The following is a 288358-nucleotide window of genomic DNA, read 5'->3' on the forward strand; positions in this document are numbered from 1 at the left end:
GGTGCAACAACCCACAGCCCCCTTCTGGCCATGACTGCTACTTGCTTTTTAAGCAGGAGTCACAAGTCCAGGAGAACCCCCAGATTACACACTGGGTCTGTTTGGTGCAGTGCCACTCCATCCAAAACCAAAGGTGGCAAATCTCCATGGACCAAAGGATCTCAAACCCAAAGCCACTCGGTCTTGCCAGGATTCAATTTCAGTTGCTCACCATCCAGCCCCTACAGCCTCCAAGCATTGTGAGAGGTTGGTCACAGCATCACTTACTCATGACTGGCTGAGATATATAGTCGAGTATCACCAGCATATTGATGATATATCTCTGTTTATGGTGATGGATGATCTCACCCAACAGCTTCATGTAGATGTTGAATAGGAGCGGAGAGAATATCAAACCCTGCGCACGCATGCGTGCACACACCAGCACACACACACACACACACACACACACACACACACACACGCACAGCATACCTGACAGGTGATCTGGAATTAAATATGTTATATAAAACATTGTAAGCAAGGACTAAATATAAGAATAGAATGCAGTACTCAAGAAATACCATCTAAATTATTGAAAAAAACTTCTGTGTGAAACAAAGGTGAAATAATAAAATTAAAAGAAAAAGAAGGAAAAGAAAGATAGAAAGGGCAGGGAAAAAAAATAAAAAAATAAATAAAAGAGTGAGATGAGTAAACAGAATGCTAATAATGGTTTGATAAAATTTGCTATCTCATGGGAGTGCCCACACTTGTTTTCCTTTCCTATAAAGATACTATAGATCAACAAATCAGGTGGGGCTAATCCAGACATTCCAATCCAGTTTTCTTACTTGAGAAAAGAAGAATTTCCGGTTTAGTTTCTGCTTTACCTTTGTGCCACTGGAGGTTATATTCAACATGCTTAGCTGGAGGTTGCAGATTTAGCAATGATGTGCTCCCTTCAGGGTGGGGAATGGCTGAAAATGAGGAAGAAAATTTCCATTGGGAAACAATGAAGAGAAATTAAAAGAAATAAAGTAAGTGGTCTTGCTTTCATTTCAGTTGTAAGTGTAAATGCTTGTTTTTGAAGCTGCCAGCTTAACTTTGTTGATGATTATTGAAACTGGGTATTACCATGTATAATATTAAAGGAAGTACACACTAATAATGAGCCTTTAAAGGCAACCCCTCTCCAAAGAAATGGCTTCTAGTATCATCACTATCGTAATAATGTACATGTATATCCATTTCAGTGATATCCTTTCTGTCTGTGGATCACTCTTACATATAACCTCCTGCAGGTTAATTCAGATTCAAAACAACGCTGTCTCTATTTGGAAAGGAAGTGTTGGACACTTACATAACCAATCTTCCATAAGAAAGGAATAAATATGAAAACAATTTCCATGTATTTTGAAACTCTATTTTATTTTTATAAATTTAGGATATGTTTGGAAATACGGTAGCTATCTTTCTGCAGTGAATAGCTTCTGCTTACTTTGAATTCTGTTTAATATAACAAGTCCCATGGCTTGTACATAGTTATTATGATAATCTCTGGTAGTTCCTTTCATAGCTGGAAAGTAGACTTTGTGATTAATCTAACTGATATATAACCGAGATCCGAGGGCACTTAATCACACAGAATTTCACAAGGCTCCTACATATTCAGGCATTCAAAAACCAAATAGATTCCAAAATATTCAGCCAGCCAGGAACCTCAAACCATTATGCAGGAAATGCTGGCAATTAGAGCTATTGTTGTATCTTAATCAGCATTTGGTTATTCAGTTCAGTAGTTGGATTCATTTGATATGTAACATCCATTTGATGCTCACAGTTCACAGTTTGAGCTCTACAACAGTCTGAACTGTCTCTTTTATACATAGCAAACAATGCAATTATAATTTCATTGATTGCACCACTGTAGGAGCAACTTTTCAATTATCTCATGCAACATAATTTCTATGTTCTAAAAGAACAGCTTGTCTTGGGACACACCAAATGAAAGTGAACTGATTTTATTGCGCCCTGGTTTAGATGATAATATAAGCTGTGTGCTGATCTCTTGGCTGTATCCTACGTCTTTGGAAGGAACTGATATATCTTTACCAATAGCTCATTGATAGTGATTGATTTCACAGCATCAGAAATCAGAAAGAATAAATGCAGGAGATTAACACATGTATTACTCATTTTTGTATAAAATATCAAATGCATACCTGACAGGAGTTAAATATCTAAAACATCCTAAACAACATTATTTGCATATTTTGCATCCTAAAACCACACACCAAGAAGGGTTTAAGGAATTTATAACCCTCTAACTGCTGTACTAATGCTCAGGCTGGCTGGGTGCTGTAGTTTCTACTGGTAGTAAGCCTAGGAATAGTCTAGTTTTTTCTCTTAAACTCCACTGCAGACTACTGCTGTTTGTATTGATTTGTAATATATAATAACTTACTTATTCAAACTTTTTATTTATTTATTACTATTTTTATTTGTTATGAAATTTGTTTGTCATCCATTTTGTGTCCCAACAACTCTGGGTGGCATACAACATAAAAACATTGACATCCTCAATTATAATGTAACAAATCAGATGAAAATCATGAACACAAGATGGCAAAGGAGGGAGCTAGGTACACCTGGGAGAGAGGTGGGATTATATTTTAATTAGTCAACCACCACCTGTATGAAGCTCCCCCATTGGAAAGAGCCAGGTCTTAAAGCACCTATAAAACATCAGGAGGGTGGGAACCAATCTCATCTCAGAAGGTAGGATGTTCCAGAAAACAGGAGCCATAGCAGTGAAGTCTTTTCCCTGGATCCCTGGATTTTATTTAACACCCTCCCCCCTCAAAAAAAAAACACCCCTCCTTCCAGAAGCGAATACTTAAAGACCGCAGAGTAGGGAGAATGGAATTCCTTCTTAAATGTGCTTGGCATAGTGTATATTGCATATGGATGGCTTTCTGGCTTTATAATTTCCTTAATTGCATTTTTATTTTCATCTTGTTTTATTTACCTTGTATGACACCTAGAATCATTTCGGACTTGGCCAGTGCTGGAATTAAATGGAGGGAGGAGGGAGGGAGGAAAAAAATGAAAGAAAGAAAGCAATGTGAAATTTGCCAAAGGGGCAAAAGGTAAAGACGTGTTATTTTAAATTCCAGGATTGGTGAGAACATAACTCAAACATCCTTCTATTTATCTATACCCTTCTTCCTTATTGGTACAAGTTCTGCCACATTGCTTGTGTGTAGGTAAACTTTAAACCAGTATGATAATGCAAGACAATACAAAAGGGAGGTGGCATACAGCAGGTTCTGACCAATTCTGGAGAACCACTAGCGAAATTTTGAATAGTTCGGAGAACTGGCAAATCCCACTTCTGACTGGAGATTTTACAGTATCCCTCCCCTGCCACACCCACAAGCCATGGCCACAGAACCGGTAGTAAAAACATTTGAATCCCACCACTGGAGGGAACCATAAAAACAAGAGCAGAGGGAATGTCTCAATGAGATGTAATGGTTTAGAAACTGAACTATTAAGAATGATTAAGGAAAGATCTAGACACAATGATCCCCAGTACCTGTTAAGATTTAGGCAATTAAATCATAAGTGTGGACAGGAAGAATATTAAAACAATGTATGCCTGTGGTTAAGTGAAAGTCAATCTTAGCAGGGATCCATCTCTTCAGTGGTGGAGGAAAAAAATCTTGTAATGCTGACACGTATTAGTATAGTTGCGGTGGCACAATGGTTAGAATGCAGTACTGCAGGCTACTTCTGCTGACTGCCAGCTGCCTGCAATTTGGCAGTTTGAATCTCACCAGGCTCAAGGTTGACTCAGCCTTCCATTCTTCTGAGGTGGGTAAAATGAGGACCCAGCTTATTAGGGGCAATATGCTGACTCTGTAAACAGCTTAGAGAGAGTTGCAAAAGCATTGTGAAGTGGTTTATAAGTCTAAGTGCTATTGCTAAGTGCTATAACAATGGAAAAAGAGGGACAAAAATCGAAGGAGCATGAAGGAAGAAAATAGAGTACAAAAAAGGTGAAATGAAAAGACACTTTCCTTCTTAGAGTTACAGTACTATCCAATTACAGAATCAAATAGGTAAAATATAGAGGAGTTTATTTTAGAGAACCTCCATCCTCCCAGGGCTGATCATGCGGTCAGTAGGTATGGTACCCTACCTGAGCAATTATAGCAGGTCTCTGAATATGTACTGGCCAAAAGAGAAAGTAAGCAGCTGAATCAGCACGGAGTGCAGGCTTATCAGTACACTGATGATACTCAATTTATATCTCTTTCCACCTATTCTGGTGAAGCTGTTAAGGTTCTGTCCTAGTGCGTCGAGGGTTTGGTAGGCGGGGTTTAACCCTGCCAAGATTGAATGGCAGTGGATCTTAGAAGTGGAGACTTTCCGTTCTTAACTCTGAGTGAGGTTTCACTGCCTTGCTTGGGCTCCATCTACAATTTGGGAATCTTCCTGAATTCATTACTCGTGTATGAGGGGTGGCAGTTGTAATAAGGGGGCTTTGCACAATTTTGTCTTGCGTGCCTTATGCCTTAGTCATTTCTCGTTTGAATTATTGCAATGTGTTTTATGTGGGACTGCCCTTGAACACTTCCAGGAAGCTATAATCGGTGCAGAGTATGGTGGTACGGGTAGTTATTGTTAAAGTTTGAGCAATGAGAGGCTGAACCAGAGCATGAGTGCAACAGTACTTTATTTACAAATAAAGGGCTGACCGTGCTTGCCAAGCTTGGAACTGGCTCGCAGCAATCAGCAGCCAGTTGGACCCCAGCCTGCTTTTATAGCTGGCTGCTGGGAGAACTGACCAATGGGAATGGGGAAATAACGCCCACACAAGTGAGTGGACCTGAGTGAGAACTCCTTGAGTCCTCAGGACATAACACCCTTCCCCCAGATGCGAACACGCATAGTCCTTGAGGTAGATGGGGGTTTGTGTTGGCGCCCGGAGCGGCGCAACTCGGGAACATTGTCTGACTGTTCGGCATCAGTCTGTGACGGTTGAGCTGGCATAGCGTCACCAACACTCTCTGGACTGGCATCCTCGGAAACCACCGGGTTGGTTTCTGGAGTCAAACTCTCGTGGGTTGGATCCGGTTGATCAACTCTCTGGGCGCTGTTGTCCGGGTTTGGGCTGACCGGAACGACCGCTGGCGCAGACTGGTCACTGGGTGCGATGTGGCTGGGTGGCGGATGGGACGGTTCCCCTTCGACTGGAGACTCTGGATCCTTGTTTGCGAGGTTGCTGAGGCGCCTTCTGAGTTGGTCTATGTGTCTCCTCCAGACGCGACCATCCTCCAGCCTGACTCTATATGATCTCGGCCCGGTGACGGCGATGACTTCGCCCGAATCCAAAGTGGGTCCCCAGCGAAATTCCTGGCGAATATCGGCTCCTGTAACATAAAATGTCTAACCCCGAAGTGGAAGCGAGGGAGAGTCAGGGCAGTATTGTGGGTGCAGTCTATCCAATACAGTCCTCAGGCATCGCCCATCAGAAGTTCCGCTGGGGACTTATTGGTGACTGCACAGGGGGTTGAGTGCTGGCTCATCAGGAACCGTGAGAGTTTGTGGTGCCAGTCATCTCTGCCAAACCTAGCGAGGGCCTCTTTAGTGGTCCTGACGGCCCTTTCAGCCAACCCATTACTCGCAGGGTGGAATGGGGCTGTTAAAATGTGGCGAATGCCTAGGTTGGCTGCAAAACGGCTGAATTCTACTGATGCGAACTGTGGGCCATTATCGGAGACCAAGGAGTCGGGTAGTCCATGGGTAACGAACAGGCGCGTTAACACGTTGGTGATTGCTAGTGTGGTTGTCGTGGATAGCTGCGCCACGTCTATCCACTTGGAATAAGCGTCCACGACCACTAGGAACATCTTTCCATGCACGGGGCCGCCAGATCGATATGGATTCTAGACCAGGGCGCTGGCGCTCTCCCATCTGGTAGGGGTGGCGATGGGGGAGCAGGACGGGATTCCTGGCAAATGCTGCAGGAACTTACCCAATTGACAATGTCCTCGTCTAGACCCGCCACCATACGTAGCTGCGTGCCAACGCCTTCATTCTCACAATGCCGGGTGTCCTCGTGCAACGCCTCCAGGACTCGGTACGCAGCGAGGTCGGAATGATCACTCGAGTGCCCCACAGTAGACAACCCTGCAAACTGGACAGCTCCTGCATGCGAGTCTTAAAGGGTGCGAATTTGTTATCAACATTGCCTCCCGGCCACCCCTCCTCACCCAGTCGAGCACCTGGGCGAGCGTTTGGTCTGCCTTGGTTTTGGCGGCGATGTCAAGGGCGGTGATGGGCAGGTCCAACTGGGTGATTTCAAAAATGGCATTGACAGGAGCTGGGTCTTCAGCCGGAGCGGTAAGGGGCAGCGACTGAGTGCAGCGTGGTGATAGAGTTTTGCCCGGGCGGTGGATAAGTTTGTATGAGTAGGCCGCTAGAAAAAGCGTCCACCGTGTCATCCGAGGGGAGAGGACTTGAGGTGTCTGTTTGTCACCGGCCAGTAGGCCCAGGAGGGGTTTATGGTCGGTGACCAGTTCAAGAAGTGGCCAAAAGGAATTCGTGAAACTTTTTCACGGCTGCAACAGCTGCTAGGGCTTCCTTGTCTATTTGGCTGTAATTTCGCTCCGTGGCCGAGAGCGTCCTGGAGAAAAAGGCGATGGGGGCCTCGGCGCCATTGGCGAGTCGGTGACTAAGGACCGCCCCAATTCCAAAAGGGGATGCGTCTGCTGCCAGTACTAAAGGAAGGTTGGGGTCGAATTGGATGAGCACTGCCTCTGACGTAAGTAGTGATTTGACGGCGTTAAACGCCTGGTCTTCTTTGTGCCCCCAGTGCCACGGTGACTTTTTGTCTAGTAATCTGTGTAGGGGTTCGGCTACTGAGGCTTTATGGGGCAAGAAGGATGCATAAAAGTTTAGGAGTCCCAAGAAAGCTTGTAGCTCCGTTTTGGAGGTTGGTGTGGGAGCTTCGTGGATCGCCCTGACCTTGGACTCCAGGGGGTGAATGCCAGAGGCGTCAATTTTATAACCCAGAAAGTCCACCTGTCTAGTGGCAATGGCGCATTTTTCTTTTTTTAACTTGAGGCCATGCTGTCTGAACCTCTCTAACACTGCTCGCACTCTCTGGAAGAGTTGGGGTCTGTCCCTGGCCAAGACCAAGATGTCGTCGAAGTAGGGTACTACACCAGGAGGCCCTGTAAAATCCGCCCATGAGGGATTGAAAAATGCCCGGGCAACACTTACGCCAAATTGGAGACGCTTGCATCGGAAGGCACCCCTGTGAGTGACGATGGTCTGAAGTTCCGCTGTTTGGTTATCAACAGGGAACTGTTGATATGCTTGAGACATGTCCAATTTAGCAAAAATACTGCCCGGTTCGAATGTATGCAATAAATGCTGAATGACGGGCACGGGATAGGCGCTAACTTGTAAATATTTATTGATTGTTGTCTTGTAGTCCGAGCAAATTCTCAGGCTACCATCTTTTTTAGGGGTGTGACAATGGGCGTCTCCCACTTGGCGAAATCTGTTGGCTCAATGACCCCTTGTTTTAGTAGTTTATCCAATTCAGCGTCTAGTTTTGGTCGAATAGCAAATGGAACTCTACGTGGTTTTAATCTGATTGGGGCTGCCTGGGGGTCAATGGTGAACGAGATGGGGGTTCCATTATAACACCCAGCTCCTCGCTGAACACATCTGCGTAGTCAGCGAATAAGGAGTCAGTGTCTGAGGTTGAGACAGCATGGACTCCTGTTAACCCTAGGCCGAGGTGGGGAAACCAATCGAGCCCCAATAAGGTGGGTAGGTTGCCGTTAACTACCACTAGAGGTAGGTGGCCTTTAAAAGCTCTAAAACTGACAAAGAACTTGCCTCTGCCGATCACGGGAATGGCCTTCCCTGGTAGTCCTTCAGACCGAACTGGCATCTCTGAAGCCGGGTAGTAGATAGGCTGGGGTGGAGTCTCTTGAGGGTGTTCCACGAGATTATTGAGAGCGCTGACCCTGTGTCAACCTCCATGTGGCACGGTTTACCTTCTAGGGAAACGGAGAGAGAAATTTTACTAACAGAGTGGCAAGTCGCCTGGCAAGGCGGTGCGTGCGACAGTTTAATACTTGCCTCTGTGGTCCCGAGTGCGAGGACGGGGTCTTTGTGCAGCGCTTTGGGGGCTTGGCAGACTCTCGCAATGTGCCCCCTCTTATGGCAGTTGTTGCAAACGGCTCCTTTAAACTTGCAGGTGGCCCTTTGATGTGATCCCCACAGGCTAGGCACAGGGTGATGTGCTTGGGTGGACCGGTGTATTCTTGTTTGGCCCCTACCTGCGACCGTCTGTCATTGGTGAGGCGATGGACATCGTTCTCATCGTTGTGGCCTTCCTCCGCTTCCACCTCTTCGGAATGGACTGGGAACGCTGCTAGCTTGGCGCTTGGGCCCTGAATTTCGGCGGCTGAGTTCGTAGCTAGCTCAGCTGCTAGGGCCTCCTCTACCGCTTGCGTGAGGTTGAGGTCTTTCTTAGCTAGCAGTCGCCTCTGTAGGTTGAGATCCTTGACCCCACAAACCAATTGATCGAGGAGCATGTCCTCTAGGTATGTTCCAAACCCGCAGTGCAGGGCTGCTGTTCTGAGGGCGGCCATATATTGGTTGATGGTCTCCTTACTTGATTGCTTCCTCATTCGGAACGTGAACCTCCTGGCGATTTGTGAAGGTCTGGGAGCGTAGTGGTTTGTGAGGATCTCAAGCAACTCGGACCACGGAACGTTTTTAATTCTCTCGGCGCCACGAGTGCTGCAGCGGTATCGTAAACGGTGGCTCCGCAGTAGATTAGAAATAGGATTTTTCCGATGCTCTCCTGCATCCGACAGGCCGACCGCATCGATGTAATGATTGAAACGGTTCTTATACGATTCCCACTTCTCTTCGTCTGGTTTAAACGCCGGGAATACTGGATTGGAACTCATGGTGCTGAAACGGCTGGGCTACCTGCGGAGAAATCTCTCTGGGACTACGAACGCCTCGTGAGTTACAAGTGATATCAGCTCTGGAGAGGTTTTTTGCTACCCTCTCTTTCTCTCTCTCTGGTTACCACGTTGGCTGCTAGCCGTTGGAGGTGTCTTGATTCGCGCCAAAAAAAAGTGGGCGTTAGTGACTCTCTACAGCGCTGTGCTGTGATTCCTACTGGCCCGAAATTCAAATGACACCCGTTTGAATTTCGCCAAATGCAGAGCGCTGCGGCTCGCAGCGCTTCACTTTCCCCGTAGCGAGGCTAACAAGCGGCTACAGATGCTTCTAACTATTTGACTCAGACCGCTTTCTCTGGCTGCGTATCTGCGTTTGCTCTTTTTGATCGCTCGTTTCGCTAGCTGACCGCTCTCTCTGGCTGCGGATCAGCGTTTCCCTGTTGCCAACCGATCGCTCTCTGGGCTGTAGATCGGTGGCTAGGTGACTCAGCGGTTGCAAGGTGCTTCTGGTAGCCATCCCACCCTCGCGCCAGTGTTAAGTTTGAGCAATGAGAGGCTGAACCAGAGCATGAGTGCAACAGTACTTTATTTACAAATAAAGGGCTGACCGTGCTTGCCAAGCTTGGAACTGGCTCGCAGCAATCAGCAGCCAGTTGGACCCCGCAGCCTGCTTTTATAGCTGGCTGCTGGGGAGAACTGACCAATGGGAATGGGGGAAATAACGCCCACACAAGTGAGTGGACCTGAGTGAGAACTCCTTGAGTCCTCAGGACATAACAGTTATGGTTGCTTTTCTCTATGCGCACGTGACACCAATACCCTGCAAGCTGTATTGGCTCTCAGTTGGCTTCTGGGTGCAGTTCAAGGTGTGATTACAATATGGCATAGGACCAGATTGTTTTGGGAACTGCCCTATCCTACTATATCTCCCCCCCTCATTCACTCTGAAGAGCCTGTTCTGAGTACCTTCATTAGAATCCTGTGGGATCCAGGAGGCACATCTTCCAGTGTCAGCCTTCTTTCTGACTTAATGAAATGCTCAACCCTGCTGGCTTTTAGGAAGACTGTCAAGGCCTGGCTCTTTCCTCAGGCATTTGGGTCATGACATGTTACAGTCCCAATAGTGTTATTTCACTTTGGATTGGCATTTAATTGTCTTTTTGTTCTATTATTGCTTGTAGGTTGTGTACCATGGTTTTATGTTCTTTTCATTAGGCTTTATTTGATGCCTGTTTGTAGGTTGCCCCGAGGAAACTTGGTCGATTAGTTGGCCACGTTTTTCACAAACAAAGTCTCTCTGTGGGCAGCTTATAAAAAGACAATAAAAATGTTAAAATCCCATTAATAGTAAAGACAAAACACTAAAAACAAATCCAGTAAAGCTGAAATATAGACAATCTTGGGATACTTGTTTCATTGCACCAAAAAGAGCTAATTAAGCATTGATGCCAATGGATGATGTAGGAATGCAGAACAATACGCTCTTATTAGGTAACCCTATAAATTCAATGGCCCTATGTTGCATAGTGGTTTTATGCATCATTGAAAATACCTTACACTGAAACTCTTTGATTGCGGGAAAGACACCACCAAGCATATACATGCAAGGGCTTCTATGTTCTCAGCAAGTTGCAATTTTTAGGCCATCTTCCATGGCCACCCATGGAGTCCATGATCCCTGGGAAGGCCTTCTGGCATTATGAGCAGGACTTGGAGGAGAAGAACCTGTCTTTATTCTGTATAATGTAACAATTAAATTAATTAAAATAATAAGAATTAATGGTATTAATTAGTGAGGGATGTTTATGCAATACTCACCATCTATTTTAACAATTATTTTACATCTTTTATCTCCTGGAAAAATAGCTGAGCTTTCTTATTAGGGAATGCTCTGAGAAAAATAATAATTCTTATGTAGCTGGGGAATAGGACTTGCCATTTCCAGCACTGTTCCTTGATTAAATCCAGGTACATTAACACACAACACAAGTGGGTGCCATTTAGAAGCCAAGGTAAATCAGTGATGCGGCTACCATCCTGATCTTATGTGGCCCTTGGGTTGCCAGGGAGGAGTTTAATCTTCACATCTGCCTGAATTATAAATTTGTTAACCTTCATAATAGGACCATTGCCAGAAGGAAGCACATTGGATCCTTGAAGCAAATCCCACACATTCCTTATGCATTTGGTTAAATCACATTCACAAGAATAAGCATTTCTTAGAAAAGTATTCTGCATGTACAGTATATCCACATGCATTTCCAGATTTGAAAACTGCATTTTCTACACTGTGGAAACATGAGAAAAGTTGGGCGCTGAATGGTAGAGCATCTCTTCTGCATGCAAGAGATGCCAATTCAAGCCTGGTATTGCCACTAGGGATGAAAAACCTCCTGTTTAAACAATTGAAGAGAGGCTAATAGACAGAAAAGCCAATTCTGGGTTAGAAGAGCTGTCAGTTGAGCCTTGTATAAGGAACTGACTCTACAGAAAAGAGCAGAAAGTCATACATCTATCAAGGGATGATCCTATTTTTTAAAATAAATTTTATTAGATATAAACATTAAAAAAACCAGTGAACATGGTATTTCTTCTTTGACATACTTTTTTGTCCAATTTTTTAACAGTTAAAAATACAAAAAAAGTCAATACATTTATATACATAAATACATTTTTGTGTATCATTTTTCCAATTATCTTTATATTCCTTTTAAACACTTCTCCACATTTTAAATCTATGAACATCCTTTCATGTCCCTCCATTTATGAAATTTGTTCCATATTTTATAATATTCTAGTTCCTCTTGCTCCTTCAATTCAAGTGTAAGTGTATCTAGTTCGGTGCATTGTAATATTTTCCCAATCAAGGCATCTTCGCTTGGAATCTCTCTTGCCTTCCAATTCTGGGTTAGAAGGGCTGCCAGTTGAGCCTTGTATAAGGAACTGACTCTACAGCAAAGAGCAGAAGGGCATGCACCTATCAAGCGATGGTCCTATTAATACCATAAATTATATTCTGGATGCTCAGAGGAGCCATTGCCTTGCATTAGTTTAGAATCTGACTGGCTAGTGCTAATGCAGATACTGGGGCATAATTTAAATTCGGGTTATATGAAAGATGATAGTCATCTACATGGTGATGTTGGAACATAATCAACCTCTTGTAAATAATTATATTGTTCCTTTTCTCCAGCTCACCTTTCCTGGGCCATGGCTTCTAGAGCATCATCTGGCACCACTGTTGCTCCCAGAGGCTCCAGTAACCTCACCACAAGTGCTGTGCTAACCACTGCCCAGCCCAGCTTCATTGAAGGCCTTATAAACAAAATTCCATGTGAGTCAATTCAAGGCATGATGCAACGAACAGTTCATTCAAGGATCTTATTATGCGTAGCTCAGCTGAGAAGTTCTGGAAGGCCCAACTCATACCTAAGTTGGATTTCTTTGCAACAAGTGATTGGAGGCTTCTTCTTCTTCTTCTTCTTCTTCTTCTTCTTCTTCTTCTTCTTCTTCTTCTTCTTCTTCTTCTTCTTCTTCTTCTTCTTCTTCTTCTTCTTCTTCTCCTTCTCCTTCTCCTTCTCCTTCTCCTTCTCCTCCTTCTCATTATCATAATTATTATTGTAGTTGTTATTGTCATTATTGTCATTATTATCGTCATTATTGTTATCATCATTACTGTTGTTATTATCATTATCATTATTATCATCATTATTATCATTGTTATTGTTGTTGTTGTTGTTTTCTTTCATCCATTCAGTCATGTCTGGATCTTGGAGACTTCCTGGACATGTCCCTGCAGTTTTCTTGACAAAGTTTTTCAGAAGTGATTTGCTATTGTCTCCTTCCTAGGTCTGAGAAAGAGTGACTAGTCCAAGGTCACTCAGCCAGCTTCATGCCCAAGGCAGGATTAGAATTCACACTCTCCCAGTTTCTAGTCTGATGCCTTAACAGCTATACCAGATACATTTACTAAAAAACATTTACTAAAAATGCATTACTAAAAATACATTTGACTAAAAATACATTTACTAAAAAAAAGGATGACCATGAAATAAATAAATATATATATATATATATATTCCTAGAAACTACTCATAGAAATTTCCCTACCATAAGAATCCTGGCCAATAAGTGGGTGCAGAATGTGTGTGTGCACTCATTAAAAACCATCTTCTAGAAAAATAAGGCCCCATTGTCAAATTGATAAAAATTACCTAAAATATACATATTCCATTTCTAAATTTAATCCTTTCTCCCAAATCTGGACATACCATTTTTTTCACACGTATGCGAACTGCTCAAACACACAAGCACATGCCTGTTCCTTTTCTTTCCTTTTTTTACCCAGCAGAAACAGCCACAAAGCACAGGGGTTACATGGAGAAGGACAGGTTCAGTGGTGGGATTCAATCTTTTTTTTTACTACCGGTTCTGTGGGCGTGGCTTGGTGGGCATGGCAGGGGAAGCTACTGTAAAATCTTGTCGGTTCTCCGAACTACTCAAAATTTCTGCTATCGGTTCTCCAGAACTGGTCAGAACCTGCTGAATACCACCTCTGGACAGGTTATAGGGAATATATAGCTGCCCTGAGATGTGAAAGGAGGGATGGAAAGATGGATGGAAATGAGAAGAGAACTGTATAGGGGGAAACAAAAGGAGGGGAGACCTTAGTTTAGGCATTACAAACAATGGTAAAAATAACCAATATTCCTTTGTAAAACAGCAGTTATTTTATGCTTTGCAACTGAGATGTCTGCAGCCACTAGTCCTGTTGATCCTTCTAGTTTTTTTTAGATCAGACAAGAAGACACCCTCAATTTTGAATTTTAAGATTGTTTTACAAATATAAAAGTAGAGCATATCTGGTCATGTAGACACTGCTAAACAACACAAATAAGCTCTGGAAGCTTTTATTTAAAGTCTACTGCTCCTACATCAGCTCTACATTTGATAGTAAGCCCTGGAGTTTGGTATAGAGAAGAAAAAGAGGAGATAAATTGGCCCTATTTTGATACACTTTCACATGGCCCTAAAGACCTGGCTTTACTAACAGACCTGGGAAACAGTGTGAGATGGAGTCTACCAAGTGGCTTATTGGATGACTGATTGTTGTTGCCAGGTGGATGGAAGGTTATTGTTTTTTATTGTGTTTTTTATATTGGTTTTTTGTCTTTGCAAGCTGCTTGAGGGTGAGTTGGGCAGCCATATAAATTTTCATAAATGAATGAATGAATGAATGAATGAATGAATGAATGAATATGTATGTATGAATGAATAAATGGTTGTCAATGACTTTACATTACATTAAGCTATTATAGAACAAGGCTTAAAGTGTCGGATGTGGCTCATCAATGTAACACAACCCATGGTTAATAAAGCTATTTGATGTATGAAAGTAGGCAGAATAATCAATGAGATTAAAAAAAATTCTTATTTGTAAATTTACCATGATCAGACCATTTTAGCAACAGAAGAGGAGTCTCCCTTGTATGTTCCTAATGTTCTGCATAGTTGTTTATTATAGAACATTATTCTGTTCTGTTATTCAAGAGAAATTAGTCGTCTGTTTAATTCTCATGGCAGCACATACCTAATGCCTGGGAACCTTGCTGAGATTATAAAATCAGACTTTAAAAGTACTCCTGGACTGAAATCAAACTCTCCATTCTGAAACAATAGGATTGCTGGGAGAGCTTGCCTCTCTCTCTCTTTTAACACAGTGAATGAGTGGAAACATTTATCTCCTCCCTTTTGTGATTCTAAAGGACAAAAATGTTTTATTAATGTATATGAAAAGAAGAGCATTTAGTGTAGTCCCTACCATATCTGTTCATCATGGATCAAAGTGTCCAAGCCCATCTTCAACACATTCTTTGGTTCTGCAATCTTCCTCATTCATTCTTTTCGGTCCCATTTTTCATTCATCCTCCAGAAGTATTAAAATTCAGGCATTCCTTCAGGATGACAATAAGATCTGCCATCTTACAGAGAAATTGAAAGACCATGGGAAAGAAAAAAAGTCATCCCTATCAAATACCATAGATGTCATGCATCAATAAGCTATTACCATAACTCTGTTTATGCATGTCCTTTTTAATCTTTTGCTAATTGACTTTGGCATGGTAAGATGAAGGACAAATTATTTATCTATTGGGAAGGTGGCATTAGATGAATAAACAAAAATCTTTTTTTAAAAAAATAAAGAGAACTGACTCAATAATTTATTGTACCCTTTTGGCATAGTGATTAGGAGAATTAAAGTATAATTTATGGTAACTCCTATCATTGGTGTCCTTCCAGATGTGGAGACTCTAATTCCTGACATGGTGAACGGTGTCAGCCAATAGGCATCTTGGCTGAGGGTAATGGAAATGGTAGTCTAATATGGTCTGCTTCCAAATGCAGTTCAGGGTATTAGTTATGGCCTTTAAAGCCCTTAATGTCATAGGTCCAGGCTATCTGATGAACCGCCTCATCCCGCTAGGACTAGCCTGTCCTCCTTGTGCTAGCAGAGGTCCTACTTCAGATCCTATCAGTCAGAGATCTCTGATTGTCAGGATTCAGAAGAAAAACCATCTCTGCTTCAGGGCCTGCCCTTTGGAACATCTTACCCTCTAAACTAAGATCTTCCCCCTCCCTCCTATCTTTCCACAAAAGACCAAAGACCTGGCTCTTGGCCTAGGTACCAAATGGGGGAGTTCCACACTGGAGGTGGCTGCTAGAGTGATGGCAGACTCATGTTCCCCGGCCCTATCTTTTTGGTTATCATATTAATGTATTCTCATTGTGTTCCTTTTTCATTGTTTATTTTATTTTTCTATTAACTTACTTCTGTTTATACCGCTTTCATTTTCTTTCTTTTTATTATTATTATTGTAAGCTGCTTTACATGGCAAGATAGGCAGAAAATAAATTTAATAAATCTGTAAATCTTTGGCAGATACTAGGTTAGGTGTTAATTGTTGTAAATGCTTAATTCTTTGACATAGCCAGCCCCATCTCCTATTTTGCAGATAATTATTATGATTTGTCTACATTTGGAAATGATACTAGAGCAGTGCCCCGCAACCTTTTGGGCACCAGGGATGAATTCTATGGAGAAAGGTTTTTCTGCAGACCAGAGAAGGCATGGTTTTGCATGCTGCCTGTATCCCACGGATGAGGTTTCAGTTGTTTATGCAGCCAGTTGCTGGCATGCCAGGGACCAGTGCCAGCCCATGGACTAGGGGCTGGGGACATCTGTAGTAGAGCCTCCAAATAAGTGGTGGGATTCAAAAAAATTTTACTACTGGTTCTGTGGACGTGGCTTGGTGGGCATGGCAGGGGAAGGATACTGCAAAATTCCATTCCCTCCCCATTCCACTAACCTGCTTTCCAGCTCCGTTCTCCTGTGCAGGGCAACAAAAGAAGACCCAGCCAATCAGCTGGGACTCGGGAAACAGAGAAGAGATGGGGGTGGGGCCAGTCAGAGGTGGTATTTGCTGGTTCTCCGAACTACTCAAAATACCAGTTCTCCAGAACTGGTCAGAACCTGCTGAATACCATCTCTGCTCCAAATCTTTGTACTTTCCAGAAACGATTCCCTGATTTGCATTACATGATTTTTTTCCCTCTTTCTTGTCTCCTGCTGCTGAAACAGTACCCAGATGGGCTCTCATAGCAATTGCTATAGCAGCAGGCGTAGTTCTGCTACTTTTCCTTATCTGTATCATCAAGTGCTGCTGCTGCAAGAAGAAACACAAGAAGAAGGAGAAGCTCAACTTAAGAAACATTAATGGTGCCTCCACAACAGCCAGCTTGGTAGGTACTCTTGGGTTTTTGAATAGAATAGCATTTTGATTTTTAAGTTCCAATTTCAAGAGGACTGAAACCCCTGGAGAACCTTCAATGAGTTTTCAGTTAGGAGATAGCTTGACTTCTAGGCTTGAAGTACAAATACATGGCAGGGGGAAAGGAAAACAAGATGGATACAATCCAACTGATCTCAGTAGGGGTTCAGCAAGAACAGGCAATCAGAGAGTAAAAAAAAACCAAATCAGAGGACATGAATGCATAATCAAAGTTATGATACTTATTAAGAAGGAGGCAGAGCTTCAGTTGTTCACTTGTGTCTGCTATCTTGACATTTGATCATCTGTGTAGATGTCCCTGGTAGCTAAGTGATTGGAAACAGTTGATATGACACAGAAGCTCAATCTTGGAGTATATTAATATCTTTGATAGATCACTGATGAAATCATACACAGGTCTAATTTTTACTCCTTGGCTCCAAATACCTATTTCTTAGTACAGGTGATCCACAGTTAATAGCCACTTGTTCAGTGACCATTCAAACTTGTGATGGCACTGAATGAGGGTACTTATGACTGGTCCTCAGAGGTCTGGCTGACCCAGAGGGCAAACAGGGTGCTCAGCAACCAGCCCGGATTTCTGCCCAACACAGTGTCCCACAGTCATATAATTGCAGTTTGCAATCTCTTCTTCTGCCTTCCCACAAGCAAAAGCAATGAGGAACTGGCAGAAAATCAGAAGTTGTAGACACATGAGGTCCTCACTTAATCCACGAGGAACCACTTAACAATAGTAACCAGGGATGGCCAGAACTGCTGCCACTAAGTAATATCACCAAACACACTTTACAATTGCATCACTTAAAGGTGAAAATTTCAGTCCCAGTTACTGTTGTTAAATAAAGACTACCTGTACATTTTCAAAGTACAATGTTTTCATTGCCGTTGATAGCAATAGAGGATAGCACCTCTAGTGCTGATAGTTGATAGCACCAGAGGATTGTTGTTATAGGGAAAAATAGGAGGCGGGGGGGACGGGGGGGAAAATGGGACGGGACACTGAGTTCCTGAATGTAATATGACATATAATATATATAGTCAACCCAAAGTCAGTCATACTTCATAGACCATTTATTATATGAATTGCATTGAATGTTTGAATGAAAGATGCTAATATTTTGATGTAGGTCCAACCTGATTTGGAAGACATTGAATGTGGACTGGAAGATGAGAAACGAGGACGGCTGCAATATTCCCTAGAATATGACTTCCGTGGCCAGGAGGTATATTTCTCAGGGTGACAAATTTGCACTCCTTTTTTATTACAAAGCAATATTAAATAGAAATACTTTTCCTTCCCTACATTTCACATGCTTTGTTTTCATGTGGGTGTGAGAAAAATCACAAAACACATCTAGAGACGGTGAACAATATGAAAGAGCTTTATTATTAAGCTTTTGCAAAAGGGAATTCTGCTCATAGCAGAAGACTCCCTCCCCCAGGAAGGCTGAGGAATATATACAGGTGCAAATATACAGTCTCTGCCCCTTTCCTGGGTTCGCAATCTATCCAACTACGTAATTCCCTACGCCACACCCATAACTTACCACCTGTTTCCCTTTCTTTGGACACTGCCCTTGTTCTCATGGCATCTTCCTATTATGTTCTTCTGAACACAATGGATCATTAACCAGTTCCATTCAGGTCAGAATGACCCTAGCATGTCTTACATTAATTCTCAAGCCAAAATACAAACTCCCTTGCTCTAACCAAAAACCTGCCATCTAATATCACAACTTTTATAAATTTTACTTTTCTACAGCATTTTGGTTTGCTCCTCCACTCATAGCCCATTTCTGCAGATTTGCAAACTTAATACATATTGTTAATTTCAGAAATTTCATATTTTTCAATTGATTCTCTAAGTTGAAAGTTGGAGTGAAGCAGGCAGCAGATCTAAAGGCCATGGACAGTGGAGGTACCTCTGATCCCTACGTAATTGTTTTCCTGACATCTGACATAAGGAAGAAGTATGAAACAAAAGTTCATCGTAAGACACTCAATCCTGTTTACAACGAGAGCTTCATTTTTCAGGTAGGATGCAAGGCCCTCTATAAGTTCATTGACCTGTTTCAATTCAGTTTGGTATTGTTAAAATTTAGGTTAGAAATTTGCAAAAATATTCATTACAAATTTTTCATTGTTATTTCATGTTCTTGGTTAGTTTAATTGACTTTAGTATGATTTGTGATGTTGAGTTTACAAACCTCGTGTTAACTCATAAAACATTTTGTATACAGGTTTTATAGTTGACAACAGAAAGAAGGGGGAGTTTCAAAGAGCAGATGGCAGTGTAGAATCGAAAGTACATTCCATTCATATTTTCTTCAAACACTGATTAGATGACTGAAACTTCTACCGTGCAAAAACCTAATTGGAGAGCATGATTGATGACTTTTGGCTATGGACATTTTTCATTGGATGATACAGCCAGAGGGCTGGGGGAAAAAGCAGGATCAAGGATGACAGTGAATTACATGTCTCAGAGTTGGCCATGGCCAGGTTCTATGCTGGATATAGAATGTTACCTTTAAATAAATCTTTTTTAGTTTTGGGAGTGTGGCTTGAGGCTCGTGATTTAATTGGAGTAACTGCTGGAATCCTGACACCCTGTCGTCCATTGAAATCACACCTTCTTCATTGTGGCATTTGACTTTGGTAACCCCATTTCCTCTCATCCGTCCCAGGAGCTATACAGATCCCAACCAGGGGTGGGATCCGACAGGGTTAACTACCAGTTCGGTGATTTATGAGGTTTGGTGATTTACGATGTGCCTTCCTGCACATTGTGTGTGCACCTGTAAATCGTCATCAGCTTGCTGCCTGGACAGCTGAGCTGCTCTGAGTGCAGAGAAGCAGTGTTTGAAACAGCACTTTTTTCCTGCTTTTTCAACTGCAGCTGTGCCTCGCACAGCAGCTGAGGTTGAAAAAGCAAGAAATAAAGGTCAGGTAAGAGCCCGGGCGGACAGGTTGGCCAAAACGTCAGCAGACATAGAACCGGTTCTATGTCTGCTGCTCTTCAGAGCTACTGGTTCTACAGACCTGGACAGAACCGGTAGAATCTCACCCCTGGTCCAACCTGTTGGAGAACCAATGTTGGAGAACCAATCTTGAGCAAAATGGACCTTGGACACAACTTTCTGACACCATTCTTATTTTGCAGGATGATTTTCCCATATCGTTCAGATTTACTGGTAGGAGTGAAATTTTCCTCTTACTCTCTTCTCTAGGTCTCCCAAGCAGAGGTGACTGAAGCTATACTGGTCATGCAAGTGTATGATTTCAACCGCTTTTCCAAGCATGACATAATTGGTGAGGTGTGTCTGCCTCTTGTGGATGTGGACTTACAGCATGTAATGGAACAATGGCTTGATCTCTCTCCAGCTGGCAAGATAGAGGTAGGTATCTCAGATGTGAGGGTGAAGGATGTGAGGCAACATAATAGGATGTATGGAAATTGACGGGGTTGTGCCCGCCCCCCAAATGTTACTGAACTGCAATGCTTGGTTGTTGGGCAACCTGGCTGAGATTGCAGAAACCACAGAGTACACAACATCTAGCTGTCTTCCCTCCTTCGCACCTATTCGCTAGAACTGGTTGTTAATATTCTAAGCAGTTCGGATAACTGGTTGTTAGAAGAAATTACTGGCCTAATCCTGTAAGGAAGGCAGGAAGGAAACATTCTGGTGTTGCTTACAGAAACTGCCTCTCCGTTAACCCTTATTACATTCTTGGCAGGACTAGACTTCCTTTCTCTGGAAATTCTCTTGAGTTTTTTCCCCCTCCTTTGCTGGTACTTTGCTTGTGTAGAGTGACCATTCAAAGTTACAATGGCACTGAAAAAAGTGACTTATGACTCTTTTTCACACTTACGACTGTTGCAGCATCCCCACAGTCATGAGAGGTCAGGTGAGGAGATGCGTGTCTCGCTGTGAGTGATATTGAGTTGGCCACACCCAGCCAATAACATGACCACCAAGCCATATCCACCCAGTCACATGACCACCAAGCCACTCCCACCAACTAAGCCACACTCACAGAACCAGTTGTTAAAAAATTTGAATCCCACCCCTGCCTGTAAGATAAAGTTAGCAATGAGAGCATTTACTCAGTTTTTGTTTTCAGTTTTAGCAGTCCCTGTGAAAAGAGATTAGACTAAATTACTCTGTTCTACTAGTAAAGAACAACAATAAAAAGGTGTGTTTTTTTCAGCCAGGCTTTTGAGAACAGGAAAAATAGCTTTGTTGTTGTTGTTTTGTCCCTAATTTGTGAGCATTTTATTCTGTGTACTATTAGCTACCTTGGGTACCATTATTTGGTAGAAAGGCAGGGAATCAATACAGTCATAAATCTATTTAGTTCTTGTTGTATGCAAAATATTGTGACATCCTGTTCAGATTGTAAGTGTTGATAAATCCTCAAAAGAACAGATGCTATCACAACCCTTACATAGTATTGTTGGAAGAATTATCCTTCTGGGTCCAGTTCCAAGTGGGGAAAAAGACACTGGAAACATGGAGGCTGTTTGGAAAGATGGTTTAATGGTGGACAGGACCACATGGCTTAGAACTCCAAAGAAGGAAGGGATGATCACATGCTTCAAGATGTTGGGTGAAGGAAAAGTAGGAAGGGCTGAGATGCTGAGAGTCCCTTATATACCATCTGTTGGGATTTGAATTTGAGCTTGTATTCTGATTGGTTGTCAGACTCCCATGGGGCCATGCTGGGGCAACTCTGTAGGCTGTCTTGAGTCCTAGGCTTGGTTGAGCCTTGCTGGGTGATGATGTAATGAAAGGGCTTTGGGCAATTCCTTTAGCTCTACCTGGAAATCTTTGTTATGTAAAATAGGCTGGCCAGAGTAAAGGCCCATTAGTAAAGGTGGAGGGCGGCTGAGTTTCTGCTTCTGAGGTGAGTTTCTGCTTCTGAATTTCTACTCTATTTAGGGGAAATATTCTGCCCTTTTAATGTTTCCTAGGATATTTCAATTTTCTAGGAGAGGAGTGGATTTTCACTTCCAACAGTATAATGTTAAACTCACTATCTTTCTACAAATTTAAATGCATTCTTAACAACTTAGGAGCAGTTGATTATAGATTCACAATAAGAACATTGTGACTATTGGCAGGTGCAGAAATTAATTTGATTTGATACTATAGTTTTTACAGTACAGTGGTTAATATGGCCCCTGAAGGTGATTGAGTCATTAAGTCTACAATTACCTAGGTGAAGAAAATTCCATTGGATATATAAACATTCTGAACCTTCAAATCTATCAGGCTGTGATGTTTGTTTATTTTAATAGTCCTTGACTCTTCTAAAAGAGCTGAGTATTTGAAAATGAAGATAATTATGTCTTGCAAAGTAGGGGAATGCTAGCAATTTTAGCTGTGAGAAACATTGTGAGAGGAAAGCTATGTGGAACTCTGGAAGTCCAGAGTAGATCTGAAAAACCAAGAGAACTCTCTGGTGGAGCTACTTGAAAAGTTGTCAGATTTGCAAAAGAATACAGTCTGTGAATCACCTATTGAAAAGTTTAGCAACAGATAATATAGCACCTTTAATGCAACCATGACCCAAGGTTCCTGTAAGGAAAAACAGAAAACATTTCCAAAAATCATGAATAGAAAGACTTATATTTTGCTATGCAAAACATTTGGAAACTCTTGTTTCTGTCAAAGAATGTATTACAAAGTGTTCAAACTTAGCACCTACCATATTCATTGTTTTCATATTTTGAAGCTATAAAGAACTGCACATAGATATCATGTGTTGAAATTGATAGAAAAATGCTGTATTTAACTTTGTACAGTCTTGAGGTTGTGTCACCTTCTGTTCACTTAGGAAGTTAGCAGTATGTACAACTTGACCAGGATGCTGAAATTTTTATATGAAACTGCATAGCCTAGGTCCACATTTCAGCTCATCATAGTTTGTTAAACTACTTATGACTTTCTGGATTCAGACATGGCTCACAAACTACAGTAGCTGGATTTTCCTAATTCATTAAGGCAAAGCCAAACATTATGGTTTGGAGCCATGGTGGTGCAGTGGTTAAAATGCAGTATTGCAAGATAATTCTGAATTCTACCGCCAGGAGTTCGATCCTGACTGGCTCAGCCTTTTATCCTTCTGAGGTTGGTAAAATGAGGAACACAGATTGTTGGGAGCAATAGGCTGACTCTGCAAACCACTTAGAGAAGGCTGTAAAGCACTATGAAGCGGTATATAAGTCTAAGTGCTATTGCTATGCTCTGTGAGCTAAGACACTTAGAAAAAGTTGCTATTCTTATTACTATATTAAGATAAAGGGAGTTGTATCCCAGTTTCTGGAGGGCATCATATTAGGAAGATACTGTAGATTTAATATTATTAAAATTCTTAAAAATAATTTGGAATAGTCTGATAAAATTAGTTCTTAGTGGTAAGACATTATATGCATGTTCAAACAACCACTTTTCTTGGCAGAAGACTCTTAACTCTAAATCTGCTTTTTGAAGTAATCAAATTCTTCAAAGAGAGAAGTGGTCAGAGTAAGTTGATATTATTAGGAGGTGATTAAATAGGAATTATTATTTAATTATGTTAATTATATATAATATTAATTTATTCATCGATATTCTAGATTTGATTTTTATTATTTGCCAAATGTTCATCTCTAGTAATAAACTAGGCTATAATTCCAATAACTAAATAAATAACAGGGCTACATAAACAATGTAGTGGCAAGAAATTTACCCATTTTGTACCACTGGAGCAAATCGAAATCATCACTTAGTATCAAGACACTTATGTGGTAAAGACCAAGAGAAGAGAAGGAAGCCATTTTTTTTTCAAAGTAAAGATCTTCTTGCAATATGCTGAAACTGGCAAATGTACCATACAGGTAAAACTCACTTACTGACCAGTGGTGGGATTCAAATTTTTTTACTACCAGTTCTGTGGGTGTGGCTTGGTGGGCATAGCTCTGTGGTCATGTGACTGGGTGAGTGCAGCTATGTGTTCATGTGACTGGGTGGGCGTGGCTATGTGGTCATGTGACTAGGGGGTTAAAAGACAGAAACTCACTTTCTGGAGCAGGGGGTTGGACTAGATGACCACCAGGTACTTCCAGCCCTGTATTGCTGTGCTCTGAAGGTGCATCTAGTGCGAAGGTTTGTGGTCCTTCCTTCCTCTCCTTTTTCCCTCCCTCCCTCCCTTTGGTTCAGCTGAATCGGTAGCATTTTTTTACGACCAGTTTAGCCGAACTGGGCTGAACCAGTAGAATACCACCACTGTTACTCACTGCCTTGTTCATCAACCATTTGAAATGACGATAGCACTGAAAGAATAGATTTATGACTGGTCCTTGAACTTACTGCCCTTGCAGTGTCCCTGTGGACACTGGGCACTTTGCAACTGGAACATATTTATGACGGTTACTGTGATGTGAATGCCATTTGCAAGCTTAACAGCTGGCAGCAAAATTTATGGGGAAGCCAGCAGGAAGTCACAAGTCAGGGGTGAGATTCAATTTTTTTAACAACCGGTTCTGTGGGTGTGGCTTAGTTGGTGGGTGTGGCTTGGTTGTAATGTGACTGGCTTGGTGGGGCCAACTCAACATCACTCACATTGAGGCACGCATCTCCTCGCCTGGCCTCTTGTCCCTGTGGGGATGCTGCAATAGTTGTAAGTGTGAAAAATGGTCATAAGTCACTATTAACAGTGCCATTGTAACTTTGAATGGTCACTCCACACAAGCAAAGTACCAGCAAAGGAGGGGAAAAAAACTCCAGAGAAGTTCCAGAGATAGGAAGTCTAGTCCTGCCAAGAATGTAATAACGGTTAACGGAGAGGCAGTTTCTGTAAGCAATACCAGAATGTTTCCTTCCTGCCTTCCTTACAGGATTAGGCCAGTAATTTCTTCTAACAACCGGTTCTCCAAACTGCTTAGAATGTTAACAACCAGTTCTAGCGAATAGGTGCGAACTGGTAGAATCCCACCCCTGGTCTCAGTCACATGATGTCATGCTTAACAATCCAGGATGATTTGCTTAACAACTGCAGCAGAACCAACTGGCATGGTCACACAGCATCTCACTTAATGATTGCATTGCTTAGCGACAGAATTGCTAGTCCCAATTTGAGGTAAGTAAGTGATTTTTTGTGTCTCAGGAATGAAGCTGAGGAGTCCGTTCTAATAGCACAGCTTGGACTGATATCCTTTGATTAAACAGATGGGGATACAATAGATCTGGGTGATGGAGCTGCATGTGCAATTAGGATTCATCCAATCTCCTTGTTTCAGTTTGACATAGTTAAACACTGCAGCTTACTGCACCAGTTGTAGGCTAAATTGTTCTTTAAGGTCACTTCCAAAGCTTTCAAACCAGCTCTGAGCCTCAGTGATCCTGTGTTCTTCCAAGTCAGCTATAGGGTGACTGAAACCATAAGGCCAGGCTAATATATGAGAAATGTTGTGGATCTGTAAACAGTCTCTTTTCCCATTTGCAAAAACTATTGCCTTATCCTGTGTCCTATCTCCTAGGCTTCATTAAAAAAAAAAAAAAGAACAGGAAAGTTGCCTTGATGTCATTTCTATTCTCCCTGGGAGTTTTATCCTCCCATGTGTCTAACTGATATACTGAATGCAACTTCAAGTAAGATACAAAGGAGAGTTGTTAGTTGTGCAATCGTGTCTGACCCATTGCGACCCCATGGCCAACGTTCCTCCAGGCGTTCCTGCCCTCTACCATCATCTGGAGTCCATTTAAGCTCATGCCTACTGCTTCAGTGACTCCATCCAGCCACCTCATTCTCCGTCATGCCCTTCTTCTGTTCCCCTCAATCTTTCCCAGCATTAGGCTCTTCTCCAGTGAGTCCTTCCTTCTTATTAGGTGGCCAAAGTATTTGAGTTTCATCTTCAGGGTCTGGCCTTCTAAAGAGCAGTCAGGGTTGATCTCCTCTAGGACTGACCAGTTTGATCGCCTTGCAGTCCATGGGACTTGCAGGAGTCTTCTCCAACACCATAGTTCAAAGGCCTCAATTGTTTGGCACTCAGCCTTTCTTATGGACGGGAGTATACAAGCGATTTGTTTTACTTCTATTTTGTTCGGAATGAGGGTGAGGACAATTTTGTTTCCTCAGGATATAGTGGGATGGTGATTTTTTTTCTCCTTGTTCTGAAAGGTCATGGAAGGAAATATTGCTTCTTGACTTGTGGGCTGATCAAGTACAATACCTGGTCTTATTGTGTACCGCCTTCAAACTGAGCAATTGGGATATGCATGCAGTGGTAGCATGGAAGTGCCTTGAATCAAAGAAACTCTGTGTCCTCTTTTAAAACCCCTATCAGTCAGGGGTGGGATTCAAATTTTTTAACAACTGGTTCTGTTTAGGTGGTGGATATGGCTTGGTGGTCATGGTTTGGTGTTCATGTTATTGGCTGGGTGTGGCCAACTCAATATCACTCACATCGAAGCACGCATCTCCTTGCCTGGCCTCTCATGACTGTGGGGATGCTGCAACAGTCATAAGTGTGAAAAATGGTCATGTCATTTTTTTCAGTGCCATTGTAACTTTGAATGGTCACTCCACACAAGCAAAGTTACCAGCAAAAGAGGGGAAAAAAACTCCAGAGATGTTCCTGAGACACGAAGTCTAGTCCTGCCAAGAATGTAATAAGGGTTAACGGAGAGGCAGTTTCTGTAAGCAACACCAGAATGTTTCCTTCCTGCATTCCTTACAGGACTAGGCCAGTAATTTCTTCTAACTACCAGTTCTCCAAACTGCTTAGAATGTTAACAAATGGTTCTAGCGAATAGGTGTGAAATGGTAGAACCCCACCCCTGCTATCAGTTAACCATCCTGTGCAGCATTTTCAGGGAGGCAGTCAATGAAAGATGTTTCAACCTCCCAGCCTGCCTCTTAAGTTTCTTTTAGCAGTTGAAACACTCTGCAGTAGTGTAAGGAGAGTGTAAGAGAATGAAATAAGGATGAGGGATTCGAATGCAATGAAGAGTAGGATGGAGCATCAAGAAAACCCCAGTCAATGGATCAGTCAATGGATCCAGAATATCTGCATGCACACCTTGGAAACCACACATCTACAGTATATCTTGAGCAGATGCTTTCCTTTCATACTTCAACCATTTTGATTTGGCATAGAAATGTAGTTAAATTTTAACCTGTGGTGAAAGAGCGTTCTTACTGCTGGACAAAAGGATTATCCCACCCATCCATGAGTCAGCTCAAAACAATGCTGGCATAAAATTGGCTGCCCTTGTGGCTGGACCAGAATGTTCTATTCTGAGTCCTTGACAAAAGGTGGTGTCTTGATTTCTGAACATGCCCTTTGGTATAGCTATGAGTAATTTTCTGCTCCTACTTTACTGCTATTCCTTTACAGTAAGTCACCAGCTACAGAGAAAAATATATGAATCAGGAGTCTGCAGCAAAAACAGGGTGGGCCTGACTTAGGGGACTCCAGAATAGAAAGTTTGTCTGCTTTTTAGTGTCCCATTTTGGCATCTCTTATTCCTATTTATCTTCATTTGCAATACAAACACATTAAGAATGAGTAAAACAAATGTTAAAAACTAAAATACACACATCCAAGAGATAATCCAATTAACTGATCAGTTATGATATTGCAGCAGACCAAAGACATGTTTTAATATTCAATAAGAAATGAAACAACCAAAATCATATAATTATGATATAACCAAATCATATAATTATTGTATCTTTACATCACTAACACAGAAAACATACAGTCCGTCCTTTCTAAGGCATTCTTTAAGAGTACAAAGAATTCAGAATTACCTCAGGACCAAAGCAACATTTTAAACATTTTTTAAAGATTTGCATGTACTTATGTTCTATTATTGGTTATGCCAATTGTTTGTCCCATAAATCATAATGTCAGTTAATTTCAACTTCAAAAATATTTTCACATTTCTGCTTTAGGTGCAAAATTGATTTGATTTCAGAACAGGTTCCATCAAAAATGATGGCTTAGATATCTGCTTCATATTGAGCAATTAAAACATTTAAATTGGTTTATATTGCCAGAAACATGTATTAGGCAAAGAAAATTCTACCTGAAGTTGTTGACATTCCTTCAAATAATCATTTCTGTAATTAATTCAAAGTAATTATTCCAGTGTCTGCCTATACTTTCCAATAGAAAGTCTTGCTTCTTATGTTTACAGTAGACTTCTTCCATAAAATAAATATTCTTGAGATTAGTGGATGGTCACAAATATAGCTACTTGCTTGGGACCAGGAAATGAAGGACTGTGTTTGCTATGTGGAGCTGATTTAAATCATTGCTAAGATCATAATACAAATACATAAGAACTTTTCAACAGAACTTATAATTGTTGGTAGTTAGTTAAATTCTCGTTCTGCATAAATATAAATGATAACATGAATGTCTAGTGATACTTTTGAGACTCTGGTAAACTAAAACTACTTTATCAAAGATAATTTCAGCTTAGCCAGTAAAATTCCTGGTAGTCTATTTTCCCAATATAAATTTTCCAATAGTCTCTTGATCTGAATAGAATAATAATTTGGAATTAACAACAGTGCATATCTTAAAATATGCATCTATTAGATTGTAATATTCATTTTAATAACATTAAATTTAATGGATTTTAACTCCATCCATTAGCTGTCAGAATCTTACTTTTAACATTCAATATACTAATTTCCACATATTTTGAGATGTTTTTAAAATTATATAAATCAAAATATTTAATACATTTTGTAATTACAAAGACCAACAACTTATATTGACATGTTTATAAATCAGATTCCAAAGAAAGTAAATTAGATTATCCCAATTAATCTTATAATTTGAATATATACCATTAATCAAGTGAGGCAATAAGTTAGAATATTTGTACAATATTGTTCAAATATCAGCAACATGTAAAATAATTAAATTCTGAATCTAAATAGCATGGTATCTGCCAGTGTAATACCAGTAATATGATAAGATTGCCTCAGAATAATTGTTAATGGCTCAATAATTAGGTCACAAACCAATGGAGCAATTGGGCAACCATGACAGCTGCCATACTATAACTCATCTGATAACTCAACTGGTCTAAAAATTAAAAATTAAAAAACATTTACTATTGGTTTCAAATAATAAATTTCAATCCATTTAATAAAAGAAGTTGGGAATCCATCCTTATGTATGTCTTGCTTAAAAAAGTTAAGTTTACCCATGTCTAAACTTTTTTTCAACATCCAAAAACATTAATACACCAGAATCCAATTTTTCTCAAGGTATAACATACCTATTTATGAGTGTAAATTATCTGATACTGTCTGGTTTTGGAAAGTCCAGACCAAGTTGGATGAATTATGCATGGTGACGCTCTCTGAAATCATCTAGACAAAAAGCAATAAATATTCTTGCACCTACCATATGGATCTATAAATTGTACAAAGCTCAAAAACTTTACCTGCTTTTAAAATCAGTGCTGTAGAAGCCTCATAAAAAGGCAAAGACAATTTACTGGATTTAAGTGATTCATTATAGAACTCTGCAATAATGGCTCAACAAATCTACAAAACATTTATACCAGAAAAGCTGTCCACTGGAACTTTCACATTTTATCTCCAGTATGTCTTTCAGTTTCAAAGATACCTTCCAACATCCACAGAATCTTGTGATAATGGTTGGATAGCAATTTCTTAAAGTTACCCTATTGTTATGTTTAAATAATGTAATATAGAGGCTCAGGGTTTGAGGGATTTGAAAGTTTAGATTCTATAGGGTGGGAGAACTGAAACTGTCTTCTTGATTTTGGAAGGAAGAAGGCACGAGACCAACCAATACAGGAATGATAGCAAATGAACATAAACTCCCCACTCCTCACACACACTCTTTTCTTGGTGAAATAGTGTTCTCTTTTTTTCTACATTGTTCAAAGCCTGGATAGATGTAAACAGAAGTCAGGAAAAAAAGAAGGCATTTAAAAAAGCTGAGGGAGAAATGACTGAGGTGGAGGTAATTCATGATTATAGGGTGATTATGAGATGTCTATGCTTCCAACACTCCCAAACTGCACTATTTCTCTGTACCTCTAGCCTCCTAACTTACCTTTCAAGATGAAACATTTTATTGGGATGACCCAGGATGGGATACAAAATAAACACAGTCACAAAAAACAGGTGAAGCCCCTTTTATTCCTTCACTTTGCTTCCAAGCTCCAAATATCCTTGACTGGAGACAAAAAACTCTCACAGAAGCAGTTACAGGAAGGAAGAAATGCCATTTAAATTATAAAGAGTAAAAAAACAACACAAACCAGGCAAGATAAGGGCTTGAAGATGTCCACAGGTATCAGAACACACACTGGGAAGGACACCAAACTCAGAGAGGAACAATAAACTACAGATATTTCCACGCTTTGTTTCCAGCACTCGCCTGTACGCATGTCCGTCCTTTTATCCAGTTGTCACAGCTGCAGCCCATGAAGAGGATCAAGGTCCTCTTCTCCCCAGTAGACAACGTCTCTCCCTTATCCTCTCCTCCCTGCGTGCCCTAGGATGGAGAGGGGATGGGCCTGGGTCCTTCTCTGACTGCCCAGCCAGCCTCTGCCCTTCCCCAGCCTCCTCCACAACCTCCGGAGCCACACTTCCACTCCCTCTCAGCTGTTCCTCCTCTCCCTCAGAGTCAGTCTCTACCAGGGGCATGACACTTACACATATCAAAACTGTTCTTGAATAGTGTTGGATTAAAGAGAAAATTCTATTATTATACCAGTGTAATTGATGATAGCTGATGCTTATCTCCTCCATTAGTGAGGGAGAAGATAAGGGCAACACCATGGAGACAAGGTCCAAACTACATTAATGTCCACTCACTTTATAATCAGGGATACTAAACAGTCACATCCAAAATAGTGGAAAGGGAAACATTTGGAAAGGGTTCAATAAATAATGGATTCTTTGTCTATTGTAGTATATATCAAACCAAGTATGGTCTCTCTTGATCATCAATCTAGGCTGTCTGAAGACATCTCATTTGAATTCAGCATATGTTGATAGTATATGTTATTATGTCTTTGGAGACAGATTGTCTTTCTTTCTCTTGAAATCCATTTTAATCAAAAGATAGTGAACATCAATTTTCCAAGATAGAAAGAAGCACATTTCATTCCCTAAGCTCATTAAAAGAATTGGGTTACTGTTGTCGATCATCAGTAGGCTTATGGAAGTATACAAATCTCAGAAGTGAATAAATAAAAATAAGTATTCTTGGCTTGTGAGCATGCTGGCTTGACAACACCTTGACATCTGTGAGACAATTCTAATAGTTTTATTACTGATGTAGAAATGGAATATCCCCTAGAGGGCACTATTAGCAATTATATTACCAGGGAACTGATAATATTTCAGGCTGAATATGAATGGTTAATGAAGTTTGTGTGCTGAGGCCATTGAGCAGTAATGTTACGTTTTGTTCAAGAAAACTATATTCACTTTGGGATCAATTGCCCAGAGCATGGATTTTACTGATGGGCAACACACAGGCAGCTGCTCATGGTAGTGATTGGTTGAAGCTTGTGATATTACAAATTGTGAACTTTGTATGGGGAATGTTTATGTGTGTGTATCTGTCTACACACACACACACACACTCCTATTCAATGAATCAACATGCAATTGGTTGGATTCATAATCATGGTTTATATATCAAGTTATAATGTAGTTTCATTGATTATTTCTCATGCAGTGTAACGATAGCCATTATAATTGGTCAACATGGTTTATGCTTTAATAGTATATAAGAAATCAGCCTTTATGTCTTATTCAACAATTAATGATTTAAACAAACTCCTAGATCAGTGCAGCATGTGAACCTAATGCATTCACTTTGTGGGATAAAAAAAATGGGAAATTCTATTTAAAAACAGATATTTGGACATACCATTGGAATAGAAACAATATTTTTCAAAATATATCTAATTTCCCTTCCAAGGTTTTCAATTAACATAGATATATTGTAGGAGGTCTTTGATCAGATCACCCTTTTCCTGTGTGTATAGTGCTTCAGAGAAACAAAACTACTTTCCCATCTCATTTTCCACAGTTGCCAGCTTGGAAAATGCCAGTTGCTAGTAATGCTAATTACACCCACACAAGGATGGGACCGAGGGATGTGAACGGGAGAAAAATGGCTCAAGGATAGGCTTAAACCTCCTCTTTCCTGCACTTTAAGTGTGGAGCCCTCTGCTGGTCATCTGAAGTCAGGAGGAGGCTTTTCAAAAGTATTTGCCTATTAACTTAAGCAGAGCACTGAAACGATATCAAGTGATTTAAGCAGAAGGACACCCCATTTAAAATACTACTCCTAACCAAAAAAGAATATCATTGTTGTGGATGCAGAGGACAAATGCAAGCAGACATTCACCACATTTGATTTAAAAGCTAGATTTGAGGGGTCCTTGGTGCTCCCTGAGCTGCTGATGTTAATCTAGTTAGGGTATTGAAAGGTTTGCAAGAAAACAAGATTTGTTAAGAACTACAGAAAAGCCTCACTCAGAGAGTAAAACCCAAGAGAAGGAGGAGGAGAACATACCTTTCGTCTCTTAAGCACAGCAACTTGTTTCAGTATCAACAAGATATCTGAGAGAGACACACAGGGACAGCATGGGAAGACTCTCCACTTCATATTTCTGCCCATTGGTCCTAAGTGTCCAATGGCTCATGGATGCAAATAAATGATGTCAACCTTTATTAAAGACTGGAAGTCTGATCATAGACATCATCCTTCATACGTCGCTTGGCTTAAGTTGAATTTGCCCAAGTTTAAACAAAAACATTTTTTAAAAAAACGAATTAAGGTTGTTACAGCAGAAAATAGTTTGGTGCCTATTAAGTTGGTGCATATTAAGAATACTCTCACCTCTGTGGTGTCAATGGCATAGTTCTCCATTTTTCTGGGCTTAGAAAAATGATTTCTGGAGCAACAATAATTGCTTCAAAGTATTCCTCAGAGTGTTCCTTTTTTAGAGCTATGTTAGAATGACTTTTGGCTTCATCCCCTTATCTTTTCTCAGTATATCAGTCTGGCTTTTCCTGTGTTTTTTGTTTCTCACAGCAAGAGCACCTTGGAGAAATCTGCTTCTCACTGCGATATGTCCCCAGTACCAGCAAATTAACGGTAGTTATCTTGGAAGCCAAAAAGCTCAAGGTTATGGATGCAGATGGATTATCAGGTATGAAGGACAGATTCCTAAGGCTCATTGTGGAGAGCAGAGGAATATCATGCTGATTTAGAGCCTGTTAATGCATGTTGCTGAAATGGATCCCAGAGTCCCATTATATTTTCAATCTCTTTTGTCTAAATTTTGCACGGATGTCAAATTCGCTGTATCATGTTGCCGTCATGTGACGTTTTGTGACATTTTCCCCATTTGTGGAGCTGGGATGGGCGTGGCGTGATTCATCCGGCCCGCAGGGCCCCCAATTTGACACATGTGAAGGCCCCTATTAGCTCTCTTGATTTGAATTACTGCTGATCTTGGCAGCAGGGAAGATACAACATGGCATGGAACTCTGTTGTAAGAACTACAATCCTCTCTTGCATCATGAAAGTTGGGTGAGTTTTGTCATAGCTTCTGTTTATTGGTATCACAGTGATGTGGAAGAGAGATAGGAGAACTGTATCTATCTATCTATCTATCTATCTATCTATCTATCTATCTATCTATCTATCTATCTATCTATCATTATTATCTATCTATCTATCTATCTATCTATCTATCTATCTATCTATCTATCTATCTATCTATCTTCATCATCATTATCTATCTATCTATCTATCTATCTATCTATCTATCTATCTATCTATCTATCTTAACCTAAAATCAGAAGGAATCTGATTTTCTGACTAACACATTTCATTAAAAGATAAGAGCTATTATGAGCTGTAGTTCATTTCATCAGAGACATAGGTGGATCTATGTACCTGATGAAATGAGCTGCAGGTTAGAAAAGCTAATGTCTTTTGTTAAAAATTTGTTAGTCAGAAAAGAAGGGCTATCAGATTCCTCCTGATCACTGGAACAAAAGGAGCTTACTCTGATTTTTGTAAGAGCTGTGGTGGCGCGGTGGATAGAATGCAGTATTGCAGGCAAACTCTGGCCACAGCCAGGAATTCAATCCTGATGGGCTTGAGGTTGACTCAACTTTCCATTCTTCCGAGGTCAGTAAAATGAAGACCCAGATTGTTGGGAGCAATCTGTAACCACTTAGAGGGGGAGTGTAAAGCACTGTGAAGCGGAATATAAGTCTAAGTGCTAATGCTATTTTTGTTTAAGGAAAGGGAACCATATAACATTTGAGTAATACGATTTGTTTTGGTTGTGTAAGCTGGTGGGGATGAATTATATTTTTCTCCCAAAAACTCACAACAACATTACAGTTCCGTGACGACCTTTTCATGGAGGTTCAGTGTTTTTCTCCCCTCTTCCATGCCAAATACTTAGTCAAGCTACAAGGCTGCTGGCAGAACCACCAAGCTTTATAATAAAGGAGCTAATATTTGAGTTAATATTTTTTTATGGAGATCCAAAACCTTGCAATATGGTATTCGGAACACTTTAATGTCTGAGGAAAATTCTTTTTGGATTAAATTTCCTCAACTGTTCTTTGCTTTTACTTTCAACACCAGACCCATATGTCAAAGTGCAACTTATTCTGAACAAAAAGAAATGGAAGAAAAAGAAGACAAGTGTGAAGAAAAATACATTAAGCCCCTACTTCAATGAAGCGTTTGTTTTTGAAGTGCCTTTCAACCTGATCCAGGTAGGCCCAGGAGAAGCCATTTCAGAGCAGAACCAGGTTACTGGAGAACAAAATAATCTCTAGAAGCATCATTGCTTTTGCAGAAGTTTTTGAGCTCACCTTACTTAAGCCTGCTGTAAAAATGTATCTTCTTATGCAGTCCTTGCTTAATGACTGCCCTGTTTACAAATGTTTGACGTTACAATGGCACTGGAAAAGTAACTTTAGGACTGTTCCTTGCATTTATAACCATTGCAGTGGTCATGTGATCACTATTTCCCTGATTCACAGCTAGCTTCCATCAAGCAGAGCCGATGGAGAAGCCAGCAGTAAAATTGCAAGTCGTGATCACCTCATGTCTTGCTTAGCTATTATGGGTGCTTTGCTTAGCAGTCATGATGGATGTCTTGTTGCAGTCATGTGATGTCTTGCTTAATGACCACATGACTTAGCAATGGAAATTCTGATCTCAATAACAATCGTTAAATGAGGAATACTTGTACTGAAGTCTGTTTTGGTTCTTATTGTGACTTCATTCCTGCTACTGTGCTTCTCTTTTGCTACAAGAAGCTATTAACTAAAGTAAATTAACATAATAACTAAGAAAGAAAGAAAAATATCGACACCATATCTAATACTTACCATAATGGTGTCAAATAGGGTTAGAGGAGTCTGCTCTTTTGACATCTTGCAGTAACACTGTAAGTGTTATTTTGCCAGGGTGCATCGCAAGACATCGTGGAAAGTTTAAAGTCCTTATCCATGAATCTTTATTATGCAGCTCTTTTAAGCAGGATTTGGGCAGACATTTGAGAAATAATAATGTATGTGAGCACAAAAGAGGGACATAAAGTGACAAAAACTATAATGTTAAAAAGGCATGAACTTCCTGAAATGTTCTCCATGCAGAGAACACCTTGTAAGGAGATATGAGATTTCTTTGTTTGCATTGTAAAAACCATCTTTCTCCCTTGTTTTCCCTTCCTTTTTGTCTTCTCATCTCTCTGCTTTGTAATTTTCATTCTAGAATGTAGATCTGGTGATCTCAGTCTGGGATCGTGACAAAGTGACCAAGGATGACCAGATTGGAAAGCTGTTTCTCAGCTGCCGAGCTACAGGGAACCAGTTGCGCCACTGGTCAGATATGCTGGCTAATCCTCGCAGGCCTATAGCACAGTGGCACAGTCTGCAGCCTGTGGAAGTCATTGACAAAACTCTGGGACTGAAGACACGCTTCAAGCTGCCACTACCCACCAGCTAACCCACCCACTTCAAACAGTTCTCTCTATGCTCCTCCACTCTGGAAGGAAACCCACAGCTATTATTTACAAAGGAAGACCTGATAGCACAAATCACCACATCAGGTTCAGTTGAACATATAGCTGTAATTATTCTAGACAAGGGGAGGCAAGGCAAGGCGTTATGCCACTGTGTCCCACACTTAGGTAACCAGCAGTTATCTCCAGGCATCCTCCCATCAGGATCATTCTTCTGAAGAGGATTTGAACTACTGCACAGGTCTCTTTATTGATGTTCTCTGGGGCTGGAGAAGATAAGGAAGCAAGAGAATGACAAGTTGGCCAAAGTGGGAGATGAAAAACCAGTGCACCAACCTGCGCACTTCCCTTTTAATGTCTTTAACATGGAGGCTGAAAAAAACCCACTGCCTGTGTAAATTGGGATGGTTGGGTGGGAAAGAATGGCAAAGCCTTTACTGCACTTTAGGAAGAAGGGTGGTATGGAAAATTGTCCAACCCATAGTGTCAGAGCAAACCTAGCAAAATAGCAGAACTGGAAGTGAATCAACTCATCAGCTGATGATTTCCCTAAGTCTAAAGGTATTCTGGAGACACAGAGATGTGGGGCCAATCTTAGATCCAATCTTGTAAATCCAACAAAAATTGACATGTTCAACAATGGTATGTACTGCACTATCATGGATCAAATCTATTGCTTTACTTTGATGAGAAAAAAAAAACATGTAGCCCTTCAAAATCAAGCTATTAACATATCAGTATATGGACTTGTGTGGGTTAGTTTTTTTCCTCTAGATTTAAGGAGAAAACAAAACTTGAAAATAACCGTGGTTAGAGTTGTGCCCCCGTCCTTTATTAAATATTTTAAAAATAATTTACTTTGCCATTCAAGATATGTGTGCAGTCATTTATAAATGTTTCCTTTGGCATTGCTAGCAGCTCTTTGTGTGAGTGTGTGAGTGTGTGTGTGTGTGTGTGTGTGTGTGTAAGCTTAAAAAAGGGTTCAGATGAAACAAATGCAAATAATGATTGTATATATGTAATGAATAATTTAAATTGTGGATTCTTTGTTCTCAAGGATCAAAAGAAAGGCTACCATTCTATCTCTTTAGGGATGCACCAATGCCCCCTTGCGTGATGGGATCCTTCAAGATGGCAGAAATACTAATTTCTCATTATGTTTGCACCTGACACAAAGCCTTACTCCCATTGTGCATTTACATGACATACATGTTTTCTTCTTCTTAGAAGAAGTAATAATTAAAGAGTAATAATTAAAAATGATAGCAAACCACAGCCAGTAAAACAAACTAACTGATCTTTTTAAAAGAATAGCTGTATATTATTCTATCATACCCCTTATCTTATACTTTATCTCAAGGATCCCTGCTGGGTTTGTGGTTTCCCTGTTGATATTTGCAATGGCCTCTTTGTATCTATTGGTGCAATACAACTGCAAAGAAGTTCTTTTTCTGTGTTTCAAAATCTGGTTGCTGCTGTGGGAAGCAGTGAGCTTCTGTCACACACTCCAACTCCTGCCAACCCAGCAGTTTGAAGGCGGGAGACCGCAAGTAGATAGATGGGTACCAACCACTTTGATGGGCAATTTAATTTGGACATGAAAGGGCCCCCCAATTAGGCATTCCCTGGACAATGGTCATGTCACTTTTCAATCCTTTCAACCCAGAAGTGCTTTTGTACTCCTGACATGAATTTAGTACTAGTAGCATCCTATAGATATGAGATATGGGACATGATATACCAGATGGGGCATCACATGGCAAACACTACATTGAATAACAAAATCGGCCACACTAGCCAATTCTGTGGAAGAGCTGATCCTTTTATCTACTCTATATTAGCTGAGGTTATCTATCTTTATCCATCCTTTATTAGCTGAGGTTGCTTGATTTAACCAGGCACTCTAGGAAAAGCAACAGGAAGCAAAGCAGAAGCAAAACAAAACAGCTAAACATTGTGCTTTTAAAACTAGGTGACATTTGGATTGTTGCAAGTAATTCATGCTTAGAATTCTAAGAAAAAGCATTTGCATCACTATAATACGCAGACATCTCCTGCTTCATGAGACAATCAAACTTCTTCGGAAAGCTAGTCTGCAAATAGGCAGAGAGGCATTCAAGAATACAAGATTTCTGATAAAGAGGTTTCTTGTAGAAAAATAAATGAAGGCATTACATCTTGCAGAAAAATTAATGAAGCCATTACAAAACAATTCCAGGGAGTGCAGGTTATCAAAAGTAAATCCTATTGATAAAGAAACCCAATTTCGCATTCTTTTCAATGTAACGAGGTAGAAGCCATTTCTTTGAGGGCAGAGGGATGATTTCCACAAGCACATAAAAGACAGACATTCCTTCAGGATATTTGGCTCCCGTTCCCACAGGTGCCATTTATGACCAGATGAGAACTTGCTGCAAAATATCAAAGAGTCTTGACTTTCATGGTCGGTTCTCAAATTGAACTCCACAATTAAAGCACCTTTGGTGTTCAGCCTTTGTTAAAATATAAGCTCTGTTGATTTCAATTACATACAGTTGTTTTTCATTTAGTGGGAACATTGAGACTTGTATATACATAGGTTTTTAGCTCCATTATATGAGACAGCTAAGTTTGACTACATAGCTTAGTTACCAAACAAATCTTGAATATATATGCAAAAGGTAAGCATATACATACATGCATACACATAAACATATATATGAAATATATTAAAAAGTAAAGATATATACCCTTATCAAGCAAGAAGTCAGTACAATGTTCAAATGGTCAAAATTTACCACCGCCTACTGAGAAAAATGTGAATGTGTTTATGAACCTCAAGGCATTGTCTTACCGAGATTGATGTCACCATCAAATGTGCTGCCATACAGATATTTTAATAATTTCCACTATTCATATAACTTAAATATGGATATTCTAGCCACTCACCCTGCCAATCAGGTAAAACAAGTCGGATATCAAAGGAGTTATTGTAATTAAAATACAGTGAAAGCAGCCTTGTTTTTAAATTACTTTAATCATTCTGCACAACAGAATTTGGAAGCTGATCTGTTTTGCTCAATGATTTCAGTTGTTGTAAGTTTTATAGCCTTAAATAAGAATGAATAAATGAAGTTCCAGAATTCAGAATATAGAATCCGTTGCATTAAAACTCATTGGGTGAAGCCTTAAGTTGAAAAAGAAATGAGCCAATGCAAAGCAGGAAATGAGCAAAGGAAATGAGCCAATGCAAATCAGGTCCTCTGTGGGACACCTAGAAGCAAAGATGTCCTTTTTGGGAGCCCTTCTCCAGTGACTATTGTAACAGCATGTGGAAATAACCTTGAGATACATGGGGTAGAGCCAGAGCCAGGGCAACAGTTCTATACGTGACACTAAGCCTGCAAAAGGAATGTGGGCATGGCAAGCATTTCAGAAGGCACCCTCCATAGAATCTTGGACTGTAAAAGTGGGGGAGGGAAGAGATGTATTTTCAGACTTGCAAGTTTCAGGGAGTGTAACCTTACAATAAAGTTAGAGCTAGTACTTCTGGATGTACATCTTGTTTGGACAATCCCGCAAGGCTGAGAACTATCACTCTTATGGGTCATTCACTGCTACCTGAGTACAGAAAGAGCTGAATTTGTCCCTATCTCAATCTCAGTGCACCCCACACCTTTACTACTATATATGTTTGAGTTTCAATTCAGAACTGTTATTTCCCAATCTGAGCTGCTATAAACTCTTCTTCAGTACTTTGTTTTATTTTAACAGCAGCCTCAGCTCCCACTGGCTTCAATGCCAGGCATGTCTGTTCTCCTCCAGTGGTTGGCCACTGTTCTGGGTATTGGCCATTTCATCCTGAATTATCAGACCTATGTTTTCTGATGCTTAGCAGGAGATCAAGTGCTAGCCTGTTAAGAATAGAATAGAACAGAATTGAATTGAATTCTTTATTGGCTAATGTGATTGGACACACAAGAAATTTGTCTTGGTGCATATGCTCTCGGTGTACATAAAAAAGATACATTCATCAAGAGTCAAGAATCATCAGGTACAACACTTAATAATAGTCATAGGGTACAACAAGCAATCAAATCATACTAGGAAACAGTCAATATAAATCATAAGAATACAAGTGACAAAGTTACAGTCATACAGTCACAAGTAAGGGGGGATAAGGAGTGTTGAGATTAATAATAATAGTAATGCAGACTTTGTAAATAGTTGGACAGTCTTGACGGAATTATTTGTTTAGCAGAGTGATGGTGTTCGGGATAAAAACTGCCCTGCTCTAGTTCAGGTTAAGTCAATGGACTATCCTTAAACTTAAAAACGCAACTTCATTCAACCAGTGGTGGGATTTAAAACATTTTACTACTGGTTCTGTGGGCGTGGCTTGGTGGGCATGGCATGGCTTGGTGGGTGTGGCTTGGTGGGTTTGGCAGGGGAAGGATACTGTAAAATCTCCATTCCCACCCCACTTCAGGGGAAGAATATTGCAAAATCTCCATTCCCTCCCCACTCCTGGGGAAAGATTACCACAGGTTCTCCGAACTACTCAAAATTTCCACTACCGGTTCTCCAGAACTGGCCAGAACCTGCTGAATACCAACTCTGCATTCATTTCTTATCTTTTCAATTTCTATCCAGGCTGAGTAAAGCAAACCTTTGCTTTTCCAACCCTTTTCTTGCAAAACTTCTTTTCTTTAATTTTTTTAAAAAATATCTTTAAGTTGCAAAATAAGTACACTGCCACTTCGTTTCTACAAAGGAAGTGAGGAACATAAAAACAATTGTTCCTTTTGCATTGATTATTGTAGGATTGGAGCTTTGATGGCATCATCGGGGGAGGGAGGAAAGGAAGGGTCAAAGGAGATAATTGAGAAGGGGCTACAAGTATCCACATGTGAAACATCTGGTAAAGTCAAGGAAAAGATTGGGGACTAGTGAGAAGGAAAACCAAAGCAACGGTTAAGACTTGTGGTGGCTGAAGTCCTGATTTAGTCCAGTTCTGTTGTCAACCCATTGCGATTTGGACGAGCATTTTCAGTTGGTTTTAGAAGCAGTAGCAACATAGAAACAAGCAGCTTTAACTGCAGTGCAGAATTGCCTTATGTTCACATACTTACTGAACCATAAATTATCCAGCTAAACTTGAGCAGAGTGAATTGTGCAAAGCTGCCCACCTTTTTATGGTTGAGTATATTGTGAAAACCTTGGGGAAAATTGAGTAACTTGGGGTTAAGTTCATGAGTTAGCATGTTGAATGGTTTATACAGCAACAGCCTGTCTGTTCCCAGGCTAGTTTTTTTGGGTGGCAACTCAAGCTAAATTCTGTACCAGCTGGCTCCCTGTAAGATGGATCTTGTTTGCAAAATAATGTACTTTTGGAAGAGGCTAGAGTTTTTCATTTTGCTTCAAGTTTTGTGGCTTTTCAAGCGTATAAACCCTATTTAAGAATGTAAAGTATAGTTTTTTTGCAAATGTTTATATTTCTTGCTCCAAAATGACAGGATGCTACAAAGTCAAGGGTAGCCATTCAGATACAAAAAAATGAATTTTAAAACCCACAAACTACCTAAAACATACAAGGAATAGAGTTTTCTTATGGCTCCCCAAACTTGGAATCAGTGATAATCCCCAACTCATCTCAAGGTTTTATGGTTTCATCGGACATTCTTCTTTTTGTTTAAACTTTTTTGAGCATTGTGTTGTGATTAGAGTTTGCTTAATTGTCTTTTCTTTTAAATCCAGGTCAGCAGCATCTAACGCTCTGTTTAGAGGATATAGATCTCATAGGTAATAAGTGAACATACCAGGAGGTCTAAACGTTATTTCAATTAAAATCTGAAAGCCCATCTAAATCTGTGTTGAGTTTGCATTCAGGCACAGAAGCAAAATTCAGCAAATGGTGGAACCCAGAAGCAAAGCTCAGCATCTTGACCTTTATAGGAATAAAGGTACAGCACATCAAAGGGTCCCCCGAGCAGAGAAGCTTAAATATATCGAACTCTTTGGGGTGATGAATCTGTCTGTAAGTGTCAACAAAAAATATCTGATTAAATGCATAGACTATAGGAGGGAAGTCTGCAGGCTGTTTGTGTCACAAAACTATTTGTATTCATAAACTGTTTATTTAACCTTTTCATGTATTAATTATGTGATTCCCAGGGCAATATATGATAAACAGGCTGCAGATTTCAAGAAATCTGTAGTCATCACCACCCAAAAGACAGAAGCACAGACAAACGCATAACACAGTAGCATTTTGCACACATGATTAGGGCCATTGAGTTTACTGCTGTGGTTGCTGTTATGACTTAAATCCCCAATCCCAATCCCTGGTCCATGGATCGGCACCGGTCTGTGGCATGCCAGAAATCCTGCCAGGAAAACAAGCAAAGCCCCATCTGTGGGATGCAGGCAGCACATGAAACCATGCCCCCTCCAGTCCACAGAAAAACCTCTCTCCACGGAACCGGTCCCTGGTGCCCAAATGTTGGGGGCCTCTGGTTTAATCTATGTACCTTTAAAATTCTAATTGTCATGACTTTTAATTGGGTGAAATGGTGCATCTCAGTGCAACCATTTTTAAAACAAAGTACCTCAAGTGGGCTAAATTACAAAATGTGTCCAAACTTTGGGATCTGTAATTCCCGAGGGAGTGAAATTTGGGGAAGATGTGACTGCTTCAGTCCCTGTGATGACCCAGGGTGGAATACAAAATAAACACAGTCACAAAAAACAGGCAAAGCCCCTTTTATTCCTTCACTTTGCTTCCAAGCTTCAAATATCCTTGACTGGAGACAAAAAACTCCCACACGAGCAGTTACAAGAAGGAGGAAATGCTATTTAAACTAAAAATGCCTATAAATTACAAAGAGTAAAAAACAACACCAACCAGGTAAGATAAGGGCTTGAAGACATCCACAGATATCAGAACACACACTGGGAAGGACACCAAACTCAGAGAGGAACAATAAACTAGAAATATTTCCACGCTTTGTTTCTAGCACTCGCCTGTACGCATGTCTGTCCTTGTTGTCAGCTGCAGCCCATGAAGAGGATCAAGGTCCTCTCCTTCCCAGTAGACCATGTCTCTCTCTTATCCTCTCCTCCCTACATGCCCTAGGATGGAGAAGGGATGGGCCTGGGTCCTCCTCTGAGTGCCCAGCCGGCCTCTGTCCTTCCCCAGCCTCCTCCACAACCTCCAGAGCCATACTTCCACTCCCTGTGGGCTGTTGCTCCTCTCCCTCAGAGTCAGTCTCCACCAAGGGCATAACAGTCCCTTTGTCTCCTGCTGTGCTGCTGGGATGTTGCTGTGATTACATGGTCTTCATTTTCAAACTTCTGTGGCACTTTCCTAGTCAACCTCGTTTTTCCTCACTGCTTCCCCATCCAGCAGCAATCAGTTTCCTGACTCTTGGAAAGGGAAGTGGAGGCTCAGTGGCTAAGATGCTGAGCTCTTGTCAATCAGAAAAGTCAGCAGTTCAGCGGTTCGAATCCCTAGTGCCGCATAACGGAGTGAGCTCCCATTACTTCTGCCGACCTAGCAGTTCGAAAGCATGTAAAAATGCAAGTAGAAAAATAGGGACCACTTTGGTGGGAAAGTAACAGTGTTCTGTGCACCTTTGGCATTTAGTCATGCCAGCTACATGACCACTGAGATGTCTTCGAACAGCGCTGGCTCTTTGGCTTTTTAATGGAGATGAGCATTGCCACCTAGAGCTGGAAACGACTAACACATATGTGCGAGGGTAACCTTTACACACACGCACACACACACGCACACACACACACAGCTATCTCTCTCTCTCCTCTGTGTATGTGTGTGTATATAGACAGATTAGATAGATAGATAGATAGATAGATAGATAGATAGATAGATAGATAGATAGATAGATAGACAGAGATAGAGAAAGAGATAGAGATAGAGATAGAGATAGAGATAGAGATAGAGATAGAGGTAGAGGTAGAGGTAGAGGTAGAGGTAGAGGTAGAGGTAGAGATAGAGATATGAAAGAACAGGCTTTCACCCAAGTTTTATGAAAATTATATGGAATGAATGAAATTGTTTCTATTTAGCACAGCGGTGCCCAACCTTTTGGGCAAAAGGGACAGGTTCCATGGAGAGAGGTTTTTCCGCGGACCAGAGGGGATGTGGTTTTGTATGCTGCCTGCATTCCATAGATGGGGCTTTGCTTGTTTCCACGGGCCAGTTGCTGACATGCCATGGCCCGGTGCTGGTCCATGGACCAGGGGTTGGGGACCCCTGATCTAGCATATGCACTTGGATGTTTTCATCACGATATCTCAAACAAATCTGTCTTTATATTTTTCTTTTCTTGCAACATGTCTTGTAATCTTCGGTAAATCAAATGAGCAACTGTATTGTAAATTCAGACCATTTTTTCCCCCACTATTCAGATTAAGACTTCATACTCAGTTACATGGATAATGCTGAATAAAAAATGTAATGCAAGGAAAAAAGTGGTTGTGGAAATGTAAAAGAAAGACAATACTGTATTGTTGGCAAATCCAATCCTGCAGAATTAGGATTAGGTTTAGGGTGGGTTTTTTCTCCCATTTTTCCACATACTAGATAATTTTACTTTTTCAGTGCATTTTTGTGTTCTGTGACAATCTGATTTTACAGTACTTCTCTTGTTTTCTTTTCCTCCCTCTTTGCTTCAGTGGGTCACAGACAAGTACCTACTCATTTGAAATTTCTTGTGATGAAATTAAGCCACTGGCCAGTCTTTGGGACCTGTTTTCATTGAAACCATGAGGTTTAGCATGCTATAAAATTTATAGCACAGCTTGCTTAAGTTAATATTCAGTTAATATTGAAAGATTGCCGTTTTAAGGTCTCTCTCTTTACGGAAAGATGGTAACATTTGTAACCAAACAACCCGTACACTTCATTGCAATAAGTGGAGCCATTTCCTGAATTACTTCACGGGTACACCATTTTGAAAGTGTTGTTTTAAGGCAATGCTCTGACTCACTGCATTGGTCTGATGAAATGTCCCTTGCACAGGAGATGCCTCATTGAATTCTGATTTTACTTAGTCCAAATTGCAGAAGAATGTAGGTTCAAGGTAACAGAATGAAGAAATTTCTTGGATGAGAAGCAAAACATTTACAAGGAACAACAAAGAATGTCTAGTTGTCTTTTGAAAAAGCACCTTTGGTACAACCATCACCTGATGACTGAGAATCTCCAAAGCTTGCACTTTGGGGTAAACACCCTTTAAATGGTGCAGAAGTATGAACAGATTTCCAGAACAGCTGTGGACTACAGGAACATTTGCTTTTCAATTTGAGATGCAGACAACACAGACTGATCCTCAACAGCCTGCACCTATGTTCAACAGTGAAAGGAAACAGGGAAGAAAACATCCTACAGGCCTCAACAACTCTCAGAGACAGTGCATGCTAATGACCTGATGATTACAAGGAATATAAATCCTTCCATTTTTCACCATTCAGTCAGAACTGAAGAAACTTCTTGGATGAGAAGCTAAATGTCTTCAAGGAAAAAGGAAGAAATTCCAGTTATGTTTTGAAAAAGCACCTTTTGGGGGTATTTTGAGGAAATGTTTTGTTGCCTAGAAACTTTAAATAAATTGGGATAGATTTTGATCCTTATTTAATTGTCATTGAATTGTCTTTGTTCTCATGTCATGTTTCTCTGTAGGGTAGGACTGGGGAAAGAGAGTTAATTTAAATCCAAAATAGTTCTGGAGCTATCTGGGCTAAATTAATTCTTTCTGGTTAGCTAAATTTCCCAAATAGGAATGAGATCAATCTTTTTGTCTTTTTTATTGGTTTTTTTTTTTTTTGCTTTTAAAAAATTCCACAAAGATAAAAGTACATGTCGAATAAAAGGAAAAGGAAAAACATCTAGTGCTTTTTTTAAAAAATGAAAAAAATACAACAAAAGAAAAAGGAAAAAGGATGTAGGCAGCACATATAAAATATATCAGTCTAACAGTAATGTTAGAATTCTCTATATAATTATTGAATGTAATTATTGAATGTGTGTGTGTATGTGTGTGCATTTATAACGTATTTATATAGCTATCATTTTAATGTACTGTATTTTGTATAAATGAGTCCCATAGTTTGTTATATTTCTCCATGCAAAGCTTATAGGCAATCCACTCATAAGTGGCAAGTGCAATCAAGTTTTCAATCATATGGTTGAAATGGGACACACCTTTATCTTTCTCTGCTTCACTGCCACTCTTTTAGCCAGGATAAGGGCATGATGAATCCATTTATATTGTCTGGTTATCAAATTTAAAGTATGAGATATATAGTTCAAAAAATATTACTGTCTGAAATGTTAGGTTTTGTTGCACAATTATAGTTATAATCCAATTCTTTCCTCCAAAACTAGGTAAGTGGTAGGAGATTGCAAAAATATATGTTTCAAAGAAGGATTATCTTTGTTACATCTTCAACAGAATTCTGTTTTTGATAGTCCTTTTCTATATAAATGTAATGAAGCCCATTACATGCCCAGTAACATTCTAAATATTACTTTTTGTTGTATAAATTGTATTTAAGATTCATTGACATTCTTGCTATGAAAGTTAAAATACTGCCCCTTGTCTGGGCAACATGAAAACTTCTCATACTTTATTCCATCTATGTCTTAACAGTTCCTTATCACATTAACTTATTGATAACAAGTATCCATAGAAACTTATGGTAAATTTTTGTTTTTAAAGTGTTTAACATACTGTTCTAATATCTCAGGTGTCTCAGAAGCTGAAAACACCCAGACACAATCTGAGCAATGTGGTCTATGCAGTACAATGTAGTGAACCATGTGCAGATCTGTGCATTGGGGAAACAAAACAACCACTTCATAAATGCATGGCACAACATAGGAGAGCAAACCCATCATGACTAGATTCACCAATCCATCTGTATTTAAAAGACAAAGGCCACCCTTTTGAAGATAGAGAGGGCTGCTGGTTTGAAAGAGGGGCCAAAGAACCCATCTATGTCAAAATTGAACAACTCTCCTTCAATAGAGGGGGAGAGATATGACATTATCTATCTCTAGTCTACAACACAGTCCTTCCAATAGTTCCAAGAAGGCTTCACACACATTTGTACCACTCAGGTGACCTTGATGATTACAGATAAACCTCCAGGTGGCCTCATGACTTGCTAAAAGAATGCAAATGACCAGCTGTCTGCAAGGACTATAAATCCTTCCATTCCTCACTATCCAGTCAGAGCTGAAGAAGCTTCTTGGAGGAGAAGTGAAATATCTTCCAAGAAAAAACAGAAAGTCCAGTTGCCTCTTGAAAAAAGCACCTTTGGGACAACCATGACAGGATGGCTGAGAATCTCCATAGACATTTCTATTGATACATTTGCAATGGGCTAGAACAATTAAAGTGCAAATTATAAAACACAAAAGTACCATTGTGGCGAGATGGGCAGGAAGTAAATTTAATAAATAAATATATGTTAAACTTGAAAATCAATGTCGCTTAAATAAGTTCAGTGAATAACTGGTGTAAAAAATTAAATTTTACCTTTTTCCAGAATACTGGAAAAATAGGGTGGGGTTGAAGGTGACAAATATACTCCATTGTGGAGGGTATTTTATAGCCTAGGAGCCACATAGGATAAGGTCCTCTCCTTCTGCCAGGTATGTGAGTTTTAGCATTAAGGCTGCTCAAAAGAATTTCTTGCTGATGTAAATAGCTGAAAAGGTTCAGAGTTGGGCTTAGTCAGTCACTAAGCATCATTGCTTTAAAAAGCAATATTAGGACCTTAATCTGTGCTCAGATTATCATTGAATATCCTTTGTTTCAGGCATCCTATAATACTATAATCTTTCACTGGGTTGGAGCTTTGGCATTTTATACCAAATGTGATATTTCAAGAATAGCCCCACATAAGGCATCTTGCAGTAGTCAAGAGGGAATGTAACCAATGCATGGATACTGGTTGCAAAATCCACTCAGCTCAGCAAAGTTTATAGCTGACCACTAGCTAGAGCTAGCTGAGTCAATGCACTCCTTGCCAGAGCCATCACTTGCAAGTCCAGTGGTCCCTGGAAGGCAAGGAGCCTCTCCAAACTTCAAATTTACTCTTCCCAGGGAAGCGCAGAACAATCCTTAAATTCAGTTTTCTTCTACTGACAGTACCTCTGCCTTACCTATATTTAATTCCCCATTTTTCTCCTTCCCTTACCCCGTTGATCTTAAGTAACATTCCCAGTTGCTAAATATTTCTTTAAAATTAGACTACAGGGACCAGTATAGCTGGCTGTCATCAGCATCCTAAGGGCACCCCACTCAGCACTCTAAAATGGTCTCACCCACTGGTTTCATTTAGATGCTAAACAGCATAGAGGGCAAGATAGAACCATATATCATAGGTTAGTGCCCTTGGTGTCAAACAATAGTCACCCAGCACCACCTCCTGGATGCTTCAAAAATAGATAAATATATATTTTAAGGAAACTATCTCTGCAGCTACTAGATCTGCAGAGCCATCTATAGTGGAAAGTCTGTAGATCTTCCAATCTTCTACCATGAATCACTCTCATCCTGCCCAAACCTGGGGCAGTTTTACATAATGGTGATGCCATTCACACATTTTCATCATGCTCTGTGATCCATGTTAGGGGGAATGTCACAGTATATCAACAGGTTCATGCATTCTGAGTGCCTAGTTTATTCATACTGGCTTTGCTCCATCTCCTTGGAGACTTCTTTTGCTTTGGTTTGAGAGGCACTTCGGGTTCTGGGAGTGACAGATGGGTGGTTCAAGAAATACTAACAAAGGGAAAAAGAAGTTGACCCGAGGTTCTACTCTCACTGTACCTGTTGATTCCTTACCACAAGGATCTGTTGGCATTAGCTGGATTGACTGTCGTCTGCTGGTGTTTTGGCTGCAGCTCTACCAGCAGGTGGCAAAAGAAAACTATCTTGTCTCCAACAACGCAAGTGATGTATAATTTGGGCATTTAAATATTAAGGAAGGTGCTCTTCTCCATTGCAAATATATAAAAAAGTCCATTCTTCTGGCAAGGAGGAGCTACGCAGAATCTGCTCATTTGACATCTCCCTACTGCAATCTGCATGCAGGACTGGGGGGAAAAAGTGTTAATATATGGCTGGCATCTCAACAGAATGAATGAATTAGCCCTTCTTTTACCTGGTTTGCAGTTTGATGGAAAATATAAATCAGATGTTGGAGTTTTTCTCAATCTCATAACTTTTACTTCATATAAATGAGGCCATTCTTCTTTACCAACCTCTTGCAGTAACATCCCCCCGCCCAACATTCAAGTTCTGAATATTGAGGAAGTTTGAAAATTGAATGTTAGTGCAAGTTGACAAATTATTAATAAAATCGATTGAAAGCAAACTTTGAAAAAGCACTTCTCAACCCACATAGTTTGAGAATACATACAAATAAATTTCTAATCTTTGGAAGCGATGTAAAAGTTTGTGTATCCATATGAATTAATTAATTAATTAATTTTTAATTAATTAATTTATTTATTGCCTGCCTAGGAAGTATGATGGGTAGATTGATCAGGACGCTGAGTTGACAAGCAGCAAGCCCGTGTTCGAGACCCAAGGGCAGGGTGAGCTCCTGTCCTTTGTTCCAGTTCCTGGCGGGGACATGAAAGGAGTTTGAAGTACTTCCTCTGAACCATTTTTGAAGTACACAACCCTAACAAACCACCCACATTCACTTCAACTGAGAAGTCAGGAAGTCAGAATGCAGCAGTAATTCTGCAGTAAACACGCTAAGTACTATATTGCTCCTTAAAACCGTACATGGTAATATTAATATAGATATATGCTGGAGGTTACTTAAAGCATATTTCATGAAGAACTGATCACACAAACAGCCATGTAAGGGGCTCTGAACAGTGAAATGGACAGCCTATAAATTCAATGAATAAAAACTAAAAATAAATATTAGTGTTCAGCCTAATCTACCTCTAATCTAATCTTATTAAGGAAGGATGTGTACAACTTAGATAAATCATTACCCTAGTTAGCACGCACAATCAATGCAAAATTTAGTGTGTGTATCTTTTCATCCCTCTGATTCACCAGATTAATTTTCCCTACCCACTGCCTAAAATCAATAACTGGTAAAGATCCCTACTTCTCTTTAGAGGATTGCCTGATAGAGTAGGGTGCCTGATTTCTCCAAGGTTCCTTCGGGGTTTCCCAACCTGACTGCATTAATTGAGGGTGGTGATTTGTATTTCTGGATCCTTGCACACTATTGGTCTGAGGAAGGCTTCATGCCCTTAAAGAGAGATTTTTTTTTGCTGAGCTGTTTAAGAAACCCATTTATACCTCCTGAGGAAGCCGGCTGCTTGTGGCTTGCCAGTCGAACCTGCCCTCCCACCAGCGCTCTCTGTATTTCTTCTTGGGACTTGGTGAGCCCTTTGCATGTCTCTTACTCATCTCTCTTTGCCTTTAAGGGAGTAAAAGGAAAGAATAGAAGTGCTCTGGTGCTTAGATTAACAGTGTGTGCTTGGCTGAATGATAGGATCTAAAAGTGAGCATTGAATCAAAAAGCTACTCCCCATCATCTGCCAGGAAGTCCCATTTCTCCCCTAACCCCTACTTTTAACCTACATGTCATTTTCATTTGACATTCTCCCCACTATGTTTCTTGTTGCTCTCACTCCATTCAAGAATGCCGGTCCAGTCTGTGGCACTTCAGAAGGGAAATGCTGACATATTTCTCTTCTGTTCTAACTCTCATACATTAAGTGAGAAAGTTGAAAAAAAATATAAATTTGCATGCTGGCTAAATTTACCTGGTTTTTTTTTTTTTTCATCATCCAGCCTTGTCAGATGTGGAAGCTTGGACAAAAAAAAAAAAAAGCAATTTTTGCTTTGCCAAAAGAAGTTTGGGGGCAGAAAGAAACAGAATTGATGATCTGTTCAAGAAGCAGTTTGAGGCTGCAGGCAGCAAACACTAAAACTGCTTGTTCAAAGGGAGCCAGGAAGTTATCACACTTCACATTTGCTGGTAAAAAATAAATTAGAAGGGAGAGATTGTTTTTCATTTCAGGGAGGCCAAGCTGTGCTGCTTTCCCAAGCTGTGGGCTGACATTTTTTGTCAAAGTTATTGTCGCTCATACTTCGGGCTCCTGTCGTTGCCACAGTGACTCCCTCACAACTTGTGTGGCTGGGATTGGAAAAGGCTACAATCCAAGGAGACAGCTGCAGTTCCTTACATGCCATTTTTAGAAGCACTTTCTTCTCAGCAATATGATAGGTCCCTCACATTTTTAAGATAAGATTTCTTTTGGGACACTTGCCACTGCCTTCTGAATGTCCTTGCTGGGCATCTTTTAACTGCTCATCTCATTCCAACCCGAAAGGACATTGGTGGCGACTGAGGAGGCTAGGATAAAAAAGGACACAGCAGCTTCACTAAAACAGCAGCTTCACTAATACGCTCATAAGCATTAATAATTATCAACCTGGTATCTTTGAAACACCAGTAATAGTTATGCACTGCACCAGTGAGCACACCATAGTAATCAATATGCAAACATTGACCAAGAATACTTACAATAAATATGAGATGTTGGACTCAATCTCAAAGCATGTTTTGCGCCCCCCTGTTCAAAAATATCCCCTGCCATAAAAAAATGCTTGCAGTTGTTCAAGTAGACACTATTTTTAGGAAAAAAAGGAAAAAAAGCTTGGGAACTTTCTGAAACGCTGGTGGACCATTGTTTTCTCTAGCTGTGATTAACAACACATTTGGCTGCTGTCCATAGATGTGGTAACTATTTCCCCACTCAACAGAAGGAGAAGAATTAGGGAGGTAGTATCACCCAATTTGTTTTTTGTTTAAAGCAGTGTCCAATAATAACTATTCTGAAGAATTCAATTTTATTAAAAAGGTTATTCCTTCTGGTTTATTGCAGGGTGTCATCAACAAAACCAAGATGTCTTCAGAGTAAGTTGTTCTTTGTAATACAGATGTTTTTTTGAACTAAAGATTCAAATATTTTAAATTGTCAATTTAAAAAAAGAATGGTTTTCTATGCCCCAATCCACCTGAAGTTTAGGCATGTCGAAAATGGTTTTTTGAGTCTTATCTTTAGCTAGAGATGGGAGGTGCATTTGCAGTTATGGGCTTCCTGCACTGAACTTTTTCCTCCGCTTTCTTTGTTCCTTCCTTGTAACCTTTGGAAATATTTCATTAGTGTTGCCCTTAATGACCCTTGGTTATTTTTTGAATAATGGTACTTATATTTCATTTTCAGACCTTCAAACTAACCATCTTTTTTTCTCCTCCCTCCTTCCCTTTCTTTTTGTGACCATCTTCTCATTCCCAACAGAGAAGAAGTAAGTTTTTTAAAATTGATTATTTGGGGACTCTATATAGAATTAGAATATGATTAACTTGGTAATACCGTCGGCCTACCTAATTTTTTCTTGGGTAGAAGAAGCAATGAATAGTTGATAGTTTTAACAGATTTTCTAGCTTCTTCATCTTTTTCTTATAAATGCCAGTTCAATTCAGTTGTATTATGTTGTTGTTGTTATCTAGTATTAATAATATTAATATTATGTAGTATTATTATAGATTAGTAGATATCCTCTGCATACACACACACACACACACACGCACGTGCACACACACACACATGCATGCACAATGTATACTAATTTATTTAAATCTGGAAAAAGCCAATCCTGCTGGGTTGGGACATTGGTTTATACTGAAACATTCTATTTTTGGTCCAAAGTCTTGCTGAAATGGCATCGCTGATCTCAACAATGCATCACATATTCTTGGGTGATAAAGAAACAGAATCCAGGAAAACAATCTATGCAAATGAGGATGAAGAACTACATACGCAAGATGAAGGCTTATGTTTGATAGTAGATGAAAAGAGCTGGGCTGTAGATGAGACTGTTCCCAATATGAACATTTGATCTTACTCCCAAAATTAAATAAAGTGCTGCCATTTGGGGGAAGATACTGTCATAGCAAGGGAAGTCGCCTCTCTCCCATTTCTGATACTAGACTGCATATCCTTTTTGAAAGATCCTGCAAAAGGGAACATCATTCTCTAATGACTCCTTATTGTTAAGTACAATGAAATCAATATTTTAGGTGTCATTGTATCAAATGGGAAGCAGTTGTTGTCATTCTTTGGAGTGCATTCTGACCTCCAATATCTTGCTCAGAGTAAGGCTCACATGCTGGATCCAGGATGGCTTTGCCATTCCTCTATGTTCTTGGGGGGGCGGGGTGAAGCTTTGGGGTGATCTGAAGAGCTATGAACAAACAAAGCTTTGCTCTGAGGAGCCCCAAAGCAAAACTTTAAGGACCAGAGCAGGCCTGTTCTGCCCTACCATGCAAGAAAGCAGCTGGTGCACCTCCCTAGGCATGCTTCAGGCAAAGATGGTTTGCTTTAAATCTTTTAATACCTCAGAACGCTGCACTCTCAAGACCCATTGGAAGTAGTGCATTTTGACTGCACAACATGCAGTGAAGGAACAACAGCTGTAGCAGTAAAGTAGGGGAAGAATGATGGGGTCCTTTCTTCTTAAAGAGTCTACTTGGACCACTCTACACACTGCGTGGACCAGATAACTTTACAGTTATACAAGTCATCCTGCAAAGCACAGCTTTCCTTATATAATAAAAAGATATTAAAGTAACTTAAAAAGCTTAAATAGACAATACCTCAAGGGTTCCTTCTCTCCTGGCGACTATCATGGCACTATAATAAGGCAATCTGTTTTCTTATAATTCGTGTGGGTAGCCCTGAAGGATTTGCAAAGTTGCTATCTGAAGAGCTATTAAAGGAGGATGTAGGATGAAATCAATTGCCAAGTTCATCTTTCCTTCTTTAAACTTCCATGTCTCTTGTCTTAATAAGAACTGACACCCCCCCACACAAAAAAAAACCCTATAAGCTTAAATCTGCAGATGGTTACGGGCCAAACTAAAAAGATGCTAGAATATATACAGCCTGCCCCTCCGTGTTATAATTCTACAACTCCTTTTGCTATAACTGGAATCCTGTTTTCCAGAGAAAAATTCTTAACAGCAGAAGAATTTGCTCTATCTCTAATTATATTTGTTCTCTTTATGTAATTGCTTTGTAAATTATTTGAAGAATTCTAGACCAACAACTTTTCTAAGCTCATGTATTACCAGGAGGGATTGAGTTGTTGAAAGGGACATAAAAAGTCATGTTTAGTTATTTTTTCTTCCAAATCTTCTCACCTTGAATAGATTATACCAAATAGTAAGATGCATTCAAATATCCAGTTAAAACCGGTAAAGAAAACCAGTATGTTAACACAAACAAGCGAACAGATATTAATACTGCAATGCTTGACTGCATTGGAAAAATATAATTTTTCATTCATAGGAAAAATATAATTTTCACCAAGAGACTGCAGATTGACAGAGTTTCCTGGTAGATTCAATTTTTGTGCACATGGTCTTTAGCAATGACTGTAAAAGCCCTAGCCTGAGAGTCATAACTCTTTGGTAGAGCATATGTATGCATGCAAAAACATCCTGGGATTCAGTTCTGGACATTTCCTTAAACCATTACTCTCTTTGGACCAAAATGTCAGAAAAATGTTCACTTCCAGAGTAGTGAAATTATACTATAAAACTTAAATACATGATTAGCACAATTTATGGAAAATTATCTCTATTTCTGTATAACATGAAACATACATGGGTACAAATGTGCCAGAATTTATGGAAATTAAATTGGACCTAAATATTTCCTATCTAATGATTCAATCCTTGTCACTTCCTGATGAAATTGGAAAATTCCAATTGAAAACCTAACATTAACTCTGCTAAACAAGCTGGACCAGTGGTCCAGGTTTGCATAAACAAACTCTTTTTGTGTTCCAGGCTGAACATATTACACTGAGATCAAACTAAAGGAGTTCTCAATCTAATAATTCAGACAATATAATAGTTCTTTTGTTCTGCACTTAATTAATTCTCTTAATGTACAGGGTTTCTTTTTAAAAAATAGCTTCAGAACTTCCATTCTATTTTGTTTAATCCGATCTGTACTGAATTGGATTATATGTACATAAGAAGAACTGCTACACAATTGGTTTCTGGAACAGCCAACTTAGAACAAACATATAACTACAAATGATAGATTTGATCAAAGTTTACTAAAATTGAACTGAGTCTTTCAGAAGGACAGATGCTGAACTGAGGTTGTGACCTTATCAGATTTCTTAAACGTTCTTAACTTGGATAGGAGGCCCTCAAATGAATGTGCAACAAGCAGCACATGAAGCTATTCAAAACATGAGTAACTATTCCCATTACACCAAACCATTAGAGACAAAATATATGGTTGCCTAGAGAAGTCAATTTGTAAAAGTTAAAGTTCTTAAGTTAATATAATTTAAGGACACATTTTGACATCTATATTAGCTAATTTGAAAAAAGAGTAGAAATAGGACAATATTAATAGGAATCTAAATTTGACTTTAATATTTCCTGTCTCCAGAGTGTGGGGGCTATTAATCCAATCTTTTCACCATTTTGAATTGTGAAAGGAAGCCCAAGAAAAGAAAATTTTGAATAGCAAATGGCAGGACAAAAGAGAAGTGGGTTTATCATCTACTTCAACTATGGATGTTATTCTTGTGACATTATCTTATGTTTACATGAAAAGGGTGGTCAAATTTCAAGGAAATATGCATGCAAAAATGTGCTTGTGGAAAAGGTACTGTAAAAACTCAAAGTCTTCTTTTTCCTTTTCCTAATTTAGAAAAGGAAGAGAGCTATCACTGCCCGCCGGCAGCATCTCAAGGTATGTATAGATATATACATATACAAATATATATATGGTATTCAGCTTTGTTCGGGTATTTTCCCATGTCATTGTAGTTGAGCTTTTAAAGTTGTAGCAACATTTCGGCAGAATCTCATCTGCCATCATCAGGCTGTGTGTGTGTGTGTGTGTGTGTGTGTGTGTGTGTGTGTAATTGTAAAAAAATCCTATGCCATGCAGCATTCCTCTTCTGGAATGTCCAGCAAAATACTTCCCAAATGATGTCTGGGCATCTGCCAAGAATGAGACAGAAAAAAAACTAGACTGGACTGAACATTTCACATGTATATAGATATCTGCTGTCATTCATTAACAAATAATGTTTCGAGTTTAAGATTTCCATCCCATTTTCAAGCACAGGAGCTGCTTGTTAGCTGTGATAGTGACAATTCTGACAATACTTTAAATGCAGCTCTAGCCCATTTTCATTCCCCCCCCCCCACTTCCCTCCAAATTTAAAAGAAGAGGACACACAAGGAAGAAGTTTTGTTTCCTTACCTTCCATGAACCCCATTTCAACATTTTTCTCTTGAGGTCATTTCTGATATCAAATTAATTTCAGGAGGAAAATGCTCTGGAAAGAATCTACGATCAGTAACCTACTGGTGACTGGAAAAAGCTTTTTGCTTATGGGCAAATTCATTATGTTACTACGATCAGACTTTCATCCCATCTTTCTACATGATCAGGATAGTTCTTTCACTGAACTAAAGGACATTGTGCTTAACCTCTAGTAAGGAAGAAAATAGTTAATAATCATGAATAATTACACTTTGAATTTTAAACACCTTCTATTGAGACTTGAGTGATTGTGATTTGCTGAAAATCTGTTTGCGAATTCATGGTGTAGCCTCAACAGGAATGAACATTCTAGAAATAGGAATGGAGAAATGATGGCCTTCTTATTTTGTTGAACCAGAAATAGCAAACCAGCCAATTTGGCCAGTGCTGATGGCTGTTGGGAGCTGTAGTTTTTGGTAGCATCTGAAAGGCCATAGATCTCCCATTTGTGTCCTACATTTTACTTCTTAGATAAAGGACCAGAGGTAGAATTTGGTAGGTTCTGACCAGTTCTGCAGAACCGGTAGAGGAAATTTTGAGTAGTTCAGAGAACCAGCAAATACCACCTCTGACTGGCCCCACCCCCATCTATTCTCTGACTCCCAAGTCCCACCTGATTGGCTGGGTCTTCTTTTTTTACCCTGCACAGGAGAACAGAGCTAGAAAGCATGTTAGTGGGGTGGGGAGGGAATGGGATTTTACAATATCCCACCAAGCTACACCTACCAAGCCATGCCATGCCCACCAAGCCATGCCCACAGAACCGGTAGTAAAATTTTTTTGAATCCCACCACTGTAAAGGACCACTATACTGACTGTTCTGTGCTATTTTCTAAGCCCTGCTCTTTATTTTGATGTTAGCAGAAATGATTGTTGTTTCAGGAATAACTATATCCCTTTCTCTCTTCCTTGACAAATTCTTCTTCTGCCAATGTAATTTTGCTTCTTCCAATTATCTTCCAGAGTGTTATGCTCCAGATTGCTGCGACTGAACTCGAAAAAGAAGCTGCAGCTAAGGAACGTGAAAAAGCCGAATATCTTGCAGAACACTGTCCACCTCTGCACTTGCCAAGTTCCATGCAAGAACTGCAGGTAATGAGTTCATCCCTTCCATCTCTTATGTGAGAACAGGAACATTTAACTTCATGTGTAAGGCATTAGTTGATTTGCTGATTTGATCTGACAGTTAAGTTTCTTTCCACATTAGATTTTTGAAACTGTAAAGACCCATCAACCCCAAATATAAATAATTGGCTTATGTGATACTATAGGTCTAGGCCTGACTGTCCGTGGAGAGGAGACAAATGATTATTGCCCAAAGACTTGAAATTCTAGACCTAGAAAACCTTGAATTACACTGTCTTCGGTCTGATCTAAGTATAGTATATAAAATCATACATTGCAATGACTTACCTGTCAATGAATGCTTCAGCTTCAACCATAACAACACAAGAGCACACAATAGATACAAACTCAAGGTTAATCGCACCAAACTTGATTGCAGGAAATACAACTTCAGCAACAGAGTGGTCAACATCTGGAATACTCTACCTGATTCTGTGGTTTCTTCACCAAACCCCCAAAACTTTAACCTTAGACTGTCTGCTATTGACCTCACCCCTTTCCTAAGAGGTCTGTAGGGGGCCTGCATAAACGCACCAACATGCCTACCATCCCTGTCCTACTGTTTCTTTTATTTTTCTTATATGTACCCATTTCATGTATTCATAACTATGTATATACTTATACCTATTATCTTATAAGTGATTGACAAATAAAAATAAAAAAATAAATAAAAAGATTAAAACTTATATGCTTGTGTTAGGGGTCAGATAGTAAGTATCTCAGGGCAGCATTTATGTGAGAAGGTCAATATGCTAATATTGCATTTTGATCCCATTGCAGTTTGCTGAGGAAACTGCTTACTGTAGGAGAACCAGTGATGAAGAATACTTTGAGCTAAAGATGTACAAAGCCCTTTTGGTCCATGAGCTGCAAACCAAAAACCTAACTCCAAAATATTGGTGATGTTAGGTCAAAACTAGATTTGAGAAATTAAACTTATATACAGGGCTGTCTGCAGGATGTGATTTAAAAATATGTAACACATGATAATTTGATCCCAACTTGTGGACACGATTTTTAAAAATCATATCTTCATGGATACCTTTGTTTACATTAACTAGAATTAACATGAATATTCCAGATTTTGGAGATGTAGTGACATATCCAAAGCTTTGGGAGGGGGTTGCTGTTTGAAGTTGTGTGTTCTTATTTTAGACTATATCTCTATTATTGCTTATAGGTTACAGGTACAATTACAGTGAGACATTGGGTTACAGCACTTCATACTTTTATGAATCATGTCCTCCCATTTCTTTCCTTGATTGAGGACTTCTGCTTTTAAAAAGAAGTTATATTCATTTCCCCCTAATGTCCTGTTGTGTTCAGATCTCATGTGATTTTTTTTTAAAATTTATTTATTTATTTATTTATTTATTTGGTGGTATCTGAATCTCAAAGTAATAACAAAGGAATTTCTGAAAGACAGCTCCTCTGCTTCTTCTTCAGCCAAGCCAGCAGTTAAATGACCTTGAAAAAAAAAAAAAACCAAAGCAGTGACCACAAAGTAACAGGGAAATCCATCATTTATTAATTGTATTTATGCCTTACTTTTCTTCCTGGGAAGTTCATGCTATGTAAATATATCTGCTTTACACCTAAACATCTTTAGGCACCTAATTGTCTTGACAGTTAACTATGTCACATCATTTCAAAAGATGAATAGTTTAGGTTAAATGTTTATGTACCTGGGCTATACAGACATATACCCCATCCCTGAAGACACTGTTGGCTTGGTATACCTTAAGTTTTTCGTTGTGATACAGGACCAATTCACTTTATCTCTTTCTCCATAATCATATTATTTTACTTGGCTTATGAAAGGTATTTTTACTTAATTCCAAGAATAAAAAATAAATAAAGATGTGGAACAGACTCAGTAATTCTGAAACGGCATATCTAGACATATCATCTATCAAAAACAAGCCTGCAGAAGAAGAATTAGAAAAGCTTTTTTTTGGGAGGGGGAGTTAAGTAAGTTTAAGCAACATCCTTTAATAATCACTTGGTGTTTCTCAACAGGAACTCTGCAAAAAACTTCATGCTAAGGTAGAGCAAGTTGATGAGGAAAGATACGACACAGAAGTTAAATTACAGAAAACTACCAAAGAGGTAATTATCTTAATTACAGAGCATATATATGATACAGCATCCATACATATGCTCTATTGATTGGGTAGGCAATTTCTAAACATTTGTGTCCAAGTGGGTTGAAATTTTCAGCTCATAAAGAAATACAACAAATGTGTATTTTATGAAGACCAGCATGCTGGAAGGTGGCCATGGGGAGTAGGATTGAAAAATAAAATAGGTACAATCAAAAGGTGCAATTAAAGCCACACCCCTTTTAATCTGTATTATAACACACATAGTATACAAATGGATTGGACACATGGATTGGACTACTTGACTTTTTAGAGACTTTCATTTGCTCAAAATAGTGTAGGCATTTGACATCACAGCTAACTTTGAAAAATTGAAGAGAGAAAAAAATAGTGGACTGGTATTGCTAGATAAACTGTATCTTCACTGCTCACATTTTCTGTTTTAGTAAACATTTAAGATGAATATTGTGTACACTTAATAAATGTAAGTGGGATAGGAAAGCACTCAGAATATAGGCATCCACATCAATGGCAAAAAACAAAGTATGGTAGAATTCTAGTTACAAAAAATACACAGAAGCAAAATGGCTAACCCAGAGAAAAAGCCATGAGAAAATAGTCCAAGCCTTTTTATAATAGGCAGATTAATTGTGAGCATATTTGAAGAGAATAATTAAATTCCAAGCACAGGATTATAAAGGAGATATTTGAGGTTAAGGTGCAAAGTCAGGGGCTCTGCATTTTATTTCAGCAGATGCAGAACTACCTGTGTATGATTTTCTGTAATACTTCTAGCATTATTTTCCATTTGTGTTCACAAGCACTTTCTTTTACAGTTTCAATATACCTACCTTTAGTCAGATTCTCTTCTGACTATGAATTTGATTCTTCAGGCACCTCTTTGTTTACAATTTGATTTTGCCTTCCTTCGCCATTCTTGGCTTTGGTCTCATCATTCAGGTATTTTCACCTCTTTCTGACTGTAGCTTGAAGATTTGAGCCAGAAACTGTTTGACCTGAGGGGCAAATTCAAGAGGCCACCCCTGCGTAGAGTCCGTATGTCTGCTGACGCTATGCTGAGGGCCCTTCTGGGTTCCAAACACAAAGTCTGCATGGATCTTAGAGCTAATCTGAAGCAAGTCAAGAAGGAAGACACTGAAAAGGTACCTAGATAGTTGAAAAGTAGTAGTTTCCGTGGCTTGGCTAAATGCCTCTGTCAAGAATTTCACTGCAACTACCAAGTATTTTGATGGCTTGGGTATGTTAAACCTATGCTTGGCCATCTATCATCCTCCATATTTGCCCTTAGTTGTTCAGTCTAATATTTGAGGAAAATGGGTCTGTAATAAAGACAAGGAATCAGAGTGATACGGTAGCTGTCTTTCAGTATTTGAGGGCTGTCACAGAGAAAAGGGGGAGTGGGGGTTAACCTATTCTTCAAAGCACCTGAGGGCAGGACAAGTGGAAGATGATTAAATAGAGGTCCAACCTAGAACTAAGGAGAATTTCCCTGACACTTAATTAATCAGTGTGACGGCTTGATTCCAGAAGCTGTGGGTACTCCATCACTGGAGGTTTGCAAGAAAAAACTGGACAGTCGTTTGTCCAGAATGGTATAGTGTCTCATGTCATGGGCAGGGGATTGGACTAGAAAACCTCTAAGGTCCCTTTCAACCTTGTTATTCTATGTTCCAATACTGAAGGTGTAAGTTGTAAGCTATATTTGGATATGCATGAGATTAGGGAAGTCTTTCAAATCAAGGTCAAAGTAGAATCCAATGCTGTCTAAGTAAGGCCAATCATACTCCCTAAGTATTTGACAATATTGGACTACCCTGCAAAAAAATGAAATACTTAATACACTAAATGACTTAAAATTTAAAATAGAGGTCATTGTTAATATAATCCTTTTTTTAAAAATTTTCAACTCCTCCTCCTGCCTAATTGTCATTTATGGCTTCCTGCTAGAAGAATAATGTTATTAAAATAAGTGAAACACACATTAAAATTAGATATTAATAATTGTTTTAGGTTCCACCAGAAATGATAGATCCTTCGTTCCAAGAAAGTCTCCCCATGAGTTTTCCAGATTGTACCCAGGAAGCTTGTCATGCAGATTTTTAGAGTGGCAGCAGCCACAATTTGTGTCATAACATATTGAACACAAGGACACTAGATTATAGGTGGACATAGATGATAGATAGATGACAGATGGATGGATAGATAGATACATAAATAGATATCAAATATTTTTAAAAGACCTCTAATAGTGAAGATTTCAAAAATGGTGTTATAAGAGAACTGGAAGACAAGACATTCAGCTTGCAGCTTTACCACTATAATGAGTGAACTCAACCATTGTGGTACGTAAAGAATAATATATAGTTTAGTGCATTGTATGAACCATAGCAGTTCATTAAACAAACTATGACTTATTAAAGTTTGTAAATGAAGTCAGTGACGGTAAAAATGGGCTTTCTGACTGTAATATATCCAAAATACTATGGAGTTCTCAGCAGGGTAGGCAATTTTCATTTCTTTCCAATTTACTGTCTATTGAACATTTCATTCTTTTGAAATGTTGTTGGTAAGCTTCCAGATTTCTTGATGAAAACTTGTGAACCACCACAATAAATATTAGCACACTTGGCAATCATCTGTGAGTGAACAAAGGGTTTTTCTGTCCAGGGGACATCATATCAATAAGGCAAGGATTGCCCCCTGCATGAGCCCTATTAAAGGCACTATCCAAACATAACATTTTATCTCCTGTCTTTCCATAGGAGAAGGACCTGCGTGATGTGGGTGACTGGAGGAAAAACATTGAGGAAAAGTCTGGAATGGAGGGCAGGAAGAAGATGTTTGAAGGTGGCGAGTAATAAGATCTGCTCAACTCTACCATCCAGTTCTAATACCTATCCAAATCTTCTGCAAACCTTTACAGCGCTGAGTTTCGGATGACTTTCCTCATGCCACAGTTGCATTCATAGTGCAGTCCATCATACAGAACCTACCTGCTGCCTGACCCCTTTTTATTTCTGGGTATTAGGTCATGAGATCTTTAAATACATATTACAACAAAGGTAGTTGCATGAGCTTCATTAACTCTTGTCATTTGGTAGGATCTGGTGTTGCAATGTGAAGTAAAACTGATGTAAATAAAGCTTTGAAAGTATGGCTGCTATCTTAAGATTTGGGAAATCAAGGCATGAAAGGGCTGTGTGTCACACACGGGCTTTGATTTCCTAATAGGGGAATTGTATATAAATTTCTGATAGATAGAAATTACCTTTGATGTTTAGCAAAACAACATAAAAAACTCATCAGGAAATTAACTGTACCACTGAGAAATATATCCAAAGCTGAATGCCATCAAGGTTGCTGTTGTGCTCAGATTTATTCTTGGACTAAATCTTTTGGCAAATGATAAAATGTTTCTGAAATATGGAGGATAATTGTAGGTGTCAACGGGATGATCATAAAAATGACAGGAATTGTTCATGAATGGGGGTATAGTTTCTCAGATGCATTCACATATTAAAGGAACAATTCTTCTCCTTTGGGAAGCAAGTCCACAGGAGTAGACTGAACAAGTGCCAGCACTGAGAATAGTCAGAACAAACTGGCACCTATTTTGCTCCGGCATTAGGATGATGATTGGTTGCTTCATTTCTCCATTCTTCTGGATCAATTCAAAGGGGTTAACAAGGAACAGCATGACGGGTAATATCCCAATATTTCATTCAGCAATCATCTCTTGGGCAAATTTCCATGTGGTTCAGAGTGTGTATCTTTCAAATATCATTTCTTTCTATCATCTGGATAAAGGGAGATGTGAAGATGCCTGGATAAAGTGAGAAGGCAGAGGTTTTATGGCTAGATTAAGTCTGCAGTATGTATATATGTGTATACACACACGTACACAATATATTTTGAGTAGGTTGTATTACTTCTTAAGACAGCAGATCAACAGCTGGGAGCAGTTTCTAGACCCAGCTTTGTTGCCAGAGAACCAGGTGACCTTAGCAGTGTTAAATGCTTTTATTAACGTCGCCTGGTTTGTCAGGAGATAGCCAACTCCGGACAGGAATAATTTTGCAACAGTCATCCATGCTCTAATAATTTCCCAGCTGGTTTACTGAAGGATGCTTTCTGTGAGCCTTTTCTTGATAATGATTTGAAAATGTAAGAGTATGACTGCTGGGATTCTGGCAAGTATAATCAAATGCATCACCTTTGCAAGAACCTCATTTACTTCTTCTCCCTTGTGACTTCATTTCAAAGTATAAATATTATTTACCCTAAATCCGAAATAGTTTAACATTCAAATGCTTCTTCTCATACAGGTTTGTAAGATTGTCACCCAATTGGGTAATCAGAGGTCTTCAAACTTGGCAACTTTAAGACTTGTGGACTTCAACTCTCACAATTCTGAAAGTTGAAGTCCACAAGTCTTGAAGTTGCCAAGTTTGGGGATCGCTTGCCTACATTATCAGAAGGAAATTATTTAAAGACACAGGAGAGGGATGTTCTAACATCCAAACTATGATTTTGAAAGTCCTCTTTAAAGAAGATTGACTGGAACCTTCAGAGTAATAGTTGTAATTTATCCCAAATACTGTTTGTCTACATTTTAGGCTGTGGAATGGGTTCAATTGCTGTATTGATTACAATAGTATAATTTGCATTACGATAGTCTTGCCTCAGTAAAACACATTTCTGAACACAGACCACTTTGCTTTGCCTAGACCAGCAAAATGGAAAGAGTCCACTATTAGAGTGGCTCTGATGTAATATTAGAAGCAAAATATGGTTTTATTACATAAGGGTCAATTGAACTGAAGCATCTACTCAGAGCTTTACATGGACTACATCTGTCCATCTTTCTGTCTGTATGATCATACAATCATGGAGTTGGGGGGGACTGCAAACATTATCTAGTCCAACCCTCTTCAATTTGCAGGAAAACTAATTAAACTATCTATGAGAGGCAGTTGTCTAGCTTCTTCTTAAAAAAACTTAAAGAGATGGAGAATGAGCTACAACCTTAATAGATAGACTCTTCCACTCCTGTGCAGACCTTAGCCTTAAACTGTTTTCCTTTATATTTAAACACAACCCAGGTAGCTGCAATTTATACCCATTAAGCCATTTTCTGGTCCTAGTTTTTTGTGGCAATGAAAACAGCTCCTAAACATTTCTTCCTTTTACATATCTGAACCCTAATATATATGTGGTTGGTATGTGGGTAGAGAGAGAATATCTGAATAGCCAAAAGGAGCAGGAAGTTGGGAAAAGAGCAAGAACAGGTCGTTTTATAAACGATTTTGCAAAATTTGGGGGTACTTGTACATCCCCCAGCACTCAGTCTAAAGGATAAAAGGAAGGAAGGAAGAAAAGAGATGAGAGAGTAGTGAAGAATGAAAATCAGAAAGAGAGAGGGAAAAGAGGATGAGGATACATTGCCCGTTTTAACTTTGCTCTTAACTACAGCTAGCATTGGTTCTACCTAGTGTTCAAATATGGACCTGATAGATTATTCCTGAGAGTCTGCATTTTTTATCAGGAAAAAAATCTAATTTTGTTTTATGGGTATATTCTATAATTATAGGCAAAAAGGGGGAAACTATTCAGCAAAGAGAAATGGTGCACAGGATCAAGAAAGGGACTGAAAAGCAACCCATCATCAGCAATAAAATAATCCAGTGGTTAGTTTTTCTTCTTTTAGATCACCAATTGTTATTATTATTATTATTACTGAAAAAACATAACTGGCAACTTAAATTTATACCCCATTTCTTCTAGAGATCCAATAGTTCCTTTGGAACTCTTTTCTACTCTTTGTTCTCCCATATGATCATTTTTTACGGGAAGTCAATTATCTGTCTGCCATTTCATATGGAGTCAAAGTGGCATTTCTCATGCACTTGGGGAATATCAGCAGGCTTGAGGAAAATTATATGGGTTAGGCAGGGGAGGCTGTAATGGAAGAGACCAGCTTGGAAGAAGGCGCAACTGTGTTGTAGATACAGATGGTAATATTTTCTTGGAGATTTCACTTGCATATCATAAAACCAGATCCAGAACTGCCATGCGGGATCAGCTTTATAATATATGAACAAGCACAGCAGAAACAACTGGTGATGATTAGTCTCCTGAGATGTTTTCTGCGTAGAAAGAGATAATTTAGTATGCTGCTGGAAACAAACATTTCAAAATCTGACTGCTTCCTTATGCTTCACTGACAGCATTTGAAGAAAACATCCAGATACAGGATAATGAAACAAACCCTTTTCATGTTTAGGGATATGGAAGTATCAATTATAATGTTCTAAAGGTAAAGGGTTCTTTGCTAATTTTTCAAACTTTGAGGACAGGAAATGCATATTTCTGAGGCTTTTACTTATGACTGTGTTGACATCTATCCTCTAGTCCTTGAACTGGGACAAAATACACTGGCACAAGTTAAACTGCCCCAGTGTCTGAACCTTTTTCTGCTTCAGTACTGAAACAGTGAGTGGAGCTGTCTTTATAGTTTTTAATGCAGGACAATTTAAGTGCAGTGATTGATGGGTTCCCCTAGATGAGTTTCCCATCTCATTCTTTGTTACCAGCTGGTGGAAAATGGTGGTGGAAGGAAGAACAGCCAACAACAGTGTCCTCGATGTGTGTAAATATGCTTAGGGAGCAATCTAAAAAGCTACCTGAGATGGATAAGGATTGTATTGGAGGCTTTAGCTTCCTTTCAAGTTGCCTAAGTGATAGGTCATTGGTGTGAAGGTTCTCTGTACCAATGACCTATCACTCAGACCATTTCAGAACACAGGTCTGGGGTTTTTTTTCTGGAAGAGTATTAAATCTATGTCCCAAAATAGCCCAGCTGACAAGTTTGGTGGGGTGGGGATGCAGCATGAAGGTTCCTGGTTCATTAGACAAAACTCCCTTTATTTCATCTGACACCCCTTCTTTACTCCATCAACTGGTTAGCTAGGCTAATTGGAGGTATAGATTGAATGATCTTCCAGAAGGGTGGTAGCCCCTTGTTCAAAAATAACTAGCCTGGCAGATCACTGGAATGATGGAGGAGTAGCAAGGAGAATTTAAGGGCTCCTTCTGTGTCACCCCATCTCACTCTGTTTGGGACCTTCATGTGGGCTAAAAAAAAAGGGAAACAGATGGAACTCTTTCCATTTTCCCCACAGCGTCCATATCTCCTAAGCTGGTAAGTAGGCAAAATGGCATAGAAGGAGGCCAAAATGGCACCTCCCTACCTAATATAATACAAACAGCAGACAGCACAACTGCTGCTGGCAAAAACAGCAGGCATGTGTAATACACTCATTTTGGATAGAATCAGCAATGCAGAGCTGGGAGAACCTGACTTCCTTCCCTGATTTAAAAATATCAACTCTTTGTGAAGCACAGGACTAACACAGAGGTGGTATTCAGCAAGTTCTGACCAGTTCTGGGGAACTGGTAGCAGAAATTTTGAGTAGTTCAGAGAACCAGCAAATACCACCTCTGACTGGCCCTGCTCCCATCTGTTCTCTGCCTCCCGAGTCTCAGCTGATCAGCTGGGTCTTCTTTGGTTACCCTGCACAGGATAATGGAGCTTGCAAGCAGGTTAGTGGGGTGGGAAGGGAATGGGACTTTGCAGTAACCTTCCCCTGCCATGCCCACCAAGCCACACCACCAAGCCACGCCACACTGACCAAGCCACGCCCACAGAAACAGTAGTAAAAAAAATTGAATCCCACCACTGACTGGACCCACAAATATAAAAAAGCACCAAACCCATGTTAAAGCTGAACAAGCACCAGTCCAGGCAGTGTCTGATCTCTATCATATCCCAAACCAAAGTGGCCCTAGAAGGCAATATCAGTCACTGGAGAGAAGACAGCTGTCTAAAGTGGCTTATAGAAATGACTGTGTCATCAACAAGATAATCAACACAATGTCATTGATTGTGCATGTAGCAAGGCTTGTGTCAGTTGAAGAAGGAAAATACTTTTACACTGGAATAGCTGAAGACAAATTTATGCTGCCTACATGGTCAACAGGGGATGAACACAAAAGCAATATCAGCAGACAGGATCATTAAAAATGGCTACCAGAGTATTTACATACCACAACAAGTTCAAGGTTGACTCAGCCTTCCATCCTTCCAAGGTCAGTAAAATGAGGACCCAGACTGTTGGAGGTGATATGCTGACTCTGTAAACCGCTTAGAGGGGGCTGTTATTTATTTACATATGCCACATGGTAGCCAGGGATCACTGAAGTGGCTGGCTGCCTCTGTGAAAGGAATTTTTTCAGGCGGTGTTAGCTTTACCCGTGGGATGCCAGTAGGCATTCAGAGGAGGCTCTTTCTTGTCCCTATGGGGTTTATTTGCTCATGGGAATCGAACTGCCGAGCTGCTGACCTCAGAGGTGCACAAGCCTAGCGTCTTACCACATGAGCCACCACGGCTCCTCCAAGAGGGCTGTAAAGCACTGTGAAGCGGTATATAAGTCTAAGTGCTATTGTTATAATTAGGAGAATGCAGAGATGCGTCTTTGATGGTGTGAAGATTAATGTGGTGTCGAGATTTACTTTGCAATTTCTGAAGTTTATTTCCTCTGCAAATAGTACTTGTTTTTCTTTTTAAAAATAATACTATTAAATTACAATTAAAAATTAAAACCAATACAAGTAAAAAAAAAAATGAAAAGAAAAAAGTGCAAAAAATAAAATATAGAAGGAAAAAAATAGAAAAGAAAGAAAAATAAAAGTGTAATAAATAAAAAGAAAAGAAATATATAAAGAAATTACTTCTCCCTTCACCACAAGTGCAAACAATTTTAGTAACTTATCACATTCTCCTAAAATATAACAAATGCTCTCTTCCAGAAGTGGTATTCAGCAGGTTCTGACCAGCTCCGGAGAACCGGTAGCAGAAATTTTGAGTAGTTTGGAAAACCAGCAAATTCCACTTCTGATTGGAAATTTTACAGTATCCTTCCCTGCCACGCCCACCAAGCCATGCCCACAGAACCAGTAGTAAAAAAATTTGAATCCCACCACTGATCTCTTCTCATATCCTGTCACTTATCTGTAAACATATCCTTAAAGCCTCATCATTCAGTCCTGATCAGCAACAGGCCATTAAGGGTTACCAGAGAAAACCTTACCTTTTACTTATTCTTGATCCTTAGTCCCTTCATATAATGTCCTGAAACTTGATTTCTTTTCATTTTTTTCTTTTGTTTTTTTCACAAAATTCTTCAAAACTTTAGTAAGACTCTTGTAAATCCAAAGAAGGAAAGTTATCTAGATTATTCTTTGGGTCTATTATTTGAATATTCCTTTTAAATACAATATTTAGACATCATCCACTTTCATGTATATATCCAGTGCAGGAAGTCAAATTTAAATGTTCTTCTCTTTAACTGTAAACATTAGTTCTTTCTGATTCTTTTTAGCATCCAGTCTTCAAAGTTTCATCCTATCAAGAATTCAAAACAAAAGCATTTCACACAGAAAAGATTCTTATAATTAATTCCAAAATCTTATTTCAAATCCATCTGGACCCTTAATCTATTTGCAGCTTCCCAAAATAAAAATTCTAATCACTCTTGCTGTTTATTACAAAAGGAAAAAAATGTGCTAAAAGCTGTTCTTAAATGCGTTTTTCACTAAGGTTTGGAGGAAACTCGCCCAGTATTGTAAAATATGTCAGTCCAGAGGTTCCTACTAGCTGAAAAGCAGTTAAGAAGCAATTTCCAAAAGTGATTAGAAAAGGAAGTATGCAAACCCAGTGCCTTTTGAAGGTTTCAACCACAGTTTCAGCAAGCTGAATACAAAAAAGAAGTTATTGAGAAGCAAATTGAAAATTGGAAAAGCAAAGCTATGCATGGCCAATACCTGAAAAGTATTGAAGGCAAAGTTGACCAAAAGCTTACTTGGAATTGGCTAAAATTAGGAATACTGAAAAAAGAAACTGAAGGCTTTATTTTGGCTGCTCAAGAACAAGCCTTAGCCACAAATTGCATGAAGGCAAAGATTCAGCATGTCACCATCAACAGCAAATGCCGCCTCTGTAATGAGAAAGATGAAACAGTTGACCATTTAATCAGTGGATGCAGCAAAATTTCACAAACTGACTACTTAGAACGCCATAACTGAGTTGCTAAAATCATTCATTGGAAACTATGCCAAAAATTTGGATTTGAGTATAGTAATAATTATTGGGAACATCAGGTTGAGAAGGTTCTGGAGAATGAAAAAAATCAAGATATTGTGGGACTTCAGAATTCAGATGGACAGACATTTGGTCCACAACATGCCTGACATAACAATAATTGAGAATAAAAGGGTTTGGTTCATTGACATTGCAATACCTGGTGATTCATGAATTGTAGACACGCAGCAAGAAAAAATTACAAAGTATCAGGACTTACAAATTGAAACTGAGCAACTTTGGAAAAAGAAATTGTGTGTTATCCCAATTGTAATTGGAGCCCTTGGAGCAATACCTAAAGGGCTGCCTTGCTATTTGGAAATACTGAATTTATCAGACTTAAATACCCTGATTCTACAAAAAAACCCACCCTACTTGGAACAGCTTATATCTTCCGGCGCTACCTGAACAGTTCCTAAGTCCTTGGTTAGGACTCGAGCTGTTGAGCTGTCAACCAGCTCCAAAGGCTGTGAATCTCACTAAAGCTTAACTAATAATAATATTAATAAAACATATGGCTAAAGATATATCCAGAATGTGAAACAGGAACTAAAATGAAGGATTTTTCAGGGAATTTGTACCAAACTGTGAGACTTTGGCACTCATAACTGATTTATACTAAATATTTCTTTGACTCCCATTGAATAATGAGCCATTTTGTGCCAAACAGAAGTTCTTATCAAGTACAAAGAATGTGAGGTTCAGCAAACTGTGCAATAAAAGAATTGGAAAGTAGATGGTAAATGTGCATACTTGAAAGGGAAGGGTTGTGTGTAACCCTTATGACATAACTCTTAATGATGGGTACATAAATTGGAATTACACTTAAAGCTGTGTAAGTGCTGCAGGTTTATTTTACTGTTATTTATTTATCTATCACAACACTGTACAAAATCTTGCCACTTATTCTCCATATCTTGGAGATAGAGAAATAGGGCCATCTTCAGCAGGTGGCAGCACCTGGCCAACTTGGTTTGGTCTGGGAAGTGAAGCCAGGGTGTGTCTGGGTAATTCTTAGATGGGAGAGACCTCCAGAGAATTCCAGAGCTACAGACATGACAGAAACATTTAAAAGATATGGCAGGTCCTGGAAGAAGGCAATGAAACAGAAGAAGCCACTTCTGCTCCTGTCTATGCTCCTGTCAAGAAAAAAATACGGCCATGTTTTCTTGAATCAAAAGTCTTTGCCTATGGCTATCTTTCTGTAAAACAAGAAATGCCCTGTTTAAGAAAACTATAGCATACAAGGAGGGGGTGAGGGGTGGGATTAGAAGCACGCCTCACATCTTCAGACCCTTTTATGAGGTACATTTAAAGACTTCTGGATTGGGTGACATACAAATTAAGTAAATAGCATGACATAACACGGGGGATAAATGAGCAGATTCAAAAGGATCATTGATTTTGGAGAAATATTTGGCTGTGGAGAATCATTTAAAATGTTACCACTTGCTAACAAAATGCAACATTTCTGCATTTATTCAGTGCTTCGGGCTGCAATCCTATGTACAATAAACCAGGAATAATTGATTTCTCAATAGACATGTAAAATATGGGCTTCTTAACATTTTTCCAAGCTTTTCACATGCTTAATCTAATTAATTAAAGGATTCTTGCTGAAAGGCAATCTCTCTCTTTTCACTAAATTTGTTCAAGAAAGAATACATAGCTTTACAGTTTCAAACCACCCAAGGTACTGTAAATTGCATCATCCGAGCTGTGTGTTAAAGGCCTTACTTCATCTATGAACTTAGAAAAAAAATGAGGAAGATATTGACACAAAGGAAAAAAGAAGACATCAAGAGGAAGTGGTAGAATGGTGAGCATGATTGCTTCATGCTCTTATTTCCTCTTCCAGGGAGTTCTATCTGTGTACAAGCTGTTCCTATGCAGCAATTTTATTTTCCCCACCCCCATCTACTTCTAACCACATTTTTTTCATTCTGAGCCCTGAATACTTTGGATGAGATGCTTATAAAATACCTAAGGGGCACAGATAAGCATTTATACCATTTTGCATTAATGCTCCATACGTTCACTTGTGCAAGCACTGAAAGAGCATTGATCAATGCTTATGCAACAGAGTACAATCAGCAAGTCTTAATAACAATGGTTCTTGTCTGGGCTTGGTATAATTAGAGAAATATTTTGTAATGGACAATTCTAATATTTATTCAGAAATAAGTTCAGTTGAGTTCAGGTGGGGTTTCCCAGGTAAAAGGTTGTAGAAATGCAGTTAATGTGTTCCAGGTGGATTTTCAAATCTATTTTAGAAAATAATTGGGCTATTTTATCTCTTTAAAAACTGTTCAGTTTAAGTGCGTTTTATACCAAAGCTGCATTTATATTTCAATTTCTCATGACCTCAGTAAAAGAATCAGCTAAGTTATTATATTAAAATGAAAGCAATTTGCATCCCTTTTAAGCCAAACATACAAACAGATTTATTAGAAGGTGTGAACATGAAGCTCTTAAGAAAACTAAATATTGTATTTTTCACATTTTAATTTTATAAGTTTAACTTAGCAAGACTGGTATATAACGTGTACTTGCATTAGTGAAAAACATTATAGAGAAATCCTATCCAGAAAGTCAAGGTGTGCTGAGAATGCTAGTAATCACTGCTTTTTTAAAAAAATCAAAATTACATTTTCTTACATCCAAGTTAATTGTAGACCAAGCTTCCTCCATATTGTAAAGTTTTCTTTCTACCCTCCGCATCATCCTACCTAGGTTCACATGGAATATGTAATTCCTCAGTTGAAACATTTTTGTACAATGATATGGTAAAAAAGAAAAAAAACTTTTGAGGGAATTTGCTTTGTCATGCTTACCAGTACATAATAACAGTTTTCAACAGTTAAGTCAAGATGGCAGCCATAGCCATGTGATCCAAATATCACATCCTAATGCAATGTATGGGATAGATTTGTCGGAAAGATGAGTAATTCCTAAGAGTAAGTGAAAGGTAGAAAATCTGTTATGATTTGACAGACATGCCTATACTTATGGAGCAAACCAGGATTCTAGTTTGAAAAACTGGAGAATTTGTTTAAAGTATAAAAACATTTTTGTGGCTTTGTTTCAATTAAACAGAAGCAATCTATGTACAGGTTCACATGAGGAGAATAAAAAGTATTAAGGCCATAATTTTTAATAATGTAAGACAGCAATTCTATGCACAGTTTCCCAAAAGGATGTAGATCTCACTGAACTTATTAATAGGATTTATTTCTGATAAAAAGAACAAAACCAACAATTTTATTATTGCCTACAGTTCACTTTAGAAGATTTTGGAACAAAGTCCTATGAAAAGAATGCTATATATGTGGAGTCTTCCATGTTCTCTTAAGCTGAGTTGCTTCTTATTTCATTGTGTACTGAAGATGTTACCTAACTGAGTAATGAAAATCTGGAAGCAAACGAACATTTCAGAGAGCATGAAAGACCCCACCTCTGATCTACAGATATTCTCTTTTATTAATATTATACATGCACAGAATTCTTGTGGGTTGGGGAGAAAGGAAAGAAGAAAACTCATTCTAAGATTTAACACCATTGCTCATGGGTTAAATTAAGACTAATGTTTCTTATCAGATTACATACTTTATCTAGCTATGTAGTCAAAGGTGAGAGATAGGATTGGTTTAGAACAGAGCAAGCATAAATAGCAATAGGACTTAATTTATATACTGCTTTATAGTGCTTTACAGCCCTCTCTAAGCAGTTTACAGAGTCAGCCTATTGTCCCCAATAATCTGGGTCCTCATTTTACTAACCTCAGAAGGATGGAAGGCTGAGTCAACCTTGACCCTGGTGAAATTTGATCTGCCAAATTGCAGTCAGCTGGCAGTCAGCAGAAGTAATCTGCAGTACTACACTCTAACCATTATCTGGCAATGCATTTACTGTACATTCTAGAGAAAAATGAATAGGGGTTCAGAATCCAGGAGGTCTCAAATTGCTCTTTTCCCCCTCAGTAGAAATAAGAAGATGTTTGCGGGGGGGTTCTGTTTCGGGGCTCTGAATGTTTTCAATGCCTAGAAATGTATGAATGTGGCATTCTGGATTACATGTGAAAGGTTCTATAGATGCCAGGTCAGTAGTAATAAAATAAAACTTCCACTCTTCTCATAAACTGGTTCGCTCTCTTCTCTGAAAAAATCTGTCTGGATCAATGGGTGGAAAATGACAGATTTACATGGGAGTCCTCCAGTGGGGGGATTCAATTTTTTTAAACTACTGGTTTGGTAGGCGTGGCTTGGAGGGCATGGCAAGGGAAGGGTACTGTAAAATCTCCAGTCAGAGGGGGTATTTGCTGGTTCTCCAAACTACTCAAAATTTCCACTACCAGTTCTCCACAACTGGCCAGAACCTGATGAATACCACCTCTGGAGTCCTCCATTCCTTCTCCTGAGTCAGCATAGTCTCTTTACAATGCTCATTTCATTTTTAATCTTCTGAAACATCTTGTCTCAGCCGTGTCTTCTTCTAAAAGTAAAATCACTAAAATAAAACCAAACAGTTAACCATGCATTGGCTGATCAGGACACTGAAATTATCTGTCCTTTTAAGGAAGTCACTTGGCCCATTGGCAGAAAAGGACTGTTTCATGTGATTAGGTGCATTATAGGTAGTTAGGGTTGCTTAATACTGCTTAAACCTTTAACCCCCCCATTAACTTGAACAATATCTCTTGCTGTGCTACATGGCCCTTCTGGTCAGTTTTTTTCTTCTTCTTTTGCAAGACTGTGGATTTCTTGTTCCTTCCATCCTCTTCAAATACGCAGCTTGTAGATACTTGAAGTTGTGTTGCAACTGCCCAATCTCCCAACCCTGTTATTTGCTCTAAGGATCCTTACACAGACAAAACACAGATAAGGCTGGGAAGAAGAATGTGAAGTATCTAAAGTTGCCAGTACAGATGTGCTGCTGCTTTTGTGAGCTTGACTTAAACACCAAGATTGCTCTGTAAGCTGCAATTATGCTTTGTTCCCCTTATGGCCTGCATTAGTACTTGAAATTTTTTGGGGGGGAGTGAAGGGATTAGTTTTCTTCTTTTAAGACTTTTTTTTTTTAAAAAAAGAATGATTCTTTCTGATTAAAAAGTAAACTCACACCCGCAGTCCCACATGGTTTCCGGTGCATCTGGCTTTAGACTCAATACAGGAAGAGTGGTGAGAGAACAACTGCACTCTTATCATTCTTACAAAACAGTTTGGAGAGAAAAGTGACTCAACCCACAATCTTAACCCAGCAAAGAAAATGGCTGATGAGCAAGAATGTTTGAGAGACCTTGAGGGTGAAATCGGGGAACAGGACGGTGCCGAAGGAGAGACCCAAAGGTAGGGAAGTTCAGCTTAATTGTTAATCACTTTTTCTTCTGATTTTTCCCCTCTAAAGTAGATAAAATGGGACTCTTTAGAAGGAAGGGGGAATGGCAAATCCAGAGGTATATCAGGTAAACAATTTGGGATCCAGGCTCCAGCTTCTTTGCTACCTTGGCCTTCTTGCCTGCTGTTAAGTTTGCAAGACACTCTTATGGGTAACTTATTCAATTAATCCAAATTCCTGGGTACACATGACCCACACATTAACCACTTGGTTTGGGTTTGTGCGACAAGCTAGGCAAAGATATGATTGGCTGATCTGTGTTTCATATGAATCCAGTTAGTACTCCTTCCACAGTCTTAGATATTAAATTCTGGCTTTTAAAAACAAATTAGATGTCACAGCAGCAGACACCATAAGTTTAAACCTCAGTCATGAGAATTGTATGAGAGCTGGGAAATAAACCATCCCATTTCCCTGATACCATTTTTCTCTGAGCTAGACTCCATACTATGCAAACAACAATGTGTCGACGGGAAAGCAATAGGGAATACTACAGCTCTAGAGAGGACATTTTGGCCAGGAGATAGAATTTTCTGTACTCTGTGCTCCTCATGCTGGCCTCTCACTTTCAACAAGACTGCAGAAGATCTATTTTTAAAAACCTGATATCTGGTTTTTTAATGGTTATAAGACATAGAGTGGCTATGCATCTTACATCATGGTAGAAGTTAATTCAGCTACAAATCTTAAGCCTTTCAAATTCTTGATGTCATCCTTGGCTTTCAGAAAATGCAATGACTATGAAGATGCTCATGATGTTATAGTCCCACTGGAATCTTGGCCTTTCTTAAGTATGTGTGTTCATGTCTTCCTTAGTAGCATTGATTTAAATGAAAAAGAAATTGTATTTTCTCATCATAATTCTGAAAATTCAAATGCAAATCTATGCTTCTCTTGTTTGTGTGTGTTTGCATGTACTCATGGTTTTGGGCAGTGGTGGGATTCAATTATTTTTACTACTGGTTCTGTGGGCGTGGCTTGGTAGGCATGGCAGGGGAAGGATACTGTTAAATCTCTATTTCCACCCCACTCCCAGGGGAAGGTCACTGCAAAATCCCATTCCCTCCCCACCCCATTAACCTGCTTTCCAGCTCCATTCTCCTGTGCGGGGCAAAAAAAGAAGACCCAGCCAATCAGCTGGGACTCAGGAGGCAGAGAATAGATGAGGGTGCAGCCAGTCAGAGGTGGTATTTATTGGTTCTCTGAACTACACAAAATTTTCACTACTGGTTCTCCAGAACTGGTCAGAACCTGCTGAATACCGCCTCTGGTTTTGGGTGGGTAGATTTAAGGTAACACCTATTGGGTGGGCAAGAAGAAAATGATCAAGACTTAAATTGTTTTCACCATCTTCCCTCCATATTATAGTCTTGATGAAAAGTTTCCACCACTTTTACCACTCAGTTCTCATTTACCCTAAAAGGGAATGTTCTTTGAAAACCAAGGGCTTAATGAGGAAGATATTTTTTGATTTCTTCTTACAAGTGTCTTTGTAAATGTAAGCATAGATTTAGTGGTATAGTAGTGTCCTACAAGCAAAGAAGCATCAAATAAAAACCACTGTGCAAATGAAAAGCTATAAATGTGATCTTTGGGCACATATTAGTTTGTCATTTAACCAAGTTGGTATTCTTCAACAGCCTTGCTTCTTGAATGGCCTTGGGAAACCCATTGCCTGGACCCTCCAGTATCACAGGCACAAGCCTTTGGTTTGGCCCCTCATCACAAATGAATGAAAAGTAACATTTTGGAGTAGAAAATTAGACTCAGTCACATGGACTACTTTGCTTCAATACTGTATATCTATAGGTTTTTCATGAAGTCAGTGACTTGGGGTAAGAAGCAAAAATTAATGTAGAACAACAGATCAATCATTTTGCTAACGTTTTAAATATAGTTCTTGCAAAGTAGTCATTAAATCACCCAATGGATAATTCACTTAATCCTGAGAATAGAGACAAAGATTGGAATCATAACAACAGTGAATTGATTCAAGTGTCCCTGGATTTTGCTTTTGATATTAGGTTATTAGCAATCTCCTCCCTTTAACATTCTAAAAAGCAATGTATGGTATTAGTAAAAGAAACCTGTTTTGCAGCACAAATATACTTAGGTGTTATCTGACAGAAAAATCTCAAGGTCTTTGCAAAACTTCATCTTGATTTGCAAAGACTCCCTTCCAGTCAGTGTGGTTTCCAAACTACCAACTTCCCTTTTATGTTTTCAAAATGACAGGTACATGACTGAATAAATGTTGAGTTAAGGGAGGGTAGTATTTTTATTGAAGTATTCTTTTATGATTTTTTTCTGATTGTCAGTCACTCAGAGCCTTTATGAGAAACATAAAAATATGGCACTGTGAGTATGTAAGTTAATACATAAAATAGATGGAATTGGCTATGCAAGCAGATCCTATGTTTTTCTTTTCTTAAACTCAAATTTGTAGACATCAATCTTTCAGAGTAAGAGGCTAGTTTATGATACTTTCTCTTTCCACTAAAAATGGTTGTATTTAGTTGTATGAAGATATTGATGGTATTAAGTAATTCTGCTAATTGTATTTGGGAGCTAGTTTTTCAGATTTTTCTTCTGGATGCATCGAAATTGTTTGGCACTCATGAATAGCAAGCATTTTACAATTCCAGAGACAGTTTTGCCAACTAGCCAACATTTAAAAATTTAGCTATCTTGAAAAATAGTAATCTGGAAGGATTTGAAGATTACGGTTTTAGAATTATCCATATTGACTGATATACCTGGGAAATAATTACACTGGTTTAAGACTAGGGATCTATTCCCTGTTCCCACTGAGGGAAGAGAGTTTATGAATGGGTACTCCTAGAAACTGAAATTATATTCAATCAAATAAACAAACAACTCAGAAAGCAATTATGGCAGTCTATACTTTCTAATTTATTCAGAAATGCTTTTCAGCACCTTGCATGAATTCAGTTTCTCTCTATGACAATTCCAGTACCCGTGCTTTTTTTTTTTTAAAAAAGAAAAGTACAGTTGCTTTAATGTATTGATGATTAATGTGATTCTTAAAGCAGTTTGTAGAAGCTTAGCAATAACAAAAGGCGGAGGAGGAAGAGGAAGAGAAAACCACGACTGTTTCAATGAATAGCAGAGATGAGCTGGACTTGCAGATTTGAAACACCTCTGTGACTCATTTGCAAACCATGCACAGTCCTAATTCATAATGTTCAAATGGACAATTTTCCAACTGTGGAGGAGCAGTTATCGGTCACCACATATTTTCTAACACATTCAACAAATCGTCAGCACAAAGGCATGACTGACTACCTCTGAATCATCTGCAGACCTGCAGTGCTTCTTAGGGGAGGCCTGTAAGAAGGCCTCTTGTAATGAGAGAACAGTTGTATGATTTCTCGAGCCATGTTGGTGCATGTCTCTCCCATGTTGGTCAACTTGTTTCATTGGTGGAAGATCCTCACCTGGTGAAGATTTCCCACTAATTAGCTGGTGGGTATTGCTGGTGAATATAGCCAGTGAGTATTTATAGAATTCATGTAGACTTCATCCTCTGAGCCTGGATAGTGTTCTGACCCAGGCTTCATCAAAAACAAGCTGAATTTAAAAGTAAAACCTTTTTTTTAATGTGACGCTTGGAATTACTTGCATTCCCAGCCAAAACTCATTATACACAGTTCGTCCAGATAAGAGCATGCTTTTCAGTGCTGTCAAATGCTGCCAAGAAACAGACATCCAATTAAGGCTAACATAAACCAACCCCAAAACCTAGAAAAAAAATGACCAGAGTACAGAGCTTCACGAAGGACTCGGAGATTACTGAACTGCTTTGCTTCCTGCAAAGCTCTTCATCATTGAGGACTGACTTTTATCCCTTATGGGAGGGGCAATCACCTTCCCAGCCTTACTCCTGAGTTGCCTCTTCTCTTTCAGTTGCTCTTGCCCTCTAGCAGCTCTGCGCACACGCATACTGGGAACAGGCTCCCCTGACTCCTCTGCTTCGCTGCTGCCAGACTCGGAAAGCTCTGAAGGCAGCACCCCAATCTCAGATGATCCTGGTCCCATCCCTGCATCTGATGCAGGACCCTTGTACAAGTCGTCTCCAGCCTGGTCCCCTTTCTTTCTCACTGTCCAATATCTCTGCCATCTGCACTGGCTGCTGGCAAACCACAACAGATAGATCATGTGAGCAGCATGCACTTAAGAGGTTATTTGCACACATGATTATTTGATTTTCAAAGAACACTGAAAATTCTTTCATATTTTTGCATTTCTAGTAATCTCTTCGGATATCTAGAGCAAAAGCCACATATTATGTATCTTCAAAATGTAAGGAGTGGACTTTTGGACAAAATTGCAGTTTTTCATAGTTGTTGATGTTGTTGTTTTGGCAAAAGTTTAAAACTGGTATACTTTATTTAGGCAAGGCAGTCTTTGGGGTTTTTCTCCCCTTTAAAAAGTATATTTTCATCTTAATTTTAAACTGATATAAACTCAAGTTTCTTGAAACAGGACAATGTAAACTGCATATCAAATTTAACGTTTGAATGAAAATGATTGTACTTAGTAAAACTGAAATATAAATAAAGAAGAATTTGTGTGAATGAGAAAAGGGGTACTTGCAAACAGATGTCCCCAACAGCTGCTGTCAAAAGTTTTGTGTGGGATTTTTGATCTCTTTTCTTTCATAGGAAAAAAAGATGGAAGAAATGGTATGGAAAAACATGGGAAGGTTATGCTTATAGTGAAAATGATGGTGTCTGCATACCTTCCCTTCTGCAGAATTCCACAAATGGAGATGAAGGAAAATCAGTGCATGATAAAAGTCTTGCTTGGAAATACCATATAAATCAAAGTTGCTATAAAAAGCTCAAACTATAATCTTGTGACTATCAAATCAGAACTAAGTTCTCCTTTATTTAGTGGGACATACTGCCAAGCAAACATATAAAAATTACAAGTGCATACACTATAAATATTGTGTGTATGTGTGTACATGCACACCCATGTGCGTTTTAATATATTTCCTTTGCATTTTCTTTGAATACCAGCTTAGCCTGAGATAATTATATCTGCTGTAGACAAGCGATGGTCTAAAAGAACTGCAAGAACCTGAAGTAGACTTCCCCTTAAGTCCAGCTCTTCAGAAAGAGGTATGAGTAAAAAGGGCTGAGTCAGAAATTCAAGAGAGGTGGGACTTACAATAAAATGTTGCAGTAGGTTCCAGACTAATTGCATAGCCTTTTTCAAGATTTCTCCTTCCCCTTTTCCATTTTGGACATCTTCCCACAAAACAGTATTTTATACTCTCTGCACATGCTGCATCCTCATAGTTGTCACTTCCTCTTTTTTCTAACTTTTAAAACTGTTGGTTTGAAAATAGGCTTAATACGGCAGTCTTATCCCAAGAGTGTTTTTTTCCTTGAAGGAAAAACCAAGTCCAGTTGCCTTTTGAAAAAGCACCTTTGGCACAGCCACGATCTGGATAACTGAGAATCTCCATAGACATCTCAGTTTTATTCACTCTTTGTTTACTTATAAATGATACATTTGGGTTTATTTATGGATGGATGTGTGCAGAATGTATATCACCATACCATACCATACTGCACATCACACTACACCACACCACACCACACCACACCATACCATAAATATAACACTATGTCTTTCCAATTTCCTGTAAGTTAAATAGCTTCAATTGTCTGGGTTTACTTCTTAGCTCTCAAATGCAACAACAGACACAACTTCAAATTTATATATTAGTTAAAATGACAGTTTTGAGAATAAAGTAATGTCAATATTACACAAGCAGAATCTGGCATGATATTGTGAGCAAACTAGGTATTATTATTACTATGAAGATACAGTAATATTTCAAAGATTTAGTACCAGTTTATATGAGATCGGGAAATCTCTTATGATCATCCAAGGAAAAATAATGCCAAATCCTGTAAATTGTCCCCGCCCCTTAGCATCCAAAGCATTGCTGAGGAGCACACAACAATGCCTTGGTTGGAAAATGGTCTTCTAAGTTATTTGAAATAACAAATACAGATAAAACATCAACAAAATATAACAATCTAAAAAGACAATGCCCAGCCTTCCCTAGTTGAATAATCTTAATGTATATTGGATTAGAAGTCTTGCAGCTAATATGGCCTATGGCCATCCTAAATGGATGAATGATTTTGAAATCTAATATACCTGGCTATTCCAATCCATTATTTTAATATTGATTACACTTATGCAACACATTCAGCCATAAAAATAGCCAACACAGTTGAGCTAACTGTGTTGTGCATGTGTACTAGTATATGTAGTTAGTTTAAGGTTGCCACCTAGTGATGGTTTGGATTTGACAAATACAGTAGTTTTAACCCGATGTAGTTAACCATGTCTAAGCGTATCATATAAATACAGTTATAAAATCCTGGACTCTTAGCCTAATCCAGCTCTTCCTGTTGTGAAAGGAAGATCTGCTGGCATAAAGATACATTTTCTAGACTATTTAACTCTCTGTATTTTGTAGTTACGTAATGAGAAGCAGGGATAAAGCTATGCAAAATGTGATGTGTGGATGAAGCTAACGAAGTGTTGTGTGGACACAGAATAAAATTGGCTGCACCACTTGATACATTTGGCAGAAAACTCTAGCATCATAACATTTGCTGGACCTGCTACCCAATCCTTATCTCTGTCTCCATTTCCTCTGTTCTCACTCACTGCAGTCACCTCTTTCTTTCCTTCCAAGGAAATGGGTGAAAGCCTTAGAGATTTTGCCCTTGGATGGGGTCAGAATGAAGGAACTCTGTTATAATTAAGGATGATTTAAACTTGTTTCTATCTTGGGCTCATAATGTTTTCTTGGTGATGGCACAGGATATGGCACGTGCGCACACACACACACACACACACACACACACACACACACGATTACCAGGGTGTGTCTTTACTATGGTTAGCTCAGCTGCAACTGGAGAAAACCGCTGGGTCTCTTTAAAGAATGAGCTCATTGATTTCCACAAAAATTTTAAACTAGTATTCAAATGCTTCATGATAAAAATAAAAGGTTAAGCCCAGGCACCAGCGTCTTCATTTCTAGAAGAAGCAGAGGAATCTACATCAAAAACATTGAAAATAAAACTGAGCAAAAAATACTTCAATATTTTGATCCTTTTGAAATAATTACAATGTGGAGCTAAGACATTTTAAACTGGAATTGGTGCATGTTCATCTGAAGGCTTTTTTTAAAAAACCCAAAACAGAGCAAGTGGACAAAACTTCAGGCTTGAAAGAGGGAAAGTGAATTCAAGTCCAGCCTTAGCCAGCTGGGAACCTTGGGCCAATCATTGTCTCTCAGCCCAACCCACCTCAAAGGTTTGCTGTGGAGAAAATAAGAGGAGGAAGCTGTGTTGGATACATTTGTCACCTTGAGCTATTTGTAAAAACAATAAAGAATAGACATGAATAAATAAATTGTTGCTGCTTAACATTTTTGGCCAGACTGTTCTCTAAAAGTGGAGTAGCATTCCTGACTAACTCAGGTCAAAATGTCCCATAGAAATAGAAAGGAGTTTTTGTTATCATTCGGTTACCAACCTTCCTCTCCCCCTGAAGAAGTTCTTTCTCAGCAAATATGCCTTCCCCTAAATTTCCAGTAATTCTCCTTCCCCAAAAGTCACCTTAGATGGAAAATAAATGGACTGGCAAGAAGTGCAGATTTAAATAGTGCCTCCAACAAATATGATAACCAAGGGGGTTGTCTCAGCATGCGTGACAAATATTCTCTGCCATTAGTTTCAGTCTATAATTGAATTTATGCATTTTGCATCAATCAAAACTTCATGCAATTAGAGAGAATACAGATTGCAGGGAAGCGTGAGCGCAGCCCTGGTCCGGTGTGAAGCAGTCTCCCCATTTTTGTGGGTTGAGCTCAAATAGAAAATAGCTCCTTACAGACATGATTAGTTATGCCTGCCCAACCTTCAAGGTTGCCTCCTGCTTTGGCTTCTTGTTCCCAATATCTGGAGGCTGCCCATATATGGCCATTGAGTAAGACTTGCTTTGTGGGGCTAGTGAGCTACAGCCTTTCCTTTGCATGTTCATCTTCAGCTGTCCTGAATTCTCTAGATCTCTTAGAGGAGACTTGGAGAGTCCTAAGTCAATTACAGCAATTGCTAAGAATATCCAGCATTGGAAGGAGATTGTTTAAGAAAATTGATACCCAAGGAGGCATCTTTGGACTCCTCAGGACTGCATTCCATGGGGCAGAGAGAGAAGAGGCACTGCTCTATGTTTAACTCCAATGCCTGTGGCTGTGTTAAAGATGGTAAAAAGCAACACATTCTATTTTAGTGAATAGACCCCTTCCTGCACCTACTCTTTTTCTTGCCATGAGTTACACAATTTATGATAATAGGTTTTAAGTAAACCAATTATTGGTGTGATTGCCTACCCTGTGGTCTTTCACATTCCAGTAATATATTGTAGATTTTGTTTTTAAAATGTTCTTTCTGCCATCAAAATATACCATGGGTTCATAACTTCATTGGTAATACTTAGCGCTATCAGAAAGGAGCGGCCAAAATCTGAATGACCACTAAAGAGACAGTCTTTGGAAGCATCAAGTAAGAGAATCAGTCTAGGTGTATTTTATAAAACAGGACAAGGACTTTGGCAATCTCTTTAATCACAATTCAGAAGATTTGCCTGAAAAACCAAAAAGATGAATTCTCATCATTAACTCAACCTCTCTGATAATACTTCTAAATAAAATGTTCTTTTGCTAAGCTTGATCTGATTCTTAGAAATGATGTATTGTTCCAAGATTAAACAGGCTGAAACTGAAATTCTTATTAGTTATAACTAATAAGAATGTGAACCTAATGTGAAACCTTGATCTATTTCTCTTATTTTATTCAGGGCTGCAATCCTAAACATGTTTAGTTCATTGGACATGTTTCTGAGCCCCCAAACTGTCTGTCTGTTTTGGGCAGGAGCATCTGTAACAAGCCATGATGACATCAAAATAAGATGTGTATCATGACATCATTGTGCAAAGATTACAACCTATTGCTTTCATCATGACATCTGATAAAAGTACATAATGATGGACATGCCGTCATTTGCCCTCTCATGAGATGCTTGTGCATGTAGTTTTTATGTTGTGCATTTCTTCATAGAATATCACATGAATCCTGTGAATGACACAACCCACAAAGATATTATTCCATATTACAATGAACAATGCATAAATATTTGTCCAAGGTGATGGTTAAGAGGATTGTTCACCATCTGAGAAGGTCTGAACCCTCTGTACCTTCAGCTGTTAGAAGGCTGTTCACATTTTTTTAAAATGGATGGGTATGTGGGTATATGTGTGTGGGTATATGCTTTGGTGAGAACTAACTAACATAATTAAACGGTAGAAAAGGTGAGCTGCTGGAAACCTTTAACCAAGACAAAAAGCACTGAGGAGAAGCATTCTGCAGAGGCCAGGCCAGCTTTCCCTTAAAACAGAATGTCTCAAGGGGCTTTTTAAAAGTTTCTTGATTTATTTCATTGAAAACGTTTTGCTTCTCATCCAAGAACTGAAGAAGCTTCTTGAATGAGAAGTGAAATATTTTAAAAAACAAAACAAGAAAATCTAGTTGTCTCTTGACAAGCATCTTTGGGACAATGATGACCTGGATGATTGAGAATCTTAGACACTTAAAACAGAATGCTCAGACATTGAATGGTGAAGAATGCAGAATCAACACAAATGAATATTCCAGTTGAGTTGATCTTGACATCCTAAGTTTCGATTTTGCCCTCTGAAGGTTGTTATTCTGTTATCAGGTTAGGTATAGTTGCTAATTTAATAAGTTTTTTGTAACACATGGTAATGGAAAAATGCCATGGTTTTGTGAGCAATAAACTATGCATGTTCCTAGAAAACTAGTAAGAAACACTGAGAAGCAAGAACTGGCATTTTTTCTTTATGCCCTAAATGTTTATGGTACTTTCTTGAGTATGAAGAAACAGTTTCTTGCTCCAAAGGGCTTACAGTCTAAAATTCAATATAGTGGAAGCATCGAAGAAGGTGGGGAAATGGGCCATATCAGATTATGTTTATTTCAAATAAAGATTCTCCCTTAAAATGCAAAATCAAGCAGTAATTTTTCTGTGTGATATAGGATAATGACTAGACTAAACATTATTAATACATGTTGGCATAAGCATGCCCAGATAGATAATCTATTGTCATTTTTTTTTCATTGTTATATAACAGTCCTTCAAGATAAAACTGATCATTTTTCATCAACATCATAGGGCTGTATAACATCTATAATGGGACAAACATTTATTTTGCTACAGTAATTGTCAACTTGATCAATGAATGATATTTAGACAAGGAGACTTTTGATGCAACCACATAGTCAAACAAACCTCTGCTGAATGGCTCAGACAATTTTCCAGGTTTTGTGACAGATAGATAGAAACAATGTTTTTAGATTGTTCTCTGAGATCCTGGGATAAAAATGTTACCTCTATTATTTGCAGTAGTCTTTAGATGTAAAACATCATGCTTGGAATCTAATATACACAGTCGATATGCTGTGTTGTTAAACCCAAGATCATATACCCTATGGATACTTTCTTTGGAATGGGCTGGCAAGTTCTATGATGAAAGAACAAATTATTGCAGAGATGTTCAAATTGTGATTTGACAAACCAGCAGTTGGCTTGTACAAGTGACATTTAAGATGGACCAGCTGGAATGCAGTACTGGACCACTGTTCTGTAAATAAGCCTAGAATTTTCATGATGAATTTCTAGACAGAAGCAGTCTATATCTTATGCTAAATATTAATATGTTACATTGAATATCTGTGCCTAATCAAATGGTCTGTGAATAAATGAGTGAACACAACAACCCCTCCCTTTGCCTAAAATACTTTTCTACTAAGACTGTTAGTAGATTACAGATCTCTGATTAAGAGTGGAGATAACTTCAGCATAAGAACTCTACATTTCTCATTGGTGACAGGAGTTGATAATACTGAAATATTAAAATCTATCTATCTATCTATCTATCTATCTATCTATCTATCTATCTATCTATCTATCTATCCATCCATCCCTCCATCCATCTATCCTTAGAAGAAATGACAGCAGACATAGACTGAATGATAGACATTTTTAGAAAATAAGGATGGAAGATGGCTTTAACTCAGTATTTTGTTTATAACTATGTTTACATATCCAGAAAAAAGGCAGAAGTAATTTGTGAGTTGAACATGAGAATCCTCGATTGCAATGGAAACTGGCAGAAAGCTACCTCATTGGTTTTTCTTCAGATACCATGATTTGTAAATGACAGCACTCAGTGGCAGCCATTTTGGAAATGGATAAAGCTTTCCCCCAAAGTCAGCCATTTTTTGAATGACCATGTATTTTTAAAAGATCAAAGGTGGTACCATCTAAAATATTTGGGAAGCCCCCTACTAAACAATACTAAACTTTTCTGACAATGTCAAGTATATGCAACTGAGTTTTACAATCATAATAACATAACAGCAGCTGGTATGTTGTTCTGTAAGGGTGCAAATTCCGATGCCTTTGTCAACTGTGGAAAAAGTTATCATTATAATCATATATATGGCCCCAGTTTAGGATTGCCAGTTCTCTGCTTCCATGTATATCTGAGTCAGGATTCATTTTGATTTAATGTCAGAGCTGCAAGCTCCAATTAATCATAAGCGCTCATAATTGTAAGCTTCAGTGCTTCGATTATTAAAGAATGGCCTTTGCGGAATTCTTTGTGAATGAGCTTGGCAGTAACTCATTGGGACAATGTTGATATTAAAGTATGGCTGGCGTTAGTTTAGAACAGTACCCTCATCCACAAGAGACTAACCTAGGCTGGAAAAGCAGCTCAGCTCCATCATCCTGGTATTGGTGACTACATTGGACTACAGTTCCCATTACCTACCTACCTGTTGCTTTTTGTATGTGGAATTAATACAGTAGTTACAATTGTGCAAAACAACTAAAGAAGACCACCCAGCAGAAATGTAGACAAAATAGGCACAAATACATACATAAATAAAGAAGACTGGATGACACATCAGTAGTCCTGTTGATCGATTTATTTCTATTTTAGTTGGAGTTTTTATATCCTTACTTAGAGAAACTCTAATGTAATTTTCTTCTTAATAAGTATGCCAGATTACAACTTTTGAATCATATTAGCCTTTTAATATACATCATGTGCTATTTGTTTCAGTCTTCACATCTGCCAAATTATATATAGAGCAATCTAAATATAAGAATATGTATCTGAGAGTGCATATCTTATTTCTATGAAATTCTTCTATCGCCCAAAACATCTCTGCTTAGACCAATTCTAATGTAGTCACTGTGCAACTTTCCCAACAGCCTCGTGTTAATGGCTTTAAGCATTAAAAAGTGGATGAAGCCCTGGGAACGTGCAAGAGTTCATCAATACTGCACAAGCAGGATAACATGAATGAAGCAGAATATTGCAGTGAGGATCTCTCAGGAAACATCCCCACCCTTCTAAGCAATAAGGAATCAGATACATTTTCTTGTTTGCCCTCAAGGGGGCAGACTCTACTGTGTCATTTTCTAAAAGTGGCTGAAGAATGATGGTTACTACTACAATATTAGAGGCAATCTCAAGAATAGAAATTCATTCACTTTGCATTTTAATGAGATGCCACTTAATTTCCCCATTTCCTTCAGAGCAAAACACATTAGTCTGTGGATGTTCTTCCTTTGCCATGTGATTTTAGGATTGAAAGCCATATTGGAGTTCGTGTTTAAGGCACTAAGCTAGAAACCGAGAGACAGTGAGTCTCGTTCTGCATTAGGCACAAAGCTAGCTGAGTAACCTTGGGCCTGTCAATCTCTTTCAGCCTAAGGAAGAAGGCAAAGGCAAACCAGTTTCCAAAATCTTGCCCAGAAAACTTGAGGGTCTTTGTCCAGGCAGTTTCCAGCAGTCAAGCCTGATTCAAGGGTGCCCCTGCTCTGCCCCACTGAGACACTGAGACACGCTTGAAAGATGTAAACAAAAATGCATTTATTCGTGAAAATTATGTATCCACTTTGCATAGGATTCACTGAATTGTTCATCAAAATATACAAGTAGTCTTCAACTTACGACCACAATTGAGCCCAGAATTTGCTACGTGAAAAATGTGTTAAATGAGTTTTGACCATCTTGTTACTTTTCTCGCCACATTTGTTAAGTGAATCACTGCAGTTGTTAAATTAGTAACCCCGTTGTTAAGTGAGTCTGGTTTACCCATTGACTTTACTTGTGAGAAGGTCACAAAAGAGTAAATCACGTGACCCCACCCGGGATGCTGCAATGGTCATAAGTATGAAAAATGGACGTACGTCACTTTTTTCAGTGCCATTGTAACTTTGAATGGTCACTAAATGAACTTTTCTAAGTCGAGAACTGCCTGTATATCTCAGAAAAAAAAAATCCATGCAGATGGCACTTTGATGAGGAACTGCTTTCAGAAAAATTTGAGATGAGAGAAGGTTCATCAGTCCCAACCTTAATGCAAGCAGAAACATTGAGATGAAAGCATACATGAAAGTACTTTTCAGGAAGTCTATGGAGATTCTCAGTCATCCAGGTCATGGGCGTCCCAAAGGTGCTTTATCAAGAGGCAACTTCAGCTCTGAACTGAAGAAGCTTCTTGGATGAGAAGCGAAACATCTTCAGAGAAAAAACAGAAAGTCCAATTGCCACTTGAAAAAGCACCCTGAAGGAAATTGAAACACGGGTTCTCACATTCACACACTCATGAGTATCAAAGAAGCCTTGCTTCCTTCATAGTTGACTGCCTTCTGGCTATACTTTTCATCAGCAGTGGCTCAACATTTGAATAGGCAGTTTCTAATACAAAAGGATAAGGTGACCTTGATCATCAATATCAAATGACTGCTAGACTGATATTAATTTGCTCATGTTATTTGTGTGAAATTCCGAGGAGGTTAGCTCCCAGTATACATTAAGCCTTAAATAGACTTTCTGTGATATGATGATACTGTAGAGGAGAGATAAAATGAGGAGGAAACAGATGAGAATTAGAAAGGTTTCTTGCACCAAACAAGGCTGTTTGGTGCAAGAAACCCCTCTTGAAGAATGATTGGGAGTGGAAAATGCAATTTAAACTACAAGTACCAATTCTCTGAATTTTTAGAATTTCTTGTGTCATTGTTCATTGACGCAAAGATTCAGTTTTCTTATCTGTAATGTACGAAATCATCTTAAGTGAAGACAGATCACCAGGAGTTTTGAGATGGTTTAGGTTCCCTGTTCAGTTTCCCTGCTGCGTTGGAACTTAAGTCTATTTTTCTCTTACATGAAAGTTTGGTTTTGTTCATGATTGTTTTCCACTTGAGATTGTGGATCTATTCACTGTTCCCAGTCCAGTAAATCTACCACAAAGCTGTGATTGTTCCCTTCACTTATGCCAGCCCCAGCCCAGGGGTTAAACCTTTTCTTGCTTCAGATTGGAAGCAGGCCTTCCTTGTCAGTATATCTGTCTTAATATGCTCCAGATGTGCCCGACAGCCACTTCAGCATCTTAATCCTCAATTTTCAATAGTTGGAGTTGTCTTTTTCGCAGCAAGGAAGACTGCTGATGGAGACATCTGGGAGATTTATGGCATTGAATATTGGGGCAGAAAGTTGAGCAGATCACTCCTCCCTTCCCACATGAAAAATGTGTGTTATGCTTCAAGATAATAGAAGCAAAATTATTATTTTGTAAACCCCTTCTTGCGGTTGAAGGCCCCTGACAAGAGCCGTATTCATAATTCCATCATTTCTCATTTTAAGGATGCAGTACAAAAAAAAGGCATGCAGAAATATCTGTCCTCTATATGTTGGGGCCTCAATGAACATACTAAGCACAATATCACACATTAAAGAACTGTTGCAAATTTGAGCTCTTAATTGCACACAGTTAGCAAATGAGCATTGTGTTCTTCTGCCCAATTCTCTAAATTGAGCCCTCAGAGTTGCTGTGTCACCCGCCCCACCAATTATCCCACTACTTATTTTCAATAGATCCTGTGTAAACAGCATATGCAATCACATTTTACATTCACTTTCTACTACAGTAGTGAAGAATGTATTAACTGGGAGGAGAACTGCATTTTCCCAGTGATGATGTGTCCCGAATAAAAGAACTTTGTAAAGTAGAAATCTGAGTGAAGCTGTGCCAAGGGCAAAACAAAATGAATGCAATAAACAGACAATATGATGGAAAGTTGTGAGCAATTAGAAGGTGCTTTCTTTGATTGTTCTTCTTACCCTGTTAAGCACTTGGTATTTCTTCAGTGATTAATGAAAACAGCTGTCATTTCTGAAGCATTTTAAAGATTTGTGTGTGAACATGCACAACACACACCTCTGTCTTAATACATACACGTGCACCCCCTCACACAGAGGGATTGAATGGGGTTAATGTGTACAAAATGCCAGACAACAGCCAATGACGATAATTTATTACTTTGGTGTCATCAAGGAAAAAAAGTTATGTTTAATGGGAAAATATAAGGAAGAATGGAAACCCAAATATCAGCATTGGCTAAAAACATTTAGCTGCCCAAACAGAGCAATGCATAAGGGCATTTACCTGAAGATTAAAATGTATGCTACATATCATTCACTAAGCAATTAAAAATGCAATTATAATTAATTAACTAACCAGTCACTCCCTGTTCTGAGGGATAACCCCAAATCAACTTATTTAAACTAGTGTCTCTGCCCAGGAGTAGTACTAATCCCACAGAATGTCATTGTTCTTTCTAAGCCATAATCAGGGGTGGGTTTCAAAAATTTTAGCAACGGGTTCTCTGCCTAGTCAGCTTCCTGCACCATGATGGAGGGAGAGCATTTTTGCCCTCCCTGGGCTCCAAAGGCTTTCTTCGAGACTCTCTGGAAGCCGGAAACGGGCCTATTTCCAGCCTTCCCGAACTTCCGGGAGGCTCATTTTTTTGGCCCTCCCCGAGCCTCCACACGCGCCCTGCACTTACCTGCACCCAAAACGGGCTGCGTGGGGAATCCTGGGGTGGGCGGGGTGGAGTGGGCAGGGCCAGCCAGGAGTGGGATTTGGGGGTTCTCTGAATTTCACAGAATCTTAGCAGGGGCAAACCCCTGCGAACCCCCCAGCAGCAGACCCATGCCCATAAAACTAAAAAAGAAGAGAAACAACCTAGAACTAAGGAGAAATTTCCTGACGATTGGAACAATTAATCAGTGGAATGGCTTGTCTTCAGAAATTGTGACTGGGTACTCCATCACTGGAGGCTTTTAAGAAGAGAATGGACAGCCATTTTTGGCTGACACGATGTAGGGTCTTGCTTGAGTAGGGGGTTGGACCATCAGACCCCCAAGCTCCTTCCAACTCTGTTGTTCTTTTCTGTACTAATCTTTTCTGATCCTTCTAAAGATTAGGTGAGGGGCCATTGTGTTCCAAAGACCCCTGAGGGCCAGATCTCTTGTGTGTCGACACTCTAGTCCAGGGTGTCTGTGGGCCTAACGGGTTCCACTCACCAAGGACCATTTAGATTGATAAGTTTCTGAAGCTCCAAGTGCCTTGCTTGGACAGTCCTCAGGCACAGACACACAAACCTCATGTGCCAGGGTACAAATAGCCCTCGACTTAAAATCATTCATTTAATGACCGTTCAACTTTACAGCAGCACTGAAAAAAAGTGAGGACCAATCCTCACACTTATGACAATCACAGCATCCCCATGGTTATGTGTTTAAAATTTGGGCACTTGGCAACTGGGATGTATTTACAGTGGGTGTAGTGTCCCAGATGTCATGTGAGCACCATTCCCAGCCACCTACAGACAAGCTGGATTTGCTTAGTAACCACATGGTTTACCGACTGTAGTAATTTGCTTAAAACAATGGCATAAAGGTCATAAAATTGGGTGTGACTCACTTAACAACTGCCTTGCTTAGTAATGGAAATTATGACCCCAAGCTTGGTCATAAATCAAAGACTATCTATATAGTCCTTGTGACCTCCTTCTCTGTAATGCTTTGCTACAGTGCTTTTTTTGCAGCAGGAGTCAAAGGGATCAGGATGATTTACCACAAGAGACAGTAATTCCTGTTGTGCTACCACTGCCATCTTGTTATGCAAGGAACTTAACAATATCTAATCTGTGAATGCATAAAATTTAACCCCATCTTCACTTACTTGAATCCTGAGCATTATTATTATTCCTCATCCTTTAGCCATTATTTTGGGCTGTTTCCTAATGACAAAAATGGAACAGAGTTTAAAAAAAAACCAATTTTAGAGGCTAGGAAAGATGTTGGCAAGTGCCAATACCTTTTACAATGACTGTTATTTTGAAGTAGAGCCTGAGGGTTAAACTATTATCATCTAAACTATTGCAAGCTTTAAAAAAAATTGTTAAAGTACACTCTTTTGCATTTATCTCCAGGAACAAATAAACGTGCGTAGCATATTCATATTCATAGAGGGATGCAGTACAGTAAAAATGTTCTAGAAGGGGTGTGTGTGTGTGTGCGTGTGTACAAATCAACATCTTTTGTAAAGTGACATAGCTTTGATCTGCTCTTTTAGGCCTCTTCATTTGTGCTACATAGAATCCCAAATGTCAAATTGATATTGCAACAAATAAAGGGACACTGATGGAAATGCTAAGATTTTTTTTTTTTACCCTAAGCTTGTAACCAATTGCCAAGGCTTACTACTAAATGCCCACAAAATGTGATTCCTGTGATCACACACCAGATAAAATGGAAACTGGACATTTCTTCCTGCTTGGAATGGGAGGGACCAGAGATAGCTTTTGTCCCACAGATGGAGTTTACATCAGAAGCAGAGAATGTGATGGCCACTTCTGTTTCTCTGTGGAAAAATAATAATTTACTGGGAGACCCTCCATAACGCAAATTTCTGACTCACTTGGAATGCTCAGTTCAGGAAATAGTATTTGAGATTACACTATTAGGCCTGCTGAGAAACAATGTATGGTGTGTTTTTTTTAAAAGACTGTCTCATTCCACATCGTTTTTATGTTTTTTCATGTATTATTGAGGCCGAATGAATAAGAGTCATTAATGCGTATTAACTAATTTTAATTTTTTAAGGACTTATTTCTTCAATTACATCTTCCAGACCATCACAAAATTATTAGATTTCCCTGCTTATTCTTTTGAGGCATATTATAGGAAATAATTCATACAATCAGATGTCGCTGTCCATATGAATGGCCAAGGAAAGTCTCTTGAATTTAGCCTTACAGATAAACATCTTGATGTCTTTTTTGAAATCCTTTAAGGGAGATATATGGGGGGTGGGGAAAAACTATACTGGATTTGCCACTTTACATACTTTTCTCACCCTGGGATGTGAATAAGAATGGATAACAAGGAAACGTGGCTTAAAGGCTTATTTTTTGATATCTGCATCCAGTACAAAAGTGATTATCTGCGGCTTCTGGCAATGCCTTTTATGTTGCTTCCACTTTGGAGTTTTTGAAAAAAGAGAAAGTGACCCTCAGTTTGAATGTGGGATTGGCATCTACTGGAAATGTTCTTCAAATAGGCAGGAGTCGCATGTTCAGGTTTGAAGTAGTTACCTTCTGCCCTCCTGTCATTTGAATCTAATCTACCTTGGAAACATGTGATTGGAATGAATAACAGAACCGGGTGATATTTTTCAAACCGAAAGCAGTAAAATGTCTTGCGGGGGGGGGGGGGGGCGGGGAAGGTGCTACGTGCTTCATAAATCAACATAGCAGGCTTGCCTCAAAGAACATATATTGAAAAGTCAGAATAATGTTTGCCTCCAAGATTCATGTTGGCCTAGAAAGTGTGATTTAGGATGATGAATCAGGCTAGTTAGCTATGGATTTTAGAACCTTAAAGAAAAGAACTGGGTTTCAGGAAGCAAGGTATGAGCCTTGCTACTTACACGTGGCAGTACTAGGTTTTACTTATAATTCATATGATCCAAAACAGTTGCTGTACTGCTCTTACAACATGGTCTTCCCTTCATTTTCCAACTTATAAGATGCGTTAAACAAAGAGCATTTCCATAACAGTCCTCGGAAAAACCTTCTTATCACCTGCTGCAGTTTTGCCCCCCACCCCCCCAATGAAAGTTTTGGTTGCTACTACAGTTGGTTTGTTGCTTGTATCCTTACGATGTATATTGACTGTTTCCTAATATGATTTGATTGCTTATTGTACCCTCTGACTATCAGTAAGTGTTGTACCTGATGATTCTTGACTCTTGATGAATGTATCTTTTCTTTGATGTATACTGAGAGCATCTGCACCAAGACAAATTCCTTGTGTGTCCAATCACACTTGGCCAATAAAGAATTCTATTCTATTGCCTGGATGAAGGAATAACAGAATGATAGAGTTGGAAGGGACCTTGGAGGTCTTCTAGTCCAACCTCTGCTCAGAACGGAAATTTTATACCATTTCAGACAAATGGTTGTCCAATCTTTTTTTTTTAAGCTTCCAGTGTTGGAGCACTTACAATTTATGTAGCCAAGTCGTTTCACTGATTAATTTTTCTGACTGTCAGGAAATTTCTCCTTAGTTCTGTGTTGCTTCTCTCCTTGATTAGTTTCCATCCATTGCTCCTTGTCCTGCCCTCAGGTGCTTTGGAGAATAGCTTGACTCCCTCTTCTTTGTGGCAGCCCCCGAGATATTGGAGCACTGCTATCATGTCACTCCTATTCCTTCTTTTCATTAAATTAGACATACCCAATTCTAGCAACTGTTCTTTATATGTTTCAGCATATAAAGGAAAAAAAAGAGAGAACTGAATGACTGTCCATATCTGGCCAATGGGAGATAAATTGATAGTCTAGTCCAGGGGTCTCCAACCTTGACAACTTTATGACTTGTGGACTTCAACTCCCAAAATTCTGGGAGTTGAAGTCTACAAGTCATAAAGTTGTCAAGGTTGGAGACCCCTGGTCTAGTCAACACACTCTTCCACTTATTTTCCTTTTGGAAAGAGAATTAGAAAAGCTATCTACTCAAATGACTGGGTAGATTGGGAAAACGAAAGTCCCAGGACAAAATGGGGATTCCTACCAACTGGGAACCATCTTGTCCACAGTTCCAGAGAGTTTAAGGGTTAAGCCAAAACATTCTGCTTCCCAAACCTAAGTTGACCAGGCCAGGCCAGGCCAAGTGGGTCAAGAGAGACAAACAGGATAAAGTAACAGCAGGAAAGAGAGGCAGATACTCAGTGGCAGCCCCTTCATTCCTCCCTTCTTCATTCTCCTGCTGAGATGGCTGGTTTTGATTACAGCTTGTTTGGATTAGGACGAGGTGATGGCCAGGACCTCAGGTGTCAGAGACCCTCTACTTGCCAGAGTCTGAGAATACCAAGTAGCTTGGCTGTTCAGCACAGAGGAGATTGGCCTGGGGGAGAGGGAACACATACCCCCTTTTCTCTACCCAAATTGGCATCCATATTCACAGATTGCCCAGATTGACATTAGTTGTTGGCACAAGGTCAGCACCAATTAGCCATGCTAGGAAGGACAAATTAATTGGTGTCAACAACTTTGCCAAACATTTTATGTTCCCACAACCATCCTTCACTTAGAACATAGAATAACGGGGCTAATAAAATCAACACCAATGTGGTATAACAGTTACGAGTCAGTTTATGATTGGGGAGGCCCAAAATCAAGGCCTTGCTGGGTTACTTTGAGCCAGTTTGTGCCTTTCAGCAGGAGGAGGAGAGGAGAGAGGAGAAAATGCCGTCTGTGGAGTCCTTAAAGGGAAGGCAAAATAGAAAGAGAATGTATTCAGTACAATAGCCACCACTCTCAACCAGACTGAAAAATCCAAGGTTGAGGAAAACTTTCCATAGCACTTTTTGTTTGTTTGTTTAAAGTCTGCTCTTTTATTTTCTAAAGTCAAGAGAAGCCTATTAGAAGTCATTCAAATGAAGAGCTGGTCAGAAATATACTATAAAGTTGCCTCGTGAATGAGGGGAGAAGATTGGCCTCAAAACATTAGGTCATTTTAGCATTCCAGTGTTGGATGCTGGACTTGAAGGTATGGATGGCAGGGGGAAAAAATGGAAAAGAGGAAGGAAATGTCTGTGGAGCAAGAAATATTTGCCCTGAAATTACAATTCTCCATAGTTTCAGTTGTATAGGAGTGGTGGGGAACAAACTGATTCTCGTCACCCTGGCCCCACAAAGCTCTTCAGGCTTACTGTGAAAATATTTACATTGAGTTTTCCTGATTGCTTGGGCAGTGGCTGCAGTTATGCTTCCACCCTCTTTAACTCACTTGCCACAGACCTGAACCAGACTCAATTGTAATAACTTGGCATCTGATACTGCATTTCCATTTTTTTTTAACATTCTACATGTCAGAAAACCTTTGTGATAGCAGAGCATTTTCACAAACATTTTCTTAGGTTTCTTTTTCTCCATCTCTTACTTTTTATTTGCCTTCTCTGGGTTTTTCCAGAACTGGTCTTGATGTAATACCTGAACACAAGAAATTTTATAGGAGATAAACATACAGTTAACTCCTAAGTATTGACATTATTCATTAAGACAACCCTAATCTCAGGAGCAGTTCTAACTATGCCTCTGCACCTAAGAGTTGTTAATATAATGGACACATCTTCAACTGGTTAAGAACACACATTTTCTACATTTCTAAATTCTTACAGCCTACATCAAGACATCATGTTCAATATGGCAAAAGCAAATAATATGGATTCAGGTGTTGTAAATTGTGGCAATGAGATATTATACCCAAGTTTTTTTTTAATGTGGTTCAATAATTTGGAATTAATAATTAAACAGAATATTCTATGATCCTCTATGAAGCCCCCTTAGCTGCAATATCTCTTAAAACTTTTCCTCACTAGTGATTTATAGTAATATTGGAATGGCTGGCAATTGTAGTTTTATCTTATCCCTAGTCATGATTTACTCAGTCATAGCCCATTGTTTGCCACACTGCCAAACTCAGAAGATGGAGGAGACATTTAGGACAATGCATCATAATTCTGACACTGATCTTTCTATCTTTATAACAGTGGTTTTGGAAGATTGCAGCAAGGAAAAAACTCTGTAAAACAGATCTTACTGAATTATTTTTTTTAAGGTGGTCAGGGAAAAAACTGTTTGACTTGCTAGATACCTATCCTGAATCTTTTCCATTTACTGGAGATCACTTAAAGTAGGTTCTGGATTTTAAGAATCAAACAATTTGAAATCCTATGAATCCTATAAATTATTAACACAATCACAAGAGCCGTGGTGGTGCAGTGGTTAGAATGCAGTGTTGCAGGCTACTTCTGCTGGCTGCCGGCTGCCTGTAATTTGGCAGTTCAAATCCCACCAGGCTCAAGATAGACTCGGCCTACCATCCTTCTGAGGTGGGTAAAATGAGGGCCCAGATTTTGGGGGGCAATAGGCTGACTCTGTATACCACTTAGAGTGGGCTGTAAAAGCATTGTGAAGCAGTATATACAGTAAGTCCAAGTGCTATTGCTATAATATTCTCTTTCAGTCTTTTCTTCTTATAGCTAAATATTTACACTTCTTTCAATATCACTTCATCGAATTTGGTTTGGATCATAATTGGTGCCTTTCTCTCAACCAGCTGAAATTTATCTGAATTATTCTTAAAACGTGTGAATATAATATTCACGAGGAGATTGACCAAAGCACCTCTTTTGATTTGGAAATTAAGTTTTAACTGATGCAGCCTAAATATGAATTTTTGTATGTATATCAGACTGTTGACTGATATTCAGTTTTTCAGTTAGTAGTCAACTATTATTTCATATATTTTGTCATTAACACTATTGTCAAGCCGGATATATCCTTATCTATATTTGCACATTTGTATATTTCCTAAATGAAAAATATTACATTTGTCTCTATAAAATTTCATGCTGCTATTTCAGCCCATTTTTCTAACCTATCAAAATCATTTTGAATTTTATTTTGATATTCTAAGACATTAGCTACCTATCCAATTTTGTGTCATCTGTAAATATAATAAGCCATCCCCCATCCAAGACAGTAATTAAAAATGTTGAGGAAAAATAAGATCTTGGAATGAATGCTGCTAATTGGATGCTTTTAATTGTCATGTCAAACCATTCCTCGTTTAATTAGCTTGCTAATCAGAAGATTACAAAATGTTATGTCAGATGCATTTGTCAAATTACATGAGGTCTTTTACATTCCCACAATCTACTAAAGTTACTTTATGAGAGAAAAAGAGTGGTCCAGGCAAGAGGGGAGGGAGAGAGAGAGAGAGAGAGAGAGAGAGATGGTTAGTGTGAAAATAATGGTTACTATCAAATCTATTCTAATTACTGCATTTTGGGTAATTACTGATTGTTTTCAAGGTGGTTACAATTTTGCAATCTACTCTTGCTTTGTAAGAGTAATACAAGTAAGTAAGATTTGTATCGTATTCATCAATTCAGTAGACATTTAGTAATAGGTATAGGACAAATAGGTACAGTAACAAATCTTTACCTCTCCACTGGACGGGACTAGCATAGCACATTTTGGTTTACCATAGCATCATAAAAATATGAAACAACAATAATGGCCTTGGTTCATCACCTTAATCAAATCTGCATATACTTTGTCACAACCACAGCAATCTCTTCTTGATAATCAATCACCTGTAATTGGATAACAACTTCCTCAAAATGATCTTCCAGTCTTTTTGCAAACTCCAACCTCCATTAATGTTGAAATATGGTCACATAACCACTCTTTCCATTATCTAAACCAAGCTGAATTACTAGCTGCTCCATTGACTACATTTGAATTATGCACAAGAATGCTGTGGGAATGAAAATCAGTTTCAGGATCCCAAGGCATCTGTTTCAACTTTCGGTTTGGATATGAGCCAATGTACTATATCCTACAGTCTAAGCCCAAACAATTCAAATTATCATGGCATATTTCCAAGAAATTCTGGAATCGTAGTTTTGTGGGATCTCACTAAGCAATGCTTGAAATAGGTAGGGAAGAATACTCAAACACTGAATGATAAGCCTGAAATCCTATTATTTGAATATTACCAGTGAGGGGAGTGAAATGAAGGGAAGAGAAGGGAAAGCCATCAAATTTCCTTATACTGATTTGTTCGAAGACCACATTTTGATCTTATTAATTAATAATACTTTCTATTATTCTTACTTGTTATAGGTTACTATTGTTCCCCAAGATCATAGGGAGTGTAATAAAAAGCACTGAAGGAGCAGGGACAAAACGATGGCCACTATTTTCAATCACAATATAGATAGCCCTCAACTTAAGGCAGCAATTGAGCCCACAATTACGATTGTAAGTCATGCCAGTTGTTAAATGGATCTTCATGTGACCATTCTCAATTTTATTATCAATTCTGCAGTGGTTGTTAAGCAAACATGGTCATAAAGTGAACTCCACACTTTATTGTTATTAAGACAATGCCACAATTGTTAAGTGAACCCACATAACTGTGGACACTGCAAATGGCCATAAATGCAGATCAATTGTTGAGTGCCCCAAAAGTGATTAGGTGACTGCAGGGGGTGGGGATGGAAACAGCCATCAAAAAAACTTTGAATCCTGGTCATAAATACCTTTTGGGTCCATTGTAATTTTGAACAGTTACTAAACAACCTGTCACAAATCAAGGACTACCTGTATGTTAATTCTACTAGAAGCATAATGCATAATGTGTTTAGTTTTTGCATGCAGAAAACTATGCCATTCAAAAACCAAGAACTTTTCACTGATTTCCCCCATACAATCTTCGTAGACCCTGGACGTTGAATAAATATGTCAGAATTGCTATATGCAGTTTAGAGGCTGTGGGTTCCTCACCTCCTGTTGAAACTCCTTGCTCCCTAATTTGGCAGGCATGAAATATACCTTTAATCCCAATATGAAGGAATAGATAATACAACTCATAGGTAGCATACAAAATTAGAGAAGGTTGCTTCAGCTCCTATAATCCAAGCACTATTTATATAGTATATTCCCTTGGGTTTTAACTGGAAGTCAGAATAACACAATAAAACTGGGGGAAACCTTTCCCTCTCACTAGTTAAGCCATGTTGTCACTGAGGAGACTCCCGCTCAGTGTTTTTCCTCTGAAACCACATCTTCACGTGACTGCTACTGATGTTGCCTGAACAAACAAGCTCTTTTGGGTTGGTTCTCATTGTTTCCTGAGGTTTCAAGGCCAATTGATATGGCTAACATTTGCTATGCAGTTATTTTAATCACATTCAACAACCCAGATTGCCATAAACTGGAAGTTGCCTTGATAATCACCTGGCATTACAGGCTTTCTTCACAAGCTGAGTCTATCATATAAAATGAATGCACTCTTTCAGGGTGTAAATGTTCCTCCTCTGCACACTTACCCAGGTGACATCTAAAGTCAGCTAGACAGCCTTACACAGGTATTACAGATTCAGTGACCACGGGAATACATTTCCCTTCAAAATGTCAACCAAACCACATGGAACAAAACATAAATAAAATAAATTTATTAAAAAATTTTTTTATCCCTCCTTTATTACTTGATAAATAACTCAAGGCAGTGAACATACATAATATTCCCTCCTCCCCCTCCTCCTCTTTCCCCCTCAACACCAACCCAGTGAGGTGGGCTGGGTAGAGAGGGAGGGACTGTCCCAGAGTTACCCAGCTGGCTTTCATGCCTAAGGTGGGATTAGAATTCAGGGTCTCCTGCTTTTTATGTCAGCAACTTAACCACTACACCAAACTAGTTCTTCTTGTACTTCGAATTACAATTCTGCAAAAGAAAGATATTCAGCATACATTTGTAAAAAAAAAATCGCTGTAGCTTCTCCCTATTAATTTGCTAAGCTCATAAACTCTAGTGAGTTTATTTTTCTCTTCTTCCTAAAATCCCAAATGTTTAATTTGTTGAGGCATCATGGGTCTTCTCTGAGCTTGGTTGTTTTCTTGCAGATGCTTCATTACTCAAACTAGGTAACATCATCTGGTGATGTTTCAACCCTGAGCTACAGATATTCTCATTTATTGATTAGTTGTTGAGTTAGCTGTTACCATGAGCTACTACTGTGCATTTAACCTCATATTTTTAAACATTCCCTGAAATACTTGTTGCCACAGGTGGTATTCAGCAGGTTCTGACCAGTTCAGGAGAACCGGTAGCGGAAATTTGGAGTAGTTCGGAGAACTGGCAAATACCACCTCTGACTGGAGATTTTTTACAGTATCCTTCCCCTGCCACACCCACAGAACCGGTAGTAAAAAAAATCGAATCCCACCACTACTTGTTGATAGCAAGTTTATCTCATTTCCTAACCTTTTCCTCTACCCTAAGTACAAACTAATCAGAGCTTGGTCTTCTGTGCATCCCTTGTAGAATGTATATAGCCTATCCTTTCTCTGTTTGTAATTAACAATGACTTTGTAGATTGAAATGAATGTGTTAACATGTGGGAGTGTTGAAGGCTGTTTCTCAGTGTAGAATAAATTAGATAAACCTTCAGTCCTTGCAATCCTGAGTTTATCTGAGCTGGTTTGTGCGATTATGTCTTTGATGAGTACAAGTTTGGAGTCTGTCCCAGCGCCAGGCTGTCCTATCTTAGAACTGAAACAATACTGGGAAAAAGAGACTACTGAAGAAATAGAGCAGCAATGTCAAAGCTCCAGTTTCATAGATATTTAATTAAGTTCTAGGCTCTTCAACTTAGTGAAAAGAATTGTATTACATTCAAAGGTTAGCAAGTGTTGCCTAGAGTAGGCCATACATAATCATATTTATTTTACCAACCAATTCTTAGGGGGGGAAAGGATTATTGCCTTTACTTCTATAGGAAAGTTGATTTCAGCGGGGATGAGAAAGAAAGTTGTCAACTAGGCCAAAATCACTTCTTGGCTGATTTGTAAGCAACTTATTACAAAGCATATCTCTATCTTAATTTGCTTTCAGAAGAACTAAATGTTTGCAAGATGTCGGGACAATCTTTAATAAATTATCATAACCCTACTGTTTTCTACACCTAATGATAAGTGCGATCACACTGGAATAGGAAGCTTCTTCATAATCTTCTCTATTTAACATTTTTTGTTTCCCATTCCATGACTGAAACACAGATAGAACTATGGGCTCACATTTATTGATGGTGCTAGATAATGAAACATACATTTAGCCAAAATATTAGTGATGTGTGTTACTACTTTAACTCACAGAGTCAGCCAGAAATTTCTGAGAGGAGAGAATAGTAAACAGGGAACTGATTAACAGAATAAATAGAAAATGCCCTTGAAAAGACAAAGGATGTGGAAAAGTCAGATAAGTTAAACATTTTTTTAAAAAAAGTTTTGCTGTCAAAGACACAAAGAGAAACTCAATAAAAGCTTATTTTTCTGCATTTCAGAAAAAATCTGGCTCTACTTCCAATAGCTTCTCAATTATTTTATTGCTTCCTGACTGCCGTTAAATGATCAAATCTCTCTCTCTCTCTCTCCATTATGTTGTATACTATCCACTTCTCTCTCTTTTTGCTTTTTGCGAGCTGTGCTGACAATTTTGTAGAATCGGTGTGCTGATGCCTTACAGTGTGAAGACTTTAATTCACCCTGGAGCTCCTCAGATTTCTTGGAGCAGAAATCCCATTGTTCCCACTCAACATAATAAGGGGTGCTAGATGACCCTTGATTTTTACCTGTTAGATTTCTAAAGATAAATGAAATGTTGCAGTCTTAGAAATAGATTGACTTTTCTCTACTTATCAGTAACCAGCAAAAAGATAATTTAGAATTGTTAACTAAGAAGTGCCTTTAGGATAGCTAAGGAAATCTCTTAACAGAAACTTGGTACTTGTGGGAGACCCAGAGAAAACCCTGGACTGAGATTTATCAACACCTGAGTTGGTAGTTGCTTTTGCTACAACTTCCCTGGTAATACTGAAATACTGTATGTTTTTCAAAGGAAATATGAACTCCGCATCTCTTACTTACATATAGGATTGCATTGGTAGTGACTTATTGGTTTTTTATTCTTCAAATCCCTTCCCCTGAGGCAAGATGTTGAAGTTATGGTGTATATGGAAAAGTAGTTTAAGGTTCACAATGAAATGTGATAATTTCTTTACAAAAAACAAACCCCATGAAGTTGATGACATTCCAATGTCAAAAAAACCTTTTTCAAAGTTAGTCCAGCATGTTTTATTTTATAAATATGTTACACAGTTTTGAATTAATATGGCTCGGTGCCATGAATGTAATTTGGAATCCATGACTTCACTAACATATGATATTGGTTGGGAAGAACCTGTTACAAAAATACGAACATTGTTTAGCTTTCCTCATATCCTGAAAAGCTGGTATGCATCCAGTTGTACATGATGCCACTGGGAAAAACAATCAGAAGTTTAGGGGGAGAGACTTTATTACAATATTGAAAACATCTTATTATTTTACTTTTTTTCTGTGGGAGCCAAGGAAGTGATATAAAAACTTAGCTATTCCCTGAAGGCCATGAAATATTGGATAGTCCACATAAATGAGACCATTTGTTGGTTTAGGGGTGTTTTTTATTTTTATACCACCTTTTTCATGTACAACTCAAGGTGGTAAATATACCGTATTGATACACTTTCTTTGTCCTATTTTCTCTGCAACAATAATTCTGTGAGATGAGGTAGGCAGAGAAAGAGTGATGGTCTCAAAGGCACCCAATCAGTTTTTCATGCCTAACATGGGACTAGAATTCACAGTTTCCTGATTTCTGGTCCAGCATCTTAACCACTGTATCAGACTGATTCTCTAACTCTAACTGGTAGGATAAGGCATTCCAAGAATCACATTGCAATTTATTATGGATTGAGAAACCCTCATCCTGAAACCAAGATTAGCAATCTGGATATATCTTTGGACCAGCATTGTTTCTAAAGTGTCCAGATGACTTTTACTATGTTTTAATTATTTGGGAATATAGACTAGAATTCTCACTTGACATATAACCGTTTATGGAAAGTATGAGAAAAGCATCATTTGATATATCCAAACAACTTATTTATCTAGTCCATTCCTGGGCAGGGGTGGAAGCAAAATTAATATGTAGCCATTTCTTTAGGTAAGGATCATAACTGAAGAATTATTTTACTACATTGGCTCTCATAGCATGCACCCATTTTAAAAACTGGATCCTGGGAAAATGGATTGGTTATTTTTCTTGACCATCCACAGATCATACCATTGTGGTGAAGGTATTTATTTGTTTAGGACTTGAATTTATTGTCTCAGTCATGTTTGCTCAGTGACCACAGACAGTATTTGAGAAGGTTCTTGACTAAGTAGGCAGCAAAACCTCATAACCCATACCACTTGCTTGTGGTAGTGTAGTACATACTGGCACTTCTGATACTATAGTATTGCATTTTTTTGAATGGGAAGTATGAAAGTCCTATGTGGGTAGAATTGTATTGTGTATATCCTTCCCTAAGGCCAGTCTGCTACCTTATGAAATAGAGGAAGATACTTTCCATTGCCAGTGTTGAAATTAGATTTAACTTCTGTATAAGAGTTTGGAGATGGAGTTATCTTGTCTTTCTCCTCAAGCATGTTTTTAGGTTTTACCAGCCGAGTAAATTCTATTCATCATCACAGTCTGTTGGGATTACTTTGAATCTAAGTAAAGAGTTTAAAGTGTTTATTTATTTAGATTAGTGTCATCTATTTATTTCTTTAATGACTTGTAGGGCACCAAATCTGTTAGACATATCTTGGTGTTGCAACAGTATATAACACAATAAAACATTCATGATAAAATAGCAATTTGGAAGATATGCATAGAGAAGGAAAAAATGACTTTTAAATCAGTGCATGAGGTTTTGGTTACTTAGGTGCCCTAAGAAAAACAAGAAAGAAAGAAAAAGAACTTTTTTTCTAGCTGATCTTTTCTGTTCTGTATTTTAGCAAACATAGGGAGTGTCTTCTTAATTATTTTTTCAAAAGCTAATGGCGATTCCCCCTTCCCTATTTTCCTAGGGAACACTCTGTCCCATTGACTGGAACCCATATATGTGGGTGTCTCTGAGAAAAGGGCTGAGCTAGTGATGAGTTTCGCTTAGATACTTTAGTCTTCTTGCCAAACATGTTTTAGCTTTCTGATGATTTTGCACCACCCTCACATAGCAAAAGGATTGTGTAATAGATGGAGGCTGGCGTTTCTTTCACTCTTGGGGGCTTTCTCCCTACCACCACAAAGCCTGATTCACTTCCTCCCTTGAAGTTTTCCTTACCTTAAAACACTTCCTTTTTTTTGTGGGGAGCAGATGAGTAATTCCCTGGTGTCTTCTTAGTATAGCTTTATATTTACTGCAGGGTTACCATGCAGAGTTCCCCTCTCCCCAGTGTCCATTTCCTCACGTTTTACTGCACATTAAAGTTTCCTGTAGCAATTGAAAAATACTTTATTTTGCAAGGCATCTGCAATGAATATTCATCTGTTTCTGCTAGGAGCCATCCCCAAAACCTATCCCCGTTTCTTTTTGCAATTACAGGGAGAGTATAAAACCATTTCTATCTTTTGCTTCTTCTAGCAGCAAAGGTGGAGAGAATGACAGAAGAAGAATACCCTTCATAAGGACTGTTATCAATAGAGGGTCTGCTATAACTAATAGGCCAAGGTATCTGAACAAAAAAACAAACAAACAAGCAAAAACAGAATATTAAAATTGGAAAGGATCTTGAAGATCTTCTAGACCAATTCCCTCCTCAACCAGGAGTCCCTATATCATTTCGGACAAATGGCTGTCCAATCTCTTTTTAAAAGCCTGCAGTGATGGAACACCCATAATCCCAAATAACAAAATATATCCCAAAATAGTAGCCATCTCCCATCATACAAAAACTCACCATATTAGTTGTCACCTCTCGTTCCAATACCATCTACTTACTTAATTTACTTCAGGGCAGTTTAGAGATTGCAAGGTGCTTTATATGGAGCACCTACAGCTTTCACTTTGCTATTATTACCCTCCCATAGAATTCATGCCCTTCCATAGAATCTCATTCCGCCTGAATGCAGAACCATCTCTAATCATCCTCCTGGACTGCAGTCTTGCTTGTCTTGGGTGCTGCCAGACTGACAGCAAATAAGAGGCAATATTATTGAGATGGCATGATTAGGGCTTAGTTTTGCCTCAACTGTATCATGGTGAAGGGTTCTATGGCAGTATTATTGCTGTTGGAGTAATATTTCTCTTCATCATGACAATACGGCATCATCTAAGTGCCCTGGTTTACATAGGTGAGTCCTTCCCCCCATCTCATCCCATACAGGTGTATTAGCCCTCTTTATCACCAAACTGCACTGACCCATACTGTGTAAGAGTTATAGATCATTTAATCTAGCACCTCCAGAAAGGACTAGAGTGAGAAAGACTATCCTGGAAACTTGTCTCATGTTGTATTAAATCTTTTTTTCCCCTGAAGACTTCAACAAGAAGTGAGGGTACACTTAGAAGAGCTTTGTTTAATCTGAGCTGAAATAGGGAATAAAAGATCTGAACTGGAAGTCTTACCCTACACATAAATAAGTGAGGAAGAGGGGAAAGGGAGAAAATAATGGCTAAATGGGCTCATGTGTATTTCACCTCTTATGGAATTAATGTTTCCACTGATTTGTCTTCACTATCAAGTCCCATTCCCAAAAATCTATTGATTCCCCCCCGCCCCCTGTCATAAATGTTCCATAAGCTTAGGGAGTGCATGTGCTGGGAAAAACTGTTGGATATTTAGCTTCATACACTGTCTAAAAATTGAGATCGTGGAATGGTGTTAGAGTTGGAATGGGGGATTGAAAGAAATATTTCTGTATTTTTACTGAAAAGGGTGCTCCCTCTTCAGCACCAGGGTGATGGGATCAGGAGATGATAGGATTAGCCGTCTACCCATCTCACCACATGGAACCTGGGAAGATTGCATCAGCCAGCAGGATTCAACCAAACTTAGCACACAGACAACCAACAAAGCTAGCTGTTGACCCCTGACAGCAACCAATCAGGATATTCTTCCTGTACCTTAGGAAATTCAAAGCCCAGAGAGGGCGTAAAATCCAGGGTCTTTCAGTATCTCTCCCCTTTCTGCTCAGGAGCTCCAAGGAGGTGATCCTGTCCATCAATAAACCATCATTCCAAGCAATCACCATGTTTCCAGCGTCTTTTTCCCCATTTGGAACTGAACCCAGATGGACATTTCTTCTAACACTTGTTTATGTGATTCCAAATCATGGTTAGTTTATGGTTGGGTGAATTTACACAGCTTTGTTCAACTATGGGTTAGTGTTGTGTGAACACAGCCCCAATCTCCACAGGCTACATTGACCCAGATTTCAACATATAGTCTTCTGCTCCTCAACACTCCTAGCTGTGACAATTATGATGCTATCAGTATAATTTGTGCTGTCATTTTTAAAATTCAGTCCTCACTTCCTACCCCAGACTTACCATGCTTACTATGATTATGCCATGTTTCAATACTTTTTCTTGTCACCGAAGCCAGCTTTTCGCATTCCTCTCTGCCCCTCCTCAGTTTGCTATGAGTTCTGCTGCATACCAGTCTATAATAAGAGCATGGTGACTGTTGGACCATGGTTTCATTTCATTCCCATCTTTGCTGGTGATGGCTTGACACTCTGGTTTCAGCCTTTAAATGGATAACTCCAGGGCAAATTTTTTGAAGCCAGTGGAATTGCTTCAGGCTATATTTTGAAAGTAAATTTAGATGTTATTTGTTGAGGAATCTGAATATTCTGTTTGAGACTAAGGATAATACTTGTTCTAACTCCAGGGAATGAGGAATGGACTGTTAACCCTTTGTAAAACATACTCATACTGATTTTCTGCCCTACTCAAATCTAGAATCTAAAGGATAAGTAGACATACTGAGCCACAAGTTAACCAACTTGGCCATTTTGATCCAGTGTGCTGTTTGAGCACTGTTCATGGTTAATGGTGTCATGCAAACCAAGAAAATTGGATTGGTTTGATGAAATTATTAGTTAAAAATTATATTTTGGGATTGTTAACAAAGTCACAGAAAATGATGGATTACTAGATTTGATGCAAATCTTATTCTTTAAATACACAAATGTTCTTTGGCATGCAGTTGCTGTATTTTTCATTATTAGACTGTGAGGTGGTTGGGTCACAGCCCAAATTTTCAAATAGTCAATAAAGTAAGCTGCTACAAAACTGAAAATTGGAAATGCCAATCCTTTTACCACAGGAAATATTTGTGAAGATAAATTCTTCTTATAGCCATCAAATTAATTATATGGCAAGGTTGCAGGAAAAAAAAAAAACATTCTATATTAACTTTTCATCACAAAATGAGGCTATTTGTCCATCTCAGAATAAAGAACTTGATTTCTCTGGATGTCTATGGAGATTCTCAACCATCCACTTGATTTCTCTAGCTGTTTCCTATGGGACAATCCTAGAAAAGTTTTTTTGTTACTACACCTACTTTGGAAGCTCACAGGGAGCAGTGGTTGAATGGATGTGTTCCACATCCATTCTATATAAGCACCCATGTTAATTCATGGACCTGTTGAGCTTTTAAATTCTGCACAGAAGTGCTTCCTCTGGAGAAATTAGGGAACCTTGCCCAATAACCCCGATTTCAGTTGTACTGCCTTGGGTCAGACTAGAATAGTTTTCTGTTAGTTCCAATATTGGCCAAAGCTTCAGCAGTACCTGGTGTAGTTGAACAGGTTTACACCAATTGGAAGAGTTACGCAGAACATCTTTACATGCTGGTTGGTTCTGCTTTTAAGGGAATGCGTCTTTGATCCAGCTTTGCATTCTTAACAAGTAAACTTTGGATTTTGACAGGATGGAAGGAAAGGTATGTATCTTTGTCTTTGACAAAACTGTGACTTCATAAGTGTGTGTCTATGTGTGTTTTAACGATCAGATGGGAGCAAAATATTTCTTTGCCTCTTGCCGGCTTTCCAAAAAATCCCTTTTCTTCCCTTAGATGTTTCTTCTAGTTTGAGAAGGAGGGCGTCGAGGTGAAAGAGGGGGCGTATTAGAGCGCGAGTGGGATAGCGGGCTTAGAGAAACAAAAGGAAACCAGCTGCAGAACTTCCTGAATTGGAGGGAAAAAGAGAGAGAGAGGGGAGGGAGGGAAGGAGAGAGAGAGAGAGGGAGGGAAGGAGGGAGGGGGGAAAGAGAAGCCAGTCCACAGTAACTAACAAGATACTTAAAAGCTGGGGAAAGGATTGGGGTGGGGGTGGGCAGAGAAGAAGGCGGGTTCGCAAGTAGGAGTGCCGTCCCTGACCCGCATTCATTTTCGCTCACCATGACCAGTGCGATCTTGAGGCGGAATTCCAGCAAACAGGGCTTGCAGAATCTCATAAGGTAAGTCCTTACCTGTCCCTAGCAAAGGGGCGGGGGAGGGGGCGCCGACCGCTGTTTCTTTGTGTGGACGGAAGGACTGAATCCCGCACCTTCCCTCCGCACGCAGGAGATTTCCTAAAGGCTCCCCGGTATCTGAACTGGGGTCTAGGAAAGCGGCTCCCTCGGTTTGCAAGGCGGCGATGTTCAGTCTGTGGCAAAGGCACAGGCAGGAAGACTGGGCACCGGGGCGCGGTGACAAGGGGTGGAGGTGGGGGGGAGCGGGAGAGAGATAAGACATTTAGGGATGGCTTTCCCTGAAACACCCCTAGAGAATCGTTGCTTTGGCCTTGGCAATTTAACTGACCTGGCGTTTGGAGCGAAAATCGTGAGGGGAGAAGGAAGGTCGATCTCGCTCCCTAACGCCCCCTATATATGAAGGGGAACGTGGGGGAGATGGAGATGGTGGTTGGTGATGGCTAAGCTCAACAAGGCAAATGCTTGGAAGAGGCAGTCTTTCGTCCGTTTGAAAGACGGGGGTTTTCATCCCTGGGGAACTCTTCTCGTGAACCACGATCGATTTCCTTTCCAAGCGAGACAAGGTGAACTGGAGTTCCCTTCCCGAGACTTCCTTAGGGGCGGCCCGGCAGCCCTGCGCGCTGGAGGAAGTCCGAAGGAATGTAACAAGTTGCTCTTGAGCGCGTAAAGCTAATGCGCTGGGGGATTGCAGAGTGAATTTAAAAAGAGAAAAGTAAAGGGGCTGAACAACTGCCCTAGGGTTTACTTTCCATTGTGAAGAGAAGGGGTAACGAGGGGCAGTCCCCAGTGCTTTCCTTTTTGGGACCAAGATGACAGATACATATTCCTGGATAGTGACCATTTGCTAACTAGTTTGTGGGCTTCTCTCTCCCTCTCTCGCTGCATGTTTGTATCTGTACACACACAACCACACACACACACACACACACACCATTGTCTAAAACTAAGATGTATTTAAAAACCTCAACTAAAAAACAGAGTTAACAAGCTTACTGCAGAGTGATTATAGGACAGATTTAACAGGGACTTTTAATAAAGAGTTCATTCATTTCTTATTGCTGCTTAGTTCCATTAATTAATGTTGACCCAGCAGGAAGTCCAAATATAAACGGGGCAAAAATTAATCAACTGGCCGCCGGACAGAGAAGAATAATGTCCGTCATGGGATTGCTTCCCCCACCTTCCCCACCCACGGTCTCTCCCCCAACCCCATCACACCACAGTTGGCTAAGAACACTGGGAATCACCACCCCAAACCATCTGAAGTGCACCAATTGGGGCCGGCTAATTAAAACAGTTTGGCCAGGCAAGGCACAGCAGATGGCCATCTATTGTATGGCAAATCACTGCTTAAGCATGTTTCATTTGAAAGTCAGCATTTCTTTGGAAACATTGACAACATGGCAAACTTTTACTTATTTATGGAAGTATGAGAAGTTTCTTGACCATGTGGGGTGCCTTTGAGCAGTGACCATATGGTTAATGGCCTTCACACTCAGGTTCTCACACAGTGCCCGGACACCACTGATCAGGCTGGTTACAGGTTTTCATGTACTTACTGCCTTACTGTACTTTAACATCTCTTTCAAAGAGTATCCAAAAAGAAATCTGTTTTCGTCAGTGATGTCAAAGAAATCTGTTTTTGTCAATGATGTGCTTCCTCTCACTCCTCCTCCTCCTATCATCATCATCATCAGTTTCTGTAGCCTCAGTGGCTTACAAAATGAAAAGTGTGCATCCTGGCCAGAAACAAAAATTAACTATGGTACTGAGGGATGCAGCTCTGAAAAAAAGATTTATCTGAACCCATCCTCTATGTATTATTCCTCTCTGAGTAGATTTTTTTTGTCTGCCTACGTGTATAAAAACATTATTCTTCATTTCTCTAGATATGCAACTCTTTGTTGAAAATAAGTAACCAACTTCAATAGAAACCCAAGGCATAAAATAAATACTTGTGATATTGATTAATCTACTCATTTTTTTTCCTGAAACAAGTTTTAAGTTTTCCTAACATTTACCAGAAGTTGGGTATGGGTATGATTTTTTTTAAAAAGTTTAAGTTGCAGTTAAATTAGTAGGCGTCTGTTTTAAAATGATCCTATTAAGAGCAATGGGCTTACTCAGACAAATGCATGTTTTAGCTTCTGACCAATGTTTAAGATTACACTCTTTGGAAGATTTATTCAAACATATGCTGAGTGGGATTTATTCTTACATAAATATGTGTTGGGTTGCAGCCTACATTTCACTGGCCTGTTAGCATTCCTCCTTTCGTCTGGACTGTGGCCAAGATTTTTTTTTTAAAATATTCATACAGGTTTAAAAGACTAATGTGAAAGAGAGTCATCCTTTTCTCTGCCTGAGACATAAAAACTACTAAATTGTACAACATTTTATTTTAGAATAAAAAAAAAAGAATTACATCAGTGTTATCTAGACTACCTGATACAGATAGTCATGTGTATGGCTTTCCAGTACAATTCTGGAATTCCAGAAAAGCCAAAGCATCATTTGTGGAAAATTAAGCAGATTTCATTGGGTAGCAATACTGGTAAAAGACTAATAGATTAAAGATGCTCTGCGTGGATTTTTTAAAATCCACATTACAAAATAGCATACAGAGTTGAGAATAAGAAATTCTTTGGTCTCTTTACCTGCACCCCTAAATTAGAATATCCTTGGCTGGGCTAGTAATCTGGATGATTTGCATATACTTGTATGAACTGACTCCATCCAAAAATAATTATCCATTATGAAGCAGTGTGTGAATCATTGTGGATTCTGAAAAGATGGAAAGAACTTATTCTGTCTCTGATTTCTTGGTTATGGGTGAGACTTCTGCCAAATGAAAATCCTTGATTGCTCTGTAGTTCTCCTTTTGTCTTTCTTCTTCTGGTAAAGCTTATTCTAAAGCAGTAATGACATCACTGGTCAACAGCTATAAACATGATATTCACACTGTGCCGTAAGGCACAATTATTACTTTTAATGGAGCCAGTTCATACAAGCATATGCAAAGGAAGAATGAAATCACCAAATAATCTGTTCTCCCTTATCAAATAGCTCTTAATTAAAAAAAAATTGGTCAAGAAACTAGGTGATGGATCAACTAGGTTGGTGAATAATGAACTAGCAGCCAAAGGGTTGCATACATTCTTTGGAAAACTTCCAGATTTTCCCATCAGAATTTTGGTCAGCAAATAGCAGCACTAACATTTTTCAATTCTTTAAGTTGAATGAATTCAACATTTATTTAGCTGCCCATCTCTTATTTGGCTACCCATCTCGTATCTCTGAGTGGCACGCAAACACAAATGGTACATTAAAGTACCCCCTTCTGCCAAAGAAAAAGGGAAAACATACCCCAATGTTCATCCCTCTCGCATCTCTACAATACTGCATCAGTGCCTGTTAAGACCTTCAGGATATAATAACAACAAGATGCCATCTCCAAGGTCACAGTTTTCCCCACAGTTTAACCAAGGTTAAAGTCTGTGACTACCTTTTTCAAAATAACCACTTGACAATTCAGTGTTGTCTGGCTTGCATAAACTGTATCCAGTGACTCAGTTAGGCCCCCTTTTTCCCCAGTTTAGGATCATACTCATTCAACTGGGAGCCCCATCTGGAGGGAGGTGAAGTAAGCAAAGGGCAGGCTCCGAAGAGAAGTGAGGGAGAACTCCCATCCTCTCTCTAGCATCTTTCTTTTGTCCTTTGTTTTTACCATTCTATTTTGTAAACTGTTTTATTGCTCTCATCTGCAGGCAGCAACACTCTTATGGGATTTTAAAGACACACATTTATTGTTATGATCAGAATGGGAAGCAAAGTGTTGACAACAAATGCCTTGATGGAATATGTCTAGACTCTTCTGATATCGCTGTTTAAAAAAGCGAGTCTTTAGAAACATACTTCTGAATTGAAATGCCTCTAATGCAATTTATAAAACATGACAACCACATATTTTCCAAACAAGAGCAGTTTTTCCACATGAGTTTTTGTAATGTTGCCAGCATTACACTCCTCTTTAACTAGTTGAGTGTAGTGTCCTTATGCCACATTTGTAAGCTACTGAATACAAATCAGTGGAAATGTTTTTTATCTGAAATAAGAATGCCATAGTGATCATACACAAACCACTATTCCTTTCTTTGGGGGGTGGGGGAGAAGTCAGCAAAAGTTTGTAAAACACAAAAAAGAATGAATAACTGATGGGCAAAAGAATTTGAAAGCAGGAAATAAGAGGACAGGAACTATAGCTACTATACCCAGTTTAGACAAGGTCAATTCTTGCAAGCTGTTCTTGCTCTCACCGTGTCCCTCTATAGTTCATGCATTGTCTTTTGTTTTTTCTTAAATGCCTCCATGGCAAGGGCTATCTTTGACAAGGTAAAAAAGAACATACCCCTCAACCCTCTTCCAATCTTCATTTTGCTCATAGAAAACTTTGACCTTTCTTCTCTAACAACTGGCCTGATCAGCCGGGCATGGAGTATTTAGAACCATCTATTTCCTTCCCCATAATTTTGTAGAACAGATATCATACTCTTTGTTTCTTCTTGCTATATTTGTTGCCATAGCATGCACTTGATCAGCTAACTGTCTGGATGTCACATTGCATCCACTTCTTACAACAGCCTTGGGAAACACCTCCTTGGCATCTATAACTGGCCTACCATGCCTCAGAGGTTTGGATGCTGTTCTGATGATAGTTGATCTCTTTTCATTCTCTTTCGTGGCCTCACCTCCATCCCTGAAGCAGTTTGCCTATTCTTTCAGCAAGTTTTTCAGATCTACAAAGGAGCCAATCTCTCATTTGTAAGAGAGTCCCCTATGCATGGCATAGTTTTGGAATTTATTTCAGCAATTGGGTGCAATCTTCCATGTATTTTGTCCCCATCATCCATAGTCAGATAGAGAATTTGAAATCTTAAAAAACAGTAGCCTTATTGCTACATAAACTACCATCAAAATAGTTGGCCTGATGTATGGCTGAATTCACTTATAATAACTCGGCTTGTAGCAATAGCAATAGCACTTAGATTTATATACCACTTCATAGTGCTTTACAGCCCTCTCTAAGTGGTTTACAGAGTCAGCCTATTGCCCCCAACAATCTGGGTCCTCATTTTACCCACCTCGGAAGGATGGAAGGCTGAGTCAACCTTGAGCCTGGTGGGATTCGATCTGCCAAATTGCAGTAAGAGTAGCTTGCAGTACTGCACTCTAACCACTGTGCCACAGAGGCTCCCCACTTAGATGTCACTGTTTATTCTCCTACTTAGATGTCACTGTTTCAGACCACTTATGACCATCATCTATTTCTGCTGCACAACACTTACCAGCTGTCCCCTGTTCTAAAGGCCTCTTGTTTTCTCCAGAAACTTCAAGCCTTTCAGCCTCTCCTTAAGGATGAATTGGACTACACAAAGGGTTTCTACCAATGCTCTCTTGAGTATCATTTTCAAGGAGGCCCTGCCATCACTGTTGGAGATCCTATTCAGCTTTCTACCAGGTTTCTTCTGTCCAGTTAATGTTAACCAAAAAGATGGAAGATGAGAACCAAATTCAGAAATGGAAGAGAAGGAGAAAATAGGAAAAGAGGATGTATAAGAGCTGAATCGGGTATATTTGGAGAGCAAGATTCATTGCCAAAATCTCATTTAAAGTTTGTCATCTTGAGATATGAATCAACTTCATTTTACCACAATATTTTCTGTCTTCCTCTTCTTCCTGACCCTTTTACTCTTTCTTCATGTATTTGTTTTGCAGTTGGTCCTCATTCATTCTACCAAACAATCTCAATGTACTGTATAATGGAAACATTAATGGAAAAGGGTGGGGAGAATTATTTTGATAGAAAAAAATGCATATATACCCATCTGGTGGCTTTTAATCGTATTTTTAAAGACAGTGTTCAATTAGATTAGAGATCTTGATGAATAAGGGGAAAATATTAAAAGGCTACTAAAAGCCAAAAAAAAAAATGTTGTTGCTGTATTTTATTTGCATAAGAGAACTCCGAATGCACGACCAATATAGCAGCTAAACTGATTAGAAGAACACTTGAAGGACATTCAAAATTAATAGTTAGAACTATTTTTACTTTTCCAGTTTACAACTTTGAAATTTGAAAAATTATATTGGCCAGAATGTAATTTATATTGAATTTTTCAAATGGTGCTTCTATATTAATTCTAACAATCAAAGCCATTAAAAGTTTTTCTGGCTTGTTTAAAATATTACGAGTCAAATAAATCTGGCCTTAATACAGTTTCTTATGTGGATAAGAAGATTGAAAATACATATATATGTTTTCTGAGGTTCTCGCAGGTATTTGTATGTGGATCTTTGGTTGTTCGGGTTTTCTCCCGCGTAAGATCTTATGCGGGAGAAAGCCCGAACAACCAAAGATCCACATACAAATACATGCGAGAACCTCAGAAAATATATATATATATATATATATATATATATATATATATATATATATATATATATGGATTCAGTGTTGAGCACGTCATTGTAGTTGTGCTTTTAAAGTTGTAGCGACATTTCAGCAGAATCTCATCTGCCATCATCAGGCTTCTGTATGATGATGGCAGATGAGATTCTGCTGAAATATCACTACAACTTTAAAAGCACAACTACAATGACGTGGGAAAATACCCAACAAAGCTGAATGCCATACATGTAAGTACCCGTTAAGAAATATATATATATATATATATATATATATATATATGTGTGTGTGTGTGTGTGTGTGTGTGTGTAAAACATAGACACATACACACACACACACACACACACACCATGCCTGTGGATAATATAAAAGTTGGGGAAGTTATTTCTAATATGAGTACAATAAATCATACTGAAGCATAGAATGGAAGCGATACACCCTTCTCCCATTTATATAATGTAAAAGATACTATGTAGACTAACTGAATATATGACTTTGGCATCAAACTTTGCAAATGGGAAATTGGCAAAAATCATAGGATGGGTGGCTAATGCAACCTTTCAATCATAATAACCTTATTCCAGGTAGAGAAATTAATTAGAAATAAAATAAGTATAATATTGCACAAATTCTTAAAAATATAAGTGCTGTAGTGCAGTGCTTTAGATCAGCAACAAATAGGTCTTATGTGTATTGGAAGTTTGGAGCTGTTATTGTTGTTATATTAGAATACAAATGGGTACATACCAAACCAGATCTGAAGGAGGGGCTGGCTCTAAGAATAAAGTGAAATGCCATGTTTGATTCGTGGTATATAAATGACAAAGGAAGAATTCTAACATTTTATAAAACTGGCCAAGAAATTTGGCCAAAGATCTGGTCAGATTCAGCTGATAGCTCAGCTTTAAAGATGAACAATACCAAAGCCGAGAAATTAGAATTTAGTCTTAGGCTAATCATGATAATTATTCAATTTAATTTGCTTTTATAAAAAGAAACTTCATTTCTTCTTGCCTATCCCCTCTTGATTCAGCAAAGGGTGTAAGTTTTGAATTTCTTACCTTGGAGTAATCTTGGTTATTTGAAGACCTTCACTCCAAACGATGAAATTAGAAATAATTGGAGTTGTTTGGGGGAGAAGGATATTCAAATCTGTAGCTTTGATAGGCACCCCATAATAATAAGTGATATTATTGTGGATAAAAAAGATAAACAAAATGAGGTTGGTTGCATAAAACTGAACAAGACCAAAACCAAACACACTTTTGTCAGTCTCCAAGCTTGAGACAGGGAAAATTTATTAAAGAGAAACTTGGACAGTATTTCAACAGTGTCCAGTGCCACAGAAGTGCCAGGCATTGTTGCCATTCTTTACTTATATACAGGGATAAAGTGACTCAAAGCAATTCACCACCAAACAAAGGCTCTGTTTGACAACCCTGGCAGAGTCTGGAAGGGAAAGAGAGAGAGAGAGAGAGAGTGACAGATAAGATGGTAATTGTCCATTCTTTCCAAAGTCATTTCTAGTTAATTACACTGTCACTGGCAATAAAGTCTCCAAGGAATTGCACTGTGTACTCGGGGCTTCCTTAGCTGGACTAGCAGTTGTCAAATGCTCAGCTTTTCAGCTGTAAATGGCATCTTCCTTCTAGCAAGTGTTTCCATGCAAAGCTATGCTTGTTCTCCCTTTTCAAAGGTCAGAAAGAAAGGATACAAGCCCTATCTAAAGCATCATGTTTACAGCCACTTCCTATATTGAGAGGAAAAACTGGGATTTTTTTTTTGTTATGTCACATAGGTTCTTTGTTTTTTTGGTTGGTCCAATGACATTAACTTGTAAACAATGGCCTTCAGCTTTTGTAGAATCATAGAATGATAGAAGTATAGATTTCAAGAGATGTCAAAGATCATATGTTCTACCCAATCAATTCTGGATCCACTACAGCATTGATTGATTGATGACCACCCAGCTTCTTTTTAAAGATCTCCAGCAAGGAGAACTCACCACTTCATGTGGTAGTTTGCTCCATTTACTGACAGCTAATATGTTTTTTTATGTCCTTCAAATCTTTTGGGCTATAAAATATACTTCATGAGCTTTTAACTACCTTCAGGGTGATGAGAAAGTAATTTAACAATCTATGATGCAAAAGACCGACAGACAACCTGGACTTCAACCTTATGTATGCCAGCAATTTCTTGCCGAGTGTGATGACCTCCTGACAAATGATCATCACATAAATTTAAACTAAAAAGAACCAGTGATAGATGAAGCCAAAGAGATGTGTGGTTTAATGATGGACATCACAGTGATCACTAAGATGCCTATAAAAAGGTAAAGGTTTCCCCTGTCTAGTCATGTCTGACTCTAGGGTGGTGCTCATGTCCATTTCTTAGCTGAGGGAGCCAGTGTTGTCTGAAGATGCTTCCAAGGTCATGTGGCTGGCATGGCTATATGCCGAAGTTTCATGGAACACTGTTATCTTCCCACCAAAGTGGTACCTGTTTACAAGGGTGAGTTTCAAATTTTTTAGCAAGAGGCTCTCTGCCCTAAAGACTGGCTGGGTGGTGTGGCTGGGTGGGTGTGGCTGGGTGGTCATGTCACTGGGTGGGTGTGACCAACTCAACATCGCTTCTTTGCCTTAATTACCTAAAAAAAGATACATATCATAAAGTTGTTTATTATTTTATGCATTTAATACTTAAATAAAAGACTGGGCGAAACCAGGCTTAATAGCAGTGACTGTGAGAGGGATCTTGGAGTCTTAGTGGAGTTTCTGGTGAGTTATGTGATTCTTATTATTTGGGAATTAATCCCCTCAGAGGCTAGTGGCTATGTTATCCGATTTTCTCAATGGCTCTCTCACACAAGTGCTGAGTGGATTGTTTATCTAGTTTGCAACACTTTTATGAGGTGTGAAATGCTCTTGGCTGAATGCCCAGAAGTTCAATTAAGTCTGTTAAGAGCTTTCCCTTGCTGCTTGTCTTTCTGGGGTTATTGGGGGCTCTCTGAGCCCCACAGAGTCTTAGCTAGGGGCTCTCCTGTGCCCCTGCAAGCCCCCAGCAGCCCACCTCTGCCTGTTTATTTACTTATCATTTACTTGCTTTCAGACTGCTAGGTAGACAGGAGCTGGGGCAAGGACAGGAGCTCACCCTGTTGTGCAGTGCCTGGGTCTTGAACCAAGCTTCTGGTTGATGAGTCCATCATTTTAATCACTAAGCCCATAGGAATCCACAATATGGTCATGGTGACAATAATCTCATTGTTTTCCAGGGACTGATATTTGAGATTCTGGAGTTAACATTTATAGTAGCTTTATAGCAGCCCACAACTCTTCAAGGAACAGGTCAGGATTGTTCTACTGTTGAGTTATCTAAGGGTTTTCTGTGAGATTCATAACTAAGGCTATTTGAATGACAATTAGAAAGGTTTTAAACTCATTTGATTGGCCCCCAAAAGTCTGTAAACTGGGTTTAGTGTGCATGAGATTTCAATGCTTAGAGAACTGTGGTGTTCATGGTTTGGGGAGATGAAGATTACCAGTTAAAATTTCTAATGAAGACCAGCTATAGCTGCTATACCCTCCGTTTTTAATGCATTAAACCAGTGCCAATGCCAGAAATGGGACAAAGAGCCTGATTTTCCCACAAATAACTTGTTCACAGCTGGAAAAATTAGCAAGCAGTAGCAAATCAATGAAATGATGGTATGTACATTTAATGAAGAGTCGGTTGGGTGTTTTCAGAGATTCTTTTAATATGCAATCATTTTGCCTTGTTCATGCTATTTTGCAAGAGTCGCAGATGATGCTCACTTCTGTTTACAATCCCCTTGTGTTTTCCCACCATGCCTTCTCTTATTAAGAAAAGATTTATTAAAGAGATAATTTTCGTAGCACTGCTAGTCCTAGGAACCATTTCTTTGGGAAAACCCTAAATTATAGATCATCCTAAAAATAGAGTTAAAGTCCCTATCTGATTTTTTTTTTGTTCTGCTTTAAATCATCTTCAGCAAGTAAGCTATATTTTATGACTTTTTTGTGTGTGTCCACCAAAACTGTTTTGGCTAGCTACAGACTTGATAAAAGTCCATCACTGCAGATAAATCCTCAGTTCTACCTTTGTCTGAGGAGTAGAGAATGGAAAATATCTTGATCATGTTTATTTTAAGCTAATACTTGAATACCATTTTGCTGCCCATGAGACATTCATTCCATTTTTAATGCTCATCTGTTCTTTGGAAGCCTGCTGGTTCATTCATTCCTTTACAATGTAAGAATAAGTGAGCATGTATATTGCATGTTGTCATTCCCATAATTTTCTGTCACAAGTTCTGCAGCTGCCCGAGTCCAGCTCATTATAGTAATCAATATCTAGGTTCTTATTTTGACAGGCTCAGTTAAAAGTAACCAAATGACTGTACCTGAATATTAAACAGCTATTCAGTGGATACAGGCCTTCTTATGTATGTGTGGGAAGCATTAGACATTCAAGGATGAAAGATAGTGTTTGAGAAAGATGACTACAACAGAACATGGAAACTGAGCGTGGTCCACATTTGCAACTGAAGGTGTGGTAGAATGGAATTTGCTACTTGCAACTATGGATCAAGGATAATAATTCTGAATGATTCTCAACATAACTCTTCCTCCAAAGGAAATTTCCATCTTGAATGAAACTGTTCCTGGTTATGAAAATAAATAAATATTAGTCTTTTAATCTGTGGAATGATGATTGCAGAGAAGAACTATATGGTGACAGGGGGACATAGTGACTTTTGAGAATGTTGATCATTAACTATTGTCTTGCCTTAAATCCATTGCTTCTTGGATGATTAATAACTTAGTTATACTCAGGAATTATTGGTTATACTTTTGGAATGTATTATTTTGGGTGTCATAGAACTTTGTTAAATTCCACCATACTACTTAATATTTGAATGAAAGTGCTCAATGTGTTACCAATATCATACCCTTGTTCTTTTCTTTTTTATTGAATTCAACTATGGAAGCCTATTTTCTAATCAGTTCCTGTAGTGTAGATGGTAATGCATGGTAATAATCTGTGAAAGTCAATAAACTGAGCTCAGTCCAGATAAGGTGAGAGTAAGTGATTTATTTATCCAGATTAGTAAGAAAGTGCTTTGAAAATGCTTTCTGCCCAGAGAAGTGGACTACATACTGTAAAATAAATTAATATCAATGGGAATCAATAGGAAAATATGTGGTGGAAGAAAATGAAATTTACCTCATGTTCGAAATGTAAAAAGTTTTATTGCGCCATTTAAGAGAATTAGGTATCGATGGTATTTATCACAGGAAAAATGGTTTAGAATGCATAAAGGTACTTTGAATCTTTTCTGGAAATGTGAACCACATGGACATTTTATCATGTTAGGTCGTTGTTTAAAAAAGCCAGACAAATTTGGATAGCATTATATTGATTCAGAAGATTTTAAAAACTAAAGTACAATTGAAACGAGCTGCTTTTCTTTTGGGACTAATAGAAAGGAAACTAAGAAAAAAGTCATGAAACTTTGCTTTTATATATGACAACGGCAGCGAGGTTGTTATATATTCAAAAATGGAAAGAGTCAACCCTTTTCACAATAGAGGAATATGGTAGTTGGTGACGATGATGGAACTTGCAAAGATGGCTAAATTAACTCATTTGATTATAGAAAAGACGAATTTAAATGTGTGGACACTCTTTTTTGCATGAAATAAAAAAATGCATTTATGACTTGTGGTTTGATGATTAGAAAAAAATGATAATAGAAGACTGCTCCTTTTTGTAATCAAAGAGTAAGAGATAATTTTGCAATCATACTTATATCTGCTGCAGAAGAAATTGGAAGCTTCTTTGTTTCTTTTCGTCCTTTCTCTCTATACTTTTTTCTTTCCTTCCTCCCTTCCCTTCCCTTTCCATCTTTTGAATTTTAACTTTTAATAAAATTAATTAATTAATAAAATTCACATAAAATATATTAAATTTACATTTAAAATGGTACCTCCACTTGAATTTGAAATGATGCGGCTCCTTTTACAATTTCTCTCCTTAATTTTGCTACACATGCCAACAAGCCCATATCTTTAAATCTCAAATCACATCTGAATTCTATCATATGAAAAGATTGTATGAATTTGCAAATGTCTTTTGGCCTGTTATCAATAATACTGTACAAAGCCTCACAAGGTTAGTTTCATTGAAGTATGAATGGACTTTCATTTAGGTGAAAATCATTGGCCGCCTGAAAACTCCCAGGAATCAAAATCCTATGAATTGAGGATTCTACTGAGATTATACCATAAGAAACACATGGAATGAGAGCTAAAAAACAAATAAACCCAACCCAAAATAATTCTTTTGCAATCCACATAATCTGTTTTTAATAATTGATGCAACTTCTAAGACAAAAACAAAACAAAACAAAACAAATGAAGGTATATATGAATATAGCTTCTTGGTGTTGCAACCCAAATCCTTGCATCCTGAGATTGAAGACAAATCTATAAGATATCCTTGCCATGCGCCAGATAATAAATAAATCTGATACCCTGGTGTACATTTAATTATTGGCATCCTGCTGCTCTCTCTCCCACTGGCATATATGGATCCGAATCTATTAAAATATGTGAGAACTTCCTTTTCCACTTTGTAGTGGCCTTTGCATAATAACTGAATTTGTCATATTTTCAGATGCATTGCTGCACATGTCCTTCTATCAGCCTTGGATCATTTCACCCCTGGAATATTCGCGAGCCAAGAACTCCTTTCCTTAGATTGCCAAAGTGATTGTGCCCGGCAATCTCATTCAGCTGGATAGTTTATGAAAATTCTCTTCCCTGAACTCAACTCTTAACATTCCTGTTTTACATTTTGAGCTAAGCCTCTTCTTGCCTTTCATGCTTTTGGAATGAATAAATCATCTGTTTCAAATTGTCACTGCAAATCTTTTTGCTAAATGACAGTTTCTCTTTTAGAAAGTAGTGATCTGCAAATGACTTTCAGTTGCCCTGGGTTTGTTGATTTTTTTTTTTAAATAGCATTGTTTGGTGTGACATTTTCCGCTGAATTCTATTTCCCAAGTAATTTGTCTTGAGGTGTGATATTACTTGTCTGATATAATCCCTAGATGAGAAACTGATATTCATGGTTCTTCCATTCAACAGCCAGTGAGAAACAGAAAAAAAGACAATTTCTAACGTAATTGATGCCAATATAAACTGAAAAGTATGACGAAGTTTCTGATGATAGAATTTTGGCTAGAAATACCAGATATGTATTGCTGTTCTCCGCCTTCCTGAAAAATAAAAAGATCCGGCTTTCAAGCAGTTGTCCATATCCTTGCGCCGGAGCTCTCCCAGTGGAAAATTGAATCCCCGAAAGAAAGGCATTTTAACACCTTTCAACAGGACATCCATTTATTATGCCACTGTGATACCCTCAGAGAAGTTTTACTTGAAGTGAGGTAGACTGTTTATGTACATTTCTCTTCTGTCATGTTGCCATCATATGCTAAATAATCCTACTCAATCACCTGAAGGCAAGTCCTATGCATTTTGTATGCAATCCATAGGTGGAGCTGAACTGAATTTTCATTAAATATAAATAGGTTATTTTTCAATAAAACCTCAAAACATTAACACTAGAGAACTCAGTGCAGAACTCCATTAGGGAAATACATTTACTGTCTGGTTGCCCTTTGTAATAGTCACTCTGAACCATCTTATCTCTAAGCAAGGCCATATGTCACTTTCCTGAAGGATTTTGAGCAGAATTGGGAACCCATATTTCTACATGGGATGGTGGTTTGGTTTTGCTTTTGAGAAAAGCTAGAACTGCTGATACCTTTGAGAAGGTGACCAAGTCACAGTTTCTCCCCAAAGTTGCAAACCAAAATGCCTCGGTCATTCATTTCAGTAATGGAAGCATTGTTGTGCGGTGCTATGGAAATAATCTAGTGTTTTGAAACCTTCCATCCCTGTCCTATTCTTTCTTTTATTTTTCTTATATGTACCCATTTCATGTATTCATAACTATGTATATACTTATACCTATTATCTTGTAAGCGATTGACAAATCAAAATAAATAAATTAAAAAAAATAAATGTAGCTTGTAAATAGTGTCCAATCTAAAAATTTTTACGGTAGCTACATTTTTTTTTGCAGGATAGCTTGACTTCCCTCTGTAACTGCCATGCAATCTTAGGACAGACACAGCTTCTTTTAAAAAGCTGATCATGAGTTCCAGCTCTTATAAGCTCTGAGCGACTGTTGAGGAATCAAATCTGAACAACCTTAAAAAGTACATTTCTTTTTATTTATTAAATTAACGGGGTGGGGGGGGGGGAACGCTGGCCAAATACTGTAAAAGCTTGAAGGCAGGTGGCATGTATTTCAAGATCCAGTTCCCAGGATGCCAGCTGGATGAGGACAACCATGGGCTGTATTTTTAGAAGGGTTTTATTGCGCTACTGTTACACATAGAATAACTGGCCTTCGATTACGTTCCATGCAGTCAGGACAAAGAAAAAGCAACAGATTGTGAGCTTGTGAGATCATGGAGTGAGACCATTAGTTACATCCAACTAAAACAAAAGGAGTAGCTGAGGGAATGGCAACATCTCAATGAGAAGGCTTGTTTCATGTACCAAATAGACTTGTAGCTCCAGGAGGAAAATGAGGACTGCAGTAATTATCTCTGGAAATTTTACCAAAAAAACAAAAAGGCAGAACAACAATGATGAAATTTTTTGTAATTTGGGAAAAGCAAGAAACCAAAAACAACTTTCCTTTCTTGTTGGAAAGAAGCAAGTTGGAACACTTTGGGCTTAGAGCATTTCTGACTTGGAGCCTTTATTATAGATTTTTCACAGACACTGGGAGCTAGAGAGAGGTCATGATTACAGGGCGTAGAGTGAATGATTTCATCTAGATTCTATTTCACTTTTCAAAAAGAGTACAACACCTTGGCTTTCTTCCAGATCCCAGGCAAAACTGTCCAAGGAAACCATGGGGGGAAAAAAAACCACAGCAAATTTGGGTGCAGATGGTATAAAGAAAGTGGTTTTTCAGGTTTTGTTTCTGATGGTTTCATCTTCTTTGTTCCTTGCTCTTTTTGAGCTCAAAAGGATGATGAAATCATGAAACAGAATGGGAAGATAGAGAATGAGAGAATGAAGGTACCAGGAAATGTCTCTGTGTGTGTCCGTGTGAAAAGCTCCATAGTGAGGAAAAAAAATGCATGATGTCATCTAAGTAGAAAAGGAGTAATCTGTATACTTTTAAGCTTCATTTTTAAAATTCTGCTAAAATGTCTTGGTTATACCTCTGGGAGTCCAAAGAAACATTTGAATTTCACCCTTGTCAGCTTATTTGAAAAAGAAAATGTTGGCATGGAATCCCAGCCCTCCAAAAAGAGAGGTCCCAAACTGTTCATGTGTCACATAGATGCGCTCACATCTCTAACAATCCTCCAAATGTAATCAAATTAGAAAAGGTTGCAAGCAAATGTGGCACCATCAGTCTCAAATATATGACAGATATGTTTCTGAATCTAAAACAGAAGGAATCAGTTCATGGAAATGAACTGTTTCTTTTTTCTTTTTAATTGGCAGAGAGCACAAAGCACCCAATATTTACTTTGCTTTTATTAAAATATCATTCCTGCATCTCATTCCATGTCATTTATGGGAACTGAAAAGTCTTAAAAATAAAGGAGGCAAAAGGATAATATTTGATCAGTATAAGAAGTCTGCAATTGAAAGGAAAAAATCATTAGGGGTTCTTGGTGCTCTCTAAGCTTGATTGCCTAGCACTGATGATGTTACCTAGTTTGGATAATGAAATGTCTGCAAGAAAACTACCAAGCTCAGAGAGCACCAAGGACCACTCATTTCAACTGTGAGCTACAAATATTCTGTTTTACTGGAAAAGTCATTCCTGGTACTAGAATCTATTAGTGATAGATTTCTTCCAAGCCATTAATTGAAATAATTAATTGAAATATGTGACCCTCATTGGGACAGGGCCACAATTTCCCTGTATATGGGTTGATTAATATTGCATTGAACAGAACTGGGAAAGAGAATTCTTCCCAGGTGGGTCCAAGGGGTGATGAATACATGAGGGAGAAAGGTGGGTGGCTTTGCAAGAGGTTCACTCACCCCCGAAGAAATCTTTCCAGCATCCAGAAGATCCTCAGTGGTGCAGTGGTTAGAGTGTAGTACTGGAGGCTACTTCTGCTGCAGCCAGCTGCTTGTAATTTGGCAGATTGAATTTCACACAGGCTCAAGGTTGACTCAGCCTTCCATCCTTTCAAGGTTGATAAAATGAGGACCCAGAATGTTGGGGGCAATATGCTGACTCTGTAAACCACTTAGAGTGGGCTATAAAGCACTATAAAGCAGTTTATAAATCTAAGTGCTATTGCTATTGCTATTTTGCTGGCAGTTCCCCAATTATAATACTCTTTCTGGAGGAGGAATCTTGAGACAAGCTTACTTATTACTTTTACACATTTTCAGTTGGGTGCAGGTCTGCTTTAGGACAGAATCTGTCATAGTCATGCAGATAGATGACCTCTTGGCTAGATTATCTTGTCTGAACTTTAAACAGCTTTGAGAATCATGATCCCTGGTGGTCTACAGAATTCTTTCAGGCACTGTCTGCCTCTATTATCTGAAAGAAAGGTAGAGTAATTATGCCTCTACTCAAATGCTATGAGGTACTATCGGGCACTATTTAATCCCTAGTGCTATTTAACTATCATATGGAATATCTGGAGGTGTTTTTTTTATCAAACTATTTGCAACCGGATGTCACTGACATGCAGAAAATATTGAGTTCTACCTTTTTGATAATAATATAAACCAGAAAAGATTGTGTATCAGGATGCAGAATTGGGGTAGATGAGGTCCAATTAGCAATAATAACCTCACAAAGAGAGAGGCCTACTGGATGTGTACCAAAAATTACTAAATATCCTCTAGTAGGTGCTTGTGAATGGACCTTCTCTGTTGCAGTTTACATACTCTGGAATGCTCTTCCTTCTGAAAGCTGGAAGACATCTATTGTAACCTCTTTTAGGTGCCACTTGAAATTATATTTATTCATTCATTCAATTTATATTGTCACCCATCTCACCTTAAATGAATTTTGGTGGCTTACATCATTAAAAAATGATTAAGAGTAAAAACAGAATAAAAGCCATAAAATACAATTAATTAAAGCAATAAAAATGAATTTGTGGCAGTGTATAATAAATTACCAACAATCACCAGGCTTTGTATTAAGTCTTGGCTCCCAGACATGATGATAAACCAAGCCTTAAGGGCTCTTCTAGAAAGCCAGCAGGTTGAAGTCTTTCCTTTCCACCCAGCTTTCATAATATGAATGCTGGAGGATTTTATTTTTCTCTTTTCCACCACCATTTTAAGTATGTGTTACTGAATATTGCATTCTATGTTTTATATTGTGTGAAGCATTGCTTTGTTATGTATTATATTGGTCTTTTTTGTTGTAAACTATTTTGAGAAAGCATGTGTCAATTGGCATAGGAATGAGGTATATCAATCATCATCTTCAACTTTTGCATTCCTAAGTGAAAAATAACCAGGATTGAATATGTAAAATGAGTTAGTAGAGTTTTAAAATTAAAACTGAATGCTGACAATAAGATAAAAGCTATTAATATCTAAACTGTCTTTGGAATATGCTACATAACAGGTATTGTTGATTTGACACAGGTGGAACTAGATGCTTGAGGGGGGGGGTGGGCCTTAGTAACTTTGTCCCGAGGGTCAACTCCCAGGGTTGAAGTCTCCAGGTTAAAGTGCAGGTTACACCCTGCTTTTAAACTGTAGAACCCAAAAGCTTATGGCAATAAATCATGCCTTATACTCAAAAAGTGAAATAGATCATTTGCTATTTACCAGGGAAAATTGTTTGTTTTACTTTGTTGCAAATGAAATAGCTAGTGAAGGACAAAATACGAAGTCCAAATGATTATATCAAAGCAAACAAAGAGAAGATGCTAAAAATGTCAACAAGGAAAACATTTTAAACATAGCAGAATCAAAGATGACACAAAACTGAACAGTTACAACAGTAAATGAAAAACTGGAAACATAGATCTCTACACAGTCAATACTTGAAAAAAACTTGAAGGCAAGGTGAATAGGAAACAAATCTTGGCAATAGCATCAGATTAGGTCCATCAAGAAGGAAACAAAAGGTTTGATATTTGCAGCGCCAGAACAAGCATTAGCAAAGCAATAAAAATTAGAATACCCCCTTCCCTCAAAATTCTCATGCAAAGAGAAAAACAAGATTGTTGACTACAGAATCAGCAGCTGTAGCAACACTGACCAGATAAGTCAAGGTATTTATTTGTTTGTTTCTTCATTTATTTATGAAAATTTATATGGCTGCCCAACTCATTGTCAGTGATTCTGTGATATAATCAGGCAGCAAAAATGAATTTTGCAAATAGTGCAAAAACATGGATCTGATGCCCCCAAATATTGTTACAATCATAATATTAATATTGGAAAAGTTCTCCAGAATGATCATGTAAAAACATTCGTAGGGTTTCAGATTCAAACTGTCAGACCTGCCAAATTCTTAAACCTCTAAGTAGAAACAATTCTTGGCCCCATTTGTTGAGAAAGGTATACTTTCATTAGAAGTCAAGTGCACTGCAGTAGTGCCTAGCCAGAATGAGAATCACGCACCCAAATCCCTAAATTCAACTATTTGCTCCCTTAATTGCCTCCTATCGCTGACACCCTCGCTCCTCCATGGCCAATCAGGTTTTAGCAAGATGTTTTCAAAGCAGTCACTTCAAATATAGGTTGGTATGCAGCTGCATTCTTCTCCCAGCCGAGTGACCTTGAAGCAGCATCTCGGGGAGATACAGCAGTTAATTTTATTTTCCTCCAAGCATCTCCCCTCCCATCTCCCCTTCCCAGAGTTCATGGCAGATTGTCACCGCATGGCAACAAAACACACAAGTCAGTGTACAGTGGCAGCTGACACAAATTGACAAACATCTAGAACTTAAAATGCACCAAGGATACACCATTTTATTAAAAAATACTTTTACTTATAACTCTATAGATTTTGTCCAATTGACCCACAGTTTCCCCATGGATCCATCTGTATATTATGAATAACAATTGATAGCTCATTTTACCATACAATCCCTAACTTGTTTATCTAGTTTCAAATCTCAATACAAGTTTATAAATTTTTGCAATTATATCTTCATAATTTGTACATAAATCATTTTCAAATTTTATAATTTTCAATTCCAATTGCCTTTTTGTATATATTAAATCTTACTTTCAGTGGTGTATATGAAAAACCATGTCCTTCTCCAGCCAATTATTCTCTTGGCTTAATCTTTATTTCTCCATCTTCCTGTATTAATAAATCTTGACAGTTTATGATTTTTCTGTTGTTTCTCTTTTGTAAAAGTTGTTTTGGGGCACAATTCTGGGTTTGAATGTATTCCATTTTCTTAATATTACACATCCCACATAATGATTTAAAACTATATTAACTCTATCATGCTCTAAAAAATTTTGTCAACCAAACCTCAAGTTATGTTTTCCTAATTCTATCATTCTTCTATTTCTCACCAACACTCTTTCAAACTAAACAGCAGGCTGCAAAATGCAATTTAAAGTAAGATAAACATAGTCTTCCTCTAGATCATTCATTTTTTTTAATCACAAAGATTCTACCTAACATCACTACAACTTTAGTAACTGAAATATAGCGTTTAGAAAATAATCCAGGCAAGGTTTTCCCTATAATTATTAGAACATCTAGAAATATAATAATGGAATTGGCAAAATGCTTTACAAAATTAGAACTATTTGACCTCAGATTTTGTTTACAAACAACTTTATTCAGAAGCACAATAGCACATACATATTACAGCAAAGAAAAAAAAACTAGCCTGCTGCTAAAAGAGGAGATAAATTATTCTGGCTCTAGATATCCTAACTTAATCCATTTTGGAAGATTACAAAATTACTGTTACAATGTTCTCTCTTTTGGATTCTGTCAAGGAATTGCTTATCTGGTGCCTAGAAGATTATGGAAAGAGCTGTGTCAGGCTTTTAATCTTATGTAGGATGGAAGGAAAACCTGCAGTAAAATAGTACATGGTGCCCTTCTCAAACTGTATCTGTTCTATTTGTAACAAAACAATTCCTTTCTAATATTCCAATTAAAACACAATGCTTCGGGGGGAAAAAGCCCTACTGAAATCATCTATTGTTCAGAATAGCCTTTTCCAGAGATCTGGTGAAGGCTTTAGTTGTTGTTACTGATGATGTCATTATTTAAACTGATATCTTATTTTTCTCCTTAGCAAATAGCTTACTGATTTTATTCCCCAGAACCTTATGAGAATGATTGGGCTAAGCAAAAAAATTACTGGCCCAATCATCCAGTGAGATGTCATAGTTAAAAGCTGATTATTTTCTTTATTGCCTTTTCTGAATTATTCCAAATTTTAAACATTTATTCGAAAGTATAGCATAGCACGAATGACCTAATCAGTTCCTGCATCTTCGCTGCTTTAGCAGATTTTTCTCTTCAATCTGCAGGCAATATACACAAAAGATGTTGGATGGCCTGAATTACTTGTCAAATTTTGGCTCTATTTCTGCTGCTCATTTAACTCTTCTCCTTCTAATAGAAAAGAATGTATGTAGCTCAGGGTTCAGCTATGGAATCCTTAATGCTGTCAGAGCTTAGTTGTTTTCTTGCAGACATTTCATTAATCTAGTAAGCAACAGCATCAATGCTCGTGAATGTAGGGTTTATTGCCTGTTTATATACTGTAGCCTGCCCTGCCAATGTTGGTAGGAGGTGTAATTTTCTCTTTAGTAGGTCCTTGATTAGAGTATTGTTTGTTGCTTGATTGTTTGCCTGGTGTTAATTTCAGAGATTTTCTCCTTCTGTACAGATTAACATTGATTTTCAGTGGTTCATTTAATGACCGTTCAAAGTTACAACAGCATGGAAAAAGTGACTTAGGATCGTTTTTCACGCTTACGGCTGTTGCAGCATCCCTATCAGTGGTGGGATTCAAATTTTTTTAACTACCAGTTCTGTGGGCGTGGCTTGGTGGGCGTGGCAGGGGAAGGATACTGTAAAATCTCCAGTCAGAGGTGGTATTTGCTGGTTCTCTGAACTACTCAAAATGTCCGCTACTGGTTTTCCAGAACTGGTCAGAACCTGATGAATAGCATCTCTGGTCCCCATGGTCACATGATCAATATTCAGACATTTGGCAACCAGTTGTTTTGTGACCATCTGACAAGCAAAGTCAATGGGAAATCCAGATTCCGCTAACAACCATGTTACTAACTTAACAAATGCAGTGATTCACTTAATAACTGCGATAAGAAAAGTCATAAAATGGGCCAAACTCACTTGGCAAATGTTTCTCTCAGCAACATAAATTTGGGGCTCAATTTTGTTCGCAACTCAATAACTACCTGTAGTAGAGTTAGCACTACACACAATGGGATTTGGGATTCCCCCTGGCCTCCTGCCATGCCAACTGGAATCTCAGCTTGATCTTTGCCACTGCTTAAAGGGTAGGGGTGGGGAACATGGGGATATTTGCAGCAGTTCTTATTGAACCGATGGGCCTCGGTGGCGCAGTGGTTAGAGTGCAGTACTGCAAATTACTTCTGCTGACTGTTGGCTGCCTGCAATTTGGCAGATCGAATCCCACCAGGCTCAAGGTTGATTCAGCCTTCCATCCTTCCAAGGTGGGTAAAATGAGGACCCAAATTGTTGGGGGCAAGATGCTGACTTTGTAAAATGCTTAGAAGGGCCTGTAAAGCACTATGAACCAGTGTATAAGTCTAAGTGTTATTGCTTATTAATATCAAATGTTTCCTAACAGAGTAATTTTTTTCTGGCGCCCCTTGTTTCTGGTAAGGATTTGGAAACAGAAATATTAGCAAATGCTAAGTACCCATCCCTGGGTTTTCTCTCTGACTGGTAGGCTGACAGCTCAATGGAGTGTGGAGGATGAGGAGGAAGCTGCAAGGGAGCGACGTCGAAGGGAACGTGAGAGACAACTGAGATCCCAGGCAGAGGAAGGCCTCAACAGCACCTCTGAAGTGGCAGTACAAGAAATCAGGTAAGTTGGTGCCTGGCATATCAATGGAGCAATGAGAGTCAGGCTGAACTACTATCATGCTTTAAAGCAGGGGTATCAAACTCAATTTCCTTGAGGACTGTATCAGGGTTGTGTTTGACCTCAGGGGGGTGAAGTAGGCGTGGCCAGGGTAGGCATGGCCAAGTCAACATCACTCATGTCAGGGATGTCTGTGGTGTCCCAAGTGCTCTGCCAGCGAAAACAGGGTCCTGAGCTTTTTCAGCTGTGATGCCTCCTGCAGCCCTCTGCCAATGAAAATGGAGTTCGGGAGGCCTTCTGAGCTTCGTTTTCACTGGCAGAGGCACCGTGGGCCGGTCCTTTGTGGTTTCCAGGGTGGCCCTGTGGGTTTCCAGGCCACCCCCATGGATGGCCCCTGAGTTTGACACCCTGCTTTAAAGGAAATTAGGAAATTTCAGTTAAGGCAGAACTGATTCTTCTCTCTTGGTGTTGGTTCATAGGACTCTTAATATTGTCAATGCTCAGCTAAAAGTCTGATTTAATTGGGGAAAAGTTTAGTTTTCTGAAGGACTATCCCTGTCAATCTGACTTTTATATCAGCAAAAGTAGCTTATCTTAGTCCGCTGTCTCTGAGAACAGGCAGTTGTCAGGTGTGAGACATAGATATTTATCTGCAATGGCTCCATATTTTTGGAACTCCTTGTCAACCGATGTTCATTTACTACTATTGGTATAAGCCTTTAAGAAACTCCTCAGAGTTTCAGTCTTATCTCTATCTGTTTGGCTGCGGGAAGTGCAGTATTTTATTTATAGTATTATTGGAAGGTAGGGATGCTTAATTAACACTACCATGGTCTCTGGGATTAATTTGTGCATTTAATGTTAGCAGAGATCTGCCCCCCAGTTGCTTTGAGGGGGCCTAAAAAGCAATGTAAAACATAAAGTTATCCATCAACTATCATCAACTGTACATGAATGTGTGGCTGATAAAGAAATATGTAGGCACCTTACTAGGAATAAGTTAATTTGATGCACATAATCACACACACACAGAGTTTCATACTGAGAAACAGGAATAGATGATCAGCGTGTTATGCCCAGAGGTGGAATGCAGTAGGTTCTGGCCAGTTCTGGAGAAATGGTAGCAGAAATTTTGAGTAGTTTGGAGAACCATCAAATACCACCTCTGACTGGCCCTGCCCCCATCTATTCTCTGCCTCCTGAGTCCCAGCTGATTGGCTGGGTCTTCTTTTGTTACTCTGCATAGGAGAATGGAGCTGGAAAGTAGGTTAGTGGGGTGGGGAGGGAATGGAGATTTTACAGTATCCTTCCCCTGTCACACCCACCAAGCCATGCCCACAGAACCAGTAATATTTTTTTTGGAATCCCACCACTGGTTATGCCAACACAGAACACACCAAATAAATCAACTTCCTGGGGTTGCAGGTTAAGTACTGCACTGTGGATGCAGTAATCTAAAGGAATATCATGGACTTTCTCTAAATTTGGCTTGCCAAACCTAGTGAAGGCTTTTCCAGATAAAAGGAATTTCACCTCTTAGAATTTCCGACACTGTTGTTGCAACAGTGTGACTGGAGCACATCAGGTTGGGGAAAGGCTGCTCTATGTGATAAGTCAAAGAGCAGCCATCAACCAGACAGTCAGTATGAATAGGCTTAATAGGTACAGGTTGTCCTTGACTTACAACAATTCATTTAATGACCGTTCAAAGTTACAACATCACTGAAAAAAGTGACTTATGACCATTTTTCACACTTACAACCCATTACAGCATCCCCATGGTCATGTGATCAAAATTCAGATGCTTGGCAACTGACTCAGGCTTATGATGGCTGCCATGTCCTGGGGTCATATGATCACCTTTTGCAACCTTCTGACAAGCAAATTCAATTGAGAAGCCAGATTCACTTAACAACTGTGTTATTCATTTAACAAGTGCACCGATTCACTTAAACTGTGGCAAGGAAGGTCATAAAATGGGGCAAAACTCACTTAACAAATGTCTCACTTAGCAACAGACATTTTGGGCTGAGATTTGGTCGTAAATCGAGGACTACCTGTATCATATTTCCATGCAAATGCTTCAGAATGCACTGCATTAATTCGTGTACCAGGATGGGTTGACAGGACTCCAAATTTGGTTCAGAGCAGCCATTCCCTGGACAATCTCTGCTGGAATCCTTGTGGCAGCTGTTATGTGCACACCCATACATTCTCAGTTATTTACAAATTGTCAATACTTGTATGATATAAATATTTACATGCAAGATGTCTGGGAAAAGAAGTATGTTTTGCTTTCAGGCAGGCCTCTTTAGGGAGGATATTTCACAGCAGGTCACAAATCAGCCCTCTATCTTGTAGCCATTGGCTGAAGTTCATTTGATAGTGGCACTTGAAGGAACTCTGTCCTGACAGCTCAAACCAGGATCCTAGCAACAAAGATCCGAACTATACTTTGGAGAGGGAGTATGAATGAACCCTCACTACACGCTCGTCATTTAATTTTTTTCCTTCAGCTTCAGAAATGCCAATACTCTCAGATATTTCAGCTGCTTGAAATGCAGAGCTGCTACTTGAGGCTTAGGATGCAGTGACAGCTTTCTCCAAAAGCTGTCCAGTGATTGCTTCAAAAGTGGTTGTGGGACAGCAGTAGGAGAATGGAGGATAAGCCACAAAGTATCTTCACTATCGTTCCTGAGCATCTTCTACTTTGGATAGCTCCATCAGTGTGCATGATATGAAAATGAATCTTAATAAAGTATCTCTTTATTAGTTGTTTCTAATTATGAAAGTGTCTATTGTACATTTGCTGGTAGAAATTATAGACAAATCTATGTAACTAAACTAAACTTTACTTAACTAAATGTATGGAGATTCTTTGCCTGAATAGAATAGAATAGAATGGAATGGAATGGAATGGAATGGAATGGAATAGAATAGAATAGAATTCTTTATTGGCCAAGGGTGATTGGACACACAAGGAATTTGTCTTGGTGCAAATGCTCTCAGTATACATAAAAGAATAGATACATTCGTCAAGAGTCAAGAATTGTAAGGTACTTTGTAAATAGTTGGACAGTGTTGAGGGAATGATTTGTTTAGCAGAGTGATGGCGTTCGGGAAAAAAAATGTCCTTCTGTCTAGTTGTTCTGGTGTACAGTGCTCTATAACGTCGTTTTGAGGGAAGGAGTTGAAACAGTTTATGTCTGGGATGTGAGGGGTCTGTAAATATTTTCACAGCCCTCTTTTTGAATCGTGCAGTATACAGGTCCTCGATTGAAGGCAGGTTGTAGTAATTGTTTTTTTCTGCAGTCCTAATTATCCTATGAAGTCTGTGTCTGTCTTGTTGGGTTGCAGAACCAAACCAGACAGTTAAAGAGGTACAGATGACAGACTCAGCAAAGCTTCCAGAGCAGAAAATAACAAGCAACAAATACTGTGAAAACCAATATCCCACTAGGTCAGAGGGAAAACCAAACTTCCACTAGGTCAGTGGGAGGCGGCCCAATTTTATTTTTACAAAGCCCTTTACAAAGCCTTATATCAGTCAAGGCAGTTGCTTTTTCTAATAAATCCTGTTGCTGGTAGAGGGTTTCTTTCCTGAATGCATAAGCCTAGGGTTGGTTCTGGCTACTGCATGTGTCAGCTTGACTTTTGTTCTTCAGAAGTGGGGACCCCAGTTGAAGTATAATTGGACCAAAGTGCCCCTTTTAAATTTTGCACAGCTTTATATCCCATTTATTGTGGGAGCTTCATTTATGGAGAATACTTCATGTTTTCAACTAGAAGGCAAGCACTTGGAAGGGAAGGAAACGGATTGAAGAGATGGAGGTTAGAAGGGAACATCTCTGCTTTGACTTGCCTGCCAGTTATTCCCTGCAAACATTTCACCAGCCTAGCTGGCCCAGAAGAGACAGCAATGGCAGGAAGAAACTGAATGGTGGTGGTATATGTCAGTACTGGTTCACAGTTTTCAGTCCATCACTTGAAGGGTTCCTTTCACTCCTAACTTTTCATTGGTTAGGACTAAGCCATATGCTTGCTGAGACAACAGTCAATTGGAAAAACAAAGCCTTAGTGCAGGGCTGTTAAACTCCCAGCCCGCGAGCTGGGTGTGTCATGCACTGGCCATGCTCACGCCCGGTTTAGTGAAGGGGAAAAAAGTCATGTGATGACGACATGAGTTTGACGCCCCTGCCTTAGTGAGATCTAGCAGCAATGGGAGTGGTTCTGGAAAGGTTAAATGAAAAAGAAATACACATAAGGAATTATTTCAGGAAAAAAAGCCATGTTTCTTTTTCTTTTCCAATGAACTTGATGGCTTTCTTCTTCTCCCTAGCTGCTTCTGCAGCTGTGGTTCTGGCTACAAAAGCCAGGATACTAATATAGATTTTTTTTTTTACCCTTCAGTAAACTCAACTCCCCCTTTCAGTGACTCATCCACTTCTGGCAAGCTATGCTGCTGTGCATAGCCCTCTAAAATATAGCTATCATAACTTGCCTGTAGGTCCTTTGCTTGACATCCCTTACTTAGTTTCTTACACCAAAGCAGCCATTCCAAACCAGATGTTCTTCAGATGTTTTGGATTACAACTTCCCTAGCTAAAGACAACAGCATCAATGGTCAAGGTTGATGGGAGTGGTAGATCCCCAACAGGGGTGGGATTAAAAAATTTTAACAACTGGTTCTGGGTGTGGCTTAGTTGGTGGGCGTGGTTTGGTGGTCATGTTATTGGCTGGGCGTGGCCAACTCAATATCACTCACATTGAGGCACGCATCTCCTCGCCTGGCCTCTCATGACTGTGGGGATGCTGCAACAGTTGTAAGTGTGAAAAATGGTCATAAGTCACTTTTTTCAGTTTCATTGTAACTTTGAATGGTCACTCCACACAAGCAAAGTATCAGTAAAGGAGGGGGAAAAAAACTCCAGAGAAGTTCCTGAGACAGGAAGTCTAGTCCTGCCAAGAATGTAATAAGGGTTAACGGAGAGGCAGTTTCTGTAAGCAACACCAGAATGTTTCCTTCCTGCCTTCCTTACAGGATTAGGCCAGTAATTTCTTCTAACCACCGGTTCTCTGAACTGCTTAGAATGTTAACAACTGGTTCTAGCAAATAGGTGCGAACTGGTAGAATCCCACCCCTGATCCCCAAATCCGGCAGACATGGAGCTGTGAGAGACTGTACTGAGCTCCATGTTTAGAAGTTAGTCACTTCTGAGTATTGTAACTAATGTTTTGGACACAAGTAAGGGAGTGTATATTAGAACAATTCCCATGGTTTCCTGAGCACCTGGCTGATGACATTAAGGAGGGAAAATGCTTCACTAAATTTCTGTTCAGACTTAAAATTTTAATAAAAATCCTCTTTAGAACAGATTCCAAATCTCTTCCAAATTTAGACATCTCTTCATGGTTTTGCTTACATGAAATGACAGTTTCAATTCCTTTTTCCAAAAGGAAAAAGGCCTCTCCCAACAGATTTCAAATTAATTTACATTCTTTGGTAGGGGAAAAGTAGATCTTTTGAGTAATTTTCCAAATTTTGCTTCTCTCAATCCAACCTACCTCACAAGAGTGCTGGGAGAACTAAATACAGTGAGGGAAGTGTTCTGTGTGCTGCCTCCTAAATCAAATAAATCATTAAAAGTGTCTTTCTAATTGCAAAATTTAATTCTCTCATGGATATTGATAAGAATAACAAGGGATGCTGAGACAGCCCTTTGATATCCCAAAGAACTTATTTGCTTTACCTTGTCAGAAAAGAAGGGTCACTCTTTATTTCTCCCAACATCATAAAAATCAGTGTTTTAAAATCTTATTGATTAATCTGGTGGTGGTGGTGATTTTTTTCTTTTAAAAAATCCATACTACTCAACTGCCTGGAAGAAATTGGTATATATAATAAAATGTGGCAAACTGTTTTTAAGACTCTCCTGTCTAACTGAATTAGAAAAAAAGAGGTAGGTAATATTTTATTGCCCATGAGACACATTTGTGAGTCATAGCTGCAATGTTAACTTTTTTCCTAACAAAAAAGACTGCCATTGATTTCCCCCCATTGAACAGAAAGAAAATAGGGGATGTTACTTCTAGAAAGGCCTCTTTAGCCCTCATTCCAACTTCTCTATCATTCTATCTAGACTGTTTTTGCCTTGTTTTCTGGACAGGTAGACGTTGTTTCAAGTTACACCGCACAGAGTGAACATTTGGTGGTTTAATCTTCTACAAATCCCAATGATGTTTCTGTGGGGTTCTGAGGTTTGCCTAGGCACAAAGAATTGGGAACATATGTTAAGGTCCAGTCAAGAAGATTTATTGCTGAAGCCTATGCACAAGAATCTAGTCAATTAATGCTCAGTGCTAAATTGACAGTACATAAGGGTCAATGGAATTCAAGAGGGATTGTACTTAGACTGTTTGTGGGAATGTAATAACTTCAGAGTGATACCTGGTTAACTTTGGACCCTGGGTCTTCCTGTTTTTCTCCTATTTTTGCTTAAATACAGGCAATGCTGCATATTGGTATTTAATCTTTGTAGGATGCCAGTTTCTTATTTATTAATATTTAATTGAAAGAATCTTTTAAAACATATGCTAGGGAGTCAAATGAAGGCCAAAACTTGAATTATTCTTTAGCTAGGTCATCATGAGCACTTGAGAAGAAAATAACCATTTACTGATTCCCTTTCATTTCTCCCTTTGTTTTCCTCCACCACCGTACAAGTGAATTTATATTTAGAAATATAACATTTGAACGGTATCCTTAATAAAACTGGGTTCAGGTTAGAGGGGCCCAGTCCTTCTGCTCCACAGGGACAAGGAAACTTCAGTGTTAAAAAGGAAAGGAAATCAGAAAAAGAATAAAGCAATACTCCCTTCCATTGCCTTTTAATCCATACTGGGATCTCCCTTTTAGTTAACAGTGTTCTAGAGGCTTGTACGTCTCTGTATTGAATTGTAATGGATCATGAGTTTGGAATGCAGTCTGTATATTTTGAAGCCCTATTGCTGGACTCTGGCCAGTTGCGTTTAAGTGTTTCTTTCCTCTCTTCCTTTATTAATGAATGGAAGAGAAGAATCATTCGTTATCTTCCTCCCTCCCATCATCTCCCTCTCCCTCCCTCTCTCTCTCTCTCACACACACACACAAAATAATAAAACATGCATTTCAGCTCTAGTGAGCTCCTGCAAATGTATCAAGTGGTTTGCTTGCTTCAATTTGAATTCTCTATGTGAATTAGTATTTAGTGGTGGGAAATTTTCTGGGGACCTTGCTTGGGAGTACACAGAAATCAGGATGTTTGTTGGCAAGTTTTAAGGTCAGAATTTGGACCAGTTTGTTACTTCAGAGCAAACTTTTCATCCTGAGGCAAATTTTAAAATGAGCTAGTGTCTTTTTGTGCTCTCGATCCAGTTCTTGCTGATATTATTCAAATATCAATCTCGAAAGTACTTTCCCCAATACAATTATTTCACTTCCATGCCAAGCTTTATTGCCATCAATCTGTTTTATATCACACAGTTCCCACAGCCCCTTTAATCTTTGTTCTTTGCTCTTCCTATGCATTTGAGCAAGTCCAGCTTCTAAGAGGTTGTTCTGCAGTGAACCATCCCTGCTGTTAGAAATCCAGCCTCAAAGTTTGTGACATCTTTGTCTTCTGGAACCTTCTATCTGAGATTTAGTTCACATACTAAATCATGGTTTGTTTAACCAAGAGATGCTGAATATATTACACTTAATTGATTTAAATGTTATACAACACTGTAAGCCATGTTTTACAGATCAAAGGGTCTCACAAAACATGCTAGAAAATAAATGGGTTTCGCCATGCCTTTCCCTTGCTTTTAATTCTGAAAGATATGTAGAGGTGACAATGCATCAGGTTTCCTTGATTCATTAATTGCCTCTTCTTTGGTCCCAGTACCATTGTGAGGGGATAGAAACGGGTCGGAGTGGAGGATGGTCTTCCTTCTGAATCTTCACATTTTCCTTGTGCTTCAGGTGACTGTAGAGGAGGGAAAATGGTGGAACATGTGTGATGTTGTCATGCCAGGGGTATCAAACTAGTGGCATCACATTTTCATCATGTGACATATTGCAACTTCCCCCCATTTGCTAAACCAGGGATGGGCATGGCCAGCACATGACACATCTGACCCGCAGGCTGCAAGTTTGATACCCCTTTGTCATGCAAATGCCAATTCATATGTACCTGTATCAGATGTTGGGATGCAAGTATAATTGCTGTATTTGTGATGATGTCATCACACCTGTTTTCTTTTTGGTGTCCTTCCTAAAATTCCTCCATAGATACCTCCTTAAATCCCAATGTTTCTAAAAGAAACCAAGTTCTGATAGTGATAGAATAATAGTGGCAATAATAGTGCCTAGTATGGTGTCCTATAATAGTGGTGTCCTAGTATGATGTGTGGACTTAGTTTATGCAATAGATCAGGGGTCTCCAACCTTGGCAACTTTAAGACTTGTGGACTTCAACTCCCAGAGTTCCTCAGCCAACTTTGCTGGCTGAGGAACTCTGGGAGCGGAAGTCCACAAGTCTTAAAGTTGCCAAGGTTGGAGACCCCTGTAATAGCTCACCAACATACATTTTGGGACTAAAGAATAAAATCAAACTAGGAAGAACAATATTTTGGAAGAGAGCCCCTTGTGTATTTGCAGACAACACTGTAATTCAAGAAAAAACATGGCAGTACTTGTCATGATGCCTCCATACACATTTGAGCATCACTCTGGTTAGGAACAGAAATCTATACTTTGCACATAAACCGACCCAATGTTCATAAGTTCTGTATGAACCTGGTAGTGTTCAACATCCTTTTTTTCCTCATCTTTCAGAATTGATGGGAAGCCTCCTGGAACCTTAGAACTGGAAGAAGATGAGGGCTTTAGTGACTGGTCCCAGAAACTTGAACAGCTCAAGCAGCGATCGGGAGGAGAGGGAGTGCAAGAAAGAGACCAAATTCTCCAAGGGGAATGCAGAGAAACCCAAGAATCAGACCCTATACAGTGTGAAGAAAGGTAGAGAATCTTTTTTTACTGCTTGAAAGGAAGTAGTAACTAAACAAGACTCAATCAGAAAAGCTGGAAAAAACATAGCAGATACCTTGAACTTTGAAGTAAGACTCGCTAAATTTGCTCCAGATATGTCATGACTGAATGTAAATCCAAACATATAATATACAGCAAGCCAGGCAGATTTCTATTTGACATTCATGTTAGACTCAAATAAGAGTCTAGCTTGACTAACTTGCCATGCCATTGCTGTGGTCACATGTCAATCTTAAGTTGGTTAATTTTCATATGGTTAATCAATTAAACCCACTTTGCTGGTTTTATACTTCATGTTTAACCATAACCTAAATACCTTGATTTGTGGTAATTGTCTAGCATATTGTGGAGATACATTATTAGACAACAGTATGGCTAATGTGTAGTTTGATATGTTCTGCAAACATAGCCAAAGAAATTGCCTGGAACAATGAACTGGCCTGATTGCTTCTGTGTTATTATCAAAGTTATGTAATATCAAATTTATTTATCCCCCATCTCACAGTTTGAAGCAACTCTCAGCAGCATATTGTAACAATTGGTTTGTTTTTCTTAAGTGGTTCTTAACTGAAGCCCTTTACCTTTAAAAACTTCATTACTAGGCAGAACACTAATCAAACTGTAATTAAAGATTTAAGTTACCTGGGGACCTTTCTTTCCCATAGAGCATTTGCCAGGGAAGAAGGTAGGCTAAATGGACCTTATATGACTATATTTGTTCTTTTACCAGCATTAAATTACCAGCTTCATAAACAAAAAAAATCTCCCTATATTACTAAAGTCAGCTTCTACTAATCTTAGCCATATAGTTGCCTTAAAAATTCCAGGTCTCTAAAAAGTTACTTCCTTTACCATGTAAGTCATTTTTTTCCAAAATTATTGCCTCTACTTAACTACTAAATGTACAAAAACTTACCTTCTTTTGCTTTAGGGTCAACCTAAGTGCTTCTCAGCAATTAGGCAAGGAGCTTTTGGAATAGCCAAAAAAAAAAAAGTCTTAGCCCTTGTAATCTGCAAACTTTACCTTGGTATGTTGTGTGAATGTAGTCAATTGTAGTTTCTTCCATAACCCCTGGTTCACCATAAAATGCACTTTGACTGTTAGTGCGTCTCAAATGATTATCTGTGGAACTAATTTGTTGCATGTATATTTGTGAATTTACTTGCTTGACTTTGCAGGCATTAATTTTGCCATGCCATCTTTTTGTAAAAAAAAAAAGTCTCATACAAATGTGTTTGAACTGGTAAATTATTTCAACTGATAGAAAAAATATATATAAAACACCTGCCACAACTCAGAGCAAAGGAGGAGAAAGGGTGTTATTTAAGGGTGTTTCAACTTTAACTGAAGGAAATACATTTAGGAAGGATAAACCTTAAATTTTCTACTTTGTGGACTCAACTGAAATGGAAGTGGGTTTGGAGCAGTATGTTTTTGAAATTGTAATTATATTTCAAGGCCTTTAGTAAGATACCTTCAGTTTTATCACCCTATTTCCCAATCTCGGGGTTTTATTTTCAGAGTTTCTGAAAAAATGTTCTGTAGTTTCAAATGTCAGGAGGTTTAAATCTCTAATGTTGGCATATGGCTTGGAAGATTTTTCCTTTGGAAAACTTAATTCATTATGCTTAAGTTTATTTTGGGGTCCCTCCTCCTCCATTTCCTCCCTCTATAATGGTTAGCTCTTTCAGGTCCAGGAAGATTTATTGTGAAATTGAGTACATTAAGCAAAATTTCTCCTACGCACAATATAAGTGCAAACTCAATCATCTGTTCCTCCAAACTTCTCTGCTTAGCTCATTTTCTCCAGCAAGGACAGAACTGCATAAACCCCAATATCCTTTTTTCTTTGTGTTGCAGACACTGGTTTTATTTTTAGATTTCTTTTCAAAATCTTCAATTTTACTTTAGTGAAACTGCAAGCAATCATTTTTAGAGAGGTTGGCGCATTTACACTAACCTAAGAATACCACACACACAATAGAGTGCTGAGAAAAAGGAGGAGGAAAGATTCAGGAAGCAATTATTTGAAGCAGCTGTTAGAGTTGTTTGGATAAGGGTGAGGAGAGAATTAAAAGAAGCTGTTTGCTTCTGCTCAGGAAGACAGAGCAGAATCTGATAAGTTTTTAAGTTTGAAGATGGATGCCCCTTGAAGAAATTCTTTTAATGAAATAAAGCAATGCCTCTGAAATTAAAATTCTTGTGGAGAGTTGGAGAACGATGTTGGGCAAGCAGTATCCCATTCCACTCTGTTCCCAATATGGTATTTGTGAGGGTGACTGTGTCCTTTTTCATTTCAAATGAAAATGTTACACAGCAAAATATTTCCATGAATTTTGGAACTAAGAAACTTTCTTAAAGTCCTTTACTTGGTTAGGATTGGTTTGGGTCTGTGTACCCTTCACTTTAGAAATTTGAATGTCCTTTTCACTACCTTGGCAAATGAAATCAGCTTTTCAAATTGTATTGTTGAATTGGGTGAATGAAAATATATTTAAAGGAATGATTTGGAATCAATTATAGATGTTCTTTTCACAGAGTAAGTGTGATATAGTGGTTAAGGCACCAGGCTAGAAACTTGGAGACTGTGAGTTCAAAGTCAGCTGGTTGATCTTGAGCTATTCACATACTCTCTCAGCCAGAGGAAGCAAGCAGTGGCAAATCACTTCTGAAAAGTTTGCCAAGAAAACTTCAGGGGCCTAGATAGGCAGTCACCAGGGGTCAATGCTAACTCAAAGGCACCAAAGGGGGAAAATATTGTAATGTCAATGACTCAAAACAGACCAGGTGCTTCATAAATATAATGACATAGTTTGTCTTTTTTCTTAGTAGAATTTTTTATTAGGAGATCTGTGACTGGATATAATGGTCTTCTTCAGACTATACTTTGTAGGTTGTAAATAGCACCCCCCCACCCCTCCACCCTTTTTGTTTGTTAACCCAGTCCATAATTCATGTGGGTTTTGCTTTTGGTCTAAGTGAAAGATAGTCAAACCTAACTAGCATCTAAGATACAACTAGCATTCAATAGAATAATTTGCCAGGTGTATTTTTTTTTTTTTTTGCATGTTCTCTTGCAGTAATATGCTACTCTTCAAAATAGTTCAAAGGAACTATATAAATATAGTATAACTTTTTCTACTGCCTACATGCATGCCCAGATGTTCCTGGTATGGGTATTGTAAGTCAGATGCAGGTTAAGTCAACTTCTATTTAGTTATTACATGCAAAAGTAATTATATAAGCAAGCTCCAAGCAATTGGACTTAGGTTTTGGAAATGGAAATAGGAAATGATTTGAGGGACAAATTATATGTGATGTTTGACATTTTCCTTGATAAATTATAGCACTATTCCATGAGGCTCACTTTACCTCTAGATGTCTTAAATGAGCTTGAACTCTTATGTTATAAACTAGAAAACTGGTAGTGAATTTTCTATTGTAATGAACAGCTTATGCCTTCTGTGCCCTTGAAAATAATAAAGTAGGATTTGGAATGCATTGTGCAGGCCACATGTGTATTAGCTGAATCTATTCTGGTTCATAAACTTCTAATTATTTTAAATGCATTAGTACAGACTTCGAGGAGAAGCTTGTGTGACTTTCAAGTATAGCTTATCTTTCAGAACTGCAGTAGTTTGGAGTGGAACAAGTAAGCTTGCTATTAATATTGGCTGATGCGGAGCTAATTGCTATAAAGTGGTACAGAACTACTGTGTAAAATGTCTTTGAATAAGACTATTTCAGTTACTCAAATAATACTGTAAACCAGGTTGGTATTAAATGCTAGGTTTATACCTAGGTCTGAAATATTTTGGAGTGGCAATTATAACCTTATCTATCGAAGAGGGCAATTCCTGCTTGTTTTACAATAGTACAACTTTTTTTGCATTAAATTTTATTTAGTTTTCAAGATTTAAAAACCTAAAATAAAACTTTACACATCATTATATCAACATCATTTACATTTGCTTATCTTTATACATATTTCTTTCATTATACAATTTCAACTTTATATATATATATATATATATATAGATAGATAGATATAGATATAGATATAGATATAGATATAAGTATTTATATAGTTTCTTATTCTTTACCTAATTGTCATTTTGATTTCTTTTTTTATTCTTAAACCATTCATACCAGGCATCCCAGACATTATAATATGTTGACTCTTCTTTGTCTCTTAATTTCATTGTTAGTCTGTCCATCTCTGCACAGTCTAAATTTTTTTTTAATAACATCTTCTGATGGTACATTTTCCTGCTTCCAAAATTGTGCATAGGAAATCCTAGCAGCTGTTAAGATATGTAGCATAATGTATGTATTTATTTATTTTATTATATTTTTCTGTTATTATGCCTAATAGAAATAGTTCTCGTTTGGGTTCAATTTTCTGTTTTGTTATTTCTTCTAGTCATAATCAAATTATATTCCAGTATTTCTTGACCTCTGGGCAGGTCCACCACATATGAAAATATGTACCTTTTTCCTTATAGTACACCTTTCTTATTAATGCATGAATGTAGATTTAAATCAGAAGACAAATGTGGAGTTTTGTCCAAGCTAGCATGGGGTAAATTATGTTCCTGTTTTTAGACTTAAATTTTTAAGAGTTCTTAAACCAGAGCCCATTTGCAGTGAGATGGTGTTTTCTTTCCTAATGCTTTGCATAGAATGGGCTTTTAGAGGGAGCTTTCATTTTAAACACGGAATGTGGCCTTTCTCCAGTGAAGTACGATCCAAGGGCCACATGATAGCTTGGTTTCATTGAGTGGGTATTGATTTATTCTTCAGAAAGTCTAGAATGTGACTGGATGACTCTAATGGTAATTGGAAGCAAGCTTGAGATTCTCAGCAGTAAACTTCCACTTATGCTGATCTCCATCTTAAACCAGGGTGCTTTTTTCTTCCTTTGGCTGAAGGCTCCACTCTGCCTTTGAGCGGTATGCTGCAGGCTACTTTTCCCCAAAGCAGTGGGTTGGAATTGGCTTAAAAGCAAAGTGCCCAATTATCATGGTAATCAACATTAATTATAATGAATAGGTTCCAGTCATGTTTTAATGTTTCCTTTCTACCATATTAATTATTATAATTGAATTATGCTTTTTAGAGGGCACAGTAAAGCCAGTGAATGTAAATTCCCCATTGGAAACAAATTTGTAACATTTATATTTTTGTGCAGTGAAGAAAGGCATTTGGATACTCTCCTTTGGATGCCCAGGTGATTATGTTATACCTGGGAACTAGAGTCTATTACCTGCAGGATGCTACTGCTCCACATAAATATTTCCAAAATCCTTTTTCACTATATATGAATAACTGCCTTGGCTCTAAAGGGAATATTATAATATTCAGTCTTCACAGATATCTATCACTTCACCAAGAAATTGATTTCCTTAAGATCAAACTGGCAGAAATTATTATCTTTTAAATTAGTAGAATAAGCTTGTTTGTGACCTTAAAAATATTAAAAATGGCGCTTCTTTCTTAAAAAGAAAAGGTCACTTGTCCTTTCTTCTCTTATTTTTTTTTCCCCCACTTGCCAATTCTCAGTCCTAGGTCACCAAGGTGCTCCTACGAGGAAGAAGACGGCAATCTGAAGGAAGCAGAAGTAATGCTGGATCAGGTCAATCTGGATCAGGAGACTCCCACCTTCATCCGATTTGAAACCGGACCATCCAATTTCCTCAAGTTTGTTTCTACTTCAACTTCAGAAGATCAGCCTGAAGCAGAGATGGAGCAGCAGCAACAGCTTAGGGAAACCTTGGAGTTTGGAGAAGAGAACCAGCATGCTGAGGACAAGCTCCAAGAGTATGTTACAGAAGAGGATAAGCTTGAGGAAGAGGAAGAAAAACAAGAGGTCAGAAAAAAAATGTTTAATTTTTTTCCTCCTACTACTTTGTATCTGAGTTTGAGAGGTCGCAAAATGAAAGATGTGTTTCTAATAAGGTATCTTTCAAGTATTCCTAATACTTTTTCCAAATTGAAATTGTCCCATTAAGTAGGAGGAACAAAGAAACACAATTTTAGCTGAAGATGGTCAGTCTTCTAGTATGCCTGAGAATGAAGGGGCTAAAATGAAAAGAGTAGCTGGACAATACAGTAAATGGTCAAAAGAAGGCTATGAGAAAGCCAAACTATAAACACATGCATTCTACTGCTATTAAATAGTGAAAATTATAAAATTACAAAAGCGGGTTGAAGTTTATCAATCCTTGTCAGAAAGAATAAAACAGGGATAAGATTCAGAATGATTCTTAATTTTGGCCCAATTCTCAGGCTGGTCATTAAACTAGGACTACCTATAGTGCAAACCCAGCCATTGTAACTTATAAATATATATCTTAGAGTGATACATATATCCAAGTATTTTACCTTGATAAAACTTGGGCTTTTTAGAAATAAAAATCAAGTTTGATAGGAGAGACTGTTGAGAGAAATGGCATAGTATAGAAAATATATCTGGCTCTGCAATATACATGTGAAAATGGTTGTGGATCTAGCAGCATATATTTGAAAATAAGAAAGGAACAGGAAAATGAATGTGACTTTAGATTGCATTGATAGGAACATGGCTTTCTTAAAAATGTACTGATGAAATATAACAGAAAACTAATACAAAGGTTTTAAATTAAAATATTGATTAAAATGAACTCAAAACTATGTGTTATTGATATAACACTCATTCCTATAGCATATTATTAAATGTAGCAACACAGAGCTCCATCTTCTGTTAGACTATTTTCTAAACTCATTTAAAAATTGATGAATAATACAACTCTTGAGTCTTGAAGCTACTCTTCAACATCAAAGAGTGTCATTCCCCCACCTCCACCTACATATCTATGTATTTGTTGAACTCTTGCTTTGATAAAGCCAAAGTTCTTCATAAAATTTAATAAAAGAAGTGCTTTGAACGTTGCACAAAGACAACAGACATTTTTGCTGTTACTTAGAAAATATTCCCTTTCCAGGGTTCTGTGCTAGCTTGGAAAAATGAGGCTGGGTTGTTTTAAATGTGTTTGTGACACAGATTTTGTGCTCATGCACGTTCCAAACCATTTTCCTGATGCTTAGCACTACTAGGAATAGCTGAACATTGAAGCCATTAGTGCAGGAGAATCAGAGGTTCTGTCTCCCATCTTCCCCCCAAATCTTCCAACCCTGCATATAAGTTGATGCCACAGATACTTCAGATTTAATTTTCCAAGAAAGCAACTAGACTAGAAAACCTACAAGACTTCTTCCAACTTCATACTAGATCAGATAATAGTCTAAACTGACTTTTCTAAAATCCAGGATTTTTTAACTAAGTCAAAAATGGCTGCAACTACAAGAAAGGATGAGCTATAAACCATGTATATACAAAGCCACAGAACTTGCTTCACATTTGTCAAACTTAACTACATGTTGATTTCCCATGACACACTGTATGTTGAGGGTTCCCCTTAGCATGTTGTTGCTTTGTTGTGTTGACTGAGAAGAGAGGAATTGATTGCATTCGAGTAATTGCTCCCCTTCTATGCATTTCTTCAGGACAACAAAAGGCGATATGAGCAAGAAAAAGTCCCAGAAAAACGACCGAGGACCCCAAGTAGTTCCACCGAGGAAGAAGAGTGTCAAGCTCCTTTAAGCCCAACATTAAAGGTATATGTTGAGTTGCCTAGAAAGGCATTGGGAATGCTGACTAACAGATCAGTTTATAATTACAAGGCCAAAGCTTTATAGAAGTGATCAAAGTAGAGGAAAACCCCAATTTTTTTCTATTAGCCTCCAGTCAAGCTCAACAAGGTTTGTCATTTCAGGACTTTTTCAATGGTAGCTGAGAAGGGAGTTTCAAGAGTTTTAAAGGATGGAATAAGTACTTTAAGCATATCTGTTTTCCTCTCAAATCCCTGACAGCATAAGAAAGGGAGCAAAATCTTGGCCCTACCCATTCTTCTTTTTTGGAAAGGAAGTTGGCACCAACCACAACTTTGTATCTTTCCTTGAGACCACTGTCCAAACGAAGCCTGTTGTTTCTGTTTTTTAGATCACTGACAGAACTGAATCTCTCAACCGATCTGTGCAGAAAAGGTAACTTCTGATGAAATAATGAATGTTCCAAGTCAGGTGACCTTTCAGGAGCTGTCTCTTAAGTAATTTTATTTGTACACTGTTTTTCTGGATACAATCCAAGTAACTAAAGACAGAGGTAAAACATATATAACAACATGAGGCCCAGTTCAGCAGAAACTTTTAAAATGTCACTTCAAATGCCAAATACAGGGTAGAAGCATGTGGATAACATTTAGAAAGAAAGCTCAAGAGTTATGATGCCACCTATTGAAAGAGCTTTGCTGTGAGCTCTGTAAATCATTCAAGACTGATGCCTTGGTTCATGATCATTGTGTGTCTGAAAAATCATTTTTTAATGTGTTGAACTGCAGAAAATACTTCCCGTTAAGGCAATTTCTCCATCTCTCCGGTATTCTATTATGCATTCCTTCTAGGCAGTCAGAATTTATCAAGCAGGTTAAAATATTCATTGAATTTACGGATTCCTAATCAGGGTTTGGTCAACAAGTCACTCTGAATTCTTGCTGCCACTTGTTCTTCTTGTGTATGTTTATATAACTTATCAAGCTGTGGTTTGCTTAACTAAAGGGTACTAAAAAAAACTCCATTTGATACAGATAACCATGAATCATGGTTTACAAATAATCCTGACTGGGTTCATACAAAAACTAAGCCATAAATAAGTAAATTACCTTCCCATTTAGTGTACTATGTGATCTATGCAAATTGTGGAAATCACTGATCGTAATTCTGAATAAATGGTAATTAGGCTCTGAAATGTTGGGTCTATGGTAAGCATCGTTTCTATTTTCTTCTCTCCTTCCAGTAACAGTATGAAGAAGACCCAAGCACCACTTCCAGTTTCCAAGATTGATGATAAACTTGAGCAATACACTCAAGCCATTGAGGTGAGCTTAAAATCACTGATTTTGACAAGCTTTTCAAAGAGGTACTTTTGGAGTCTTCTTAAGAAGTGTGTCATAGCAAGCCCATTCAAAAGCCTAATTCCATTGATTTTCATTCCTTGGCAAGTTAACTGAGCACTACTGTCACCCATGCAAGATTTTAGCTTTTGATGTGTGTCTGCAGATGTCCTCCTTTTTGTGGCAGCCAAAAAGTAGAGTTGTATTAAAAAATTTTGTTTGGCAATTAATTCCCAAATAGGCTTAAATCCAACTTCTTCTGGTGGTCTTGTTTATGGATGCTGAACCTGGCTGATGGCATTCTCCTTTCTCTTATCTGATGTAACTGATTTATGACTATGAGAGGAAGGCAATGTGTGTGCCACAGGTGTTTGAGCTTTTTTGCGTTGTTTTTCTCTGCATGACCATTGATGGGACATTAGAGCCATGCAGGGGTGGGATTCAAATTTTCTAACAACTGGTTCTGTGGGCGTGGCTTAATTGGTGGGCGTGGCTTGGTGGTTGTATGACTGGGTGGATTTAGCTTGTGGTCATGTGACTGGCTGGGCGTGGCCAACTCAATATCACTCACATCGAGGCACACATCTCCTCTCATGGCCTCTCATGACTCTGGGGATGCTGCAACAGTTGTAAGTGTGAAAAATGGCCATAAGTCACTTTTTTCAGTGCCATTGTAACTTTAAATGGTCACTCCACATGACCAAAGTACCAGCAAAGGAGGGAAAAAAAACTCCAGAGAAGTTCCTGAGACAGGAAGTCTAGTCCTGCCAAGAATGTAATAAGGGTTAACGGAGAGGCAGTTTCTGTAAGCAACACCAGAATGTTTCCTTCCTACCTTCCTTACAGGATCAGGCCAGTAATTTCTTCTAACAACCAGTTCTCCGAATTGCTTAGAATGTCAACAACCAGTTCTAGCAAATAGGTGCGAACTGGTAGAATCCCACCCCTGGAGCCATGGTGGTGCAGAAGTTAGAATGTAGTATTGCAGGTTACACTTCCCACAGCGGAGTTCGATCCTGACCAGCTCAAGGTTGCCTCAGCCTTCCATCCTTTCCAGATTGATAAAATGAGAACCCAGATTGTTGGGGGGGAAATATGTTGGCATTGTAAACTGCCCAGTGAGGGATGTAAAGCACCATGGGATGGCATATAAGTCTCAGCACTATTGCTATTATATTGGCACAAAGGCTATACAGGAGAGGACATTTTCTGATCAGTTGCTGAATTGGATAGCTGCCATAATGCTGATTCTGCCTAATAGGAACGTCAACTCAATGGTTCATAAAGATGTTTGACTATAAGAGAGAGGTTGTTTTAAACTAGAAAGCCAGTTCACCCTTATATTATTTTGCAGATCTCCAGCAAAACTCCGAAGCCAGCGCGCCAAGCTTCTATTGATCTTCCTACCAATAGTGCTGCAGTGGCCAGCACAAAAAGCCTCTGGGAGACTGGGGAAGTCACCCAGTCTATAAAATCACCGCCCTGTAAGGTAACTTCTTTCTTTAAAAAAATGTGGTCAAATGCCTATTATTGGATTTCTTCTACAGATACTGATCTTGTGATGAAAACGTCAGGGTGTAAATGTCACCAACCAAATAGTACCAATATAGACTCTAGATTTGACTTAAGCTGCAAAACCTAAGACTTTTGTTCATAGAGGGCACTTCAAACATCTCTCATCATGTTTGTGTTCTTCCTAGGACATTGTGGCTGGAGACATTGTGAACATAAGAAGCCTTTGGGAGCAAAAGGAGAGCCCCCAAACAGATGCAAATGCTAAGGTGGGGACTGTTGCTTCCTTTGGGAGAAATGCAGTGATGAAGCTTAATTTTTTCTGTATAAGTGGCCAAGTGTGTTAGGCCTGATGAGGCTTTGCTGGAAGATGGTCCAGAAGTGATCCAAATGAAACATCACAGCAGCTTTGTTTCACCCTTCCTAATGTAGCTACTTCACGTAAAGCGTTGTCAAATTAAAGCACCCTTCAAGGACTTCTATAGCCATCCTGTGACTATTAAAAGGAAGATTTCTTTCATTATTGTGTCTATATACAGTTGGATCTTCCTCAGCTCATTGAATGCAAGCTCTTTTGTTCATGATATGAAAGGAAGATGGTTCCACTATATCAAGTGAAATATGTATTCAATTCAGTATTTTATTTTGCCAGAAGCATAGGAGCTGCCCGAGGAAGCCCACAACCAGGTCAGGAATGTGATAGCATCTTCCCGCTTGCACTTCCCAACAAATGACATATAGAGGCATATTGCTTCTACCTATGGAGCTAAAAACAAATGTTTACATTGATCATTACTGGGTCACATATTCCTGCCCAGTTCCTCCACACAAATCAGAATTCTATGTTCTTGATTGCCATCATCTTTTTGGATGGTGTGAATGCCTCCCTCCAAAAAGGGGATGGAAAGGAGTTGAACAGAGAGAAGGAAAATTTGCAAAAATATTTTTGGGGTTGAGGGGAAATGTATGAAACTGCATATCTTACATAAATAATTCTGAATGACTAACAACCAGTCCATAAGGAAAACAACGCAATATAAAAAATAAGTATCATTTAAAGCAATGTCCTCAACCTTTCTGGCCCCTGGACGATGGTGGCTGGAGAGGGAGGGGGAGAGGATGGTTTATCATGATTGGCTCCCACTTTCAGGGCTTGTTTCCCATTGGGGTACAGACCGGTACCCATCCGTGGTCCGGGAATTGGGGACCTCTGATAAAAAGTGTAAGAGCTTCTGGAATAACTATTCAGCAGATTTTCTTGTTAACTTTTGAGCTATCTTTCTGCAGAGGTTTGAGGTGATTTTGTTTTTTTGACAGAGGTTCAGGTTTTCCTGGTATCGAATAATGAACTGTAGTTTAAACTTCCAGGCCAAAGAAAAAGGAACAGACGCACTGTGCATTTAATCAGCTCATATTTGGTAGCTAACAGTCAAACTGGGGTTTTTCAAAGCACTTCAAAAAGGGTGGAAGAGTAGTAAGGATTTGGTTTTCACCACGGAAATTGCAATTTTTCAACCTTATTTTTAGGTCAAGATTCCTGGCAAGAAATATAAGTATGTGGCAGTTGGACATGGACAGTACAAAAGGGTGCCAATAGAAGATGATGGTGTGACGGAAAAATAGCTGTGCTGGTACCAAACTCACAGGTAAAGGTAGGCTGATGTATTAAATAGCATTTGCAAATTCTTTTTGCACGTATAAAGTCGATAATATTCACCAAGTGCTGACTGGCTTTGCTATCTGACTTCTACAAGCAGAAGCAGAAAGTGCTCCTTTATAAAGTGATTCTTTGTCATGTTCCTCCCTTACTAAGATAATTGACAATTCAAACATGGACCTTTATTGGTACATGTCACATTTTAAGCTCAAAGGATTGGATATGGAGTATTTAAGGAATGATTTAGGTGGTGTATCTTAAGCGATGTATGGGGGGGGGGAGCATGCCTTTACTTAAGAGTAACATTTCTCAATTCTCTACTAGTAATGAGAATCCATTTTTTATAGAAACATTTTATTCAATCTACATATTCAGTGTTTATAAAAATAGTTCTTGAGTCAGGATTTCATATGAACTGCCTTTAAAACATGTGGATCTATACTGTGAAAAGAATTATTCAATGTTGGTGCAATGACAAGCATCACTTTTTCATAAGTTCAGAAAAAGCCCAGAGCATCTTTTGCTTCCATCATCTCTCTCTGTTCCTTTTCTTACTGTATATCTGTTTCTCTTAGGAACCAAACATTTCTATTTCCTCATTGCTCAGCATACCTTCTGCATCTTATATTATCATCTCAAAACATGGCACTTACTCTACCAGACATTTGAAACCTTAGTGTGGTTTGTTTACTCTTTCTTTACTTAGAATTCTCTCCCGACCTAACTAAGTTTGGCTAAAAAACCATGTCTGAAGATGTCTGAAACTGAACTTGGCTTTTATAACCATTTAAAAGAATAAGGCAGCTTAATCAGTCCAAGACATCTTTATCTTCTACTATATTGCCCCTAAAGTTAGGACAAAAGACCTTAACGTTACTTTGCTTTACTTGCCTGACCTTTACGCAATATAGTATGGGATACCCTTAGATTCTTACCTATACGTAAATTTTAAGACACTGTTAATATAATGAGTAGAGCACATCAATTAAAAGTGAACACAAACATATCAGTTGACTCAGTTTGGTAAATGGTTGGTAAGAAACCAGTTTTCCTGCCTGCTGCAAAATTCAACATTTTGATTCTTAGCTCTGAGGTCCTGCTAAAGGTATATATAGGAAAGTGGCTAGGAAGTTTTGGTGTTCCATATTTTTGCACTAAAGGACATTGAGCTCCATATCTTACATTCCCATTTGAGATTTCTTGAAGCAACAGGCACAAAAATCTGTTTCCCAATGATCTGATCAAAAGCTATGATCTACTGCTGCATGGTATATGATGAGAGTGTAAATACTGGAATAACTGAAAAAAAAAACTCAGGGATTCCCTTCTATCCCTTCTGTGTTGGCATTTTTGGAATTGTATATTTGTTCTCATTCTTCTGGCAATTCTTCTTAAAAAAAAAAGATCATGAGGTGATGATAGTCCCCTGTTCTATGATATAAAATAGAGGACTTGCAAAAGAACTATAGTAGCCTAAAAATCTGCTATGCACATCACACTTTTCAAAGTATCAATGCTGGAGTAAAAACTAGGCATACAGCTACCAGTATATATAATGAAACTCAACTCATACTAATACTCTTTCTAGACAACCTGAACATGAAGGATGTATGCCTTTTTCAGAGTCTGGAAGAATTGAGTGGCACTCTTCCTTATCCACAACCTTGTGGAATGGGATGGTTGACCATTCATTGAGGTGGTTAAACAAGTGAGACGTAAGAGATTAACTGTACAGTCTCTCAGGCAGATGATATTTTAACTAGCTCCCATTTCTTAGTTCAAGCCATCCATTCTCAATTTGTGATTGTGTAGAGAAATAGAGATGTGAGATTAGGTTATACATGGAGAAAACAATAGCTGGAACATTTTTATTCTTATTATAAATCACTGTGCAGCATATGCATACACAATTTGGCTTTATGAGGGAATAGTGTCAAGGACTCCTAAATTCACCTTGAGTCTGGTTTGATAGTCAAGACCTTATCTGGATTTTGGAAGATAGGCTTTTCCCTAAATCTTCCCAATTTTGCTTTTGATAGCTGATACTCATGATTTGCAACTACCAATGGGAAATGGCCAAAGATCTATGCTATTAATCCCCAATCTACCCAATTTGATAAGGTATAAAATACCAAGTCCATGGCTATTTCTCTGCTACATCAGTAGCCATTGGCTACTTCATTTTGCAGTTATTTTAGCATTTGCCAGCTTGGCAATAGCATTTCTGTAATTAAAATGCCAGCTTAGCGATAGCAAGTTTGTACTATCTTTCCATGAAACAGTGATATGAAAGTTTGACTTTTTTGCATTCTTGTAGTATCTCAGTGGAAAACATTATAGATGGCTTAGCTTAAAAGCAGTACTCTTTTATGAGTCCCTGGCTAGTGATGGTGGAAAAAATGATAATAGTCCTTTTTTTCCAGGCTCCCTCCATGAGTCAATTTTCTGGAGCTGATTGCTTCACGTATTGGCAATTGCCTGACATTTAAAAGCTAGGTTCAGTCTGGTAAATTGATATTTGCACAGGATTTTCACTTTTTTATATACGTAAATTTGGTCTGCAGCTGCTTTCTAGGGAAAAATAGCCTTGACAGGGTCATGCTATATTTTGCAAGTGGTTTAAATTGATTTCATTGCAGTTATGCACAGAATTGTCCAGATTCCACAATTCATGCTTCTGTTGAGGTGAGCCCAAGAAAAAATATTGTCCTGACCCTTGTGCAATCAACACTGCTTGCCCCTTTTCTCAATTCAGTATTTATTTTGGGATTCTGCAAATGGCCTGGCTATCAGAGTACCTCTAGGAAAACCTCTCTTTATTAACATATTTATTCATCTGGCAAAGGCTCTGTTCTAGGAAGGAGCATCTATGAGTTACAAAAGAGCAGGATTCTTTTGATGGAAAAATTGAAATTTTGTCTCTAACGAGGCCTGCAAGACAACTATGGCCATGTGAGCTATGCCAAACAGCTTAATCTTTTTCATGTCATATTTTTAGGATCTGAAGCCATCTTGAACCTTGATTTCAAATTGCAATTTTGTGTGCATTGTTAGTATTACAATTTAGATTTAGGCTGTGTATGAGAAACATTCATTTTTTTCTGCCAGAAACATGAAAGTAACTTGTGAAAACAACCATTGCTCCTACTATAATCCTACTCAATTTGTCCTCTAACCAAATGGCCTAAACCTCTGGACAGCATTTGACCTCAAAGGGGGATGGGGCGAGAGACTCTGAACATTGTGTACCATGATACAGGATGATTGTTTGGCTCTATTCAAAATGCGTTTGACTGGATATGGAAGAAAAACCAAGAACTTTGGCATTATTTTAGAATAAAAGGTAGGCTTGGTGGAGCGAGCCCATTTCTGTCCCATCTTATATTTATTTCAGAAGATGTTTTAACTTCTTTCTTTTATATAGGCTGTTATTCTAAAAAACAAGAATCTCTCTCTTCTCAAGCCCCATGTTAAAACTGAGTAAAACAGGTCCCAAAGGTGCTGTTTTCAAGAGACAACAGGGCTTTCTGGTTTTTCTTTGAAGATGTTTCATTTCTGATCCAAGAAGCTGTTTCAGCTCTTCAAAGAAAAACCAGAAAGTCCAGTTGCCTCTTGAAAAAAGCACCTTTGGGACAACCATGACCTGGATGATTGAGAATCTCCATAGACATTGAGTAAAACAGGCATATTCATCTTTTTGTAACCCTGTATGAAGGACAGTAACCCTGTATGAAGGATTTTATTTTATTTTTCCCCTCTCAATTGCTGCTTTAGTAAAATCTGGATTTATTTCAGATCCTCTCAGCCCACTGATCATCTTCTCAAGGAAACATCTATTCCTCTCTTTCCTGCACCTGCCACCTAGATGCCATCCTATTACATCCCATCTGTGTTTCTTCAGGTGGTTGGCGTTGGATGCGACGCACATCAAACAGAGTAGTGATCTTTGTCATGGGTTTGGAAGCCAGCTCTTTAAGTTTCCGGGCATCAAAGCGTGGCCTGTGGAGAAGCAGGGGTAGACGTCGCCGGAATGAAAACATTCCCTCTTTTCTTATTTCCTTTTCTTCCTCAGCTTGTGGCTTTTTTTCCTTGCTGATGGTCATCTGGTACAAGATGGCATCCCACATCTTGATGGCTTTTGACTTGGTTCCTTTTTTCTCCTGACCTGGATCCACTTCCGAGATTTCAGCTGTTGCCTTTTCTCTCCCTTGCTCTGGCTCAGATTCTGACACTGGGAACTGAGAAATGTCAGATTCCACTACTAAGTGTTTTTTGAGACGGGACCAGCCACTAAGTTTGCTTTTGGGGGGCACTGCTGGCTTAGATTTGGGTGATGAGCTGGCAGGACTTTGGGAGATAGATGGTGGCGGTGGTGGTGATACAGCCTGCTGGTTTATCTTTCCTGGCAAGAACTCCTGCTTACTGACAGTAGATGGTGCAGGAAGGATAGTTTCTGGCTCCATGTACTGTGATGTGTTGGAGCCTGACTGTCTCTGAACTTCAGTATGTGTTTCGGGGCTTTTGCTGCTTCTTGGAGTTACAGGCCTGACCAGCTGATGAATTGGAGATGTAATCACGGTGTACTGCCTAGGGACATGGAGTATTTCAGCTTTCATTTTCCTGGCGGGTGGTTCAGGGGATGCAGAAACAACTAACCTGGGGGTAAGTGACCTGGGATGCTGTACAAAAGATGTGTCATATGTCTGGCTTGATAGTGAAGCTGCATAGTTGGTTTGCAAATGAACATGGCTTGAATATTCCTCTGGCTGTCCTATTAGTGGAGACTTAACCCTTGGTGCTTGCACGCTATGAAAAGAGGAATGCGTTTCAGCCACATGATTGACCCTGACTGGACTCTCCACTTGAGGAGTGGGGGAAATGGGATGTTCATTAGAAACAAAGGCAGGGGACAAGGGAGTAGGGGGAGCTGAAGAGAACTCTGGGGATTGCCTTGGTGACTCGGGAGTTGTCGGTCTGTAATGCGGAGATATGGCAGGGGAGACTGTTAGTTTGAGATGCTCTGAAAGACTCCTCTGTTCTGTAACTGTGAATGAGAAGGGTCTCGCTTTAGGAAAAGGAGAAGGAACATGATGGATGATGGGCTTGACTGAAAAACGAGGTGGAAGATTGATAGTGAGGCGGACTTCAGTTTCTGTTGGCTTGAGTGGGGAAGAGCGTTCATTGTGCTCCAAGTCTGGACTAGCTTCACTTACAGGAGACAGATTAGACCGGAATGATGTGGTTGATTGTGCTGATAAGGTGGCCTTCTTCTTTGCTGCTTTTTTCAGAAGCTTCTGTAGCCTAAGGTTGTCGGTTCCTGGTTTTGGTAGAATAGGTGGAGGTGGAGCCTGTGATTGGAGGGTGATAGGTTCATAGGGTGGCGTCACCGTTATCAGCATTTTGATCCCCTAAATCAAAACAGAAAAATGATTTTTTAAATAAGTTAGTTCAGGTTTCTAGCCTCCAAAACATATAGGATTATTGATACGAACATTTTGTTCAGGAAAGATTAAATCCATTAACCAGATATCTGTAAGAAATGAATCAGGATAGAAGATTTCCAGGCTTGGCAGAACCATGATATCAACCTTCAGCAGATGACTTCTATTCTCAAGGCAGTGAACGGCCCAATTTTTATTGAAAATTTAAATTTTAGAACCCAGATACTTATTTCTGTGTGCATATGCCTCCTATCTTGTCTTCAGCAAGAAAATTTATTTAGTCATGTTGTTTTGGCTGTAAGCAAGATTCTTAAATGCAGGATTGCGTGTCTGCAGAGTTGAAATTTATTGCTGCATTTGGCATGAAGCCTGAAATTACCATTTTCAAATAATGAAAGATAAAAACGCATAAAAATGCTAAAACCTCTTGAGGAGACATCAAATTGATATCAATCAAAAAATGTGGGGGTTGGGCTATGATGTCTCTCTATCACACTGGAAAACCCCCATTTCATATACTTCAAAGATTAGTCAAACCCCCATTTCATATACTTCACAAAGATTAGTCATACTATCTCAGAGTGGATGCTTTTCAGTGGCTGGGTGAAAAAAAAATCAGCTCCTTGATCAATGGTTTTAACCATCAAATGTAGATTGAAAATACTAAATGAACAATGACAAGTTTTTATTATTCTGATTGAGCTGCCTTCCAATGTGTGAATCATGCTAAAACACTCTGAGACAGAAAGAAGAATCTATTTCAAGAAAGAAGAATCTTTCTATCTCAGGAAGAATGGCTGTCCACCATTAAAAAAGGAAATCCTTATGTGTTGGATTCTAGCTTTTCACAAAAATCTGTATAAATACTCCATCCTCCTTGGAATCTGAAATGCATAGAGCCAGTGCAAAGTCTTCTCTTGTTCAGTTATTCTCAAACAATATAGGGCAAGAGTGGGATTCAAATTTTGTAACAACCGGTTCTGTGGATGTGCCTAGATGGGTGTGGCCATGTGACTGGGTGGGCATGGCTTCTTTTTTTTGCAGCATCCTCCTCTGATTTTGGGGCCTTCTGGGCCTCAGGGAAGTCTCCTGGGGTGGTGTTTTGGCTTCCCTCAGGAAGGAAAAAACTGACTGGGGGGGCATACAACACACCCCTGCACTCTGTTTTGGGGTCTTCTAGGCCTCAGGGAAGCCTCCTGGGTAAAGCAGTAAGACAGCAAGGGGAATCCCAGCACAGCTGATCATAGGAACAGCTGATCATCGGAGGGGAAAGAAATACCTTAAGAAGTGAATAGATGGGGAAGAACAGAGTCAGCAATTTTGGGTATGAGCGCAATATTGCGCATGCACGATAAGGACTGACTGGGTGAGGAGGGGAGGACGGAGAGGGGCAGGGCCAGCCAGGGGCACCATTTGCCCGTTCTCCAAACTGCACAGAATCATAACCAGTTCTATAGAACCAGTCCGAACCGGTAGAATCCCATCCCTGATATAAGGGACATTAGAAAAAGGCTGGTGCCAATGGTGTCACACAATTTTAAGAGATGATGTTATGGGAGCGATTCCATGGCTACAATCACTAACATTCAAAGTGTTAGGGTTGTTAAATCACTGAGAAACTCATTACCAATATGTTTTATTCTCTGTATGATCTCCAGACTTTCTTACCTATTTGCCCCAAATGCTAGAATTGTACTTGGCTGGCAGAAAAGCCCTTGAGAGAAAAAACTGCAAGGCAGAGGAACAAAATAGGCAAGTTCTCCTCAGTTCTGACTTTTTAAAGTCCTATCTGTATGTCTCTCTCCCCCTCCCCCCAGCCAATCAATGTGTTTCAGGAGGTAAGCCAGTAACAATATGCAAAGGTTAGATTCGATTGTATTTGAAGCATGATATTCATTCTTGAAAAAAAGAATGTTTCTTTTTGCATACTGACAGCCCCACTTCTGCTACAATATCAACCAAGAGTCAGCAAACTGTGAAATGTGAGACATGAGAGTCAAGAAGCTCATGCACTCAATTGAATTTTAGCTCCTGGCAAGAAATAGTATTGAGTTTCACTTGCAAAAGTTCATGAAGCCTGTCTTTCGTGCTTCTCCTTGGTGATCTGACCAAGCAACTGATTTCAGCTGTTATGTTTGCAAGCCAAAACCCATGGCTCAAATGATAGCTGGTCCTTTGGGAAGGAGCTGAGCATGTGCAGGAATTGAAAAGGCCTGTGTTTAGTGCATATCCTCATGTGGAGAACAAATATTTCCAACTGGCTCAAAGAGCATTTGCTTAAGCCCGACTTTAAGCACAAACTGACTTTAAACACAAACTCATTACGCTTCTGGATGGATGAATTTCTGAGTAAAGAGGCCCAGAGTGCACCTTTTTCAGGGTTGCTGTAATTTCCAAATCTCATTTTTATAGGCAGTACATTGGCTTGAAAGTGATTAGAAACACAATTCTGGAATCCAATCCACATAGCAAACAACTCATGGGATTGTTCCTGTCTTCCCAATAAATTAGAAGATGTGATTACAAATGCCAAAAAGATTGCTAAAAATTGCAGCTGCCAAATTTAGCCACCAGTTCGATCATGGGTGTCAAACTTGTGGCGTCACATTGCTGTCATGTTGACATTTTGTGACATTTTCCCCATTTGCGGAGCTGAGATGGGCATGGCCTGCACATGTCGCATTCGGCCCGCAGGGCACCAGTTTGACACCCGAGAAGATGTAACCAGTGGGATGTAGGCTGCACACTGCTTCTATAGCTTTCCTATAGTAATTTGCATATTTTCCTCTTATTTGGGTCAATGTGGGTCCTCTCAGTCAAAGATAACAGCCTTGAATCAGCTTGTAAGAAAAGAATGACCTCTTTTGCCAACCACATATTAAATAATGAATTTAAGAAACAAAATCCCCTGTGCTTCTTGTAACTAGCTTCTTGAGTGTTGGCTGTATGAAAATGCATAACACAACACAGCAGTCAGAGACTGACTACTTGATATTTGTCCATACTTTAAGCAGCCACATTTTGTATCCGCAAGATAATGTGATAACAATCTCTCTTAAAGGCAACACACATAGACTCAGGGGTGGGCTTCAAAAATTTTAGCAATGGGTTCTCTGCCCAGTTGCTGGGTGGGCGTGGTCTAGTCAGCCTCCTGCACCATGGTGGGGGGGGGGGGCATTTTTGCCCTCCGCACGTTCAGAAGGCTTTCCTCGAGCCTCTGGGAGGGCGAAAATGGGCTCCTCGGGCTCTGGAAACTCTCTGGAAGCCAGAAGCAGGCCCATTTCTGGCCTTCCTAAACTTTCAGGAGGCCCAATTTTTGCCCTTCCTGAGCCCCTGTGTGCACCCTCCAAAATGAGCCGGGTGGGAACTCCTGGGAGGGACGGGGCAGGGTAGGTGGGGCCAGCCAGGAGTGGGATTCAGGGGTTCTCCGAACTGCACAGAATCTTACCCAACCCCGAACCCCTGCAAATCTCCAGCAGCCCACCCCTGCATAGACTATATTAAAGCAATATGGATGCTAAACAATATGGATACAAGCTGCCATTTCCAGATACTATCGCAATTGACATAACAACCTAAGCTATTAAACTTCTTCTGAGAGACTATTTCTGAAGTCTTAGTGAAGTATTTGACTGAATGTAGGAACATAATTAGTTTGTACATACAGGCTCACTTTATTTGCCTAAATATCAGAATATTCCGAGCTCCAGTATTTGTATTTGCTTGATTCTAAACACAGCCTGGTATACAAACAAACCCATCACTATTTAGCTCCCTAAAAGGACAGTCGACAGAATTGAAAGAGTACAATGTGGCCCACATATTGATCACACCTCTGCATTAGTATTTAGAAGATTTCATTTTCAATAAATTTTATTTTGTTCTGTTTGGTTTTAAGCCACTGGTAGGTAAAGTCATTCAGTTTTGCTTAAAGTTGGGGTTTCAACTTTGCATGTCCTATGCAGCTGACTAGGCCATGGTTTCATATTGTTACCTGTGAGGAGTTTGAGACTGTTGATCTTGAGGAAAAGTATATTTGGCACGGTTGGTTAAACTATCCATATTTTAGATCCTTTCTCTTCCTCGTTGTTTAAATCCTCAAAGGAGGGGGCAGGTGAATGAATTCATGCAGTGATTTTTTTTTTCAAAGGTTGGGTGGTGGTATTACAGACTCTGACAGAGATGCTGTGTGCCTTCTCCTTAAGAAACCTTTTTTTGGAACCAATAAATTGGGACAATTTTCACCCGGCCTCTAAATTTTCCTTTCTAGAATCAGGTCAGGATACAGTAGCAGAAATCTTGGTGCACTTATTGATAAGTTTCAATGGGTGTGGGATTGGGGTAGTACATCCTGGTTCTCCCTGATTCTCAATGGCCTTCAATGCCACTAATCACAGTTCCTTTCTGGATTGGCCCAGAAGGTTGGCACAGGAAGGCACAGTAGTATGGTGATTTTTCTTTCTCTGGGGCCCATTCTAGTTGGTGTTGAGTGCTTATTTGTAGCATGCCTCAGGGTTCTATACTCCTTGCTGCTTTTTGCCATCTAAATAAAACCACTGAAGGAAGTCATTCATCTACCTGAAATGCTATATGTGACTTAGGGCACAGCCTGAGAATCATGGACTCTCAACTCGCATTTGAAGGCCAAAATGGCAGTTTTGGCCAAGAGGGCCTTTGGTCAACTTTATCTAGTGTGCCAATTCTACTCATTCCTAAATGGGAACGTCCTGTTTGCAGTCATTCATTTTCTAGTCACCTCCTGGCAGGCCTTTAGGAAGGCAGTAAAAACTTCACTTTTTCAGAACGCCTTGAGGCCAGGATAATTGGAACTTTTTCTGGGTGGGCTGTGAATGTGAATTACTGGTCACTATTAACTCCTTGGATTTTAATTATTTGTTTTGTTTTTCTTAGGCCACTAAGAATTGAAATGCTGCAGCTGAATAACTGTATACATTTTTAAATAAAATTAAATGAATAAATGTAGACATTTGGCAACTTTGAAATCATTCCTGAACTAGCTATGAAGGAGGAAAGAACTTGTCACTTTGGGCCAGACATCTTCTTTCAGCTCCCCTTACCTCCCACTTAGATATAAGTGCATGCCAAATAAAAATATTAAGCCTCCAAATTCTTTTCCAGTTTTGATTCTGTGGCCTTGTTGTATACCTATAAGAGACTCAAGACATCTTTGGCCAGCTTCTAAGACTCCACTGCCTATCTCTTCAGTTTAATGCGTTTTTGGCAGATTTCAATCTTTAAAATGTTTACTGCAGTCATTCCAAGAATGTGTATGTTTCTCTTCTAAACTGTCAGCTGTAAATCTGTTGGACTAGATGTTTTTGGTTTCAGATTTCTGTTAATTTTTATGTTTTGAGCTAGATTTGGTGGAAGTTTGTTAACTTTCCTGGGAGTGTGTGTGAGACACGCGTGGAAGAGTTTTGTTCCTCATTTCTCCCCCATTCTCTAGGTCTGCTCTGAATTCTTCACAGCATACCTGAATTATAAAATGCATTTTGCAGGGTCCCATTCAATACAGCCATTTTTATAACTGATCTCAGCTGTGTAGTTATATCTTTTTATATACATATAAAAAACTCTAGATATTTTAGCAATTCTCAAGCTGTAACTATAATAAAGCCAGGAAACAAGCATTTAATTTAACCCAATGCCAAATTTTAAGGAGCCCCCTTCTATTCTACTTTAAGTCAACTGTGTATCCCTGGTCTCAGCGAGTCAGAGAGGGAATAGTTTGTGAGATGGAAAAGTTATTTGCAATCTGCGAGCCAAATGCAGACCCAGCTGTTCAGCTTTGAGAGAAGAGTGAGTTATGAAGAAACTGGATCCTAGTGTCATTGGAGCTGAACGGCTAAGGTAAAATTGGAATCCCCTCTAATTTTTGCTGCTGTTGTCATTAGATTTGATGGAAAGAAGAATCAAATGCATCTGTTACAAGCGCAATATGTGCAACAGATGAGAGTCTCTCTCACTCTTTTTTAACATGATGGTTCTTGATGCAAAGGGGAGAAAGAAGTTTTAACTTCACTGATTATTGTCACAACTTGGGAAGAATGGAATTGTGTTAAATTAACAAGAGATAAGATGAAAAGCATTGATCTTTGCATCGCCTATAAGAACAACCAACGAAATAGCAAGCTGATCACTATTGAAAGTAACCTTGCGGAAGATTTCTCTTTGATTTGCAAAATGAAAGATTAATCTGTTGACCTCTTTAAAAAAAAAAAGAGCCTGACCATTTTCTAGAGTACTGTTTCTCAATCTTAGTAACTTTAAGATGCATGACTTACATGGGCTGTTGGGAAATTCTGGGAGTTTAAGCCTACACACTTTAACGTTGCTGAGGTTGAAACACATTGTTTTAGAGCAGGGGTCTTCAAACTTGACAGCTTTAAGACTTGTGGACTTCAACTCCCAGAATTCCTCCTCCACTCATGTTAGCTCAGGAATCCTGGGAGTTGAAGTCCACAAGTTTTAAACTTGCCAAGTTTGAAGACCCTTGCTTTAGAGCAGAGGTCTCCAAACTTGGCAACTTTTAAGATTTGGGGATTTCAACTCTCAGAATTCTCCAGCCCTAGAAAAACATACAGCTCAAAGAAGCTGTAAAACTGTCTGAAGTGGAAGTGAGTGCCTGGCCCTGTGACAGAGAGACTTTGCTGCAGACAGAGATCAGATGCTACTGGCAGCTGTGAAGATAGAAAATAGCTCTTCTGAGGCTCTGCCTCTAAAGCTGCTTGTTCAGCACCAAGTGATGAGAAGAACAGAAAGAAGCTCCCAGCACAAACTTTTAGCCACAAAGTGGATGCCCTAGCCTACTTGCAGGTTACTAGAGGTTACCAGCAGGTTTCCACTGTCCCAAAATCAGACAATGAAAACCAACATTCCTCTTTACTATCAAACATACATATTCTGCTGGGAATACATTAGGTAGAAACCATGTGATATTCTTGGGCTTAAAGCATTACATGGATACTAATGAAGGAGAATATTTGTAGCTTAGGGTTGAAATAAGTCATTGTTGCTCTCTGAGCTTTTTGGAGATGTTATATTACCCTAACTAGGTAACATCATCACCACTGATGATGTTACCTAGTTAGGGTAATGAAACATTTGCAAGAAAATAAGCTCAAAGAGCACCAAGGACCCCTTGTTACATGGATGTTAGACTGTGAAATGAAATTTGGTTTCATTAAGTTTGGCTTTAAGCTTTCTTGGCTATTGAAGGATAGAACAACTCTATTTTGATAGAGCGCCTTGACCTCGTTGCTTCTCCATCCTTAACTAGCTTGCATGAACGATGTCTCCTCCTCCCCACACAATGGATTATGTTTGATCGGGTATATGTGTGCAACTGTAAGAGTCACAGCCTAGTGACAACTGTTGTAAGTAGAAATTCTACTTCAAAGATTCTACCCTCTTAACTTCCTCAATCAAAACCAGTTTCTTCCAAGCAAGAAATTCAGTAATCTCATTAAGCAGGATTTATTAATAGGAAAATAAAAATGATTCAAAAAAATCCAGCAAATGAGATGTTTTAGGGTGAGGATAAATAATAGAATCATAGGGTTGAAAGATCTTGGAGGTGTTGAGTTTAACCCCTAACCAGGGCAGCAATGCTCAGGTCAAAAGCCTGTCCAAATTTGTTTAAAAGCTTCTAGTGATAGAATACCTACAACTCAGTGGTGGGATTCCATTTTTTTTTTACTACCGGTTCTAGAACTGGTCAGAACCTGCTGAATACCACCTCTGCTACAACTCCAGAAGGCTGCTACTGTAACACTTTCAATTTCCCTTTTCTTCTTTAAGTTAGACATACCCAGTTACTTTAATAATGCTTCATATAATTTTTCCTTAGCCCCTCACCCTCTTTGTCATTCTTCTCTGCATTCTTTCCAGTTCCTCAGCATCCCTCTTGTTGTCAGTGAAGATTTGATGCAGGATTTCTGACCATACAGCCTAAGCTATCCCTTCCCATGATGTCAACACAATGTTAATGTTGATGCAGTCCAACATTGCATTGGTTTCTTTGTGAACTATAACACACTACTGCAAGGGTCTTCAAACTTGGTGAGTTTAAGACTTGCGGATTTCAACTCCCAGAATCCTGAGCTAACGTGACTGGAGGAGGAATTCTAAGATTTGAAGTCCACAAGTCCTAAAGCTATCAAGTTTGAAGATCCTTGCACTACTGGCTCACACTTAATTTGTGGTCTACTAGGAGCCCAGATCCTTATCACAAGAACAACTGCTAAATTAGGTACTATTAACATAAATGTGTAAATCTGTAATTTTTTCTTAAGTGCAGAACTTTACCTTTCTCCCTAGTGAACAACATTTTGCTGGATAGCATCCATTGTTGAAATCTATCCAGATGTTTTTTAGCTTGAAGCCCATTTTTTAAGATATTAACGATCTGTTGTAGTAGTAAGATTGTAGTGGAATCATCCTTCTCACTTTATCACGAAAAATTTTATCAAATGCCTCACTATAGTTGAGATATATTATAGCAATAGCTTCCCTTTGGTCCACTAATAAAGTTACTCTGTCATAATTTGTTGGGCATTTTAAGAAACCCATGCTGGCTTCTAGTAATCACTTTTTACCTTTCAAAATGCAAGCAAGCCTACTGCTTGAGATTCAGCAGTTCAACTTTCTATTGTCCTTTAATATCTTGTCATCAAGTAGCAAGCCAAACATTTCCTTAGCTTTCCTCTTTTCTGCACACACCAAAGAATCCTTTTCTGGTATGTTTAGCTTCATTGCAAGCCTAGGTTTGCATGCAGATTTAGGCTATTTGTTGATATTTTGCTTCTGTTGAATATCCTTCTTACAATTTTTTAAGCATGTCCTTTTTGTTTTTTAGTTTATGAGAACATTCTCTGCAACCACACTGGGCTCATCAAGTGTTTCCCAACTTTCTGTTTGGACCGTAATGATCTTTCCCTTTCAGCCTTCCTGAATTGTTTTTCATTTCAGGATATCGGTCTATCATGGAATCCTTCATATATTTTTCTCCTTAATAAACTCAGCTTTCATGAAATTAGTGCTCCTCACCTAGAACACCAATATCACTAGTCACTCTCTCCCAAGGTTTTTACATTTCTTCATCTTTTTTTTTCCTTACTAGAAAATACTAATTCTGATATAGCTGAATTTCAGGAAAGAAAAGATGTACTGGAAAGGGGTCTAAAAATCTAATCTAAAAAAATGGTCTCTGCATCTATGGGTTGGTTTCAGAATGGTTGCTTGAATTCTTACTCTTTTATCCAGCTAAAGCAGTATTTGATACTGGCAAAGTGCTACTTGTCAGTACAGAACAGGAATCTGTATTATTCTGCAGAATGAATATTGGTTATACTGAGGCTGGTGGGATTGGAAGTAGTCAATGGTACAGATAAAACTGGATTAGATGGGTCGGTGATATACTTTGATATAGGATACTTTTCAAAACATTTTCTCCTTACCACTTGTGCTTAGTAGGAGTGCATGTCAGCTCCTAACTGCTGTACGCATAGTAATTAATGCATGTATTTATTTAGCTTGGTATAGCTATGACTAAGGCTTTCAACAGTTTACAAGAACAATTGCTAACATAGAAATTAAATAGGTACATTAAATATAATTCATGGTGAGAATTGACAGAATCAGCAGTTAAAAGGCTCTGCAAAAAGATGTGTTTTAAGGGCCACCTTAAAAGCTGATAATGAGATTAGGCTCACTCAATGTCAGAGGGAGTTCATTCTTAAGAGCAGCTGAAGCAGCAGAGCCAGAATTTGAGTCCTCACCAGATGAACTCATAACAATTTTAGGTAAACTTCTGAAATGATCTTATTAAGAGTGAATATTTTTCTGGATGAAGGTCTAAACTATAGAGGCCCTTCAAGATATAATGACCCTTTTGGCTTGAGATGTACTTTTGGCTGGAAATGAATTGGTAGCTTTGACACAGAAAAGAAAGCATCTGTGGAATATTTAGAAAAAAAAGTCATAGCCAAACAAAATTATTTTATTTGTGCAGGTAGAGGGTCCCCATCCCATTTGTCAATCATGAAATGCAATATTGACAATAAAGAAACCATGTCATCAAAGACAGCACAATCTGTGGGGAAATGCATTCATACCGATGATTGATAATGCTATTATATTTTTAACTGAGAAAAGAAGTTCTTACTTTGCTTGGTTACGAGACTACTTCCTTCACAAGCTAACAATTGTGTCTAATCCTACGTTCTGATAGTTTGCTTCCTTCAATTATGAAAAGTATACAGGATAGTTACAATTAGCATTTGCATTAATAAATTCTTATGTTACTGGGCATGGCCATGGGAAATTCATTTTAATTAAAATATGTGATGCCATTTTGATGTATTTTTTTTCTCTCTTTGAAACCCAGCTTGGAAATCTGAAGCAATACTTCATGCAGCGCTGATGTTTCCCTGGCTATAAGGGAACTATAGTGAAAGGATTTCTTCCCTCCTAGCTCAAACTGGCAATCTGCTTTAAAACCAGCTATTGATTTCTTCACAGATGGAAGCATTTCTCCAAGCTGACTTCATTTGAACTTGGACTTGGCATCAACTCAAGAAGCAATAATGAATTTGAAACCCTTTCTAGATCAGATCTTTATTCTGAGAAATTTAACTTGTATGCTGTATTGAGCTCTTCTCATTTTTTTTAACTGAATTCCTAGCCTTGACCTGGAGAAAAGGGTGAAATTCCCCCCCCCCCCATTTTCTCTTTGAACCTTTGGTAAGGAGGGAGGAATCTTCAGCCTCAAGCTAGCTAGATTTCTGAGATCCAAGAATGAAAACAAAAGTAAATATAGAAATAACATTGAGGGTTAAGCAGTATAGCTGATGCTAATGATTCTTGTACTGTTCAAGCATATCAAATGGCAAGAGATACCAGAATGTCTATTCTTGACCATAAGATGTTTTGCAGGTGGAAATGTAATTTCTTAATACCATTCTTAATACCACAGAATATAGCAGGATTTTAAACTGAGGACTGTTTTGGTGCCACTATTTAAATACTGCCCTTAGTATTCTTTTTGAATGATGATTTCTCTAAGATGGCTTTTGTGGTGAGACTTCGGTTCAGTTATGGTTATCTGGCTTAAACGCACTTCAGGAAATACCTTCTCCCAAAGTGCCTATCCTAACCACAAAGTAAAAGCCATCTTGGCTTGCTTTGCTTATTTTTTTTTTCTCCAGATGATTGATTCATGTGAACAAACTATAGCCTTTATTCCCTTCAGATCTATACTCCTCTCAGATGTAGATATTGAAACTGGAACCTTGCACTGTTTCTTGAAATATTTTCTGACAAAACAACAACTGGAAAGAAAATGTAGGACATTATCCTGAGCATGAATGGAGATCTAATGTACCATTTCATCTTTGTCTCCCTTATCTAAATAATTCTTGCCTTGAAGGAGACATGGGGCACTTGAGGTGCAGTTCTTATTGTGGTGCATTTAACAAGATGAATGGTAGCTCCCGAGGACCAGTCAAATTACAGGACCATCCTTCACCTGCTCCCCCAAAGGCTGCTGGTACCTTTTGACCTAGTTGAATAGATCCATTCTTGGAAATATACATTCATCTCTTTGCCTCTCTATTACAAATAGATTTGCCACCCCATAGGTTTAAAAAAAAAAAAAAGGCCATTATATCTGCTTCTCCTAAAACTTACATTTAGAAAATAGTTTTCTTTTCTGTATCTTTCATTTTCCTTTTGCTTTCATCTGTTAACTTTTTGTGTGATCTGGTATGTTTCTTAACAATTTAATAAAAATTCTGTGAAATAAAAATGAGTCCTGTAATGTCAGTTACACTGAGTCTAAACATGAGCTGTGGTTTAATTGTTTTATTGAATTAAAAAACCAGAGGCTGAATTATTTGGCATACCAAACCTAAATCATGGTTTACAAATAATTGGGTTTACAAATTATCATACAATATGTTATTGTAATTCAGAAATAAAATTAATCATAATATGGGGTGGGTTACCATGTCTTATTAAGCCATTATCTTCAAATCTTTGACAAATCTCAATTTGCTCAATTGTGAATTTGAAGTAAATTCCAAATTACTATAAAGATGTTTATTAGAAACAATAAACTTTGCATGCTTACTCAAGGGGACAGAACAAATCTAAATATATTTGGATTTCTCCTGATCTATGCATCTATTGCTTTTGAGATCTACAAACATTTAAAGAAATATTAAGTTAAGTCAATTTCCAAGTGACAATGTATTGATCTTTCTGGTCTATATTTAAATAATACAGCTAGTCCTAGATTTATGACCACAGCTCAGCCCGAAACTTCTGTTGCTAAGGAAGACAACTGAGCTTTGCCCCATTTTATGACCTTTCTTGACACAGTTAAGTTAATCACTGCAGTCGTTAATTGAATCATATTGTTAAGTGAATCTGGCTTCCTCCATTGACTTTGCTTGTCGGAAGCCGGCTGGGAAAGTTACAAATGGTGATAACATGACCCAGAGACAATGCAACAGTCATAAAACACATGCTAGTTGCCAAGTGCCCGACTTTTGATCAAAAGACCATGGAGATGCTCCAATCCTTGTAAATGTGAAGATCAGTCATAAGTCATTTTTTTAGTGCTGTTGTGACTTTGAGCAGTCACTAAATGAATGGATGTAAGTCTAGGACTACTTCTATACAAAATGATTCTATGAAGCGTCTAATTATGCATAATTAACAAAATGTGGGTGGTTGTTTTTTTAAACTAAGTTTATCTCAAATTTCTCCTGGCTTAAAATAGTATTTTTCACCCACCCAGATCAGCTTGAACCCACCCCACCCCCCCAAAAAAAAAATTCCAAGAAGATCGAAATAACACCCAATGTCTAAAAACAAGATTGGAAAGAATTACAGCCTACACACTGGAGTAAGGGCTTCTCAATCTTGGTATGAGGTTTATATCTGCAAAATGTCATTCAAATTGCCAGATTTCAAATAACTACTGTATTTAACATACTTGGAAATCAACTACACTAATTTTTCAGTTGAACCCTCCATAAAGATGTTTTATCTATTACTTGGGAATTACCATAATCCAATTTACAATATGTACACTTCTGAGGACCATAACCAATGTCAATGTTTTATTTTACATTATAACATATATTTAATGTTTGACAAGGTTGGAAAACTCTGGTAGCTTTGAAAATGAGTGCTGATAAAAAAAATCTGACTTATAGACCTGAAAAAGCTAAATAAGGTTGGTAAAATCTGCTATGGAATTAATATATATTTTAGGTGAAGGGGCCGATTTCATGCTATAGCTGATGCAGGTTTTTAACATTTTTGAAATTCAATTCAAATTGTACTGATCTCATTTCTCAGTTATTTAGCTTTCTCACAATATTCTACAAATCTCTCTTCTCAAGATCTCAATCTTCTAGTTTAGGAAGAACCCGTATTTCCAAACACATCAAGAATATCTTCCTTTGAATCATTCTTCAACACTTGGACAAATAACTGGCCACTACTGTGTAGCCAACTACAGTTCTTTGGGAGAACTTCAACTCAACTTTAACATTCTTAAAATCATTTTGAAGCTGAATCAATTGCAATCAAATACAATATTACATATCCAATTATTTTGGGATGTTCTGGGTAGTACTTTTAAGCCTGCTGCCTGTAAATTGAAGGTAATGAACCAAGATGAAAAGCTATATGGACTTACTCACACATATAAATGACTTAAATGTACATGAATATTAGTAGTTCAGGTTGGTAGCTGGGGTGTTGGTTTGAGCTCCAAGTTTGGCAATTTGGTTGCAAACGTTTCATCACCATTCAAGGAGACACTGTCAGTGTACTCTGAATTGTGCTTGTCTATCCAAGCACTGGCTTTTAAATACCTTTTTATGTGATGCATTCACCAGTTTGCATCACATAAAATGGTATTTAAAGGCCAGTGCTCGGACAGAGGAGCACAATTCAAAGCGCATTGATGATGCCTCCTCGAATGGTGACAAAATGTTTGCAACCAAATTGTCAAGCTCAGACCAACAGTCCCACATATGACTTCCTACCCACAAAACACTCGCTTTATTCAATGTCTATAAAACAGATAGTTTACTAGACACTGTTTCTCATTTGGCCTGACTTGGGAAAGTATATTTATCATTTTGAGAACAAGCCAGGATATAAATGAAACTTTAGATAACTCTTATTTGTACCAGCTTTCCATAACTTCCCAAATGGAAAATACTGCTAATGTAGTAGCCTTTTTGCTCAAGGAGGGAAGAATTCTGTATCAGGGTGAATAGTTTGTTCACCATCAAACTAACACCATCATATTAATTCAAAATATGATAATCTGAATATAAAATGTAAAGATAAAAATTTCCCCTGTCCTGTCATGTCCGGATCTAAGGGGCGGTGCTCATCTTTGTTTTCTTAGCCAAGGGAAGAAAGATATTTCTCATGGTCATGTGGCCAGCATGACTATATGCTAAGGGGTGAACAGAATGCTTACATTCCTATTGAAGTGTTATCTACTCACATTTGCATGCTGCTAGGTGGGCAGGAATTGGAGCAAGTAAAGGGAGCTCACCTCATTGCATGGCTTTGAACCCGGTCTGCCAGTCGACAAACCCAACATTTTTAAGCACTGAACCCCCAAATTTGAATATACTAGAATTCTAAAACTAAAAATCATGACATTTGCCAAAAAGCCCAAGAGCTATTCCTGGAGCACGGATGGCCGCAAGATTGAACAGGTCTCCTGCCTGAAATACATGAGGGTAGCCCTTAATTCTGGTGGCAGTAGGAAAATTCACAGGGATTACACTGCTGAAAATGCACAGAGAGGCACATCTACCATCCTGAAGACAAGAGGTGGCCCCTGTATATCTGCAGCGCTCAAATTATTTGAAGCTAAGCCAATAGCTTTTTGGCTCTTTAGAACTTGCATAACACAAAGTTCTAAAAACAGCCCTTCAGGTCCCAAATTGTGCTTGTCTCTAATGATACCCCGCAACCAGAAAGAGGCTTCAAGAAAGTGGAGGCTAGAGGGTAGATGAGCATATTCACCTGTTGGCCCAGACTATTATTCCCCCTCTTGCTTCATTAAGTGGAGTAATGATTTTCAATCTACATGGAAGGAAGCAATCTCACCCCTGGACTTCTTTCCAACCTGAGACATGGTCAGACCAAAGTACTCATTAAACTGTGCCACAAGCACAGAGTGCCAGTTGTACTGCACCAGGACTCTAACCTTTATTGCCAATGAATGCAACAGGTATTCTGCCTCCTCTATATTACTTAGCATACCAAACTAATATTCAACTCCCTAATCACAAGAGGATCTCTATTCTTGTCATGCCATCCCCTCAGCTGTCCTTGAAGCTGATACAGGGAAATTCCCTACCCAGAGAAACAATGCCCCGTGACTCTGGACACACAGATACAACAGAACATATGTTTCTCCAGTGCCTGCACTACAGAAACATTTCCTCTTCCCATTACAGCATAAATGCCCAAGGCACTCAGAACTGTTTCATATCTCCTTGCTGCTTTCAAATACCAGCCCTGCTCCAACATACAGGGTTGCTAGCATCTGCACAGCAGCATTTAAAATTCATCCATCTATCCCAGGGGTCCCCAACCACCAGGCCCCAGACCGGTACCAGTCCGTGGATCATTTTCTACCGGGCCGCCGGTTTGCTGGGTGCCACCATCTTGTTTCGATGAGTAAGTGCTTCCGGGTGAGCTTTTCCGGTTGGAAAGTGGAGTTTGGGTCCTGAAGGAATCCTCGCGCCTTAGTTTCATCGAAAGGGGGGGGCTTCGAACGAAGAGCCATCCCGATGGCAGAGGAGATTAAGAAAGCACAAAAAAGCACAAAAAAGGTACAAAGGAGGAGTTGAAGGTGGTGGGGGACGGCTGGCTGGCCAGTCGCTCGGCTCACCTTGCCTTGTCATGCGTGCTGATGCTGGTACCGGGCCACGGATCATTTTGTGATGCTGGTACCGGGCCGTGGCACAAAAAAGGTTGGGGGCCACTGATCTATCCCTTAAACTAGACTTAATGAACACCCAGTACATCATATTAGAGCGCTCTGATTTGATAGTCTTTGATATACTAACCTTTTATGCTCCCCTATAACCTCTAAAGCTCTCACCCCTTCTTTCAGATGTTTACAGACTTTTATGTATGCTTTCTGTTTTATTATCTTCTAGTTTTCCCCTTTCTTGTATTTTTTTAGCCTCCAGTATGCTTTTTAATTGAACGTACTCCATCCTCCTTATGCTGGTTTTGATTGTAATAAAGATTTGATTTGAGCTGAGTGCCCTCAGTACTATATCTCAGTCATGGCCTTTTCTCTGGAATAGGAGGCAACAAGGGACCAGTGCATTTTTAATGTTTCTCATTATAATAAAAATGAAACAAAAATTAAAGCACACTTTTTTGTAGCCAATGGCAACTGAAAGATGTAAGAGAGAAGTTAATTCAATTTTGTTGCTGTTGTTGCTGGGCCCTCAGGACATACATTTTAAGGAGAAGCTATACATTAAGTAACAATAGCACAAAACGTTTCTGCAGTGTATAGTTTTTAAGGACATAATAAATAGATCGATACTGCAGTTGTGTTATATATACTGTATATATTTAAAATGCACAAAGCAACTCTTAAAAATCAGGTTGAGCTAGCATAGCTACAGTTGGAATGCAATTAAATGAAACAAGGTTTTTTTTTATCAACAAATAAATTATTCAAAGATAGAAAATCCAGATAAAATTGCTAGTAACTGGAACCTGATGGAATCTAATTTATTAATATATACTGTTAAATGATTGGAAGGAGTTGGACCTGCACCTAGTTACTGCATTTTTTCGAGGTCAAAACTTCAGAGAACCAAATGTGATGCTGTTGCAACTATCATGACAAGCAGAGAATTTGAATTAATTGGCCTTCCTAATTGACTTGTCTTGTAAGAAATGAGTTGCTGATAGAACAACTGAGTAACAATTGGCTCACATCTAATTGTGAAGGATAAATTTTGTGGACTTCAACATTGCCAGATTTTTACTTGTCATCATTTTTCCTGAGGAAAAACCACATGAATTGGGACTTATCTACTATTTACCCATCTATCCATGAAGGTGCATGCTTGCATGCATGCATGCACACATATATACAGGTAGACCTCAACTTAAGACCACAATTGACCCCAAAATTGCTCTTGCTAAGTAAGACAGTTGTTAAGTGAATTTTGCCAACCTTTCTTTCCATCGTTGGTAAGAGAATCACTGCAGTTGTTAAGTTAGTAAGACGGTTGTTAAGTGAATCCGGCTTGCCCATTGATTTTGCTGGTCAGAAGGTCACCAAAGAAGATTGCATGACCCCGGGCCACTGCAACCATCATAAATATGAGTCAGTTGCCATGTGCCCAATTTCTGATCATGTGACCATGGGGATCCTGCAACCTTCACAAGTGTGAAAACCGGTCATGAATCCCATTTTTCAGTGCAGTTGTAACTTTGAATGGTCACTAAATGAATTGTTTTAAGCCGAGGATTAGCTGTACTGGGTTTTCCTGATGTTGCAAGCACAACACTTTATTTATTTTTTAAAGAATACTCTGTTGGCTGGAAGAGAAAGTTGTCTCTGAACAAGTAGCCAGTAGATTTCCTCAATACGAGTGCATGGAGCTCAAATGTGGTACCACTATGACTCTGTTTAGACCTGGCTGTACAAAAGAACAGAAAGGGATCTTTTAAGCTTAATGGGAGCTTAAAATTTTCATGGAATAGATCAGTGACCCACAACCCTTTGGGCACCAGGGACTGGTTCTGTGGAGAGTGTGTCTCTGGAGATTCTCAGTCATCCAGGTAAGTCATGGTGGTCCCGAAGATGCCTTTTCAAGTGGCAACTGGATTTTCTGGAAAGTCCAGTTCAGTGGTGGGATTCGATTTTTTTTGCTACCTGTTCTGTGGGTGTGGCTTGGTGGGCATGGCGTGGGAAGGATACTGTAAAATCTCCAGTCAGAGGTGGTAATTTGCCAATTCTCCAAACTAAACAAAATTTCCACTACTGGTTCTCCAGAATTGGTCAGAACCTGCTGAATACCACCTCTGGTCCAATTGCCTCTTGAAAAAGCACCTTTGAGACATTCATGGAGAGAGGATTTTCAAAGGACTGGAGGTGATTTCACATGCTACCTGCATCTCACGGATGGGGCTTCACTTGTTTGTGTGACCAAGCCTGGTGCCAGTCCATGGACCGGAGGGTTGGGGATCTCTAGAATTGATCAAGCTGATCTATACTGATTGCTGTCTGCTCTTCTGATAATTTCAACATACTTGTACTTAATGGGATAATCATAATGTGATAAGGTTAATTAAAGAAATGCATTAATTTGTCAAGCTTCAATTAGATTTCCTAGAAACATCATCCACTCCTTTTGCAGATGATACAACAGTGATTGGTCTCATTCGAGACAACGATGAATCGTGTGCAGACAGGTGGTTGAACAGCTATCCTTGTGATGCAACCAGACCAATCTTGAACTAAATACACTCAAAACCATAGAAAGGGTGGTAGATTTTAGGAGAAACCCTCCTCTACAACCTCCTTTTACAATACTAGACAACACAGTATCAACAGAAGAGACCTTCAAGTTTCTAGGTTTTATCATTTCTCAAGAATTAAAATGGACATCTAACATCAAAAACGTCATCAAAAAAGCAGAACAAAGAATGTTCTTTCTGCGCCAACTCAGGAAGCTCAAACTGCCCAAAGAGTTGCTGATTCAGTTCTACAGAGGAATTATTGAGTCTATCATCTGCACGTCATAAATATGAACCAGTTGCCAAGTATCCAAAGTTTGATCATGTGACCAAGGGGACACTGCAATGGTTATAATTGTGAAAAACGGTCATAAGTCACTTTTTTTAGTGTTGTTGTAACTTTGAATGGGCACTAAATGAACTGTTGTAAGTTGAGGATTGCCTATATTTGGATTAAAAAATGTTATGTAACAGTCTTGTCATAGAAATCAAAAATTATATTTGGCCTGTTTATTCAGATACTCTTGTCTATCAGTTTCCTGTTCTGCTCTTGGAGTGTCTCCAGATATTCAAATTTTTGCTGATTTGAGTCATCCCTGACAGGTTACAAGGAAAGATAACAGTCTTTTGAAAAAGAAATTTAGTGGAGCAGAAATTCCATTTCATTGCACACCCTGAAAGACATGTCTCCTCAGAAATGTAATTGAGCTGATACACTCATATGAACCGCAGTACAAAAAAGAATCAAACCAGTGACAATCTGAAAGTGGTGCAGTTGGATTAATCTTTTAGACTGGGTGACATGATAGGCCTCTTCCAAGTTTGTTTGTTTTAAACAAGGCAAATAGCAATAGCACTTAGGCTTACAGTATATATTGCCCCATAGTGCTTTATAGCACTCTGTGAGTGGTTTACCCCCAACAATCTGGGTCCTCATTTTACTGACCTCAGAAGGACAGAATCCTTAATCTTCCTTAATCTGGTCAGGATCAAACTCCAGGCTGTGGGCAGAGTTTACCTGCAATACTGCACTTAACCATTGCGCCACCAATAAACCGGAAGTCAATTCTTGCTTCTGTAAAGTTTCATAAACCACTTCCTTTTTTCTTAAATAGTAATAGGATGCACCAAGCATTGAAACACATGAAATCAGGTGTGTGAATTAGTCTACTCTTTTCCTGTATGTTTAACCAAAGTACAGCACAATTCAATTTCAAATCCTATCTCTCTTTGTGGGGTGTGGGTGTGAAGGGAATCTTAATGTTCTATATGCCTACACATTTTATTTTTGCACTGAGTCAGGAAAAATAAAAATAATCAAATGCTTTTGGCTTTTGGCAAAAACATTTCATTAGCTTGAAACAGAACTTGGAAATCTGGAATATATTAGGAATTCAAACAAGTAAGAGGTTTTATCCCTTTTTAAAAATAACGTGAGTCCATAAACTTATGTGTTATTACATCCTAGGATAAGAAGTGTTATCCTAGGATGTAAAATAAGAAACCAAAAAGACAATCAAGGAATACCAGGCATTGAGTCAGATCTTTTAGTGGAAGTAGATTCTTACACCTCAACTAACTGAATGGAGCTTCTTTACTACAGAAGTCACTCCGTATTGTGTGTTTGAGCTATTGGTGGCTCTCCAAAAGTTAGAAATCCTTCTCCATGTCTACTACCTGAGTGTTTTAACCAGAGATTCCAAGGACTCATTTGATATGAAAGCATTAGCAGCATCAGCTCTATGTTTCATTCTGGACAGTTAGTCAACATTAGATTAGATTAGTCAATCGGGTTAGCACTGATGATGTTACCTAGTTTGGGTAATGAAACATCCGCAAGAAAACAACCATGCTCAGAGAGCACCAAGGACCCCTCATTTCAACCTCGAGCTACAAATATTCTCCTTTATTGGGATTTAGTCAACAGCCTGTGATCATTTGGGCTCATTATTAAAATGTAAATTGGGTATCTTTGAGGTTTTGAATTTGTCTTCTGCTCAAATGTTGCAGGACCCTCCACACAGGATCTTTATTAAGCAGCTACTTACAATGGCTATCCAGACCTTGAAAGTGACCTTCATGGAAGACACAATATCACTCAGACTGAGACTCTTTCACATTTAGCACTGATCTAAAAGCAGCTCAGCAGCTGTGAGCAGGGTCCAATTAATTTCTGGCTCTGATTCCATGCATCCAAAATCATATAAAGGGCAATGAAAGTGTTGGAAGTTCTAGAGAGCATGTACGCTCTCATTGGATGGAACTTGTTTCAACCCATCTTCAAGTTTCTTCAACTTTCAAGTGACCATCCCTTCTTTTCAAATAGGTGGGGTCTTTCAAAGGCAAGAAAGGGATGGGGCCTTGGAAGCAACTCTGTGTCTCCCTATTCGGTAACTGTTATTATTATTATTTGGAAGAGGGTGGTGGGGAACATAACAGGCTCAGGCCAAACAATGCGTTCTAAAAAAACATTAAGGTGGGGCAGATTTTTGTCAGTCTCTGGGTCTTCCTATCAGATAAAGGGAAAAAAAAGAACTGGTTGGTTCCTACTATTTTTCCACATGCTGAGATTAGTGGTAAAGAACACAGCCACATAATGAAACCTTTTTTTTTAATACTGGAAAGTAGAAATGATGAAACTGTGAAATTGCCCTGATTGCAACAGAATTTCAGAAGATGACATTCAGAAGATGAAATTCAGGATTAGCATTTTTAAAAAATGCTGCATTCCTGAATTTTGGAGACAATGCTGGAAGAGGAATAATAAACCTAGCAGAATAGAGAATGTGACAACAAGAAGCCGGAAAATGATTTCATTGGGAATCACCAGAAAAGGTGAATGATTATTCCCTGAAACAGCCTCACATAAACATTGCAGAAACTGACTGGAGATCATCGGACCTGCAGGCTGATTTATCTGGAGATCACTAAGTTTGGGATGATACTTCCATTTTTTTAAAAAAAATATACAATACAGAGGTGATATTTGGGAATTAACTTCTAAGAATACTGCAACATATTTCATGTCTTCATTCATTATTGTAGCTGAGATGGAATTTCTCTTGAGATGACATCTTCCTGGAGATCTTAATTTAGTAAAGTGCCAAAGGGCTTTCTCCTTTCTTCACTCCTTTTTACTATGAAGCCACCGGGGTGGCACAGGGTTCAGTAGCAATGAAATATGGATAATACCCAGTTACACATTTTGTCCCTAGGTCAGACTGTGGATGCGGTGGCAGTGTTGACCCACTACTTAACGCTATTAGAGACTGGATGGGAAGGAAGAGACCCCAACTTATAACCAGAATTATTCCAGGGAAATTCCATCTTTGAGTTATGAAGAGACTGCACTATCCCGCTCAGAATTGATCTGCAGCTGGGGAGTTCTCCTAGATTCATAGTTCTGCTTCGGGAACAGGTGGCAGCTAAACCCTTGCAGGGCATCTTGTGTACCAATTTCAACCTTTCTTGGGCCAGGAATACCCTCTTCACAGTAATTCATGCCCTAATCTTCTTCCAGTTGGATTATTGTAATGTGCTCTGTGTAGAACTGCCCTTCCAGAAACACCCAAGAACTACAGAATATGATGGCTTGGGCAGTAAAAGACTATGGAAACTTAAGAAATACATCAATAATGTTTTAAAAATGGAAAGGAATGAAAAAAGGGGACTCTCTGGGAAGAAAATACCTCAGTTTAACCTTGTGTCCTCTAGTTTCATTGGATTAAGCTGACCAGGACATTTAGCATGCCAGTACTATGTTTGATAATCTAATGTAATCTCTAAACATCTTTAGTTTGTTAACCTTGATATTCCGGAATTTCTATAGTGCCTGGACTTTTAGAGGAGGGAAAGATGGAAGATAAAAAAAAACCTAATAGTTGTTTTTAATCCAGTCTGTCTGGTTTTTTTTTTTTTTAATTTAATGCTATATTTGGTAAGCAGCCCACTGGACTAGGTGACTATGTTAAATCTAATTGATAATCATAATAAGCAATGGAACTTTATTACATGTAAGAATTAGTTGAGAAATTAAGAAATGTTTATGATTACTAGAATCAACGTTATATCCCAGGTAATAATGTGAGGAAATTTATTCTATGAAAATAGTAGGAAGCAATGAATATAGGGCCTGTGATGCTGAACAAAGAAATAACACATATATGTTTATTTGTTTGACTGAAAGCTTTGAAAGGCAGAAACAAAGAGGTAGCACTTTGCATATTGCACAAGTCACCTAAGATTCTGCCTTGGGAAATTATATGAAACAACACATAGAACGTGCCTAAAAAACTGACAGCTCATCTGTCCATGAGACCTGGAGTCCACCAGATCAATGTTTCTTGGCAGCTTTAAATGGGTGGATTTCAACTCTTGAGAATTTTCCAGTCAGCAAGGTAGCTTGGGAATTCTGGAAGTTGAAGTGCACCCATCTTAAAGTTGCCAAGGTTGAGAAACACTGCATCAGATGCATGGCCTTTAAAACCCATCACCTCCGCTAGCTTTCCCATTGATTAAGAATAATGTGAGCTATTTCATGCGTCCTGAAGACATTAGTTTTGGGTAGATTATAATAGACTCATGAATAAATATTGGCCTAGTAAATGAATCATGAATAATATTCTAAATGAACCTTTGAATTTGATTGATGATATAAATGCATGTCTACTATAGAAGCGATATAGTTGTTTAGTTGATTTCATGAGATGCTCAGAATGTACACGAAGTGGGAAGCTGTTTATACCAATAAAAATGAATGAATTCTCACATTTAGTGTGGTTTTTTTTTTTTACTTGACAGGAGTATTTCAGAAAGAAAACAGCAGCCTGAAGTCTATAAACTTGAGATGGCCAGGATTAAATCAGGGGCATTCTACACATAAAACCAGCTTTTTGTTAGTAAGCTGTGACTCTTCCCTGTGGTTGGGCTATTCTTCATTTCATTTCATTTAGAACATTTTGTTTTTTTTAAAGATTTTTTTTCTATATTCCTTTAACTTCTGATGATTTTTAAATGACTTTTAAATGCCTTAAAATTAATGTTTATTTCTGATATGGTACTTTATAAATTTTAGTTCTCTTCAACTGATTTGAATACATTTGGCCAAAACAAGTCAGGATAAAAATACCGAATTCAAACAAACAGATAATTACACCAACTATTCCAGTTTCTTTGGGAATCTAAAACTTGTGAGCTGAGCAGTCCAAATAAAGATACCCCAAACTACAATAGCTGAAATGTACCAGAGAATCAGATAATGCAGAGATGTTATCAGCTTGAGGGTCTAAATGTCAAAAGGGGGAATGGAGGGACAATGCCAGTTTACCAAATTTCAAAGTATCTATTTTCTCATTTCAAACGTTCCTTCCTCTTTAGATCCAGGAATAAAATTACTATCAACATTACTGGGTACACACTCCGCTTCATTTTATGCCATGCATGTTCTCACAAGGATAATCCTCGAGATATCATACAGGTCTATAAGACACCCCCAAAGTGTCAAGCACGTAGCAGAACTATCAATCGGAAGATAAGAATAGTAAGAGTCTCACTAACACCACCTAGCAAGGCACCTCAATTTTATCCTTGGCTGCCAGTGGTATATTTTGCTGCCAACTGAAACTCGAATCATGAATACACACGGGAAGCAGGCAATCCATGCCTAAGGAATGAAATGAAATGCACACCACCAAAGTACTGTGCAAGAACAAAACTAGCCCATTCCTGTTGGAATGAAGAGTGCATTTCTCCTTGCAGTGTATAGAAATGGACTGTACAGGTGAATGCATTTCTCTTCAATACTGGAAACAGGAAAGCCTTATCCATTGCATCTGAAGGCAGCTGATTATTTGAGAAGGTGCAGAATAAGTGGCACAGCATGCCCCCAAAGTTCTTGCCACTGTACCCCAATCCCGAGCACCTGCCAGGTGAAACTGTTCTTGCAGCTAGTGGTAGAACTGTCCCTAAGTCAAAGGTGGTCAGTAAGCTAATCATTTTAACTGAGGAATGTTCATAGGGATTAATCTTTTAAACAGGCATTAGAAGGGGTGTTTTTTGTTTCTTTGAGACAACAAATGATACTATCCTGCAGATATCTCTCTTTCAGCCCAAGGGCCTTTTAAAAAGTACAGAGTGCAAACTAATGGATATTCATCCCATATTATTTCAAACAGATTCTTGTCTCTTCCAACCTTTAAAATGAAGCTTACAGTACTAGATTATCATTATCATTATTATTATATAGGGTACCTTTAAAAATAATTGTATCTAAAGGTAGTCAGATGTTCAAGAATTTTGTAAGTAAGATGCCTTCATACAGTCAGGAAGTCAATATGTTATCTCTGCTGCAAGCTTCAAAAAATTTCCTGATACATTTTCTAATTTTTTTTGAAGTACAGCAGCATCCTGATAAGAAGCCAAGTCTGCCCCTGAACTGCGCAAAGTACAAATCCTGTCTCCGGGACAGAGCAAGTTACCCGGGTTCCAATAAAAGAGAAAATCTGTAACTCCAGCTTGAAGTAGGGACCAGGGAGGCTTGAACAGGGAGGATTGCAATGTCCTACCTGTCAATGAATACTTCAGATTCAACCATAACAATACAAGAGCACACAATAGATACAAACTCAAGGTAAACTGCACCAAACTTGATTGCAGGAAATACAACTTCAGCAACAGAGTGGTCAATGTCTGGAATACTCTACCTGACTCTGTGGTTTCTTCCCCAAACCCCAAAAACTTTAACCTTAGACTGTCTACTATTGACCTCACCCTTTCCTAAGAGGTCTGTAGGGGGTGTGCATAAGCGCACCAAGGTGCCTACCGTCCCTGTCCTATTGTTTCTTTTTTTCTTATATGTATCCATTTCATGTATTCATAGCTATGTTTATACTTATACCGGTTATCTTATAATCGCTCGACAAAATAAATAAATAAAAAAAATAAAAAACTAAGGACCAGGGAGTCTTTGGTGCCCTCTGAGCTTGGTTGTTTGCTTGGAGACATTTCATTATCTGACTAGGTAACCTCATCAGGGCAAGCAAGCAGCCAAGCAAACACTGCATTGGGCAATACCTCGCCAGCCACTGACCAACTTGAGTAACAAGTATTTTAGTTTGTCTTCCTCAAACTCCGCAAGCAACACAGTACCGAAGGCCTGATCGACAATTTGTTTGCATAGGAAAGCCATCTGCTTAGGCAGAGTTTAAAAAGAAGGCGAAGCCGGCTCGTGTAGGCAAGCACTGCACACGAATGAGCAGGCTACCTACACTCTTACTCAAGATCCCGAAGTTTCAAATCTAAGACGAAGCAAACCCCCCTCTCTTAATGTGTCTTCCCTTCCCTCCCGGTTTTCTTGCTCCCTTTTACAGTGCGGGATTTCGATACAGTTGAAACCTTTGCCTCGCTAGCAGAACCTGACTCCGGGCTGCCCCTTCAACTCAGAGGGAAAAGGTTGCTTTCAAACAACCGCCAGAGAGACGCCCGACTTTGCTTTGCTCTGCATTTACTATACCTGGTGAACAGCGCCGGAGGTTTAAAGGCTGCAGCTTGCCGCGCTCCGCTCCGCGGGCTTCAAACCCTGTCGGTGCATACTTGCTTGGACTCTTCCTTTCCAAGCCAGGGGAGTGGGGAAGGCAGACAGATGCCCAAAATAAAACCTGCCCCCGCAAGCTCTTTATCGAAGGGACTTTCTCCCTTCTCACAGGCTGGAAGAAAGAGGCTGGCGGAGGGATCGACTCCTCGAAGGCAGTGGAAGGTTCCCCAGCTAGGGAAAGTTGCCAAATTGGGTGTGTGTATGCGGGGGGAGGGGAGGGGAGGGGGTGAACGAGCAAGACACCAAGGTAGACAGGCACAGAATTTTGGAAACGCAGAGGCAACGGAGGGGCGCTTATAGCCGAGACCCGCAGGCCCCCTAGAGGCAGAAAGAGGCAAAACTTCCTCGTGCTGACTCTTTCTTGCGGGTTGAAGCGACTTCAGGGACTTCGAACATTCAGCTTCCCGCTCCGCTTGGTGACTTTTGGGTGATTGGTTGACGCGAAAGCAACCCAGCCTTTCAGACTGGTATTACGAAATCCGTCCTTCGCCGTTTCCATCCCTCAGTTTAAAAGCGTCTCTTTCCAAGCGAGGATCTTCGAAATGTTCTTCAAAAGGGCAGCAGTTCCGTAATAGATCTCTCAACCACAGCTTGCAAAGATTTAACCGTGTGCCCAGGTGTTTCAGATCCGTCCAATGCCAGGGGTATAGCCCGTCACAAAACATCAAGTATTGCATTGCACTGAATGTGTTGTTATTCTTATATATCAATTACACATCTTGTGTTAGAGGATGCTTTATATCAGAGGAGGATGCTTTATGTCAGATTACCAAACTTCTCTCAGGGTAATCTTTTAATTTCTCTTAATTTTTTGGAGTGGCAAGGCCAAGACGATTCCCACTGTTGCCAGCCACTCCACTAAGTGGCAGACCTAAATCCCTTCTTAGCTGCTCTGAAGAAGCCAATTGCAGTTCCGACTGGGCCTCCTCCCCTTACTTTTTCTCTGCTTACTCCAGGAAAACCTTCTGCCCCATTGCCTTCTCTGCCAGCATCACAATTACAGCACCTGTGTGCTGTTGAGGTTAGAACAATTCTGCAAACAGACAGGCTTTAAAATAACACAGGCAACTGATTACCATGGTCATCCCGGCATATATGACAAGGTCTGGTTCCTTTGAACTGATTGTCCTTTAAATTTCGCTGGCCTGATGGGATTTAAATATAGAAACCTAAGCTATATGGTGTTTTATTTTTCACTCTTGCCAAACATGTCCCTCCCATCTTGATCTAGGGCAGCTCCTTCAGCTGCTCCTATACTTGGGCTGACCTTTTTCCCATCCCTCTTTCTTCCATTGCTCGTTCCCTCCTTACCCTTGTGAGCCTGGTGGCCAATGAGCTTCTCTAGAAGATCAGATGTCACTATAACAGGAGGACTTAATTGCCTGCTGGAGTTGGCAGAGCCTGCAGCCTGATCCATTCGGCAGAAAGCTCCTTGCTTCTCTCAGCTCCCCCTGTCAGGTAAGAAAGAGATTCAAGTGAGACATATATTGGTAAAGTATAGAGAGAGGAGAAGGAAAAAAGCATGTCCAAAGTTGTCTTACTCAGTCTAGGGTGGAATGCAAAACAGGAAGACAGAGGTTCTTGGGCCTACAATAAAAGTAGGTTTCTAGATCCTAGAACCGCAGGACTTCTCCTTGAGAGGGTTTGCTTCAAGCTAGTAACAATAAGTGGTAGCACCTGTCCATTTAAAAAAAAGGAAGGCGATCCATCAAACAGGTATCTATATGTGAGAAGTATGTGGTCCTGTGACCTATGGTCAAAAGTGATATGTATCGCATACACAAAACACTCAAAATTTTCCAAAGTCAACTGAAATACAGCCTAAATGATTGAATCCCCACAGAAAGGGACTGGGTGGAGAGACCATGACGATTGCTTAAATTCATTGGGAGGTCCATTGAATAGAAGCATCTCTCAGGTTATTGCAGAAATAAAGCACTTGAATATGATGGACAACATGTACATTTCTAAAAGAAAAAAGCATATTTCAGTAGTGTGTGAGATAATTTCAGCACCATTGGTAAAATAAAGGACTGTGGTGACTATTTTTCCATTGAGGTTATTTCAGTTGTGAACTCAAAAATCAACTTGTTGACTCTTCACTAAGTTCGGGCAAGGAAAAAGTTAGAAGTAGTAATAATTAGTTATCATGTATTGTAGCAAAAGAGCTTTATTTGACTTGACTAAAAATATTGTCCCATGGGGATGATTTAACTCCAGCTATATACTGTATATTTTAGTAAGACATTCAGTCCTGAGGATTGTTCCCAGATCTTATGAATATTGAAAACTACTGATTTCTTTGCAAATTATACATTTTGTGTTGAGTTATATGAAAGGGAGAGACAAGGGTATGGGAATTGTTTGATTCTGAACTGAAAGCGGCACATGTGAGTTAGGCCTTTAAATTATTGTAAGATGCCAAGTATCAAAAGCATATATCTATCTTAGCTCTTTAAACAGGCTGGACCTATAAAATCTGCAAAAGGATTAACTTTTAACTGAAATATAGTTTTCTTGGAAAGAAGAGATGGTGGAGATGAAGTGGTCCATGGTAAATAACAGACCTGGAAATAGTCAGGAATCAGTGTTAAATATCTTCTTAATAGAATCTTCTCAATGGTGTATAGAAACATAGAAAAGTGATGGCAGGAAAAAGACCTAGTGGTCCATGAAATTTTGCCTTTTGAATTTTTTTGTTTGTTTTGTTTTATTTTTAATTAATTTTTAATTATTTATTTATTTATTGTTAGATGATACTTTCTGACGATGAGTGAATCACTCGGGTAAAATTCTGTGAATCATCACAACTATTGCATTTGAGTAGCGTACCCCTTATTATATAATGGCATATTCTGTTATGTCTCCATACATGAAAGTACTTTGATGCTTCTAAAAAAGGGAAGATGAAAAGCTGACTATCTGAATTCTCCTCCTGATTGGATATGGCTGAGACATAACCTAGGACTATAACTAATGTACCTCCTGTGTCCTGTATGGCAGCTGTCCCATATTAGAAACCATTTGTATATGGTAGGGCAGATTGGATACTGCTCATCATGACAGATTTTTTTTTTTTGATTGGGGAACTATGGAGGCAATCACCACACAAAGATTGCTACATGTGTTAACTTCCAACATATGCACCAGTTCTTAGTCTGACTTGCTGGATTTCTAGGTAACCTTTTATTGGCCAATTACTTTACTTACCCACATTTAAGTTCGTGGAGGTTTAGCAGATTTTGTGGCCTTCTACTTGCATCTCACCCCCATTCCAAATTTATTATGGTGTTTGTGTGTTTTTGTCTTTTTTTACAAAATATATAAATAAATCCTGTTAAGGAGAATAATACCCATATTTTATGGCTAGTTCTGCTTCACCTTGCCACATAGAACATTTCCCTTGTTTTCTCTCTAATAAAATAGGATGGCATGAAAAGCTCTAATGCCTCATCCTTAAAATTTTCCTCATTCTGAAGTGCCCTAGTTCCAACTGAATATGGCCACCATGTTTCGATTTGAACCTGATAAGCAGACATTTTTTTCTTAGACTCATAGAGTCTAGAGGGGAGAGTCATAGAGTCTAGAGTTAGAAGGGACCGCAAGAATTATCTAACAACTCCCTGCAATGTACAGGAAATCCAATTTAATAATGGAATTAAATAATAGATAAACAGATAAATAATAGAAGTTATTCTTTTTATTCTTATGATATATTCTGGCACCTTTCTAATAACATAATACCATGAGTTTGCCTATGTTTGGATTGTTTTTCAGGCAAGGCTTTTGCTTCTAAGAAGAGAAAGGTTTACCTGGGCTATATAGGTATCCATATGTCCAGCTGTTTTAATGCAACACCGTTGGCTATAAAGTTTTGCCTGCTCTCAAAATTCTTTGCAATTACCTATCCATTCATGATGTTTTGTAATAAAATTACCACATCAACATTTGGCAAAAAAGCATTTATAACTAGCTTTACCGAGGCACAGTTTTTGTTTAGAGAGCAGGTCTTTCATGCTGTACCCAGTCCTTTGAAGAACCCGTCTAGAACTTGAGTAGAAATGTCATAAGCCTACACATCTATGTGAAAAAGGATCAGAGAGAGTTTGTTTTCTTCTTGAGACTCTCTTCTTAGTGAACTCGATTTTTTGGAGACAGATTGGGCCTAAAGATTGAGCATAAGATCTGGACAAATGGGTGGGGTTAAAAATGAACCTCTTAGGCTTCCCTTGTTTTTTTTTTTTAAAAAGCTCCAGCTGCTGGTTTCTTGAACCACATATAGAATGGCATTGCGGCCCAGCTAAAGTGCCAAGAAGAATTTTTTAGACAGTGAAAAACAAATGGAGAGCACATAGCAAAACACATTCTGGAGACATCAGATCGATTAAATATTCTGCCAGGAGAATGGTTTCATCTGCCAAAAGAGTTCATGAACCAATTTTTCCCTTCTGATACCCAGCTAGGCCTATCAAGTCCCTTGTTTAGTACCTCCAGCTTTCCTTTTCATTCTTCCTATAATCTTCCTGCTTCACCTTGTATGGCCAAGCAGAGAGAGAATGATTGATGGGAGGACAGCTATTTTCATCAATAGTCTCCTAGATGAGAGGGAGTGAATTCAATCTATCAAGGGGAAGATGGGTGCATTCTCAGCTGTTAAGAAGCTCCTCAAGAGATGGGCTCTGGGTGTTTTCAGCCAAGAATTGGAAGATATTTAAGCCAAATGGCACATATAGTTCAGAGCGGGGAGGAGAAATTGGTTGGGATTTATGTGACAGAATTATGATCCACCTTCCCTGCTGCAGATTGGCTCAATATCAGGCATTTATAACATTTGCACTTCGGTCAGAGCCTGTCGGATTTATCCGAGTTGAATTTGTCTTTTTTTAAAAAAAAGAAAAAAGAAATGACTTGGTTTGCTGGTATAAACACACATGATATGCAATTGAGTTAACAGTATATTTTTTAGAACTGACTTAAAAATGTCTCAGGTTGAGTAGTCAGGCCTGCAGGTTTTTGTTTTTAAACCTTGAAGGAGTTACTGTGAACTCTGATTTGATGACAACAGAGCAGGGTTGCTTTAAAAAACAACAACAACACAATTTCCTTAGTTTAGCTGGGGTGGGGGGAATCTATACATATTACAAATGATCCTCTCTCTCTCCCCCTCTATGTTTGCTTGTAGTGGTGGACAGGTGGATGGATAGGTAGTTAGAAGTAATTTTGAGAGCCCACAAAATGTGCGGAAATGGATAGAGAAAATCAAATAAAACGAAAGAGATGATTTTGAAGTTTTAAAATCAACTGCTTTAAGATTTGGTCCTCAAGCAAAGGACCAATGTCAGTATTTACCCATATGTTACCAGACTGGTCTCCATATTGTATTCAAGAGCAGCAGATTATCATTGGATGTATTTTGGATATTCAGTGCCAAATATGTAATTTTAGGATAAAGTAGACAAAATAGTGGTTATATTTTAATAAAGGCTTCTCTAGGCTTAAATTTCAATCACTGAAACCGATTCCCTCAAAAAGCCCTGAAGATGGGCTGGAGATGACCCCCCCCCCCCCCCCCCAAAAAAAAATACCATAAGCATCATTTGCAGATAATTACAATATATGATCATCCTGGATCTGAAAACTATTTGGGGACAACACTGGGAAGGACATTTGGATTTATCCATTTCATTGACACCTCTACATTGTTTGAGTTCCTTGTTCCTTCACTGAGCCTTGACATGATAATATTTGAGGGGGAGCCTAACCTTTCACAAAGACACTATTTAAAAACTTGTTTTGCTTTATCAAGCTAAAATAATACTTTGCACCATAAAGAAACCACCATGAGGCAAACAAGGAAAAATATCAAATTCCTGTTTTGATGCTATATATAAAAGCACAAGAGGAGCACAGACTGGTTAAGAACATTTAAAAAATAATTCACAAAGGTTCAGGATTTACGTAATCTCAAGTTATAAATATAGTTGCTAAACAGGTAGAATATTTCAACAGAGCATAGATGTGACCTGGAACCAGTGTTCAATGCTAGAACTCAGCTGACATTTTTGCAATTGTACTAAGAAGGAAATTAATGTTTCTAAAGGAGTGTCTCTATCTAGGGTACATCTATTGCACTTTTAGTTAACCGCAATATTGCTGGAGGATAAGGAGAAAGGACATCCTTATGGTTTTAATGTTTATCAAAGGATCCTAGTTTTCCTGTTTTTTTTATTAGCATGATTTCTCAAACAATAATATATGCCTTATGTGTCATCCTGCTCTAGATAAAAATTTTATGGCTTGTTGTGGAGAAGGATTTCTCTGAAGGGAAAAGAAAGGACAATACCTTGTTGGAGTCAATACAATTCATTGAGACAAAAATTCATATCTGTGCGAGATTGAATTGAGTAGGATTGAGCTGGGCACCCAAGGATCTTCATCCAGTTCAATCTCCCTCATTTTACTGCATATGATAAATATAGAACTAAGGAAAACATCACAACACATGACACTTGCATGCCATCTAACTTACCTGTCAAGTCAGAAATGGCTATGGGTAATAATATTAAGAGAAACTTTAGAAATATTAAATTTGTTGACTTAAAAGCCACTTTAGTATGCACATAAGACTTTCTTGAGACAGAAGCTGAATGAAGCTTCTTTGGAGAGGCAACTAAATGAATAATCATTTTTAACCCCAGCTGTATATTTTTCTAGTGAAACAACAACTTTGTATTAGCTGTGCATGCAGCACAGTCTTATATTACATACATATATCTGAGGTAATGATTATCTGTATCACCTGAATAACTCCAGGTCATTTGGCTATAGCCTGTGATTTTATTAGCTTCTGTGGCAGTTCTGTGTTTTGGATTGTTATATTTCCAAGGCTTATCATAGCTAAGTCTTTTATACAGTCTTTTACAAAGTATAATGATACTCCTAGAATTGCCAAGAGTTGGACATTAATGATTATCATCATCATCCTAACTATATCATTGACCAAAAAAACCCCACTGAATGTTGAAATATTATTTGAACTACGTGAAGGTAAAACATTTGTTTTTTTAAAACTTTCACTAAAACATACAGGATTTTATATTGTTAATTGTTTCAAAAAGAGAAATAACCACAGAAAGAAACAAGCGAAATCAGGATAGATTGCCTTCCCTTTCCATCTAAAAAAAGAAAAGGAAAAAAAATCAGTGGCTTAATAACAATGATTGAGCCACACCACTGGGTTCACACAACATACTGAACCATTAATTAACCCAGAGAACTGTGTTTGTATAAGAAATAATACTAAAATGAAGTAAGAAAGCTATATGGGTCAGAAAAACAAAATCTTTTTGCTACTATCTAGAGGCAGATTCAATTTGGACAGTTGTACAAAATCAGCTGGCTGAATACTATAGAGAACAAGTTTGTCTAGAAAAGAAGCCAGACTAGACCTGAATTGAAATATTTCCTAAGGATACTTGTTTTTTTGGAAACTCAGGTTGGCAACTTATTTCAATTCAGATGATTTACTGCTTTTAACATGTGAAACATTGGCTTGTGCTGGCTTTCAGTTAACATGAAACTGAGAAATATTTTCATGTAATTAAATATGATTGATTGTGTGATGATGTTACTGGGATGGACAGCTATTTTCCATCAGAATCAGCAAAATAATGTCAGTGTGAAGGCAGCCAGCCAGCCATACTGCCATAATGTTAGAGACTGGCAGTTCACCTGACTTGAAATCAGAAAATTAATCTCCTTTCAGATGTATTTTGTCAGAGTAAAACATGTTTATGAAGTCCATATGGTCAATTTTACCATTAGGCAGACTGCATCTTAGGCAGCTAATTTCGATAGGAAATTCTTCATTACTGAAGCTGTTACTGTATTTTCACTGCTCTGGAGGATTGTCTATGGGATTTTCATCTTCAGAAGCTGTGAAGCTGAGGCTTGTATGAACTTGGACTTGAAAGCAAGGTGAAAAGGCATTTGACTATAGCAGGAACGTGTCTTGAACTGACCCTACACTTTTATAGGCCAGTCTTTGCTATTTTCTCCATGACAACAACACAGTGAGGTGAGTTGGGCTGAGAAAGAATGGCTGGCCCAAAGTCACCCCAGTTGGCTTTCATGAGGCTACAGCTCACTGTCCTTTGGTTTTTAGACTGGTGCCTTAACCATTAGACCAAAGTGCCCCTCATTCATTATGTGTGAATGGAATATTTTTCAATGAGAACAGAAAATTCTCTGGAGTCTCTCTTTCTCACATCTGCACACTGTGGCAGTGCTGTGGTCATGTATACCTTCAGCAATTTAATAAGTTTAAGAAAATGGCATTATGACCTAGGCATATCAACAGTGGCTGAATCAGGAGGCTTCCATATGTATGTCTTTTAAAGCTAATATTTATTAGGCATTTGAATTCTGGTTTGGTATGTTAAAGTTGGTTAATGACCATCTGCTAACCCCCTCCCCCCAGATTAGAACATCTTGGTTAATTTAGCCAGATTCTGCTGGGTGCCTCTGCTGTGGCTATTATGTGAGGCAATAACAAAATGCAATAAACCAGCTTTCCACAGTTATCTTGAACTACAGTTACCAAGCTGATGCAAGGGAGAAAGCAGCACACAATTGTGGAGGGTGTTTATTAAACAGAAGAAAAGCCATACAAGTTAGCAGTAATGTAACAGAAAATTTTCTCTACCCTTGTGCTTGTCTCAGAACCTTACAAATCCACATGAGCATTTTAGAGCATAATAAAAAGTTGAGATATTTTGGACTGGGACATTCATGCCTCTTAAAAATGAGATTATGCCCTTGCTGTCATAATTTTTATTCCCAGGAACTCCCAGTTGAAGATCTGTGACATCTGGAGCAGTGGTGGGATTCAAATTTTTTTTACTACGGGTTCTGTAGGCGTGGCTTGGTGGGCATGGCAGGGGAAGGATACTGTAAAATCTCCAGTCAGAGGTGGTATTTGCGCTACTGGTTCTCCACAACTGGTCAGAACCTGCTGAATACCACCTCTGATCTGGAGGAGTCCTTGCAAACTTGTCACTTCTCTTTGTATTACATTGCTATTCAGAGATCCTTTCATTTTAGAAGTCTGAGATCAAAGCTGGTCCATTCTTGAGAGAGATTGAATTCCCCATATTGGATAGTGATTTAAAAATGCCAACTTTTTTCTCCCCAAATATGTCAACTACAGTAGCTTAAGTTTAAGAACTACTTTTTAAGCTGCTGTAAGTAGTGTGATTTTAATTCAGTGCCATATTGTCTTTGAGAGTAATTCTAGGACTAATTGTTCTCAAAGCTAGTGCTCTTGAGAGTGATCTGTTTATATACAAGTGTACTCAGTACTCAGACTCTAATTAGGATCTTTTCCATGACATGTCAGTAAAATAAGAATACTAAAGGGTATCATAATAACTACTTGCAAACCTGCTGTTATTTATTTAGATGTATTTTTAAAAGGTTTGTAATACAGTTGCAAAATCTCAATTTATTTTCTATTAACGTACTTTAGATCAGGGGTGTCCAACTTGTGTGCTGGCCAGTGGTGTGATTCCATTTTTTTTTTACTACCGGTTCTGTGGGCATGATGGTGGGCGTGGCTGGGGAAGGATACTGTAAAATCTCCAGTCAGAGGTGGTATTTGCTGGTTCTCCAAACTACTCAAAATTTCCTCTACTGGTTTTCTAGAACTGGTCAGAACCTGCTGAATACCACCTCTGGTGCTGGCCTTACCCCCCACTCGGTTTAACGAAGGGGAAAAAAGTCCCGATATGTCATGTGACGACACCATGACGGCGCAAGTTTGACACCCCTGCTTTAGATATTGTCATGAAGAGAAGATATAGGAGTCTAATGCAAACTGCTATGACAAAAATAAACAAAAAAGACACAGACAGAACATGTGTTTTGACATCATGATGCATGTTTTGTTTCTGCCTCTACTTTGCACACAAACCTACAAGGGATAATATAATTTTGAAGTGATTTGTCTTGCTGACTTAGCATCTGGAAGGTTGAGAACATGAGCCCACAATCCACAAGTGAACAGCCTATTTTTCCTAGGCCACATGTGACTTCTGAAAGTCTTAAATGTGACCCAAGAGACCCTAAATTTATTGTGTTAATATTATAGAGGGGTAGAAGCTTTAAATCACTAAATATTAGAAGAATATTTCTTTCAGTTTAAATGTAAATGAAATATCATTAATATTACATTTCAGCTTGACCTTGTGCTCCTCCACAGTGTGGGCAAGAAAGGTTTGCACCACTGCATTATTCTAGTAATAACAGCAAGTTGACACAAATTATCGGCCAATTTTTAATATTGAGCCAACATTAGTAGCAATCACCGCTTTCTTTCAGCTATCTAAAGTAGCTTTCAGGTTCTATACATTTACATCAGTATGTTTAGATAGCTTCATGTGTTAATTTAGTCATGGATTCAAACTGATTTGAATAAGTTTACGTTTTTAGTAGCTAATTTAATTTGGAAAATAAATTTGATCCACGGATTTGATCAAAGTGGCTTCAGATCTCCAAATAAAGTCTGTTCAACATCTTCCCTGATATGAATCCACCAGGAACATTTGAAGAATACTGTATGGAAAAAAAAAGTATTAGTTGCTCTTTTGATTTTTTTAAAATTATTTTCTGCCCTGTCCTCTTAAACTAAAATAATACCTTCCTTGACTATTCTAGTTATTTACGATTGGAGCACCTGGAACTTCAAAGTGTTGTACAAACCTTCCCTCCACAAATAAGCACATAGCCTTTTTGGTGTTCACAGTATATTGTATTATTACATTTTGTCACTTGGAGTCATGTACTATCCCTTATATGGCAGGGCGATTGCCTCCAGGAATCCTTGATCTTCTAAAATAGAAACCTTGTAAGCTGCAGATGTTCTTCGGGACATCCATCCATCTGCTGCTCCTTCAAGAGTCCTCTCAAGTATCAGCTGAGTAATTAAGTTAAGACCAGGCTTCGGTTTCCTTGGGAGCAGCTTTATGTTTTCTAATTAAAGCTTTGTCCCTCAAGGACTTCAGTGGGTGTCAGAAGAAATATTCCTATAAAACCTACCAGTGACCTCCTTGAGGTTTTTGAACTCTTCACAAATTATTCTGCAAATTACTTATGTCTCCCAGGAAATTCAGCTTTTGTGGTTTCCATCCTCATCTAAGATGCAAAAATTTGCTTGTCTGCACAGAGCAGACAAGAATTCCTGTTCTTTGAGGTAAAACATAAGCCAAAAGGGTCTAGCATTTAGTTTCTTAAGCAAAGAGAAGGCATTTTGCTTGTAGTTGTGAAACAAAGTCATATTCTGTAGATAATCTATGCTATTAGTGAGAGTAAAAAATTCTTCCTGATTTTCACATCCTGTGGTATGAAAGTTGACTGTAGTAAATATAAGGACCTGTGGGATAATATTACCTAAATAGCCTTGTAATTTCTGGCATTTTTTCATCATAAGTACAAATGCAGCTGATCTGGTCATATTTGTCTTGGTATGACTACGAGCCTGGTAACCATAACAACTGCTCTGTGTACGGGAAACTGAGGGTGGGTCTCGGCATGGTATATACATACTTTATGCATACTTTATGCCTGTGTGTCCTAGTTAGTAAAATACTATATTTGCGCCTGGGATAAAAAGTCAAATCAATCCCACCAACTTGCAGTTTCAATTCTCAGGAAGATAAATACAGGTAGCCCTTGACTTAAGACCACAATGGGGTCCAAAATTTATGTTGTTAGGTGAGACATTTGTTAAGTGAGCTTTGCCCCATTTTATGATCTTTCTTGTCACAGTTGCTAAATGAATTTCTGCAGTTGATAAGTTAGTAACCTCTTTGTTAAGTGAATCTGTTTTCCCCATTGACTCTGCTTGTCAGAAGGTCACAAAAGGTGATCACTTGACCTTGGGACACAGCAACGGTCATAAATATGAGTCAGTTGCTAAGTATCTGAATTTTGATCATGTGATTATGGGGAGGCTGCAATGGTGATGACTGAAAAACAGTCATAAGTCACTTTTTTCAGTGCCATTATAAAACTTTGAACGGTCACTTAAACAAACTGTTGTAAATTGAGGATTAACTGTAAGGGGAGGGAACTATGAAACTATATAGCATTGTGTATCACAAGGGGCCGCTCTGTGAGTGAGATCAATTTGATAAATAAATAAATAAATTACAAACCACCTCTATGAACATGGATGCTCCTAGAAAACGGCCTTTTTGCATTTACACAAATTTATGAGGGTTCAACCATTTGCAACCCTTCCATAACTGTTTTTTATTTTACTTCATGGGAGAAAAAGTTAAGAAAAAAGTAAGGAAATAGCTCCCCAATATCTTTTGTTTGGTAGCATTAGGAATCATCAATCCTGATACTTATTAATAAGAAGATAATGTGTGGATAATTAAATAATACTAGACTGTTTTCTTGTTGCTAGGGTTGGCATGGTAGCTCAGGTCTAAAGCACCAATTTTCAGCCTGCATTCTAGAGGTTAGATTCCAGGTTTATTTGGAATGTTCCTAATTCTCAATCAAACCAGCCATTAGATACATTTGTTGAGAATTATTGAAGTCATAATCATGCACATCTGGAGGAAACCAGATGGCAGAAGACTCGTCTCATGGAATGTTCCACTTTATCGATCATCACTTTGGCATGATTTAAGAGGCTGTTTATGCATAGGGCATGTTGTAGGTTGAATTTTTTTCCCACTGAACCTAATAATATTGGTTTGAGTTTGAATCCAATTGGGTGAGCTTGATGGGAAGAGTTTTTGGTATTTTATCTTGACCGGGAAATCAACATTATAAAATTTAGAGGAGTAAGAGTTAAGGTCCTGCTTCAAACTAGCTTTGTGTTTTGTAGAATATTTAAAGTTTATAAATGTACTCTTTTTTAAAAAAGTGTTTCAATTAATTAAACTGCTATCTTTGTATAGATAAATTATTATAAGTGAATGCGCTGAGACTGACTCTGGCCGTTATTTGTTTTTTTCATCCAGAAATCTTCTGCCAAAATGTCTGACACCGAAGAAGTGTAAGTAGAAACAGACTTGATTATTAATTCATTTATAAGGATCCTTGCTGGTTGGCATTTTTTGGTAGAGCCAAACTACCAGATTGTTGATGGATCAAAATTCTGTTCCAAAGACAACGAACCAAGGTGTTAAATAGTCAAATAGATTAATGTATCACAGTTGCTTGATTCAAATATCCAAAAAGAAAAAAACAAAACCATTTAGCCTTCTATCAAATGTAATTTTATTAAAATATAAAATATATATTTATTGCTTATATAAGTGTAGAATACAACTTCTTAACAGTGTGTATTGTAATTATGAAAGAGGCAATGTGATTATGTAAATATAATTTTGTATATCTGAATAGATAGATAGGAATAGATATGGATATCTGTATATGTGTATTATATATAATACATATTATACATACACACATGTATGTATGCATGTATGCATAACTGTATATAAGAAAGCAGATAGAAAGCATTCTAATTTTACCTATATGCAAAGTGAGAATGCACCCTTGTAAGTGTTTTATTAATACGTCTTCCAACAACCGAAACAATGTGGACTTTACCAGATGGGTTATGGAGATTTCAAACTGACTATTTTATGTGTGCAAAAAGGGGTGAAAAAGCTTATAGCAGCAAAAACATGGCAAGAAGCTGATTGTGGAACAGATCACAAACTGTTCATGTGCAAGTTCCAAATCAAGCTAAAGTAGAAGAAGAAAACCGAACTATTTCCATTGTATGATCGTGACCCATTGGTTTAAGGAGAACATTGGGAATTGCTTTGAACTCCCCTGAAAGAGAACCACAGAAAAACTGTGGCATGAAATACAAAAAGTTGTGAAGGATGAATGTGTAAAAAACCCTTCCAAATATTAAAAGAAGAAACAAACTGAATGTCAGCAGAAATGGTGGAAATTGCCAAGAAGAAAAGAGAAGACAAAGACAACAAAGGCAATGATCTCCTGAAGGAACTTAATAAAAAAATTTCAGAAGAGACAAGGAACAATTGATAGTGTTATCTGTGAAGATGTTGCTGATGGAAACAAAACGGAGAAGTTTTTCAAAGTATCTCCAAACTCAGAAGATGGTTTCTACCTCAATTCAGTATGCTAAAAATGCCAATGGACAAATAGTAACTAATTCAAAGACATGAAACAGCAATATAAGAAATACACTGAAATTCTGTGCAGCAGAGATGTCCATTTCCAAGATACCTTAAAAGATATTTCCTACTTAGAAAAACCATTAAGTGAAGTCAGATCAGTCCTCTGGTCATTACTAAGTTGTAATTGGGAATGGAGTATCTATAGAAATATGTCAAACAACTGAAGAAGAATCAGTAAATGTGTTAAACAAATTAATTTAGCAAATCTGACTCAGTGGCCATCAGATTGGTAAAGGTCAGATGGCCATGCTCAAATTATAGTATCTCAGACCATCTTGAAAAGTCTATAATGCTGGGAAATGTGGAAGAAAAGAGAAAAAGAAGGAGAAGACGAGCAGCAAAGTGAATGGATTCACTTACCATAATAATGGACACACCGAGAGAAGTTCAAATGATCACATGAGGATAGATCCTCCTGCAAAGAATACATCTCTTTATGTGATTGCTGGGAGTTAACATTCCCACATAATATCTAAAACAGGACATTAAGGGATGATGTAATCTAATTTAATTGAATATAAAATAACATAACATGAACAAATCAGGAAACGTGCACCTATTAAAACATGCTTTTTACTCAATAATTGCAAAAATTATTTACGTTTGTTTTCAGTTATTTTTCTTAATTCTTAGTATTTCTAAGGGCTTCAACTCCTGGTACTGCAGATAAAATGGAATCAACTGAAGTTCCATTCTTATAAATAACAAGAACAAGGAACAAAGATAATTCTGTAACTATGAAAACACTATTGATGTAGCTCAGGAACTTTGATTGACTTACAACTTTGATTGACTTTGATTGAAGAAAACAATTTTGTAGAGTCTAACCTTGGTAGCTGAAGTGATGTTATCTAAGAGAACCACAAATTCGTTAATGGCAGAGGGATAATGAAGGTGAAGGTGGAACTGGCTCACAAAATTAGATTTTGGAGAGAAAACCTGAAATATCTTAACAAAATGAGCTCAGAATAATTATTCTGATTTCTTTTCTCTTTCTTTCTTTCTTTCTTTCTTTCTTTCTTTCTTTCTTTCTTTCTTTCTTTCTTTCTTTCTTTCTTTCTTTCTTTCCTTCCTTCCTTCCTTCCTTCCTTCCTTCCTTCCTTCCTTCCTTCCTTCTTTCTTTCAGGGAACAAGTAGAGGGTGAGTAATTACTTATATGTATATGTTGTAAAATAGCTCATTGTTCCAATTTAATTTCGTGGCTCAAAGTGGTTTTAAAGTTAACAAAGTTTGACCAGTTTGATGTACTTTAGTTTTTAATTGAACTATCATGATTTATACCATGGAGATCATTTTAAAAATTAAACAGATCTCTCATGCTCCCTTATTCCACCTGTTGCCCCACTGAGTTCACTGAGAAATAAGAACCATTCAATACAAAAAAGGATATTCAGGAAACAGTCACAGCCTGTCCTTCATCTCCCTTTTGTGGTTTTGTTCCACAATATCTCTTACTAGTTGTCTAAGATAAGCCTCATTAGGTTACCTAGTTCAGGTCCAACAGCCTCTAAAAGTAAATATTCCTTTCCATGCTTGGGGGGAAAATATGGAAATTGAGCCCTCTTTCTCCCTGCCTTAAAAGGCATAGTATATGGTACTTGTATGCTTCAAAAAAGAATTTCCAATTGTCTTGAGCTTCAAGGTCTCTTAATTTTGAAGCCAGAGGTAAGTATGTGCTTGTGTGTGTGTGTTTTAGAAATATTTCTGATTCTGTGTTCAGCAGATACAACATAAAATTGTGGTTAGCCTGTAGTTTTATAGCAATGTTTTTACAGATGCCCAAACCTCTGGCTTGTATTGAATTTACCACAAAGTCAATATCTGATTGGGTTTCCAGACTGTAGACATCTTATCCTATTCCATCTTCGCCCTGCCCTTGTTATTTTTTATCTTCCCGCTTTGTTGTTATAAAGCTTCTGCTGCCATCTGTTGGTGACCCATTAAAGAGTGAAGGAGCCTTTTAAAATGTGCTTGTGGCATAGTAGACTAGGCACAATTACTAGGTACTGCTTAGTTTTGTGCCTGCCTTCCTTGAGCAAGATTCATGAACTAAATATATTCATCATTTCCATTACACATCTTATGTCTGCGTCTTGCATTTGTGTATGTGTTTGGAAACAGACTTTGTTGTATTGCAAACAAAAGTAAAAGGATTTTTTTTTATTAGCTTTGGATTTTATTAGCTCTTTTACTCTCTTTGGATCAGAAATAAATAACATTCATTTTTAAAAGTCTTTTGCTCAAATTGATGCTATTTATGGCATATTAAAATCACAAAACTCTTTTGCTTGAACACATCCGAGGATACATATAGAATGAACTTTTGTATTGAGGAAGGATCTGAAACAAACATCTTTGACAACAAAGAAATTCCCCACTCTGCAGGTCTCCAGAGATACTGAACTCCAGTTTTCACAATCACTACATAGCACAGCATGGTACATAAGGGTAGAGGATTAGAAAAAGCTATAATGGAATGCCATATTTCTAAAACTCTTATCCTAGGCAGATTTACCTGGCTGGTGCTGAGCCCCTATAGGTTTTTTTTCTTAAAGAGCTTTTTTGAGGTGGGGGAGAAGAGGCTCTGTGTACATTCCTTCTAATGCTCAGAATATTTATTTTTGTTTTTACTTAACTTTTATTTTATAAAATAAGCTGCTCAGAGTTATCAGGAGTTGAGCAGCCTCTATACATACAGACAAATAAAATAAATTCCCAAGGATTTCAACTGGACGGGTTATTTTCAGCTTAATATGATTACAATTTCAGTTGGAGAGCCAGTCTTTAATTGCCCTCAGTGGAAAGTTGTTTTATTTAACTGGTCCTTAAAAGATCAACCTGAACATGTATAATACAGCTTAGCTAGATGAATTTTTCCTGACTTCATTTGTCATCAACGAATGTATATGGTATATTAAAGTTAACTTACAATTTAAAGCATAACTTGTGTGAACAAAAGAAACATATACAGTAACTATATTTTTTACTCTAATTGTATTTCCTCATCTTTTTTTTGCTCCCAGTGAGTTTTCATGACCAGAAATAATTCTATGGAAGAAAAATGATTGGGTAAAGGCAAATTCAGTACCCCTTTCCCATATTTTAAAATCATATTACTTCCATGACTTTGTCATAAGTTTTTCCTGATACATGAATTGTGCTCATGTATTGTCTTATTGTCCCTCAGCTGAGTTCTAGTCAAGAAGTAGTGTAAGTGCTCAATAATGACTTTGATGACATTGCATAAGATGGTTATCTCATACAGATCCCTTTTTCTCTGCTTTGGTCAGAGGTCACTCACCAGAATCTCCCTAAAGAAATCTTGAGATGAAGTTTTATCTCAGCTTGAACATTTGAGAGGAACAGATTTGAAGAGTGAGTCTGTTCATGAAATATCAGCATGGAATCTTAGCTTTTAAGCAGTCATCGTGATTCTATCATATCAGAACAAAAATATATTGTTACCATTGTTCATTCAATGCCTGTAGGTGTGCAAGAAATAATAATGCACTGTATATGGAGAATTCCTGTTAATATAACAACCACAATAGCAGCAATATTTATTCATAAGAGCTCTAGACTGATGAAACAGTAGATCACTAGAATACTTTCAGTGATCCTATCCACAGAAAAAATTCCACTGATTTTAACGTGTGAACAATGTTAATTAAGGGGAGAAATCATGAAGGAAACTGCATTATCAGTTTATTTACTAATCAAACTTATAGGGCAGCCCATCGAAGGAAGGTGATTCTGGGCAGCATACAATAATAAAACAGTCATTCAGTTATTCCTCCTCAACACTAAAGCTTCAATATGGTTCAGATATAAGCATAATCAATTTATTTTCAGATTGAAAACAAAGGCTTTTCAAGTTTTGCATGTTTAATGATTTTATAGGCAAAGCTTAATTTAATAAATTTAGTTAAAACTAAATTCCTTGTATCAGAGTAGTGTTGAGTAGTGTTAAGGACATCCACCAGGATGGGGCTTCAATTGTGTGGTTGCAGCCACTATTTTGATTTTTTTGATCCATCCTGCAGGTGTCCCAGATCAGCCATTGAATTTCTTCTTTCAACCGGTATATATTTTACTTTGCAGAAATAAAAACTGTCGTTTCAGTGGGATTCTTAACGTCTTGCAATCTTAGATCTGAATCTAAAGTCTCTTCTGCAAACTCTTATTCAAATCTCTCATTCTTACATGGACCAAATGTATCATTATTAGTTGTTGCTTGAATTTAATTGCCCCCTGATTTCTTTTATGATTGTAAGTGGTGGGTTTTTTTGTCTTCTGTCCTTTAGTAAGAAAGGTTGGTTTTATTTTATCCTCAGCAAGCATTAATCTTCAGTGTCAGTCTTTGTGTTGCACCATGTCATGCTAAGCCATGTTTTTGATCCGGCTGCTTTTCTTGTTTCCTTTTTTGTTTTCTCTCTCTCAATGCAGAGGAATATGAAGAAGAAGGTAACAGAAACTTACCCTGGAATGAACCTTTTCTTTCTCTGATGATCCACTGATCATCAGTTCTTTCACTGCCTGTTCATCCATCTATCTCTTTGCTACTGCCTGTGAAAGACGATCTAAAAGCCTGGGGGGGAAAACCCTAACCCAATTATTATGAATTGGCCTCTGTTTTTAATTCTAAAGGCTTAAGATGAAAGTGTGATGATGCAGTTAGTAATCTTGACCATGTAGTTATAAGATTGCTCTTCTGTGCAGTCAACTGAATTTATTTTGTAGCCGTTGTTAATTACAAATTTTAGTAGTAGAAACTCCAATTATAATATTTCGGCTTGATAATCTGCTAAATTAAACGTTCATGTAGGTACAGTTAATTGGAAGATAACTATCATTTTTAGTTGATTCATGAATTGATATGTTTCTGCATAGCAATTCTTTGGAAGAAGGAGTTCAGAAGATTTGCTTTCTCGGAGGAACACCATTTTCAAGTTTATTATTTTCCAGAATTTGACCCATGAATCCTCTTAAATGAAGCTTTTAAGATAGGAATACAACACTGTTTATGATACTGTTACTAAATCACAGAATTGCTGATAGGATTTCTAATATAATGTCATCAAGTTAATATCATTTGCTGTGCACTAAGTACAAAATATGAAGACAGTTGGAGGTGGGGAATACTTGCAATGCCTTGGCATTTGTTACTAAAACACTGTTCTCAGTTTATAAAACAAGGAGACTATTTTTCCCCTAAAAGAAATCCAGCAGTATTGAATAGAAAGATCAAATCATCATGTATTTCTTCTTGGCAAGTAGTCTCTTTCTACAGTATGTTCATTTGTAAAAGAAGAAGTTGGTATTTTGTCTAGAGCTATTCTTCAGGCACAGTGAGTCTCAGTAGTGTCCCATTTACTATAAACGACTATAACTCCCCAGCATGTTGGCTAGGGAATTCTGGGAGTGGAAGCCCACACATCTTAAAGGTTGAAAAAAAAAAAGCTCTGCATGAAATGTTCAGTCCATATGAAAAAAGCAAGGATGTTTTCAACAGTGCATTGTTTACCTTTATGGTGCAATATGGAGAACAACTGGAACTGATGTGGGAATTCTGTGTGGGATTCCCACACAGGGAATTATAGTCTTTCTTGGAGCTAAACACGACCACACATAACTCAATATAAAAACCATATTAAAAGCACCATAAACATGAATGATAAAAGATTATTATTATTATTATTAATTCCCCTGCATGGTTGCTCTAGATCAGGATGTCAAACTCCTGGCCTAAGGGCTGAATGTGTTACCTACTGGCCACACTCACACCCGGTTTAGCAAAGGGGAAAAAAGTCCCATACGTCATATGACACCATCGTGATGATATGAGTTTGACACCCCTCCTCTAGATCAAGAAAAACCCAGTGCTTGCTAAATGAACGAAGGCACCTTTTGAACTCCATCTTCAGCACTTTATTACAGTTACAAAGAGATGATCAAGGATGCTAACCTGATACAGGCAACTTCTCCCACTGAAGGGCTTTCTTTTCTTCCTAATTCTCCCCCCCCCATTTTCTTAAATATATTCTCTTGACTAGATGGCTCTATAATATGCATGCCTCTTTCCCTGGGGGGGCGGTATTTCCTTTATATCTTTTGGTTGCTGGTTTTACATCTTTGCCTAACCTGTATCTGTCTTCTTCTAAAGTGGTCACTTCCAGGGTATATATTCTCTAACCTTACATTTCTCTAGTCTTAACTCACAACTATTAATGCTCTATTAAGTGTATTAATCTTTTTATCTTTGCCTCTTGTTCCATTATGCCCCATCAGAAGAAGCCCAGGAAGAAGGTATGTAATAGCTTCTGTATTTCTTTCTCTTCCTTTTTTAGAAGAGTGCATGTTTGTTTATACAAAGGAATCCTGAAATGACAGAAGAAAAGACACATGAGGAAAGGGACAGGGAAAAGTACACATGAGAATCAAAGATCACTCATGTTGTGGCTTTCAATGTCCAAATGTTCTCTTAGTGTCATTGCTCCGCAAGAAGATAGGTGAGTGTGTGTGTGTGTGTGTGTGTGTGTGTGTGTGTGTGTGTGTGTGTGTGTCACACATTTCAGGGCAGTGTATTGCAAAGGCATGGGGTATTTGGTGTAAAGGCTTGTTTCCTGGATAGTTCCTCCCTCAATCTGCTGAGGTGGAAGAATCCAGAAAATTCCTTTGAATATTGTTTTTCAAAAGTTGATACACTGAGAACTTACCCAAGACCACCTCACTTGGATAATATTCTTCCCCAATACTTTCTCTTAGGAATTCAGCATTTGAGAGACACTATATTAATGTATAAACCAAACAATGAATTATGGAAACCTTTTTTGAACCTTGATTACCCCTTGATTTTTCCCCCCCTCGCCTTTTCTTTCTATCCAAGTAAAAGAGCCAAATAGTCAACATTTCAGTTCACCATCTGCATGGACTTGTTTTATCTATTCTACAACATTTTAATTATTCTAAATCCTCTCCCTTTATTTTCCTCACGCAATTAGAAGCATTTTAATTTTATGCTTCTTGTTTTCAATCCTGTGGAAGTGGGTTACTAATAAAAAAAATGTGGGTTACTAATCAAATATACAAATACTGTTCCATAATATTGTTTTCTTCTGTTGTTTCTCTCTTTATTTTTTAACAATGCTTCCCACCTGAAGAAGCTCAAGAAGGTATGTGTTGATGCTGCTCAGTTCTCAGCATTTAAAGGGAGATGATAGTAAACTATTACGGAAGAAGGGAGGGTTAAATTTAGTATCCCTACTAATTAAATGAAAAGGAAACAGAAGTAGCTGTAATTTTCATAAGGCATAATTTATGGATCTGCTGGATTATAATTCCTGTCCAAACTCTGTGACCAGTGGGCTTGTTGGCTAGTGAGGACGGGAGAGAAAGTCACTTTCATTCAGTGACTGATTTTATGATATTTCAGCTAACATATGTCTGGAATAAAAGAAATGACATTCTGTATCAATTAGTTAGATAAATAGACGGTCCTTCCTCTGAACAAACAGTTCTTACCATTGATTTATATGGCTGCTAATCACAAAATAACAGATGTTCAAGAAATACAGGAAGGAAAATGCTAATGAAACCATGATAAACTGGGGTTTTAAATTCTTCTTTTTCTTTCCATGCATGAGAGCTTTCATTTATGTATTCGTGGTTGAAAATTATATTGCCATAATGAGCTTTTGAGATGTATCAGTTATATAAGTAGCTACTTTCTGGAAGTCCTGTGTGGATTTTTGGAAAAGTGTAGTTCAAAGCATGAGCTTGTGAATTGATGTAGATGGCCAAGTTATCTTGCTTGTAGCTACTTGGTAGTCTATACATTTCTGGAAAAAAAATGTGAAGGAAGAATGTACCATACAAGCAGGGTCAACATTATGCAAAGACATAATATAGTTTGGCTGGTTTTAACTTAGTATATTATGTGAATTCAGGCATTGTGGTTTGTAATCTTGAGTAGCGATTTTAAAAAAAAGTTTTGCTAGCCTAGCTAGGCAGTTGGTTTCACAGATCATAGTTAAACAAACTACAGTTTTGCACAAGATTTAAATCTATTACAGATATGAGATTTGAAAAAGGTGGCAAATGGATTCCCGCTGTACCTTTTTCAATTCATCTTCCAATCAAATTAGCCCTGCATTTTTAATGTGGCTGAATCTTCTCTGCTTTTAAAGCTACATGTTTATATACATAGCTATAGACCTGTAAAGTCTGGTGTTTGCAACTCTAATTCAAGTTTTAGTAGAAGAAGGAGTTATTCTCTGTGTGCACTCTTGCTTCTTCCTGGATCGCCTGTAGATTGGTTTTATTTTGCCATGTCTCCCGACAATCCTTCAAAATGGCCATAGGGACTGGACAATTAAAGCCCCACCCTTTTTATCATGACTTACGCATAAAAAAGTGGTGAGATTTTTATCACCCATTTGTGCCTATCATATGAAAGCCAATGGTGCTCACTGCAGATGCTTGTCTTCAGATATGCAGATGATGGTCTGTTTTGCAGATAAGGAATATTTGTATCAATATTTCTGCTAGAAACAATACTGTGATGGCCTGATGGCACAAGAGATCTTGGGATTCTAGGAACTTCATTATTTTCATCTTCTTCTTTTGTTGGGATGATTCAAGAAGTGATCCCTTGAAGCTGGTCTACAGCAAATAATGAAAACAAATAACTGGTCCCTATAATTTTCAAACAATAAAACCAATTCCAGATAGGTAACTGTGTTAGTGTGATAGACCAAATGTAAAATAATTCTCAGCACATTGTGTGATTAAACATCTGGAAACTTAGTTATCTGTAATTTATTGGTTTTGTGCAAATTTTGATATTTATGTTTTTCTAAGCTGCATTTGCATGCTCTGCATTCCAATAAAATATTTGCTAATATGCATACTATAATTCCATGTTTTAAGATTTAACTGCATTACCCTTTCTATAATAAGCCATTGTCTTTCTCAATACTATCTTAAAATACTTTGTGGCTGTTGCATTTTTTCCTCTTCTAATATTCTTGTTTTCTGTTCTCTAAATTTTATTTCATCCATGATACTTCCCATCTGGTGAAGTTCATGAACCAGGTATGTGATTTGACTTCTGAATTCTTCTCTTTCCATCTCATGTTGGTGTGTGCAGAAATGCGAAGTTGATGGAAGAGAACAGGAGAACAACACATTACCTTAACAACTTATTTCTTCCTTAACTATCTCTGTTGACTTATAAATTGTGCTATTACCATGTACAAGGACATTCAGTCTTGTCATTAGCATGTAAAAAGTTGTTATATAAACTTATTTAGGTATATAAAAAGTTTATATAATAACTTTGGGATATAATATTATTGATATTACTTTTTAGCCCAGGATTTTATTAAAAATTCTAAAACTGGAAAAGTGAAATATTTCTGGACAGGGCTCCCATCCTTTTCAGAAATTTTCAGAAGCTGGTCTAGAAATGGTTTACCATGTGTGAATTGCATAGTTTAGGTGTTACAGTTAGATTTTATAAATTTAGGTTCAAATTCTTAACTCAATACAGAACTCACTAGGTCGTCTAGTTCTGTGTAAAATTAAGAACTTAAATTTGGACTAGCCTCTGTCTTTAATTTCAAAACATCTCACAGGGTTGTATTGTACTAAAATGAGGAAAGGCTTCCATTTATGCCATGTGTAATGCCCCCCTAAAAAGTTGGGATATTATAACAATAACAAGCAAGAATGAAACCTTTGTAAATATTGGACAATTATGTGAATTGTGGCATCTAGAATTATAATTCTATACATGTTATCTCAGAATAAATCACACTGAATTCCAGATGATTTGTAAAATTCATTGTTAATTGACAACATGAGTCATTTGCATGGTTCTCTGCCCTCTGTTCTGTTCACATATGATTGCCCTGGTTTTTTCATTCACATTTGACTCCCCATTACTTTTTCCACACATTATTGATTTGCCTTCTGTTTTTAAAATGAGTTCAGAATATTACCCTTGGCTTGCAGATGTTAAAGGTTATTGTTACAACCCTGTATTTCTTCTTTGTTTTGTCCTCCTTTCCCCCTATTGACCCCTGTGCTTCATCTGAACCAGACATGTGGCATGAACTTCTGAATTCCACCAATTGTTTTAAACAGAAGTGTGTGTGGAGGAATTCAAAGGTGAAGCAAGGAAATGGAAAATAACTCTTGCTTGGTCTTAGTGATACTCCCAGAAGATCCTTGATTTGACAATTATGCTGTTTAACATACATTATACATGAGAAGAAAGGGCTGGAACAGGGAGCTGCCCAGAACCTTGAGGGCAAAATGACATAGAATTGGGAAGAATGTGGCAGAATTAGTGAGGGACTGACCTCTCTTCACACAACAGCAACCTGCCCTAACTTAGTGCCTTTCTGGTGTGTTGAGGCTACAAGCTCCAGAGGTTTTAGCTTTTGGAAAAATAGGATTTTTCTTAATATATGCTGAAAAGGGCAGGGGAACTGACACGATAGCCAAAAAAGCGTATATTTATAAAAAGTTTATATATTCATAAAGGACTATTCCTTGTGAATGTTTTATTGCAAAAACGCTATTTGGTCCTAGCTTTATGTGGTCCCATAGAAATGAATTTTGGAGTTTTTTTCCCCTTCTGGAACTGAAGAGAAAAATTATCTTATTGGTCATAAATATTGTAACATTTACAGAAGAATCTTTATTTCCATTTATTAGGGGAAAAAAATAAATGAAATATTTGCTCAATAATCACAGCAAGGGCTTGCATCCTTTGATACTAAAAAGCTAAAATAAAAACCATAGTCATCCTAAGATTATACGTATAGCTCTATGAACAACTTTTTTAAAAACTGAAACATATAACTCTCTTAAGAAGCACCTTATTCTGGAGAATTTAATGCATCAACATAAATATAGCCTAGGATGGTTTGGGAATATATGGTTGCTGAATCCCTGCCAATTATTGGGGGAGGCTGTTGTTCTATGTGGGGGAGCGTTTATGTTGTGTTATTCAATTGGGCAGCTTCTAAATCTAATAGATAAATGAATAAAAGTACGCCGTCTAATCAGAGAAAAATAAACATAAAGCAGCATGTTTATTTCCAACCCTCTTTTTTCATGAGCACTTTTGATATTACTATGCTTCAGTAGAATAAAAGAATACCTGCATTTCCATAGTATCCTGTAATTTCACTCCCAGAAAATGATTACTGTTGTACTGTTAGCACAATAGCAATCATTTGCAGAATAAGACTGTGAATTCCTTTTTGTGTATACAAGGCTGACAAACAATTCATGAGCAAAGCGGCATTAATTCTATGGCTTGGCAAATTCACCATTATGGATTCCCTATTTGGCTGCCTTTACATGGTCTATTAACTTTCTCCACAAATGACTACTGTTTTTGCTTACTACTTTCTTTTCTCTTAATCTTTTCAACCTCAAAGTTCAAAGACACAAATTAACATGTCACTCTTGTTTTTGTTCTCTTGCGGTTTGTTACATCTTGATCCATGATACTTCTTACCTGATGAAGTTCATGAGCCAGGTATGTGACACAACTTCCAAATTCTCCTATTCTCTAATATGTACTTAATATATATTTGTGTGAATGGGATATTGAAAGAGAAGAAACAAGATCAGTGAGTACTATTAACCTACTATCACAAACAAGTATGTTTTTGCTTTATTGCTCCATACTCATAGCTGCATTAACCTGCCATTACAGTTTTTCAGATTTTTCATAGCTTCTACAAATGCCTGTGGATCTTTTCTTTTTTTTTCTTCCATTCTACCCATTAGGCATACATATGTTTATATATTTTTACTTTTTCCTTCTTTGCTTCACATCACTATTCTTTCCACCATGATGCTTCTGATAGAAGTCTGGGAAGAAGGTATGTACTGTCCATTCAATCAACTTTATTTTATCTCTTCCTTATTTTCTCTAGGGTGGCACCGTGTTCAACAATATTTCCAATGACTTGAGGATAAGTTGGACGATGTTAAAATACTGAGTTTTTCTTAGGAGATTGGTCTAGAATGTTCTACATAGACACACACCAGAGCCCCACACTTGAGAATGCCATTAAAGTGCCTTGAATTCTTTAGAGACAAAGCAAAGCTGACATATATTTATATGAAATTTAAAAGTGTCATAACATGAAAAAGAGCTTTGTTAGTATGATAGGAGGGATTTTGAGGGATTTTCTTTTGGAAAGGATAAGGCTAACTCTCTCTGATGATGTAGCCTTGAAAAACTACCTTCCCAAACTGCAAAACTGTGTTAAATCTGCTTGCATTCTGTGACAGTGGGATTAACCTCACATCCAACCAACATACCTCAAAATGTCCTACTATTTTTAGAGTACATGTCCTGCTGACATAGCCTTCATCGGACATTGCCTTCAATTTGTCCTACTGACATCACCTTCATCTTGTCCCCAACATGTTATGGAAGCAGCTTACTTTCATTTTTGGTTGTTTTGAAATTAAGCTAGTGTTTTTCCCTTTTTCTTTGTCTTGCCATACAGACATTCTACAAAGCCTCTGGTGAGGTTGATGCAGTTCCATTGGTCATTTTCAGCTATTATAGGCATTCCTCCTCCTGACTGAAAGGTGTGCATACCTGTGACAAAGAACTATAGTATAAGAGAGAAAGTGTGCCTGAATAGAATATGCCTGTACATATGGGAAAAACCATTGAGGAGTCATTGCCTACAATTTGGACTACATCTATATTCCTGGCAGTTAAATCAGCCTGTAGGCTGAACTGTGTTCTGAACTGTCATGATCTAGTTAGAGTAATGTTTCTTGAATGAGTTGCTTGTTTGATTATTGTCCATCACAGCTAGACTTAGACCAAGTGATAGCCCAGGAAATTCTGTGTTTACAACTGGCATTCCTCCTTCAACTTAGTCAAACATTGAATGGCTTTGTTTTTTATTTTGTAGGCAGCCCATTACAATTTTTTAATATGTATGTGCAACATATTAAAGAATATGTATGTATGCCACCCTCATTTCAATTGATCAATTTAAATCTTAGGATCTAAAAATTACCAGCCAAATGCTGGGCTACAAATCCGAGAATTCTCAAATGTCTACAATGCTTAAACTCCTAGCAAGCATGGTCTTCATTCCCATTATCTTTAGGTTAGGGTTCAAGATATCTAGATGGTACCAAGTTAAGCCTGCCAACTAATATTAACAGGAACACCTTTTGTCCTCAGATGGGATGTCCCAGACAATGAGTTCATTTAGCTTTTATTTTAGAAATATCCGAAGATCCAGAAGATTCTACTTGTATCTTATTTTTTCCCCCTCTAATTCTTGAATAATGCCAATGAATCTCAACCTATTTTTTCATACAATATGGCAAATGGTCTTAGAAACTAGAGGCTTTTTTGTAAAGCAGTTTCTTAAAAGTTAGGGTGATCTGTTGTTGTTTTGGTGGTAGGTAAAACCTTGCCTAACTACCATACGCATATTCTTGGAAGGTTTTTTGTTCTTTTCTGCCAAATATATATTGTGCAACCTCTCCCTGCCCCGGTGTCTCTTCAGTGTTATAGAGCTCCTGAGGAGCTTGGGAATTTCTGGTCCAGATGGAACATTGAAAAGACAGTTTTGTAGCATCATTCAGCTGCTCTGGGAGCATGTTAATCTAATTTAATCTCCCCTTCCCCTTTTATATAAGCTGTCCTAATGCCTTGGACTGCACATACCATAACCTATGAATAACCAAGACATGAAAACCTATGGGGGATATGTAGAACAGGTCTTTATTTGATGGAGCTGGGGTGAGTTTTAACAGAACTGGGGAAATTATTTCTGGATATTTCCAGTAACAGTTTTTTTTTAATTATTTACTTAGGGCCATAAATACACAGGATACTTTGTATGAAAAAAAAACAGCAAGAATCTACTTCAAGAGTTTATAGCTTAGATTATCTTTAAATGTTTCATTGTACATACTAGCACATGCTCAAGGAAGGTTAGAATTTCTTGGGTGTTGACCTAGAAGAGTACTATCTAGCCTTCAGAGATAAGAATAAGGGCAGAAGGGATTCCTTTGCCCATTATGGACTCCCCAAATCTATTTTGAAAGACCAAGCATTTATTTCAGAACAGATTTGGCAGAAGTATGGAGAACTAAGAGGATAGGAAAGGAGGAGAAATTTCTAATACTTTACTGGCATTTCAAGAAATGGATTGTTCAGTTTGAAAAATGGAAAGGACAATTGACCAAATAGTGGACACGGAGAAGGAGCATTTTATTGGCTACCTTCTTTTGTCTTCCATTTCCATCTGAAGAAGCAGAATATGATTATGGGATTTTGGAGGCAGAACATCCTTCTTGCAACTAACAAGTTTCTTCTACATTGAATCTTTACTCCTCATAATACCAGAAACTGGACAGAATCATTGCAACTGTCGCACAACCTCTAATATTTTAATTTGTTGGGAATATGCTTTATTGTAAGCCAAGCTTTCACAAATGTACAGTTCCTATTAGTTAATCCCAATAGATGAAAAAGAACTCTCATTCAGGTCCAAAATATCTATAATATGGTGTTAAATTCATCCGCTATCCCACCATTCACAATCTTATAGTAATTCACTTTCTATGGTCTAAAAAAATATTTCCTTTAAAAATAATATTTCCCCTGGAAGAAAATCCCTTAATGACTATTCCAGATCAGATAGATCAGAAATAGATAGATCAGGAAATCAAGTCCACTACATTTATTGACATGGGCTACAGTAAAAAAAAATTCAAGTCTAATTGTGCTGGCTCTTTCTTATACTCCAGTGAATTGGGGATGCATCTGCCTGAGCTGCTTCCAAATGTTGTTCTGGACTTAAAACATGTTTGAGGCCCTTTGGCCTACAAAACAGTTCCTGCCTACTTCCACCAACATCAGCTTCCATATACTCTACACTTACAAATATAGGTAGTCCTTGACTTAACAACCATTCCCTAGTGACCATTCAAAGTTACAAAGGCACTGAAAAAAGTTGACATAACTTGTCTTTGCATTTACAACTGTTGCAGCATCCCCACAGTCATGTGATCAAAATTTGGACAATTGGCAATAGCCATATATTTACAACCATTGCAGGGTCATGTGATCTTCCTTTGCCACCTTCCTAGCTGGCTTCCAACAAGCAATGGGAAGCCAGGTTCACTTAACCACTGCATGATTCACTTAAGAACTGCAGTGATTCCCTTAACAATTGTGGAAAAATCGATAAAATAGGACATATCTGACTTAACAACTGCCTTGCTTAGCAACAGAAATTCTGGTCTTAATTCTGGTCTTAAGTAGAGGACTACCTGTATTTAGCATTTGTTCAAAGTCTGACATTTTCATTATGCTACTAATGAGGTATTCTAAATTTAAACTGCCCTAGTAGAAAGTTATAAAGGACACTGGATGACTAACGGCTGTTTTTATTGATGAGTTTTGCTGCTTTCTACATTTCAGATTCAGAAGGGAGAGATCAAGACATGATGCCAATTTCCTCTTTCTTTTAAAAGCGCCTGTGTTTATCTTCCACTTTTTTTATTTGTTCTTTTTAAGGATTAGTTTTATCTTTTGGCAGGATTTGTATAGAAATTACAGTATGGCTCTGAATATTTATATATAAGAAAGTGACCGAGTTTAAAAAATAAAAAGGACATCAGAAGAATCTTTATTTGTATGTTTTATCCAGTTTCTTCAAAAAGAAATACCCTAACTTAAATTGAACTAGAATATTTGTAGCTCAGGGTTAAACTGTGGAGTTCTCATTGTTCCCAGAGCTCAGTTGTTTGTTTGGAGATATTTAATTGCCCAACTAGACAACTTCATTATCTAAATATTAGCTGGATGGACAATGAAATGTTTCCAACCAGTGGGTTTTCTTCTTGTAATTTATCATAGTTTTCAAATATCATTTTCCCCTTCCCCTTCAACATTCATTATTTTTTTCTGCAGTGTTCCTTTTCTGGCTTTGATTAGAATAATTCAGAAACTGGATAAAAATATGTCTCTATATAAAATTATCAGGCAATTCTTAATCCAAAGGAAATTGTCTATTTTAAGGGTGGTGTTATTAAATGTTGTTTTCATTTAGCAGAGAGGAAGGAGAGAGTCATGTTTTGCTTTAAGATGATTGGTTTTGAACTGAATAAATAATATAACATGTTTTCACAATCACCTGTATTCTTTAGACATTTTATACATGCAGAAAGATCATTTTTTTGATGTTAGATTATGTACTGTACAATGTATTTCGTCCAAAAAGCGATGAACTTTTTACTGTTGAAGTATCACCACAAAATCAAAAGAAAAAGAAAAGGCAGTCAGAGCAACACAAGACTAAATTCTTTGAACTCATATATGATGTATGGGATTACGGAAGGTATCTAGATTTTGAGATCTAGATGCAGTCATTAAAAGAAATTAATGTCTTCCAGATATTATTTCAAAGCTTTCACGCAGATTACTCTTGTATTTTTCTGAAGTTTTTTTCTTCTAAGTAAAATTAGTTTGTCAAAGAGTATGTATTTATGATATGTAAAAAGTATAATTCATATATTTAATTTAATAAAACTATACACACACACACAGAGAGAGCTTATATACACACACATGCACATATTGATTTTAGTAAATGAAGTAGAATTTATTCTGCTCTTGTTTCTTGTTCTCATCTTTTTTTCCCCTTTTCTCCCCTGCTTACCTCCTGCTTTGCTATATTTAGAGAAGAAACACAGACCAGTACCAACGTAAGTTTAGGACATGTTTAATGGAGAAATATTACAGCCATTTTTGTCTTTGGTTTTAAATGTTTATGGTTCATGTATTATACATGATGATAGCCAGTTAGATATCTGGTGTCTTTAACCTTTAGTTAGCTCTATTTATCTGTAATTTCCACATATTTCAAAGGATGAAATGTAAAGATCTCCTTTGAATACAAAAGACTTTTTCACAATTGGATGCATATATGGTCTATCCAGTAATATACACAGAGCTAATCTTATTGGATAGGTTGTGATGGTTGGTCTTAACCTCATACCTGCAGATGTTTTGCCACTATAAATTCTATTGATTGGAGATTATGGAATTGCAATGTCCATACATCTAGAAGACACTAGATAGGGGACGATTAATTTGGAGATCGAGAGCATAAATATTTCTCTAATGTTTAAAGGATGATATGAGAAAAAAAAACCCAAGCTATTTGGTAAAGTAGGACATCACACAACAAGTACAGATGTTCATTCACACTTTCCACTACATGTTAATTAAATGAAAAATATACAACATCTTCATCCAGATTCATTTCTAAGAGAACCAACGCTTTCAGCAGCCCCCCCCCCAAATCCAATTTAATCATGATAATTACATTTCCATTTTTAGAACTTGTCAAATTATTTCCGATGCTTCTCTATCTAATAGAATTGGAATGGATAATTTGTAAAATTAATGTTTTAAACTGGAGGAAAAAGGTGATTGTTGCTAGACAGTGCATCAAACCCTGCAGTATGATTTTCTTAAATAGTATTTGGGCAAATTTATTTCAATTAAATTGTCATGCAAGCAAATCTTTCCAAAAATGTCTCTTCCCTTTACTTCTGAAATATTCTTTCCTCAGAAACTTATGTGTTTTTCTTCCTCTTCTTAACATCCACAAAGGTTGACTGCACCTAAGATCCCAGAGGGCGAGAAAGTAGACTTTGATGTGAGTATTGCTGGTTCTTCCAGTGAATCTCTTATCTTGCTTGTCTAAACTTTAGACAAGAAAGTGGTTTTCATCCCAGTATAAAAATTATTTCTGAATAAGTTCCATAACTATGAGAAGATATAAATGATGCAACTGATTGAGGTTTCAATAAATGGGAACGTGTAAAGTTTTTTCTGTGGGGGGAATCTACGCCATCCCAATAATTATACTGGCTGTCAATCATACTGGCTTGATTCCTCTCCTTTCTTTTCCCAGGATATTCAGAAGAAGAGGCAGAACAAAGACTTGATTGAGCTTCAAGCCTTGATTGATAGTCACTTTGAAAGCCGGAAAAAAGAGGAAGAAGAAATATTGGCTCTTAAAGAAAGAATTGTAAGTTTTCCTCAAGTAGTCAACTATTATAAGGTCTTCAGCACGAGGATAGACCATGAATTAAATTAAATGTTAAGGGAGCTGATGATATTTTTTGCTGAACATAAATTGCATGTAAGAAATTTTATGAGTAGTCATATCTATATGTCCGTTTCATACAGCTTGAAAGGACAATATATAATTCTTACACAAATGGTGTTACTAGTCATTTGGAACCAAAGAAAAGTCATCCTTTTAGTGCCCTGTTGAATCTGCACTCATATGCATTGCAGATGTTAGAAAACTTTCTTGGCCTTGCCTTAGGTACCTCTGAGTTGAATAGTACAGGTAGTGTTTTAATATTACAGGTAGTTCTCGACTTATGATCACAAATGAGCTCAAAATTTAAGTTTGTTAAGTGAGTTTTGCTCCATTTTTATGACCTTTCTTGTCACAGTTGTTAAGTAAATCACTGCAGTTGTTAAGTTAGTAACACGGTTGTTAAGTGAATTGGGTTTCCCCATTGACTTTGCACGTCAGAAGGTCGCAAAAGGGGATCACGTGCTCTTGGGACCCTTCATTATAAAGATGAGCCAGTTGCCAACTGTCTGGATTTTGATCATGATACTGCAACGGTTGTGTGAAAAATGGTCATAAGTCACTTTTTTCAGTGACATTGTAACTTTGAATGGTCACTAAATGAACTGTTGTAAGTCAAGGAGTACCTTTATATCAGCTTAAGAACGTTTTTGTCATAACAGAATAATGGAGTTGGGAGATCTTCTAGTCTAACCTCCTGCTCAACCAGGAACCTTATATCATTTCAGACAAACGGTTGTCCAATTTCTTCTTAAAAACCTCCAGGGTTGGAGCATTCACAACTTCTGGAGGCAAGTTGTTCCACTGATTAATTGTTATGTCAGGAAATTTCTCCTTAGTTCTAGGTTGCTTCTCTCCTTGATTAGTTTCCATCCATTGCTTCTTTCAGGCGCTTTGGAAAATAGCCTGACTCCCTGTTCTTTGTGGCAACCCCTGAAATATTGGAAGTTTACTATCATGTCAGCCCTAGTCCTTCTTCTCATTAAACTAGACATACCCAATTCCTGCAACTATTCTTCATATATTTTAGCCTCCAGTCCCCTAATAATCTTTGTTGCTTTTCTCTGAACTCCTTATAGAATCTCATCTTAATACTGTTCACAATTTAATTTCAACTGTTCATTCTCAGGACCATTTTTCAAAGCCTTTTTGTTCTGGAACCAAATACAGTTCTAACTAAATTACTGCCCTTTTTCTGCAATGCCTAGGAAAAACGTAGAGCTGAGAGGGCTGAGCAGCAGAGAATCCGAGCTGACAAAGAAAAGGAGCGTCAGGCCAGACTTGCTGTGAGTCTATCTATAACCTTTTGTCACTGGTATCTCAATCATTGCCCTCAATGTAAAATGATCTGTTAAGAGTTATGATTATTACTTTTGACTTTATCTTACCACTTCCCCAAAAAATATGTCCCAGGCCCAAATTCTCTGTTCTGCCTTTGTGAGTCCCAGGTATGAAGCAATGTTTGTTTCTACTATCTGTTTCACAGGAGGAAAAGGCAAGAAGAGAGGAAGAAGATGCCAAGAGGAGGGCTGAAGATGATTTGAAGAAGAAGAAAGCCCTCTCCTCTATGGGTGCCACATACAGCAGCTATTTGGCTAAGGTAAATCTACCGAGAGGCAGAGAAAACCGGAATGTGATCAGGAATGAGCATTGCTCATCTGAAAATTGTCCAAGAATTTCTTGGAATTCTTCAATTCTACAATGGCAAAAACTTTCACTTTCAAGAGATCAAAGTAATTCAGCGCAGAAAGGACCTGCTAGTCTCTATTTTAAGCCCCCCCCTTTTTTTTTCTTCTTCTTCAGGCTAAAGGGATAGAGTTTCACAACTTTCCTTAGCTTTGATCTAATGGTTCTTCAGCCGTGAGGGACAAGTCTTATGGCTTCTAGAGCATTTCTTGCAGTGAATCAGAAAGACGTGTAAAGCAGGTGCATTGGCAAATTCTTAGAAAGAGTTACTTTAGTACTAACCTGATGGCATCTGAATGTATCAGATTACAAGCCAGGCATTATGTTTAGGCATTGATAGAGGATGATACGAGTTGTGATCAAGCACTTTTGCAAGTCAGGATTACTGTTCTCCTGCAAGGTTTTGATGTTCTTCATTAATTCCTTCAATGGGCTGGATCTGGCGATTATTTGTTTATTTATATCCCATAAATATATCCAACACACCTTCTTCCTCCTATTTTCCCCACAACAACCCTTTGAGGTGAATTGGGATGTGAGAGAGTGACTGGCCCCAGGACACCTAGCTAGTTTTCATGGCTAAAGCAGGACTTTGTAGCCTGGTGCCTCAATCACTAGATCAAACTGGCTCTTTAATAATCTTTAAACTCATTCTGCACAGGCTGATCAAAAGAGAGGAAAGAAACAAACTGCAAGGGAATTGAAGAAGAAAATTTTGGCAGAAAGACGCAAACCTCTGAATATTGATCACCTTAATGAAGACAAACTGAGGTAAAAAAAATAACCCCCACTTCCCCTACTGCTTTTTGTATTACATACATGATTGAGGTTGTGCTCAAATTTGTTTTAATTTTTTTTTGTGGTATTAAAAAATAGATGATATTTAAGAAAATAATATTTGTTATTATTCAAATAATTATTTAATCCTGATGAACTGTATCAAATTTGATATAATATTAATATATAATATTTAACTTTAATGGGTAATGTAAAAGTAATCAACATGGTAAGAAAAAGAACAGATTAAATTATAACTTCTGCCTACAGTTGCAACAATAGTAATTTATTAAAAAGATTTAGAGCCTCTATATTTAAGTAAGTAAGTAAGTAAGTAATTAAGTAAGTAAGTAAGTAAATAAAAATATTCAAGCATGTCAAAAGTTGTAAAGAGAAATCTATACTTATATCTATATGGATATAGTTCTCACAAAAGCATGAAATATTTCTGAATAAGATTAGCAGGGAATAAGAACAAATAAACAAGTATTTCCAAAGGGAAAAGTAAACAATAAGATTCTCCAAAGTATCTATAATGGGTCCAAGATACTTCAGTGTTTTTCATTAAGTATCCAGAGATAGGGTAAGTAATAAAGTGGTCAGGCTCTCCATGGGGGAATTAATGAAATCCACAAACTAGAATTGTTCAGTTGTGTTGGATTTCTATTTGAACAATCTCCCAATCGGTTTAACCATTAATTTAAGAAACATTGAGCTATGTAAATATGTCTTTTTATAGTTGCTAATTGTTTGAGCTGTATATCATTCTTTGTTGTATCTCCACTTCTTCACAAATAAATAGGGATAAAGCCAAAGAATTGTGGGACTCGCTGTATCAGCTGGAGACAGAAAAATATGAGTATTTAGAGAAGATCAAGAGGCAAAAATACGATGTGAGTAGAAAAAGAGATCTTGGCTATGATTTTTGTTTATTTCCAGGGTGAAATCTGTTATACTCCTAAGGGAGACCTAGGTTGAAGACCATAGAAGACATTAAAGCCCATATACTATTCTGAAAGTTTATCAACAAAATTCAGTTTTTCATCCCAGAATGATAACTTCTCAATTGTAGACCAAGGGTGGATTTCTGCCTTCTACTTAAAATATATCCTATGGATATGTCTGAAAATATTATGAAATAAATGTTGTCATTTTAATTAATATGACCATCTTTCTTTTTGAAGCATCTTCATAAACCAGATGGCTTACTCATGAGGTTAAACTCCATCATAGCCAAACCAAGCAGGGGAGCCAACGATCTGTATAACTCCTCGGCATATCAGCACTGCACCAAAATATCTATGAGACTAATAATGAACCCACTTCTGATGTCTCCAGCCTTTATTAACTCTCCAGCCTTATCTTCGTGTGAATATATGCAGGCAGAAAAGCCAGCACCATTCTCTTCTGTTGCCTTGAGAATGCTATAAGATAATCACCATTTTTTTCTTAAAAAAAGGGTATAGATTATATCCTCTCCATATTGTGTGGAAGAAATTTGTCTACAAACTTGAGCATGGTTATAACCACTCTACCTATATTTTAATTCTGTTATTATAGATAGAGCCAAATAATTTGCCATATTTAATTGCTCATGCTACATGCTTTACACTCTGCAGTACATGGTGGGGACACAATAAATTGAGTTTAGGAATATAGGAAAGCTGGTGGATTGCACAAGTGTTATTTCTCTGCCAAACTTGGAATTTGATTTTAGAAATAGGGAACAATAAGGCATCCCTCTTACAGCAGTTGCCTGCTTTTATGATGTTGAGATAAACCTTTGTAATGCATTTACAAAACAATGAGAGAGTTCTGACAGTATTAAAATGTGAATACTTGTCTGTTTCTGAGTACCTGTTGCAAAAAAAAAACACCTCAATTTCTTAAGAACCCCAAAGCCAATAATGATCTTAATCTCTCTTAGATTTTATCACTACGTTGCAGGGTGCAGGCACTGTCCAAGTTGTAAGTACAATGAGTTCACCCAGATGATATAAGCAGCAAGAGATTTTTACATGCATGAGCCTCCTGCATGTTGGGAGTCTGTAAACTCTAAATTTGCATAGATAATCAACAGGCTGGCATTCAATTCCTGGCTTACAAAACAAGAAATAGCCACATTTCTTCCTCTTTTTTTCTCTCATCAACCTTTACTGCATTAATTCAGAAGTAGCTGAACAGAGATTTAATGTTGTATTCTGTAAATCAGCCTTTCTCAGTCTGATGTGTTGGCTTTCAGCTCCTATAATCCAGGAAGCATAGCGAAAGATAGTAGAAGGCAGCAGATTAGAAAGATTGTGATCAGTTCTCCAAATTATCTATGGTAATTTCCCACATGTCCAAAAAAAGAAAAAGAAAAGAAAATAGAAAAAGATAGTCTCAAAGCTCCTTTTTTGTTCAAAAGGCAACTGGATTGTTTTTTTTCTTGAAGAAGAAGACGGAAACAATTCGCTTCTCATCCAATGATGAAGCTTCTTGGATGAGAAGTGAAACATTTTCTTCCTCTTCCTCAAGGAAAAGAAACAATCCAGTTGCCTTTTTAAGAAAAAAGAACCTTTGACACAACTCTGACCTGGATGACTGGGACTCTCTTCACAGACATTTAGAAAAAGCCAGGCAAGAAAGATCAGTTAGCAGCTCAATACACCATTTGTTTGCTTATATTTATACAAAAACCACACTAGAGAGTAGGTGAGAGCCAGAAGACAAATCAGAGACAAGTCTTTTCAGATTTGTCTTGCAAATTTAAAGAAATCTATCAAAGATACGGAAGTGGCACCAGAAGTTGTTGAATTCCTCACAATTGAGTAAATTAGCTGCAGATGATTGGAGCAGGCATCAAACAGCAACCAGAGAAAACTGAATTGGGAGATAGAACTTGATTCTGATTCTTGAGCCACCAAGGCAACACCTATGTTTTTTTTTTAAGAATTGTACAATTAAAGGGAAAATTGCTATTACCTCTAAGAACAGTTGAGCTATAGCTGGATAGCTAGGAAAGTTCACAAGAAAGGAAAATAAAGGAAGCCCTGCTTTTAGAGCCATTTCTTGTCCAACTTTGTTACCCACGAATCTAAGTGCCATGCCTATTGTCTATCTTAATTCACACATAGAAAAGAAGGTAAGTCATAAGCACCAATGCTAGTCTGGTAACCAAAGTTCCTTAATCAAACCCCTGGTTAAGAGGTAGACTCCTTATCTGTGCCCTCAGTTCCACAAGGCACATGTTCAAAATCTACAAGTAAGCAAGTAAGTATATCTGGTAGTTGAGTTTTCCTTTTTCATGTTGTCCTGTTGCTTCCAATGTTGCTTGTCATGGAAGAAAGTCCCACCCTGTGAACCCAAGATGGTGAACAAGACATCTTATGGTTTGAATATTGTGAATTTACAGTACAAGAAATTGTATTGCTGCAAAATGATGTTAGAACTGCTTAGAAGAAACTTAGAAGAAAAAAGTATGCTTAATTGGCCAGCTGTCTCTTAAGACAAAAGTAGCATGTTTATCGCATAGCAAACAAAGCAATGGAAATATAAAGGATGATGGTGTAAATAATGGTAAAATTTTATTTTTTTCCTACTCCTCTTTATTTCCTTGAATCGGAAATTATATTTTGATTTCTATTATAATTGAAGCATTTTCACCTCATAAAATTGCAACTGCCCAAAATTTAGAAAATGATTTTTAAATTTCCAGCATGCTTCCTTGTCTGTCTTCCCTACAACCTGGAATATTTTTTTTCTTTTACTCTTTGAAAAGCCCTGCATTGATTTGTGAAATAACAGGATCACTTTAAAATAGAAAGTGTCTGTTCACAGCTGTAATAACCCAAATTTGACCTTTTTTTAATTGGCCAACCTTTATCCTTGCAGAATTCTAAGAGCTAGTTTTCTTTCGTTTCTTTCCTTTGCTTAATGATGATTAAAATTACAAGCATAGAATTAAATCAACCATATAAATTTTTTTTCAGCTAGGCATTCACCCTAATAAATTACTCTTGATTGTTATGATTCACCCAAATGAATTACTCTTGATTATTCTGATGACAGGAGGGGAAAACATGAGAAAAAATAATTGTGCTGATATGATAACAAATGAAGTTTTAAATAATTTATCCAATAGCAGCTTATAGCTTCTTTCAGAGTCATTTGGCCACTGCTGTGCCAAAATAATAATGAGATAAGTTATATCAGTGATGGTTGGTGATACTATGAAGACACTGTAAGTCATTACTGAGGGCATAGTTTTATTTAGAAGGATTACTTCTACAAATATTGCTGACAGCTTTTCTGATTTGATTTATTCATAGGAAAATTTCTATTGCTGGAGCAGTTTTTTTGAATTTTCTTAATTTAATAGTAACCATCAGTTCCCATTTTATATTCTTTACTTCTTACACTCTCTTTTTCTTTCATTTTTACCTGAAGTTTTCATCATTTCAGTATAGCATTTCCCAAGAAATCTGAATTTCTTCAGTATTAATTTCAGGGATGAATTTTTTATTGGCTTACTTCTAGTTTTAGAGCCTTTCTGTTTCTAGCCCTTCATCAATTAAACAAATCAATATTCCATCTTCTTGATCACTATCTGCAATATATATACATTTCAGCAACAATTGTTTTATTATGGTTAATCTAAAATCAGAATGTTTTCAAACTCTCAATCCAGTTTTCAAAAGTGAGGGTTTTTTTTTAGTTTTTCTCCCTTTGTTTTGGAAAAATAAGAAACTAAATTCAAATGAACAATATCAGGAAAGTGTTAAAAGAAAGCCAACTCAAACAAAATTGAGTGAGCTTGGAAAAATAACATACACACATGGAAGTATGGACATGCAATAAATGTAATCTTTTGGTTATCAGAAAGTTGTCCTTGGATTTCATGTTTTACAACTTGATCACACTATGTAAGAAATGGGTTTTGGGAGATGCCCTAAGATAACTAAGGCTGTATAAATAACTGACTTATAAAATGAATTTACACACATATATATATATATATACATATCTTAACATAGCAGTTTCTCCTGAACTCTAATAGAAAACAATTGTAATGGCAAAGAATGGCATGCCCATTTCCCTCTGCCCTTTTCTGCATAGTGGCATCTCTTCAAATGTTTATGCATAATACAGCTAATTAAAGCTTTAGCTTTCTCAAAATACTCAAACCTCAATAACACCTTCCACTTTTCATTGGCCATTTTTTCCATGCAGTTTAGTTTGAAACTGTGAATTCTTTCTTTTAGAAAAGCTTTGCCAAGACCAGGTGGCTGGCAGGGATGGGAGGATCAATGGTCTGATAGATCTCACACCATTTTTTTGTTAGCAAGAAGTATAAGCAAAAATGCACGTAATTAGGAGGATGAGTTTGCAATACATGCTTCCAGAAGCCTGGAACTTGATATAAAAAGGGGGAGATAACTGAACATGTACTCCCTTTTGAAGGAAGGAAAAATAGATTAATGATCCTTGCCACAGTTTTTTAAAAGTTTGAGTTTAATTCAAATTATTGATAAAGTATATTACCAAACCATCTCCAGGTACTGTGTTATTTATACCTCCTAAGTTCTGTAAAAGTATAAAAGATGACAAACAACTTAAGTACCCAGATCTACCCAGGAAAGGTGGTATATACTAGCTGTAAAAAGATCTGGGGGACATCCATAATTGCCTTGGATAAGGATGAGGGTTTTCCAGTTACTGAAGAGGTGTAAGATTTGTGCTTTTTACATTCTTCTTATTGCCTTGTCTGTAGATATTTCCTGCCTACTTATGCTTTGCAGTCAAAATTCTTCTGCTCTGCTTTGCTGAGTAAATTCACTCAGCTTTGACTTCATTTATGTGCATATTGCTCTTGAGTCCACAAACCTCCTGCCCATATCTTACTGTGATGAAACAGCTGGTAAATCCCTCTCTCCATGATGGGAAGCAGGTCATTTTTAAAAACGTAGTCATATTTGTTTGCAGATTACCACCTTCAGAAATCGGATTGATCAGGCCCAGAAACAGTGAGTACCCAGATTACTTTTCCAGTCTGAAGACTGGAATATCCATCTGTTTGCAGTAGTCACTTCAGTCTTCTTCCATCTATTTCTTATTGGAAGGGAATAAAGTGGAAACACAGCTTTAGAATAATAACGCACAGTTTTAGAATAATAACGGAATAAAGTAGAAAAGCCCACTCTTTTCTTTCCTTTAAAAAAATATGTTGGTGAAACTGAAATGAATCCATAATCCTCCCCCAAAATAACCCTCTTTTCCCCCCAACAATCTCGGTGAGGCTCACCAGCCAATATACTACTCTTTGTGTTGGCATGGAAAGCATACTTTCCAAGATTGTAAGGAATAGGATTTAATAACACTAATATTCAATATTTGCCACTGCCACATGGACATCATGTGACATGGTATGCTCCATGGTTCTTTTGATGCATCATATAATCTTATCTCCTTTCATCTAATTCAGATTTTTTTCCTGCTTGTTTTGTTCTATAGTTTCATTGCTGCATGTGTCAATTTAGAAACCTAATGCTTTAGACATAAAGACAGTGGCAGCAGGAAAGAATAATGAAATGAAAGCATGGACTGAGAGGGGACAGTTGTAGAAGAAATTACTGTACAGGGAAAACTTCTCTTTTCATATAGGAAAGGAAAACCAGTGCACTGGCTCTATAAAATGCATATAATTATAGAATAGAATAGAATAGAATAGAATAGAATAGAAGAGAAGAGAAGAGAAGAGAAGAGAAGAGAAGAGAAGAGAAGAGAAGAGAAGAGAAGAGAAGAGAAGAGAATTCTTTATTGGCCAAGTGTGATTGGATACACGTTCTAGATGTTTTGCTTATTTATATCATATTATGTACATCATTCAATGAATGGTCCTTTGGGCTCATTAGTAGTTCTTCATTGGACCTTTTAATTCATGCACAATATAATCCTTGTTGCAGAACTAGAGGCAATTTAGATAAATCTCTGCTATTATAGAGGCAATAGGGCATGCTGAAAGTTATTTAGGATGATGTGCCATTCTTTAGAAGACAAAGCATAAAAAGAATGGTGAACAAGAACTGAGCATGCTTGTGTTGGACCATAGACTGTACAACAATTCTAAGGGTTGTTAAAGATTATGAGCTTCATGAAATGATCAGGCTGCAAAATCTTACAGAGAAATAATAAAAGGGAAAAAAAAACTAACAGCAAGAAGGTATACCAATTTTTTGCCAACTGCATCAATAAGGTATTTTTATAATTGATACTTGCGGACATTACTGGAAGATAAGACAGCACATAATGTAAGTTTCTAGCACAAATGTCCATTATCATCAGAAGATACCCAACAGCCACTTGTCTCTGAGGACAAAGGTTGTTTTAGGGGAGAAAAAGTCCTATGTTAAACAACAGGTAAAGTATTCACTTGTTGTGTGTACAAATCGTGATGTCACTGACATGTTCCCGTATGTGAAACTACCACTGAAAAAAATCACTGTTGTCATGTAAGCTTTAAAGATATTCCTTCTACTGTTTTCTTTCATGTTCTATGGAAGAATTCATATTGGAAGTGCCCAAATAGCAAGTAATCTAAACTGTGGTTCATCCAAGTTACTAATCTAAGTTAGCTTGTTGTATAATTTATAGTATCATCTAAGGATACATAGCATGCCACTAATAGTATTGCAGTTGTAATTTGTTACTAGGGCAAGTGTGGTGTTCTGTACTAACTAATGTACTCATTAGAACTTAATAGTGCTTAACTGAGCTCAGAATTAAGGTAAGTATTGCATATTTCAGATATGGTTTCTTTTGCATGCAAAATAAAACAATTTAAAATCTTGTCAAGAGTAGCACAATTTAAATATGAGTTTTTCCACCAGTCTTTAGAAGTTTTTTTTTTATCTTGATGAAGTTATTACTTCAAAAAATAACGCTTTGTGGACCATGATTTATCAGAAATTCTGAATGTATTATGTTTCAACTCTGCACCTGGTTTTTATTAATATTTAAAGTCAAATTTGGTTAACTTCTGGATTTTTGGTGATGACTTTATTTAGGAGATAATGCAATCACTTTGTAGATGTTCAGATTAAATTGAAAAGTTGGTAGAAGCTAAATGTACAGTAAATTATACCACTTAATGGTTTTAATATGCAACTATTATTGCATCTAAAGTTCAAAGATAGCTCTGCCATTAAGGTATGGGACTCTACATTTATTACAAATCTGACTAGAATTCAGGCAACTGTTGACTTTTTTTAAAAAAAAATGTTGACTGTCACCTTGACAATCTCGCTAGCTCCAGGAGCCAGACATGAACAGATTGCCAGCAACTATTCCTTTTAGCTTGTTGCTAAAAAGGCAAGGTCAAGATCAGGTAAGGGTATATCTATTGCAGCAGCAAGACACGTTTTTATCCTATTTGTATTACAGCAGCAAGAAGGCCGGAGCCAAGGGCAAAGTTGGAGGACGCTGGAAGTAAAGATCTGGAAGGTCCCTGCAGGAAGATTCACCAATGGTGGCATGGCCAAACATCACCGGCTCATCTTCTCTATTTCAATTCCTCTCTCTTGCCTGAACAAAACCATAGTTGCAACATCAGCCTGGATTGCCTACTGCTTATTTTTAGGGTGCCCACATCTTTCAGAACCTCAGCTCTGAATGATGATGAGTCCCTACTGATACCTGTTGTCCCATGTGTATCTTTTCCTGACTCCAGCCCTACACTGCCACATAGATTGCAGCGTATAAATCTTTTGGTTTTGTAAATAAAGAGTAGTCAATAATATACTTCAGACCTGCAATTCCTGTCTAGCCATTCTTCTTTTTTTCCATTATAGTGATTCATTTACCAAACCCTGGAATTTATTGGCCTTGTCAATAAAATCTGGCAAAGGACCACTGAAGTCAATAAATGTATACTAGTTTACATCCACCAATGACTATAAGCTATTTATGTATAATGCTGATCTTATGCATGCTTATTCAAAAGTAAACTCCATTGAAGAACTCAAAGATTGCACTCAGAAAGCCGAAATATCCCAATGGAAAAATCAAGATAATAAGGGTGGTTCTTGTGGTGGAAACATACATATATCCAAACTAAAACATTTCTTTCTTTTTTCTTCCTTCGAGTTAGATGGTTTTTGTTTTGTTTTGTTTGGACTCCTAGTAACCGCCTGGACTAATCCTTTCAATTTTCTTGGCAAGGTCTGGTCAGAAGTGGTTTGCCACTTCCTTCTTCCTCAGGCTGGGAGAAAATGACTGGTCCAAGGTCAACAGCTGCTTATGTCCCTGCTTATGTCCCTAAGGGAGGCCTAGAGCTCACTTTCTCCCTGTTTTTAGCCTGAGCAACCAAACTCTCAAAACATTCTAGTCTTTAGTTATTTATTATACACACTTTTAAGTCTTTATCAGCTTGGCCACCTTGAATCTCTAGGTCAGCAGTCCATGACCTTTGTGGCTTGGCAGCCTGGGGGGAGGGGGGAGAGAGAAGGGAACCCAGCTGCGTGAGCGGTATGCCACCACATGTGCGCGTCTCAACTTGCGCAAGTTGAGATGCGTATGCATGCACCTGCCCTGCCGCTCATGCAAATTGAGCTGTGTGCATGAAAGCAAGCCTGCCACTCGCGGGGCCCGGTTCCAAATAGGCCATGGCCTGCTAATGGGCCGTGGCCCAGGTATTGGGGACCCCTGCTCTAGAGGAAAGAGAGAAGACTGCACGCGGTGGTTTTTCATACATAGCCTTGCTCTTGGGTTTTCCACAGACATCTGGTTTCACAGCATTCTGAAAACAACTGTAGAAGGCAGCTATGGTCCTAAAATGTAGTGTCTGTTATTCTTAGGGCAATATGGACATTGATCGCCATCTCCATTCCCTTTTAAAGCAGTCTAAAGTAATGGCTGCCATATGGTACCATCTTGTGATGGTAATCCCGCAGCTGGCATTGAAGAATTTATTTTGAACTATTTTTTGTACAGTTTGATTGGGTAACTCCCAAGTTGTATTAAGAAAGACACCTGCTCCCTTTACTTAATTCATAATTTTATAGGCTGATCATTCACCTTTTTCTTACATATCAATAGCCCAAATCCATAGCTCTTACATTTTTTTTTTGCCTATTTCTACACAACATATGCATGTATTGAAATGATAAGACTTCTAGATATCAATACATCTTAGATTTCTGTACTGGCAGTATAGTTTTGGAAGTTTTATTTTCAATCTCTTTCCTAAAAATCTTTGCTGATTCCTTATTTGAGCAGTTATTCTCTACAGGACTATTCACTTACAACAAAAGGCAAATTCTTAAACATTAGTGAAGCATCCTTTTCACAATACATCCACAAAGAATTGTGATGTTGACAGCATCTTATAGAGTTCCTTATTACGTCCCTGGGACAGAGAATTTCCCTATTCCTCTTCTGCCCCATGCTTCAATCCCACAGACTATCAGGAGAAAGTATCTATGGAACATGTGAAATTGTTAACAAAAATATCCCTGTGATGATTAATTTTATTTGAAGTGCCAAATAAAAGAAATGGCTGTGAAATTGTTTAAGATGGGCTGTTACATTGGAAATAAACCCTGCCCACTGAGATTGGGATCCAACCACCATAGTCAAGATTATTTTCCTGAAAGATGCTGCTCTTCATTTTTGGAAACTGTTCTGAGCTAGATGGGGAATATACTTCTGCAAATACATTTGGCAAGTGTTATTTTAACTCAATCCAATTTAAATTTCTAAAACAAAGGTTATGCTAAATCAAGAAAAAATGCTGATGTTAAAATTTGTAAGGTTTTTTTTTTAAAAAATGTCTGGAATGTATGTAAAGCTGGAAAATTGCTTTGTTACATGATGCATTGTGGGCATTCCACAAATGTTAACGTACAGAATAGCTTAAAAAGTAGCTCCTGGGGAGCAAACAGATTAATAGACTTCCTGTCATGTGTGGGATTGCATAGTACCATTCTGGGACATAGAATGCTAGATTACTTATGGTTTTAGATTGGACACAGCGTGATGGTTCATATATTCTTAGAACTGTCCTTCCAAACAGGGGATCAAGATGTGTTGAACTTTGCACTTTTCACCCTGCAAGACCAAATTTTTAAAAGTTTCTTGGAATAATTATTAGAACAGATACACTGTTTTACAAAGCAAGCAACTGATGGATAAATAAATAGTGAAATAAATAAATCAACCAATTAATTTAGGGAAACTATCTGGAGGCTTAGTGGCAGCTAAGATATCCATGGAATATCCTAGAATATGGATTGGCTTCTGCTAATTTAGATCCAGGAGCAGAACGTTTGCCATATTAAAGATCTGATCTTGCTAATAATCATGGGATTATATTATAATTGTAACCTACCCAGAGTTACCTTGAGGTTAGATGGGCAGTCTATAAATATTATAAACAAACAGCTAAATAAATATTGGGGTCTGCAAAAATCCAGATAACCAAGGCACAACAAAAATATGAAAACACTTCTTAATTCTACCTCTTGATTTCTGTAGTCCAGATATGGTAGCCTTACTTTATACAGAAGTAGTTTAGTGCAGGGATGGGATTCTACTGGTTCTGTCCAGCTCTGTAGAACTGGTAGCTCTCAAGAGCAGCAGACACAGAACCAGTGGATTTACATTCAAGATTGTAGCCTTTAGTTTATTTTTTTAAATTCCACAGAAAACAGTTAGTGGCTCAAAGCACAAAAACAAGTAAATAAACAAACAATTGTTGGAAGAAATGTCCATCAGTTCAGTTCTAAGTGGGGAGAAAGACACTGAAAACATGGAGGCTGTTTGGAAAGATGGTTTAAGGTGGACAGGACCACATGATTTGAAGTCCTGGGTAGCTGACCACATGGAGTGGAGAGAGATATATATTTATATCCTCTCTTGGGCTTTGAACTTGCTTCCTGTTCTTGTGAAAGAAATGCATTCTGATTGGTTGTCAGACTCCCATGGGGCCATACAGGGGTAACTTTGTAGGTTATTTTAAGTCCCAGGCTTGGTTAAATCTTGCTGGATGATGTAATTTTTCCAGGTGCCATGTGGTGAGACGGTTAGAGGGCTAAACCTATCATGTCCGGAGGGCCATGTCTTAATCCCATCACGCTGGAACTGAAGGGGGGGAGGAGGCATGTTTCTCCTTTTCTCATCCAGGGAAATATAATATTCTTCCTTTTTAATATTTTCTAGAATATTTAATTCTAGGAGAGGGGTGGGTGCTAACTTTCTACACAACAATAACTTGATAGAACTTGCAAATTCATATTAAATAAGTGACATATGTGTCTCTACCTGAAGGGGGTAGCAGTGGAATAGACAATATTTTTACATTTGTATCCTTATGAAGTTTATTTACTAAGAAATCCTATAGAGATAGAAAACGTAAAGAGCTATACAGTATACACTTACAGTAGTTTCGCCTTTCAAATGAAAGTTGCCATAGGAGGCAGCGTTATTAATCTTGCTGTCCCATTTCTTTGCATTGGCTCTCTCATGCTATCATTTTTTTTTTTGGGGGGAATCCAACTTGCAGTTCTGGGAAACAATACAGCAATCAAATTGATTGCTCATCAATTAGTTTTAAACTCAATCCAATGCAGTCATCTAATTTTCTGCATTTCTTTTAACACTGGTGTATGATAGTCCTTAGGGTAGTTCTACTCACTACACATTTCCTACCTGTACCTAGCTATTGTACAAACATATCCCAGCTACATTTTTTTCTGACACGTTCCCCGGATGTTGTCATAATTTCATCCCCAGGAATCATTAAGTCGTTCATGCTTAATTCTGCTATCGATTATGTGCCAGCAAGTCATCATTAACTGTTAGCAACTACATGAAGAGATATTCTCCAGGAGATCTGTCCTCAACTTGGCACTTCAAGTCTTGCAATGGTGCAACCATTTGCTGCCGGTTGTCTTGTTTTACTTTTTCTTGCCTCTTTTCCCACCATTACAGACTTCTTCAGAGAGCTAGGTGTCTGCATGTTTATTTGTTTTAATATACTTCATGGATCCACCCCTTTCACCATAACAACTCTGGATAGCTAACATTTCAAAAGACAACATTAAACACAAGTAAAACACAGCAGCTTATTAAAAGATGAATGTTGACATAGAAGAATGACCAAATCCCCACCTTAGACAGAAGATTCTTGAGAACTCCCCAATTCAATTTAGTCCAAGACTTGGGGAATATGACAAGTTTAAAGAGAGTTGGGCCTTTTCTTGAATATTTAGGGTGGGATACATGGAAATCTCAGGATGAATGCTATGCCAGAATGCAGAGCAACTACACAGAAGACCTGTTTCCGGGGTATCATGAAATGACATGGTTTTATTGGTGGAATCTAGAGTGTGTCCACTATGTCCAAACAAACAGGACAGGCAAGCAAGCACCGTGGGACAACAAAACACAACAGAACTCTGTAACCTTGATGATGCTAGATGTTCTTAAACTTTTTGCCATCAGACTTCTTTCGATGTAATGTTAATGTACACCTCCCTTAAAAATCCAAATACCAAAATGAACATGAATGATGAAAACAATCCAATGCAACTTTGGGAAAGTTGGATTTATTTATTTAAATTTGTACACCATCCAGATCACCTAAATGATTCTGGATGGTTTACAACATTTATTCTAACAATGCACAACTAAAAGATTCTTCACACCTTCCCTGGACTCTTTCTGGATTTCCAAAAGGAGGTACACCACAGTTGGGGGGGGGGGGACTGCTCTTATGCAGTAAAATAGTTCTGAGATGTGACCCTCACTCTCCTAACAATTCCAGCCCTTCAATTTACAGCTTTGATATTTCTAGATCGGGTTCTGCATAGTTTTTTTTTAAAGAAATGAATCAAGGTCATACAGATATAGTTCACCTAAGGTGGGCTAACAATCACACTAGCCCAGAACCACCTGACAAGGCTAATAGCCATGCACAACCTCCCCCAAGAATATTTAATATTGTATTTATGTCATTCTCTTTATTTCTAAATTTTCAATACATATACATACATGCATACACACACACACACACACACACACACACACACAGAGAGAGAGAGAGAGAGAGAGCATTTTGATAGAAATTTACCTATCTACCTACCTACCTATCTTGGCGCGGTGGTGATGCGGTGTTGCGGGTTTTCGGTTCAATGTGTGGAGTGTGAAGGATGTGTGTTTGTGTTTATTTTCATGGTCATGATGTGCACTGAAGATGATGTTTGATTTCGTTGTACGAGGTGCAATGACAATAAAGTAAACTAAACTAAACTACCTACCTACCTGGGCTCTCTCAGATACATGCGAGTCCAACCCGAGACTTTTTAACTTGTTTCTTCGGGGATAATTTAAGCTTGGTAAGAAGAATTAATGTTGCCGCCTTAATTTACGATGGAAACCCGATTGCCGGCTTTGCAGCTTCCGGACGACTCTCGCAGCTTTTCTCGCCAAACTGGAAAAGAGCTTTTTTTTAAAAAAAAAAATAATTCTTTTAAAACTACCGAGTCCAAGTTTGCCGCACTCTTGGTGTTGCGGATCTTGACTTTCCTACCTCTATACAGCTTTCTTTCCCCGGATGTTCTTCTGCTCTTCCGCAGCGACTGAGCGCTGCGGCAGCGGCGGCTAAATAGGAATCATGGCTCGGCGGGCTTTGTGAGTATTACTCCCCCCCCCCGCCCGTCCCGGGCTTTCCCTGACCTTGGCAGCTCAGTTGAGCGCGGACAGTCCCGGTGGTCTCCCCGTTTGCAGAGCAAGGTGGAGGTGGGGTGTCGCGTGCCTTCCCAGGGTCTCCCCCTTCCGCTTTCAATTTGGGCTAGATGCTTGTTTGCAAGTTGTACGCTCCTCGTTGGTCCAAACTCTTCGAAACTGGGAATGCTAGTTTTGTGCAGTGCCCTGTTCCAGCAGGTGCTTTGTAAAGCACGCGTAACGCCGCCTCACGCGCTCGGCTTCCCTTGTTTTCAAACGAGAGAGAAAGAGAGGGAGAGGGTTTCCTTTTTTTTCTTTTTTCATCATTCCTTCCTATGTGACTATCGGTTGTATAATGCTTGCTTTTTTAAAAAATTAGTGTGGTAGAGAATGATGCTTAGTGGTTATTAAATGTCATCGCCTTGGTTTGATTCCAGGTGACTGGACAAATGCCCACCGTTTCAATCTGTTTCTAGTCACAATTTGCAGCTCTTCCAAGGACATTTCAGCAGTTTATTTGATGCTGTCCATCTACTCAATTCTTATACTTTTATCAACCTTGCCAAGCATAATAGAGGTTTGTGGTCCAAAATAACCTCCCATCACATGCTGAAAGTGTGCTCGTTTTTGCTGGCTGATCATCCTCTCAAAGGAACCATCAGTCTTTATTTCATCCAAAACCGATTAATTTTTTTCCTGCTATTTATAAGTACTCTTAGTATTTATCTCTTAAATCCATAATTCAGAAGATGAGTACTTTCTTGGTGTATAACTTTCATAGCTATTCGTTATACGCACACCCATAAAATTCTTGCTTTATTCTGATCTTTATTATCCAACTATTGAAATGTGCTTATTAAGTTTGCCATTGCCTCTTCTCTAGGATTATTTCAGATTTAAATCAAATTTAAACACATTGGTGATAGTTCATTCCTATTTCACGGTTACATATTACAGTGAAGCCAGACCCTATATAGATGTGAATGTGATTACTTAATCAGAGGGATATGATTTACATTTGCAGGAAGACTCAAACAATATATAACTGGTCAGGAAAGTTTTATTAATGATTATCTAAATATGCACTCTTTTTAGATGCAACTTTAATACCCATTAACCTTTAAGAAAAGTCATAGTTTTCAGTTTTAGAAAGAGGGGATACTTCTTAGTTTTTTGCCCATGATTGTTTTACCTCTAGGTAGAAAGTTTGAAAAAAAATATTACCTCAAAGGGTCTCTTGCATCCTACTGCTCTTTTTCTCCTACTTTTTATTTCAATAATTCTTGACTTTCTGTAGGGTTATCTGCATAGCAATAGCAATAGCACTTAGACTTATATACCGCTCTACAGCTGTCTGTAAGCGGTTTACAGAGTCAGCATATTGCCCCCAACAATGTTGGGTTCTCACTTTACGCACCTCAGAAGGATAGAAGACTGAATCAACCTGGAGTCTGGTGAGATTTGAACTGTCAAATTGCAGGCAGCCAGCAGTCAGCAGAAGCAGCCTGCAGTACTGCACTCTAACCACTGCGCCACCGAGGCACATAAACTACGGTATCAGAAATGTATTCCACAGAACTGTAGGAATATGCTCAATTATATTACTTTTAGCTTTACGTTCTCCCCTCTGATTCTTGCATATATATCCTGACCTTTCCTTACTAAGATGTTAATTCCATACTGGTTCTAGTGAAGTAATTTTCCTCTTATAGTTCTTTTCCCTTGGTAGTTCAGTATACCTGGAAAGTTTCATATTTCCTGTTTATTGTCTGTGAAAGCTGAGTATCTGAATGACTTGCCTCTCTTTCCTAAGTGCTTCCATGTCCAAAATTTTTGCAATAGCTTCACATTAGAAATGCTCATGTGTCATTTGAAAAAGATTTTCATTATCACATCATTGCAGCTACCATGGGAAAGCTTGTTACTGGAAAAACATACGCAGTGTTTTATACAAACTGATGCTATATCTCGTAAGGCATATAAAAAAATCCCATTTAATTTCTAGAGAACATTATTTGTACAAGATTTTATAATATTTGAAGTAGATCTAGAGTTTAAGTGCTATAAGTATAAAATTATTCTGGTACAGTGTTTTTATTGCCCTTTATTATTTCCCTCATTTGCTTTTTTATGATTATAATTATTATTTACCTGTTTGTTTCAGTTGTTTGTTCCTGTTCTTGCATTGTTTACATCTAATATGATAGCTGTTACATTTCCCATAAATCAAATATACAGTATCTGCTTTTAACATAATGCAGCTTTCATAATTATTCTGCTATCTATAAGTTCATATGATATTAATTCTCAGTAACTATTTACACAAGAAATAGTATAGTTGTTTTTTTCTTAAGGGGTTTGGAAATTGTCTAAATAGTCTTCTGGAACATATGGGGATATTGCTTTTAGGGTGAAAAAAAGCCTCTGAATGTTTAGTTTAATTATAATGTATCGTATATAATTCACTAATTTAATAATAATTCACTAATATGTATATAAATATGTACATGGGTGTTGTATGTCACCCTAACAGCTGAAATATTTAACCAACACGGAAAGCTTTGAATGAAGAATTAATTTCTTACTGCTTTATTTTATTATTTATTTTATTCTTTGCTTTATTCTGCTATACCCATGATGGTGAACCTATGGCACGTGTGCTGGAAGTGGCACGCAGAGCCATTTCTGCCGCCCGGAAGAGCCTCACTGCGCATGCGTGTGTGCTCCCTGCTAGCCAGCTGATTGTCGGGTATCTGCCGCACATGCACAGGGGGAGACATGCATGCATGCGCAAGGGGAGGGGCACACGGGGGACGTGCACATATGCATAAGGGTAGGAAGAGTTGTATAAGCATTGCATCATGAATGCAGGTACATGAGCACATGAGGGCGCGTGCACTTTCGGCATGCAACATGAAAAAGGTTAGCCATCACTGTGCTATACTATTGAATAGAAAGCCTAATACAGCTGTATTTAAGGATTGGAGATAATTATTGAAAACATAGCACATTAATTTTTATTGCTTCCTTTCTTTAGCCATGTATGCATAAGACAACAATTCTCCTTATATTAAAAAAAATGTCTAGTCGGATTTTACATTCTCCACATGCTTTACATTTACAAGAATTCCATAGTTCTCAGAAATATATATTTTTTCTTTGTCCATAGTTATCCCCTTTATCAGTTAGGAAATCCTCCAACAAGAATTTTCCGGACAGATTACTTCTTGACCCTGGTGAGGCCTGGCGTCCCACTGCCAGAAGATACGGTACAGTTCCGCATCCCCATGGAGTAAGTACATACAAACGAAGAAGATAACACATTTCTTCTTGAGTTGAAACTATTGGGAATAATGTTATCCAGATTCTCAGAGTGCCATAATAGTGAAGCAAGTAGATTATGCAACCTTATCAGTAACAACTGGAGCCGGTTTGCTTGTTCATCTGTGTGTATACTGTGTTCCTTCCCTGTAGGCTGTTCCACAACTCTGAGGAGTTCTTATAAAGGATGATGGTTCTTACACTTCCCTGTCCAAATCTCTGTGGACTGATTCTTTTTGATTGGATCAGATAGAGGCTTAGGAGAATTTTGAAATAGTCTGTTTCCCTCCCTAGGTGCTGAGGTTGAAAAACACTGCTCTATAGTAAAATTTTCCAGATTGAACCTGGAAGTAGATCAGGATTGCATATTTTATAAATCTTTTAAGTGCCTGGAAGTTTCTCTCTCTCTATATATATATATATATATTATACTTAAAAAAGATTTTACTTTTTCTCATGTACTTCCTGGAATAGCCCTGTAAAGACACCATGCTGCATTATTACATAACTGATTCTAAAAATGTCAGCAAAGTATCTTCTGCTCTTCACAGACCCCAGCACTACTGTAAGCATTCATGGTTTTTTGTATGTTTTTAAAAAGCTTTTTCAAAATGGAAAAAATTAAATACTGTAACCCTGTCTGTCCTCAGAATGGTGGTCAAAAGTGAATGCTATCTGGACTTCATCCAGGCTCCATTTAATATTTAGTTTGAGTTCCAGCAGAAATCTCAGTAGCATTTCTTTTGGGAGAATGTAACCTCGCAGTTAACGATTCCTGTCTATCTGCAGGACTTTCATAATAAGATTTTTTCTCTTGTCCGGCTCGAGCTTTCTTAGCTTTCACATTGTTAATAAAAACAGTTTTCCAATATATCAGGATGCTTCTATCAAAGACAGGAATTACTGAATACCATTATGCTTACTGTAATTAATATTCTGACATTGTTCCTTAATGTGCTTCAACTGTTTGCTTGCTTTTTGGTACAGCATGACAAGAGTAGAATTGAAAGAGTACCTTGAAAAAATATATAATGTGCCAGTAGCTGCTGTACGAACCAGGATACAGTATGGTGAGTCTTCAATTGAAGAACATTGATTATTCATGATTGACAAACTCACTTTCACATACTTTTTGTTTTCTAAATATTTGCTATTTAAAGAAACAATTGTAGTTTGTTGTAGTGCAAGTTATATTCCTTTTCAAAATAGTCATTTCTTGCATGAATTGGGACTTGTCATTTCCTTGTTTTTATGAAAATCAAACCTGAGATTATATTAATTTTTAAAAGTGTTGTGTTAATTCAAAACTGATACTTGATTTAACTTCTTAAATTATTATTTCACTTCCTATAACACTGTAAGAGGAAAAGCCTCAAATCCTGTTGGGTTTTGTGCAAGGTAGAAGTACAGATTAAGTACAGCAAATTTAAGAAAGTATATTTGTAAGACAAGGTAAGAAGCCAGTTTTCTAAAGAAATTAGTTCATGGCTTTTACCATCTGAAACAATTGGTGAGACTGGGAATTCAGTCAGATGATTTTAAACAGTTAACAGAAAAACACAATTTAATAGATGTAACAGAGGCTGATGGGATGATTTCCATGGCTTTAGTTTGGTAACTAAAGAATATATTCTAGTGAAAAGGAGCAGATATAATAGAAAGAAGGGAAGAGGAATTGCATTTTCAAAATATCCACATCTCAGAAAATTCTAGTGAATGAACTTGGTGACGGTGTAGAACATTTGGGTTAAAATAAATGGAGGAAATTGAAAATACAGAGGAAATGGGGAGATAAACTCTGCCAGACATAGGCTTTCTGGAAAATGTATGACTTGTTTCGCTGTCAGCTGTTTTAATCCCAGAATGCAAGAATGCACAAAAGGATTGACTACCCTGGACTTTATATTAGCCTACAACAAAGTTGTAGTTGGTGATATAGACATATGAAATGATGGGGAAAAGTGACTGTAAAATTGGAATTCTTGATATTGAAGAAAACTAAAAAGATTGTAATTCGACACATATCTTGAACTCTGAAGAAATGAATTTTTCATTTGGAAAAGTGATAGAAAAAGTTGCTTATAGTGGGCGAGAGTTTATAAAGCCACAATTACAAGCAAATCAAAGGAGGCAGGAAGAACAGCAAGAAAAGCAAATGTCAGATCACAAAGAACTTATGGGTATCTGAAAAAAGGATCCATACTGATAATAAATAAAAAAAATAACTAGAAATGAAGCAGTTTGCAACTGAAAAACTACTGTCAAGAAAGCAAAAGTTCTGAATGAAACGAGGCTGATGAATGTAGCAAGAAAGGCTTCTTTAGATATGTTCAAAATAAAAGAGAAAAGATAGTAACTACTTCACAAAAATGGCAAAATGTTAACAGGTATTAAAACAGCAAGGGGGGGCAAGCACTGTTGCTGTACTCTTAATTTGGCTCAGTGTTCTCCAAATACAGGATCTGTATTTCACCTGAAAATGGTGAAGAATAAGATAAAGAGGTAAGATTGAAATGTAAGGCTAAAAGAAATATGGATTTAAATCTCCAGAATTAAGTGAATTGCATCATAGGATACTATTGAGATGGTTGAGTCTTTGTGTGTTATATTTGAGAAACCCTGGAGAACGGGTGAAATGCTAGATGATGGGGAAAAAGACAAATATTAACTCTTATTTTAAAAGGGATAGAGGGTCGTAGGAAACAGAGAACTATAGATCATTACTTAATATAGTTGCCAGTTCTAAAGCTTACAGGTAAGAAAGAAGAATCATAATGATATCACGTACAGAAACATGCTGATTGTAGGAATGCTGTAAATGTATTATACATTGATTTCAGCAAATCATTGGACAATGTATCTCATTGCTTTCTGATTAGCAATATTCAATCATATTCAATTACCTTGAAAATATTCTCAGAGAGCTCATCAAACATATTAAGTGGGCTGCCACAAACGTCAATATTTGTGTTAATAACTTGAGATTTGTATAGCCGCCTTTCGCAAATGCACAATGCTGGGTAGCTTACAACAATTAAACATTACAATACATTACACAAATTACAACATTTATGAAAAAGATCTTGGAACACTAATTGAACTGAAAAGATGAGTGCAATGTAGCTATAAATAAAAGGTTGCATGAATAAAAGGATGATTTCTAAATCACAAGAAGGAAAAAATCCTCATCTAACCCTAAAATAATGAAATAGATTCAGAGAAGAAGAGTAAGGACGATCAGGGAACTAGAAATGAAATCTTTTGAAAAGAAATGCAAGAAACTAGGAATGTTTAATCTTGAGAGAGACTTGTTTCTTTGTCGAGACAACTATAATGTGTGAGTATGGTATTCGGTAACTTGTGAGTGGTAAAATTGCTACATGATTAATGCGTCAGTCCTAAATACTTCTGCACTGAGGGAAGAGTTTACCCACTCAGGAGTAGCCACAGGCTTCTTTCTAGACATCACGTAAATATGATTCCTGTTTTCTCTAACTGAAAGGGGTAGGGAAAAGGAACCATTAGCTTTTGGTAAGTCAATATGTTGGTCTATTTAACAGGCTCAAACAAACAGAGGGATGACAGAAATAGACGAATCAAGAAGCCAGACTACAAGGTTGCCTATGTACAGCTGGTGAGTAAATGCATCTGTTTGGAAGCTGGGAAAGTGAGGGAGTTGTGGTAAATTTTAGTTGAGTCAATTATTTATGGGTTTCAAAATTCTGTTATGAAGACATTGTTTTTCTAAAGGGTATTGAAAAGCGATTGAGCCCTGGGGAAACAGGATGCAAATTTCAGCCAGTCTGGACTGAGGGATCTGCTTTTAAGTTCTTTGAAGGTGAAAAAATCTGGGAAAAAATCCTAGGCATTAACTTGGATGACAAGCTGCTGAAGGAGTAAGAAATAGTCAGAACGCTGTCATTGGTAACTTAACCTATTAATATTAAAATGTTCTGTTTTGTACTAGTTGGCATATGTGGCATGGTAAAAGGCCTATGGAGATTTCTTTTGGAAAATCCGCACTACAAAGCTAAACTTGGCTTTAGTACTTAGGATAAGATGTTGTGAAATTCTCTGATTGAAAATATACGGATTTGCCATAAGTTCCTAGACAAAAAATTATAAAAGTAAACGTTATTTCCCCCATTAGCTCTCAGAGCATCTAGATCAAAAGAGAGCAAATCATATAGATTGAAAACTATTGAGGTAAATACACGGAGGGTTTTTGTTTGTTAATTGTATGGTAGAATATAAGAGAAGGCAACACTTTTGAAGTTAATGGGCATGTTTGGATTTTTGTAAGCTTGTTGCAGGCATTCTGATAAGCTGGCTGTTTGGGAGGAGACTTTGCTGCTCACAAAATAGCTCAGCCATAGGTTTTTGCAGAAGCACCTTTGCCCCAAAGGGTAAACTAGTCAGTTGGTTGCTAGTTACCACCTTCCTGCTTATAGAATTCACTCTTTACCTTTTCCCTTTTTTTCTGGATAGATGGGTAAAGCTGAAAACAAAGCACTGGGATGCACTACTTTTTATTTTCTAGAAGTACCTAGGAGTTTTTTTTTAATGGCCCAGGGATATTCTTGTCACTTAATATGAAAATCAGGTAGAAGAGATATATTGGTGCACTATTGTGGGTCCTTGATCAGAGATGGTATTCAGCAGGTTCTGATCAGTTCTGGAGAACTGGTAGCGGAAATTTTGAGTAGTTCAGAGAACCGGCAAGTACCACCTCTGACTGGAGATTTTACAGTATCTTTCCCCTGCCACTCCCACCAAGCCACGCCCACAGAACCTGGAGTAAAAAAATTTGAATCCCACCACTGTCCTTGATGGATCTCATTAAGCTGCACATTAGATTGATTTCTTTCCCCATCACACTGTTAGTTATGTTGTTCCAATAGCAGTTGTTTCTCCATTAAAGAAATAGAGATCAAAACTATACCCAGTTATTGATTCCTCTGCTCTGTTCTTTTAGTGTTGCATATCATAGACTCAAGATAACTAATCCCCCCCCCTCCCTCTCTCTCTCTCTCTCTTTTGGATAATGCTTTTGCAAAATCAATTGTCCACAAATAACTCCATCTTCTTTCAAAGGGCAGGATTTCATCTCTGAATGATGCATCAGACAGAAGTAGATAAAAAGCATTGGTGCTTTTGAGTTTCTCTGAAATTCAGTCTGGCTGAGTGCCTCTGTTTTTCTGGACTTGAGAGAGGGGCAGAGCCTGCACATGTCTCTTCCTCCATCCCCACTTTAAAATCTGTTTACTTACATACCAAAACCTAAATTGACCTTACGGTGTTTTGATCTTGGCTTGTCACTCTGAAGGCTCAGTGTTACAGGACTCCATTTGTGTGTGTGTGTGTGTGTGTGTGTGTGTGTGTGTGTGTATGGTTTTTGACAACTTTCCGATTTCAAGAATTTGCCATACATACTTGTGAGAATAGCTGATGTTGGAAATGGCTTTTATTTATTTTTAACTGCTTGTAGACCAATGGAATGTTTCTTCAGTCTTAACAAATGTAGCCTTACCTATATAATACTTTAAGTTGATTTTGATCGTATTCTAAACACTGGCTGCTATCTGCTCCAGACTGGAAAGTATTTCACCAATAATAGCTTCTAAGAGTTGTTTATAGTTATAGCTAATTCCTATTTTGTAGCTTTGATGTACCCTGTCACTTCTGTGCTGAAATGGTTATCATAGTTCAGCAGGCTTACCTAGACTTTATTTACATAGGTGAAGTAAGAGGCTTTAATTTTAGATTCCTGCATACCTGCTGATCATTTAAATATCTCCCTTGTTTTGCCTTAATTCAACCTCTGGTTCACCCTTACATTGGCACAAACAAATCCCTGGCTTAAGCAAGTTCACGTTTATCGCAGTTCCAGGTAATTTTGTAAGAAAGCAATCTGTTTGGGAAAGGTTTTTTTTTTTTTTAATGTTGGCTTTCTTAAATAGTCAATAGATGGCAGCATTATTCTTCCTTGCATTAGTTTCTTGACTAGTTGGCATTCTTAGGTGTCTGAGAAATACCGTTTTGTCTTGAAAGCAGCAGCAGTTACGTTTCTCTACTCTGGATTTCTGATTTCCAGGCCAACTTATGCAATATAATATGCATACATTAATCATTGCATTCAAGTGTTGGAAGATGAAAACGCTGATGGTTGGACAACATATAATACATAGCATTATGGGTGAAAGGAGAGAACTAATACATATACGTAGCAATCCAGGTTATCTTGAAGACAGAACTTTTTCTCTCATAGCCCAAACTTGGCAAATGAAGGTAGGGTTTTTCCCCTCCTTAGTTTAGATAGTATTTGTCTGCCATTGCAAATGACCTCAAATTATTGCTTGTGGTCAGTATCACCTTCTGTAGTTTCAGTTTGTTCTTTCTGTGCTTTTTCCCTCCTCCTCAGGAGAAAACATTTTGTAACCTTGGTTATAAAACAGAACTACTCCTTGCCTTTTCTATTTTAAAAGTTAGAACCAACTTCTTCATTACTAAGAAAATTGTTTCTGTGCCTTGAAAATTATATTCTTGTTTCTACTTGTTTGCAGAGTCAATAACTGCCTCTGTTAGAAAACCTAAAAAACATTTCTTTCCTGATTTGGAGCCAGTCATTTATATTAACCAGATAATTATTAAGTTCCATAAATGTGCTTCCTCGGTGGCTTTATGACCACTTGACAGATGTGACAATATTCCCAAGAACAAGTTGAGCAGAATTTAATTGACTTGGAGTCTACATTTTCCTTCATTTATGAAGTGTTTTGCTATAATGTATGCTAAACAGCTTATCAACAAGTGGCCATTAACCATTTTCTTTACTAAGCCAAATGATTGAACCTATTACAGATACTCAGATGTGACTTCAAATGAGTTAAAAGACTTATGGTACAGTTATTCCTGGAGATATGGTTCAAGTTATAGAATGGTCAAAATATACTAACTACTGAACATGCATAGTAACTATTTTTCACAAAGCTTTCAGCATGCAAGAGTCAAACCAGTGCAAAATTACTGCTGCGTATTGTGGAGAATTTATAAAGCTTTCAGTTTTGAGAGTTCAATATCTTGGCGGTTTCAAATCCTTTTTGGCTGCCAGCCAAGATCAGCATTTCTCAGCAAAACAAGGGATGGAAAGAGCCAAATTGTCTGCACTGACTTTTGTTTATTAAAAGGTTCCAGATACAGATTGATTTCTGCTCAATATTTGGTTTTGACCAGCCTTGAAATGGCAATTGCGAGCTTTTTCTTAGAGAGCTTGTATCCACCAGATTCTCCATTGTGTCTGAATATTCCTCCATTGCCTTAAAATAAAATGAGAAGGTGGGATAATACATGGTGCTTCATGGAAACCACTCTGAGTCATTTGCTTTAGTAATGTTGTGACAAATGTAACCAACATAGAAGAGAAGTGCAAGGACTAGAACCATGGCTCATCTTTGTAGGCCATATCCTTCCTTTTTGGACAGAACGGCTGTGTCTATCATAGACAAGGCCTCTCAGTTCTCATTTTGGCAGTAAGCCAAACCCTGGTATGTGTAGCAACATCAGTCAATGATGATGTTGTACATGCAAGTATAACATGTAGGTGGCAACCATGGATTGCCTGATGGGTTTCCAGTGCTCTCTTTGGAGTTATATTTCTTGTTTCAGTATTTTTTTAAAAAATGTCTCTATTCTGACGGATCCTGTTAAAAATAATGCAAAGCAACAGTCATATTCAAATAATAAAACAAAACCTTTTTTTTCCAGCCAATAAGAACCCGTTCAGTTTTTCCTTAAAACAAACAAGCAAACAACAACGTAATATGTTGCTTCTGGAAAATACCCGGGCTTTGATTTCAATAGACACTCACTCACACATACGCATACTCCAGAAGAAAATATTTAAGAGCTATGCAACTTCTCAAAACAGTGCCTAGTTTTTCCTCATTGAATACATATTGTGGAAATGACTTTTTGCAAACCACAGTGATGGGATTGAGTAGTTGTACTTATGGAAGGTGTATACTACCTGGATCAAAGTAGAACTTTGTATTGTACCCCAATGTTGTACACTGAGGTTCTGTTGACTTTAATCACAGCATTAGAAAGGGTGTTCAGCAGTGGTGGGATTCAATTTTTTTTACTACCGGTTCTGTGGGCATGGCTTGATGGACAGGGCAGGGGAAGGATACTGTAAAATCTCCAGAGGTGGTATTTGCCAGTTCTCCGAACTACTTAAAATTTCCACTACCAGTTCTCCAGAACTGATCAGAACCTGCTGAATACCACCTCTGTTGTTCAGTCTCTTGCTGATGCTGAAAATCTACTTCTGTAACACTTCTGGAGAATTATGGTACTGGAAAGGGGTGGAACCAATTATTCATGTTCAATGAGTCCAAGAAGAAATAGGATGCTTGTTAATGCATACCAGCAAGTAAAATTGAAACTTACAGCTGCACTTTTGTGAGTCCAATTGATTTACTCATAGGTTCAGATTAATAGCTGAAGACTAGGATACAAAACCTGGTTCATTTTAAAGGATAGCAAGAGTGCTCTTATAGTCTTAAGTTTATGTGTTGATTTTTAGTTCTTTTTTTAGTCCTTTAGTGATGGCCAAAAGCTGTTAAGGTATTCTGGAAAATACCTTCCAAAATAGCTCCAGACATTATTTTTATAACACATCTTTCTGTGCCACACTATTGTCTGATACATTTTATTAGTCTTAGTCTTCTACTTGAAGAGAATGGAAAGCTGACAAGGGTTGATTTTAACAAGATTGTCAACACTGCATACAATATGGAAAAATAGATAATGTCAACAGAATAAAATGCTGTTCTTGAATAATAGGTTCCTGCTGCTAAATAAAAGCTAAAAGGTCAGTAGATTATTGTTTTCCAAATGGGAGACGTTGAGTCTGTGGCAATGCTCTCTGTGTTGGCATTGACGCTCTTCATTATGAAGAATGATTGCTAAAACCTTTTTAATACTGCGTTTCAGGAATTACATAACTTCACAAATCTCTTTTAAAATCATATTATTTATACAGTTCTGTTTAGTATATTTTCTTTATTCAGCAAATACAGAGACACTAAATAGGCATGACCCATGCTTTAATGCATACAAATGGTGTTTTCTGTTTTATTGACAGAAGCTAGAGAAATAAAGTTAAACTACTCACAGTTGTGTTTAATAGATGCATTTTAATAGCAGTTTGGTTGATGATATTTTTATAATTGCTATCATAGAAGAACAATCTGAGCCAAGCAAAGAAATCTGCATATAATTGTGTACCATTCTAGTGCATTGCTTCCCCTGTCAATCTTCCTCCCTTACCCTTGTTTTCTGTGCAATCCACTATCTGTTCTTTGGGAAGCCCTTAGGTGTGTGTGTGCCCTTCCATTGTCTTGTCTTGGTCTCCAGTAATGTGTATATAGAGTTAAGGTATTGTTGGTCTTCTCTTTATAATTAGATGGAAGAAAACCATGCATTCTGAAACTATTGAAGACCTTCTCTTGGACTCATGCAGATACAGCTGCTACAGTTGAGAACTGTGCTTTTCTGGTTATAATTTTGGCTAAAAAATAATATTCTGGTTTTTAATTGAGAGCAAGTGTGGTTAAAGATTAAGGTGCTAGACCAGCATGAGGAAACTGGACTTCTGTTCTTGCCTTAGGTATAGGCACTAAGTCAGTTGAATGTCTTTGGGACGGTTGCTCATTCTCAACCCTAGGAAGAAGGTAATGGCAAAGTGCTTCCAGAATTGTTACCTAGAAAACTGCATGGACTTGTCTACATAGTCACAAGGAATTAAGATCAAGACTTATAAATTGAAGGCCAAAAAAAACCAAACCCCAAAGCATTCCTCCCACTTATGATTTAATATGATCAGGATTTTATTGACTTGGGGTTATTTCAAATGGTACAACAAATTCTTGCACTGTATTTCATTAGTGATTGTGTTTCCAATGTAACCGTGAATGTATTGAATTAGCAATGGATATTTGTTTGTTAACTGAGCAGTACAGAACTGGAAAATGTAATGTGATATACTATTTAGGATTTTGGACTCTAACAGAGGTAACTTAGGTTAGAAACTCTGCTTATCCATATGTTTACTGGGTGAAGTTGATTCAGTTACTATGAGTCGCTTGGCAGGAAGACTGATAAAGGATAATATTCTGCATCTTTTCCTTTCTGGACTAACTGAAACTTCCCATGGTTATCTGAAGAAACAGATACTATTGGAACGCATGATTAAACATTTGTTTTCTGTCTTTAGGCTGAAGGACAGACTTTCCAGTTTCCAGATTTGTTTCCAGACAAGGACAAAGCTCCTGAGCCTGAATCTTCTGAAGAAATTGAGAACAAAATTGAAAAAGAGAAACAGAAGAAAATTAATGATCTTAAACGTGGAGATGTTCCCAACTGGTTTTGGCATTGATAGAAGATCTGTTGTTTTAGGTTGGGGACCTTGGAGGGAACACTTTTATGAACACTTTTCATCCAGTCTTAGACTTCCTTTTTAAATATCATTGTATTTGTAAGAGCTTTACAAATATATTTAATCCCTATTTTGTGCAGCAATTATTTTGATAAAAAATGAAGAGCTCTGGACATAGAAGATGGCAAGTGTGGGGCATCAGCTTCAAACTGCAGTTAATTTTCAAGTTTGGAGGCATTGAAAACTTCATTAAGCCATTGGACAATATCTAATGGGTATTGTAGTGATCAAGGTATTAAGAGTTTGAATTATCCGGCTACCACTAAAATGAGACACGCTAAATCTTTGGGTTTGTTGGACTGCTCTGGGGTAATACCCTTGGAGTTTTAGATGGAATATGATTCTTCTCAAATTAATAGAATATTGGTTTGGAGGTGGAAATGGTATAATGTGTTCTTAGAGCCTAAAGTTCTCAAAACATACATATTCCAGCTGAATTTCATCCAGTAAAAGCCATTGTTGGCCTATGTTCTTTATTTGTTGGCTCCATCTCTAGAGAACATGGGTGTGTAGAAATGGGAAATGATCATTTCTAAAATTCAGGGGAAAACAGCCCACTCAAAAAGTTCTGTGTTGGCTGTAGCTAGACAGAACAAAACTTTTTTAGAACAATAACTTCAAAAACAATTTTGGAACTCCAAACCTGCCTAAATTTTGTTGCTGACATCCCTATTTAACTATTGACTGCTACATGCCATCCAATGTACAGAAATGTAGATCAAGGGCATTTTTAAAATACATATATATTGAAAAAATTTAAAAATCCTGTAGTAATCAAAATAAATCATTTCTACCCAGTTCTAGTACACTGTGGCTAGTAAACATGAGTATATTTTAGTGCATAAAATTTTGCTTTTGGGTGGGTTTCTGTTCCTATTTGTACTAGGAATGTTGCAAAACAAATTGCTTAAATTGTGGCATGTTAACAATTATGACTGCTGCCCCAGTACCATGTTTGTCAGGAGGCATTGATCAATAAACCAATAAAATATTCTATATTCACGCTGTATACATTCTGTATAGAATTTGAACTCTGCAACAATATTAGCAATGCTAATGCACTACATAGAAATGAGTACATATTTGTATTCATTGTGTGGCATCTGCCTACCAGTTCCTTGCCCATATAAGAAAATACAATGCATACACATTGAATTGAACTAATGGACTTTTAACAGCAAATAATACTTACAGTACAACGATAGTCAGAGATACAGATATATATATACTGTAAAAGCAAATTGCTTTAGTCAACTTCAACTGGCTGCCCAAATTGCATTTTTCATTAGTGGGGGGGGGGGGGCATGGACCTCAAAACTAGTACAACCTATCAAATTCTGGTAAATTTTATTAGCCATTCATTGATATTTGAAAAATGGTCCATGGAGGCTGGTGGCTGGATCTGTCTCTACTTCAGATGATGCAACAGACTGGCAGGCTCCCAATGTGCATCAGTCCAGGGGCGTGAGCTAATGACTGGGATAGAAACAGCAGCTTATGCCACTGGAGTGACACAGGCTGAAATTTCAGCCAATTGGTAACCGTCATCGGCCTTAAGCTGGCAATGGGGAGTCTCGGCCTTAAGCTGACAATAGATGGGTGGCGACTAGCCTGGGGACTGAGGTAAGGGACTTAGCTTCAGGAAAAACTCGGAGGGGAGGTTGGTCTTTTAAGAGTTGTTCCAACAAATTGATTTATTGACTGAAGAGGATAGGTAGAAACCAGATTAATCCATTTTAAACATGCCAAAAGTACATGCTGCAAAAGAACTCTTAGAGGAAATTTAAGCAGGTTTAATAATTCCTCCTGCTCAACAATGTACTGGTCAAACATTTAAAGCAGGGAAAGGGAATAGAGGGCCAAGTCCCTCTAAAATAGACTACTTGTAAGTTCTACTGAGAAAAACAATTTCTATTTCTTAACTTTTGAAAAGTTGGCATACATATAGTATTCAGATGCTAACTACAGCAGATCGTCTTAGAGATGGCACCACTTTTTCTTCTGGCATGACTAAACACACTGCCTTAAGAAGGATTCTTGTGCTAGCCAGGGAGAAACCTGTTCTAAAAGTCTGGTTTCTGCTATCGGTGGGGCATCAGCTAGAGATCTGAACCTTTTCCTCTTGTCTATTTCCTAGCCTCTTTGGCCTAGGAAAGCTAAGGCACCAGGTCCATCAGGGAAGTTGTCATGAATGACTATTCTCTGGCTCACTATCTGTCTCACTGTCTGGATTGTTATTCAGGAGCTTCAAGCATCATGGAACTGCAAGGTCAAGTCAGTTTGTCTTGGAGTTCATCAAGGTGCTTCAAGCATCATGGAACTGCAAGGACAAGTCAATTTGCCTTGGAGTTCATCAAGCCTTTTTCTAATAAATGAAATATGGGCACTGCCAGCCTGGGCACAGCCTTGCCTGTACTTTGTTGAAAAGAAGTATAAGTCAAGCACAGATTTCAGCGATGTGCTTGGAGAAAGGTATCCCAACAGGTAAGAGACACAAAACTTACAAGATGTCTGTCATAGACATTTTGTTTCTTGCTACCCAGTGTTCCCTATGTTTTTGCTCCCTGTATCACTATTCAAGGAGGGTAACATTTGCCTACCCAAGTTTATATGGAGGGATCTTATAGTAGGCAGTATAAAGCCAGGGGAAGCCCTAGGAAGCTTGTGTCCTCTCTTCCGTGCTGAACCGTTGGTCATCCAAAGTTGTTTTCAGTACAATGCCATGGTTTTGTACTAATCTCACCCTTCGTAGTAATGGTTTGATTCTATTTCACTTTCTTTCTGCCAAAGGCTATATTACTAACTGTGGCAGAACTTGCTGCATGTCGGCAATACTTCTTACAGCTGTCAATGGGAGAGTCAGCTGAAATGTTCTAAAACAGGGTATATTATCTCTGCCAAAATGTATTCTGCGGTGATAATGAGCAGCATAGCACATTCCTCCAACACCAAATCACCTCTGTTACTATGGGAATCATCCAGCATTGGATTTGACCTCTGCTTCATAATGCCCATCTAGTGACACTTCCTGCTACCAAACGTTCAGGCATATTACTAATGCTTCTTCTGAGAGCTGCCTTCCATTCTCCCTCTTCTTTCCCTCTCTCTTCCTCTAGACGTTCCTTCTCAATCAGGATGACTTTAGCCAATGGAATTTTGGGGAGTAGGGGAGATGGAGGATATAGTTAGTTGTCTAATTTTGGGGGAGTCTATTTTACAAAAGCCTAAATTTCAATCGGAAGGAAGTGGCTTTTATTCACGCATAAAAGTAAAAATATCTGAGAGGCAGATTTAACTCTATATCCATATTGTTTTCTTGGCAGCACTGTACTATACCACTGGTACCTTCTGACATTTTTCTTCTGATTCCTAGTCAACAATTTGGATTTTCCAGATTGCCCTCTAATCAGGTAATATGTCTTCCAAGATAGGTACTGCCATTTACTGAGACAACTGTAGATAATTGCTCCAAAACAAGCTGATTTTATTTATTGATTGATTGATTGATTGGATTTTTAAGGCTTTGAATGAAGTAATGGGGATGATTTACTGAAGAGGGAAGATTGGCGGGGAAGAGTGACATAGGGGAGACAGAAATGTGTACAGTTTTATAAATGGAGGGAACGGGAAATTCCTCTTATATAATCTACCGGGCCTATACTTCTTTCAGACTAAAAAGAAAAATTATTTTATGGGGAAGAAGCATTTGGAGTAGACACAGGTTTAGGACAATGGCCTCCAACAGCAGTTTTAGTAGCTCTCATCTATTTCCATTTCTGGCAGCATGTACTTAAATCAATGCTGCTTCTCTTCTACTACTCCCTCCCTACCCCATCCATTCTCAGCCAATAAGACCAGGGCAAGAACTATCCCCTGCTGGAAAGAAATAATGATACTACATATTGATGCTGGAGTGTTCTAAGGATGAAATGTTTTGAAGAGTCTTATTTTGCAACATTTGTATCATGCTAAATTACTCCCCAATATTTAATTGTTAGGTACTCATTCAACCAAGCTAGAAGATTAGCTGCATTTTGGCGGATTTTAAGAGCCAGTTTTGCTTTTCCTCTTAACACTTAAGTTTATCATCAATTAAACTAACACGGCACAACATAATTTGTGGAAAAGAAAACCAAAATTATTCTTTGGCTGGCCTAGGCAGTATTAGCTCAATCTGATGTTGGCTTTTCAGCTATTTAATCATCTCCCCACGTCCTTTTGCTCTCACCAATTCTTTTTAATTTAGCAAAACCTACGCTTCTCACTATTTAGCATTAGACAGGGAAAACATAATTAGGGCTACTGGATTAAGGCTACTAATTTAGATCACCATTACATTATAGAAAATATTGAGTGGCCACCCTTTAGTTTGGCAGCCCAATTCTAGTAGTCCTAGCAAAGGTAATTTAACCATATAGGTATTCCCCCTTCCTCCTTCCCCATTCAACTTCTGAGTGCTCTGTATGGAGCCCAAGGTGAATTCAAGAAGCATAGTTCATATCACATAACATGTATTTTGTCCCAAAATGCTTCTTAAGCTTCATTATAAGTATGGGACAAGGTGTCCCAGCACCTTGATGCTTTGTCAGCTTTCAACTGCTTCTAACTGGTGTCTCTTTTACTCTTTTCCTTAGTGTCTACTCTATACCAAAAGTTAAGCAAGAGGAAAGAGGTTACCTAGACCAATTTCCCACTCTTGAGTTTGACTATAACTGTTAGAGTTTGCAGTAAATCTCCATTAGATACCAGGCTGGGCAAGATTAAGCACAGTTTTTATGTTAGTTTTGTTATTCCTGGCCAAAGAGAAATGGAGAAATAGAACAAGAGAGCCAGTTTAGTCTAGTGGTTAGGCACCAGGTTAGAAACCAGGAGACCATGAGATCTAGTCTTGCCTTAGGCACAAAGCCAGCTGGGTGATCTTGAGCCAGCCACCTTTTTCTCAGTCCTAAGTAAGAGACAATGGCAAGCCACTTCTGAAAAACCTTGCAATGAAAACTTTAGGAACTTTCCAGGCAGTTGCTAAGAGTCATCTCTAACTCAAAGGCATAAAATAACAAATAATAGTCATAGAAGAGCCTATTTTCAGTTATATGGTGCAGTTCAGTTGAATCTGTCTCCACATCTGAAGATGAAAAGTGGTAGAGAGCCAGGAATTGCAAAGGGAGTAGATAAAAATTAAACCCCACCTAAGTTTCAGAGCCTTGATGTCTGGGCTAGAGGATTGTCTGAGAATGGCATGTATTGAATTTTAATGCTAGTACAAGCTTGTGGAATTCTTCAACAAATAGATATGGAACTAAAAATGGCAAAATTTGATAAATTTCCGAATATGATTTCTCTGCCTCACTTCAAACAAACTGGGAAGGGTCAGTTCAAATACCAGGCCTTAAATATATTGTTACCAAGTGACGTAGATACGAGTTGTGAGCTCAGCATAAACGGCCTTCATCAAGAAAAAATGCTTCAGAAAAAAGGAGGGAGATCAGCCCCTCCAAAAGAGAATGTGGTACATCAGGTACCAAATACCATCCGTGCACAGCACCATTCCAGGAAAAGGCAAACATCATTTGAGCACTTTAGTTGGGGAAAAGTTAACTAAGATAGGGGAACTGGAGGAAGATCTATAAAATTATGATGGCACCTTTATCATAACACTGTAGCTCAAGAGTAGCTTTGTAAAACAATAAGTAAATTTGGGGCAGATGAAAAGAAGCATTTTACATAAAGAACAAAGTAATTGTCTAACAATTTAGGCAGCTTTTTATTTTTTAGAAAACTAAGGAACCAAGGATAATGTTGATCAACTAATAAGGAATAGTTCAATAGAAATTTCCCCTTTAAAAGCAGCATACATTTGAACATTGGTTCAAATTTGTTTTGGGGTCTAAACAATGAAGGAACAATGAAAATCTGCTGCCTTCATGCTCTTCTTGTAGGCTTGAGAACAAAAGCCTGCAGGTTTTTTTGCACAGACACTGAATGGGTAACTCAGTCTGAAAGTTTTCATCTGAGTGTCTGCAACCTGATGCTATTCTGTTATTCAATGAACACCTTTGCTTTCTTTTCTTCTTTCTCTCACCTTTGGCTACAATCAATGTTTTTCATTCAGATTTGAATTCTGAATACTCAAATATTTACAAGGACACAACCGTTCCTCTGAGAGACAATCTAAATAGGATTACATCTACACCCTTCAACCCATTGGCTGCCTACAATTAGCACCACACCCAGCATCTCCTTTTTGTTAATCAGATGCGTAATTGGTTGCTTACAACTCTGGTGAGCTGCCTCCCCACTTTGAGTGTAGTAACCAAAACAATATTGCAGAGTGTGTCATGAATCAAATTAAGTTAGCAGAAAGATTGATCCAAAATAGTTAAGGATTGGGAAGATCTTACTCCATGAGAAAAACTCCACCCACAATGATTTTTAAAAATACGAACATTTGCAGGTGTCCAAAGGAAAGAGGGGAGATGATTTATTGTTTGGGCAAGTCTTTTTTTTATCCCCAGAATCACTGGTTGTGGCTACACTATGCTGGGTTAATGCAGTGCCTTATAGCCAAAACTAAACATTTTGTGCCATCTCTGTGCTAGATGTTGCAGAAGGAGGAAAAAGGGATCTTCTTTACCTTAGTATAGAGTCCAGAAGTACCAGTCATGGTGTTAACAATGGTACTTTCATATTCAAAGGCAGCTGAACACCTGCCTATTAATGCCCCGAATAGTTCAGGTTTACTGCTCTTGAAACTTGGTTGTTGATTTAACAAAACAGTTCTTATTCTCTTTGTTAGATTGATGAAAGGATGGAAGTAGAAGACTCAACAGGTAAATTTAGCCAATTGGGAGGTAATCCCACTAGACTTTGCCGAAGAAATTAGCCATATACAAGGACTATTAAAGAACAGGTAGAAGTAGGTTGTTGAAAATTGAGCATAATGTCCTTTTCTGAAATTCTGGTCCCTGACATTTGGCCATGTTAGCTGAGAATGCTGGGTGAATTAAAGTTCTTTGAATATGTCAGGAGTACTGGATGGGTAAACAGTAGAATAAAAAGTTGTGGCTGAAGGGCAAAAGCCTAATGTTACTAGACCTTATTGCAGAAAAATCCTTTTCTTAGCCTACTCTCTCCCCTACTTCCACTCATTTCAGACAAAGGAAGATAAAGGAAGATCGCTCTGCAGATGGCACACTACATCTTGAATGGTGCTTCTTGGTTTTGCTTTCCCTTCAGTGTGCGTGCCTCTTTTAAAGCAAAATCAAATCCTTCAATAATTTAAAGTAAGCCATTGGATTTCAGTGTTGGCCTTCTGCCTCCTTGTTTGCTATACAGGATGACCAGGATGAGCCAAGACGTTAGCAGTGCCAGCTGGCTCTGGAAAAGCTGTCTGGCATTATCCATTCCTGCCTCCCTTAGCAGTAGTCAGCTAGTCTTGGGCATAGAGCCCACTGGCTCCTCACTTTGAAAGCACATGAATGAGTATTCTGTAAATTTGAATGATACAGTAGAGATTTTGCATCAGGTACCAAATACCATCTGTGCACAGCAGCATCTCATGCAAGGTTTGACTTGAGTAGTGGCTAGACAGTCATTTGTCTGGGGTTCTTCTGTCTGCATTCTTGCACTGAACTTGGAATCTGGCAGAAATGCCGCCTTCTAGTTCTATGATTTTACATTTCTAAGGCAGTTTTCTACCTGAAGATGACTCCCCACTACAAACAACTGACTATTGCATCTTACTATGACATGGATCATAGGATTAACAGAGTTGGAAGGAACCTTGGAGGTCTTCTAGTCCAAGCAGGAGACCCTATACCCATGATGGCGAACCTATGGCATGTGTGCCAGAAGTGGCACGCAGAGCCACTTCTGCCAGCATGCAAGAGGTCACCCAAAAGAGCCCCACTGCACATGTGTGCATGCACCGCCACACGTCAGCTTATTGTTGGGTAACTGGCATGCATGCACAGGGGTGGGGGTGCATGGGAAACACACGCGCACACTCAGAGATGTACAATGCATGTGGGGGGAATTACACATGCATGCGCAGAACACACATTGCCTTCTGGGTGCTGGCATGCTAGCACAGGAGCTGAAAAAGGTTAGCCACCACTGCCCTATACCATTTTAGACAAATGGCTGTCCAATCTCTTCTTAAAAACCTCCAGTGGTGAAGTACCCACAAGCCATTCCATTGATTAATGTGTTTTAAAGCATCCTCCAACAAACCTGAAGGCATCATGCTAAGTTATCCCTGTTCTTCCTCTACCCAGCAGCCATATTCAAGTTCTGCTGCATAAATTGAGTGTTTTCTTCTGCCTAATGGAAGGGCCAGCACTGAAAATGAATCTTGATGGCTTGCAATGGGTTAATATCTGACAGTGGCCTGGGAAAACATTTGCTTAGATTTCTTAATCTTCCTAAGCTCTCTAGGAGGTCTTAGGCAAGACATTCACTCTCAACATCAGTTCCAATCTGCCCTAAATGATAGTCACTTGGCCTACTTAAAAGTTTTTGTACAGAGTAGTTCCTACACATGTCGTACTTTGAACATTCACGAGCATTTTATATTATAGGATCAGGAATGGGGCTTCTGACACATTGACTATATCATGTAACTATGCCAACAAAAGGGAGGACATTAGCTTGGCTAATACATCCATTGTTTTCATTCGTCTTCCATGAATATTTCCTTGTCAGCCCTACATCATAGACCACCTCATGGAACCAAACACAGTTGAGCTCTTTTCATAATGGGAATAAAACCCTGTGTGAATTTGGAGGGCATTCAGAAGGCAGAAGCTAATGAAAATCAGGTCGTTTTTTTCAATTCAGGGAGAAGAGACTGCATAAGATAATGAATTACAGAACCCCAGTGGCTCATGCAATCTCTAATGTTTGTACAAAGAAAATTATTTTCAGTACCTTGTTCTTTGTATATTTCAAAAATGGGCTTCTTGACATCCAGATTTCACTCCCCTAGGAACTGCCCTGCAATAAATAGCCAACAAAACCATTAGCATCTGTTAGGTGGGAGTTGAACATATTTATTCAGTTCTTGTAATCAGGTATGATTGTGTCTGTTCTCTCATGGGGAGGGAAATGGGACTGGCCATTGCTTAACACTCATGCTGCATAAAATATTCATAGTCCCAGCCCTGTCAAAAGCATTCTATAAAAATCACAATACTATAATTTATATAATATTTGCTTATCCGTGCACCACAGAAAATTCAAAACTAGACATAGGTTCTAACAAGTCCTCTGAAGTGCAGGTAGTCTTATTTCTAAATGGGCAATAGGAGGGAATTAACATCAAACCTTACAGAGATTCCCAAATATGGCCTTTGATGGATGTCATTGGTTAGAACAGAATGAAAGACAGAATAAAGAAAATCCATTGGTTAGCAGATGCTGATGTGACCTAGCCAGCATCTCTGCTCACAGAAATAGGATAAATGAGCTACAGCCAGAAAATATTCATCATTTTAAGGAGCTGGCTGTTGTTACTGACACTGATGCTTGGTGCTTCCCAAAGGTTGCATGTTCTGGGGTCATCTTTCCCCAGATTTAGAGAACAAAATGTAACATTCCCTTCCAAAGAATGCCATGTTTGGAATTTGATTGCAGCAGACTTTAGCCTTTTGAGGGATACCCACTTTTTCTGGGTAGGATCCTACTTGAGATTTTTTAGCCTTCCTCTCCTAGTCTCCACATAAACATCCCAGCCTCAGTCACCCCTCTGTTTAAACACTTCCTTGTGGGACATGAGAACTTTCCAACTTCCAGCTGGTAACTGGCCTTTTTTGGTGGCTAAAAAGACCAACTAAAGGACCTAGGAATCAGCTTCTGGGTGCCAAAGTGGGTGCATGTCTCTGAAGAGTGAAACAATTATTTGACAACAGTGCCTGGAATGAAGCAATATCATTTCTGGAATGACGCACAAATTTTTTTTCTCACATTTGGCACAGGAAGGGCTGCAGCTGCTGGCCTTCCTGTCAAGTTGTGTAGCTGTGGAATGGTTTCTTTCCCCTCTGGCAGATCCTTGCAAGAAGTGAACTAGGGAGAACATGAAGGGATTTATGTTGTCTTGTTTCATCTACAAGGGTTGGGTGACTCTCTGTCTGCTCATGCTGAAGGCCAACAAAGGGCACTGACTTGATTAGCTTATCTTCTAACACTTGATCATGTAATCCCGTGCATTAAGCTTCAGTGATGCACAGCACAGAAGTCCTCTTGAAGGCAACGTGAGTATCTAAAGTCTGCCCCTAGTTCTAAAACAAGCCTATGGCTTCATGTGGGGGGGAAAAGATATGTCACTCTTGCACAAAGACGTGATCTCATGAAGCAGTAAAGCAAATGGCCTGGGATTACTCTGCATTTGCAGAGTAATGGGCTAGAGTTCCATTTCCATGTCTACAGCAGGTCTCATTACAAACAACTTTCCAATAGGACATTGAGATGTGGCTCATTCGTGGTAAGCCACAGATGGCAGGTGCTTGAGCTGTTAGGTTCTCAGCTAGTTTTTGATTCTTGGCCTCAATCTTTCCTCCACTGTCTCAACTGTTAATATTGTTCTGTTTTTGTGAGCTGTTTTCTGTTTTATAAATCTGGAGGATTTATAATAGCTTATTGATACTTTAAAAAAAAATCAGGGTACTATATAGCAAGCTATCTCAGGCTAGAGACTGGGGAGCACAACAACAGGAACCCCTAAAGGGTCCAACCAGGCTTGTTTTATTTGAGGAGTATTAGCTGTCTTTAAATGCCTGTTCACAATTGTTTGCAATTTTTGATGCACTGTGGATTTTGTGGTCCTGATTTTGGTGAAGAACAGCATCAGAACCATTAATTGCAGGGCAGAAATAGATGACTTCAGACTCATTTATTTTAGTGAGACTTCAGTATGCCTAAGTTCACCTATAGTTCAGTGAACAAGAAAAGATAACACCATTTTAATCACATTTTCATAAACTCATCTTTGAATCCCTTGACACCCAAAGTGGTAAAAGAGGAAGTAGACAACAAGAAGGCCTTTGGATTCTTCATCCCAGTGTCTCTGGATATTTTCTTTTTGTTTATGTTGCTCAGAAAATCTCAGCCTAGAAAGAGTCCTGTGTGATTCTAAAACTCAAAGTAGTTTTTAAAAATGTGGTATAATTTAGATGCGAATATTACCCTACAACTTTCTGTCATTTCTCTGTTGTGTTCCGTTTTTGGGTTTCAGACCAAATGTATGGACATATTTTATGAAGCCTTTTAACTTATTTCAGAATGGTGAAAATCCAGGAGGATTCTGGTAGTACCTTTTTAGAATAATACGGTATATTTTATTAAAAGGTGGAAGCTTTCATGAAGTATAGCTCACTTTATTATATGCATGTTAAATGAGGTATAGTTCATGGATGCTTTATGTCTTTTAATAAAATGTGTTAGTCTGAAAAGATACCACCTGACTTTTTTTCTAATGTACAGCTACTATAGACTAACAAACTACAGTTTCAGAGAATTGGGAAACATAATGGGCAACTCTAGTGTTAGAGGAAAAGAAGAGTTGATTTGAAAGGTCAGCAATTAAAGATGGATTTGGCTTGGAACATTTCTAGACAGCAAATTAAGAGAGAGACATAAAAATGAGTTTTGGACACATAGATTTTTACCCTTTTTTTCTGCTCATAAGACACACACACACACACACACACACATAATGTTAACCACATTAACACAATTTGGTTAATGATGGGAAGGAAGGAAGGAAGGAAGGAAGGAAGGAAGGAAGGAAGGAAGGAAGGAAGGAAGGAAGGAAGGAAGGAAGGAAGGAAGGAAAGTAAGTTTGGAGACTTTCACAGTTTATGTTTCATCACAAAAGAACTTGATTGTAAATATGGCAGGAATATTTTATTCTTTCAATAACTCCAGCCCACTTGTTTGCTTTGCTTTTCAGGACAGAAGTTTTTTACTTTGCTAGGAAAAAGGCCAGATGCAAGAGGAGCTGTTTTGCATGCAAAGCTTTTATTGGAAGGATTGTGAAAAATGAGGAGGGCAGGCAAGGGAAATTGTAAGCCTTGTGAAACCTGTTTTTGCTATTAAAATTACATGATCATAACACTGTATGATCAATATATGGGTAAAATCTTAGCAAAATGGTTTTCTACACTTTAATAACTTATTAATCAGATATCAGCAGTTTGGTTAATACATAAGACTTGGATATAATGGCATATTTATTTTATTGCCAGTACTTTTTAATTTATACTGAAGAGACAGGTTTGAGGAGCCTTAACGTAAACATCTAAGACAATTAGTGGTGAAAACATTAATAATATGCAGGTGATACTACTCTATTGGCAGAAAATAAAGAGAATATAAAACAACTTGAGGCAGAAATTGAATAGGTTGGACTGTGCCGAAATATCAAGAAGACTAAATTAATGACTGTAGTTGGAAATGATGACAGCCAGATAAAAATTGGCAATGAAGAAATTGAATCAAACCAGGATTCTTTTTCTCAGTTTCAAAATTAACCATGCTGGAGACACTGGACTAGATATTAAATGGAAATCACCACTTGAGTGTACTGTAATTACTAGCATGGAGAAGACCTGGAAAAAACAAGTTCATCAGGCTTAATACCAAGGGCAGAATAATAAATACTAAGTTTTTTCTGTAATAACTCACAGTTGTAAAAGTTGGATAATTTAAAAAAAAATCAAAGAATACTAGACTCCATTAAACTGATGGGGTTGGAGACAGCTGCTGCTCATATCTTGGACAGAAAAATAATGAATGAGATTTTAGACCATATCTAGCCAGAAATATCATTGGAAGCTAAGATTACTAAACTAAGGCTGTCTTACTATGTTTATATCATGCAGTGAAGTCTAAGATTATCGAACTAAGGCTGGTAATTAGATTGATTATGCTAAAAATGGATGGAAATTCTAGAAAAGAAACATGGCCCACAACACATTGGATAGAAATGATCACATAAGATACAGGTTTAAAAGTAGAAACATTAAACAAAATTATGGAACAGCATCAAATAGAAAATAAAACCTAATGTATAAAGCCTCTAAAAGTCAGAAGTGACTGAACAAATGACAAAAGAGGGATTTCTGATGTGGAGAGCTTTCATAAGCCATGAACCAAGGGTTTATCCATAGAAGTTTCTTATTCATTTTTATGGACCCGGTTTGCAACAAGGGATAGATTAAGTTCCATAAATAAATGGAAAAAGTTATTCCTGAGAGGAAAAACTCTTTATTAATGATTTGATCAGGCTGATAAAAGAGCAATAAAAGCAATCCGTGTCCTAAAAATGAGTTTTGTAATTCATTCTAGAAGTGGACTTCATTGTCACTCAACATCTTAATCCTCCCACCCTACAAATTTCGGAGATTTTTGCCAAATGTTCAGTGGAAGTTTGATGCTTAGTAAATTAAACCAAATCTGACATTTTGCTTTCAGAAGCAATAATCATCTGGCCTACAATATATTAAATACCGATGAGGCAAGAATGTAGCATTTGAGAGTAACTAATACCTGGCAAGCAGTATTTTGACAGTATCCAACAGATGGATAAGAGATGGATAAGAGATGGGTAGGTGATATGCATTGATACACAGCAATGCTACCATTTTATTATATTTGACGATGGACTTGCAACAAAATGTAGTTAATTTATTCATTTAGCAGATCTTGGTAGATAAATTGCAAGTTTTACATTCAGCAGCTGGATATTAACTTGGAGAACTTGGAAAACTGTAGTCAAATAATATTTATCAATAATCCGTCATCAAATTGAGGTGACGTATGAAGTGCAGTGACATAAATTTCAGTCCCGGGCCCTGAGATCTTAAATGATTATCTTCAATGATGATCTGTATGAAGATATAGAGAAAATATGATGACCCATAGTCTCTCAAAATAACCCAAAACATACATTAAAGTCCGGTAATGCCTTCAACTTAACTTCACAGTTTTATGAGGCACAGTTTAAAGTCACAAAAGTAAATAATGAGGCAAAAAGAAAACCAAAACAAACCGCATTGACGAGAGTTCCGAAGCAAGCCAAGATAATTAATCATACATTCCAGGAAGATAAGACTCTGAGTAGAGTCCATGGGAAGAGTGCCAGCAAAGATAAACCTCTTTCAAAGAAAACATTAAACTAAACTTTGACTGCAGCAATTCTGACTACGTAGTTACAAACTTATATACATAGCTCCCAGCTGCAAGCCACGAGGAGGATCATGGTAATCTCCTCTTGAGTAGACCTCACTTTTCCCTGAAGTCCTCCCTGTGTGACCTAGGATGGAGAGGGAATGGGCCTGGATCCTCCTCTGATTGCTCAGCCAGCCTCTGCCCTTCCCCAGCCTCCTCCACCACCTCTGGAGCCACACTCCCACTCCCTGTTGGCTGTTCCTCCTCTTCCTCAGAGTCAGTCTCCACCAGGGGCATGACACAACCCTACCCCCATCACCCCCTCTCCTGGGACCAGACAGACGAGGACGTTGAGGAAACTGAGTGTGAAAGTCCTGGACCAAATGAGGAACATGAACATCAGTGGCATCGACCCAGGTGAAGTCCTCTGGTCCATAACCATTCCATGCCACCAAATACTGAAATCAGCCTTACAGCTGGCGTGAATCTTGGATGCTATCCACTTCGTACTCCTCCTCACCCAGAGGGGCTACTGGGGCTGGCTTTGATGGAACTGATCTATGCGGACTGTTGGCTGAGGCAGGGACTAATAGGGAATGATGAAAAACAGGATGGTTACTCATGGTCCGTGGCAGGGAGAGATGATAAGTCACAGTATTGATCACCGCCTTGACTGGAAAAGGTCCCAGGTAATGGTGATTGAGCTTTTTCGATGGTCACATCATTGGTAAGTGATTGAGTAGAGAGCCAAACCCGATCGCCTACCACTAAAGGTGGAACATCGCGACGATGTCAGTGTGAAAACTGTTTATAGACCTCCTTGGCTCTCTCTAGTTGATCAAAGACCATGTGGTGCACGGCTTTTAACTCCTGCAAGAACGTATCCACTGCTGGAACTGGCGAAACAGACAAGGCTAAAGGAAAAAAGTCATGGGTGAAACCCATCATTAGCAAAGAAAGGGGGCACATGGGTGGATGCATGTTGAGCATTGTTATAAGCGAATTCTGCCACCGGCAGCACTTCTACCCAATTGTCTTGTTGAGTATTGCTGAAACAGTGGAGGTACTGCTCCAAAATAGCATTCACTCTCTCTGTCCCCCCATCAGTTTTGGGGTGATAAGCAAATGACAGACACACCTGAACCTGCAGTTTTGCAAGTAAGGCTGCCAGAAGCATGCCATAAATTGTACCCCCGATCTGATACCATGCAGTCTGGTAACCCATGCAACCAGAAAACATGGGAGATAAACAATTGAGCCATTATCTTGGCTGATGGAAGACCCACACACGGAATAAAGTGGGCCATTTTAGTCAACATATCCACCACCACCAAAATGGTTGTGGCGCCATTTGATGGTGGTAACGCAACGATGAAATCCAATGAAACTGCCACCCATGGTCATTCTGGCATGGGCAAGGGCTGCAAGAGACCAGAGGGTGCACCAGGAGCATACTTAGCTTGGTGACAGATGCCACAGGATGCCACATATCCTGACACATCATGTTTAAGTCGCAGCCACCAAAATGTCCTAGAGATGAGGTGCAGTGTTTTGAACACCTGAAAGTGTCCTGCCACTGGACTATCATGATATTGACATAGGATAAGGCCACGAAGAGGACCTCCAGGCACGTAAATAAGATCACGGAACCACAACAGGTCCCCAATATACACCCAAGGAGTCTCTTGTCTCCCATTCTCATGCAATTCTCGATGTTGAGCTGCCACAAATGGGTCCTGCCACTGCACCTCCTGAATCCTCACTCGAAGGTCCACAGGTTCCTAGGTGGCCACAAACCACTCCAGCAGAATCACTGTCCGGGGCAAGATTTTATCCTCCCTTTGGATATACTCGGGCTTCTGAGATAGGGCATTGGGGTGTTGATTCCCTCCGCTTGGAACATAGGTCACCCAGAAATCAAATCGCGCAAAGAATAAGGACCATCTCACCTGACGCTGGTTCAATGTCTGAGCTGTATGTAGGTGTTCCAAATTGCGATGATCCATCCAAACCTCGATTTGGTGACGAGCCCCTCCAGATGGTGTTGCCATGTCTCAAAAGTGACCTTAACCACCAATAGCTCCTTGTCCCAAATCGTATAGTTGTGCTATGGAGCCAACAACTTTCGGGAATAATAAGCGCACGGAAACAAGGTGCCTGCAGGAGCATAGGCCTGGAGGAGCACCGCACCAACAGCCACATCAGAAGCATCTGTTTCTATCACAAATGGCTGGCCCGGATCAGGGTGTTTGAGGATAGGCTCGGAAGCAAAGCCGACTTTCAGCACCTCGAAAGCTGCCTGCTCCTCAGCACCCCAATGGAAATTCTCCCCCTTCTTGAGCAGATTAGAAAGGGGAGCAGTCAAGGCAGCAAAGCAGGGAATAAATGTGTGGTAGTAATTCACAAACCCCAACAGTCACTGCACATCCTTAACCCGCTGTGGAGGTTCCCACGCCTGCAATCTTTTCCGGGTCCATTTCCAACCCGGCAGGTGAAATATGATGTCCCAAGAAGTCAATCATGGTTTGTGCAAACTGACACTTCTCACGTTTAGCAAACAGGTGGTTATCACACAAATGTTGCAACACCAGCTGCACATGTTGCCAGTGGTCCTTCAGGGAGTCTGAGTAAATTAAAATGTCATCTAAATAAATGACCATGAATTGATCCAACAAATCACGGAAAACATCATGCATGAAATGCATGAACACAGCAGGGGCATTGGTTAATCCAAAAGGCATCACGGTATACACAAAATGCCCATACCTTATCCGGAAAGCTGTTTTCCACACATCCCCTGCACGAATGCGAACCAAATTGTAGGCCCCACACAAGTCCAACTTTGTAAAGATCTTAGCTTGACAAAGCCGCTCAGTCAGTTCAGGGATGAGGGGAAGCGGGTACCGATTCCACACTGCGATTGCATTCAACTTGCAGTAAGTACAACACAAATGTAGCTCCCCCAATTTCTTTTTTACAAAAAGCACCGGTGCAGCAAATGGGGAGGTAGAAGGCCAGATAAATCCTTTCTGGAGGTTCTTGTCAATAAAATCCTGCAACGCGGGAACTCCGGTTCCGACAGGGAATATATCTGACCCATCCGCAATTTTGCATTGGGCAACAAGTCAATTGGACATTCATACACCCAATGCAGAGGCAACTGATCTGCCTCCTTCTCCCCAAACACATCAGCAAAGTCCACCAACTCTGCAGGTAGATTCAGATTCACGGGCATAGCCACACTCCCTGCACAGCAGCGCAAGCAACGGTTGGCACACTTCCTATCAAGGAATTGCACAGCTCCAGATGACCAGACAATCTGTGGATCATGGGCCTGTAGCCACTCCAAACCCAGCCCCATTGGAAAATGAGGCACTGCAGTAATATAGAACACGGTTTCCTCCACATGCTGTCCAATACACATGCAAAGGAGTTTGGTTGCAGCAACCACAGGTCCCGAATGAAGGGGCCGAACATCAATCATCTCTACCATTACTGGCAGGGACACCTGTTGCTGAGGAATGAACCACTGCTCCACAAAATGAGCATCCATGAAATTGGCTGTGGCCCATGAGTTGGCCAAGGCTTGGATCTCTACCGCTCCCACACCAGGCACGAACACACTTGCTGTCAGCACAAGATGCTTCACCAATAACAATTGTGGTGGAGATGTCAAAGGTGGCAAGGATGGCAAGGTTGGTGAAGATGGCGGGCCTAAGGACTTTACACCCTGACCTACAGACCCCATAGGTCGAGCGATGCTCATTTCCCGCCACCACAGGCATTGTTGCTATGGATGTCTTAACAGGACACTTGGCCTCAAAATGGCCTCGATTGCCACAATAGAGACATAAACCATCACGACGATGACTCTCCTTTTCTACTTGAGTCAGGCAAGGGCGGCCAGCCCTAACTGCATGGGTTCCCCCAAAGGCACTTCCACCGAGGGCACCGTCTTGCTGGAAACAGATACGGTCTCTGTCCATCATCACACCTGTCGCTGCCGAAGTCTAGCATCACTATGAAGACACAGATGCATGAGCTCCTGAAGGGTGCGAGGGCATTCAGTGTGCACCAACTCATCCAGGAGCTCTGATGACAAACCATCTTGGAACTGGTCTAATAGTGCTGCCTCATTCCATTGTACATCCTGAGCAACCACCCAAAAACTAGCAATATAATCCATGAGTGTGCCACGCCCCTGCTTCAACTCTCTCAAACATCTGTTTGCTGTTTGGCTTCGAATAGGGTCCTCAAACATGGCCTGAAACTGATGGCAAAACTCGGCATAATTGTCCAACACCTGGTTGGGCTGGGTCAACAGAGGCATCGCCCAATGTGCTGGAGAGCCTGACAACAAACTCATCAAAAACTCCACCTTATCCCAGTCAGTGGGAAAGTCCTCAGGCCGAAGGCTCATGTAAAGCTGGCACTGCCTAAAAAGTGCTGGAAATTGGACCAGCGAACCATCAAATTTATCTGGCACTGCCACTGGACATTTTCGGCGTGTCCAGGCAGCTTGCATTTGTGCCACCTGTGCAGTCAAAAGAGCCACTTGCTGGCTTAACTGGGCAATCTCTGCTCTGACCTGATCCATAGTCACCCCACAAAAAGCAAAAATAGTTGAAGGGGTGGCTGGAGTCAAAATGTGATGACCCGTAGTCTCTCAAAATAACCCAAAACATACAATAAAGTCCGGTAAACTTCACTGTTTTATTAGGCACAGTTTAATGTCACAAAAGTAAATAATGAGGCAAAAAGAAAACCAAAACAAACCGCATTGATGAGAGTTCCGAAGCAAGCCAAGATAATTAATCATACATTCCAGGAAGATAACCGAGTAGAGTCCATGGGATGAACGCCAGCAAAGATAAACCTCTTTCAAAGAAAACGTTAAACTAAACTTTGACTCCAGCAATTCTGACTACGTAGTTACAAACTTATATATATGGCTCCCAGCTGCAAGCCATGAGGAGGATCATGGTAATCTCCTGAGTAGACCTCGTTTTTCCCTGATCCTCTCCTCCCTGTGTGACCTAGGATGGATCGAGGATGGGCCTGGATCCTCCTCTGATTGCTTAGCCAGCCTCGGCCCTTCCCCAGCCTCCTCCTCCACCTCTGGAGCCACACTCCCCCTTTTCCTCAGAGTCAGTCTCCACCAGGGGCATGACAGAAAAGCTTATGAAATTTGCAAAGAAAAAAAAACCCAAGGTATGCAGGATAGCTAGCACTTTCAAAAAGAGAAATCAAAATCAAAATATTGTTGACAGATTAGAGAATTGAGTTGAAAAGATCACAAATTTAAGAAATAGAAAAAGTGCATGAGTATAGGATGGGGAATTCCTGACTTGGCTTTTGAAAGAGAGCTTGGGATAGTCTAAAGCATTTGGCTGCAAAAATGGCAGTTTTAGGTTGCATAACCAGAAATATAATTTTCCAATAATGAGAAATTAATTATTTATTCTGTGTTGGTCAAGTTCCACTTTGACTATTGTGTCTTCTTTAAGAAGGATTCAAGGCAAATGGAAGCAAGTTTCAAAAGGGGCAATAAGGGTGACCAAGGGACCAGAACCCAAGGCTTCTGCATAGAGACTGAAGGAAGTGGGAACACTTCGCTTGGAGAAGAAAAAAGACAGAAATAAAATATAATAACATATTTCAAGAATTTGAAATCATCTCATCCCAACCCACAGGGATATTGAAGAATTTAACATTCAAGAAAGCAGATTTCCAGAAAATATTAGGAAAAAACATCAAACAGCAAGAATAATAGAAAAACCAATTATCTGGAGCAAGAAACCAAGAAGAAGCTAATAGCCATTTATTAAGGGTTTCATTTGGATTGCTTATTTTCTTTCTTTCTTTCTTTCTTTCTTTCTTTCTTTCTTTCTTTCTTTCTTTCTTTCTTTCTTTCTTTCTTTCTTTCTTTCCTTCCTTCCTTCCTTCCTTCCTTCCTTCCTTCCTTCCTTCCTTCCTTCCTTCCTTCCTTTCTTTCTTTGACCGTGTGCTGCTCTTATCAAGAATAAAGCTTGTACAATCTTGTTCAATAGGGTTGCATTATAGTTGTAAGAGTTTAGAAAGTTAAGATGACAAATTCTGCTTTGGACCTGATTGCAAATACAGAACCTCAGTAGAGGCAGCAGTAGGACCTGAACTTCTGATATGAAATTAGCTGCTACCATTGAAGATTCCATTAAGGAATCATGCATTTTGCTTCATATTTCCTGCACAGAAAGTTCCTTGGCTATAAACTATGGACTTGGTAAGGCCATTGGTAAAGGAGGGGTGGGTGGGTTTGGGGAAATAGTAGGGTACTATTTCCCCCAGCCCCCCAGCTCCACCCCATTGATAATTAACTTCCATGAACTACCTGAAGTAGGGATTATCCTTGCTGAAGTTAATCGGTCCTGATTCTACTGAAGGACAAGTACACCCCCACGAGTAGTCATTTATTTTCTATTTGGACATTTCCTTTGCTTTCTTTGGCTTAGGAAGAGAAAAATATGATAAATTTCTCGCTTGGAGCAGGCTCCAGGAACTCTGCCGTCAAACATGGTGGGTGTTATTTTGGAATGCCTAGTACTAGCAAATATATATCAACTTGCCCCTTTCCTTTCTCTTGTTACCTCAAATATGTTTCCCAAATGTCCTATTTGCTATACAGCAAGATTTTGTGGGGATTATGTTGAAGTATCGCATAACAGGCTGAACTGCAAGCTAACCAATTACATTTTAACTTAGCATATTGCATGAACCCAGGCTGTCCAATTCAGGGTGTCATGTGAACTCGAAACATTGGGCCAGTGGAGAGAAGCATGATTAAGTTAACCCTAGGTAATATAGCCTTTGATTAATAGTGCTTCAGTACTATAGTACTGTATAGTACTAACCCAACCAATTGTGATTTAGTGAGGGATAGCATAAGAAATGGACCCAGGTCCTAAAACAGGATCAAGTCTCACTAGATTTATTCATGTCCCACATTAAGTTAATGAGCATACAACTGAATCTGGTCTTTTCTGAATGTCTTTTCTCAATGTTCTCGATGTTTCCTTTCTCTATCTGCCTACCTATTCATATTTCCCAGTGAAACAATGCCATTCCTATTGTTCATGGAACACAAGACTAAAAAACTAATTTCCCAGCATTCCTCTTGCTCAACTCACAGACATAGCAAAACTGTGCCATTGCAAGGCATGCTTCCAGCAAGCAGGTTGGGATGAAAGATTCAGGGGCAGCTGGATTTAGAGCTGTGTTGTCCTAAACCTCTTCCAAGGCTATAGCCTAAAAATGTATAGCCAACACTTTCCCATCAGTCTGACCACAGCAACATCCCTCAGCCAATTTTGCTCCTGGCCCTCCTCTTTGGAAGATGCTGAAGGTAGCATAACTGAAGCAAAACTTTACATCTACCACAAGAATTGCACAACACATTCCAGTTTACTGGGAAGAAAGGCCTTCTACTATTACCAAAATTAAAATAATGACCAGGTATAGGAACTCCTCAGCAGTTCCAGTTATTTTGAAGAATCCAGGAAACTGTATCCCACATGATGGGGTTCACTTCAATTTCCTCTTGCCTGGTTTTAAAGGGAAAATAACAGATTATTTGGCAATTAAGGATTGTAGCAATCTCACCATTCTGGCTTCTTTTGAGCATGCAATCCAAGAGACAATAGCAAAGATGCAATTAGTTTGGGCTCTCTGATATCAATCCTCAGAACAAGCCAAGAAGCGTTCAAATCAGAGGTGGCATTTAGCAGGTTCTGACCAGTTCTAGAGAACCGGTAGTGGAAATTTTGAGTAGTTTGGAGAACCAGCAAATACCACCTCTGACTGGAGATTTTACGGTACCCTTCCCCTGCCACGCCCTCCAAGCCATGCCCACAGAACCGGTAGTAAAAAGGATTTGAATCCCACCACTGCTTCGAATACCATGAAATTCATGAACATCCTTTAAAAGGGGGTTCATTGCATATGGTTTGGTTGGCCTGTTTTGCATTTATGCTGCGTTTTTCTTCTTCCTCTTTATTTGTTTTATCATCCCCTCCCCTTTATTATTTTAATAATATGCTTCCTAGTCATAATAAGTGACCTTTTCCACATCTGGCTTTGATTGGTTTCATTCTGCAGTTGTTACTTATGGCTGTAAAAGGGGGTGAAGGAGAGGGAGGGGAAGAGGGCACAGATTTTTCCTTTGCAGTTGAAGTTGGGAAAGGAAGGGGGAGCCTACTAATTAGCTTGGCTGCTGCCTGAAATTCATCTGGTTTGCATGTGAGACTTCACTGATTTTGAGGCATCCGATTATGACCTACAAGAGAAGTTCATCTCTGGCCCTGAAAGAGACAATTCATTTGGGAACTTGCAGGCTCCCCATCAGCCATAGCTGCTTAAGGGTTATTAAAACAGAAATATGAACCTAGATAAGAGACTTTATTTGATCTTTCAGTTCATATAGAAAAATGCCTCTATAAAAGCATTACTATAAAGATCTCTGGGCCACACGAAGTGTATGAGGAATTCACAGGAATGAATCAACTGGGTATTACCCATAGGAAAGGAAAATTAAGTAAATCTGTCATCCATTCGGCATCGAAGAATCAAATACAAAGATGGTTGTCTGCACATCAAAACCATTTTGCATTCTGGATAGTGTGTCTGTCTCTCTGTGTGTGTGTTGTGTGTATGAATCTGAAAGGGCCAGAATGCAAGAATGAGAAGAATTCAGAAGCAGGGGAAAAATATATAAATTGAAAAAATTAGGCAAAGTTCATTGTGCTATTTTCATTTATCTTGAGGTGCAGAACATTTGCTTCTCCTTCCTGAAGAAGTGGGAGGGGAGCTACGGGTATTCAAAATGATACCAGTGACTGAAAGCCTATCCTTTTGACAAGCATTGTACATGTGAAACATGTCAAAAGGGGTGAGGTTTTGATTGTGGAGTTATAGCTGCCAGCTTGATACTTTTGATCTCCCCACCCAGACGGATACCCCGGCCTTTTGTTACTTTTTTTACTTACTTTATCTGTCTGTTTGTTTGTTTATTTTATCAAAGAAATTTATATAGCTGCCCAATACACCCCCACACAAAGTGAGTCTGGACAACGTACAACATTATTGTTGGTGTAAGTCGCCCAAAGTCCTACAATCGGCCGTACAAATCTTTTGAATCAATTAGCGGCTTCACTGGGAGTTGGGAATGCTTGATAATGCTTAATAAATATTTGTATTTATTAATCTTCAAAGAGATTTTCTTTTAGTGGTTGGAATAGCTGGAAAAATAATTCACAGATTTGGTGATACAAAATTGATTTGTGTTCTGCTTGTCCTGGACAGTTACAGTACCAAGCCTTGTGAAAACTACCTTGTCTGATCTAGCTTTTGAGTTTCTGCAATGATCAGTTGTACATTGACTGTGTTCATGCATTGCATTAAGACATGGGAGAAGCCCACACTAGTGATTAATAGCCCCATCCAATCATCACTGCAGCAATTAATCATTTGGGCAGACAGGCTTTATATTGCCACGATGATGGATGGATGGGTGATGCTATAAGCTGCTAACTCAGAAATATTTCTAATTTGATTAATTTGGTTTTGGCTGAGACAATATGTGAACCAATGGACTGTACTTTGTAAACAACAGACCTGATTTTAAGGCAATGTGTAAACTATCCATTTATGGTTTATTTAATAAAATAATAACACCATTTGTGGGCTCATGGCAGCCTCCATAGTTTCTATGGGCATATATGAGGCATTTTTCACAATCCATGTACTCTTCTACCTCTTTACTCTCAAATCATCTTCACTTTCAGGATTTCCTTGAAATACCATTTATGTATCAGAGATATTTGGAATAAAAATGATCACTGTGGCGCTGTCAGGCATGAAAGATCAGGTCTGCACACGGTCCAATTAAACTGATTTATTGCTACTCAGGCCTTTGCACCGAAATATTTTCAACTAATGAACAGCACCTGGTTAGAGTTAGATAAGGGTCGAGGGAATTCAAGGGGTGGGGAGGTTGAACTTAGCTCACTTGTGGCTATGTCGGGATTCTAGGCTGATCCCTTTTTTAACTCCAGCCGCAGGGCCTGGTCCCTCTTTTAACTCCACCCCACTCTTTCTCCTATCGGTGCAGCCCAATCCTTTGTTCTCTCCAATGGATGAAGCTGAGCAACAATACTCAACTTCCACTGCATGGCACTGTGACCTGTCATCTCACTGCTATGTCCCCATCAAGAAAACCATGAAGTTTCTTTTCAGATAGGCTACAGTGAAGCAGGCTCATCCTTTTTAAAATTGGAACTCTAATTGGAATCTATATATTTTTTTCAAAGTCCCCCCCCCCCCACAAAACAACTGCTGCTCTACATAGGGTCTCTGTCTTCAGCATATCCATATCCCTTCCATTAAACATGTTGGGCCTTCTTTGTTGAGGCCCCTGCGCTCTGAAGCAGCATCTCTTCAGAGAGAAAGATGGCCCGCTCTCTCCTGAGGTCCTGGAGAGCCTTGAAAACCTGGCTATGGCCTCAGGCCTGGGCTGCTTGTTTGTCATTCTTCAATGGCCCCTTTGGCTTTTATTAATATTTTAATCTGGGCTGGCTGTTGATTAAATGTTTCTTGCCATTTTTCTTTTAGTTTTGTACACCACACATAGTCTAGTAAAGTTTGGCAGTCCACCAATTTAAATTATATTATGATTATGGTTATTATTGACACAAAAAACGACAGAGTACACAGCAAATGAGATAACTATGCTGGGTTTCGTATCACAAATCACTAGTCAAACATTTAGGACTGCATGATGTCTCGGCAGATTATGCGAGCAGATCCCAGTAAGGTGACCTTCTGCAGCTGACCAATGGTGATTTTGTCAGCTCCAATTGTTTTTAAGTGCTTGCCTAAGTCTTTAGGCACAGCACCCAGTGTGCCGAGTACCACTGGAACCACCTGCACTGGTTTATGCCAGAGTCTCTGCAGTTCGATTTTCAAGTCCTGATATCTGGTGATTTTTTTCAAGTTGTTTCTTGTTGATTCTTCTGTCACCAGGTATGGCAATGTCAATGATCCACACTTTTTTCTTCTCCACAATTGTGATATTCAGGGTATTGTGTTCCAAAATGTTGTCAGTCTGTATTCGGAAGTCCCACAGTAGTTTTGCATGCTCATTTTCAACCACTTTTTCAGGCTTATGATCCCACCAGTGCAGATGTAGCAAAGATGGTAGTTGTGACACAAGTTCCAGTGGACTATCTGAGCGACTGTGTTGTGACGTTGTTTGTAGTCACTCTGAGCAATTGTCTTGCAACAGCTCAGTATGTGATTGATGGGTTTTTTCCGCTTCTTTGCAGAGTCTGCATTTGGGGGTCATCAGTAGATTTTTCTATTCTGGCTTTGATTGCATTCATTTTGATGGCTTGTTCTTGAGCTGCAAGAATCATCATCATCATCATCACTACTATTACTATTATTATTGATTAAACATGAAACTCAGTCAACTGGACATTTAAAAATGTGTCACAAATATCACTGACTGGCGCTGATGGTTGATACAGGTTGCTTCCAGCATCCTAGGTATCAACCAGGGATTTTCTTAAAATGTAAGATGGTTCTGAGTAGCACAGTTTTATGCAGTTCTGCTGGTGTTATTGCAGGAATCTGCAATTTCTTGATGTACTGTGTAAAATTCTTGGACATGGTACCAAGTGCCCCAATGACAATGGGTACCACTGATACATGGTTCATCCATAATCATGTAGTTTCGATGGCCAGGTCATGGTATTTCGTGATTTTTTTTCCAGTTCTTTTTCTTCGACTCTGGCGTCTCCTGGTACAACGATATCAATAAATTGTACATTTTGCTTTTCAACAACTGTGACATCTGATGTGTTGTGTTCCAAATGACCATCCATCTGTATTTGAAAGTCCCACAAGATCTTCACCTTCTTAATTTTGCCAACTTTTTCCACTTTGTTCCCATGACTTTTCAGATACAAGTAAGTCATATTTTTTACATAATGACAGTGGATTAATTTAGCAACTCTGTCATGTCTAGATTTGTAATCAGTTTGCATGATTTTGCTGCACTCTGGTTATTATTGTTGTTGTTGTCATTGTTGTTATTGTTGTCATTGTTGTTTTGTTGTTATTAATGTTAACGAAGTTCAGGCAATGGAGTTAAGTGTTGCCTCAGCACATAGCACTGTACATAGCACTGTAATTGCAAGAAATTCTTCCTTTATAGCAGGAGCACATGCATTATACACAAGGTTGAAGTTAGATGCTTTTCAAAAAAGTCCAGTAAATGTGTATGCAGCTGTGCTGGATTGCAGATTTTACAAATTAAATATTGCAGAGTTCTTCACAGCTGCACAATTGGGTCAGTTTGCATTGAAAATTACAATCCTCAAACAAAACAAACCTCTAAAAATTGGCTGACCAACTACCTCCATTCTGTCCTCAAAGGAGAAGAAGTGGAAAAGAGCCATGAAGTTTCTGCCTGCAAATATTTTCTTCCCTACCCACGTCGCATGTGAAAGTGTTGCAAAACTGGCTTTGAAGCCATTCCTACCAGTAAAAGTTATAATTCTCTAGATGGAACACATGCATTCAACGCAAAACCCACAATCAACAGCAACAGCAGCAACTTTCATAAAAGTTGTTGGGAAAATTTGTATCTTGAGAAAGATCAGATCAGGAATTGGGGCTGGGAATAAATTGTGTGTTGCATGAGGGAGCCAGATGTGCTGAGAAAAAGCTTAATATAGGTTGGCCCCATTAGTCCTTGTAGGTTCCATACTTTGTCAAACAGTTAAAAGGGACAATTCTCTGGCTTAATAGCCAGGGCTATTCAGATGAAGAGTTAGGGGAACCAAATGGAAGCCAGAACACTCATGGGGTGTAAAATATTCAACACTATATTCAATATTAAATATCACAGGACAAAAAACAGCAGCATGAGGATTTTAGTATTTTAAAAGCAGATACAAAGAAGACAATTGAAATGGGCAATTGATTCATAGTATGCTTTAAATAGTTATGTTAAAGGTTCAATTAGGGGTGGGGAGTACCTTTCAAAGGAGGAATGAATTAGCAATTCTAGGAAGAGTTGGGAAGGGGGAGAGGTGGGTTAGTTGGCAGGTAATCCACAGCTTTTAGAATCCTTCTGGTGTAATAATCATTTGGGACTAAAAATAGAAGTGTGTGTGAGAGAGTTTGAATTGTTTGATTTGCAGTTCTTCTGATTTTGAGTGTTATCTCTCATTGCAACCAATAGGAGGGAACTCCATTATAGCAGCATTAGCCTAAACTAGTTCAAGGAGTGAGTGACCTTTAGATCCACTAGATTCAAAACAATGCCTTGTTTGGATCAGTGGTGGGATTCAAAAATTTTTACTACCGGTTCTGTGGGCATGGTTTGGTGGGCGTGGCAGGGGAAGGATACTGTAAAATCTCCAATCCCTCCCCACTCCTGGAGGAAGGATCCTGCAAAAACCCCATTCCCTCTCCCCCCCGCACTAACCTTTTTTCCATCTCCGTTCTCCTGTGCAGGGCAACAAAAGAAGACCCAGCCAATCAGCTGGGACTCGGGAGGCAGAGAACAGATGGGGCAGGGCCAGTCAGAGGTGGTATTTGCTGGTTCTCTGGACTACTCAAAATTTCCGCTATTGGTTTTCCAGAACTGGTCAGAACCTGCTGAATACCACTTCTGGTTTGGATGTAAATACTGTTGGCAGCAGATCTTCTCCCTTTATACTTCTGGGGATGGGGAAGGTCCCTGCAAAATGGGCCTTCTACCCTATTGCCAGAGGAGCATTTCTGCTCTCACCAACTGATCATTTAGGGAAATTGGGACTGCAACACTCATCAATGTCGGAAAATATGGAGAAGACACAGAATATATCATGAAAGAGATACCCCAGACATTCAACAGTCATCAAGTTCATCTTTTCTGTCTGAGTTTCAGATTAGTTGGCAGATCTGTTAAGTTATAAAAAACTGGTTATAAACATAGCCATAGGTTAATATTTGTTTTAAAATGTATTCTGCTACAGTCTTTTGGCCTATATAGGTAGCCCTTGGTTACTGAGCTCTTATTCAGCAACCATTCAAAATTGCACCGAAAGAGTGTTAGTTTGACCAGTTCTCAAAGTTTTGGCTGTTGTAGTACCTCCAGAGTCATGTGATTTTGCTTCCTATGCTTGGCAACTGATTCAACACTCTTTTAAATTTTTTTTTTATTTTATATTTTACAATAATTCCATTTCATTTCAACCGTGTGTCAACTGGGTACATATATCTTGTGCTTACAATTATAATTAATACTTTTCTTACCAATATAACAATAATCACATTTTCTTATAGCTATTATTTAATATATCTATTATTTTTTTTAAACAATCTTAACTTATTGCTCTATATATTCACCTGATCCATTTTAATTTGTTTTATTTTCCAACCATTGATAAACTAAATCCCATACCATATAATATTCTGTTTCTTCTTTTTCTTTGATTACCAATGTTAACCTATTCATTTCTGCACATTCAAATATTTTCTCAATTACTTTTCCCTCTATCAGTGTCTTATCACTTTTCCAATTCTGAGCAAATACAATTCTCGCTGCTGTTAATACATGTATAATTAAATATGTTTTTTCTTTACTGTAACTTTTAGGTGCCATTCCTAATAAAAAATATTTCAGGTTTCAAATCTATGTGTTGTTTTATCATTTTTTTTCCAACCATGTGTTTTTGTCCAATATCTTTTAGCTTCTATATAAGACCACCACGTATGGTAATATGTTCCAGGTGTCTGGTGGCATTTAGCTGATTTATCTTTGAACATCTTAGCTAATGTTGCTGGTGCAAAGTGCCATCTATAAAACATCTTATACAAGTTTATGCAACTTATGCAACTGACTTACACTTACGAGGATTGCAGAGTCCTGTGGACATGTGATTGCCTTAATTCTTCTCTGCTGGCTTCCCACAAGCTGGTAGGGAATGTTAAAAGTCACTCTGGAGACTTTCCCCATGGCCTTTCTGAACTTGTAGCCCCATTGTGCCAACCATCCCCTGGACTTTCTATGCTTGAACTCAGCCTGTACCAGGTCTCTCAAACCCCCGAGCCTTCCCCAACTCACATCTGGTTTGCATCAGCCCCCCAGAGTCTCCTCCAGCCTCCCGCACCCTCTACACTCCTTACTTGAGAGGTGGTAGATCTATCTGTATGGATGGTTTACCTTATGTAGATATTTTAATTTCATAGTTTCCATAGAGCACAAAGATTCTTTTCGATAGGCACATTCTATTTTCTCTGCTCCCATATCCTATATATGCTACTTGAAATTTATTGGGATAATTAACAATACACTCATGTTCAGTCCTGGCTTAGATGCTATTCACTGCTACTCATAAGTTACTACCGCTTACAAGGCATGGCAATGTTGAGAGGTTTCGTTTACTTCTGCTAGTCCAATCTTATCCATGCTGCTGCTTTCTAGATAAGCTGGAAACTGCCAGAAACCTGAGATAAAATTATTCTAAATATTCTAAATAATTATTCTAAATAAGATTGAACTGAAGATAAGTTTATTTAGTTACTCCACCTCATTAGAATTAGATTGCCCATACAGCATGCAGCATATAGCTTAGTCTTCCCTACATATCCCTTTTGTTTCTCCCCTGCTATATATGAAGCAACCAGTCTCTCTGTCTCCTTCTTCTGAAAACATTTTACCATTCCTGCCTACTTGCTCAGTATTTTTCTTGCTTGCAATCTGAGCATGAAGTAATTTTTCACATGTGAGTTCCCATAAAAATGCACCTGCAACCCCCTTTTTTCCCTTGATGGTTACTTGCACTAATCCATCATTCTGCCATTACAACATTTCTTTAAACATGCTTTGCTTCACAATATAGCTTCAACATCAGATCTAAGTATTACAAGTAAGTTTACTTAGCACTAAATCTGGATACACATTGGGTTTAATGCAAATCACTATGTTCCAGTGCAAATCACTATATTCTAATCTATTTCATGATTAGATTTCATTGGAAAACCAACCAGACTACTTCTGCTATGGGCAGAAGTCTAGCAATTCGATTCTCACCAGCTCAAGGTTGACTGAGCCTTCCATCCTTCTGAGGCTGGTAAAATGAGGAGCCAGATTGTTGGGGGCAATAGGCTGACTCTAAGGAAAACCGCTTAGAGAGGGATGTAAAGCTGTGGAGAATAGATGGGGGTGGAGAATAGAAAGGGCTCATGAAATAAAAGGAAAATGGACCTTGATGTGTACTCTCTTTTTAAAAAAATACATGGGTGTATGTGAGAAATAGGAACCAGGGGCGGGATTCTACTGGTTCTGTTCGGCTCTACAGAACTGGTAGCTCTGAAGAGCAGCAGACCCAGAACCGGTTCTGAGTCTGCTGCTGTTTCAGCCCACCCACCCACCTGGGCTCTTACCTGTCCTTTATTTCCTGCTTTTTCAACCGCAGCTGCTTTGCACAGCACAGCTGCGGTTGAAAAAGCAGGAAAAAAGGGCTGTTCCAAGTTGACTGATTTAAACAAAATTTTGATGGGTACTGATGAAAAGGTAATTAAAAAACTTTATGGACATTTATTAGAATTTAAATTTGAGGAGGAACAAGTTAAAGAAATGATGATTGCTTAGGGGAAAAATTTTGGAATGGGATTGATTTAGAAAAATGGCAAAATTTGTGGTCTCAAAATTATAAAATGACAATGTCAACTGCATATAAAGAAAATTTGTATAAGATGTTTTACAGGTGGCATCTACCCTCAATGAGACTTGTGAGAATTTTTAAGAATAAATCGGATAAATGTTGGAAATGTCATCAGATACCTGGTTCATATTACCATACATGGTGGACATGCTTGGATGCAAAAAAAATTGGACTAAAATCCACACATGGTTGGAAAAAATGATAAAACAACATATAGACTTTAAACCAGAGATCTTTTTATTGGGAATTATACCAGAAATATACAACAAAGAGCTGAAATATTTGATTGTAAATGTTTTAACAGCGGCTAGAATTGCATTTGCTAAGAATTGGAAAAACGATAAAATACCTATGCAGGAGGAACTTATTAAGAAAATTATGGACTCTGCTGAAATGAGTAAATTGACATTTGAAATTAGAGAACAAGAAAATAAATAATTTTATATGATATGTGTTATGTCCAGCTGCGTGCTAACGCCTTCATTCTCACAATGCCGGGGTGTCCCTCGTGCAACGCCTCCAGGACACGGGTACGCAGCGAGGTCGGAATGACCACTCGAGTGCCCCACAGTAGACAACCCTGCAAACTGGACAGCTCCTGCATGCGAGTCTTAAAGGGTGCGAATTTGTTATCGACGTTGCCACCCGGCCACCCCCTCCTCACCCAGTCGAGCACCTGGGCGAGCGTTTGGTCTGCCTTGGTTTTAGCGGCGATGTCAAGGGCGGTGATGGGCAGGTCCAACTGGGTGATTTCAAAAATGGCATTGACAGGAGCTGGGTCTTCAGCCGGAGCGGGTAAGGGGCAGCGACTGAGAGCGTCGGCGTGGGATAGAGTTTTGCCCGGGCGGTGAATAAGTTTGTATGAATAGGCCGCTAGGAAAAGTGTCCACCTTGTCATTCTAGGGGAAAGGACTTGAGGTGTCTGTTTGTCGCCGGCCAGTAGGCCCAGGAGGGGCTTATGGTCGGTGACCAGTTCGAAGAAATGGCCAAAAAGGAATTCGTGAAACTTTTTCACGGCTGCAACAGCTGCTAGGGCTTCCTTGTCTATTTGGCTGTAATTTCGCTCCGTGGCCGAGAGCGTCCTGGAGAAAAAGGCGATGGGGGCCTCGGCGCCATTGGGGAGTCTGTGACTAAGGACCGCCCCAATTCCAAAAGGGGATGCGTCTGCTGCCAGTACTAAAGGAAGGTTGGGGTCGAATTGGATGAGCACTGCCTCTGACGTAAGTAGTGATTTGACGGCGTTAAATGCCTGGTCTTCTTTGTGCCCCCAGTGCCACGGTGACTTTTTGTCTAGTAATCTGTGTAGGGGTTCGGCTACTGAGGCTTTATGGGGCAAGAAGGATGCATAAAAGTTTAGGAGCCCCAAGAAAGCTTGTAGCTCCGTTTTGGAGGTCGGTGTGGGAGCTTCGTGGATCGCCCTAACCTTGGACTCCAGGGGGTGAATGCCAGAGGCGTCAATTTTATAACCCAGAAAGTCCACCTGTCTAGTGGCAATGGCACATTTTTCTTTTTTTAACCTGAGGCCATGCTGTCTGAACCTCTCTAACACTGCTCGCACTCTCTGGAAGAGTTGGGGTCTGTCCCTGGCCGAGACCAAGATGTCGTCGAAGTAGGGTACTACACCAGGGAGGCCCTGTAAAATCCGCTCCATGAGGGACTGAAAAATACCCGGGGCAACGCTTACGCCAAATTGGAGACGCTTGCATCGGAAGGCACCCCTGTGAGTGACGATGGTCTGAAGTTCCACTGTTTGGTTATCAACAGGGAACTGTTGATATGCTTGAGACATGTCCAATTTAGCAAAAATACTGCCCGGTTCAAATGTGTGCAATAAGTGCTGAATGACGGGCACAGGGTAGGCGCTAACTTGTAAATATTTATTGATTGTTGTCTTGTAGTCCGAGCAAATTCTCAGACTACCATCTTTTTTGAGGGGTGTGACAATGGGCGTCTCCCACTTGGCGAAAACTGTTGGCTCAATGACCCCTTGTTTTAGTAGCTTATCCAATTCAGCGTCTAGTTTTGGTCGAATAGCAAATGGAACTCTACGTGGTTTTAATCTGATTGGGACTGCCTGGGGTCAACGGTGAACGAGATGGGGTTCCATTATAACACCCCAGCTCCTCACTGAACACATCTGCGTAGTCAGCGAATAAGGAGTCAGTGTCTGAGGTTGAGACAGCATGGACTCCTGTTAACCCTAGGCTGAGGTGGGGAAACCAATCGAGCCCCAATAAGGTGGGTAGATTGCCGTTAACTACCACTAGAGGTAGGTGGCCTTTAAAAGCTCTAAAACTGACAAAGAACTTGCCTCTGCCGATCACGGGAATGGCCTTCCCTGGTAGTCCTTCAGACCGAACTGGCATCTCTGAAGCCGGGTAGTAGATAGGCTGGGGTGGAGTCTCTTGAGGGTGTTCCACGAGATTATTGAGGCGCTGACCCTGTGTCAACCTCCATGTGGCACGGTTTACCTTCTAGGGAAACGGAGAGAGAAATTTTACTAACAGTGTGGCAAGTACGCCTGGCAAGGCGGTGCGTGCGACAGTTTAATACTTGCCTCTGTGGTCCCGAGTGCGAGGACGGGGTCTGTGTGCAGCGCTTTGGGGGCTTGGCAGACTCTCGCAATGTGTCCCCTCTTATGGCAGTTGTTGCAAACGGCTCCTTTAAACTTGCAGGTGGCCCTTTGATGTGATCCCCACAGGCTAGGCACAGAGTGATGTGCTTGGGTGGACCGGTGTATTCTTGTTTGGCCCCTACCTGCGACCGTCTGTCATTGGTGAGGCGATGGACATCGCTCATCGTTGTGGGCTTCCTCCGCTTCCACCTCTTCGGAATGGACTGGGAACGATGCTAGCTTGGCGCTTGGGCCCTGAATTTCGGTGGCTGAGTTCGTTGCTAGCTCGGCTGCTAGGGCCTCCTCTACCGCTTGCGCGAGGTTGAGGTCTTTTTAGCTAGCAGTCGCCTCTGTAGGTTGAGATCCTTGACCCCACAAACTAATTGATCGAGGAGCATGTCCTCCAGGTATGTTCCAAACCCGCAGTGCAGGGCTGCTGTTCTGAGGGCGGCCATATATTGGTTGATGGTCTCCTTACTTGATTGCTTCCTCATTCGGAACGTGAACCTCCTGGCGATTTGTGAAGGCCTGGGAGCGTAGTGGTTTGTGAGGATCTCAAGCAACTCGACCACGGAACGTTTTCAATTCTCTCGGCGCCACGAGTGCTGCAGCGGTATCGTAAACGGTGGCTCCGCAGTAGATTAGGAAATAGGATTTTTCCGATGCTCTCCCGCATCCGCCAGGCCGACCGCATCGATGTAATGATTGAAACGGTTCTTATACGATTCCCACTTCTCTTCGTCTGGTTTAAACGCCGGAATACTGGATTGGAACTCATGGTGCTGGAACGGCTGGGCTACCTGCGGAAAAAATCTCTCTGGGACTACGAGCGCTCGTGAGTTACTAGTGATATCAGCTCTGGAGAGGTTTTTTGCTACCCTCTCTTTCTCTCTCTCTGGGTTACCACGTTGGCTGCTAGCCGTTGGAGGTGTCTTGATTCGCGCCAAAAAAGTGGGTGTTAGTGACTCTCTACAGCGCTGTGCTGTGATTCCTACTGGCTCGAAATTCAAATGACACCCGTTTGAATTTCGGGTCAACTGCAGAGCGGCTGCGGCTCGCAGCGCTTCACTTTCCCCGTAGCGGGGCTAACAAGCGGCTACAGACGCTTCTAACTATTTGACTCAGACCGCTTTCTCTGGCTGCGGATCTGCGTTTGCTCTTTTTGATCGCTCGTTTCGTTAGCTGACCGCTCTCTCTGGCTGCGGATCAGCGTTTCCCTTGTCGCCAGCCGATCGTTCTCTCTGGGCTGTGGATCGGTGGCTAGTGACTCAGCGGTTGCAAGGTGCTTCTGGTAGCTATCCCATCCTCGTCGCCAGTGTTTTGTTTGAGCAATGAGAGGCTGAACCAGAGCATGAGTGCAACAATACTTTATTTTACAATAAAGGGCTGACCGTGCTTGCCAAGCCTGGAACTGGCTCGCAGCAATCAGCCCCCGGTTGGACCCCGCAGCCTGCTTTTATAGCTGGCTGCTGGGGAGAGCCAACCAATGGGAATGGGGGAATAACGCCCACGTAAAGTGAGTGGACCTGATGGCAAGCACGGTCAGCCCTTTATTGTAAAATAAAGTATTGTTGCACTCATGCTCTGGTTCAGCCTCTCATTGCTCAAACAAAACAATATGGGATTTGTTTTATCAATGGTTGGACAAAAAGACATGGTAATGTAATAGGCTAGATAATTCTGTGATTTAATAGACTGATATAACATAAATTTTAAGATAAAACTTGGAACATCTCATATAAAATGATGGAATAAATAGTTTAGTCATAGATGATTAATAACTGATAAATATAAAAGCATATGTTAGTTTGACAATGTGAAAATTTACATAAACTGTGAGTAATGACTACAAAAGGATAGCACAAAAGATTTGTAAACAACTGACCCACTGTATGTATATAAAATGGAAGATATTTTTGTTTTTATGTTTTGTTTGTATATGTTTGTCTTAAAAAATAAAAACTTTAAAAAAAGAGAGAAAAAGAAAAAAGGGTTTTTCCAACTGCTGCGCACCCTCACGCAGCACTGCTCAGCTGTCTGGGCAGCTCAGCAGGTCGTAAATTGCACTCGTGCGACTCACGTGACGCGTGCAACTCGCGCATGCGCATGCGACACAGAGCAACAGAACTGGTAGTTATACCGGTTGGATCCCATCCCTGATAGGAACCCATTAAACTTGTGAATGTTGTGAAACGATAAAGCATGCTCTGGGAAATATGCTTATTCTTCATATTCTTTTATTACTTCATATTTTTTGATTAGTTATGATAGATCCTTAGCTGTGATACTGAAAACTAGAGTACTGTATTTTAATTTAGGGATAAAGCCTTCCAGATTCTAATCCCTGTAAGCCTATAGGAAAGTCTATAGGAATGTTGATTATGTAGAGGACACCAAATTGCCTGTCCTGCTTTAAATTTTAAATATCTAAATTCTGAAAATAATAAAGGAGTTCAGAAGAGACTAAAATTTCTGATTTGGCTTGCTGGGCCAGCCCTATTTCCTACCCATTTAGCTGCACCAGACTTCTTTTGCAACTTCCAAGAGAAAGGTTGGATGGGAGCCTCTGAATTTGCGCTTTGTTGCTGAAAGGCAGATAAGATGCTTTTCACAAAAAGGGTTAGTTTGGTACAAGGAGAGATTGTTGGACTAAGGCTGTTTAGGGCTGAATAGTCTCGTAGTCTGAAACTGGGAGGTGAACCTGCCCATCTCAAAAGATGGCCCGGAAGCTGATCTCTTGTTCCCTTATTCAGATAAAAGTGCCACCTTTACATTTATTTTATTTATTTTTATTTTATTTATTTATTTTGTCAAACAATTATTAGATAACAGATATAAGTATAAACATGGTTATAAATACATGAAATGGATACAAATAAGAAAAAAAGAAACAATAGGACAGGGACAGTAGGCACATTTTGGTGCGCTTATACATGCCCCCCACAGACCTCTTAGGAAAGGGGTGAGGTCAATAGTAGACAGTCTAATGTTGAAGATTTGGGGGTTTGGGGAAGAAACCAGAGTCAGGTAAAGTATTCCAGGCATTGACCACTCTGTTGCTGAAGTCGTATTTCTTGCAATCAAGTTTTGGTGCGATTAACCTTGAGTTTGTATCTATTGTTTGCTCTTGTATTGTTATGGTTGAAGCTGAAGTATTCATTGACAGGTAGGACATTGCAATATATAATTTTATATACTATACTTAGATCAAACCGAAAGCAGCGTAGTTTGAGATTGTCTAGCTCTAAAATTTCAAGTCTGCTGGCATAAGGTATTCTGCTACGTGTAGAGGAGTGGAGGATTCTTCTCGTAAAATATTTCTGGACTTTCTCAATTGTATTAATATCAGATATGTAATGTAGGTTCCAGACTGATGAGCTGTATTCAAGTATTGGCCTAGCTAATGTTTTATATGCTCTAGTTAGAGTAATATTACCGGAGAAAAAGCTATGCAGAATTAGGTTAACAACTCTTAATGCCTTTTTGGCTGTGTAGTTACAGTGGGCTCTAGCACTTAGATCATTTGAGATGAGTACTCCAAGGTCCTTGACAAAGTATTTGTCACCAACAAGGTCTTGAGTATTCAGCTTGTATTTTATTTTTTGATTTTTTTTGTCAATATGTGAGATAGAGCATTTATTTATTGAGATTTGAAGTTGCCATTTATTTGACCATTCTGACACATAGTCAAGGTCTTTTTGAAGGGTAGCAGCATTGTAATGGTGTAGAATATCTTTACATAATCAATGAAAAGAACGCAGTTGCTCTTAATATAATCACAGAGGTCATTAATATAGAGTATGACGGGAGTTTGTCCTAGAACACTGCCTTGGGGGACACCACTTTTGACAGGTACAGGATTTGATAGGACTCTCCCAGTTTTGACCATTTGTTGTCTGTTTGACAGGAATGCTTCTATCCAGTCATGCAGGTATCCAGATATATCATAAGACCTTAGTTTTAGTAGTAGTTTGTTGTGTACCACTGAATCAAAGGCTTTACAGAAGTCTATGTAAATTGCATCAATTGCTTTGCCCTGATCAAGTTGTGTAGTGTAGTCCATATGTTTTTACAGTGCAAGAGTTACAGGTTACAGGACAATTTCCTTCTGAAACCAAACTGTCTGTTAGAGAGTAGGTTGTTTGTCTCTAAGTGGAGGATAATGGATTGGTTAATAATTGATTCCATGACTTTACAGGTGACACAGCATAAAGAGATTGGTCTGTAATTTTCAACTAGGCTGGGGTCTCCCTTTTTGAAGATAGGAATGACTGTGTCTAATGTCCATAGATTTGGCAAGGAGCTGGTCCTGAAAGATTTTTCAAAGATTATGCTTAGAGGTTCAGCTATGGCAGTGGATAGCTTTTTTAAGAAGTAGGCACAAACTTTGTCTGGTCCAATAGATAAAGATGGTTTTAGATTGCGTAGTGCTTTTTCAACATTGTCTTCTGTAAAATCGATATGTATTAGATCATTGTAGCTGTCTGTGGTTTGACTAGGAAATATTGGGCATGATCCATTACTGTTTACAAATACTGAGCCAAAGAGTGTGTTAAAGAGGTTGGCTTTAATGGTGTCATCGTTGTAGTCTTTACCAGGTGGGATGGACCTTGAGTCTTTTAGTTTCTTGTTTATAAAATTGTAGAAAGAGCGGGTGGAATTGGTGCATAGAAGATTTTCCTCTTGTTTAGTGTGATAACTGGTACATTCAGTCTTTATCTGGTGGCATAAATTTTTGTGTTGGCTTTTAAAGTTGACAATGTGACCAGATTTGTTTTAACCATGTCTCACAGACAAATATAATGTCAAATGTGGTTGAGCTTAGAAGGATGAGGAATTCATGAATTTTATTTATGAGGCTTCTTGCATTAAGTAGTTTGCATTTAAGATATGAAGTAGTGGGTCTGGAGGAAGTAAGGGGCATGTGTTATGTCTCCTCTTGGAGATTCAAACAAACAAACACAAAGCAGCCGTTTCACAATCAAATCAAACTGAAGGAAAATAACAAGATAACGACTGGCAGAAACGGTTAGAACTCCCCTTCAAAATTCAAACAAACAGAGATCTCTTTGCAGTAACGTCCTCATTCAAATAGACATTTTGTTTCTGGCGAAAGGCACCAGCTCAGCTGTGTCCTTTTATACCCATTAAGGCAACGTGCTAATTAACTGGCTTGCCCTTCAGACTAACGTTTCCTGGTTCTGACGTCAATCCACGATCTAACAGTCATCAGATTCAAAACTCCTAACAGGACCGATCCTTCCAATCACAACACTATCCCCCACCGCAGGGCCCTTCCCCAGAGTCTGATGATTAACTTGACGATGTTTCGTTGACAACCCCACTCTGTCTCCCACAGCCAATGGAAGTGTCGCTCGTTCCAATTGTCTCAGGTGGTCTACACATTGGAGACTTGGAAAAGAAATACCGTTCTGCGACCAAGCCACCAACGGATTGTGCAAACGCAACCAGGACATTCCGAGCACCAAAGGGAGATAAAGGTTCGAGGTGATATAAAAACTTATCGCCTCCTCATGATCCCCAATGATCATACGCACTGGCTGGGTGGCGAAACGAATGGGCCCAGACTTGAGCTCACGCCCATCCACGGTTTCCACCTTAATGGGTGGATGTACAGCAACCAATGGGATCCCATAGTGCATAGCAAAAGCTCGGTCCATAAAGCTGGTTGTAGCCCCTGAGTCCACCAATGCAACAGCAGGAATTCCCTCCTTCTGTGACTGTAGAAAAATTCGAGTGTCCAAAAGTAAATGCCGAGGAGGGCCAGAATTTACTTCAGCAATTTGAGGTGGGGATGTGAAATGTGTCCGACCTAGGGTTTCCTTGAGGTCAGGTCTACCCTGTTTTCCTGACGAGCCAAGAGTGGTTTCAGGTACGGATCTGCGGGTCCCTCTCCGTTTGCAGGAATTAACAAAATGTCTCAGACCCCCACAATAAAGACACAAGTCTTCCTGGAACCTTCTCGAGCGTTCTCGCACCGTTAAGTGAGGGCGGAGTGCGCCTAACTCCATCGGCTCCTCAACATTAACCGTGGGTTGGAAAACTCTCAGTGGCATGGGTTGTGCACGAGAAAACGAAGATGGTTCCATACCGAGCCGTTTGCGTCCACGTTGCTGTAAACAAGCTTCAATTCGTAAGCACTGAACTATCAATGCATCCAAAGTTAAAGCCCTCTCTGCATGGACCAGCTCATCTTTAATGGCATCAGACAAGCCTTCCTGGAATGCAGCCATATGAGCCGGTTTGTTCCAATTGGAATCCAAACATAACAAACGAAATTCTGCA

At 38.6% G+C, this 288358-nt stretch overlaps 6 protein-coding genes and 1 long non-coding RNA gene across 18 annotated transcripts; 6 read left to right on the forward strand and 1 right to left on the reverse strand.

Annotated features, from left to right (window-relative positions):
- Positions 1 to 870: 870 nt before the first annotated feature.
- SYT8 (synaptotagmin 8) lies at positions 871 to 36757 on the forward strand. The gene is made up of 9 exons (XM_087919938.1): positions 871 to 1019; positions 12181 to 12321; positions 16627 to 16787; positions 17965 to 18060; positions 18704 to 18871; positions 20068 to 20235; positions 32940 to 33057; positions 34515 to 34648; positions 35655 to 36757. The coding sequence occupies exons 2-9, from the start codon at positions 12198 to 12200 to the stop codon at positions 35886 to 35888; spliced, it is 1203 nt and encodes a 400-aa protein (XP_087776064.1). The 5' UTR covers positions 871 to 1019; positions 12181 to 12197; the 3' UTR covers positions 35889 to 36757.
- Positions 36758 to 57288: 20531 nt separating this feature from the next.
- On the forward strand, positions 57289 to 62722 carry TNNI2 (troponin I2, fast skeletal type). Its single transcript, XM_026706582.2, has 4 exons — positions 57289 to 57412; positions 59465 to 59554; positions 60534 to 60710; positions 62331 to 62722. Exons 1-4 carry the CDS (start codon positions 57290 to 57292, stop codon positions 62424 to 62426), a joined length of 486 nt encoding a protein of 161 aa, XP_026562367.2. The 5' UTR covers position 57289; the 3' UTR covers positions 62427 to 62722.
- An 11920-nt stretch (positions 62723 to 74642) lies between these two features.
- Positions 74643 to 170789, forward strand: LSP1 (lymphocyte specific protein 1). 7 transcript variants are annotated; one of them, XM_026706580.2, is made up of 11 exons: positions 74654 to 75112; positions 132157 to 132294; positions 141149 to 141331; positions 146925 to 147231; positions 148908 to 149018; positions 149404 to 149447; positions 150256 to 150337; positions 151707 to 151841; positions 152053 to 152133; positions 153392 to 153510; positions 169371 to 170789. In XM_026706580.2, exons 1-10 carry the CDS (start codon positions 75033 to 75035, stop codon positions 153485 to 153487), a joined length of 1257 nt encoding a protein of 418 aa, XP_026562365.2. In that variant the 5' UTR covers positions 74654 to 75032; the 3' UTR covers positions 153488 to 153510; positions 169371 to 170789. The 7 variants fall into 7 exon arrangements, with proteins under 7 accessions (XP_087776108.1, XP_026562365.2, XP_087776113.1 ...); XM_026706577.2 differs by having other exon boundaries at positions 74930 to 75112; positions 153392 to 153516; XM_087919978.1 differs by lacking the exon at positions 74654 to 75112 and adding an exon at positions 109312 to 109636.
- On the reverse strand, positions 157251 to 185104 carry PRR33 (proline rich 33). Its single transcript, XM_026706576.2, has 2 exons — positions 185037 to 185104; positions 157251 to 158929 (listed from the first exon to the last, which is right to left on the reverse strand). Exon 2 carries the CDS (start codon positions 158918 to 158920, stop codon positions 157355 to 157357), a length of 1566 nt encoding a protein of 521 aa, XP_026562361.2. The 5' UTR covers positions 158921 to 158929; positions 185037 to 185104; the 3' UTR covers positions 157251 to 157354.
- On the forward strand, positions 179774 to 184433 carry LOC148128099 (uncharacterized). 2 transcript variants are annotated; one of them, XR_015740761.1, is made up of 3 exons: positions 179774 to 179916; positions 182327 to 182424; positions 183920 to 184433. It is a non-coding gene; the product is annotated as an uncharacterized LOC148128099 (long non-coding RNA). The 2 variants fall into 2 exon arrangements; XR_015740762.1 differs by having other exon boundaries at positions 182327 to 182420.
- A 1273-nt stretch (positions 185105 to 186377) lies between the features above and the next one.
- Positions 186378 to 228925, forward strand: TNNT3 (troponin T3, fast skeletal type). Of its 5 annotated transcripts, XM_026706571.2 has the most exons (15): positions 186378 to 186575; positions 198152 to 198186; positions 200475 to 200488; positions 205637 to 205654; positions 206509 to 206520; positions 211237 to 211251; positions 216103 to 216127; positions 217041 to 217086; positions 217345 to 217461; positions 218748 to 218825; positions 219026 to 219139; positions 219887 to 219996; positions 220805 to 220895; positions 221930 to 221970; positions 228424 to 228925. In XM_026706571.2, exons 2-15 carry the CDS (start codon positions 198167 to 198169, stop codon positions 228470 to 228472), a joined length of 750 nt encoding a protein of 249 aa, XP_026562356.1. In that variant the 5' UTR covers positions 186378 to 186575; positions 198152 to 198166; the 3' UTR covers positions 228473 to 228925. The 5 variants fall into 5 exon arrangements, with proteins under 5 accessions (XP_026562356.1, XP_087776133.1, XP_087776138.1 ...); XM_087920007.1 differs by lacking the exons at positions 186378 to 186575; positions 198152 to 198186; positions 200475 to 200488 and having other exon boundaries at positions 205635 to 205857; XM_087920012.1 differs by lacking the exons at positions 186378 to 186575; positions 198152 to 198186; positions 200475 to 200488; positions 221930 to 221970 and adding an exon at positions 225967 to 226007 and having other exon boundaries at positions 205635 to 205857.
- Positions 228926 to 234604: 5679 nt separating this feature from the next.
- MRPL23 (mitochondrial ribosomal protein L23) lies at positions 234605 to 249530 on the forward strand. Its single transcript, XM_026706564.2, has 5 exons — positions 234605 to 234669; positions 237872 to 237994; positions 239011 to 239093; positions 241584 to 241657; positions 248300 to 249530. The coding sequence occupies exons 1-5, from the start codon at positions 234653 to 234655 to the stop codon at positions 248459 to 248461; spliced, it is 459 nt and encodes a 152-aa protein (XP_026562349.1). The 5' UTR covers positions 234605 to 234652; the 3' UTR covers positions 248462 to 249530.
- Positions 249531 to 288358: the final 38828 nt, after the last annotated feature.

The sequence above is a fragment of the Pseudonaja textilis genome, chromosome 1, assembly GCF_049901715.1.
Source record: "Pseudonaja textilis isolate UNSWEBS1 chromosome 1, rPseTex1.2, whole genome shotgun sequence".
NCBI lineage: Eukaryota > Metazoa > Chordata > Lepidosauria > Squamata > Elapidae > Pseudonaja > Pseudonaja textilis.

Excerpts from the sequence above, each read along its gene's own strand:
- TNNT3 (XM_087920007.1), top strand. The coding sequence starts at position 205,779 with ATGAGAATCAAAGATCACTCATGTTGTGGCTTTCAATGTCCAAATGTT. Across the intron at positions 216,128-217,040 it reads AAACACAGACCAGTACCAAC|GTTGACTGCACCTAAGATCC; the intron begins GTAAGTTTAGGA and ends ACATCCACAAAG. Across the intron at positions 221,971-228,423 it reads GTGCAGGCACTGTCCAAGTT|CAGCAAGAAGGCCGGAGCCA; the intron begins GTAAGTACAATG and ends TTTGTATTACAG.
- MRPL23 (XM_026706564.2), top strand. Across the intron at positions 237,995-239,010 it reads CAGTTCCGCATCCCCATGGA|CATGACAAGAGTAGAATTGA; the intron begins GTAAGTACATAC and ends TTTTTGGTACAG. Across the intron at positions 241,658-248,299 it reads AGGTTGCCTATGTACAGCTG|GCTGAAGGACAGACTTTCCA; the intron begins GTGAGTAAATGC and ends TTCTGTCTTTAG.
- LSP1 (XM_026706580.2), top strand. The coding sequence starts at position 75,033 with ATGGCTGATGAGCAAGAATGTTTGAGAGACCTTGAGGGTGAAATCGGG. Across the intron at positions 149,448-150,255 it reads AACCGATCTGTGCAGAAAAG|TAACAGTATGAAGAAGACCC; the intron begins GTAACTTCTGAT and ends CTCTCCTTCCAG. Across the intron at positions 151,842-152,052 it reads TAAAATCACCGCCCTGTAAG|GACATTGTGGCTGGAGACAT; the intron begins GTAACTTCTTTC and ends TGTTCTTCCTAG.
- SYT8 (XM_087919938.1), top strand. The coding sequence starts at position 12,198 with ATGGCTTCTAGAGCATCATCTGGCACCACTGTTGCTCCCAGAGGCTCC. Across the intron at positions 12,322-16,626 it reads CCTTATAAACAAAATTCCAT|TACCCAGATGGGCTCTCATA; the intron begins GTGAGTCAATTC and ends CTGCTGAAACAG. Across the intron at positions 34,649-35,654 it reads TGCCTTTCAACCTGATCCAG|AATGTAGATCTGGTGATCTC; the intron begins GTAGGCCCAGGA and ends TTTTCATTCTAG.
- TNNI2 (XM_026706582.2), top strand. The coding sequence starts at position 57,290 with ATGCTCCAGATTGCTGCGACTGAACTCGAAAAAGAAGCTGCAGCTAAG. Across the intron at positions 59,555-60,533 it reads TACAGAAAACTACCAAAGAG|CTTGAAGATTTGAGCCAGAA; the intron begins GTAATTATCTTA and ends TTCTGACTGTAG. Across the intron at positions 60,711-62,330 it reads AGAAGGAAGACACTGAAAAG|GAGAAGGACCTGCGTGATGT; the intron begins GTACCTAGATAG and ends GTCTTTCCATAG.
- PRR33 (XM_026706576.2), bottom strand. The coding sequence starts at position 158,920 with ATGCTGATAACGGTGACGCCACCCTATGAACCTATCACCCTCCAATCA.